Source organism: Setaria viridis, chromosome 1 (genome assembly GCF_005286985.2).
Source record: "Setaria viridis chromosome 1, Setaria_viridis_v4.0, whole genome shotgun sequence".
In the NCBI taxonomy this organism is placed as follows: Eukaryota; Viridiplantae; Streptophyta; class Magnoliopsida; order Poales; family Poaceae; genus Setaria; species Setaria viridis.
The window spans coordinates 9,711,386-9,994,551 of NC_048263.2; the positions used below are offsets into that span (position 1 = coordinate 9,711,386).

General features: G+C 45.3%; 21 protein-coding genes, 1 long non-coding RNA gene, 6 other non-coding genes and 4 pseudogenes across 38 annotated transcripts; 10 read left to right on the plus strand and 22 right to left on the minus strand.

The window, feature by feature from the left end:
* Positions 1-30,932: 30,932 nt before the first annotated feature.
* LOC117833649 (uncharacterized) lies at positions 30,933-32,497 on the minus strand (annotated as a pseudogene).
* Positions 32,498-42,591: 10,094 nt separating this feature from the next.
* Positions 42,592-44,201, minus strand: LOC117853731 (serpin-Z1). Its single transcript, XM_072292429.1, is given in 2 exon segments — positions 42,592-43,323; positions 43,326-44,201. Coding segments are annotated over 2 exon segments (1,077 nt in total). The 5' UTR covers positions 44,113-44,201; the 3' UTR covers positions 42,592-43,033.
* Positions 44,202-44,465: 264 nt separating this feature from the next.
* On the minus strand, positions 44,466-48,311 carry LOC117850118 (sialyltransferase-like protein 4). Its single transcript, XM_034731948.2, has 12 exons — positions 48,104-48,311; positions 47,928-48,001; positions 47,329-47,418; positions 46,969-47,046; positions 46,602-46,702; positions 46,319-46,511; positions 46,151-46,241; positions 46,002-46,066; positions 45,754-45,914; positions 45,589-45,670; positions 45,338-45,447; positions 44,466-45,141 (listed from the first exon to the last, which is right to left on the minus strand). Exons 1-12 carry the CDS (start codon positions 48,210-48,212, stop codon positions 44,946-44,948), a joined length of 1,350 nt encoding a protein of 449 aa, XP_034587839.1. The 5' UTR covers positions 48,213-48,311; the 3' UTR covers positions 44,466-44,945.
* Positions 48,312-49,500: 1,189 nt separating this feature from the next.
* On the minus strand, positions 49,501-53,654 carry LOC117836654 (probable serine/threonine-protein kinase PIX13). Its single transcript, XM_034716126.2, has 6 exons — positions 53,468-53,654; positions 52,599-52,978; positions 51,758-51,893; positions 51,261-51,397; positions 51,059-51,182; positions 49,501-50,255 (listed from the first exon to the last, which is right to left on the minus strand). The coding sequence occupies exons 1-6, from the start codon at positions 53,532-53,534 to the stop codon at positions 49,783-49,785; spliced, it is 1,317 nt and encodes a 438-aa protein (XP_034572017.1). The 5' UTR covers positions 53,535-53,654; the 3' UTR covers positions 49,501-49,782.
* A 6,027-nt stretch (positions 53,655-59,681) lies between these two features.
* LOC117853739 (protein trichome birefringence-like 12) lies at positions 59,682-63,952 on the plus strand. The gene is made up of 5 exons (XM_034736030.2): positions 59,682-59,767; positions 61,146-61,748; positions 62,877-63,017; positions 63,130-63,382; positions 63,494-63,952. The coding sequence occupies exons 1-5, from the start codon at positions 59,682-59,684 to the stop codon at positions 63,779-63,781; spliced, it is 1,371 nt and encodes a 456-aa protein (XP_034591921.1). The 3' UTR covers positions 63,782-63,952.
* Positions 63,953-64,562: 610 nt separating this feature from the next.
* Positions 64,563-68,259, plus strand: LOC117847185 (autophagy protein 5). Of its 2 annotated transcripts, none has more exons than XR_004638577.2 (8): positions 64,563-64,877; positions 65,839-65,963; positions 66,109-66,175; positions 66,789-66,878; positions 66,962-67,049; positions 67,145-67,282; positions 67,493-67,620; positions 67,727-67,867. XR_004638577.2 is itself a non-coding variant. In XM_034728381.2 (8 exons), exons 1-8 carry the CDS (start codon positions 64,743-64,745, stop codon positions 68,041-68,043), a joined length of 1,092 nt encoding a protein of 363 aa, XP_034584272.1. In that variant the 5' UTR covers positions 64,571-64,742; the 3' UTR covers positions 68,044-68,259. The 2 variants fall into 2 exon arrangements, 1 of the variants encoding a protein (XP_034584272.1); XM_034728381.2 differs by having other exon boundaries at positions 64,571-64,877; positions 67,489-67,620; positions 67,727-68,259.
* A 2,112-nt stretch (positions 68,260-70,371) lies between these two features.
* On the plus strand, positions 70,372-78,057 carry LOC117849211 (uncharacterized). 3 transcript variants are annotated; one of them, XM_034730790.2, is made up of 10 exons: positions 70,372-70,598; positions 70,695-70,809; positions 72,189-72,261; positions 73,543-73,638; positions 74,445-74,900; positions 75,028-75,149; positions 75,280-75,370; positions 75,511-75,637; positions 75,722-75,795; positions 77,437-78,057. In XM_034730790.2, exons 5-10 carry the CDS (start codon positions 74,611-74,613, stop codon positions 77,897-77,899), a joined length of 1,167 nt encoding a protein of 388 aa, XP_034586681.1. In that variant the 5' UTR covers positions 70,372-70,598; positions 70,695-70,809; positions 72,189-72,261; positions 73,543-73,638; positions 74,445-74,610; the 3' UTR covers positions 77,900-78,057. The 3 variants fall into 3 exon arrangements, with proteins under 3 accessions (XP_034586681.1, XP_034586675.1, XP_034586684.1); XM_034730784.2 differs by having other exon boundaries at positions 70,372-70,590; XM_034730793.2 differs by lacking the exons at positions 70,372-70,598; positions 70,695-70,809; positions 72,189-72,261 and adding an exon at positions 73,182-73,448.
* A 3,708-nt stretch (positions 78,058-81,765) lies between these two features.
* Positions 81,766-85,839, plus strand: LOC117846521 (UTP--glucose-1-phosphate uridylyltransferase). The gene is made up of 21 exons (XM_034727727.2): positions 81,766-81,923; positions 82,047-82,094; positions 82,217-82,308; positions 82,418-82,508; positions 82,662-82,722; positions 82,826-82,903; positions 82,976-83,026; positions 83,120-83,193; positions 83,298-83,370; positions 83,462-83,519; positions 83,616-83,662; positions 83,744-83,809; positions 83,969-84,001; positions 84,107-84,159; positions 84,235-84,310; positions 84,416-84,472; positions 84,551-84,634; positions 84,714-84,812; positions 84,913-85,017; positions 85,270-85,341; positions 85,628-85,839. Exons 1-21 carry the CDS (start codon positions 81,865-81,867, stop codon positions 85,652-85,654), a joined length of 1,404 nt encoding a protein of 467 aa, XP_034583618.1. The 5' UTR covers positions 81,766-81,864; the 3' UTR covers positions 85,655-85,839.
* LOC117846531 (peptidyl-prolyl cis-trans isomerase FKBP18, chloroplastic) lies at positions 83,042-87,371 on the minus strand. Of its 3 annotated transcripts, none has more exons than XM_034727755.2 (6): positions 87,038-87,371; positions 86,771-86,844; positions 86,603-86,689; positions 86,357-86,506; positions 86,190-86,249; positions 83,042-83,452 (listed from the first exon to the last, which is right to left on the minus strand). In XM_034727755.2, exons 1-6 carry the CDS (start codon positions 87,333-87,335, stop codon positions 83,423-83,425), a joined length of 699 nt encoding a protein of 232 aa, XP_034583646.1. In that variant the 5' UTR covers positions 87,336-87,371; the 3' UTR covers positions 83,042-83,422. The 3 variants fall into 3 exon arrangements, with proteins under 3 accessions (XP_034583646.1, XP_034583630.1, XP_034583638.1); XM_034727739.2 differs by lacking the exon at positions 83,042-83,452 and adding an exon at positions 85,757-86,101 and having other exon boundaries at positions 87,038-87,368; XM_034727747.2 differs by lacking the exon at positions 83,042-83,452 and adding an exon at positions 85,757-86,101 and having other exon boundaries at positions 86,771-86,841; positions 87,038-87,366.
* Positions 87,372-87,658: 287 nt separating this feature from the next.
* On the minus strand, positions 87,659-93,067 carry LOC117846504 (glutamate receptor 3.1). 2 transcript variants are annotated; one of them, XM_034727716.2, is made up of 8 exons: positions 92,904-93,067; positions 92,251-92,468; positions 91,339-91,656; positions 89,884-91,232; positions 89,513-89,790; positions 89,118-89,149; positions 88,622-89,028; positions 87,659-88,347 (listed from the first exon to the last, which is right to left on the minus strand). In XM_034727716.2, the coding sequence occupies exons 3-8, from the start codon at positions 91,601-91,603 to the stop codon at positions 87,874-87,876; spliced, it is 2,805 nt and encodes a 934-aa protein (XP_034583607.1). In that variant the 5' UTR covers positions 91,604-91,656; positions 92,251-92,468; positions 92,904-93,067; the 3' UTR covers positions 87,659-87,873. The 2 variants fall into 2 exon arrangements, with proteins under 2 accessions (XP_034583607.1, XP_034583600.1); XM_034727709.2 differs by lacking the exon at positions 92,251-92,468.
* Positions 93,068-97,384: 4,317 nt separating this feature from the next.
* LOC117838815 (signal peptide peptidase 2) lies at positions 97,385-103,029 on the minus strand. Its single transcript, XM_034718990.2, has 12 exons — positions 102,790-103,029; positions 101,905-102,051; positions 101,661-101,776; positions 101,403-101,554; positions 101,222-101,307; positions 100,654-100,781; positions 100,480-100,530; positions 99,542-99,628; positions 99,375-99,444; positions 98,599-98,735; positions 98,430-98,507; positions 97,385-97,688 (listed from the first exon to the last, which is right to left on the minus strand). The coding sequence occupies exons 2-12, from the start codon at positions 101,942-101,944 to the stop codon at positions 97,596-97,598; spliced, it is 1,038 nt and encodes a 345-aa protein (XP_034574881.1). The 5' UTR covers positions 101,945-102,051; positions 102,790-103,029; the 3' UTR covers positions 97,385-97,595.
* A 719-nt stretch (positions 103,030-103,748) lies between these two features.
* Positions 103,749-107,021, minus strand: LOC117838851 (uncharacterized). The gene is made up of 9 exons (XM_034719035.2): positions 106,778-107,021; positions 106,255-106,281; positions 105,954-106,033; positions 105,670-105,742; positions 105,410-105,467; positions 104,866-104,920; positions 104,621-104,645; positions 104,358-104,449; positions 103,749-104,054 (listed from the first exon to the last, which is right to left on the minus strand). Exons 1-9 carry the CDS (start codon positions 106,898-106,900, stop codon positions 104,024-104,026), a joined length of 564 nt encoding a protein of 187 aa, XP_034574926.1. The 5' UTR covers positions 106,901-107,021; the 3' UTR covers positions 103,749-104,023.
* A 199-nt stretch (positions 107,022-107,220) lies between these two features.
* On the minus strand, positions 107,221-109,180 carry LOC140221589 (protein LPA3-like; annotated as a pseudogene).
* Positions 109,181-109,186: 6 nt separating this feature from the next.
* On the minus strand, positions 109,187-110,944 carry LOC117838824 (uncharacterized; annotated as a pseudogene).
* TRNAA-CGC (transfer RNA alanine (anticodon CGC)) lies at positions 110,506-110,578 on the minus strand. Its single transcript has one exon. It is a non-coding gene; the product is annotated as a tRNA-Ala (tRNA).
* A 3,000-nt stretch (positions 110,945-113,944) lies between the features above and the next one.
* Positions 113,945-114,330, plus strand: LOC117838878 (DNA-directed RNA polymerase II subunit 4). Its single transcript, XM_034719071.2, has one exon. It carries the CDS (start codon positions 113,971-113,973, stop codon positions 114,328-114,330), a length of 360 nt encoding a protein of 119 aa, XP_034574962.2. The 5' UTR covers positions 113,945-113,970.
* A 4,646-nt stretch (positions 114,331-118,976) lies between these two features.
* Positions 118,977-123,456, minus strand: LOC140222287 (uncharacterized). The gene is made up of 2 exons (XM_072292453.1): positions 119,251-123,456; positions 118,977-119,174 (listed from the first exon to the last, which is right to left on the minus strand). Exon 1 carries the CDS (start codon positions 122,298-122,300, stop codon positions 120,966-120,968), a length of 1,335 nt encoding a protein of 444 aa, XP_072148554.1. The 5' UTR covers positions 122,301-123,456; the 3' UTR covers positions 118,977-119,174; positions 119,251-120,965.
* An 8,326-nt stretch (positions 123,457-131,782) lies between these two features.
* Positions 131,783-152,175, minus strand: LOC117838912 (uncharacterized). 4 transcript variants are annotated; one of them, XR_011897688.1, is made up of 5 exons: positions 151,420-152,175; positions 150,400-150,444; positions 149,996-150,264; positions 132,277-145,192; positions 131,783-132,017 (listed from the first exon to the last, which is right to left on the minus strand). It is a non-coding gene; the product is annotated as an uncharacterized lncRNA (long non-coding RNA). The 4 variants fall into 4 exon arrangements; XR_011897687.1 differs by lacking the exon at positions 150,400-150,444; XR_011897686.1 differs by having other exon boundaries at positions 149,996-150,444.
* A 12,619-nt stretch (positions 152,176-164,794) lies between these two features.
* On the plus strand, positions 164,795-167,417 carry LOC140221349 (uncharacterized). The gene is made up of 2 exons (XM_072290874.1): positions 164,795-166,350; positions 166,904-167,417. The coding sequence occupies exons 1-2, from the start codon at positions 165,479-165,481 to the stop codon at positions 166,923-166,925; spliced, it is 894 nt and encodes a 297-aa protein (XP_072146975.1). The 5' UTR covers positions 164,795-165,478; the 3' UTR covers positions 166,926-167,417.
* A 2,321-nt stretch (positions 167,418-169,738) lies between these two features.
* Positions 169,739-213,293, plus strand: LOC117838869 (DNA-directed RNA polymerase II subunit 4). Of its 2 annotated transcripts, none has more exons than XM_072292469.1 (2): positions 169,739-169,816; positions 212,642-213,293. In XM_072292469.1, the coding sequence occupies exons 1-2, from the start codon at positions 169,771-169,773 to the stop codon at positions 213,022-213,024; spliced, it is 429 nt and encodes a 142-aa protein (XP_072148570.1). In that variant the 5' UTR covers positions 169,739-169,770; the 3' UTR covers positions 213,025-213,293. The 2 variants fall into 2 exon arrangements, with proteins under 2 accessions (XP_072148570.1, XP_034574950.1); XM_034719059.2 differs by lacking the exon at positions 169,739-169,816 and adding an exon at positions 212,322-212,481.
* LOC117838885 (DNA-directed RNA polymerase II subunit 4) lies at positions 169,868-170,236 on the plus strand (the record flags this gene model as incomplete). Its single annotated transcript, XM_034719081.2, has 1 exon — positions 169,868-170,236. A coding segment is annotated over one exon (369 nt), but the record flags the coding sequence as incomplete, so codon positions are not given.
* Positions 171,061-178,469, minus strand: LOC117838901 (uncharacterized; annotated as a pseudogene).
* On the minus strand, positions 179,136-180,533 carry LOC117838834 (uncharacterized). Its single transcript, XM_034719011.2, has 2 exons — positions 179,876-180,533; positions 179,136-179,508 (listed from the first exon to the last, which is right to left on the minus strand). Exons 1-2 carry the CDS (start codon positions 180,333-180,335, stop codon positions 179,396-179,398), a joined length of 573 nt encoding a protein of 190 aa, XP_034574902.1. The 5' UTR covers positions 180,336-180,533; the 3' UTR covers positions 179,136-179,395.
* LOC117838798 (uncharacterized) lies at positions 198,706-201,807 on the plus strand. The gene is made up of 10 exons (XM_034718972.2): positions 198,706-199,431; positions 199,518-199,667; positions 199,759-199,983; positions 200,069-200,354; positions 200,422-200,570; positions 200,644-200,832; positions 200,909-201,034; positions 201,106-201,236; positions 201,323-201,398; positions 201,484-201,807. The coding sequence occupies exons 2-7, from the start codon at positions 199,542-199,544 to the stop codon at positions 200,981-200,983; spliced, it is 1,050 nt and encodes a 349-aa protein (XP_034574863.2). The 5' UTR covers positions 198,706-199,431; positions 199,518-199,541; the 3' UTR covers positions 200,984-201,034; positions 201,106-201,236; positions 201,323-201,398; positions 201,484-201,807.
* Positions 213,294-227,065: 13,772 nt separating the features above from the next.
* LOC117841843 (small nucleolar RNA Z199) lies at positions 227,066-227,147 on the minus strand. The gene has a single exon (XR_004637421.1). It is a non-coding gene; the product is annotated as a small nucleolar RNA Z199 (small nucleolar RNA).
* A 209-nt stretch (positions 227,148-227,356) lies between these two features.
* LOC117841840 (small nucleolar RNA Z199) lies at positions 227,357-227,445 on the minus strand. Its single transcript, XR_004637418.1, has one exon. It is a non-coding gene; the product is annotated as a small nucleolar RNA Z199 (small nucleolar RNA).
* A 24,107-nt stretch (positions 227,446-251,552) lies between these two features.
* On the minus strand, positions 251,553-251,634 carry LOC117841844 (small nucleolar RNA Z199). The gene has a single exon (XR_004637422.1). It is a non-coding gene; the product is annotated as a small nucleolar RNA Z199 (small nucleolar RNA).
* Positions 251,635-251,844: 210 nt separating this feature from the next.
* On the minus strand, positions 251,845-251,932 carry LOC117841838 (small nucleolar RNA Z199). The gene has a single exon (XR_004637417.1). It is a non-coding gene; the product is annotated as a small nucleolar RNA Z199 (small nucleolar RNA).
* A 193-nt stretch (positions 251,933-252,125) lies between these two features.
* Positions 252,126-252,217, minus strand: LOC117841754 (small nucleolar RNA R64/Z200 family). The gene has a single exon (XR_004637343.1). It is a non-coding gene; the product is annotated as a small nucleolar RNA R64/Z200 family (small nucleolar RNA).
* A 4,044-nt stretch (positions 252,218-256,261) lies between these two features.
* LOC140221590 (uncharacterized) lies at positions 256,262-258,420 on the plus strand. The gene is made up of 2 exons (XM_072291340.1): positions 256,262-256,919; positions 257,362-258,420. Exons 1-2 carry the CDS (start codon positions 256,708-256,710, stop codon positions 258,329-258,331), a joined length of 1,182 nt encoding a protein of 393 aa, XP_072147441.1. The 5' UTR covers positions 256,262-256,707; the 3' UTR covers positions 258,332-258,420.
* Positions 258,421-263,583: 5,163 nt separating this feature from the next.
* Positions 263,584-264,277, minus strand: LOC140222311 (uncharacterized). Its single transcript, XM_072292476.1, has 2 exons — positions 264,164-264,277; positions 263,584-264,074 (listed from the first exon to the last, which is right to left on the minus strand). The coding sequence occupies exons 1-2, from the start codon at positions 264,218-264,220 to the stop codon at positions 263,916-263,918; spliced, it is 216 nt and encodes a 71-aa protein (XP_072148577.1). The 5' UTR covers positions 264,221-264,277; the 3' UTR covers positions 263,584-263,915.
* A 119-nt stretch (positions 264,278-264,396) lies between these two features.
* Positions 264,397-270,513, minus strand: LOC117841621 (uncharacterized). The gene is made up of 2 exons (XM_072292475.1): positions 265,155-270,513; positions 264,397-265,048 (listed from the first exon to the last, which is right to left on the minus strand). The coding sequence occupies exons 1-2, from the start codon at positions 267,814-267,816 to the stop codon at positions 264,612-264,614; spliced, it is 3,099 nt and encodes a 1,032-aa protein (XP_072148576.1). The 5' UTR covers positions 267,817-270,513; the 3' UTR covers positions 264,397-264,611.
* Between the last annotated feature and the right edge of the window lie 12,653 nt (positions 270,514-283,166).

Here is a 283,166-nt window from a genome sequence, read left to right on the forward strand (position 1 = left end):
CCGGAATTGCTTATATCCCTCATCCTTTACTGAGATCTTACTGATGATCCGTTGTATTTCCTTATCTCTTACTTGTGCTGACCGGATTTGGTCTTCCAAAACTGAGTTAAGGATGATGTGACCAAGGGTTCCCTGAGAAATAATCTCCAAACTGAGTTTTTCCATCTCGTGACACAGAGTCTTGGTGAAGGCTGTTGACAACAAGCAGTTGCAATGGTGTTTGCGACTAAGGGCATCAGCTACCACATTGGCTTTGCCGGGATGATAGTGAACTTCCAAATCATAGTCCTTTATCAACTCCAACCATCTTCTCTGGCGCATGTTGAGGTCGGCTTGAGTGAAGATGTACTTGAGACTCTTGTGGTCGGTGTAGATGTTGCAGTGAGTGCCCATCAGATAGTGTCTCCATATTTTTAAGGCATGTATCACTGCCGCTAGCTCAAGGTCATGGGTTGGGTAGCTCAGCTCATGAGGTCGTAACGCCCGTGAGGCATAGGCAATGACTCGATTGTCTTGCATAAGAACACACCCAAGTCCAGTGCCAGAGGCATCACAGTATACGTCATACGGCCTAGAGGGGTCGGGCTGAGCCAAAACTGGGGCTGTGGTCAGCAAGTGCATCAGGGTCTTGAAGGCTTCTTCACACTTGTTGTCCCACACAAATTTGACCTCTTTCTTCAACAACTCGGTCATCGGCTTAGCTATCTTAGATAAATCCGGTATGAAACGCCGATAGTAGCCGGCCAGTCCAAGGAAACTTCTGATCTGGTGCACTGAGGCAGGAGGCTTCCATTCCATGACTTCCTGCACCTTACTGGGGTCAACGGCGATACCATCCTTGGAGATAGTGTGTCCCAAAACCTTGACACTATTTAACCAGAACTCACACTTGGAGAACTTGGCATAGAGTTGGTGATCTCTTAGCCATCGGAGAACTAAATGAAGATGGTCGGCATGTTCCTCTTCGTTCTTCGAGTACACTAGGATATCATCAATGAACACCACTACAAACTTGTCCAGCTCGGGCATGAATACCGAGTTCATGAGGTACATGAAATAGGCGGGTGCATTGGTGAGTCCAAAGGACATGACTAGTTACTCGTACAGTCCATATCTGGTAGAGAAAGCTGTCTTGGGTATGTCGCAGGGTCGGATCTTGATTTGGTGATAACCAGAACGAAGATCGACCTTGGAGAACACTTTTGCTCCGGCTAACTGATCAAACAAGACATCAATGCGTGGCAGTGGGTACTTGTTCTTGACGGTCACGGCATTGAGGGGTCGGTAATCCACACACATACGTAGACTGCCATCCTTCTTCTTCACAAACAGGGCAGGGCAACCCCAAGATGATGTACTGGGTCGGATGAAGCCTTTTTCCAACAGATCATGCAACTGGGTCTTCAACTCGGCTAACTCAGCGGGTGGCATCCGATAGGGTCTCTTAGATATTGGGGTTGTGCCAGGGATCAACTCTATGGAAAACTTCACTTCTCTATCAGGTGGCATACCCGGCAAGTCTTCCGGAAACACGTCAGGATACTCACAGATAACAGGGAGGCCTTCTAGACGGGCTCCCGATAGGGGGTAGGCACAAGGAAGTGCAGACTCAGGACGGGTCAAGGATATGGTAGAACTGCCATGGAGGGGTGAGCTGAGGTAGAGGGATCGGGCTACTGTATCTAGAACCACATGATGTCGGGCCATCCAATCCATACCAAGGATGACATCTATGCCTTCTAGGTCAAGGATGATAAGGTTTTCCTTGAAGAGGGTGGGGCCTAGCTGGAGGGGTACAAGAGTAACAATCTGATCCGACGTTATCCTTCCTCCAGGAGTGGCGATCACATAAGGTTCCTTAGTGTGACCGACATTCAGCTCACATCTTTCCCTAGCCTTACTCCCGATAAAGCTATGAGAGGCTCCCGAATCAAACAACACAACAACAACTTGATTTAAAACAAGGAAAGTACCCGTCATTACTGGCGCACCTTCGGGGAGCTCGGTCAAGCTGGTGTAGTTGAGTCGGCCTTGTCGGACTTGCACCTTGGGCCTTCTTCCTCTGGCTGCCATAGGGTTCGGACCTTGCTGTTGATTCTTGTTCCTGGGGCAGTCCTTTGCAAAATGCCCTTCGTTGCCGCAGGTAAAACAACGGCTACTAGCTGCCGGGCGGGGTGGCGTTGGTAGGGTCGGCCGGGGCACCTGCGGTTGGAAGCCTGAAAAACGAGGCGCTGTTACTGGTGAGGGTCGGGCGATCCACCTTCCTGACTGCTGGGGTCGGCCAGGGGCTTGTGGAGGAACCATCCGGAACCTTCGAGTCGGCGGACTCGGAAATGCCACAGAGGCTTTCCTCTTCTGGTCGGCCTTGAGAGCTTGCATGCAATCCTCTTGAGAGATGGCCAGATTGACCAACTCATTGTAGGTGTCCACCTTGATGGGGTTCAACCTTTCCCTGAGCTCCAAGCTCAGTCCTCGGCGGAATCTGTCCTGCTTCTTCTCATCTGTATCCGCATGGTAGCCGGCATAGCGGCACAGGTCGTTGAAAGCTTGAGCGTAGTGCAGCACATCTCGGGTTCCTTGGGTAAGGGCCAGAAACTCGTTGAGCTTGCGCTCCAAGAGACCTTCTGGAATGTGATGCGCCTTGAACGCCGTCTTGAACTCATTCCAACTGACCACATGGCCAGCCGGCAGCATGGCATGGTAGTGATCCCACCAAAGCCGTGCGGAGCCACGCAGCTGTTGAGCTGCAAACCGAGCCTTGTTGTTGTCGGGGCATGGGGCGGTGAGAAGCTCAAACTTGGATTCGATCGTACGAACCCAGGCGTCAGCATCGAGCGGTTCTTGTGTCTTTTGGAACAAAGGGGGCTGTGTCCCCAGAAAGTCCTCATACCGAGCGATATGCGGCTGCTGCTGAGCTCTTCCACCATGTGGCTGTTGCTGTTGCCCTTGTACCAGATGCCTTAGCAGCTCATTTTGAGTGCTAGGATTGCCTCCAGTGGCGATGAGGGCGGGGGCGGGGGAAGATCCTGTCGCGGTTCGCTACTGCCGGGCACAGAACCAGACCTGGTGCGATGCGCCATCTGCAAGAGTTAACGCTCCATTAATTTCATAACCTTAGATGTACTCCAACAAATGGATCGCATAATTTAATTTCTCCAGTGCAACTCTTGCCAATGGTGCAACACACGTCCTCATAGGGAAAACACACTTTTCTTATCCTCAGTGTAGATAACATTTATCTTGACCTGGTACTCAACTTCAGGCGAAACATGTCATATACAGACCCCTATGATCCAACTCAAGCCAAGGGGTCGGGCAACGATCCGTACTTAAAAAAAAGGTCGGACGAGGCGGAAACTGCCTCAAGGGTCGGCGCACTCGGTCTCACAAACTGGGGTCAGCCAACTGAACAGGCTCCCAGAACACAGCATATGGTCATGGCGCAACTCCCTTAGCCTAGCATCCACACCGTGCAAGGACTAAGGCCAGACACCAGAATTAACTTTATATACAACGGTGTTCCAATCACAGGGAGTACTCGACTCTAGGCTAACCTATTACAACCTTTCCAAAATTTAGGCTGCCGAGGAGTACAACAAAAGAATGATTCCCTGAGAACCCTCAATCTACCAATGGACACTATGAGTAGGAGAAGGGACGCCATCTTCCTCGATATCCATGCTGGACGCTCCTTCGTCTTCCTCAGGGTCCTCTTGAGCTTCGAGCTGCATGTGGAGGGCATGCATATCATCGAGCTCAGCTTGATGCTCCTCCAAATGGGCATTGGCAACTGCCAACTCCATTTCTATCTCCATCTTCTCCTCCGATAGCTCTATTATGCCGTCCACTAGGTCGGCGACTTCTCCCTCAAGCTCGGAGATCCGGTCTTGCATGTCTGGATCTGGATACCCCGTTGAATAAGCTGGTAGGTTTGGCCTACCATATCTCTCCGTGCCGATTGGAGGTACCCGTGAGCATCCGCTGTTGTCCGGGCGAAGAGGGTCATGGCTCTCCCTTATAGCTCTATCAGCCGGTAAAGAGCTGCCATGCACCTGATATTGGTGGAGATGGTGACCATGGCGCATGTGGTGGCTAGCACCTCAATATTCCCGACGCGGTCGAGCCATGCCGGGTCCAGCCGGTTCCTGACGGGGAAAAGGCCGATCGGGTCGAGCGTGATCTCCAAGGGATGCAGCTGGCAGAACTGGGTGAGAAGCTGGAGGGCGGCAGACTCCCATGTATCCTCAGGAGCAAGGCCATAGGCTATTATGCCGAAAGAGGGCCAGTCGGGCCGCACAGGGGGAGGAGGTACCACCGCCTGCACTTGGCACGTCTGGATACCCTGCTCCAGATATAACCATCCGGTGTACAAGGGTGGGGACTGGTATCCAAACCACTTAAACGTGTCCCACAGAATCGCGGGGAAACCCTTGAAATGCAGACATGTCGACTGGAAAGTACCGTCCGCTCCAAATAGAACATGCCCGGGAATAGCCATCTAGAACCAAGAAACCGAAACCACGTGATATAGACTCCAAGGGTCAGGGGTCGGGCAGAGATGCATTCGGCTTTAACCGACAGCAACGGAAGAACTAGAAATCCTTAGATCCAAAAAGAACTCTTCCGAACAAGGTTGCTGTTGAGAAGGAAACCTTACAGCTTTTTAGTTATGACGCATGCACGGCCTACCTTACACTTAACCAAAAACAACTGCCCGAAACTTTAGGTCTTACGTGGTCAGTGCCGGTGACAAGGCATCAATTACGTCTCTCCCTATAATAACTAGTCGGTTCTAACAACGTCTCCTAAACGAACGCGGTTAGCGTACCTGCAGAAAACACCAACACACGAACCTTTCGTGCCAGCACCCACGAAAGCGTTCCCAAACATTACCGCTCACTATAGGAACGGCACCCATGCGTTTAAGGCTGCATGGACAGCACTCAACCGTGGAAATAGGTTCCCTTTGAATGGAACCATATAACCCTTCGCATACTCGTGATGCGGAATCAGCACACGTATGACAAACGTGGCGAACCAACCGTGCTGATAGGTTCGTTGGAATCGAACCGTACCAACCTTCGTATGGAGTACATACGGAACCTGCGCACGTGTGATAGACGTAGGCGAAAACAACCACGAGGATAGGGTCCTTTGAATAGAACTCCCTATCAACCTTCGCATGCTCGTGATGCGGAACTCGGCACACGTATGATAGACGTGGCGAAGTGCTGGAAGGGTTAGCAAAATAACCAAGTAATTATTAGTCACCTAAAACAACCCCAAAATCCCCTAGGGCCTCTCGCACTAAAGCCATCCTTAACGATCGTACAAGATTTTTCAAAAGTTTCTTGCAACTTTTATCTTTTCAAAGAAGTGTTAGGGCTTGTTGTGTTCTCTGTACTGCTAAACCTGCTCTGGTACCAGCTGTGGTGGATCCACTTCGGATTAGCTTGAATAGACAGGGTTAAGCCGCCTAACATGCGACACCCATGCCTAAGCCAAGTTAACACGAAGTGCCGTCGGATTACATCCGATTAACCACTTGAACAGGATCGAGTTTAGCAAACTCACACGAAAGTGAGTAGTTCCAGAGAATACAACGAGTCCACTGAGTTAAACAATTTAACCCTTTAGTTCGGCCACAAAAACCAACATCAGAGTTTTTACAAGGTTCAAAGGAAAACAACAAAAGGTAAAACCAGTAGCGGAAGCAATCGTCGGGGTCGGACGTCCCTGGTGAGGCCAACCGGGACATCACTGATTCCTCTCCTCGCCGTCCGAGGAAGGATCCCACTCGACCGTCCAGCCCGGCGGAAGCTGGGGCAGCCAAGCGCCAGCAAAAGAGGGGTCGGAAGCAGCAGCTTCACCTGAAAAACAGGAGCCACAACAAGGCTGAGCTACTAAGCTCAACAAGACTTATCCGATAGGAGTAAGCTACTCCACACTTCTAGATATGCAGGGCTTTTTGGCTGAGGGGTTTGTTTGCCAAAAGCACTAAGTAAAACCCTATTTTCAAGTTTTAGCTCCGGTTTTAAGTTCCTTAGCCAGTCTAGGTTTTGCTTCCTATTCTAAGCAATCATAGAACCAAACAAGAGGTATAGATATATCAACAAACATGTCATCATCAGATTCCTCATTTACTCAGGGTGACAAAGCGATCAGGCAATCTCAAACTGTGAGAGGCGGACGAATCGATTCGAGTTCTTTAACCATGCATGGTGAACCTAGCCTCACGACATCCGCGCACCCGGAGGTCGCTTCCTGTGTCGGCCTTCCCCATCAATCCACTAACCCGTGTCGGGCCCATTTCCTTTGGTGTAAGGTTCCACGGACCCGGCCTCTGCCGTCCTGTGACCACGCTTACCACCACGTGCGACAACCAGCAGGGGAACTCCGTTCCAAGAACAATGGGGCGACCGCTCACGTCTAGGTTCAATCCGGTCCTAGGCTTCCTCATCCCATACTAAGTATGAGGCTAGTACTTTCAAACACTTGATCACGAACACCACCACTGTCGGGCCTTAGCAAGTTTTCATAGACAGACGGGGCGACCATCCGTCCACCAAAGAGTTACCAAAACCCTGCCCCGTCCATCGTCCTTATAGTTGTAACAGAAAGGTAGATATCCAACTCCTACAACTCGCGAGTGACAGGGAATCACTCGGCTTTTACCGTCTCCTAGTTAAGCAAGCGGCTACTCGGTCCAACAGCTAGTGCTCAGATCATGGGGATAACTAAGTCATGCATCTAGGGTTTCAAACAACTCCTATACGTAAATGCACAATCATGTTACAGAAGGCATGCGCAAGTCTGGTAAAACACACAGGGTTTTCATGCAACCGGGGCTTGCCTTCGAGCAAAGAGGAAGGGAACTGCTCGACTTCGGGGGCGACTTCGGCTTCAACGGGCAGGAGCTCAGCTACAGCTTCGTCTTCTGGCGCCGGGTGTAGCTCGTAGAAGCCGTCGGCGAGGTGCAGCTCTACACGAATGCAATGCAAAAGTTAGCATATACGGTTATTTCAACAGCAACACTTGCTCGCCTGAGCCCAGAAACTTGCGACAAGGAGCAGGAGGGTAGGTGTTGGAGGTATGCCCTAGAGGCAATCATAGAGATGATGATATTCCATTTGTATCCATGATTTGTATATTGTGTTCATTGAATATCCATTAAAGGATACTTGAATTGATTTGCAATTATGTGAATTGTATGTGAAACTCTTTACTTGTATGGTTATTCTAAAGTTGTCCCTAGTCGGAGTTCATGTGAGGACACACATGAATATTAGACTAGCACATGTATTAGTTGATGACTATGTTTCACAAGTCATGGACATGGAGATGTTGAACTAATAATGTGGACACATGTGGAGACATGTGTTAGGACTGACCCAACACGAGAAGTAGTTCTCTCTTTAAACAACATATACGCTTTGTCCTTAGACCTGAGATTGTCGCATGTATTCTAGATGTGGATCGACCTACTTAGGGGCTATCAAACGCTACGCCGTAACAGGGTAGTTATAAAGGTAGCTTTCGGGTTTGTCAAGAAGCATGCTATGAGACATGGTCAATCAAGAAGGGATTTGCCCCTCTCTGATTGAGAGTGATATCTCTGGGCCCCTCGAGTGATCGGATCCGAAAATGCATGGCCATGCTACGTATGGTTAAGAGTTAACCTACAAAGGGATTCCGAATCACAGGATCGAGAAAGAGCGGTCGGCTTGAAGCTAGACCAAATATCGTGAGGCAAAGGGAATAGCATGTATATTATGTTGTGATGGTTCGTCTGATATGATCTTCGTGTGCGTATAGGAGTTGGCACGTCTTGCTAGAGGCCGCTACCGACTATTGGGCCGAGTAGGAGTACTCGGGCCATGTCTATACGTATCCGAACCCATAGGGTCACACACTTAAGGGGCTGGAAGCCCAATTCGGATCTGATCTGAGTTGGATTAGGTTTAGGAGTACTAATGGGCCTCGGATCCAGAGGCCCGTCAGGAACCCCTATAAATAGAGGGGTGGGGGCGCCCTAGGGTTTACACCTTTTGGCGAAACATACCTGCCGCGCCTCCCACGCCCTCGCCTGTTGCAACTCGCGGATCTAGCAGTCCGGCTTGCGACGCTTCCTCCCTGCACGTGTGGATACCTTGGAGGTGTTGCGCCTGCAGCACTTGGACGAGCCATCGACGAGCCGCCGACGAGCCACGACGAGCCGACGACGAGCCGCGGCACCGGAGGCGATCTTGCTGTGCACGTGGACGAGCTGCTGAGGAGCTGCTGGACGTGATCGACTACGTACGACTACGTTGATCGACTACGTACGACTACGTGATCGTCTTCACTGCACCGACGCATATCTACATCTTCCGCACCAGTAGTGCGTCGAGTGGTAATCCCGTGATCCTTATACGGCAGTTCTTCCTGGTTATACGCGGTAGAAATTTTGATTTGCGCTAGCGTAGCCTACCTCGTATCCCAACAGTGGTATCAGAGCCGTAGCTGCTTAGTTTTGGATTCGGGATGTGTGCATATGGAGATATGCGAGTTCTCTGTTTGATCTATGTCCTGATTTCGTGCCCTTGCTGCAATGGTAGTGTAACGACATACTCCTACCGGTCGGTTTCCGCCATCGGAGTTAAGTGATACACGTAAACCCAGTTGCAGTGAGGGAAGATCAATATGATTGGTCAAATCGAGATCCAGGGTCATACGCCAGGTGCATTAGATGTGCAATAGTAGATAGGATCTACTGCCGGGGTCGGGATTTTGCCGTATGCGTATGCTTCGGTAAATCAGCCGTAACTTTTCGGTACGATCTCGGATTGGGGCGATTTCTATACGAAAATTGATCTACAGAAAAAGTTACACATGAAATTCAACCGCTTCGCCGTTTTCGGCGAAATTAGATTTCCCAAATTCGGCTTGGAAGATGGAGTTTCGGGCCTCCGAAGTTTGGAACGTTAGGACGCCTAACTCTCTTTTGCAGGATGTATGTATCTTGTGATCAGTATGGCCCCTTGTGTATGTGATGCATGTGTGTAACTCATTCGTGACCTGCGTGTCGCGCGTACGGCAACACGGCAGGAGCCATATGTGTTGTCACTTTATTGTATTTAATGGTCTGCGTACCAATCTGTGATGATCCAAGGAACTATGTAATCTTCATTACTAGATTCTTTACTAGCTATTAGGCGTAATAGCATGCTCTAGTTCTTGGAGGACTCATCACCAGGAGGATGGCGCACATGGAACATGGAGATGGAGATCACCATGGTGAACAGGTTCTATGGAGATGGAGATCACCATATGAAAAACGGGCCATACTGTGTCACAACTGTGTGAATGCTATTCTGTTTATGTTTTACTTTCTGCATGCTGTGATGTTAGAAGTAGAACGATCCCTCGCAAAGTTTAAGTTAGTATGCCCTCCCAACTAAAACTTGCACCGTCCCATGTCTTGTACAATTAGTGGTGGGTCTATGAAATTAGGGTGCCACTAGTTTTCCTTGACTAGACGGGTTTGTGTCGGACACTTACACGCATAAGGGTTGGTTAGCTTAACGAGGTCATCTTAACGGTTAAGGACCTTGGGGCATAAAGGTTGGGCGCCGAGACATAGAGATGTCACCCAACAACAGGAGTCATATGTGATATGATTAGCAAAAGTTGCTTACCGATCTACCTCGTTTGCTAGCGATGATGCTAAAGCTCACTAGTAGACTTGTTAGTTGTGGATCCTAAATCACTAAGTTTCAATAGAGGGATATTGATTTTAGTGGGAGTAGATTCTGTTAAAATAGTTTAATGTAATTTGCTCTATCATGGATACGTTTGTCTTAGTGTATTTTGCATTACTTTTGTTGTAGATTAAATGGCACCTAGCAACACCACCACATCGTTTGCTTTGCGTTCGGTCCTTGAGAAGGACAAGTTGAATGGAACAAACTACTCGGATTGGATCCGCAACCTGAGAATTGTTCTCAGGGCTGAGAAAAAGGAAGATGTTCTAGACAACCCACTACCAGAAGAACCTGCTGAGGATGCACCCGCTGCTGCTAAGAATGCTTACAAGAAAGCATGTGATGCTAACCTCGAAGTAAGCTGCCTTATGCTTGCTTGCATGGAACCCGAGCTGCAGATGCAGTTCGAAACAAACCATGAGGCGCACGATATGATCGTGGCGCTTAGAGACATGTTCCAAACACAGGCCAGGACTGAAAGGTTCAATGTGTCTAAGGCCTTTGTTGAGAGCAAGCTAGCAGAAGGCGCAGCAGTAGGACCACACGTAATCAAGATGGTTGGTTACACTCAACGGTTGGAGAAGCTAGGCTTCCCACTGGGCCAAGAGTTGGCCACTGATTTCATTCTTTCGTCTCTTCCGCCTAGCTATGGGAACTTCATCTCGAACTACCATATGCATGGGACGGAGAAGGGTCTGAATGAGCTGTGTGGTATGCTCAAGACAGCAGAGGCTGACATTAAGAAAAGCGCTAGTACCAGCCATGTGATGGCGATACAGAACAAGCCCAGCTTTAAGAAGAAGGGCAATTCTTGGAAGAAGAAGGGCAAGGCTGGAACGTCCAAGCCAAACCCACCGCCGAAGGCTAAAGCTGGACCTGCTCCAGATAAAGAGTGCTTTTACTGTCATGAACTTGGTCACTGGAAGAGAAACTGCAAGCAGTACCTAGCTTCGTTGAAGAACGGCGGAAGTAAGAGTACTTCTACCTCAGGTACGCTTGTTGTTTATGTTATAGACAACATATTTCTCGCTGATACAGTTATTAATTCTTGGGTATTTGATACCGGATCGGTTGCTCATATTTGCAATTCGATGCAAGGAATGATAAGAAGTAGAAGCGTGGAAAGAGGAGAAGTTGATTTCCGCGTGGGCAATAATGCAAGAGTTGCTGCTTTGACCGTCGGGACGATGCAACTCCACCTCCCGTCAGGATTTATTATGGAGTTGAATAATTGTTATTTTGTTCCTAGTTTAAGTCGAAACATTTTGTCTCCTTCATGCTTGATGAAGGATGGTTATTCATTTGCGAGTGAAAACAATGGTTGTGTGATCTCTAAGAATAATATGTTTATGGCTTTTGCACCCATTGTGAATGGATTATTTGTTTTAAATCTTGATGGTTCACCTGTCTGTAATGTAAGTGCTAAAAGGCCTCGGCCTAATGATTTGAGTCCTACCTACTTGTGGCATTGTCGTTTGGGTCATATAAGTGATAAGCGCATGAAGAAGCTCCATTCTGATGGACTTCTAACTTCATTTGATTTTGAATCATACGAGACATGTGAGGCTTGCTTGCTAGGCAAGATGACCAAAACGCCTTTCACAGGATTTCCTGAGAGAGCAGTAGACTTGTTGGAACTCGTACATAGTGATGTATGCGGACCAATGAGCACGACGGCTAGAGGAGGATTCCAATACTTCATAACTTTCACTGATGATTTTAGTAGATATGGCTATGTCTACTTGATGAGGCACAAGTCTGAGACCTTTGAAAAGTTCAAGGAATTTCAGAATGAAGTTGAAAATCAGCGTGGCAAGAAAATTAAGGCCTTACGATCTGATCGTGGAGGCGAGTATTTGAGCCACGAGTTTAGCAATCATCTAAAGAGTTGCGGAATTGTTCCACAACTTACGCCGCCTGGAACACCTCAGAGAAACGGTGTGTCCGAGCGACGTAATCGAACTTTGTTAGACATGGTTCGATCAATGATGAGCCAGTCGGACCTACCGTTGTCATTTTGGGGATACGCTCTAGAAACAGCAGCTTTCACACTTAATAGGGTACCATCTAAATCCGTAGTTAAGACACCATATGAGATGTGGACTGGAAAGGTTCCTAGTTTGTCTTTTCTAAAGATTTGGGGATGTGAAGTGTTTGTCAAGCGACTTCAGTCAGACAAGATCACACCCAAGTCGGATAAGTGCATTTTCGTGGGATATCCAAAGGAAACTTTGGGATATTATTTCTACAACCGATCAGAAGGCAAAGTGTTTGTCGCTCGGAACGGGGTTTTCCTAGAGAAAGAGTTTCTCAAAGGAGAAAAGAGTGGAAAGACAGTGCATCTTGAAGAAGTTCAAGATGAGCCAATCGGGCAAGAATCAATGAGTGATGCTAACGTAGCAGAACAAGTTGAGATACCCATGGCAAGAGAAGCACCGCCACAACCACGAAGGTCGGCAAGGCTCCGCGAAATGCAGGAAATATTATTGTTGGACAATGATGAGCCAGCGACATATGCAGAAGCAATGATGGACCCAGACTCCGAAAAATGGCAGAGTGCCATGCAATCCGAAATAGAGTCCATGGGAGACAATCAAGTTTGGAACTTGGTTGACCCGCCTGATGGTGTTAAAGCCATAGAGTGCAAGTGGATCTATAAGAAGAAAAAGGACATGGATGGAAATGTTCACATCTATAAAGCACGACTTGTCGCAAAAGGTTTTCGACAAGTTCAAGGAGTTGACTACGACGAGACCTTCTCGCCCGTAGTGATGCTTAAGTCCATTCGGATTATTCTAGCTATAGCTGCATATTTCGATTATGAGATATGGCAGATGGATGTCAAGACAGCTTTCCTGAATGGAAACCTAGCTGAGGACGTGTATATGATACAGCCCGAGGGTTTTGTCGATCCGAAAAATGCTGGAAAGGTATGCAAGCTTCAGAGATCCATTTATGGATTGAAGCAAGCATCTAGGAGTTGGAACATTCGTTTTGATGAAGTAGTCAAAGGGTTTGACTTCACCAAGAACGAAGAAGAGTCTTGTGTTTACAAGAAGGTTAGTGGGAGCTCTGTAGTATTTCTAATCTTATATGTGGATGACATATTACTGATTGGAAATAACATTCCTATGCTTGAGTCCGTAAAGACTTCACTGAAAAATAGTTTTTCGATGAAGGACTTAGGGGAAGCGGCATATATTCTGGGTATTAAGATCTATAGAGATAGATCGAGAAGGCTTATAGGTTTAAGCCAAGATACTTACATTGACAAAGTGTTGAAGCGGTTCAGCATGGAAGAGGCAAAGAAAGGGTTCTTGCCTATGTCACATGGCATACATCTCAGCAAGACTCAGTGTCCTTCGACTGCTGATGAGCGGGATCGCATGAGTAGAGTTCCATATGCCTCGGCTATTGGATCTATCATGTATGCAATGATAAGTACTCGCCCAGATGTTTCATATGCGCTAAGTATGACAAGTAGACACCAATCTGATCCAGGTGAGAGTCACTGGACAGCGGTGAAAAACATTCTTAAGTACTTGAGAAGGACTAAAGATATGTTCCTCGTCTATGGAGGTCAGGAGGAGCTCGTTGTAACAGGTTACACCGATGCTAGTTTCCAAACCGACAGAGACGATTCAAAGTCACAATCAGGATTTGTGTTCACGCTAAATGGTGGTGCTGTTAGTTGGAAGAGTTCCAAGCAGGAGACGGTGGCCGATTCTACGACAGAAGCCGAGTACATCGCGGCTTCGGAAGCCGCGAAGGAAGGTGTTTGGATAAGGAATTTCCTCATTGAGCTTGGTGTGTTCCCGAATGCGTCCAGCCCATTGAATCTCTACTGTGATAATAATGGGGCAATTGTGCAAGCAAAGGAGTCAAGGAACCACCAGAAGAACAAACACGTAATGCGGCGATTTCATCTCATTCGAGACTTCGTTAACCGGGGTGAGATCAAGATATGCAAAATACACACGGATCTGAACATTTCTGATCCGTTGACAAAACCACTCCCGCAGGCTAAGCATGATGCGCATGTAAGAGCTATGGGTATTAGGTACCTTCTAGATTGACTCTAGTGCAAGTGGGAGACTGTTGGAGGTATGCCCTAGAGGCAATCATAGAGATGATGATATTCCATTTGTATCCATGATTTGTATATTGTGTTCATTGAATATCCATTAAAGGATACTTGAATTGATTTGCAATTATGTGAATTGTATGTGAAACTCTTTACTTGTATGGTTATTCTAAAGTTGTCCCTAGTCGGAGTTCATGTGAGGACACACATGAATATTAGACTAGCACATGTATTAGTTGATGACTATGTTTCACAAGTCATGGACATGGAGATGTTGAACTAATAATGTGGACACATGTGGAGACATGTGTTAGGACTGACCCAACACGAGAAGTAGTTCTCTCTTTAAACAACATATACGCTTTGTCCTTAGACCTGAGATTGTCGCATGTATTCTAGATGTGGATCGACCTACTTAGGGGCTATCAAACGCTACGCCGTAACAGGGTAGTTATAAAGGTAGCTTTCGGGTTTGTCAAGAAGCATGCTATGAGACATGGTCAATCAAGAAGGGATTTGCCCCTCTCTGATTGAGAGTGATATCTCTGGGCCCCTCGAGTGATCGGATCCGAAAATGCATGGCCATGCTACGTATGGTTAAGAGTTAACCTACAAAGGGATTCCGAATCACAGGATCGAGAAAGAGCGGTCGGCTTGAAGCTAGACCAAATATCGTGAGGCAAAGGGAATAGCATGTATATTATGTTGTGATGGTTCGTCTGATATGATCTTCGTGTGCGTATAGGAGTTGGCACGTCTTGCTAGAGGCCGCTACCGACTATTGGGCCGAGTAGGAGTACTCGGGCCATGTCTATACGTATCCGAACCCATAGGGTCACACACTTAAGGGGCTGGAAGCCCAATTCGGATCTGATCTGAGTTGGATTAGGTTTAGGAGTACTAATGGGCCTCGGATCCAGAGGCCCGTCAGGAACCCCTATAAATAGAGGGGTGGGGGCGCCCTAGGGTTTACACCTTTTGGCGAAACATACCTGCCGCGCCTCCCACGCCCTCGCCTGTTGCAACTCGCGGATCTAGCAGTCCGGCTTGCGACGCTTCCTCCCTGCACGTGTGGATACCTTGGAGGTGTTGCGCCTGCAGCACTTGGACGAGCCATTGACGAGCCGCCGACGAGCCACGACGAGCCGACGACGAGCCGCGGCACCGGAGGCGATCTTGCTGTGCACGTGGACGAGCTGCTGAGGAGCTGCTGGACGTGATCGACTACGTACGACTACGTTGATCGACTACGTACAACTACGTGATCGTCTTCACTGCACCGACGCATATCTACATCTTCCGCACCAGTAGTGCGTCGAGTGGTAATCCCGTGATCCTTATACGGCAGTTCTTCCTGGTTATACGCGGTAGAAATTTTGATTTGCGCTAGCGTAGCCTACCTCGTATCCCAACAGTAGGGAGGTTCAAGAGAGCTGGTGGTGATCAAGAGGCAAGGGTTGGAAAGGAACTTATGACCTGATCCTTGAACTAGAGGATGTGGTATACTCGGGATCCTCAGACGCAAGCGCTGAAGGGTTCCTAAATTTTACACATACACCCTCGGGTTGAAGAAAAGATCACAGTCGGACCCTCGGGCGAGGCGGATAAGGGTTGGCGGAACAGATAGGGTCGGGCGAGACGGAACCGGGGTCGGGCGGATAGGAGGGGTCGGGCGAAGCGGACTGGAGTTGGCAGCTTACCTTCTTCCTAAAAGGAAGGCTTGGGGTCGGGAAGAAGCAGACTTGGGTGGAGGGACTAAAGCTTTGAACAACGGCTAAGACCGGAAACGCTACGGCGGCAGCGGTGCTTCTTGCAGATCACAAGAGAGCTTTTACGCAGCACGGAGGAGCAAGCGGCTGGGTGACTTGGAGAAAACTGAGGGAGAATCTGAGAGCCGAGTGTGGCGGAACCACCTCGGATTAGCTTGATTAACCAGGGTTAAGCCGCCTAACATGCGACACCACTGCCTAAACTGAGTTAATACGAAGTGCCGTCGGATTTCGCCCGATTTAACCACTTAAACACGATCGAGTTCAGCAACCCACACGAAGGTGAGCGGTTACAGAGAATACAACGAGTCCACGGATTTTTGAACAAGTTTTACTCATTTGGTTCCACCATAAAATCCAACATTAGGGTTTTACAAGTTTTCAAGAAACAACAGAGAAAACACTAGCGGAAGACTTCGTCGGGGTCGGACGTCCGGGCGAGGCCAGCCAGAACATCACTGAATCCTCTCCTCGCCGTCCGAGGAGGGGTCCCACTCGACCGTCCAGCCTGGCGGGAGCTGGGGCGGCCAAGCGCCAACAAGGGAGGGGTCGGGAACTGCAACTTCACCTGAAAAACATGAGCCACAACAAGGCTGAGCTACTAAGCTCAACAAGACTTAACCGAGGAGGAGCCAACTACTCTTCCAACTAGACATGCAAGGCTTCTTGGCTGAGGGGTTTGATTTGCCAAAAGCACTAAGTAACCTATTTTCAAGTTTTAGCTTCGGTTCTATATTTACTTACCAGTCTAGGTTGTGCAACCTATTCTAAGCAAACATCGAGCCAAACAGGTGTGTAGGTAAAAACAACAACATTGCCATTATCAGATTCCTCATTTACTCAGGGTGACATAGCGATCAAGAAATCTCAAACTGTGAGAGGCAGACGAATCGATTCGAGTTCTTTAACCATGCATGGTGAACCTAGCCCCACGACATCCGCGCACCCGGAGGTCGCTTCCTGTGTCGGCCTTCCCCATCAATCCCCTAACCCGTGTCGGGCCCATTTCCTTTGGTGCAAGGTTCCACAGACCCGGCCTCTGCCGTTCTGTGACCACGCTTTGCCATCACGTGCGACAACCAGCAGGGGAAACTCCGTTCCAAGAACAATGGGGCGACCGCTCACGTCTAGGTTCAATCAGGTACTAGGTTTCCTCATCCCATACTAAGTATGAGGCTAGTACTTTCAAACACTTGATCACGAACACCACCACTGTCGGGCCTTAGCAAGTTTTCATAGATAGACGGGGCAACCATCCGACCACCAAAGTGTTACCCAACCCTGCCCCGTCCACCGTCCTTATAGTTGTAGCAGATAGTAAACATGCAACTCCTACAACTCGCGAGTGACGGGAGATCACTCGGCTTTTACCGTCTCCTATTTAAGCAATGCAGTTACTCGGTCCAACAGCTAGTGCTCATATCAAGGGTTACTAAGTCATGTATCTAGGGTTTCACACAACTCCTAAACGTAAATGCACAATCATGCTATTCGGAAGGCATGTGCAAGTTTGGCAAAAACACGTAGGATTTTCATGCAACCGGGGCTTGCCTGCAAACAAGGAAGGCTGGAACTGCTCGACTTCAGGGGCGGCTTCGACTTCCGCGGGCAGGATCTCGGCTACAGCTTCTTCTTCGGGCATCGGGTGCAGCTCGTAGAAGCCGTCAGCAAGATGCAGCTCTACACGAATGCAATGCAAGGGTTAGTTTAAACGTTTTGATTTGACAGCAACACTGGCTCTCCTGAGTCCAGAAACTTGCGACAAAGAGCAGGAGGTGGAGGCTGTTTGAGAGAGGTGATGATGATCAACAGGTAAGGGTAGGAAGAGAACTAGTGGTCTGATCCTTGAACTAGAGGATGTGATAACTGGGATCCTCAGTCGTAGGCGCTGAAGGGTTCCCACGTTTTACACATACACCCTCGAGTTAAAGAAAAAGATCACAGCCAAACCCTCGGGCGAGGCGGACAAGGGTCGGCGAACAGACAGGGTCGGACGAGACGGAACTGGGGTCGGGCGGATAGGAGGGGTCGGGCGAGGCGGACTTAGGGTCGGCACTCACCTTCTTCCTGGAAGGAAAGGTTGGGGTCGGGAAGAGGCAGACTTGGGCGCGGAACTAAAGCTTTGAGCAGGGACTAAGACCTGCGATGCTCCGGCGGCGGTGCTTCTTGCGGATCACAAGAGAGCTCTACGCACCACAGGGGAGCAAGCTGCGGGGTGACTTGGAGGAACTGAGAAGGAACTGGGAGAAGAACTTTTCAAGAACTGGGTGGGTGGCGCTAGGAGCTTGAGCAGGGACCTAGAGGAAACTAAGGGTAACAAAGGCGGAGAGAACTCCGGCGACGGGGGCATTCCTTTTATAGCTGCTGGAGCAGAGGAACGGAAACGTCGCGAAGAGAGAGGAGGGGGTGGCGTGAAGGCCGGGGAGAAGCAATGGAGTGCTCTGCCGTGGCGGCGATTGAGCAAACCGGGCGATGCTGCAGAACTCCGGGGGTGACGCCAGCGATCATTGCGCTACTCCGTCAGGGCGGCGTAGGCGCGGGTAGACCGGTGGTTGGGATTTGGCGGAGAGCGGGCGTCGTCGTGCGGGAGAGGTGATAGAAGCGACCGGTTAAACGGCGCTAGGATCGAGGGCGCACAGGTGAGAGAACAAGCGGACGCAGCGCAGGGGAGAGCGCGGAACAACAGATTGTCGGGCGGCTTCTGACAGAGCGGGGAAAAGGAACTGTCGCGGCCGCGGTCGGGGTTGGCGGTGGGGGAATCGTCGTATAGCGACGACCGGGCGGCGCAACTGTTGCTGGAAAGGACGGAAAAGACGGGCGACATCGGTCTCCGGGGCCGGGATCTGGTATCGTGATGATGGGCGCGGGGAACGAGGGTCTGCAGAAAGGGGTGCAGAGGGCTTCCGCTGCCATTGGGGAAAAGGGCGCGGGAACCCACTTGGTCGCTTGCCAGAGACAAAACTGAGCGGTGGCGTCGGAGAAGACGAGCCACGCGGCAGGAAGGCTCTGAGGCGGCCATGCAACTCGAGTGCGGCTGACGCGGGGGATCTGGAAAAAGATCTCACGGGTCCACCGGGGGAAAGATCGGACGGGTGAGGAAGATCAGCAGGATCCGACGGAGGGTTGAACTCGCCAGGGTCGGGAAGGAACGAAGAGATAGGGGTCGGATCTCAGGGGTTGGGACTGGCGGAAGACTGAGCACCTAGGTGCGGTCAACAGAACAACCAACTGAGGTTAAGGGCTGAGATCAAACCTAACCGGGAAAAGTTAGGGGTCGGTTGTTACAGCCTACCCCTCTTAAAAAGAATCTCGTCCCGAGATTCAAGATCAAGGGTGTGTTGTTCTTACCTCCTTGATGGGATAGAAAACCTGGAAAACGCTTGTTCAGATATTCTTCCGTCTCCCATGTTGCGTCATATTCGGTGTGGTTTCTCCAGAGGATCTTGTACATCTTTACCATTTGGCGTCGGGTGTGCCTTTCCTTCTGGTCAAGAACTCGATCTGGGTACTCGGTGTAGGTCAGGTCGGGTTCTACTTGAAGCTGTTCTTGTTCTAGGATCTCTGCTGGAACTCGGACACATTTCTTCAGCTGAGACACATGGAAAACGTCATGTATGGCTGATAGCTGTTCTGGGAGTTGGATCCGGTAAGCAACAGGCCCACATTTCTCCACAATCTCGTAAGGGCCAACATAGCGGGGAGCTAACTTGCCCTTTATTCCAAACCGTTGCACTCCTTTGGTTGGGGAGACTCGAAGGTACACATGATCACCAAGTTTGAACTGCAGGGGTCTCCTCCGCTGGTCAGAGTAACTCTTCTGTCGAGATTGGGCAGCCTTGAGATTAGCTTGAATTACCTTTACTTGCTCTTCGGCTTCTGCCACTAAGTCAGGGCCATACACCTGTCTTTCTCCTGGTTGGGACCAGTTCAAGGGTGTTCGGCATCTTCGGCCGTACAGGGCTTCAAACGGTGCCATCTTCAAACTGGCCTGGTAGCTATTATTGTAGGAGAACTCTGCTAAGGGCAGGCACTTGTCCCAGTTTTTGTCATAGTGAATAACACAGGCTCTTAACATGTCTTCAAGGATCTGGTTGACTCTCTCGGTTTGGCCATCGGTTTGGGGATGATATGTTGAGCTTCGGATGAGCCGGGTGCCCATGGATGTTTGTAATTGCTCCCAAAAACGTGCCACAAACTGAACTCCTCTGTCTAAGACTATAGTCTTGGGGACGCCATGTAGGGAAACGATACGGTCGAGGTACAACTCTGCATATTGCTTGACCGTGTAGGTGGTACGAACAGGAAAGAAATGTGCTGTCTTGGTCAGACGGTCCACTATAACCCAGATAGAATCATACCGTTGAGTTGTAAGGGGTAACCCAACTATGAAGTCCATGCTGATGTCTTCCCATTTCCAAGAGGGAATAGGTAGCGGCTGCAAGGTCCCTGCTACCTTCAAGTGACTAGCCTTGACACGTTGACAAGTGTCGCATTCTGAAACATAACGAGCTATCTCCGGTTTCATCCCACTCCACCAAAAGGTCTGACGGAGATCGTGGTACATCTTGTTACTGCCAGGGTGGATTGAGAACTTGGAAAGATGAGCTTCATCTAGGATCTGCCTCCTCAGCTCAGGGTCGGCGGGCACTACTAGTCGGTTTCCATAGTACACACCTCCCTTTTGGTCCTGCCGGAAAAGTTTATATCCTTCGTCCTTTACCGAGACCTTACTGATGATCCGTTTCACTTCTTCATCCTTAGCTTGTGCTGACCGAATCCGGTCCTCCAAAACTGAGTCAAGGATGATGTGACCAAGGGTTCCATGAGGAACAATCTCCAGACTTAGTTTTCCCATCTCGTGACACAGAGTGTTGGTGAAGGTGGTTGACAACAAGCAATTGCAACGGGGTTTGCGACTGAGGGCATCGGCCACCACATTGGCCTTGCCAGGATGATAGTGCACTTCCAAGTCATAATCCTTTATCAACTCCAGCCATCTTCTCTGACGCATGTTGAGATCGGCTTGCGTGAAGATGTACTTGAGGCTCTTGTGGTCGGTATAGATGTTGCAGTGAGCTCCCATTAAGTAGTGCCTCCATATCTTCAAGGCATGTATCACTGCTGCCAACTCAAGGTCATGGGTCGGGTAGTTCAGCTCATGAGGTCGCAACGCACGTGAGGCATAGGCAATGACTCGGCTGTCTTGCATAAGAACACATCCGAGCCCAGTGCCAGAGGCGTCACAGTATACGTCATACGGCCTAGAGGGGTCGGGTTGGGCCAAAACTGGGGCGGTGGTTAACAAGTGCTTCAGGGTTTTGAAAGCTTCTTCGCACTTGGTGTCCCACACAAACTTGAACTCTTTCTTTAACAACTCGGTCATCGGCTTAGCTATCTTGGAGAAATCCGGTATAAAACACCGATAGTAACCTGCCAGTCCGAGGAAACTCCGGATCTGGTGTACCGAGACAGGAGACTTCCATTTCATGACCTCTTGCACCTTACTGGGATCCACGGCAATACCGTCCTTGGAGATAGTGTGTCCCAAAAACATGACACTATCCAACCAAAACTCACACTTGGAGAACTTTGCATAAAGCTGGTGATCTCTCAGTCGCTGGAGAACTATATGAAGATGGTTGGCATGCTCTTCCTTGTCCTTTGAGTACACTAGGATATCATCAATGAACACCACTACAAACTTGTTCAGCTCAGGCATAAACACCGAGTTCATGAGGTACATGAAGTAAGCGGGTGCATTGGTGAGTCCAAAGGACATGACTAGGTACTCATACAGTCCATATCTGGTAGAGAAAGCTGTCTTGGGTACGTCGCAAGGTCGAATCTTGATTTGGTGATAACCAGAACGAAGATCGATCTTGGAGAACACTTTTGCTCCGGCTAACTGGTCGAACAAGACATCAATGCGGGGCAGTGGGTACTTATTCTTGACTGTTACCGCATTGAGGGATCGGTAATCCACACACATCCGTAAACTGCCGTCTTTCTTCTTCACAAACAGGGTGGGGCAACCCCAAGATGACGTACTGGGTCGAATGAAGCCCTTTTCCAACAGATCATGCAACTGGGTCTTCAACACTGCTAACTCAGCGGGTGGCATCCGATAGGGTCTCTTAGATATCGGGGCTGTGCCAGGAACCAACTCTATAGAAAACTCCACCTCTCTGTCAGGTGGCATGCCTGGCAAGTCTTCTGGAAACACATCTGGATACTCACAGATGACAGGGAGGTCTTCTAAACGGGTTCCCGAGAGAGAAAAGGCACAAGGAGTCAAAGACTCAGGATGGGTCAAGGATAGGGTAGCACTGCCATGAGAGGGCGAGCGGAGGAAAAGAGATCGGGCCGAGGTATCTAAAACAACACGATGTCGGGCCATCCAATCCATGCCAAGGATGACGTCTAGGCCTTCAAGGTCAAGGATGATAAGGTTTTCCTTGAAGAGGGTGGGGCCTAGCTGGAGAGGTACAAGAATAACGACCTGATCCGACGTTATCCTTCCTCCAGGAGTGGCGATCACATAGGGTTCCTTAGTGTGACCCACACTTAGCCCACACCTTTCCCTTGCCTTACTCCCGATAAAGCTATGAGAGGCTCCCGAATCAAACAACACCACAACAGCTTGATTTAAAACAAGAAAAGTACCCGTCATCACTGACGCACCTTCGGGAAGTTCGGTCAAGCTGGTGTAGTTGAGTCGGCCTTGTCGGACTTGCACCTTGGGCCTTCTTCCTCTGGCTGCCATGGGGTTCTGGCCTTGTTGCTGAGTCTTGCTCCTGGGGCAGTCCCTTGCAAAATGTCCCTCATTGCCGCAGGTAAAACATCTGTTACTGGTTGCCGGACGAGGTGGCGTTGGCAAGGTCGGTCGGGGTACTTGCGGTTGGGGACCTGGGAAACTGGGCATTGTTGCCGGCGGGGGTCGGGCGATCCATTTCCCTGACTGTTGGGGTCGGCCAGGGGCTTGTGGAGGGATCATCCGAAACCTTCGGGCTGGCGGGCTCGGAAGAGCCACAGAGGCTTTCCTCTTCTGGTCGGCCTTGAGAGCTTGCATGCAATCCTCCTGGGAGATGGCCAGATTGACCAACTCGTTATAGGTGTCCACCCGGATGGGGTTCAGCCTTTCCCTGAGCTCCAAGCTCAGTCCTCGGCGGAATCAGTCCCGCTTCTTCTCATCGGTGTCCGCGTGATATCCCGCATAACGGCATAGGTCATTGAACGCCTGGGCGTAGTGCAGCACATCCCGAGTTCCCTGGGTGAGGGCCAGAAACTCGTTGAGCTTCCGCTCCAGGAGACCTTCAGGAATGTGATGCGCCTTGAACGCCGTCTTAAACTCGTTCCAACTGACCACGTGGCCAGCAGGTAGCATGGCATGGTAGTGGTCCCACCAAAGCCGTGCGGAACCACGCAGCTGCTGAGCTGCGAACCGCGCCTTGTTGTTGTCAGGGCATGGAGCGGTAAGGAGCTCGAACTTGGATTCGATCGTACGAACCCATGCATCAGCGTCGAGCGGTTCTTGGGTCTTTTGGAACAGCGGGGGCTGCGTCCCCCGAAAGTCCTCATATCTTGCGATATGCTGCTGCGGCTGTGCTCTACCACCATGTGGCTGCTGTTGTCCTTGCACCAGATGCCTGAGCAGCTCGGTTTGAGTTGCTAGGATTGCCTCCAATGGCGATGGTGGCGGGGGCGGGGGAAGATCCTGGCGCTGGTCACTGCCGCTGGGCATAGTTCCAGACCTCGTGCGGTGCGCCATCTGCAAGAGTTAACGCCCCATCAATCTCATAACCTTAGGTGTACTCCAACGAATGGGAACGTATGAATTAAGTCCTTTAATGCGACTCTTGCCAAAGGTGCATCACACGTCCTCATAGAGGAAGCGCATTCCTCCCTTTTTCATCATAGATAGCCCTTACTTGCCCTCGTACTCCACCTTAGGCACTCACACCACATACAGACTCCTAGGGTCTCATCCACTCGAACCAAGGGGTCGGATACGGTCCGTACTCAAAGAGGGTCGGACAAGGCGGTAACTGCCTTAAGGGTCGACGCACTCTAGCTCGCAAACTAGGGTCGGCCAACTGAACAGGCTCCCCAAAAACAACACAGGTTCCGGCACTACTCACTCAACCTTAGCATCCACACCATACGAAAAGGATAAAACTATGCACTGGGTTGACTTTATACACAGCGACGTTTCAACACAGGGAGTACTCAACTCAAGGCTAACCTATTACAACTTTCCAAAACTAGGCTGCCGAGGAGTACAACAAAAGAAAGAAGGTTCCCTGAGAACCCTTAAGCTACCACTGGACACTATGAGTCGGAGAAGGGGCGCCATCTTCTTCTATGTCCATGTTGGACGCTCCCTCGTCTTCCTCAGGGTCCTCCTGAGCTTCAAGCTGCATGTTGAGGGCATGCATATCTTCAAGCTCAGCTTGGTGCTCCTCTAGGTGGGCATTAGCAACGGCCAACTCCATTTCCACCTCCATTTTCTCCTCCGAGAGCTCGATCATGCCGTCCACGAGGTCGGCAACTTCTCCTTCCAGCTCGGAGATCCGGTCTTGCATGTCGTGGATCTGGATTCCACGTTGGATCAGCTGGTAGGTTTGGCCTACCAGGTCTCTTCTAGCTGCCTGGAGGTACCCGTGGGTGTCTGCAGCCGTCCGGGCAAAGAGAGTCATGGCTCTTCCTTGGAGCTCTATCAGCCGGTAGAAGGCAGCCATGCAACGGACGTTGGTGGAGATGGTGATCGTAGCACAGGTAGCGGCCAACACCTCGAGGTTTCCGATGCGGTCCAGCCAGGCCGGGTCCAACCGACTCCTGACGGGAAAAAGACCGATCGGGTCCAGGGTGATCTCCACAGGGTGGAACTGACAGAACTGCGTGAGCAACTGGAGAGCGGCGGATTCCCACGTATCTTCCGGAGAAAGACCGTAGGCTATGATGCCCAGAGAGGGCCAGTCGGGCCGCGAGAAAGGGCGTGGCACCAGTGCTTGCACCTGGCACGTCTGGATGCCCTGCTCCACATACAGCCGCCCCGAATACAGGGGTGGGGACTGATACCCAAACCATCTCAACGTATCCCACAAGATCGCGGGAAACCCCTCGAAATGTAGGCATGTTGATTGGAAGGTACCGTCCGCTCCAAACACCACATGCCCGGGAGCAGCCATCTGGAACCAAGAAAACCGAAGCCACGTGAGATAACTCCGAGGATCAGGGATCGGATAGAGAAGCAGAAGGGCTTAACCGAGAGCAACTAAGAGGAGCTAGAAATCCCTAGATCCAAAAGAACTCTGTCGGACAGGGTTGCTGTTGAGAAGAGAACATTACAGATTTTTGTATGACGCATGCACGGCCTACCGTACTCTTAACCAAAAACAACTGCCCGAACCTTGGGTCTTACGCGGTCAGCGCCGGTGACGAGGCAACAATACGTCTCTCCCTATATTAACTAGTCGGTTCTAGCAACGTCTTAACGAACGCGGTTAGCAACCTGCAGAAAACACACACACGAACCTTTCGTGCCAGCACCCACGAAAGCGCTCCCAAACATTACCGTTCACTATAGGAACGGCACCCATGCGTTTAAGGCTGCATGGACAGCACTCAACCGTGGAAATAGGTTCCTTCCGAATAGAACCACATAACCCTTCGCATACTCGTGATGCGGCATCGGCACACGTATGATAGACGTGGCGAAACAACCGTGCCAATAGGTTCGTTGGAATCGAACCATATCAACCTTCGTATGGATCACATACGGAACCTGCGCACGTATAATAGATGTGGACGAAAACAACCGCGAAGATAGGGTCCCTTGAATGGAACTCCCTATCAACCCTCGCATGCTCGTGATGCGGAACTCGGCACACGTATGACAGACGTGGCGAAGTGCTGGAGGAGTTAGCAACATAACCAGATACTTATTTAGTCACCTAAAACAACCCCAAAATCCCCTAGGGCCTCTCGCACTAAATCATCCTTAACGTTTGTACGAGATTTTCGAAAGGTTCTTGCAACTTTTATATTTTCAAAGAAGTGTTTAGGGCTCATTGGGTTCTCTGATATGCTGAACTCGGCTCTGATACCAGCTGTGGCGGAACCACCTCGGATTAGCTTGATTAAGCAGGGTTAAGCCGCCTAACATGCGACACCACTGCCTAAACCGAGTTAATACGAAGTGCCGTCAAATTTTGCCCGATTTAACCACTTAAATAGGATCGAGTTCAGCAACCCACATGAAGGTGAGCGGTTACAGAGAATACAACGAGTCCACGGATTTTTGAACAAGTTTTACTCATTTGGTTCCACCATAAAATCCAACATTAGGGTTTTACAAGTTTTCAAGAAACAATAGAGAAAACACTAGCGGAAGACTTCGTCGGGGTCGGACGTCCGGGCGAGGCCAGCTAGAACATCACTGAATCCTCTCCTCGCCGTCCGAGGAGGGGTCCCACTCGACCGTCCAGCCTGGCGGGAGCTGGGGCGGCCAAGCGCCAACAAGGGAGGGGTCGGGAACTGCAACTTCACCTGAAAAACAGGAGCCACAACAAGGCTGAGCTACTAAGCTCAACAAGACTTAACCGAGGAGGAGCCAACTACTCTTCCAACTAGACATGCAAGGCTTCTTGGCTGAGGGGTTTGATTTGCCAAAAGCACTAAGTAACCTGTTTTCAAGTTTTAGCTCCGGTTCTATATTTACTTACCAGTCTAGGTTGTGCAACCTATTCTAAGCAAACATCGAGCCAAACAGGTGTGTAGGTAAAAACAACAACATTGCCATTATCAGATTCCTCATTTACTCAGGGTGACATAGCGATCAAGAAATCTCAAACTGTGAGAGGCAGACGAATCGATTCGAGTTCTTTAACCATGCATGGTGAACCTAGCCCCACGACATCCGCGCACCCGGAGGTCGCTTCCTGTGTCGGCCTTCCCCATCAATCCCCTAACCCGTGTCGGGCCCATTTCCTTTGGTGCAAGGTTCCACAGACCCGGCCTCTGCCGTTCTGTGACCACGCTTTGCCACCACGTGCGACAACCAGCAGGAGAAACTCCGTTCCAAGAACAATGGGGCGACCGCTCACGTCTAGGTTCAATCAGGTACTAGGCTTCCTCATCCCATACTAAGTATGAGGCTAGTACTTTCAAACACTTGATCACGAACACCACCACTGTCGGGCCTTAGCAAGTTTTCATAGACAGACGGGGCAACCATCCGACCACCAAAGTGTTACCCAACCCTGCCCCGTCCACCGTCCTTATAGTTGTAGCAGATAGTAAACATGCAACTCCTACAACTCGCGAGTGACGGGAGATCACTCGGCTTTTACCGTCTCCTATTTAAGCAATGCAGTTACTCGGTCCAACAGCTAGTGCTCATATCAAGGGTTACTAAGTCATGTATCTAGGGTTTCACACAACTCCTAAACGTAAATGCACAATCATGCTATTCGGAAGGCATGTGCAAGTTTGGTAAAAACACGTAGGATTTTCATGCAACCGGGGCTTGCCTGCAAACAAGGAAGGCTGGAACTGCTCGACTTCAGGGGCGGCTTCGACTTCCGCGGGTAGGATCTTGGCTACAGCTTCTTCTTCGGGCGTCGGGTGCAGCTCGTAGAAGCCGTCAGCAAGATGCAGCTCTACACGAATGCAATGCAAGGGTTAGTTTAAACGTTTTGATTTGACAGCAACACTGGCTCTCCTGAGTCCGGAAACTTGCGACAAAGAGCAGGAGGTGGAGGCTGTTTGAGAGAGGTGATGATGATCAACAGGTAAGGGTAGGAAGAGAACTAGTGGTCTGATCCTTGAACTAGAGGATGTGATAACTGGGATCCTCAGTCGTAGGCGCTGAAGGGTTCCCACGTTTTACACATACACCCTCGAGTTAAAGAAAAAGATCACAGCCAAACCCTCGGGCGAGGCGGACAAGGGTCGGCGAACAGACAGGGTCGGACGAGACGGAACTGGGGTCGGGCGGATAGGAGGGGTCGGGCGAGGCGGACTTAGGGTCGGCACTCACCTTCTTCCTGGAAGGAAAGGTTGGGGTCGGGAAGAGGCAGACTTGGGCGCGGAACTAAAGCTTTGAGCAGGGACTAAGACCTGCGATGCTCCGGCGGCGGTGCTTCTTGCGGATCACAAGAGAGCTCTACGCAGCACAGGGGAGCAAGCTGCGGGGTGACTTGGAGGAACTGAGAAGGAACTGGGAGAAGAACTTTTCAAGAACTGGGTGGGTGGCGCTAGGAGCTTGAGCAGGGAGCTAGAGGAAACTAAGGGTAACAAAGGCGGAGAGAACTCCGGCGACGGGGGAATTCCTTTTATAGCTGCTGGAGCAGAGGAACGGAAACGTCGCGGAGAGAGAGGAGGGGGTGGCGTGAAGGCCGGGGAGAAGCAATGGAGTGCTCTACCGTGGCGGCGATTGAGCAAACCGGGCGGTGCTGCAGAACTCCGGGGGTGACGCCAGCGATCATTGCGCTACTCCGTCAGGGCGGCGTAGGCGCGGGTAGACCGGTGGTTGGGATTTGGCGGAGAGCAGGCGTCGTCGTGCGGGAGAGGTGATAGAAGCGACCGGTTAAACGGCGCTAGGATCGAGGGCGCACAGGTGAGAGAACAAGCGGACGCGGCGCGGGGGAGAGCGCGGAACAACAGATTGTCGGGCGGCTTCTGACAGAGCGGGGAAAAGGAACTGTCGCGGCTGCGGTCAGGGTTGGCGGTGGGGGAATCGTCGTATAGCGACGACCGGGCGGCGCAACTGTTGCTGGAAAGGACGGAAAAGACGGGCGACATCGGTCTCCGGGGCCGGGATCTGGTATCGTGATGATGGGCGCGGGGAACGAGGGTCTGCAGAAAGGGGTGCAGAGGGCTTCTGCTGCCATTGGGGAAAAGGGCGCGGGAACCCACTTGGTCGCTTGCCAGAGACAAAACTGAGCGGTGGCGTCGGAGAAGACGAGCCACGCGGCAGGAAGGCTCTGAGGCGGCCATGCAACTCGAGTGCGGCTGACGCGGGGGATCTGGAAAAAGATCTCACGGGTCCACCGGGGGAAAGATCGGACGGGTGAGGAAGATCAGCAGGATCCGACGGAGGGCTGAACTCGCCAGGGTCGGGAAGGAACGAAGAGATAGGGGTCGGATCTCAGGGGTCGGGACTGGCGGAAGACTGAGCACTTAGGTGCGGTCAACAGAACAACCGACTGAGGTTAAGGGCTGAGATCAAACCTAACCGGGAAAAGTTAGGGGTCGGTTGTTACACCGAGTTCCCCAAGAACATGGTGTGTGGCGCTAGGAGCTTGAGCAGGGAGCGAGAGAATGGCTGAAGGCAACAATGGCGGAGGGAACTCCAGCGGCTGGTGCATTCCTTTTATAGCTGCTGGAACGGAGGAAGGAAGCGGCGCGGGAGAGAGAGAAGGGGAGCGGCGCGAAGGCCGGGGAGAAGCAATGGAGTGCTCTGCCGGGGCGGCGATTGAGCGAAGAGGGCGGTGGTGCAGGACTCGGGGATGACGCCAGCGGTCATTGGGTTCTGGCGTCAGGGCGGCGCAGGAGCGGGTATGCCGGTGGTTGAGATTTGGCGGAGGCGGGCGTCGCCGTGCGGAAGATTTGATAGAAGCGACTGGTTTAACGGCGCTAGAATCGAGGGCGCACAGGTGAGAAGACAGGCAGCCGCGGGCGCACGGGCGAGCGCGGAGCAACAGATTGTCGGGCGGCTTCTGACAGGGCGGGGAAAGGAGCTTTCGCTGCCGTGGTCGGGGTTGGTGATGGAGGAATCGTCGTGTAGCGGAGACCAGGCGGCGCGACTGTGGTTGAAGTGACGGAAAAGACGGGCGACATCGGGCTCTGGGGCCGGGATCTGGCGGCGTGATGATGGGCGCGGGAGGCGAGGCTCTGCAGAAAGGTTGCAGAGGGGCTTCCGCTGCCATTGGGGAAGGGGGCGCGAGAATCCACTCGGTCGCTAGCCAGAGACAAAACTGAGCGGCGGCGTCGGAGAAAACGAGCCACGCGGCAGGGAGGCTCTGAAGCGGGCATGCAACTCGAGTGCGCCTGTCGTGGAGGATCTGGGGAAAAGATCTCGCGTGTCCACCGGGCGGATAGAACGGACGTTTGAGAAAGATTTAGAAGGATCCGACGGTGGGCTGAGCTTGCCAGGGTCGGGATCCGAGCGAAATGGGGAGGGGTAGGGTCTCCAGGGTCGGAACCGGGCGGAAGGCTGAGCACTCAGGCGCGGTAAAACAAGACAGATGACTATGATCAGGGGCTCCGATTAAGATTAACTCGGAAGATTAGGGGTCGGTCGTCATAGCAGGTTTCATGGACTCCCAGAAAACTAGTCAGGACAAAAGGAAACTACTCTACCGAGTTAGAGTAGGACTCTGTAACGTACTCAACTAGGACTCATACACAATCTGCCCTGTAACCCTGCTCCCCCGACTATATAAGGGCGGGTAGGGACCCCGCCCCCTCCAAAGTTCAACAACAGACACAAGTTCAATACAACCAACACACAGGACGTAGGGTCTTACGCGATCTAGCCCGAACCTGTCTAAATCGTGTTCCTTGCGTCACCATCGACTCTTTTGATTCTCGACGATACCCACCGCACAGAAGACCACATGGAGTACTCCCTAGGCAGGTTGCCGATCTAAGATACCAACACGACCTGCCGAAGTGGTCAATGAGGCACTCGGAGCACTGCTCCCACCAGTGACATTTCCTCCTTTTCCTTGATTCCTTCTCATCTTGACCTGTGTCATTTTCCTTTGCAGGATCTTCCTTGTTAGCCTCCTCCAGATCCTTGGCTCCGGAATGAAGTCTGGGTTCAGTACAGGTACTTTCATCCTTGACTCCTTGCTCTCCATGGCTGGAGAAGACGATTGCACTTGCACCACAAGGTTGCTGGTCTGGTACAGGGATGGCGAACATGGCTGAAGCGTGGAGAGGACGCATAGTGGGATGGTGCAAAAGAAGAGACCATGGATGAGCTACATAATCTAATCAATCACTTTATTGGATCGAAATTACCTTTGCATTTTTCTATCTAGATTTGTGCATTCCATTTCTGATCAATTAAGCAGTTCCCAATTTCAGAAAAACAAACTTATGAAACATTGCCAATTTGGTGCATAACTTCAAGTAGTCGTTGTCAATAAGTATCAGCGCAAAAAGAAAAAGAAGTAGATTATTTCATTTTTCCTACCGAAGGCAATAACCCAGCAGGTCTCAAAATAGTTTATCTTTAATAAAGAACAGCTAAAATAAATCACTAGCACTGTAGTAATCATATACTTCCTTCATACTCACAAAGGAAGTCGTTTTGGACAGCGACACGGTCTCCAAAGTATTACTTTGACTCTTTGTTTTTATAAAAATATTTATCAAAAAGTGATATATGTATATTTTTATGAAAGTATTTTTCAAGACAAATCTATTTATATAGCTTTCACATTTCCAAACTCAACAACTTAAAAGTTATTCGTGATTTATATTCCCAATGTTTGACCCAAGTCTTGTCCAAAATGACTTTCATTGCGAGTACGGAGGTATTTAGTAGTACACTTATAAAACACTTCCAAATTAAAACACCATTTGTTTGTTTTAATGAAGGGAGTAGCTAGCTAGCCAGCCGTACGTTTGTCAGGAGAATTAATTAGTTGAAGCGAGCTGCGATGGACGCAAGGAGTGCGGTGGGGTCCATCTCGTACCCATACAGGCTCCTCCAGGAGTTGCACTCGACGCCGTCGGCCAGCTTGTCGACCGACCCTGTCGCGAGGTTCACCGCGAAGGCGCCGCTGGTGCTGCAGCCTTCCCCGATCGTGAAGAAGAGCGTGCCGCTCTTCTCGCCGAGCCACCGCATCTTGAGCTCGAACTTCGACAACATCGGCACCGTAAGCTGGGTCAGGACGCTGGTTTCGCCCCGCTCCCACTCGGCACCCGCCGCCGCGCTCACGTCCAAGGTCTCGACGCCGAAGCTGAGGAGCTCGCCCCCCATCAAGCCGGCGCTGACGTAGCTCAGCCTCCCGTCCGGCGTCGTGCCGAGCAGCCTCCAGTCCGGTAAAGTGTCCCGTATCGTGTAGGGCACGACATGCACGTCCATGACCGCCGCGGCGGCGCCGCCGTCTAGCCGCACGGCCAGAGCTGCGGCGACCATGATGGGCCAGTACACCACTCCACGGAGCACGACGGCGGGGCCTAGTCGCTGAAGCACGTGGCCGCTAATCTGGGTGCCGGGCTTCCTGAATTCCGGGCCCCAGCCGCCGCCGCCGCCAGCGTCGTCGGAGGTGTAGCACCGAAGAGCCGTGAAGCTGCGGCGGTTGTAGACTAGGACAAGGCTGAAGAAGGACGATCCCTGTTGTGCGTCGTTGTCGAGGTCGTCAGCGGTGAGTACCGCGCACATGTAGTCGTGCCCGGGGAAGTCGTCGCCGGCGAGGGGCGGGACGAGGGCCACGTCCCCCGTCATCGGGTTGCACACGCTGAGGGCGACGCCATCGGCACGGGTCTTCCTCCGGAGCTCAAAGACGACGCGGCCGCCGCGGGACGCCACCGGGCGCGCGTAGTGGAAGAGGCCGCCGCCGTCACCGCCCTCAGGAAGGCCCGGGAACGGCGAGCCTAGGAGGACGGAGGCGGACGGCGTCGGGACGAAGCACGGGTCCGTCTGCGCCTGGGCAGCCAGCTGCCTCCGCCTGGTGCTGCTGAGGTCATGCTGCCCCCCGTGGAAGAAGCCGAGGGCGAGGTGGGGGAGGAACCGATCGGGTGGCGGCAGAGCGCGGAGGATGGCGGCCTCGCGCGCGGCCACGATGCGTCCCCAGCGCCTGCACACGGCGGCGCAGCGGGCGACGTCGCCGGCGTCCGAGAACACCAGAGAAGATTGCGTCGAAGAGCAGGTCGTCGGGCATGGTGGCCAGAGGATCAACGGCGCGCCTGCTGCTGCCTTTTCGGTTTCTTGGTGGGCGGCGACAACGGGACAGCCACCCTTTCGTGCTGTGCGGCGGCGCGGCGGCGCGGCGCGGTGGAGCCATCGATGGATCGGATCTCCCGGCGCCCCCGGATCGAGGTATACGAAGCTAGGAAAAAGGAACAGATGCAATGCACGAAAGGTGGGCGGCATCGCGAGTTTATAGGCCAGCATACGCGGTTGGTGCGTTCCGATCGGATTTGGACACCGTCTCGAAATCGGTCGAAAAAGAAACTTTCCATCTTCTTCTTCTATCTATACAGTATCTACCTACATCTACATCTATCCATACACTATAAAGAATATTCTGTTGTTAGAGTTATCATATCACTTCGATCTCTGAAAAAGTGAGTGGGCAGTTAACTAGGCCTTTTTTAGTTCCCAATTTGGAAGTGGCAAAATTGGCATTTTACCATAAATGCGCAACTGTAGCGTTTCGTTTGTATTTGTGAATTATTGTCCAAATATTGACTAATTAGGCTCAAAAGATTCGTCTCGTAAAGTACAACAAAACTGTGCAATTAGTTTTTGATTTCGTCTAAATTTAGTACTCCATGCATGTACCGCAAGTTTGATGTGATGGGGAATCTTCTTTTTGCATAGTGTCAAAGTTGGGAGTTTGGATGTAACTAAACATGGCCCTGGTTTCTATCATTTCCCATGTATATCATGCATGCGTCGTCGTCAGCAGGACACTGTTTTCGGCTTCAGAACAGCAATTCTGATCCTATAAGGGAAAATAACCAATTTTTTTTTACCAGTGAATGAAAGTGCAATTCTCCACAAGTGAGAGTTTCAGACTGAATCCACAACGAAGATCGCCGCGGTGTCAGACGGACCGACGACGACACAGCTGGCCCGGACCTGAATGGGAAGCTTCGTTCGGCGGTGCAGCAATGACGTCTCGTCAGATAGATATATGTACGTGCCATGTATGTATACGATACGGTATTACCCTAGCCTGTCATAAGCATCGAATGTAAACCACCTGATGGGCCTGACGAAATGCCAGCCGCTAAACTGGAAGTGAATCATTTTTGCAATACTTCTGTACCTATTTTTGTGAATTTGATCTTTGGACAGTTCACTCGGTACACTGTATAGTACACTGTCCAATTGTCCAAAGTAGTGTTCAGCTTCATAAAAATATCCTTTTTTATGACAATCCGAATGGGACTGCACATTTATGCAAATAAATAAATTTATAAGTTAAAATATAAATTGAGAAATTTTAGAGTGCTTGATAAAAATAAGAGCCGTTCATAAGAGAAACATTTTACTTTATATTTAACTAATTTATTAAATAAATATTATTGGTTAGCAATATGGCGACGTGGAAATCAACAACCTGGAGCTGACCCAGCGATGAGCTGCAAAGACATCCCAATGCAACGCAAGAGCAGGCGCATGAACTTATACATGGGAGACGTGAATGAACATGCATGCACGCATTGTGTTATCATCATCATCATCATCATCATGTCCCCGTGTAAACATGCAGCTCGGCTCAGTTCGGCCTGGCTCGTTAGGCTAACGAGCCGGCTTGGCTCAGCTCGTAAACAAAACGAGCAAAAAGGCCGGCTCAGCTCGACTTGTTAGCAACTCGAGCCAGCTTGTTAGGCTCGCGAGCAAGATGTAAATTTAATATTACCATCTCAGTATATATAAAAAATAAAAAAATAGTAATTATAAAATCATAAACTTCAAAATCCACCATGCATGGCTTGTGTCGGCTCCCTATATTAGGACTTTAGCCTTCTAGCTCGTTTGGCTCATGAGCAGCTCGTTAACTAAACGAGCAAAATTAGCCGCTCGGCTCATTAAAAAATTCACCGAGCCGAGCCACCGACAACTCGAGCCAACTCGCGAGTTCTTGGCTTGGCATCCAGCCCTACCCGTGTACGTCCATGAAGGCCCAAGCAACTGTTAGCTGGCTTCTTTTTTACTTCTCTTCAATACTTTCACCTTTGAGAATATATGATCAACTCATATGGTCATATATATTCATATATGATTGTGTTGTTGTAAAAGTTAAAACATGAACAAATAATATTATCAAGCACTTTTACAAGAAATTTCACCACTCTTCTCATGAAGAGGTGGTACAGATAATTAGTGTGGATTGTTAAAAGTGTGCATTTTAATAGTGACGTAGATGCTTTTGATTTGGCAATGTTAAAGCTCGGAGTGTGTTACGTAGATGCTTTTACGTGGTCAAACTTGTCTTTGCACCAGCACTATGGAATATTATTGTTGCAATGTTGCTACCAAAATTCATATTTTCCCGTGGCTGGTGTCCCATGCATATATAATAGGATTATATGACAATCTGGCTAAAGGAGGCATAATAAAGCCCTTAGATTGCTATTTTACTTAGAGCACACATATTTGTTCTTTGAGTGTGTAGTTGCTAAGCACATTTAGTCGTATGCTTCTCGTTTTACTGGTGGTCACGAAGAAGCTCAAGATTGACAACCTGAACACCTGAAGAGGTCTTGTCACTAATAAGCAAACGTTCGACTCCTAGAGGGATACCATTGGGGGCACATGCCCCACCTTAGATGCTCCTGCATTATTTTTTGGGTTGAATGCACCTCCCTATGAAGTCACGTGCATTTTCAGATAGTGTATTCGGAATTTCTGGTGGTATTTCGCTCCCAAATTTGTATAGGGCCTGTACCTACAAATTAATTAAGAAAAACTACTGCATCGTAGACAGCTATAAATGATGTAGATACAGAGAAACCAGATGTCGTGCATACCCTTTCTAAATCAGTGTACGGAACTTTGCCTGTCAGCATCTCCAAGACCATGCAACCCAGACTCCATATATTCGCTGGAAGGCCATATTGCTTTGCCTTAACAACCTGGTGCAATTAGGATGTTACCAAAATATTTGGTTGAGGCTTAACATACACATCATTTTCAGTTACAAACTTATGGCTAGTACTAGTTTGATTTCTTAAAGACTGATTGATAAATTAAAAAGCTGTTGATACCAACACAATCGTAATACAAAATATGATTAAAAATTCTAATCCTTTTGGAAAATAAATAGCTAAGCATAACATTATTGTTTTTACTTTAATAATAAGAACAATAGCACCACAACACAAACAACAAAATCTAACCTCCGGGACCATCCAATACACAGTTCTCTGGGCAGATATTTGTCTGACTCAAACTTGACACCTTCAAAGTTAAGATTAGAAAGGGTTAGCATAACGCGAGGGCAATATAAATTTTCACTGGAGTGGTGCCATTTATAGAAAAAGATTGATACCTCCTTTGCAACTCCAAAGTCAGCTAACTTGACGGTGTCATTTGTATCAACCAGTATGTTGGCACATTTTATAGCTCCGGTGCATATTTTTTTTTGTGCATAACATTTATCCCTACAGCTTACTAACCATATATACAATAGCATGTTATATTCTTACTATTAAAAGTAAAAAGATATAATGTTATGCTTAGTTAAGGGTGGACCTACCTTAAAGCAGCGAGGGCCAATGCCCCTCCCCCTCCTACTGCGCAGCTGCAGTTCTTAATTTTTTCACCATGTATATATGCTTGCCTACTTTTTATAGTCACGAATAGAATGCCCTCACTCACAATGGATCCGCCCTTATACTTAGTTGTTTATTTTCCAAAAGGATTACATATTTTAAAGAAACAACAACAGCTGAACATCGGAACAAGACGAAGTGTGCCCTACCAGAGCCTCTAGGCTACAGCCGAGCGAACCGGAGCAGCCTGCAGGTAGCGAGCGAGCCGAGCGCGTTGGTCATTTACGGCCTCATATCCGTGATCAGCAGCAGGATTAGTGTGCGTTTCTAATTCCTCTTCCCTGCTGCATTAACTGGTAGCAACTCTGCTGCTGGATTTTGTCAAAACAAAAAATAGAACACCGCTGCTGTATTTCCTATTAAACAAACATGCATGTCTATTGTGATGTCTTATCGTGTTTGCGTTAGAATTACAAGGTTACGAGAATATGCTGTTGTATTATTTACGTCTATATGCAAGTGCACGATTTTTTCCCCAACGGAATATGAACAATTTTGTATATACCTGCATGCAAGTGCACAATCAGTTACGAAAATATTTTTAAACATGAACTAAGGTACGCAAATAGATTGAGCCAGTTGGAGATTAGGAGAAAAAATTACCACAAAATATTTACTAGAATTGGAATGACTCGATATGATAATTTGAAGGTACCACAATTTTGCATTATGAAATTCCAAGGAACCAGGTACTATAATCGATGAGTTTACCACAGTCAGGCGGGGGAGTTACCACAATGGATTAGTTACCAAAATGATGAGATCAATTTACCAGTTACCGGGCTATTGTATTTGATCCCTTCACCGACTACAAGTACTCGCCCAAGTGCTCGGAGGCTGCATATACCGTACCCATTGGATGAAAGTTTTCTTTTTCTGAAGACTAAGATAAGTCGAAGCGAAATTACAAGTTTGACCCTCAACCTGATTCTTCGATTCAACCTAAGGCTCGGGGGCTTACTCCATATAAAAAAGTTTCAAGACAAAGACTACTCGAAGCAAACATCGGGAACTGCTAAGAGTACCTTCCAGTCACGCAACAGTTCCGGTACTCGAAGATTGGCCGCATCGAGCAGTACTCGAGGAGCATCAGGAGGAACTCGGGCAACATCTTCAAGTACTCGGAACTGTTCCACTCGACTACAAAGTACTCGGGGGCTTGTTGACTAGGCACCCCCAGGCCCACCAGAAGACTTGTACGGATCCACTCAAGGGAACGTACCCGAAATCTAGTCGGGCATGGAGACTACTCTGCAAGGCGCGTAGGTTTCATGGACTCCCAGAAGACTAGTCAGGACAAAAGGAAACTACTCTATCGAGTTAGAGTAGGACTCTGTAACGTACTCAACTCGGACTCATACACAATCCACCCTGTAACCCTGCTCCCCCGACTATATAAGGGCGGGTAGGGACCCCCCCTCCAAAGTACAACAACAGACACAAGTTCAATACAACCAACACACATGACGTAGGGTCTTACGCTGTCTAAATCATGTTCCTTGCGTCACCATCGACTCTTTTGATTCTTGACGATACCCACCGCACAAAAGACCACATGGGGTACTCCCTAGGCAGGTTGCCGATCTAAAATACCAACACGACCTGCAGGTGTAATGGCCGAAGTGGTCAATGAGGCACTCGGAGCACTGCTCCCACCAGTGACATTTCCTCCTTTTCCTTGATTCCTTCTCATCTTGACCTGTGTCATTTTCCTTTGCAGGATCTTCCTTGTTAGCCTCCTCCAGATCCTTGGCTCCGGAATGAAGTCTGGGTTCCGTACAGGTACTTTCATCCTTGACTCCTTGCTCTCCATGGCTGGAGAAGACGATTGCACTTGCACCACAAGGTTGCTGGTCTGGTACAGGGATGGCGAACATGGCTGAAGCGTGGAGAGGACGCATAGTGGGATGGTGCAAAAGAAGAGACCATGGATGAGCTACATAATCTAATCAATCACTTTATTGGATCGAAATTACCTTTGCTAAGAGTACCTTCCAGTCACGCAACAGTTCGGTACTCGAAGATTGGCCGCATCGAGCAGTACTCGAGGAGCATCAGGAGGAACTCGGGCAACATCTTCAAGTACTCAGAACTGTTCCACTCGACTACAAAGTACTCGGGGGCTTGTTGGCTAGGCACCCTCGGGCCCACCAAAAGACTTGTATGGATCCACTCAAGGGAACGTACCCGAAACCTAGTCGGGCATGAAGACTACTCTGCAGGGCGCGTAGGTGTGGCGGATCCACTTCGAATTAGCTTGATTAGACAGGGTTAAGCCGCCTAACATGCGACACCCCTGCCTGCCTTATGAAATTCCAAGGAACCAGGTACTATAATCAATGAGTTTACCACAGTCAGGCGGGGGAGTTACCACAATGGATTAGTTACCAAAATGATGAGATCAATTTACCAGTTACTGGGCTATTGTATTTGTATATTCAATATAATAGTGAATTCGTACAATCTGACATTTGATCTATATGCTATTCAAAATTTAGATTTCTGACAAAATACGACAATGCCTTCAGTTCTCTGTACATACTTTATACAATGAATTACCATAATGGCAAAAAAAGAGTAGGCCATAGCACAAATTGAGTTTTAACATGTCACCTATATTGAGCTGTACACAGAACAAGCTGCATTAGTCCGTCAAAAACAAACAAATCAATTGTACAAGAAGACAGGAACCCTCACTACACACCCTACAAATCAAGCTGCATTTTCACAGGTAAGCCAATGATGCTCTTAATTAATGAGGATGTGGGAATCATAGCGCCATATCCTAGGCAGTTTCCTTGCTGTAACACTGAGAGAAACACTCCTGCCTAGGCAGTTCACACTCGTGTCATGCCAGTGGAAATCGCTTCCCTGTAGCGACTAGCGACTTAAAAATCGACCTTGTCTGCAACAAATTAGGGAGATTGGTGGTCAATCCAACACCGAGATGACCATGACAGACATCTGCAGAGATTATGGGAACAAGTAGGACTGACCCAAAGTGAGACTGATAAAATATTAGTTTTATCTACTGAACACAGAGATCAGAGTGTACTAGCAGACTAGTAGTAGAAGAAAAATAGCTTGCCGGCTCCAAAAAAAGCCAGGTCATGTAAGCAGTAAATCAGACTTCACAACTGTACCCTATATTATGATATATGTGTGTCTGAATTACTATATGATGACTAAGGATAAAATATACTAAGGAATAAGTCTGCAAATAGATGTTGTTAGATTATGGTAAAATATGATCACATAATTACCATACTAATCTGCAAAATGAATTGGGGAGAACGATTGTCCATTAAGCAGCAAAGCAGGAATCTGACGTGCACCATCTTTTTTTGCTTGGATCCACTAATTATGATCGGAGCTGCGGCTACTTGTGACCCATCACGCACATCTGCAGATGCCATATAGAAAAGACAATGACTGGAACGATGGTAAGGGAAAAAAATCAATCAATCAGCAACTTATCAGATGGATTCCGAACTTTGCCCGTTAGGAACTCGTATGCAGCGCACAGGATGGGCGACCGAATGAAGAAACGGAATCCGGTGAAGCGACCAAAGCGTCTTGGTCGGCGGGTTGCTAGCGTACACATTGGCGAGCAGGAGGTCTTATTGATGTGGAAGCAATGCCTCTTGTGCGCAGACCTGGTCGGGGGCTCTTCACGGATTGCCGCTGGGGTCTGACGCCATCGGCCGCCGGCCGCTCCACCGCTCCTACCGACGGGAGCCGCCGCCGCACATGATGCCATACCGGGGTCGGAGAGAAGATTTCTGCGGGCTGGTCGGCTGGGTAATTAACGGACGCAGCAAATTTGGGGATGACTGCTCATTGGCTGGCTCAATGCAAGAGCAGCTCGTAGGAATTGGAGCTGAGTCGAGCCTCGCGTGTGGATTGGAGCCGGGCAGGAGAGTGTGCGAGCCAAGCGTGCCCAAGGGAAATGGTTGCAATGTGGAACGGTGATAAAGAAATAGTTATATATATAGGGTGAGGTTAAAATGTAAAATAGTTATATATATATAGGGTGAGGTTAAAATGTACCTGGGTGCATTCTCTGTTCAGAATGCATAGACTTGCAACTGAAAGACTAGACAATTACAATTTGACCGAACTGATTGCAACTAAACTGAACTGGTTGCAACTCGAACCAAACCAGTTGCAACTCGGTTCGAACCGATTACAACTGGACGCGTACCAGTTGCAATTCGGATCGAATAGTTGCAACAACGACACTAAACCAATTGCAACCAAAGGGTGGGTGCATTATGTATACAAAATTCACCCATGCGCATTATAGCAAAACATTATATATATAAAGTGCCGTTGTTTCTTCCGATCGTCGTGATTGTTTTGCAAAAAGATTCCTCACTTTTTCGTAATTAACCCGCGGTGAATAAATACATTGGAGTGTTTTTCCTTGATGCATCAGTCAATTTTGTTGGCCATTCAGAACGTGCCACGTAGCAGTGTTATGGGGGTCTAGGAAATGGTTGACGCTGATAGCAAAATCAGCTGGATAATTGATGTGCGGTCTAGAAGAAAAAATTTGACTGAAAAAAATAAGCTGCAACAATCGAAAAAGTCCAAGACAACGGCTGGTACAAGCCACGTAGCAATTGCCGTTATGCGTACCGCAAAAGCAAAACCCGCTAGGCACAGCAACTTGCAAGGAAAATGAAAAAAGAAAACCAAACAACAAAAACAACATATTCAATTTGCTAATTTGACTTATAGAGTCAAGCTACGTAGTATTTGCAGTTAACAAAAATTGAGTAAACAAACAAAATGAACAGTCAATATATTAATCAAGACCACTAGAAAATTTTAGAGGAAAACTAGAATAGTATCAATCAAAAAACAAAGACAACAATATGGAAAGAAAAGGAACACACCCCTTCGGTTTTGATGGTCTTCCCACTGCATTCCATAAACATGCAATTAAATATAAATAAAATTCGCACACAAAATTAAATAGCAAAACAAAAATAATTAAACATACATCGGACTTACATAACCTTACGAATTCTTCCACTAATTTACACAGTACACCCTGCGAACAAAAATAATAATAATCTATCTGTCGAGGAAGCACGGGTGTTACAATGAGATTTTACACGCTGGCGAGCCACCCCCAGTGAACAATAATACTGCAAGAGAGGAGAGATCAGAAAAGGGAAAAACGACACAGGAAAATACACACATGCCGGTCCAAATGGCAGCGCACAAATCAATAACAAATACAATAATATTTGAACTTCATAAATTCATCTAAAAAATTAGGTGCGCATACTTCTTTTATCGGATCCAGATCAAACTATGAAATTGAATAACCACTGTTTAGTATCCAATTCATCCTCTATGCGCGAATGGGCCATATCTGTTAATTTTCTGGAAATTTCGACGTAGGAAAAAAAAAAGAACTAAACAGGCATGGGCCGCTTGTTCTCGGTCAGGTAGAGAGCCCAGGAGCGGAAGGTTCCGGCAGGTCAGCAGGACTAGCGGGCCAGCTATCGTGCTGGGCCAGTGAGGCAAGCGGCTGCCGTGCACACATGCAACGTGCACACGCAATAATTCAGTTGGGCCAGGCCCATGCGGGTGGCTCACAAGTCACAGGCCTGGTTCCGTATCAGCGGCACACGCACGCGGCTCTAAGGCTAGCTGCCCACCAGCAAAATTAGCAAGCCAGACTACTTTGATGCATTGGTTAAGCAACTCGTGGGCTCCATCAAGTCCAAATGAACTCACATGCTTATCAATCAAGAATAAAAAAAACCAGTCGCATAATTCGTGTCTTTATATCCGTATATGACATCATCCATACGCTGATACGTATCTTCACGTATGTTAGATGGGAGCCAAACAAATATAACATGCAAAATAAAGTCGGTATCTATTCGTTTTAGAAACAAAATTAGAAAATAATATAATTAATTCATGGAGCCAGAAAAATAATATCGTAAACCATTGAAAGAATTTTCCACACGATAAAAAGGATATGAATTAGTGTTTTTCTAAATACCACTTGAAATTGATTTAGGGTTTGAGAATTTGAGCAAGAGCTCAGATTTGGAATTCTGATATGTAGACAAAGATATGGAGGATAAAATAATAATTGGGTATTTGAAATCCAAATTGTATATGAATAATAGGGCTAAAGTCCATGTATTTGCTAATTTTAGGATTTTATAGGCTAAGAGCGAAGGAATGATTTGCACTACTATTTTGATTAATATTATTATTTCTCAAAATTTTCTGCTTATAATTTAGTGCCGTTTTGGAAATAAGTGATGTGGGACCTAGATCAAGATATAATGCGAGTTTGGTACATATTTATTGGGTTAGGGTGTGTAATGAATTCCGTTGCAACGCACGGGCAAAATTGCTAGTATATATATATAACGGTGGAAGGGTTTTGTCTGAAATCGATAGCTAGGGCACAACCAATCCAATAATGCTAGCTGCCCTTCGTACATATGCATACTGTACGTTTCCAATCCATTTCTTCAGATATTGGAGGGAAGCAATATGCGAACGATGCCAACGCCAGGATCACAGACTCAGTCCGCGTGCAGAGTCTCTCCCAATGCACGTGGCGTCGTCGTGCCTGCGTCTGCGTGTCCGTGGAGGTGGGGGCCTCGGTCGTCCATCGCCGTCGCTTGGTCCCTCCCCACACTCTCCGTCGCCTCTTCTACCTGCATCGGTGATCGGAGCTCAAGTCTGCGGCCAAGCCTCTGCCTCTGCCCGTCGCCAATGGGTTGCATCCCTCGATCATTTGTGCTCCATCTCGCTGCAACTAGTTGTCAGCGTGTAATCGATCCAATTTCAAGTCAAGTTCTGTTCACGCGTTCTTTGAGCCGGCCGGGGTGGACGCTCCTGTTCCACACCACATTCCGGAACGCCTACTACGGCTGCAGTAACGATACTGAACTCGCGGTGCCCGCGGCGGCGACGGTCCCGCTCTCGTCGACCTTGACGACGCACTGGTGGACCACCGACGACACGGCCACCGCCGCCGGCGGCGAGCTCAGCATCCCCGAGAAGGAGTCGCCGGAGCGACGGAACGGCAGGTCCAGCCCCAGGCTGCGCAGCACCGGCGACGCATCCACCGTCAGCGACGCCTCGAACTTGGGGATCCTGGGCTCCCCCACCGCGACGGGCTGCTCCGGCACCACCGTCCTGTTCAGGAACGCGCCCGCACTAGTGTCGGCAGCCCGTCGCGGTCGTCGGGGAGGTAGATGTACATCGCGAACTCCGGCTCGCCGCCGTTGCCACCGCCGCCACAGTAGGGCATGCGCAGGACCTTGAAGCCGGGGTGGACGCCGACCTGCATGAACTGCCCGAAGCTCCCCCTCATGAACGGCACGCGAACGGCGAGCTCCGGCGAGGCGCCGACGTAGAACGGGCCCTCCTCGGTGCAGTCCGGGTGGAAGGACGTGAGCCAGTAGCCATGGAAGTAGACGGAGTTGCCGAGGACGAGCGCCGTCGAAGCGTCGAACTCCCGCTCCCCGACTATGTCCTGGACGAGGCCGCGGGTGTTGCGCTCGAACCACCCGTTAATCTCCGCCGCCGCCTCCCTGGGATTGTCCATGAAGCTCACCGACCGCGCCTCGGCCCTGTAGACGGCGGCGGCTGTGTCGGCGAAGGCGGGGCTGAGGCGCAGCGAGGCGTCGGCCCAGACGGCCGTGTCGCGGCGGACCTCGGCCTCCCGGCCGTCGCCGCCGCCATTGCGGCCGGAGAGGACGGCGGACGCGAGCGCGGCGTGCGCCTCTGCACCAGCGGGCCCGAGGAAGGCGTTGATCTGGTCGCGCGTGGCGCCCGAGGCGCCGGCGGCGAGGAGGGAGAGCAGCGCGTGGAAGGAGATCGGCGAGAAGGCGAGGTTGGCGTTGGGCGTTCCCTTGTCGAGGCTTCCGAGGTGGCTGAGGAGGAGCAGGCAGAGCGCCACCTGGTCCCTCACGGCGTCGACGATGGCCTGGCCCGCCATTGGCTCGGCTTTGATCTGCCGGGACTCGGAGGGGAAAGGAGATGAGTGGGAGTGGGAGAGTAGCAGAGGATTAGGATTTTTGGGTGGGTTAAATACTAAAACTACCCCCTAACTTATGAATCCTTAATTCATATAAGTAAATGATTTTATTTTCTAAAAAAAATAAGTAAATGATTTTCGTTAACACTTGTCACAACTTGGCATGTGTTATAATCTAGTAACTAGAAAGGTCGGCATCATGCAGGAGACTTGTTATTCCAAGTTACAACCCATCAAATGCCATTGTTACTTGTTAGCATCGGTTTCAGAATGAAGAACAGGAGAGGTGAAGATGATCCTGCAATCCGCAGTCATGTGACAATCAGAAACACTTGTTCAATATAAATCTATCCCCACAAGTACATTCCGAAAATGTTATGGAGGAATTGACACGAGACAACTCGCAGGGTCCATCGGAGGAACAATGGCTCGATTAACAGTTCATTACAAACTCCAGGCATGACACATTTCCTCTAGCTACAGTGGTGACAAGCTCAGGATATCAACGTAAAGCAGCTCTTATGATCTGTTCATTCCGCTACAGATACAAACATGACCTGAAAACGTTTAACACCAAAACTGTTGCAAACCATGCTCATTACTGCCATACACCGAAACTGCATCTCTCATCTATCCGCTCCGAAATTCCTTCAAAACTGTCCCACCACGACAACTGACACCAAATAGCTCGTGACACCAACAGAATTGTCTCATCTTGCTGCTTAATGGTGCCGTGACTTCTGATGTGCTTTTCCACATCTTCTACATCTAATGGACTCTGAACCACCGCGGTCCTATCTATCGTTAATCATGCAGAGGTACCCGCCCCCATCACGGCGCTCCAAGGGATACCTGGTGACACCTTTCATGTACTCTAGGTGCTTCACGGCAGCATCTCGTAGACCAGATCTGTTTGGTGCCTTTCCTTTCTCGCGCTTCTTTATCATGGTGCAAGTCCCCAGAGGGCCATCCCTTCCAGCCCCAGGTCTCCTGCAGCAAAGAACAATGGATAACTTCCAATTTATACAAGGTACCATCACAAATACAGCATCGACATTCAAGCATATAAAAAAAAGTGTCTAAAAAAGGTTGAAAAATAACCCCAATAACCCAAGTAAAATTCTGGTTGATAATTCTTATGGACCAAAGAAAGCAGCTTGCTAAAGAAAGTAATTGCAAAACTTGCCTCAACAATTTCTCAGAGGCAACTCTAGCAGCTTCAATGATATCCTTGGTAGGCAGCCACTTCACTGCCCTGCCAGGATCACCTCGCATTGGTGAGTGGATTTTTATCAGCTGCACACAAATTTTTTTACATCAATAAGTCATGTCATCATGAGTAACAAACAAAAAGAAGAACATATCTGCTAACATGCCATGGCTTAAAACAGTTGTTGTTAGCTAGTGTTAGGGGCTTAGGGCAAGAAGGAAACTCACACCAAGACATTCCATCATTTGATAATATGCTCTACCATGAAGTGGCGTATGACCCTTTCTGGCCTCTGAAAAGTATCTTGTCCTGAAAGAAAATAACGTCAACTGTAAGAAAAATTCCAGGTCAACATTATTTACAGCCATTATGTAAGATCAACAGTCACCAACCATTCCTTGTAGCCTGGGTCTACTGTGAAGCCATACATGTCAACACTGTCACAGATGGAGAGAGCAAATTCAAGAGCTTTAACCCCAGTTCCTTTAGCAGACGAACCAAATGATGATGATGTGCCTAGCATGAGGTATACTGGATTGGTTATTGGAAGTTCCTACATAACAAGAGTTCCAGCAGCCAGGTAAGAAAACATAGAACATGTACCAATGTGACCTAGTTTCTAAAACGACATGGAAATTACCCGAATCATTTGGTTCATGATATCATGAATTGTCGTCTTAACGATCAATACCTCCTTTTTTGTTTCTGCAACCATAAAAGTAATATGCATGTTCACCTTGATATCTCACTGCATTGATAGGGGTTTAAAAAGATCGATGGTAGACTTACCATCTAACTCAACAACTTTGTCCAGTGCCTTTGCAGATCCTCTGTTCAGAAGGCGAAATGTACTCTTTGTACCAACATATTCAGTGTAATTCTATAAAATGGACAGGAGTTGTAGAATATCCAAATGCAGGGGTGAAACTGACCATCTAACACATCATCTTAACAAACCTGGATGGGCGCACCATTTTCTCTGAAGATGACATCATAAGAATCAATTTCATCCCCAAATTTAGTTTTAAGAAGATCACCAGAGTTCCCAACAACAGCACATCTACCAAATTGGCGAGGCACATATGGTGATGTCTCAGGTAGAACTAGCAAGAGCTTCTCCATGCAAAGGGTTCTGTTCTGGCACTTATTCCTGCAAACTCAGAGCAAATATGCTTAGTACTCTATTGGAGTTAACCACACTTAAGTCTAGATGAAATGGCAAAGATTTGTATCTACCCACAGATGGATTCCTTTGTTGATCCTGCGCCATGCATACTCCTCCCAGCCATTTGGCAAAGCATCAATATACTCCTTTGTGAGTACTGTTGTACTGTTTCGAACCTAGAGGTAAAAAGCAATTGAGTGACCATATCAATAGCTGACCGTGCAACTGTGAAAAACTTTAGACCAACATTGCAGTATAGTTTATGTTACAGTGTTTATGAATGCTGGTGGGGCAGTCGAGAGTGATGAGCCTACTACAAGTTGGTGGACATTGCTAAAGTGGTCTTGTGCTCACATATGACTTTTTCAAACAGTAACATATGATGATGTGATTCATTGAGCTCGTTAAACTACATGGACTTATCAACAGAAAGCATGTTCACCTGCTCCCATGAGGCCACAGCTTCGCACAGATTGAACTCAAATGACAAACCTTCAACCTCTCCAGTACTCGGATCCATCTGCAAAAAAAAAAAAAAAAAAAAAAAAAAAAAAAAAAAAAAAAAAAATCATTCCATAAGAGGTATGAAAATGAGCATAAATATCAGACAAGAAAGCTTGGTCACGAAAGGTGGCCAACAGAGTACTATATTTGCTAGTTGAACATGCAGTAGAGTTTCAAAAGCATAGGATGCTAGGTAAGTGCACAAACAAATGCATTATTTAAGCTGTTCCTTGAAGCTGAAATGGGGAAGGTCTGCATCAGGTAAAAACTTTGCCTGACACAACAAGCAGGCACTTACCCACTTGGAAACTGTGTCGCTTGGGTATTGTATCACAACTCGACAGTAGTCCTTCCCACTCACCGCTTTCAGTCCTAGCCCATTTGCATCCTGCAGTTTTTTTTAAACAATTAAGGTTTATCTGAACGAAGACAGTAAAGTAGATCCTCAAGCTGCGAACAATAGAGATCAAAGCAACAATTGCCACTAAAATACAAACATGGATAACCCCAGAACATTTGTATTCAGCGCGATACACAAAAGATTGAACCTCAGAACAACTGACATAAGAATTGAAGAAGGCAACACTCAGGTATGCAATAGATGGACCCAATATAAATATGGATAATTCCCCAGACATTTGTATTCATCCCAAGACAAAAGCTTCACTCTCATTTAAGCTATCTCGTACACTAAACAGTGAGCATCAGCAGAATTGTCCCACTGGAATCAAGAATTTCTGAGGCAATTACCCTGCCAATCTACAACAGTTCGAAATTTTAAGAAGCTAGTGACCCCAGAGGTCGCAATGCGGCATCAAACGGGCAGAATTACGAGGCAATCGAACCATAATCAAGATGAGAGAAATCAACAGACGAGACAGATGGGCGAGACCGTACCACGCACTTGCTGAAGTGGCCCTGCAGCGCGGCGAGCGCCGCCAAGTCCGCCTCCGAGAGCCGAGCGCTTCCATCTGCACGCACGCACCCATCCCGTGTCAGGATCTCCCACACCACACGCAACCGAAACACGAAAAAGGGAGGGAGAGCTCGTGGGGAGCGGTGGGCGGCATTACATGAGGAGAGGCCGGAGAGGTAGATTAGGATGGCGGTCACCCCGAAGAAGATGGCCGCGGCGAGCGCGAGAGGGAGTACCCGCATGGCCGGCGCAACCCTAGGTGCCATGCTCTTGTGCCTCGCCGTCGCCGGAGAGGAGAAGGGCGCGCCTCGCTCTGCTAATTCCAAGGAGTGGGAGGGGGCACGTGCATAACTGCATGTTAGGAAGCCACTAGCCCACTACGCCAGTGAAGTTAAAGACCCTGGGCCTCTTCTGCCTCAAGTGGGCTATAAACAATAGGCCCATCGAAGAATAGAGCCACAAACCAGCCCAATAGTTATGAAACACGGCATTTTCATGGGCTTCCAGTGGATCAGTATCCTACTACCTGTGATATTTTTTTCTTGCACAAATTACCGAGAAATTTCTGCAAGATTCATGTGAATCTCTTATGTTGGAAACGGGCTTTAGGTCAGGCTTGGTTGGAAAAGAGGATGTTCACCGGATTTTGACGGTAAACAATTTACTTCCTGCAGGAGTCTGAGAAAAACGATTTCATTCCGTGTCTGACACGGGAGCTTGGAATTTACCAGCGTTGCAATCGACCCATGCTCCTCTCCTTGTCCTTGTTTGAGTGAGCGTGCACGCAGTGTTACAGCGAGGTAAAAAGCGAAGGCCTTGTTTAGTTGGGGAATTTGGGAGGTGCCAAATTACTGTTACAGCACTGTAGCACACTGTAGCGTTTCGTTTGTATTTGTGAATTATTGTCCAAATATTGACTAATTAGGTTCAAAAGATTCGTCTCGCAAAGTACAACAAAACTGTGCAATTAGTTTTTAATTTCATCTACATTTAGTACTCCATGCATGTACCGCAAGTTTGATGTGATGGGGAATCTTCTTTTTGCATAGTGTCAAAGTTGGGAGTTGGGAGTAACTAAACATGGCCGAAGTCTTTGCCGCGCGTCATGGGCTCATGGCTGCATTCCGGATGGCGTTGGTTGGTTGGCAGGTCGGAGACAGGAGGCGAGGACTATGGGTTGGACCTTTGCTTTGACGTCAAAATGGGCGGCCAGCTGGCCAGGAAGAGTTCAGACAACCTGCCTGTCTGCACCAGCCTAGCATTACTTGGTCAATACGTGCACAGATTCCCCAGGATTTGGTGTGTTGACATTTCCAATGTCTTATTTATTCCATCCTTTTCTTTTCATTTCGTTTTCTTTCAGAACACGCAGAGACCCACGCGTCATTGAATTTCAGCAGATAAGAGACTGAAATGTATTTCATTTTAGATTCTCCTGTATTCTTAAACCGAAAGCATAGGTATGCAAATGCATGTATCTGGAACTCAGCAGAGCAGACCAATCAATGTGCACTCATGAGCGAATGATCCAGCTGAAAGGCCAGCAACAATCAATGGACACTAGGCAAAATCTATCCTTTTCTTCCAAGACATTTTCAAGAATCATTATTTCCTTCTATTCCTACTGGTTACAACTTACATTTTCCTCTTTTTCTTGCTAATTTTACACCTCATCACGATTGGACAAGAACCACTCTCGTGGTAGCACCAACAATGATCACAACAACATCAGCAGTAGGCATCACACAATCAGGCAAAAATATTTACGCCATGTACAGGAAGAATCGTCATCGGCTCATCGCCTCCTCCGCCGCCGGCCGGGGGAGGATACCGGGATCACCGCGCCTTGGAGGCGTGGCCGTTGGCGGCCCTGGACCCTCCTCTGCCGCGCGGCTCGCCGCCGGCGCGTGGCGACGACCGCTGGTGCGCGGCGGCGCTGCGGCCGTGGTGGCGATCCCGCGACGAGCCGCTGCCGCCTCCCCGGGCCTCCCGGGCCCGGCTCTTCATCGACTCGATCTGCTCCAGCGTCTCCACCACCTCCTTCATCGACGGTCGGCTCCGGGGCTCGCCGGCGAGGCAGTTGAGCGTCAGCTGCGCCGCCTGGAAGGCCTGCTTGGAGTTGTACTGGCCCTCGAACCGGGGGTCCATCAGCCGGGCCAGCCTCCGCCGGTCGGCCAGGTACGGCTTGGCCCAGTCGGCAAGGCTCAGCTGCCCGTTTGGACGGTTGGGATCCAGCGCCCGCTGCCCGGACAGCATCTCCAGCATCACCACTCCGAAGCCGTACACATCACTCTTCACATACAAATGGCCTGCGCGCATGGATTACAGAATGTACAAAGTCAGCACAATCATAAATGGCGAAGTAGTCGCAACTTTTTGTAGATTCTACATTGTTCAGATGGGAAGAAACACTAGCTGTAAGCATAGCGGCGATGAATGCATGGGAAACCGATTTCACATTATTGTCATGTTTTTTTTTCATTTTTGGAAAGTGAAAGCGAAGGAATGGTCATGCGTGATTCTTATGACATATTATCCACTTCGGGGCAGCAAGTGCTGATCATAGATATTATTCCAAGACAATGAAGGCCCACAGTCACAAGCATGCTATCCTGGACCAGCTAGTGCTCCACTACTCTAGGAATTCAGTGACAGGAAATTGCTTCCCTTCTAGTTAGGAAACATCAGTTTTCGCAATCGACTTGGCACTTCTGGATTCATGCTCCAAAATTTGCATTTTCTAGCATCCAATATTCTAAATTTATGAGCAAGAAAAATATATAAAGTTAATGCGCACCAAAAACGTGAATGAGAATGACCTGGAGATCGACTAAGAAAGGTCTGAAGACCCAAATTGACATCAGCCATGACCCTATTTTAAGTAAATCAAATTTGAAAAGGTTTGCAGGCTGAAATTGCCATGGTATTCAGGTCTGGAGGCTGAAAATGCCGTGATATTTATTGTGGGAGACAACCAAACCTATTCTAAGCATATTTCCATTTCAATGTGTACATTGACTAGCATATGGACCCTTGACAGTTCATTGCAGGGAAGCAGCATCAGATAATAAATATCAGCTGGTGGGAAGCATGATCGCATGAGGACACATACCAGTAGCTACATACTCTGGAGCTGCATAACCATATGTTCCCATCACCCTGGTTGTGATGTGTGAGTTGCTTCCGGTTGGTCCCAGCTTAGCAAGGCCGAAGTCAGAGAGCTTTGCATTATAATTCTGCCGAAGAACACTGTCAGTGTTTGACTTCATAAAGAACTAAGATATCACAGGTACATTGCATAGCATTGAACTTACTGCATCTAAAAGGATGTTGGAAGCTTTGAAGTCACGGTAAATAACTTGCTTTTCTGATGCATGCAGGAATGCAAGTCCTCGAGCTGCACCAATGGCTATCTTCAACCTCAGTTCCCATGACAGCGGGGCACATCCTCCTAAAACGAAAATGCATCCGTCAGTATTTTTCAGTCAAGCAGTTGCCTCCAGAAATTCTAGTATTATGCATTTATATAGTTTTAGAATTCGCCCATTAGAAAGTTATGCCATCCGTCAGTATTTTTCAGTCAAGTAGTTGCCTCCAGAAATTCTAGTATTATGCATTTATATAGTTTTAGAATTCGCCCATTAGAAAGTTATGCCACCAAATGTACCCTACACACCTACTACGAAACAACTGCATAGACTAAAAATTGTAGAGTGATGATTACTTAAAACTTGATCAGTAGATTATGTAAGAAACTTAATAATCTAGGATATTTCTAGGTTAATAAAAATGATCGGCAGTAAGAACTCACTCCTGAATAGATGGTTTTCCAAACTCCCTTTAGCCATAAATTCATACACGAGAAGAAGTTCCTTGTCTTCAAAGCAGTAGCCCAAGAGCTTGACAAGATTCGGATGCGAGAGCCTTCCTAGAAAATTTATCTCTGACTGCAGGTAGACATTAAGAAACGCTCATTAGATATGCCAGCTAACATTTGGCAACGCGTAGACATATGTTAGACTAAAATAATATAATTGAGCGAGTCAATTGCAGTCACAATTTGCAAGGATAAGTGGCACATTGCTGAAACCATGTCTTTTTTTCTCAAAATGCCAAAGCTCACCAAACAAAAAACAACTGCATTGTGATAAACATGTGGCTAGTTGTATTATTCTAATCAGCATTCAGCAGCTGAACAGTCTAGTACCACAGCACTTCCAACAATATGTTTCTGGTCAGCATTGGACCATCAGCAATACCAAGGTAACGCAGCCCGGTTAAACAATTATCCATCACACATGTATAAAACTGACAGCCAGGTCATCTGAATTTAAACGAAGGATAAAGAACCACAGGCATGCAATGACCAGGAGAATCTTCAAAATCGTTGTGCTTCTTTTAAGCTCTGTCCATTAGTGCTGTATCAACAGAAATTGAACTGCATGATTCCTTAAACAAGACAATTTTAAGCTCATATGAATTCTTCTGCTTGTGCTGGTACCAAGTGCCATCATCAAGAGCAAACAAAACTAAGTCAAACCCCAGCCAGATTGTCATGATGCCTATACAAATGCTCATCAACTTGGCATCCTTTACTCCAGATTGTTATTTAACAAAAGGAAGAACGAAACAAAGGAGGCTCTAAATTTTACCTGCCATTCCTCATACCCCTGCATGCTCTCCGAGTTGAGCTTCTTGACGGCAACAACCATGCCGGTGCCGTTCTTGGTCGGGGCCATCGTCTTCTCATCCACCCAGCCTTTGTACACTCTCCCAAATCCCCCTTCACCGAGGACGCTGTCCGGCCTGAAGTTCTTGGTGGCCGCCTTGAGCTCCATGAATGTGAAGGTGCGGAGGTTGGGCGCCTCCAGGATCTGGCCGTCGAGGTACTTGCCCCCCTCGTCGAAGCCGCTGCCGGTGCTGCGGCTGCCGGCGGACGCCATGAAGCTGCTGCCCACGGAGGAGAGCTTCCCCGTGGTGCTTTGGCTGGTGGTTATGCTGCCGCTTGTCTTGGAGGAGGTCATCGTTGTCCCTGTTGCACGAGTAGGCACCAAATTCATAAACCATAAGTGAGATTACGGAAGAAATTCTTGGAGGAAATTGGCAATTCGTCAGTATAAAGTTGGCCTTCTCCCACCCTTTCAGAAGGGAGAGAATAAAAACTGCGAATTTCTGATAAACAAAAGTGAAGAGGAAGAATTGAGCTTGGAGAAGTATGGTTTGATCACAAATCCCGTCTCCGGTCGTTACTGCCATAAGAAAGGAACGAGAAATCTTAAACTAGCAAGAAGAATCTACTGAATTTTTGTCACCACCCTCTGCTAAGCAAAACCTGTATCTTCAGTTAGGGGAACTGCAGGCTGAAACTTCTAAAAGCTATTTGAGCAGAAGCCATGAACTTTGTTTCGCCCAGGATAGGTCCAAGACTCAGGAGGATGCAAGAATTGAAACGCTCACATGAAAAAAAAAATACAGGAGAACGAAGAAGAAAAAACGGGTTCTTGAGACAGGCCCTCCTCACCTGGGCTAGATGGCCTGAAATCCTCGGCCACATCAGCCTTCCCGGAGCCACCGCAGATGTTCCCCATCTCGGGTCCTCCCTCTCAGAGCTCGATCTCTCTGAGTTCTCTTTCTCTACAGGGGAGGGAAGGGGAAGGAAGAGGACGGAGGAGGAAGAAGCGTAGCAGGGGGGGGGATGGCGAAGTCAAGGAGGGGGATATAAGTATGCGAGACGACTGACTGACGAAAGCGAGTGCAGACCGAGAGCTCGGCCGGCAAGGCGAAGTCTCCGCCCCGTTTCACTTGTGTGCATGTGGCCCCTGGACCGGAGCCCGGTGAAAAACGCTCTCTCTCTACTTTACCTTTCCTTCAGACTGCAAATTCTTCGTGAACTTTCCATGGATTCGTCATTCGTTGAAATCTTCATACATGTAAGAGCAAACCTTAAACCATCCCTGACAAGAGGTGCGTGCTGAGTGCTAACATATTCCGAGGGCTCATTTGGCGTGGCTGTAGGATTATTCTGGTGGAGTAGTTTTTTTAACTCCAGATTATCTAGGTAGAAAAACGTTTAGCAAAATAGCTTCTTCGAAAAATTGAAAACGAACAAAATGGGTAAAATGTCTATAATGATTTTTCTTTTTTTCTCTTTTCTTCTTTTTTTTTTCCATCTTTCCTTCCCCTTCTCTCTTTCTTATCCAGTTTCCTCCCGAGACACCGCCACCCGTTGCCCCTACCTCACATGCTCCCTCGCACCAATGGTGCCCTCCAGCCGGCAGCGGCGCCCTATGAGCCCACCTCGTTCCCCGGGTCACCGACACCCTCCAGCCTCTCCTCTCCTCCGTTCCGATGACGCCCTGTGGCGCCTCCTCCTCCCCCGCGTTGGCGACGCGCGCGACAACGCTCTCTGACCTTGCCTTGTCCCCCACACCGTCGGCGCCCTCCGGGTTTCAGTTTGCCTGCTCCTCCGTGCCGCCAGCGTCCTTCGACCCCACCATGGGGGGCAAACCGGGGACTTTAACCCCGTAGATGAGATGGAGCCGCGGGGAGGTTTTTTTAGCTTGGTCTCCATCGATTCGCTCCAGAGAGCGAGAAATGTCGCGGAGCTATTTTGCTCACGCCCCTTTGGCAGGGTTTCGCCGGAAGCCGGTTGAGAAGCTCTACCAAAGGGGGCTGATTTGGCTACCATAACAGCATTTTTCTTTTTGGACGAGATATATTGAACCACGTAACAATAGCAAATCAACTTGTTTGTTGTCTAAAAAAACTTGTGTGTTCAGTAGAGAAGCACTTTCCGATATCGAAATCGGTACTATGACATACGCATTCAAAATTCATGGAAAAGTTTACAGGAAGAGATAATTCAGCATGCATATGGTATGACACAACTCACAAGCTACAAAAGAAAGGGAAAATGTCCCAATAATTCGATCCAACTAAATATTTCGCCGATGAAAATTGAAAAGCAATACCAAGTGTTTGTGTTTGCAAACAATAATTGATGAATAGTTTTTCTTAACAAAAACACACAAAATGTTTAGTGACTAGGGATTTGTTGGGATGTGGCTAGACTGGGTCCAACAGGGGCCAGCCAATGGTTTGTTTGACCAGTCACGCTAACCGTTTACTACCGAAAAATAGCAAATAGTTTTTAAAAAAAATGGTAGTACCTTCCCCCATTTTCTAAAGGCAGAAACAGACTAGAGGGCTCTGAGTCATGAGATCTTCAGAGGTTGACAATAGTGGCACGTACAGGTGCTGGACTGTGTCAAACAAATCAATCTCGTTTTGTTGATTTCTCCCAATCATCAGATTGGAACATTATGCACATTTTCATTGGTTCCTGAGTATAGACAAATCTAAATCCATGCTTACTTCATGAACCCAAACACCATATCACCTCTTATTCTTTCAGATGTGTTCGCACACATTCTACAAAAGGATGTGTGTAGTTTATACTCGCTTGTGCTTACAGCATTTGACCAAATCTTGCAGCATCTTCCGTCTCCTCAGGCTGAGGAAACTGCTGGGAGTAAACTGAAATAAAATTCCCTAAAGAATTGACATATATTCAACAGCAAGGTATGCCGGGAAAACTTGCTAAAACTGTTCCGTCATCATTTTTAGTAATGAGTTAGGTTATCCTCATAGGAATTGTCATCTGACAAGTTGGGTGCAAGACAAAACACAAAGCAGCCAAGCGATCACAAGACCATGATGCAAGCAAGCATCGCTTCATCAGCTGCCTCAGACTGGCAGGTTAAGTCAGATATGTGACCTGAAATAACCATGGTAAATTAGTTATCATTATCAGGTCCATTTGAATTCCATGCTTTGGCAGCTCATTGTATAACGCTCTCTGAAACGCAAAGTAGCAGTCGTGGAACCGTTCTTCGATGACGACTGAACAAATTGACAGACAGCAAAGGAAAATTTAGTAAAAACACTTTTCTTTTTCATCTTACTACCAATCGATCGGTTAATCCAAACTTGTCCATTTCACCACCAGTTATTTATACAATGGCCTACAGAAAGAACGTCAAGAGGATTTTACAGCTAGTGATGCAAGCACTGAACTGCATCTGTAACTCTCCAACTGTTGGGAGTAGTAGTGCTAAGTCCATCATCTGCAACTCACAGTTGACATTTTGTCTTGACAACTGCATTATTTCTCTTTAGGTTACATCCATCATCTACAAAAAGACAAGTTACAATTAGCATAGTGCTTCCTGTACTGATCCATGATCGGTACTAGGAAATAAAGGAAGATTATATAAGTGGCGAGCTGTGACTGCCTAACAACATGAAGTCTGCAGAAAACGCATGCTAGATATCGATGGTTGACTTGACAAAACCAGGTGAGACAAGGAGATGCCAGGATATGATTGGCCCAATTAGACGCCACTAGTAGTAAGTCTTTAAAAAAATAACACAACTAGTGGCATATCTGCTGATGCTGATGCATTACAATTTACAAAACCCAGAGGAAAATGCTAGCTTTCCCCCCTTTTTCTCTTTTTGAACAGAAGAAGCACTTTTGCAACCTAAAAAAATATACCTTAAAAAAAGCACTTTGCGATTATAAAGGGTCGCGAAATAGATGATGACTACAACCAATTACAAGACCGGCGTAGTCGCTTTCTTCGTATCTTCTCATCATCTTCACATGGTAATATTAATTAGGTCTCATGTACAATACATGCATGGTACGTAGTTTGTTATTTTGAAAGTCCATTTCCCCTTATTGACTTATTCTAAAAGCAGAAAGACAAGGGAATAGACTACAGTGCAATCAGTCCTGAGATTTTCGGAGGTTGACAGTAGTCTACGCAGACGTGCTAGACCGTGTCAAATAAACCAACTGTTTGTTGATTTCTCTCAAGTATCAAATTGGAATGATGTATTTGCATTGGCTTTAATATACGTATAGACAAATCTAAAACCATGCTTAATTACTTCATGAACCCAATGTCTTTACTTTCATGTGTTCATACGTCCTAGAAAAAGGACATCTGACTTGACTTTGCAGCATCTTCCATCTAAGATTGAGACAAATATTGGACTAAATTTAAATGGAATGCTTCTGAGTTGAAGTCGGTCAATTCAAGACCAAGTAGCATCACCGTGTTAGTAAATGGAAATCCTGTCGTCCACTCATGTGTTCTCATCTAAACAGGTTGAGTACGTACGGGACAAACCACAAGCAGCCAAGCGATCACAAGGGACAAGACCATGATACAAGAAAACAGTGTTTTCCTTTGCTCAGGCTATCAGGCATGATGATTAAAGTCAGACATGCGGCTTGAAATCACGGTAAAGACAATTATCCTTCGTTTTTATCAGCTTTGTTTGGTGTAAACTGTACAGGCTGACATCTCATAGACTCATATATCCTAGCGTTTTCTGAAACACAGGAAAATAGCAGCCGCAGAACCATTCTTCGATGACGGCTGAACAAATTTGCACACAGCAAAGAAAAATTCAGGAAAAGGATTCTTTTTTTTCTTTATTAGCTGACTGGTTAATCCAAACTTGTCCATTTGCTCATCATCTATTTTTATGGACACCACTATGAACTGGGAATAATAGTGTGCTACCTTCATCACCAAAATCTCACAGCTGACATTTTGTCGATCTTGACAATTACACTATTATTAGGTTATACTAATCATCAAAAATATACTACATGTATAGCAAAAAGACAAACCTAAAAGTTACAATTAGCATATAGTGCTTGGCATACTGATCCGTGATCAGGAGGAATCTAATGAAGATTATGTAAGTGGGAAAATGTGACTGCCTAACAGCATGTTGTTTGAAGTCTGCAGAAAAAAACGCATGCCCATAGGGAAGTAGGCATCGATATGATGGTTGGGTTGACTTGACAAAACCAGGCGAGAGGGAAAGAGAGAAGAGCATGTCAAGCTATTGGCCCAAACGCCACCACTACTACGTCTGCTGACCGTGCATTACACTACCCGGCCGGAGGAAAATGCCAACTTTTCCCTTTTTTTCACTTTTGTTCTTTTTGAAGAGAAGCACTACTTGCACTTTGCGAGATTATAGTGGGCTTGAAGAGATTTGAGACTATGACTGCAACCAACTACAAGATTGTTGGTAAGGTAGGTTAGTTAGGCTACATGTACTATGCATATGTGCTGATGAACAGTATATATACAAAGCTAGCTAGCTTTGGAGGGAGAGAGCAAAAGAAAAATCTTGGGGAAAAAGAAGACGACCGACCAGACTTTCATGAACACCATGTAGCTAGTCACAAGAAGTTGCTGCGAAATTTGATTTGAAAGCTGGGAACGGATGGGGAATACAAATACTCCCAAAGTGTTAACTAGCGCTGTCAGTTAGGCATATGCAGCAAGCTGATTACGCGGCTACCTGACAACCTGAAGGAAGGATGCAGGAAGAGAACAATTAAGCAGTAACTTTCAGAGTTTTATAAATAAAAAAAAGCAGTAACTTTCAGAGAGCATCAACTAATTAATTCAACCGGGAAACTATAATAATTAAGTAAAGCTAGGAAGAATAGGATGGAGAGCGACATATGCCAACCAACCAACCATCTCCAGAACGATTAAGCTAGCTGAACCAATCAACGACACGCTGCATATGCTAACACGCCGCTACTCCCTCCATTCCAAATTATAAGGTTGGAGAGTGAAATCATTTTATGTTTGACCAAAATTATAGAGATGATCACAAAAATTTATGTCACCGAATAGATATACTATGAAAATATATTTAATGAAGAAACTGATGGTACTTATGTGGTCTCATGAATGTTAGTACGTTAGGGTATAAATTTGGTCAAACTTGAGATGATTTAACTTTCCAAAAAAGTTGGAATGACTTGTAATTTGGAAACGGAGGAAAACTGAATCAAATCCGAGTGAAGTGATTGAATTCTGTTTTTGAATTTGTTTAGTCTATGTTCATTATTGTTAAATCAGTGTTTGGTTTTGTTTTGGCTTGGTTTGCAGATAGATACACCGGCAACGTTGCCTTCATCCAGCTAGCCATTGACGATCAGCCAGCCACTCACCTACACTGCGCTAGCGGCTTTGACTTGACTCAACGCCGCAATTAATCTAAGGCATTGCCTGCCGTTGACTGAACTCGTACTAATCCAAGGCTCTTGCAAGGTCCTTCCATTCCATGCATGGACTACACGTACTGAAATTGAATGCAACGCGGTTGCATATAGCAAATGGCTTGACACGCAATTAACTAATTAGCCTTATAATTGTTACACGAGAAAGAAAAAACACTCGTTTTTGGACCAAAAAATTCAAGCATGCACACACCCGTACGCACCAAATGGACGGATTCAAAGTTGGGGAGACAATAGGCACGAGCGACCTTTTGGAGACAGACTCGTTCGTCCAAGTTCATCATAGTCACAGCTAACGTCATCATGCATCACCAATCCATAGCCCACTAGGCCCAGATTCTGCAGCCCACAAGGTCATGCGGTTCCGTCCTATTTTCCTTTTAATTTTCTTGTGTCGGTTCCGCACCTCGTCGCACGGACTCGAATCCGACTCCGGGTCGGTGTGGGCTTCGGCTGGTTAGGCCTGGCCCATTTCGATCTCGTCTAGGCCGTGACCAAAGCCGCCGCCGCCGATAGCCGCCCGCCCGCAGCTATTCCTCGTGTACAGCTGATAGCTCCGTCTGTTTCGATCGAGCTCAAGGTCAGTCTTCGGTTCGTTCGATCGCGGTTGATGGAGCTGCGCGCCGACCGTGAGCTTGAGGCCAGCGCGTCTGACGGGGCTGACGATCTGAACAAGACCACTGCCCAGCCTGCCGGGTTGGAGGAGGAAGTGGAAGTCACAGACGACGACGAGTAGTAGTACTACTAGGGCAGGTCTTCAAGTGTCTGCACATTGCAATAGTCATCCTTGTGTTACCATTTAGTATCTTATTTGCTAAGAATCACTGGGTTACAATTGATACTCACTGGAACAGCATAGTCTCAGTAGAGATTTCCAGTCTTGCACATCTCACCGGAATCAGTACCTTTTGCCATAGCCAGTTCTGCTTGTGCACACTGCTGTCCAATTGTAATATATTGGAATATGTAATTCTCCGTTCGTGCTAATCGATTTGGCCTTACCTTGTACTAAGCCGTTAAGTGATTTGATGTTTTCCTGACCCATTTAGTATGTAATAACCCCCTCTAACATGTATGTGCTCAGGAGGGTGAGTTAGCAAACATATTTTAAGTTTTTTTTTATTTCTTTGAGTGCTCCCTCCATCCTGAATAATTTCTTTGAATATACTATAAGTCGATCTACCTGATGAATTTGGATGTCATAATGAACAAACTGAACCTTTTATTGTCTGACAGACCATCAAAATATAAGTGTCGGAGTACTGCATATTTTGCTGAAAATTTTTTTAAGGTCATCAGCGATTATCACTTATCAGTTCTGCAATGGGCTGCTCCGTGGATCACCAATTAATAGCCCCGGCAGCCCACAAGGTTATGTGGCCCAGCAGCGGCCTTGATCCTCCTCCCCTGTCACCTCCTCAGGCGACCTCGAACGATTCAGCTCACTCACGTTGCTGAATGCCTGAATCCCCGGAACCGGGTTCGTCTTCTGTCTCCTTTTCGATTTCGTTGCATACTCTGTTTTTTTTACATTCTCCCTCCCTATGACCTGATGTCCCACCTGCTAACTTCAGTAAATATCGAAAAGGCCCGGGGAACGTTACGTGATGCATAAATCACTGCATGGCGCGCGCCTGTAAGACTTTAATCCCAGTTGATTTTACCGACTAGGAGTAAAGGGTACGTCCCGCGCTTGGCGTAGCAGACCCTTCAGTCTCAGGATAGCTTTACTCCTGATTGAAGCACCCGGGACTAAAGACCTCCTTTTTGGCGGTGTTTGGTTCCCTTTGCTTATTTTTAGCACGTGAATAGATTCGTCTCGTCGTTTAGCCTCCACTTATGTAATGGGTTTTGTAAATAATCTACGTTTAATACTCCTAATTAGTATCTAAACATTCGATGTGACGGGTGCTAAAAATAAGCAAATGTAATCAAACAGGACCTTTGTCTCAATTGATTTATCCCGGATGGATTTTTGGGAGATATGCACCCTACCAATTGAGACTAAATACGAGTTCTAGTGTACTTCTCATTATATTCCTATATTCTCAATTTCCTTTATATCATATTGTAGCATTGACGACAAGAAGAACATGAGGAGGAAGAGGGCGGCGGCGGTGTCCCTTTCCGCTGCGTCGTCGCCGGAGGCGAGCGCAATGCGGCGCCTCCGCTTCTGCCTCCCTTTTCTCCTCCTCCTCGTGACCGTCACCATTCGCGCCCTCCTCTCCCGGTTCGCGCGGCGCGTGTCCCCGCCTGAGCCGCTCCCCTGCGGCGCCGCGCCCACCGACGCCACCGCCGGCCGCTGGGTGCCCACCCCGCACCCAGTGCCGCCGCCGCTCTACGCCGCGTCCTGCCCATTCCACCGCAACTCCTACAACTGCCTCCGCAACGGCCGCCCGCCGCTTGCGGCGCTCTCCTGGGCGCCCACGCGCTGCGGCGGTGCCGTCGTCCCGAGGATCGACGCCGCGGGCTTCCTCGCCGCAGCCAGGGGACGCCGGGTCGGGCTCGTGGGGGACTCGCTGTCCGAGAACCTCGCCGTCGCGCTGCTCTGCGCGCTCCGCTCCGCCGACCCCAGCGCACGCAGGTGGAAGCGGCGTGGCGCGTGGCGCGGCGGTTACTTCCCAAGGGAGGACGTCACCGTCGCGTTCCACCGCGCCGTCTTACTCGCCAAATACACGTGCGTGAGTGCTCTCTGTCTCTGGTCCTCTGCTGCTCGATACTGTTGCTTTCAGAGCATAGTATGTTCATGAATACTTGCATTGCACTGTTATCGTTGCAGATCAAGAATTTAAAATATCTACATTGCAGCAATAGTTGTATTTATATGCATTGATCGGTAGTGATATTTGAGGGATGAAACTGTTTTTTTGGAGCAAACAGAGCTTGCTTGGCTTGTCAATGAACTGAAGAGTTCTGACAATTGCAAGACTGCAATGTAGTGCTGTCACATGTGGGCGCAATGCTCAGAGTTGGGATATTCTGAACAAGAATCTGGATCAGTTGCAAGAGGGTGTTTGGATCCTTAGCTAAAGTTTAGTCTATGTCACATCGAATCTTCGGAGGCTAATTAGGAGGACTAAACATGAGTTAATTATAAAACTAATTACATAGATGGAGGCTAATTCGCGAGACGAATCTATTAAGCCTAATTAATTCATGATTAGCACATGTTTACTGTAGCATCATATTGTCAAATCATGGACTAATTAGGCTTAATAGATTCGGCTCACAAATTAGCCTCCATCTGTGCAATTGGTTTTGTAATTAGTCTATATTTAATACTCCTAATTAGTATCTAAGCATTCGATGTGATAGGGACTAAACTTTAGTCCTGGAAATCAAACGGGGCCAAAAGCCGGGAAGATCTTTTCTTGGTTTTAGGATATTTTGCGTATGGGACTGAATTCCCAGCAAAATATTGTTCTGTGCTGCATGGTTGGTTTCCGCAGAGATGTCAGCAGTATCCTTTTGCTGCTTGCTGAACTGTGAATAGTTGCACTGTTGCTTTCCTGTTCGTTCTACATCGCGATGTATGGAAATCGAGTTGTTTGAGTGCACTTGTGTAAAGAAGATACCTTTGTCAATTGCATGCTTGGATGACTAAATCAGGATTAGACATACTGCATACAAGGAGGCAGGGATATCAGTTATCTTCAAGATAAAAGTTCATATTTGCTAAATCTGTGGCACTCGGACATTTTTATTGCTCGCGCCTGTGTTTATTTTAGAAGAGCAGCATTGTACTTTTGTATATGATAAACTCATGAAGCTCACTCACATGGTGATGATAACTAATGATACAAAGGTGGCAGCCTGTGGAGAGTCCGGAAGAAGTTGAGAAGGATGGAAGAAAAGGAATTTACAGAGTGGATGTTGACATTCCGGCTGATGAGTGGATAAATGTCACCAAGTTCTACGACGTGCTAATTGTCAACACCGGACACTGGTGAGTTTATCGCTCCCAAAACTTGAAGCTTTTTCCTTTTGTGTACTGGTAATAAAGTGAACATTAGTCGCATTCAGCGTAATTCTTGGAACATTTCTCTGATCCATATCAGGTGGGGCACATACAAGTTCCCGAAAGAGACGCCCCTCCTCTTCTACAGAGGAGGAGAGCCGATCGAGCCTCCCCTCAGCATACATGACGGGATGAAAGTAGTGATCAAGAGCATGGCCTCCTACATCGACAGGGAGATGCCAAGTAGCAGGACGCTGAAGCTGTGGCGGTCGCAGTCGCCCAGGCACTTCGACGGAGGCGAGTGGGATCACAACGGGAGCTGCGTGACCGGCAGGCTCCTCGAGGAAGACGAGGTAGCAGTACCATCCATTCTGAATCTCAATTCGGAGTATTTGCATTTGAAGATTCAGAAGAATTTCGCGTGCTGATTGATTTCATTCGAAATTGTTGGCGCGCGCGTGCAGCTGGAGTCTTGGTTCGATCCCCGGCACGGTGGAGTGAACAAGGACGCGAGGACGGTGAACATGGCGATCCAGGAAGCCCTAGCGGGATCGGAGTTCCGGCTGGTGAACCTGACGTTCATGAGCGAGTTCAGAGCTGATGGCCATCCGGCGACGTGGCTGGGGAAGAAGGACGCCGTGGCCGTGTACGGGCAGGACTGCATGCACTGGTGCGTGCCCGGCGTGCCGGACACCTGGGTCGACATCTTGGCCGCACAGATCCTGCATTTTTTCAAGCATGGCAAAGGCTGAATTGCCAGATTTTGTAGATAGATGGATGGAACTTTGAGGGTATTTGGTTCCCTTTGCTTATTTTTAATACGTGTTACATCGAATATTTATATTCTAATTAGGAGTATTAAACATAGATTATTTACAAAACTCATTACATAAGTGGAGGCTAAACGGCGATATAAATCTATTTAGACTAATTACTAACACATTATCAAATCATGGACTAATTAGTCTTAATAGATTCGTCTCGCCGTTTATCCTCCACTTATGTAATGGGTTTTGTAAATAGTCTACATTTAATACTCCTAATTAGTGTCTAAATATTTGATGTGACGAGTGATAAAAATAAGCAAATGTAACCAAACGAGCTATCTGTTTCGCCTAGCGTAGTACATAGGTGATGACTGTGATCACACAAGCCATCGCGTAGAGAATCGAAAGAGATTGGGTTTGGGGAGAGAGAAGGAAAGAAGAAAATATTTTAAACTCGGCATTGCACAAAACAACACCGAATTTGAAACTGAAACTATTCATGTCAATGAGATAAATTCTCGTTTTAAATATCTCTCTCTTTTTCCAAGGAAAAAAACTGTCGCTCAACTGTTCACCGTTGATTTTCTCTTCCTCGCAAAAAAAAATAATTGTTGATTTTCTCCATAGACAGACAGAAACCTTGCACAGGGAGATATGAAACGCGAGGAATTTGAATGAATTTCATGAGAAACAGAGATTCGATTTTAGCGTGGTGGCGTGTTCGTCTCCGGAAAAGGACTCGTCGGTCGGCCCCTACCGAACCCAACCCAACTCCAACTCGACCGACCCTGTGCTCGTGCTCGTGGCTTGCTTCCTCTTCTCCGCCGCCATCTCCCTCCCTTCCCCTCTCGCGTGCGCTACGCGACGCCGGCGAAGCGAAGCGGATTGGTCCAGCGAGCCCTGGGGACAGGCCCCGCGCCACGAGATCTGCCCGCCGGCGGCGGCAATGGCCGCCGCGCACGAGGAGGCCGCGGCGTGGTCGGAGGAGGCGGCGCGGCGGGTCTGGGGCGGCGCCGTGCCACTCCAGGTCCACCTCCACGACGCCGACGTCACCGCGCTCCCCCCGCCGCCACCCTTCCTGGTATACCCCCCCCCCCCCCCCCCCCCCCCCCTCCCTCTCTCTCCGCTCTCTCTTCAAAAGTTATCCGCTGCTGCTGCTGCTTTCTAGTCGCTTCGGCCTCCGCTCGTTACTAACAACTCCATCCCAACTGGCGCCGCCGTCCAAATTGCGGCGGCTTGTGTCGAGTAATTGTTGTCTGTACCACGCGATTCTCGAATTGCTTGGCGTGGTTGTGAAGATCAGAACTGCTGAATTTCTAGGGCAGTACAGTACCGCTGTACCAGTGAAGGGTGGTAATTGTCAGATTAGAATTCAGAAGATGCTGTTTTAGGATTTGCCAATGTTTTGACGCTTGTACAAGATTCGGATGAAGTTTAGGCCTGGTAATAAAATCTTCACCTTCTCACCCACAACTGCAAGAATGCAAGCCAAACAAAACCTCAAATCAGGCTTTACTTTGTAGGGTATGTCTACGGTAGTATGCTTAGTTTAATGTCACTGGATCATCATGGCTCGTGAGTCAAACTAATTCCATTTGTCTAAGGAGTTAAAAGTTCAGTGCTACAACTCTGCAAATTTTTATGCAGTGGCCTGTGATAAGTCTGGCATACAGGCTGTTCATTGCTGTTACAATACAAGAGAATTCCTTGTGTCTGCCTTTAAAATCTATTACATCTTGGTTTCCAGTCTGATAATCAAGCATGGGTGCTACTTCTTTGTTTGTTTTGTTGGTGTCTTATGTGCAAAACAACAGTCATTTCATGATGATCATCATTTACCCCTTCCTACCATAAAATGCAACAAAATGCCTACCATAAAATGCAGCAAAATGCAACCTACTATTTACCTTTTTGTTTCTGTTGAAAGGTTCATCTTTCCCTTTATGCGAGTGTTCCTCATGTTAACAAGTGCACAGAGTTTTGGCACACCTTTCTAGTGCTTCCTTACCTTATCAGTTTCATTTATGGATTGTCTTGAGCAGACTTTGGGGCCAAGAATTGGGTATTTGCCCCTCTTGATACCTGTTATAAAGGCTCATTTCAGCAACGCTCTCCCACCTGGTGTTGACACTGTTTGGTTTGAATATAAAGGGCTGCCATTAAAATGGTAACATATGCTACCTTCTCTATATGTTTGTGTTAGTAATTTGCCTGTAAGATAAATAATGAAAGTTGAAAGCACATGCTATTGTTCAACACTCCTCAAATTGCTAACTGCCTTTCCTGATCTTTTTCTTTTTTGGCACTCTTAGGTATGTACCAATTGGAGTTCTTTTCGACCTTCTATGTGCAGATCCAGAAAGGCCATGGAATCTAATAGTAAGGCTGGATTTTTCACTTTTACTTTTCTCGACGATTTTGATATTACTTACCTGAATGTTTGTGATATGTTTTTTCCCTGTGATTTATGGTTTTGTTAAATGCAATGGTGGATCTTATAAACCATTTAGATTGTGTTTTATATTCTTGTTAGCTTAAATTATTACCATGCATTTTATACCAACTCGACGCCTTTTGAAGTTTTATCTGTTTTGTCTTAGTTTTGGACCATATTCTCAGAGCTCAGCTTTGCCAACTAGATCAATATGAAATAATGAAAACTTTCTTTACTGCAAGTCTGCAACACTTTGCATAGCGTGCTATATAGCAGTCGTACAGGCATCAATGTTTCAAAGGGTGCTCATTGCTCACTTAGTATACTGTAGACTAGGTAAAAAGAGCAGCATTGGGTGTTTGTGAAACTTTATGTTAACTGGGGTAGTATGGCCAAAAAACTAATTCAGGCTTAAGAATTTTTTTATATATGTCACAGTTTTCAGTTGGTGTCTGAAGTCATGAAAAATCTTTTGCATTAGTCTGCTGTTTGGGCTCCTGTGTGGCCTTTCCTCTTGTTCAGTTCTTTTGTCCGCTAAACTTATGTATCATAATGTAGGTTCATTTTAGGGGATATCCCTCAGAAATTTTGTCACCATGCGAGGGTGAAGATAGTGTGAAGTGGAGCTACATGAATTCTCTGAAAGAGGTTTGTTTTGAGAACCAAAATTATCATCACTTTCTTCCCACCTCAAAGCAATCTATTGTAATTCTTTCTCTTTTCTTTTGCAGGCCACCTTCATCATTACTGGGAACAGTAAGAGTGTGATGAATATGTCCCAGGCTGATCAAGTTGCTCTGTGGCAATCTGTAACGAAAGGTACTCTCCGGAAACAACATTTCAGTCTGCCTGGTCAAATGCTCAGAATACTTTCAGCGCCACATTTTCACCACTTTTGTGTTATTTGTTATTAGGTAACTTAGATGGGTATAAGAATATCTCCACCAGGCTTAAGCTTGGACCATTTGAGGAGGATGGCTTAGTACAAACAGCCTCTACAGAGCGTCAACAAAGTTCTGATGAGCCAGAATCTCCTGGACCTGGCAGACCATGTATGCTCTTTTGCTCTGGACTTTCTACTGTAATTCGTGGTTGAAAATTCTAAATTCTCATGGTGACCAGGAATTGATATGATAATCCATGCTTATGAAATTTTCATTGCTATAACTTAAATTCCAAGTCACATAGCAATTAACTGATGCCATGCTAAGATATACCCATATACCCTGGTTGTTCTGATTAATTAATCTATGGTTAGGCAGGGTCCCTGTTCGATTCTATGTGCGTGGTGTTCAAGAAGACCTTGAGGATATAGAAGATGCAATGCCTGTTAGTGACTGGGAAAGTGTGTCCTACATAAATCGACCATTTGAGATTCGGAAGGTCGAAGGTATGTAGCACCACAGTGAACATGCATGCTACATTCCACAATGTTCTATTTTACAGCCATAGTAGTTGTTTTCCTTAACATGTAGTTCTTCCACTGTATGGCACAGGCAGAAGCTACATTACCCTGGGGCATGCATTACAAACATTGCTTCCTGAGTTCTTCAGCTCAGACCCCCAAAATGCAGAGGAACTGGGCTCAGCTGGTGGTGGTTCAGATACCACAAACTCTTCAAGAAGTTCTCAGGAGGCAGAACCAGCTTCCGCAAGTCTGCGAGAGGCGACCAAGCAAGCTAAAGTGAAGCTAGTAAGGGTACAGGGCATCGAACTGGACATGGACATCCCGTTCCTTTGGGTCGCCAACAACTTGAAGAACCCTGAATACTACCTCCATATCTGTGTATACGTCAGTACCAGAAAACAATAGCTCAAAAGGAGTAGATGATAAATGTTAGATACGGCACGTAGGATTGCGTTCACGACATCGTTGGCTTTGTTCTTTGGTTAGGCGTTAGACACTGTTATTCTTTGTACAGATGCTGAAATGGTAACCTCTTTGGTGTTGATGCGCGATGATGTAAGGATGGAAATTGGATGTGGATGATGATGAACGTTAACAAACCTGCCCGGAGCAGTTTTTCTCTCTTTTTTGTGCTTGTGAATTTTCTAGAGAAATATGCAGTGCATTAAAAAATCACTTTCAGGACTTTGCCTTCTCATAATTGCATGGGCAAGCTGAACTTGAGTAACATTTATCCGTGATCATCAGCTGATGCCCTCCAGCTTTAATTGTGTTGATCGCTGGTGTCAGCGCCACCGTTCCCATCCCTACTGGCTGCTGGCCTGGCCTCAAGTTTCCTCATCTTGGTCTTGGCATTCAATTCAGACAAACCTTCCAGGAGCAGAATTTTTTGTGTGTGAAATTGTTACCAGGAACAATAAAAAGAAACTAAATGGGTCACGACGTCTTCATGCTGTTTGGAAGGAACAAGATTCACCTCGACAGACGCAGAATTAATCGCGACCCCAAATCAAGGAAAACACCAGAGCTCCTGAATGTGCATAGGTAATCAAATGCAGCAATGGCTGGTGTGTATATAGTGAGAAAACATGCATAGCGATTGCGTCAGTTTGGTCTTTGGCGAGAAGCTATACACTAGTGTCATATAAAAAACACAGGTGGCAACTCATATAGAAACCATGAAGCAAGCATTACCTTTAACATAAGTTAATCGATCACACACTGAATACATAGATAGCATTGGATGAAGCACCAGACATCATGGTCCAACGATCTATGCGAACAAGTAGTGGCGAAAGTCTTGCCATGTGCCCAAGTCTCTCTCTCTCACACACACACACAATACATAGTGGCTAAAACGTTTTGCCATATCATAATTAAATAGACATGAATGATGTAGAACTTGGGTAACATTTAGTTTTCAGCTGATGATGCGCATTATATTAGGCAGCAGCATGCTCCTGCTTCTTCTGTTGACGCAAGCGGTCACCTCTTCCTCCAGTTTGTTCAGCTTGGCTTCAATACCAGAAGAGGTCTTGATAAGCCAAGCAACGATGCAGAGACTATACACTCTGGTCACCTTTTTCCGGAAGGTTTAGTGCCCAGAACCTGCACACAAGAATACTTGCACTCACCTTTCCAACTGTCCCCTCAAGATTTTAGTCAGGAAGAACATGGGTTGTGTCCTTCCAGTTGCACTCCCATCAGAAAACATGCGGCGGTAACCTTGAATTTTGCAGACAAATAATTAGGGGATTTGCTGAGTAATTAGGGCACCACCACCAACGACGGCGGCAGCGCTGGAGTCCCGTCTTACACATGATAAACACACAAAAAAAAAAGCCACCGGCGACGTCTACTTCACCGACTCTAGCACCACCTACGCGCGCGCGCAACACGCAGATCATGATCCACCGCGACACGACGGGGCGGGCTGCTCAGGTACGACGCGCGGGCCAAGCGCGTCGCCGTGCTCAAGGCCGGCCTGCCGTACCCAACGGCGTCACGCTGAGCGCCGACCGGACGCACGTCGTGGTGGCGCACACGGGGCCGTGCCAGGCGTTTAGCTACTGGCCGGATCAGAGGGGGCCAAGGCTGGCCGCTACGAGCTCCTCGCCGACCTGCCGGGCTACGCGGACAACGTCAGGCGAGACACCAAAGGAGGCTACTGGTTCGCGCTCAACAGGGAGAAGATCAACGCGACGGCTCCGGAGCACCTCGTCGGCGTCCGGGTCAACAGGCAACAGCAAGGGCGCGGAGCAAGAGGTGATGACGGCGCCCAAGGGCGTCACGCTTAGCGACATCGCAGAGAAGGATGGCAAGTTATGGCTGGGATCAGTGGAACTCGACCATGTCGGCCTAGTTAATTTTAAATAATTAGTTCTTTATAGGTTAAGGTTAGATAATTATTACTCCCTCCGTTTCCAAATTATAAGTTATTCCAAGAGTCAAACCATTTTATATTTTACCAAAACTATAGAGAGGATCATAAAGGTCTATGGCACAAAATAGATACATACTATGAAAATATATTTAAGAAGAAACTAAGGGCCTGTTTGTTTCATTGGAATTGGCTGGAATTGGAATTAATTTCCAAAGTCATCTTGTTTGGCTGCTCCCGGAATTGGAAAGAGGGATTCCTCATGAATCCAATCTATCTACCGCACATTCCGGACCCTAAAAAGAGGAAATCGTTTCCTCGGTCCCGACCGGACTCTTTCCCCCCGCGCGCGCCGCCCCGACTCCTTCCTCCACTTCTCCGCGTGCGCCGCCGCCCACTTCCTCCGCCGCCCCCTCCTCCACTTCTCCGCCGCCCCCTCCTCCACTTCCTCCGCCGGCCCCCTCCTCCGCTGCCCCCTCCTCCGTCGACCCCCTCCAGAGCCGGCACAGAGTGCGCCGCCCGTGCCGGTCCTCCGCGCGAGCAGCTTCTCGCCGGCGACCACACGCCACGCGGTGAGCCGGTGCTCCTTCCCCCTCTCCCTCCCTCTCTTCCTCGTCGACATACACAGCAATTTCTCTCCTAACCCTAACCCTTGACTCGATTTGTTCTTTTTTAGAGGCTGTAGACAGATCTGAGGGAAGGGAAGCATAGGGACGGGAGGAGGAGGAGCTCGGCAGCTATCCATTTTACTCACTGGAAGATCGACGTGCACCACCAATACTCCTGCCTTGGTGAGTCCTGCAGATCTAAGTTTTAAGCTTGCTAGTTTTAAGCATGAACTGCTAATTAGTTGTCTATCAAAAGTTTTAAGCTTGCTAGTTTCTACTTTCAGTAGAATGGAGATATGTACTAGATTTGTGTAAACCATAGCTCTGTACATGTGTTTCTACTGTTTTATAATTCCTGTTTTGATGATAACAAGTCTCATTCAGCATGGTGATTTATGTTCACTAATGTATGTGCTGCAGTAGATCTGTATAACCATGCTTTCTGGGCTTCTGGCAGAATTAGTGCAAAAGAGGCCATCACAGTAGTATAATTAGTCAAGCTTTTTCTTAGAGCATGCAGGAAGGTCTTCCTATTATTAATTAACTCAAACTTTTAGATAATATAAACAAGTTTGGATGAGAAATGCAAAATTATCAATTTTATAATTTGAAAATTGTCACCACTCATCTGCTTCATCTCCTATTTCCATATTAGTAAATAAAATACTAATGTGGTCAGCTTACTATGGTCAGATCTTTTGCTGCTGCTTGTTTGCTTGACAGTGATGTAATGTATGGTTTTTAGGCTCAGAGATAGGTTCTCAAATGTTTAGCATAGCGGCATCTGGCCTAAGAGTTGCTAGTAGTTTGTGCCTTACTGATGATTCTTGGTTGTTATGTTCCTACTCTATTTTGGCATACTAATGTGGTAACAGGAGGTTATTGAAATGGACTAATGAAGAAAATCACTGATCCAGAACCTGTGACAGATCTAAAGAACTAAATTAAAAGAACTCTGTTTTGCTATGTGGCAATGTATTATTGTAAGCTGATGAGTGGAAGAACTCTTACTTTGTTTCTGGTCAAATAAAGTAAGTTATATCTGTGAGCAAAAAAAGACTAACTGGACTAATATTAAGTAGAGGAATTCCTGCAATTTACTAAAATGGTTAGAATTTAAAAACTGATGTGGTTGCATATATTGTCTTAAATTTTTGTGCCATTGAGTATTGATGGGTGTATATAATTCAAGTAATGACTGTCTGATGTTGCTGCGTCTATATGACTAGCCTCTTCTCATTTTTCTTTTCAAATGCAATTGGTTCCTATCTAACGCTTGATGCTAAATCTTCATGGTTGCTGACTGGATGAACGTGGTCTTAAGAGATGTCAGCAAGGGTTCATGCATATGCATAGCTTCTAATGCTCCTTTTTTTTGCCCGTTCCATGAACCAATGTTTGCCTTGGATAAAAAATAACTGTTTTATCACCATTTACATGTGCCTGTTAATATTGGATGTGCTGTTTGCCTTGGATGTGCTGTTTGCCTAGGTTCAATTATTCATTTAATGTTACTTAAGGCCAATTATTTCACTGTCTCAGATTCTTTTCTCTTTTGTTAGCTATTGGTTAAGGCGTTGCTGGGCGGCTTCAAGAAGGGTGCAAGGAACTGATATGCTGAGGCACTGATACATTGTAAGTTCAAAGATTAGCGAGTGGATTTAAACGATGCTGCATAGTGCATACACTATACACTGTTATGCTTTCATTGAACTTGGATAGTTGTAATAGAACATGGAGGGTGGGATGAGTAGTACTAGTATACATGAGCTGCATATGCAGAATTTTGAGTGCCAGCAACAGTCCAATGTATTTTCAACATTTGCAATTGATCCTCTTGTACAATTGCACCAGCTCCTTGCTCCATCGATGCCGTGCCTCTTCTCTTCACCTCAAATGTACTGGTTGTGCTTCATGTGCCAACTGTTTGCCCTTTTAAATTTGCCAACATGGTGATATGCTTTGTAATCAGGCAGTGACAAGCTGATGACATTGAATAAAAACTATTTTGTACACCTGGTGCCTATCCCCAATGTTTTGTAGGAATATATGCCATTTTAGTGCAAACCTGGAGCATCTCCTAGAGTGAAATTAGGTTAGGCATTGGGGCGCTCCAGAGTTCAGACTATTTGCCAGTATTATTTTTGTTAACTGATTAAACTGTAACACATGAAGTTACTAATTATCCAAAATGTTAACTGATTATTTGCCTGTATCATTTTTACTGACTATTTTCTAGCAGATAGTTAGCCTTTATTGCGTTCAGTGAATAATTAGATGTACGATCAATGTAGCCTGTATGTTAGCATAGAGAATCTTACAGTAGGTAGCATATTCTGTTATTCCCATGATTTCCTGGAGACCTGGACTGTTTGACACTTAGACCGCATAGCTTGACCCATATAAATTTTATTACTAGATAAAGCACTTGCCTCTTGCTGGACCCCCATTACTTTGGTGTTGCTCTGGTTATTGGCAAGGCTAGCAGCAGCCATGAGCTGTCTTGAATCATGCATATTCTGAAACTTCGCAATAGTTTTAGAATAACTATTCAGGCTCTCTGCATATGAACACAGAAAATATTAGAACTGCAGTACAGGTAAATGGGGGGACTAGGAAGTGACGGTAAGCAGTTATTACTAGATAAAACTGAAGACACTGTTAGGTAAAATGTGCACGATCATCGTACCTTTCGGACCAAGATTGTTCTTGTGGCTGAACTCAATCAAGTCCTTCATGTGATTCACCACCTCCGATATCTGAACAATCTTGTATTTACCGTGCCAAAAGAGCACTACAGAAATGGATGTCAAGTACTGAAGGTGAAATAGGCTCACTAACATGTTACAGATGGTTTGTGTGGGAGTAGTTCACCAATGCTTGATGATTGATCCACTTCCCCATTTCTTGTTTCAGATAAATGGCTATCATCAGCTTGAATATCAGAGTGTTCCTGAGGCTGTTTACTCTTATCTGAACTTTCCTTTGCAGCGTCACCAGATCCTGACCCAGGTATCACCCTATGTATACTTTGCAGGTTCAATTATTCATTTAATGTTACTTAAGGACATTTTGATAGTGTAGTCTGGTACATTTTGATTCTGCAATATATAACTGGACAGAAACAAGCATGGATAGTGCATTCTGTTTTTTGGACCTGTTGAGTGCATTCTGTTTTTTGGACCTTGAACCTTGTTGAGTGCATTGATTTGCACAAGTAGCCAAGTAGAGAACATTGACTGCTGACCTCTCTAGAAAAAAAATATATGTTAACTGAGAATCTGAAATCCTTGTTTTTTAACACAAGAAGTTACTGATTATCCAAAATAGTGTAGCATTTTGATGATAAATTAAAATATTCCTTTTTGCATATGTGCTTTAGATGCCTGACAACAACATAGACTTGGTTAATACAAGCATGGAGCAAATGAGAGAGATGAGTAGGAAAAAGAGAAAAAGGGTGGCTGCTTTATTTGTTTCTGCTGTCATGAGCATGATTGTGCACTGGTATCAGCGTAAGAGACCTAGACATATTGTTGATCCGAATGAAGTGGCTGAGAGAGATGTAGCTACACGCAAACAAATGCTAAGAAATCTGTACCAAGGATCAAATGTCTATTGCTATGATAGTTTGCGCCTAACTAAGAGATTGTATGGGTTTGAGAGTTCCTTCTTTTCTGAAGAAGGAAAAAACTTTTACGTATCCCTCGTGTCAGCACCATAGGATTCCAGGGGCGGACCCAGTACAGGCCCAGTGGCGACACGAACCGCCACTTAAAGTCTAAATTTTCAGTAGAATCTGACCCATTTTCTTGTAGCTCCGAAGGCCCATTACTTAGCAGGGCGCCACTCATGTTTTGGGCTGGGTCTGCGGGCACGACCGGCTAGGGTTTTGTTTGCAAACCCCAATCCGATCCCCACCACCACGCAGCCGCAGCCGCCGCCGCCGGCGAGGGGCGACCGCGGGGCGCGGTTGCCGAAGTGATGGCGAACCGCACGGACCCCCTCGCGAAGAGCATCCACGGGACGAACCCGCAGAACCTGGTGGAGAAGATTGTGCGCTCCAAGATCTACCAGAGCACCTACTGGAAGGAGCAGTGCTTCGGCCTCACCGCCGAGACGTTGGTCGACAAGGCTATGGAGCTCGACCACACCGGCGGGACCTACGGCGGCAACCGCAAGCCCACCCCGTTCCTCTGCCTCGCGCTCAAGATGCTGCAGATCCAGCCCGACAAGGACATCGTCGTCGAGTTCATCAAGAACGAGGATTACAAGTACGCCTTTCTTTCTGTCTGCCGATTTCTAATTGGTTCCATTCTTTTCCTGCCCCCCCCCCCCTCAACGGCTTGGCAGTTCCTTTCTGTCAAATTGACACGGCATTGATGTTGCTTTTCTCGGTAGGTATGTTCGCGTTCTGGGGGCCTTCTACCTGCGCCTCACCGGCACCGTTGCTGATGTCTACCAGTATCTGGAGCCACTCTACAACGACTACCGCAAGCTCAGGCATAAGCTCAGCGATGGACGTATGCACCTGCTTTTCCCCAATTTAAATTCCTCAAAACTCATTTGTTTTTGCACTGGTAACTGTAATTAAACTTGGGGTGAATATTTGGGCTTGCATTTATTTACAAAGGTATTCATTTTTCATTTCAGAGTTTGCACTTACCCATGTTGATGAGTTCATCGATGAGTTGCTGACCAAGGACTACTCCTGTGATACAGCCCTCCCCCGTATTCAGAAAAGGTTTGTTTTAGTCCAAATGTTCAGTGAGCCTCTGAGGTGCTCTAAAAATCGTTTTCTGCTTGCTCATATCTTCAAAAAAAAAAAAATCTCTAGCGTTCAGTTTCATCTCATGAGTGGACTTTTGTGGATTGTTTGATCAGATGGGTTCTTGAAGCGTCTGGAACTCTAGAACCAAGAAGAAGTGCACTTGAGGATGATTTTGAGGAAGAAGAGGAAGACAAGGAGGAACAACCTATGGAAATTGACCAGCCTAATGGCCATGAGAAGGTTGACACACTTTTCAATTCAATCTGCAGTGACTCTACCAAATTTTAACTTGGTATGCTGAATTCATTTTTATCATCTTTTCAGGATAATCATCGTGGAAGAAGCCCTGCAAGGGACCGGGACCGGGACCGGGACCGGAAACACGAAAGGCATCACAGGTATGCTGCTCTCTATGAACTGCACTCATATTTTGGTTTGTTATTGAATTATTCTGACTGTTTCTTGGCCTGCTAATTAGTGTCTAGTATCAATATTGCTTGTGTGAAAATAATGTATCAGAGTAAAAAAGATGAGTTCACTAAACTCAAGCTGTTAGCACTCTTTTGATTGTGTGATGTGATCTCTTAAATTTCAAGCCAACAACGTTGTAAAATGCCTTTTGACTGGTTAATGAACCTGAAGTCCATTCCTTTTTACTAATCATGAGAGCCATTCTGCTTAAGTCATACTTTTTGGTCACGTGTCTAGTGAGCGCATGCATGTTTTGTCTTTGTTATTGATAGCTCCAAAATAAAATACCATGCCTTACTGTCATTATAGAACATACAGCAGTTTTGTTTTGCAGAACTCTGTTCTTACTGATATCCTGTTGGCATTCAGTGTATATTATCTGTGTTCTGGCTAACTGCAGAGTAAAAACTCATTAAATTTTGTCCTAACGCCTATACGGCAGATAGCGTTGAATATGATGTCTTGGACCAGCTTAATAAAATAATGTTCTAAGTTCTGACGATTGATAAAAATATCATTTTTTTTAATTTCTAGTCTAGATGCCTTTGATTTTTATTCTTGATACCATATACTGGAAGCTGTTGCTGTATCATTGCAGTTTTCATATCAGTGTTACTGCCATGGCATGTTAATATCAAGAGCCATTGGTAGGTAAACTGCTTCCTAGAGTGAAAATTGTGGCTCTGCCAGGTTTCTCTGCACTGATAGTGTGCAGTGAGAAGTATGATGGGCCAAACAGATAGAAAGTCATAAATAGCTTGGAATTTAACATCTTCATATCATTTCACTTGTTTTAGTTTACATTGAAGTCCGTAGCATAATTTTCTTTTCTTTTGTTTCTGCATATTTTCTGGCTGCTTTGGCTGACACATTTCAGGTTTTCACAATAACTTGCTTGCTTTCATGAAAGTTTAATGTGTAACATATGTTTGGTTTCTGTGAACTACTTAAATACTTCTGTTTTCTTTATTAGAAGTGTATAGGTTCTGATGTACTTGTCATATGTTGATCAGCCAAATGATCATTATATCAAATCTTGTTTGCTTTCAGTAAACCAAGGGTGTAACTGGGATAAAAGAAATGTTAATGATTTTGTATTAGCATTTTGCAAACACTGTTTCTGGTATTGTAACGTAAAAATTGTAACTTAAAAGTTTGGGGAAGGCTGGATTTTTTATCAAGTAAATTTTTTTACTAAAAACAGACCTATTCAGTCCAAAGTATTTCATCAGGTGTGGATAAGTAATGGATAGAAGAACAAAAGGTTGTTGAAACTGAAATGTGATATTAAATTGGAACACTGTGGCCAGTATGGTACTGTGTCTTGCTAATGAGTAATACAGTATGATACTTGTTCCATTTGATTGCCATGCAAGTCAATTTGGTTATTTTTACTGTACCTCCATAGGTGTATCATGATGACTACTCATCTCTTTTTGGCCATGGGGATTTGTCTTTAGTAAAACATTTGACTTGAGAATTTTGCTCCCTTGTGATTGCAGTGACTTGATGTTTGTTGATTTAACCGCCTTTAGGTAATAACTGCTGCACTTCTATCTCTGCTACAGGGACCGAGATCATGATAGAGATCGGGATTACGATAGGGACTATGGGAGAGGACGGGACAGAGACCGAGATAGAGATCGTGAAAGGGACAGAAACAGGGATAGGGATCGCGACCGTCACCGTCTGCGAGACGATGACTACAGCCGAGACAGGGACCGAGACCGTGAGAGGGATGGTAGGGAAAGGGAACGCCGGGACAGAGACCGTGGCAGGCACAGGAGCCGCTCAAGGAGCAGGGATCGGCGAGACAGAGACCGTGAAGATGGAGAGTACCGCAGGAGGCGTGATCGTGGCAGTGTGAGTCCTCGAGGACGTGGTGAGGATGGCGCCACAAGGGAGGAACCGAAGAGGAAGAAGGAAAAGAAAGAGAAGAAGGGAGAACGAAATGCTCCGGATCCAAATGATCCTGAGATCATAGAAATGAACAAGCTCCGGGCCTCACTAGGGTTGAAACCGCTGAAGTAGATTTCTTGCTGTAGTGTATTAATACGAAGCTTGTCAGCTGTGATAGTTTGAACTGGAAATGCTGAGCTGTGGATATGCATCCAACATTTTTTTCTGGCTTCCTCAGCTTCGTGTAGTTACCTATTAATTTTAATGTAACGATATCATTTGATTGTTTAGTTGTCCATTGCGATGCATGTTTCGATTGTGACTGCTTAAGCATGAAGGAAAGCAGCAACCGTGCACGTTATGCTGCGCTAGTCTGCTGAACATTATTCTCATACCGTGCATATTAATGTAATCCTTAAGTAAATAACCGTGCGCATTAATGGAACCCTTCCTTAGGTTCGTTACATGTAAAGTAGGGTTTCTCTGGAGCAAACATAAGACTTGTTTTATCAACAATATTTCTCTGCTTATCTCATCTTTCAACCACTATAGATAGAGGACCCCAACTCAATCAGCACTAATGGCATAAGGCTGTCCCAACTACCAAGCGAAGCTTCTGCATTGTCTCAAAGCAACTGCTGGGGTATACAGGGTTGTAAATCTCCAAATACTTGCACTCACCTTTCCAACTGTCCCCTGAAGATTTTAGTCAGGAAGAACATGGGTTCGTGGCCTCCCACCTGTGTCCTTCCAGTTGCACTCCCATCAGAAAACATGCGGCGGTAACCCTGAATTTTTTTTCGTGAATACGTAGGAGAGCTGCGTATCTTTGTATTAAGAAGAAAAAAGTTTTGTACATCGCGGACCTATCCGGTGCACGCACACGGGTTTAGGGATGTTTTAGCTTACATTACACCACCGCAACGACAACACAAATGGCACAGAAAGGCCGAAATCAGAAATGCTGATCTAAAACACCTGATGGTATCGGCCAGCCTATGATAGACAAATAATTAGGGGATTTGCTGATTAATTAGGGCACCACCACCACCGACGGCGGCAGCGCTGGAGTCCCGTCTTACACATGATAAACACACAAAAAAGGCCACCGGCGACGTCTACTTCACCGACTCCAGCACCACCTACGCGCGCGCGCAACACGCAGATCATGATCCACCGCGGCACGACGGGGCGGGCTGCTCAGGTACGACGCGCGGGCCAAGCGCGTCGCCGTGCTCAAGGCCGGCCTGCCGTACCCCAACGGCGTCGCGCTGAGCGCCGACCGGACGCATGTCGTGGTGGCGCACACGGGGCCGTGCCAGGCGTTTAGCTACTGGCCGGATCAGAGGGGGCCAAGGCTGGCCGCTACGAGCTCCTTGCCGACCTGCCGGGCTACGCGGACAACGTCAGGCGAGACACCAAAGGAGGCTACTGGTTCGCGCTCAACAGGGAGAAGATCAACGCGACGGCTCCGGAGCACCTCGTCGGCGTCCGGGTCAACAGGCAACAGCAAGGGCGCGGAGCAAGAGGTGATGACGGCGCCCAAGGGCGTCACGCTTAGCGACATCGCAGAGAAGGATGGCAAGTTATGGCTGGGATCAGTGGAACTCGACCATGTCGGCCTAGTTAATTTTAAATAATTAGTTCTTTATAGGTTAAGGTTAGATAATTATTACTCCCTCCATTTCCAAATTATAAGTTATTCCAAGAGTCAAACCATTTTATGTTTGACCAAAACTATAGAGAGGATCATAAAGGTCTATGGCACAAAATAGATACATACTATGAAAATATATTTAAGAAGAAACTAATGATATTTATTTGGTATCATCATTGTGTAAATTTAGTCAAACTTGAAATGCTTTGACTCTCCAAGAAAATTGAAATGACTTATAATTTGGAACAGAGAGTAGTGGTTAAGAACTAATGCTATATGCATTAGGCAAGGTTTGCTTTGGTTTTACAGAATTTTAGTTGCGATTTTTGGGTCAGTCGAATGCAGCTATAGCTTGTCTTATTTTGTCATCCATATTTAAATTGGATTTTTTCATAGGAGTTGTAGGTATCTTTTGGTTGCGTATTGACTTTCTTCTAGCGAATTACTTCCGAACGTCAAGGTATATATACGTGCTACGCAAAGAAGTCACTAAGATTAATTACGGAGATTGTATGGGCTTGAGAGTTCCTTCTTTTCTGAAGAAGGAAAAAACTTTTACGTATCCCTCGTGTCAGGACCATAGGATTCCAGGGGCGGACCCAGTACAGGCCCAGTGGCGACACGAACCGCCACTTAAAGTCTAAATTTTCAGTAGAATCTGACCCATTTTCTTGTAGCTCCGAAGGCCCATTACTTAGCAGGGCGCCACTCATGTTTTGGGCTGGGTCTGCCCCTGCAGGACTCTAAACCGAACAAGAATTTTTATCTCGCCTCCACAGAGCTTCTCCCTAGCTAATGACCAATACTCCCTCCGATCTTATTTAGATGTCGGATTCTCCTTTGGTACACACCAAGGTGATGGTACTTTTGGGCGCGCTTGGCAGTTTTGCCGAGCACTATGTTGCCTCGCACAGCAAGGAGAGAGTTTATAATTGATGTTTGGTTCTTCAGCAAGAATGTACGGGGCTTGTGTAGGCAAGATTTTCGTTGCCACCGTGAGAGTCTCGTGGGCTAGCAAGCTCCTCATGGCTTGCGCCAATACAACAAAGCAAGGGTAGGCTTGGTGTTTGGGAAACACCTCCTAAAGTTTAGAACATGTCACATCGGATGTTTGGATACTAATTAGAAGTATTAAATATAGTTTAATTACAAAACTAATTGCATAGATGGAGTCTAATTTGCGAGACGAATCTATTAAGTCTAATTAGTCCATGATTTGACAATGTGGTGCTACAGTAACCAGTTGCTAATGATGGATTAATTAGGCTTAATAGATTTGTCTCGCGAATTAGTATAGGGGTTCTGCAGTTAGTTTTATAATTAGCTCATGTTTAGTCCTCCTAATTAGCGTCTGAACATCCGATGTGACACTCCTAAAGTTTAGTAACTTGTATCCAAACACCCCATTAACTTGCTTGGGGAACCAAGCAGCCCTTTCTCTCCCATGAGTTACGGTGCGTTTGACAGAGCTTTCAGAGCTGATTCTAGCAGGAGCTCTGTTAAACAGTTTTTCAGAGAGAAGTGATTATCTGCTAATTCTGTGGAGTGATTTTCTAAAATGAACTAAGAGGTTGGAAGCTGAAAAAAGTAGTTTCTCCTGATTCTATGAGGTGATTCTCCATCCTGATTTTAAGAGTTTATGCTAGAGAATCAAAGAGAATCACTTTCAGTCACTTCTCTTAAAGAATCTGCTCCCATAAAAAATCAACATTATGCTAGTGCTTGGACACTTGCAGTAGCTAGCACCCCTTGCATGGCACCCCTTGCATGGCTGCATGCAGACTAAAGTCTAGCGAGTAGTACTACTCCACCGTGCATGCGAGCACAAATGCGACATCCTTTTCTGACGATTTGCAAAAATGAGGCACGACATATAAATAAAACTGGAGGAAGTATGCAATAAACCTTGATCTGGGCAACTGCTGCTGCACCAAAAAGAAAAAAAAAACAACTGCAGCTCCAACAAAGTGTCGGCACTTGCACTTTGGAACATATGGAAAACATAACTAAACCACATGTGTTCTGAATCTGATGATTCTCATGGTCGCCTATCACATGTCAAGATGATTGATGAACACTTGCCATCTCTCCGGATCCAATCCTGATCGGTGATTAAACTAGTACAAAAATAACTAAACAAATATAAAAATTCCAGCTCACTATTTTTTCTTTAGAAAATAAAAAAGGCATTTAGAAAACAAAAGTTGAATTAATATTAATGAAAGGAGATAAATAAAGAGAAAAAATTGTGCTTCCTCCGCGGGTGACGGCCGGCGCAGCGACGGGTCTCCTGTCTTGCATGCAGCGTTAACGCCGCGACGCCCCCCTTTTTGGTTGGTTCGTCGTCCCACCATCGCTCTGCCTATAATAATCGACACCATCCTCTCTCTTTTCCCAGATCCATTTCTCGGAGTACGCACCCATCCACACGCATCTTGCAATGGCGGACGAGAAGCTTGCCAAGCTGCGGGAAGCCGTCGCCGGCCTCGGTCAGATCAGGTGATAGTACCTCCCGTCGCGCTTTCACTTTCAGCAGATCACTCATGACTGATGTCTGATGAGATCTTGATCTTTTCTTCCCTGCCATTGCTGCATCTTCCTAATGTGTTCTTTGGTCTGCAGCGAGAATGAGAAGTCCGGCTTCCTCAGCCTCGTCGCCCGCTACCTTAGGTAAGTAGTAACATAGTAACACTATCCATCGGCCCATCGTCATGATCTAGAAAAATGTCGAATCGTTTCGGCATCGTTCTGACCGCGTCTGCGTTTGATCGTGCCGGCAAACTAAATTAAAGCGGCGATGAGGAGCTCATCGAGTGGGCCAAGATCCACACGCCCACCGACGAGGTGGTGGTGCCGTACGACGCCCTGGAGTCCCCACCTGAAGGTGCCGACTGCATCAGACAGCTCGAATCCTTACAACTATTCTTCAGCGTAATCCTGAACCTGATTCTTGGAAATGTGAATACCTGACTGATTTGTTTGAGTAAATGCAGACATCGAGGCCACCAAGAAGCTGCTTGACAAGCTCGCCGTGCTGAAGCTCAACGGCGGCCTGGGAACGACCATGGGATGCACAGGGCCCAAGTAAGTTGCATGGCGGATGTATCAATTCATTTCAGGAAAGCATTTTTCTTTCTCTGAATTGCTGATTGGAGCAGTAGCATCTTAACATGTCTGATTCAGCAGCATTCTTTTATGAAGCTGTCTGTAACATGTTGTCTGAAATTAACATTGCAGGTCGGTTATCGAAGTGCGCAACGGATTTACTTTCCTCGACCTGATTGTTATCCAGATCGAGGTGGGTTACAAAATCATGATCTATGCAGCGTCCCGTCAAACTTCACCACCTGATCTTGTATCTTTCGCATGGCGACACTCAATGATGTCATTTCTTTTTTCAGTCACTCAACAAGAAGTACGGCAGCAATGTGCCACTGCTTCTGATGAACTCCTTCAACACCCATGAAGACACCTTGAAGGTAAGTTCTCTTCACAAGTTATATCCTCTTCATATTCAATATCAAAAGCTAACAGGTATGCTTGTCCTACAGATTGTTGAGAAATACGCAAATTCGAGCATTGAGATCCACACATTCAACCAGGTACGCCAGGCAAAATTTTGTTGGTGTTGGATAATTGTAGTGTTACTCCAAAAATATACTAAGCTGACTATAATACAATTTTTATCATTACAGAGCCAGTACCCTCGTGTGGTAGCTGACGAGTTCTTGCCATGGCCTTCCAAGGGCAAGACCGATAAGGATGGCTGGTAAGCCATTGCCATATATAGTTCAATCAGGACATTCATGACATGGCCCATGAACACAAGTACCAATATTGAACACCTTTGCATTATAATAATAAAAAATTCAGGTACCCTCCTGGACATGGTGATATCTTCCCATCACTGATGAACAGTGGAAAGCTCGATTTACTACTCTCACAGGTCTGCATCAATCTGGAGTGTGTCCTTAGCTCCCATTGTTCATCCATACCTTTCATGTGTTAACATTCCTTCTTTTTGGACCCTGTTGCAGGGAAAAGAGTATGTGTTCATTGCAAACTCGGATAACTTGGGTGCTATTGTTGACATGAGTATCCTTATGTAAATTAGCATCATTATATTAACTTTACAAGTTTTCTGGTTAATAAAGAGCATGCTACTTTGCAATGTACTTAACTGGTGAATAGAGATACTGAACCATTTGATCCACAAGCAGAATGAATATTGTATGGAGGTATGTAATTTCCTGATATCTGATGAAGCAGATTGATTACTTAAAGTTGGCTGGTAAAGAAGTTCTACAACCTCTTTTCAGGTCACCCCGAAAACTTTGGCTGATGTAAAAGGTGGCACACTGATCTCATACGAAGGAAGGGTTCAGGTAAACTTGTCTTGTGCTAGCAGAGTACCAGATCAAGAATTTCGTCCTCATATGATGTTCTAGATTGCAAATACTCTGTGCATAAATAGATGTTCTCAGACTTAACGCATTTTTTTTTCTGGATTTTCATCGGTGTCATAGTTTTCTTTCTGTTTGCAGCTTCTGGAGATTGCACAAGTTCCTGATGCACATGTAAGTCAGAAGATAGCATAGCACATTCGAAATAATTAAGTACAGCAACAATCAAGTAATTGTGGAGCTTTTTCTGACATTGCTTCCAAAAACTTCTGAACATAGGTGAATGAGTTCAAATCAATTGAGAAATTCAAGATATTCAACACGAATAATCTGTAAGATCGTAGTTTTAATTTTATTTTTTGAAAGAAAATTACAAGATTTTCTGATACTATTGCTGGTTTTGGCAGATGGGTGAACTTGAAGGCTATCAAACGCCTTGTTGAAGCTGATGCACTCAAAATGGAGATCATCCCGAATCCTAAGGTAAAAATCCATGCTACCAGGGTTACTTCATGAACTTTATAACCAGTGTCCGATATGATTTGTGAAGAATATAAATATGATTACAATGGACAAATGTAATTTCAGGAAGTTGAAGGCGTGAAAGTTCTTCAGCTGGAAACAGCAGCTGGTGCAGCAATCAGGGTACTACCAAAATACTATATATGCATCGCCACATTTATCTTACAACTAAAGATAATAAACAATATTTTGTTGGACCAGTTCTTTGACCATGCAATCGGTATCAATGTTCCAAGGTCCCGGTTCCTACCGGTCAAGGCAACATCAGATTTGCAGCTAGTGCAGGTTTGTAAATATGCTGAATAAAAGTACGCAGATAATGCTCTTCCTCACAATCTAACTGAAAAGATTTTTTGCCTTCTAGTCTGATCTATACACCTTGGTTGATGGCTTCGTCACACGCAATTCAGTGAGAACAAATCCATCAAATCCCTCAATTGAGTTGGGTCCTGAGTTCAAGAAGGTCAAGCTCTAGCATTAATTCCTCATAGAAATAAATTCTAACATTAAGTTGTAAGGTCCAAATGCAGATAAGATGGTTTTCTTTCTTCACATAATGACAGGTTGGGAGTTTCCTTAGTCGCTTCAAGTCAATCCCTAGCATTGTTGAGCTTGACAGCTTAAAGGTTTCTGGTGATGTTTGGTTTGGTTTTGGCATCGTGCTGAAGGTACATCTTCCTAATAAGTTGTGGATCATCTTCCTTCATTCGCACAAATGGCATGTATTTATTCGAAGACTATATTTATCATGCTACATTTTATAATTGGTGGACAAACTTTATGTGGACAATTTGCAGAACCCCTTTCCTTTTTTTTGAAAAGCACCCCTTCGCATGTTGTTGCTATGACCTTTTTTGTGAAGATGCATACCTTACAGTGCTAAAGCCTTGGGAGTAATGACACTTCTCTGTAATTTTTAGGGGCAAGTGACCATTACAGCAAAACCTGGTGTCAAGCTAGAAATCCCAGATGGAACGGTGATTGAGAACAAGGTATATTTTCTCAAGAGGCACACTCTTGTTGATGTCTCACGAATTTTGCAGTTTTAAAGAAAACAGATACCTTAGTTTTTCTCTGCTTAATGTTTATCAGCATTTATATTACCTTGTCACATGCTTATGCTAGTTAGAATTCATAGATGATATTTTAGCATTTCACTTCTGAAAAGAAAGGAAGTAACAAAAAACTTGAAATGACAGGTTGTCATATCTCGATGAAAATCAAGCTGATAGCGCAATTGATGTTTTTAACAGCATGGTATTTATTCTTTTATTTTAGGATATCAATGGCCCTGATGACCTTTAAATGAGCAACCGTTGAACAAGCTGCATTCACCAAGTGGCAGATCGTTGTTCACTGTTTTCCTGTAGATCTGAAGAGGCTCCATGACACTGTGGAGAATATTCATTGCCCAATTTTGCTTCAATATAATCATTAAACAATCACATGTATTTTACATACTTTTTGAGAGAAATATTTTACATACTTTAGTTCTGATTCTTGTCCTTTTTTTTGTGGGCTGGTACAAAAGATCTTATCCCAGCAACTACCATCTCAGCATGAATCTAATCATAGCATTTCTTATCAACATGGACTTGAAATGTCAGTAAATTATTTAATCCATTCCTCTGAAATTCGGCACTGTCCATAAGTACATTAATTTTCCCCATCAATTGCAAACAAAAACAGTCATTTTTCTGCAGGAGTGATCACTTCCAATAGCTCTATATCCAGTTCAAAAGGAGAATCAGGCTGTACCAAAGCATGGAATCAAACAATTCTACTTCAGTGCATGAATGAGCTAATCAAGTTAGGAATTTGATAAACTAAAAAAAATTACCGGTATCTCACTCATCCCCCTTTTCCCGTATCCGAGCTCCGGAGGGACAATTACTCTCCTCTGCATGACCAATAGCATATAGGATAACAGAGATAGGGTCAGTAAGATAGTTGAGGTGAAAGACTGAATTCTTTGCCTTCACTTGTGCTAGTTGTCCTTGTGCATACCTTTCCCCCTACTTTCATCCCTTCAGTTATCGTGTACATGGCGGCTGGAGGCTTTGGTGCTGCTTGCGCTGAATATAGCCCATTGGCATTGTCTGTGAAGTCCCGCTTTCGTTCTTTCCCAGGCGGTGACCCAACAATGAACTCATAAGGCTACTAGAAGAAGACACACAAACATCTTAATTCTAATTGCCCTAGAGCAGGAGTACCCTTGATAGCACACAGATCAGGAGCAGTTTGCCACATCACCTGCGCGATACTTCTGTTCCCTGCTAGAAGCTTGGACTCGCGGCTTGACACTGCGGTGATACCACGGTATATGCAGTCGAAATGAACCTTCAGAGTTCAGAGTTTCAGTTAAGAAGGATGTGGCTGCAGGTGCTTAGAACAGCAGAAGTGGAAGGTTAAAGGTTTTACCTGCACGGCTGAACCTTTCTCAGCAGTTGGACCCTTCCCTTCAATAAGATCGTAGTACTTGAGTCCATCAGCTGCTACCAAAAGCTACCAGATCAAATTGCTTGGAGAGCACAAAATGGGGTTCAATTAGGCAATTGTTAGCAAGCTTCAGCATTCAGCAAGGCTGTAGCTTTGCAAACATGTGCAGCACAGATAGGGATGCAAGCGGCGCAGGCTTCATAGATGCAGAAACAGAAACTAAACCAACAGCGCAAGGAAGCGACTTACGTGCAGTGAGATAATCCTCCGGCGGCACTACAATGCGTCCCCTCCTCGCGGCGAGCGAAGGCGGCGGCGGCGAGACGGCGGTCAAGAAACCGGCGGAGAGGAGCTGCACGGCTGCCCGCCGCCGGGAGACGGCGCTGGGGAGGCAAGTCTCCCTCGAAGGATGGGAAGTAGCAGACGAGGGGAGCCGGAGGCGGTGGAAGGTTCTAGAAGGCAGGGCAGAGGCAGCCATGGCGGAGTGATTGGAGGGGCCGAAATGGCGCGCGCACAACTGCCACGTCATCATCACCATCATATCCATAAGCAGGCAGCTCCTGGTGGTCGGATGGGGTATCAGGAATATCCCATTCCCCACTTGTTTATTTATTTTGAAACCAACGTTTCCCATCATTTATAGTAGTTTCCTTTTCTTATTCCATTATTTTTAAACTTTCATTTCTTCATTTTCCATGTCCTACTATTATATAGCTTGAAAATTTCAGTGTCCAATTCTTAGTGAAAACTTCAGCATTTGCAATCTATTCTGATTTGAAGCATAAGCAAAGACTCTGCTTGCCAAATCAATTCAAGGGCAGCCAGAAGATACATTACAAAGCAAGATAAGAGAAATACGAAAGAACAAAATGAAAAAGAAATATATTCCATTCATAATACCATTCACAAGGGTTGCCTCTGTACAATTTTGCAGTTGCCAAACTCAGACGATTTGCTATTGCTAGGGTGCTAAAAACCGACCAATACAATTCGCTACCGCAGCCTTTGGCTCTAATTTCGTATATAAGAACCGTGTAAATTGGCCCAAAGATGATGTATCTCAGGTCCAAACGTATGCACAGGCACTAGCTCTCTATATGAACGACACCTCCATTTCTGATTGGCCTCACCGGCCTTTCTATGTCAACATTACTGGTAGGCGTTGTTGGCATTGAACTTCCTGAGAGACACAAGGATCGCTTTTGCTTTGGTGGCTCCCTGTCATCGACAAATGAGAAGAATCTTTTGAGGCTGCGCTTCGATTTCGATGACCCTCCCTCTGCAGAGATAGATTCCGGCGGTTCATGTCTCAGATACCGGCGTAGCATGATGCCGAAGTAAATGAGCAGTGCGAGGACACATGCTGCACCACAAATGAGGAATAGGCCCATGAAACTCTCAAGGCGGAGCTGGTTTGAGTCCACAAACTCGGTGTTGTCAGCTGAGCAATCGCTTGTCCTGAGCCACTTGTCGTGGATCCGCTGCAGTTCCCCGTTCTCCGACAGTGTTAGGATTGCGGTGGACAGGTCTACTTGCAGAGGGGAATCCCTTGGAAATGCCTGAAAGAGTGAGGCTTTAAGATGCTATGCTTGAATGAATGAAACAAAGTGATCTACACTTTAGATATTAGACTTCTGCTGCAAACAAGTGCAAGAAAGGCTCCATAATCTTAGTGTGTGGGGGCTAACAGCTGTGTGAACAGTAGATGGAACTCTTGTAGTTAATACTGTAAGGTTATTGTAGATAATCTTGTAAGGAATTATCAAATTTATTTCTCTTTATATTCCTAGAATAGAATATGTTTCAAGTGAACATAAAGTTCAATGTACTTACAAAGCCCCATCCTCTACTGGTGAAATCTGAGCCAGCTACAGCAATCTTGCAGTAAGTTGACAAAAACAGCTCAACATAGGGGCGCTCATCAACAATGGCCATAACACCTCCTCTCTTAGGGCCTTGCTTGAGGTTTTCAGCATATTCATCAGGAGAACCTAGAGCTTTTAGCCTTGACCGTGAGATGTTGAGTTCCTTGACCATGTATTCTTCTGCAAAAGAACCAACTTGGAAACCAATAGGATAATCACTATTTTTCAGGTCATCAAGTCCTCTTATAGAAGTATCAAGTTGTTGCACAGTTAGGATGGAAGTAAGACTTGCAGTATAGCTGGATTGAATGATCAAAACAACAAATAGCCATATGATCAAAACACCACGTCCTAAGGTGCTCATAGTGTTTTCTCCTGGTAAAAGAATTAAAGATGGAGGTGACACATAAGAACAGAAGGTCGGTTGCACTGAAAGATAGAACAGGAAAGGCTAGTTTACTCACTATGTGCGAAAAATAGAGTTGAAAAGCTGAACCTGCAGAGAATAAAACAGATCATAAGCACTCATTTCATAGGAAAGAATGAAGCCATCAAAAAGCATTTAGCAATACGTGTCAAGTACTTTGACAGACAAAACTAACAAATAGAGGATAATACATCATAATATCACGTGAAAATAGATTATGCAAATGCAGACATCTTTTCTTGTCAATTGCAGGATTTAAGTTCCTTTTTAATTGCTAGATATTCCATTTGAACAACTCGTCAATGTTGAAAACACAATAAAAAGGCTGCTATAATGTGTACTATGTTGCACAGGAATGTTGGAAAACTTAACCTTTGTAAGTGAAATGAACAGATGTACGCAAGTGAAAAAGGGTGCAATTCAGCTCCTTACCAAACAATAGTTATTAGTTGTTGTCGTGGTGAGCCACGGAATTCATCATTGATTCGATGCTCAAGAACCCAAATAACCACACCCACAACAAGAAAAGACAACCCTGTAACACACCACATCCCCAATGTAAATGGCTGCAAGAAAGCCCAGGAATTTGTTATATGCTTTTTGACCGGAGCCAAGATAACTAGGCCTGACTCAATAAAGGGCTGAGTGAAATCAAGGGTTTGAGTTCTGCTCATTGTAATTGCAATGTCCCCTATTGCTGCATCAAACTCCTGCAGGATAAGGTAACTCTGCTCATTCATTATCACGTGAAGAAATGTGCAGGAGGAAAAACCACGACAAAAAAATTGCTTGTCCATACTTACATTGTCCACAACCTTCTGTATAAGTTGATTATAATGAGGATTTTCATTACCACTGCCAAAAGGTTCAAACCTGTATGTAACTGGATAAGGAAGTAAAGACAATGCTTGAGTAAAGACATCGATGCAATAGCCCGTCATTTTCCCAGTAGCGTTATCTAGGGTGACAAATGCTTTGAAGCTATGTCTGTTGGGGACGCCGATTATCAACTCCTTGGCATTAGAAGGAAAGACCCAACCTCGAGGTTTGTGCGCAGTCTCCCCAGGCCAAATTACATCATAGAGATGTTGATTGGCAAGAGAAGTATTAGGAGGCTTCGAATATAGGTCTTCTGGAAGGACGGTCGATAGCAATCTTGTATAATTTGACCAAAAACCAATGGTACGCACGCCATTTCCAATTATGCTTATGATGTCATAGGCAGGATGAATGAGTTCCCCCTGAGCATTAAATTGCACTTGACCAGACGCCCCAGTGAAGTTCACCTGTCTAATCTTACCCAGTAATCTTTTTCCCATGTCAAAAACACTCATGGCTTCAAGGTGAAGACTTCCCCCAGTTTCATCATGCAACCTTGAGTCATTTGTAAAGGAAATCCTTCCACCATCATCAAAGAAGGCATCCAAGGCCCGAGCTACTGCCCACACACTATCATAAACATAAAAACCATAAGCACTTAGGCGAAGATTACTGTGGTTGTATTTCTTGCTTAAGCTCCTCCACTTGGACATCAAATTACTCTTCATCTTTGACTCAGGGATGTGTGGACGTACAGTCAAAACACCTTGCATGGCATTTATAGTTTCAGCAGGGACTGATGAATTAGCATCAAGATAAGAAGAAAGCCAATCAGTTGCAATCCATACATAGCCATTGCCCATCATGTTTAGTCCATTTGCAAGTGATAGAAGTTTGAGACCGGGATCCGCACCAGTATGGAGGATAATAACACGAGACTCCATATTACTAACGGTAACCAACAAATGTAGAAGCTCACTTCTCCTAGCATTGGAGGGAAACCCAACCTTGTAGGAAATTTTGCAGCGCCTAGCAGTAAGTTCATCATCCAAAGCAGCAATGCCATTTCGACCATAATCATCATCAATGTATATGGCAGTAACTATCTTCCATTGGTAGTAATCAACAACTGCCGCCACAGCTGCCATTTCGTAGAGATCACTGGGCATAGTCCGTACAAAGAATGGGAACTGGATTGATGATAGAGTTGCATCAGATGCAAAGGACATCAAAGGGACTTGGAGTTCATTTGCGACATACGAAATGATATGAGCAATAGTAGAGCATTGTGGCCCAATGATTGCAATAACATCAGTCTCCATGAACTGCAAAGCTGAAAAAGGGAATACTGTATCATATCCATGAACATAAGTCTAGAATAGAAGCACGCACAATTAAACAGTGCAAAACAAATGGTAGTGGTATTAAAGATGTTCTACCTTCAACCATGCCAAGGAAACCATCATCGCAATTCGTATCCCTCATGTCAACCCGTAACATTGTTCCATTTAGAACTGTCGGATCAGAGTTGATATCCTCCAAGGCCGCACGGATGGCAACCGCTGAAACACCTCCAGTGGTGGAGTTAAACCGAAGAATAGAACCGATACTCACAACTGAAGGCCTTGCAGCTAAGCTATTGTGGATCCCATTAGGGAAGAGGAACAGGGAGAGAAGCAACAACATGAGAAACACTATCTTCATTTTGGCTCAAATTGTTCAAAGGTTGCTATCAATGAGTTTGAAAAGTGGGAATCCTGTCAAGAAAAGAAAATACAGAGACACTGTTATTAGGATGGACATATAGAAATGTGCAAAAGAATCAACATATTGATATTATAAATCAAGAGAAAAAAATCTACGAAAGGAGATCAACAAATGTAGACATGACGGAATCAAATATAGGAATTTATAACAATATGAACAGATAGATTGTAGAATCCAAAGAAAAGCAACTTAGACAGAACAAATAGTGATTATTATTTTGATATCAATAAAAGCTTCCCTTATCGAAAAAAATACTCCCTAAATATATCATGAATGACATATACTCATTTTGGTATAGAACAAAATGTTTTGGGAGGCCGCAATTCATGATATATATTTATACTATTTCTAGGAAGAAGAGAAACATTCAACTAAAAAAAGCTTAAAGTGGGCCTTAGACTCTTCCGGCAAGAATCATCCGGAGCCAACTTTGCTCATATGGCCCTATCCCATAAACCAGATGCGTTTGTGGTCCATTAGTTAATAGTGATAGATAAACGTGTGGCTACCTCACTCACTCCATCTGCTGCAATTTGCACACCCTTTTGCTACGAATGAAAAGAACAAAAGCTGGATGTTCATACCTTGGTACTGTGCAAGGCATAAGAACCAACCAATCAAGATGTCCCTTCTATTCCTTGTGTCGAACAAGCAGACAACAAGAAACAAACACACATCCCACACTAGAAATTTTTTGTCCAAGTCAAAGTGTCAAACAATCAATTTCGGTATTGCTAGGCACGCTTGCCACGAGGTACATTCCATACTAGTATGTTCCAACACAAACTGTCGAGGGTGCTTCCTGCAAAAGTGCAGCAAAGCCTCAATTATCAAGCAACCGAACGAACTAGACACGAGCATCTTCGGACGGCCACTCATGCGATTTGTGCGTGCTTATCAAGTGATGACCAACAGGATGAACCTAAGTGAAGCCTTGTAACGAACTCCTTGCTCCAGCTCCCATCAAACCACAGAAAAAAAGGCCAGGTGCTAATGCTGCCAGGAGTTACTAGTATTGCTGAGGGAGCAACAAAGATCAACAGAGGAACTGCAGGAAAGTAGCCAAAGGACACAACTTTGCTCCGAATCACCTCTGAGAACCCGAGAAATGAGCGGAAATGGCAGCCATTGGTGGTTGGGGACATGGGGATTTGCTCGGCTCCAGCCTCGAGGAATGAAATGTTGAAGAGGATGACGCGGAAACAGCACGAGGAGGTGGAATTGCAAGGGCACTTACGGGTTGGCTGCGGTGCTCCCCCGGAAGAAGAAATCTTGGTCGTCGTCTCCGCGTCGGGACCCTGCTCTGCTTGACTTCTCGTCTCCTCCTCAGGACCCCAGGACCGGGCGGCGCTGGCCTTCCCTGGAGCTCATTTTCTCGGGGTCATTTATTTTGGAGCCTGGCTGTTTATAGGAAGGAGAGGGGGACAGGGGAGGGAGAGGGAGATGGAGATGGAGATTGGGAGATGGCAGGTGGGCCCCACGGGAGCAAATGACCCCCTGTGTGCAGCTGTAGGTGAAACCAGGGGTGGACACGGCGTGCCACGTCATCCGTGAGCCCGTAATGATTGCAATGTGGGCCATCTGTTGAGCTGTCACTGGCATAGTTAACTACTTAACCAAGGGTTTACTTTGCATCCATTATCGGATTAGGTGTGGTTTGACTTGTAGGAGTAGTACCTTTACCGGAGGTTATTGACTTGGATCTACTACTATGTTTTCAGATGATATGCCAATTAAGTAAATCATTTATAAGTATAGTAGCATGGTATTGCTATAAGGTTTGATATAATATTTGGGAAGAAAATGAGTGATATAGCATGCTAGCCTTTGGTCATGTTTGCTGTTTGGGTCAGTTAGAGATTATAATCCAAACAAGTCCACATTTTACAATCTAGCTTTTATAATCTCACAAACTACATGCTCTCAACTGCTAGCAGCTTCTGCACTGGGGATTTAAAAAGCTCCAGTTGATTCAAACGAACTAGATTTTGATTCAGCCTTTACAATTTTGCAATCTACAAGCATATGCTTCTATAATTTCCCGACTAACTCAAACTGTCCCTTGCTAGCTGATTCAAATAGAACCTTTTACTAAACCATGCCCAGCCCATCTTGCTAAACTTACATAAAAGTGTGTTTTTCCTGCTTGCAAAGAGATACTTGGACATGTTGGTCGTTGGAGCGTTCCAATCCATTGTAGGCTACTCCATCCGTCCCAAATTACTATTCATTTTGACTTTTCTAGATTAATATGCACCTAGATACATAGTAAAAATGATGTATCTAGAAAAATCAAAACGAATACTAATCCACTAATTTAGGATGTATGGATTACCGATTATAGTTGGCACATTTTGCATTGTTCATGCGATTATCCTGATACACAGAGAAATATCTCTCCGTCCCATTTGATGTTTCCTTTACCCATCTATTATTCATGTAACTGTTGAGCTGTCTCGCAGTACAAGAATTTCATATCAAATTAACCAGATAAGCACATGTTTTGCCCTTTACCAAGGGGTTAAGGAGGAAAAGATGGACAAGGTTCACGATCACATCGTTTGTGAATTCCACGTCGTGCCGTGCGCCTAGCTGACCATGGCCGGCCGTGCGTGCACGTGTCACATCCCCAGTGGTGGATGGCGATGGTGTGCTCTGTTGCATCTTCACATGGTGTGCCATGCAGGACAGGCCATAGTCCTATGATAAACCCCTGCTGGTAGCCTACGAGAAAATAAACGGTGCCCGGTTGCTCCTTGTCCGTGCAACCTCGACGAGCCTTGGAGTGTGTGAATGGGCAAAGAAAGGAATAGAGATATTTTCTTTCTCTATTTTTCTTTTATTCTTCGGTCATGTCAAGATGGTAAGGTATATTCTCCTGAGTCCTGACGCCGTGATCACTGCTCTGCTCACAATAACATACTTAGTACTACAGACTAATAAGACATCAATGGGCATCGTAGGTGTGGATAATCAGCAGGCATTAACAGGCTCATTCTTGCCGTATTTGAATTGATAGTCAAGAGAATCGAACATGTACTTAGGGTGTTTGATGTTAGGTGCTAAATTTTAGCAGTATCACATTGGATGTTCGGATGCTAATTAGAAGAATTAAATATGAGCTAATTATAAAACTAATTGCAGAACCCCTGGGTTAATTCGCGAGACGAATCTATTAAGTCTAATTAATCCATCATTAGCAAATGGTTACTATAGCACCACATTGTCAAATCATGAACTGATTAGGTTTAATAGATTCGTCTCGCGAATTAGATTTCATCTGTACAATTAGTTTTATAATTAATCTATATTTAATACTCTTAATGAATATCAAACATCCGATGTGACAGAACACTCTCTAAATGTGATCTCTGTCTGAGGGACAGTATGCAGGCAAAGGGGGTGACACCTGACAAAGACAAATGCTAGGAGGTGATGAAGGTGACAGCTTGTGGGGCCAGCAGCTTTCCTTGGAGCTATCATCATTTTCGTTACTTGCACAAGCTATTAAGATCCATTATGATGATTCGTTGGTGTGTTCGTAGGGATGAGTACGCGTGTGTATATTTGAGCGTTTGCATCTGTACTGTACAATTTGGAAAAAAAAATCATGCAAGACACCCATTTGATTAGCCAGTAATTAACTTTTTACTGCGTATATATAACCTGTGGATATCGAGGAGTACGAAAAGGACAGGTGCCAAATTCCGTAGATATTAAAGTGCACGTAGGTTGACAACGATTCGCAAGAAACCAACAACTACGTAGAGCGAATATAACGTGCAGTGTAACACGAGACCAAAAGCTAGGCTCACAAACATCACTATCACTCGATCAAGTCCACCTCAAGAATGTACGCTTGTCGTCTCTCTCGTGATTATCAACCAATAGCAATTTTTTTTAGTTTTTACTAGTTTGTAGCGTACGGCACACGCACAATATGTTGCTACAGCTTACTAGTTACTGCAGCTTGTTGCTAGCATTTTTGGATCAGCGAGTAGGGGGCAGGCAGCGATAACAGAGTAATTGTCTTGCTTCACCTTATTGGAACCGCTCATCGATCTTGCGTTACTTGAGAAGGAAAAAAACCCATTATATTCCATTATTCTGCAAGGCATTACATGAGGAATAAAGGGCACTGAAGAAACTCCCTAGCGATCTTTGAGCTGTCCAAATCAGAGAATATGTCTTTTTTTTTTTTGCTTTCGGAACAGGAAAAGACCCAAATACGCCGTACGCTGACATGCCACATGCATGCGAGTAGCATCAGATGCTGCTGCCTGCTGAAAGTTCTGTGTGGCTTTACAAGCAACTAGCCAACATGTGAAGACTTTCTTTTTTAATCTTTGAATATAATGTGAAGCTTATACTACGTTTGGCATCTCGATCACAAGCCTGTAAACCAAAATCAAATGGAAACGCAGATAGAGCTGGCTCAGGTCATACCAGCAGCCGAAAGTCGTTTCATTCCGGTCGTGCACCGGCTGACTTTGGAGTGTGAAGAGAGAAGAAAGAAATGGGAGAAAACAAAAGGAAATCAAAGCGTGACAGACGGCAGAATATGAATATTCTTCGTAGCCGTGCCCGTGATCGTGCAACGCACCAGATGTCGCACAAATCAAAGTGACGCCTAGTTGGGAAGAAACATCTTGAAAACTGGTTATAATAATGCAGAATGGATTCGTGAAACGAATAAACCATCCCATATCAACCATCACTAAACACATCATGGTCTTCAAAACCAGTCCATAGTGACTAAAATATTCCAATTCAGCTATCTGAACCATTATGAAGGGTGGTCCATATAGTAGTCTACAGTAAAAGGTATCATAAGTTTATGATCTGCTCATAAGAGATAAAATACAAATTATCTCTCTCATTCCACCCACTTTTCTCTCTATCTCTCTCCTTCCTCTCCTCTCTCCCTTCATGTCCTATCACTTTACATACCATCGTGAAGTTTGCAATAATCATAGATTCTGTTCGCTTCAGCTTATCAGCCGGCTTATCAACCACCGAACAGTGTTTTTCTCTCCCAACAAATCAGCCATTTCAACTTTTCAGCTGACTTATAAGTCCAACCGAACGGACCCATAGTGTACGCCACTATAAACTACTTCCAAATACATTGAAGTTACCCTCAGAAAGAAAGTAGCCGAAAATATGAGCACTTAGTATGAGCCCTTGGGTCTTCGACACAAGCCCCGGCGGGGAATCCTAACTAATGATGTCGAAATCTGTGATTGTTCATTGATCCTTTTTTTTTTTTTTGGGGGGGGGGGGGGGTGTAAGCACCCGGTGGCCGGTGCAGTGCCTCGGAAATGCAAACACCACGCAAGGCATAAGGCCGCAGCTTTTTTTTGGGCCGTGACTACGAACCGGATTCCACTTTGTGCCGTTCCTTTCTTGCACATCCGCCATACTCATACTGTAGCATGTAAAGGATTCCTCCTCTCCACCTTTAAATCATCATCAAAGTAAAGTAAACAAGAAAGGCAAAGTCTGGTAAATTTTGACTCAATTTGGAACAAGGAATGAAGTCCTCGTCAACATCTCTCGAGTCCTTTCATCGTGGAGGCCAGCGAAATCTTTCTGGGTGGTTGGATAGACAGTAGGGAACCCAACGAGATACCATGGAATGCGATGGCCAAATCAGAATTCTGGTGAATCCTTAAACCAAGAGATGGATGTCAGTAAGGAAAACAGTAGGTCAGGACATCGCGCAAGTCACATAATCTTTTCCCTCATCTTCAACTCTCCGAACCAAATAATCCGCAAGGTAAAAAACAGTTGTATCATGTGAACCATTTCTAAGTTCTTAAGTGAGACAGTATCAGAGGTCGCCAAGTCCATTTAGCTGCCGACCACCTTACACGAAAACTTGTGCCTTGCTTTTTCTCCTCATCATGAACTAAATCTAGCTAGAGCGCTAGTCCACCTTTTTGTTCTCTTCGGATTTATCATCTTGCTCTTCTTCACCGGCTTCCTCCGCTTCAGCTTTTGACTCGTCAAACTCCAGTAGCTGCATGTGCAAAATACATATATAGTCAGTCAATCTTGCCAAGACCTCTTTTTTACTTACCTACTTTCGGGAAACAAAAGGGATAAAACTTGCACAGCCACAACAAAAAATAAATGAGATGACAACGAGATGAACGAAATGACAGGATGGAACTACAGAACACATCAACACTACAGAGCCCATTAATCATCACAAAGCGAAATACCAACTCAGCCCAAGGACAACTTTTCCTGCATGACTCAGCTGAAGATCTATTACATAAGTAAGAAAAGGCTAGAGGCACAGTTAATACTACTGATAGTACAGAAACCCGAACATACAAATGGAAGGGCCCCATTAGGTGACTGACTCGGTTAATCACAATTCAAAGTGATGAAGAAATCTGATTGAAAACAATTGTTATTTATTCTTTAAAGAACACTAGCGTACCCCCAAAATATTGGATAATTAAACTACAGTAACTGTAGCATGAAATGAACTTCTGCCATAAGATCCTTCTCTTGCAATCCCTGCGCTAGTTTTCTAAGGCGTGGCATTGTTTTGTAGTAACAGTTAAGAGGCAAGCATCAAAACATAAAACCTCATGAACAGAACTGGGCCCATGAAAACGAACAGTTTTACTCAGTGTGCAACAATGGTATCTTTTATGCTACTTAAAAGTTCAAAGCAAAGGACGAGGTAGAAGAGGCCACAGGAAACAATTTTTTGGATGGTAGCTGCATTAAGTATTCAGAATCTGACCTGTTTTACTTCTCCATTCCACAAACAGTGAACAGCAACGAAACCAATCACACCAGGAACAATGTATAGTAGAGCAGGCTGCATATGCCCAAAAAATGACCCATATCAATATTTCAGAGATGATAGAAATAAGGGACAAAAAGGCAGTAAACCTGAGTAATGAACTCACCTGTGCAGCTTGAAACCAGTTCATTACAATGATGGTCACTGTCAAACCCAGAGTGTATCCCAAAAATGCGCTGTTGAAGTAACGGTTCTTGATACCTCTTGAGACATCAAAACGCAAGGCAAGTGCAACAAATATGCCTGGAACCAAAAGTACAAATCCATATTACATGCTGAATGACATAGAAACTGCCTGATAAAATCACAGTTTTTCTATGCAGCTGATATCAGCTGAATAAAATCACAGTTGAATATATACAGTGTTGTCCTCTAGGGGTAAAAATGGATATGGTAATAACTCAAGAGAGGGCATGCAACCAGATATCTTTAAAAAAATGTGAGCATGGACCTAGACATATGGCCCAACTAAAACAGCAATATCTGAGCACGATCCCATTCCAGTTGGACCAATTCTAGTTGCAGCACTGATTCTCAGCCAAGTACTAAAAGAATATGTAAATAGCAAAACTAACCAATAACTATACCATAAATCTAGAATTATTATACTTATTACTTCTCTCCAATACATCCCCATAGATCAAGGAAAAAAAAGCTCCATTGATGCAACAAATTTGTAAATTGTCCTTAGATATGCTAACAAAGTCCCAGTATACACATAGCAGCTTGCTGCAGATAATCATGTAGAATGAAGTTGGCACTCATACTGTGGCTGCTGGCTGATATATTACCATTCAATCAGGAAAACTGGAAAAGAATCAATTCACTGCAAACATAAGCAGAATGCAAAATAGCACAAAGAAAGAATTTTTTACTACTGACCAGGTATCACAATGTCACCAAGGCCAAGCATAGAGAATGGCCGTGCAGCATGTGCAGTTGGAAACAGAAGCTGTGGAAAACAAAGCAGAGCCAGATTAGTTAATGATGAAATGGAACCAACCAACAACGGTATTAACAAAGACAGCTCACTAACAATGAGCACTGACCTTTATCGGAGCATCAAAAGATTTAGCCACACTGACCATAACTGGAGTGAAGAACACCCAGAAAATATCATACACAAAAAGTCCAGCCTGAAAATGAATTCACATATGAATGTCAAGAAATGAATAGAAAATGAGACAGTGGCACTATGTTGAAACAAATGGCAGAAATCAATTCAACGAGAACTGATGAAATTGCTGTAGCTATTATTTTCAGAAACAGTGCAGTAAAAAATGCAAGGGCTTGATTACTTCAGAACTATTATAAACCAGTATAAGGTTCCATATTTTAATATTCATGAAACAATGTGATCATAAATCAAAGCTTGCTAATATTACGAGAAAACTATTTTTTTTCATAATTCAAGAGGTATGACAGAGTGCATACTAAAAAGTCAAAGCATAAAAGTTAACTCGCCAATATGTTGCCACAGCTAGGACAGATATAGCAGTAAAAAGTCATTTTGGTCAAAGAGGAGAGGCGAGGCGGGAGAACACTAAAAGTATGGTCTGAAACCTGACTCTATGATACACTAGTAAAGATTAGAAAATATATCGAACATGTTAAGAGGATAGGGACACAATTATGACCACAAATATTTTTGACCGAAATTATGACCGCAGTTAGAAACAGTACAAATTTAAATCCATATACAGCACAGCAAGCAGTACTTTCAGTTTCTATAGTGCATAACAGATAGATCCTTTGGTACACCAAAAACAAACCCCAAGTTACATTAGGCCCAGATGATTCAGATTTATTACTCATATATAACACACTTCAGTTGTGAAAAAAAAAACATGATAGTGCAGAGATGATAAAATAAGAACATGTTTATAACTGCAATGATGAGGATGTGTTCTTAGAAGTTATACCAGAAAATAGAAATATCAAATATGTGTGCTCAAAACAATGCAAAAAATCGGTGAAAAAAACTTACCAACAGAATGGCCCCAGTTTTAAATGATCCCAAGGATAACATCTCGATCCCCTACAAAATTGAAGTGTTAAGACTCTGGTGAAGTAAAACTGGTGATGACAACAATCAAATTCAGGAAGGTTTTACCCCATAATCTTTAGTAATGCATATTAATGTTAAATCATAGAAACAAACCTGAATACAGAAAGCGATTCCCAGAACATTATTTGCTAGCCAATGCTTCTTAGACGCATACCACATGCAAAAGAAAAATCCCGGGACTGAAGCAACAATCTGTGACTTCGTGAACTCCACCGAGAGTGCTGAAATAAGCAATTCATGGACTTAAACCATCTTCAAGAATAAAGATTGTAAAGGGAGGCAACTGGCACATGATACATCTATTTCACAAAGAAAAATGAAGCTTCTATATCCATATGAAATGCTGTCAACAAGAATATATGTCCATGTCAGTAATTTTTTCTAATTACACAGAAAAATGGCCATATCTGCATGGAGCAACATCATTTTGTTTGTGGGTTGAAAACATCAATTGTGAAAAGTTCAAAATCGTTCAGGCCACACAATAAGTTTGTGTATCGACTCTCAGCCACCACATTTTTTTTATTTCAATTACAGCAGTATTGAAGATACAATCAAATAGCACAACAGGATATCTTTAAAAACATAGATGCAGTAACATCTCAAGATCTGCACAACTGGACCAACAAGAATGAGCATCAAAGAGAGTTCAGGATCATACAGTGGATAAGTGGAGCCTGCCAAACAATGAGATTATCATTCCATTCTTTTGGAAGAAAACGCTTTATAGAAGGAAGCAATGTTGCTCTGCATGACAACGGAACGAATGCATTCATTAGCTCATAAGTACAGTACTAAGTGTACACGTCTGCAAAAGATATTCCAAGAAAATTTGGACTTACGAAAGAGCAACAATGCCAAGAATGAAGAAGTAAGCAGTGAGCACAGCATTGACCAAGTCTTTTGAAAGAAACTTGAATAGAAGGAACAATGACAAAAGCATAGCACTTCCCACTAAGGGGAAACGCATAGCATGCTCCTTGGACATTGTCTCCTGCATAATAAAAAAATGCACAAAAAATCAATTAGTCTCATGATTTTCATGTCAAGGCAATACCCAGAAGATACATATACTTAGCAAAGAAAAACATATTTCTTACAGTGGGTGGAGTTGGCTTGACAGAACGGTAACAACCGACATAGACAGTAAGACATGCTGTCAATATCACATTCACATTTGGGTTTACATTAACCACAAGTGGCGCCAAACTCAAAGCTGCATATATTGTTAAAAAAAGAGGATGCAGAGGTCAGCAAGTTTTCATTTTTATCAAAAGAAAAGGAAGAAGGTATCAAGGTAAAGATTGCAAAGGCAGCGATGACTGAATTGAACAAGAAACGCACCAGCAAGAGCCAAATTGGCAGCTCGCTCATGCGTCTTCATTGCTAGGGGGCAATCAGGGAGGCTAGCAAGGTGCCCTTCGTTGGAATATCAAAGTGACCCTGCTAAGCTGATGATGATGATGGCACAGGTGCTTCACAATCTTATCCCTGGAGACATACAAATGAGGGCTCAGCAAAGCAAGACTTTACTTTTATGGTCTGAAGCAGCTAAAGTTCAAGTTTTTTATCGAATAATAAATAGTTAGGTTAACAGTGTAGGAAACATCTAACGATGGAACAGACGTAATTTTTATTTATTTCCTCCTTACAGTCCATGATACAAAAGCTCAGCAGTACTGTAAGGTCAAAGAATGATTCAGGTATTCACACCTAAGTCCCCAAGTAAAAGCATGCACGGATACAATAGCAATTCTGATATTTATCATCTCACAACTGAATTTTCCACATAATTAACAGAAGAATCAATTTGTCCTAAAAACCAGCATAATAACAGAAGCAATTCCCATAAGATCTGGTCCGCAAAACCCAGGGGCACACTTAAGCAGGACATGATGGTTTTTTTAATACGAATTACACCCTCACCATAGTTACCAAGTCTTATGGGGTCAACTGAGATTTTTCAGACATCAGGGGTCAACTGAGATCGATCTTACGCGCTGAACAAGAGCCTAATCGAACCGGACCAACGGGTGCACGGGTTAGATGCACGGGTTCGATTAACCGGGCACCAACGCGGCAAACGAATCCGCGACAAACTGAGCCGCGAGAAAACGAAGATTTGGGAATTGACACCCGCAATCGCAGCAGAGAAATGAAAGATCCCGCCGGACGAAACGAGTTCCTAGTACGACGGAGCACCCCCCACGGGGAATATGGTTTACTCACCGAGGAAGGAGGAAATCAGTCAGTCAGTCCGGCCGGATCTCGCGTCCTCGACCCCGAGCCCCAGCCGAAGGGTTTTGAGGGGGGCGACGACGGTGGGACTGGGGCAGGCGGAAGGACGTCCGGCCCGCGGGTCGTCGCGTCCCGTCGCCGGCGGTGAGGCCGGCTGTGCGGGATGGGAGGAGCGTAGAATTTGGGGACGGGAAGGATGGAGGAAATTGTGGGGGAATTAATAGGGAAGGAGGGGACAGGGAGGAGGAAGAAGAAGAAGAGCGGAGACAAAGGGGATTTTTTTTACAGCGAAACGGTTTATAGTAAGACGCCGTTATTACTCCAATGACAGCGTGGGCCCGCAGTAACATTCAACTTGGGGGGCTCCTTCGGTTGACCAGCAGGGACCCACACACCAGAATCCTTCGAATCCCATGCATAACGACTGACGAGTATTTGTGAACAAGTATAAAATGATTAAAATTGACAACTTTATTAGAAGATAAAAAAGATACCTTCGGGTGTATTGGAAATAAGATACTGACTTACTGAGATCTTCTGGTGTATTGGAAATAAGAGATTGCAATCTTCTAATGCATTGAAAAGGATATTTGTTTTGAGTAGACGTTGCCAGCCATACCATCAAACGTGCTTGCTTGGTTCACAATGTGCGATTTTTATTTCGTACTGCAACGATTTGTTTTTGGTTTATCATAGCAACAACTCTGACGAGCCACGAATTCTTACTTATCATGTCAACCCCCAACTGTCCGATTAGAGCTATGTGTCTGGCAAATTGCGTCTTCTATGCAAAATGCATATGATCTTGGGAGATGAGATCTCATTGGCACACTAATCTTGGGATGCATTGCCCTCGTGAAAACCGCACTCAACATGGCGTAGCACTGGACAATTCAGAGCACTGCTCGCACTCGATAAAGCACTCAGATTTCAGATAGCCTTAAGACAGGTTAGTTGGAACTGGCTGTTTTTAAGTGTGCTTCAGCATACAAAATTTGCTGTTCAGTTGTTCTCTATGGAGCAGTCTAAACTTTAGACCAAGAAGGCAAGAACATCATATGGAACGAATTACAAGTCCCATTTTTCAGTACAAGAATGCGAGAGCAACACAGAAAATCAGATATGGCAGCTTCATGTATGACTAAATTGGTGTCAGGAACCACTTGAGCTTGTCCTTAGACATTTCCCAGCCTGCCATATGTTTTGCTTCACTGGGCGCAGTGTGTTATAGTTCATCATCGATCTGGATGGTAGCACTGGAAGATAAGGAAACGGAAGAAGACATATTTTAGAGCAATCAGATAGTAGAAAAATGTACATTGTGTGAACGTACAAACATGCATGCATCCTTATTTCACAAGCATGCTAAAGAATCTTACAGCTGACATGGCCTTGTCACATAATGTTCTTTAGAAATTTGGTTGAAACAAAAAGATCTTATTTTACAAACACTAAATGCCTTACCTTGCTGTAATTCTTTATGTAGGCACCAAAAGCCATCACAGAAAACATTTCCTGACTATCTATGCTTGATAATTGATACGACAGATATGACATACCTTGTGGACCGACAGTGTTTGCTAATATCTTCACAAAGGGCCTTGCTCACACTTTCCGATTCTGAGGAGCTTGTTTTTATCCACTCAGAGAGCTGCAAATGAACCAGAAAAAGAATAAGAATCATAAGGCCTTGTTTTGCCAATTTTTTTAAGAAACATACAATTCAAAAACAAAACACAACTACCAATCAAGCTAATAATAAGATATTTGCTAAAACCAAACTGTGGTAGAACGGTATGAATGGCATCCAAGATAAGCCTACCTCATCCTCTGTTTCCTCAAGTAACCTGCAAAAAGTGAAGCTGGTCAGTTCATTCTCTCAATAATCAGCTGCAGAGAGAGTATATCTTTTCTTTACACAACAAATATATGTGTGCTCTAAAGAAAATCATGTATTCAGTACAGTCCACATTCTTCCAGACTTCATAGGAAAGAAAATACTGAAATTGCCTATATGTGCTGCTTATTACAATGAAGTTCATCAAAATTAGTGGAAACATAACATACCTTCCACAGAAGGTGGACAGATTTTTGGAATGTGCTCGTGCTGCTGCCTTCTTTTCTACAAAAAGAACAGTAAAATAATCAATATAATTTTACACATTTGAAACAATTCTAATTCTAATACATGTATAAATGTTTTTATTGTAATGAATCAACATAAATCCAAAGGTACGACTTGTTGTTTGCTTGTCATTCAGCATTAAGATTTACCACCAGATGATCCAAGTTCATTTCCTGTACTGGATTGATTGCTAAGATCATTTTTGCCTTTTTGGTAATATCCTCCAAGTTTATTTTGACATCACTGAAGCTGAGTTGCTTGTGATAAGTCTAATGGTGAGTACATTCAGCAATGAGCAGAAACACAGTACTAAACCTAGTGCTTGCAACCTTTTTTGGGGTGATGCATGCAAGAAAAAAACTAAGCAGGCAGAAGGCACTAATACAGTGCAAGAAACCATGGATTGGAATTGCACTTTGAGCTCCCAGTATGGATGTAGTAACAAGTCTCAGAAGATTTAACAGCCACAGAGTTGACAAAGATTACCAGTTTGAAAGCTGTTCCAATCTGTTACTTTCACCCATCCTTTTCCACCTGATTCCAACTGTTTAAAAAAAAAGGAGTTACGTTGGTGGCTAAATGCTTGCGAACATCCTGATGCTGAATGAAAAAATCAATACTAAAGTATACTGATAATCCACTCTACATTTATAGCATCTTTATGACATATCCAGAAAAGGGAAGCAGCATCGATAAGATGGCATTCAGTACAAATAATAAAACAGCAATAGATCTTTGTGTTGTACCTTCTGCAAGGTATAATCTTGCATCTTATCGCACAGGTCATCCAGAAGTTCTACAACCCGAAGCTCACTGACTCTGCACATGTGTATACAGAATCAACTACATAGCATGACAAAAGTAGGCAGTGCAATACATCCATAACTTGTTATGTGAAACCAAAGATGCCCATCAAGATCAAATACGCTCCATGTGGAGTGTTCAATCAGGGATTATTCCCCTCAACATATATTTCCAATAAGCATCTTTTTCATCATCGTCAATGTGTGTTATTATGATGGTTGTGTACCTGTAGTCAATGACCTTCCCTTCCCTCTGACCTTTAGAATTCAAGCGGTTGCGCAAGTCCAAGTGATTTCTTGGTTTCTCCTGCATTAGAGATTTCAGTAAAAAAATAATTGATCAAATTGTGCCATAACCGAGAAACTAATATGATATATGCAATGGAACGTTTGTTCTATCAATTGTAAAAGATAACTTCATTTGAGAAAGATAAAGCTTTTGTATTACACAGACAACTGAAATCAGCATCGTGAACAATGGTCAGAATTACTTAAGGCAAATGCATGAAAGATTATTGATTTACTTACACTCGAAATTCCAATCTCTAGCTCCGCCTGGAAAGAAGATCAATAGATCCATCAGATAATATACAGTGTGCATTGCAAATTGCTGAATATGAAGTTCATTTGCTGATGGTAAAGAGGAACAAGGGAGCAGTACATGCCCCTAGAACTCAAACTCAATCTTTCAAACAACTGACTACACTTACTACACATGATAGTTCTCCAAACACATAAGCACGCCAAAATGATGATTTTCCTACCTCAGTGCTGAAATTTCCCCGTTAATACAGTTATTAGTCTAATTTCAAGTTATCAACAAAGTAGTGCTAGTCAGGGCCCCATATTAGTCCAAACTCGGGCTCTACCAGCGTCAAAATTCTACAGAGAACGCTAAAAGATCCAGGTCATGGTCTATCCTGCACTATAGCTTCACAAGAAGCGGGAAAGGTCGAAGCCAATTTCTTCCCCTCGCTGGTGTAAAATGGTTTCAGTCACACTAAGCAGGATTGCTCCAAGAATGAACAAGAGAAGAGAAAAGGGAACTTACAGCAACGGCCTTGCAGGCGGCGCACTTGTCCCCGATGGCGGATGCGGAGGAGGCGGCCGCCGCGAAGATGGCGGCGAGGAGTATGAGGGCGACGGATCTGTGGATTGCAGCTCTCGGCTCCATCTCCCGCGATCTGGTGCAGCCTGCAGCGTCGTCTCCCTCCCGAATTCCAGTCTCCGCTTCCGCGTGATGGTCTTTTTGCAGATGTGACCCCCGAGATCTTGAGCATGTTTAAATACGTCCGTACTCTTTCAGTTGTCGGAAGCTTCTGGAATTCTATGCGGACCAGCTTTATTACTACTCCACTCAGTTCTTCCTTCTTCGTGTCTTTCACGCAAGAGAAGAGAAGTGACCAAGAACAATTTCGAAAGAAAAAGAGTTGACCAAGCGCAAAATACATGAATGTCTTGTTGCAAGCAGATGTTCTACTGTAGAAATATACATGGCACCCAAAACACGAGTCACGAGATTTTAAATCAAGTTTGGAGTTCCCTGCATTTTTGCAGTTGATCCTTCAGGTTTTACATAGCCAAAACTCAACCACCATAAAGTCACAAAAAAGGTAAAAACAAATCCATAACTCGCATGCCGGTACACGTAGTTGCAGCACAGGCAATGCCACACTGTACATGCCTTGTTTCTGTAATTTCGTTTACACCAAGTCATGAACTCGTTTGGTATTTCCATTTGTTGTTGATCAGATCAACATCCAGCCAGCAGGTGCAGCAACTCAAGTTCGCCATGCGGCCGACTCTCCTGATCAACGTTCTCTTCCCACCATGTAGCATTCTGCATCATGGAAACTCTAGTAAAACTGATGCTCTGAAGAAATGAAGTTATGCAAGATGACACTTTGAATTTCAAAGTTTGAAATTGCAATGGAGCGTATTCGTCCTATCAACTATTGGCTGGGATGAGATCTGAACCTTGTATCCTCTTCTGAGAAATTCAAGTGAGCTTCCTTCTTCTTGTAAACCGATAACTCTCAACAGTTCTTCTTTGGCCTAAAGACAAGATGTTGAATGGCAGACCCAACAAGCTCAAACGAAGTTAGTATTTTTTTTTCTTACTTTTTTCAAACACACACGAGAGCAGGAAAACATAAACTAAATTTATTCAAGTAACTTATGGTCTGACCTGTCCTAAAGTGAACCGAGCTGCACTCTCTGCAACACATGCATAAGAACCATCAGCCTGCTTCAGCATAACCTGCCAAGTGCCTGAACAAACAGAAACTTAGTAGGTCAGTAGCTGATGATGCATTTATTCAGTTCGGTCTTCTATCGCAAACCCAGCACGGCAGGTCTATGTTTCAAACCATAAATTTTTCAAGTGAAGAAATCTAAATAAGCCAAAATGTTCTCCAAGATTACCTGGGTATTGGCGGAATACAGCGCCACTGTAATTCACTATGTATGGAGCAACTGCAATTGTCTACACGGTAAAGAAGGGAAACTAGTCACAGATGGTACAGGATGCCAGAAACACAAAGGACATCGCTAGGAGCCGAGGTGGATAGAAGTAAAACAAATTAATACCTTGGAGTAGTCACGCTGCCTGATATAAAATACTGGGGTGAACTGAGAAAGAAACCGGTAATGTGAATCTTTTGGGGGGAATCCCAGAAGCCCCAAGTCAGATCTGGAGGATGAATTACATAAGCCACTGCCTCATAGTGCACTCAAAAGTTTTAGAATGGAATATATGACACATACCACAAAGTATCTAATTCAAGATTAAATAGAAGGGCGGGAACAGATGTGGCGAACTTCTCCTGAAATTAGCAAAAGCACAAAGAAGGAATCAACCGTATGTGATAACACATAAATGCACATTGCCAAGGAAAGAAGCATCGTATCCTAGACATACCACATACTTCTCTATAGAAGCAAGGTCACGTGTGCTGCTATTGATGAATATATATAATGATGGTGGTTCATCAGATTTCCATCGATTTGTATCCACACCAGAGAACTAGTTATGACTAACTTATTAGGGGATGTTTATATGAGAATTATGATAGGGTCCAAACTGACTGATGGTTCTTCTATGATGGAAATTGAACTTATGCTCTGATGATAGCATCATAATGAATGTCAATAATCTGCCTATGCTAGATTCATATGCATAAAGCTGATGCACACATTCACTAATCACTAATCAGTAATCCTTTTATTTTCTTTTTTGAGGCTGTGATAATTCATTAACATGAAAAGGCTTGCCATTAAAAATAAACATTTTAGCATGTATGCTGCTCCTCTGTACAAGAAGGCTACCATGCCGCAGAGTGGTATGAACTCTTTGACATAATAAAATGAGCCACAATTTCATGTTAGACTTGAGGTCGCATAGTTATTGCTTTCAAAATGTATTTGGATCAAGATAATTTACCTTCGTTGTCATCTGAAAAGTCAAAATCCAGTGTATTTCTTATTGATTTGAAGAAGCAGGGTCGGTGGGCACATCATCCAGGGAACTGACAGTTACACCCTCAATCTAAAGAAAGTGGAAACAGAAAGCAGAGCATTTAAATGACATGCTACTATAAGCAAGCTCCTACCAAAGTTTCAGTAAAGCACAAACAGAAAAACTGTTTTTTTCCACCCTCTAATAAAGATATTGTTCGATGACGCATTGTTTACCGTGTCTATAGCTGTCTTGAACAACTGTGAGGCCCTGCGCTTTTCAGGTTGATCAGGAAACACCTGAAATCAACTAGAAGAGAGTGAATAAGCATGGCTTTGCACATCTGATGTGTATCTGCATCAGGAATGGCGTATGAAGCTTGAACTTACTATACAGGACCTGGTCCCCTTGAGCTCTTTAAGCTTCCTTGCAACAACAAGAGCAAGCTGGATGTTAGCATCAATGAACTCATCTGAGCCTCAGGAGTACAGAAAATTCAGTATTGTTGACATGAATCTCTAATTCGATATAATCAATCATTGTGCCTCAGGAGTAAGAAAATTCAAGAATCCAGAAAATTCATAGTGCGGGAACAATTGGTGTCAAAACTAGTAAGAAGAGACGATGCAGGATGACCACAGTGTGATGAGTAGGTGTAATAACCTTGTAAGAAGAGATGCTGCTTTGCAGAGGCCTTGACATCGTCTCAATTCAGAAGCAGGGACACCCACGAACAAGGCGTGAAACAACAAGGAAATGAGCGGTAAGCAGAGAATGCAGGCGATGGGGACAGAGACGGAGCAAAGCGAAGAGCGCGCACGCGCGGGGTGAGCTTACGGGAACTCGATCTCGAGGCGGGTCTTGCCGTCGTCGATGGCGCAGGCGAGAGCGCGCGGCGTCGGAGACGAGCACGTCGTAGGAGCGCGGTTTGTACACGGAAACCCCGGCCCTGAGCGCCTCCACGTCCCCGGTGCCGGTCCCCGTCCCCACCTCCGCGCGCGGCGAGACGGCGAGGCGGCGGGGCCGGAGCCGCCGCGAGGAGGACGAGGAGGAGGCGGTTGGCCGGCAGGCGAGGCGGAGAGGGAGAGGAGGCGGCGGAGGGCGCGCGCGGCAGGCGGAAATGGCGGGCGCAGAGAGAGAGAGAGCCGTGGGTGCCGGGGCGGCCATGGCCGTGCGGCGAGGGAGGAGTGGAGGAGAGCAGACGACGAGTGACGACACAGCCGCTGGCGCGAGACTCCGACTAGGCCAATCGAGTCCTGCTGTCCCTGGCAGGTGGGACCGAAGCCACTGGAAATGAAGCCAAAAACGGAAGCCCGAAATAATGGAGGTGCGGGGAATCGAACCCCGTGCCTCTCGCATGCGAAGCGAGCGCTCTACCATATGAGCTACACCCCCGGCTGCTGTTCCCCTCGGGAAGTGAGCTTAATTATACTCTGATAACCTCAAATCACCGCAAAAAAGCAAGGACAAATTTGCCTTGGCCGGCCGGCGGCGAGCGAGTCTCAGGACGGTCATGGTGACCCTTCGGCGCTACGGTAGCTAGCCAGTCAGGGTTGCTGAGGACTTGACCGCTGGTGCAGGGGCGGCAAGGCTTGCTGGGTTTTGCAAAGCGAGGAGGGGAGTGAACCAAAAGGCATGCCTAACCAGCAGCCAATCCAACACAAGTTCGAAACCATAGACATTCAACCTGCAATGACTGCTCGAACATAGACCATAAACTACCACATGCATCATTGCTACTACCAATTAGGGGATTCATTCAGAGGGTTCTGACTTTACATGTAGTCATCAAACAAAAGAGTATCCAATCTTGCTCGTCTGCCTGCATTAAAACAATCATTAGAAACATATATTCAGTTATATACACACCACTTTTCAATTCAGTGTTGAATACACGATAATAATGAAGCAAAACTTAAGCCATGATACTCAATGAAAACAACCAAAGCTAACTTTCCAGTTTCATGCGAGCTTTACAAATAGCAGCAGTTGGCCAGCAGCAGCTACAGCCGTTGCAGCCAACCTGTAGACTAATTTCTATCAGCTCGCTTAGTTATTGAAGTATAAGTGAATTGCCTACTCTTCCTATCAACTTAAGCTTTTGGGTTGAACTGTTTGATGCATGCAACTCAATATGTTATCAGAGCTAGAGATCTCGAGTTCGAATATTGGCGGGCACGATTAAATAAAATAATTGCAGCTCACTCCAATTTCCGCGTATGCAGCCGGAGATCTGCACGTGAGGGGGAGTGTTGGAGTATAAGTGAATTGCCCACCTCTTCCTATCAGTTTAAACTTTTGGGTTGAATTGGTTGGTACATGTACCTAGCGAACGTGTATTCTTGCCTTTCCTTGTGTCTCACAAGCCGCTGGTAAGGTGCAGAAGGAGACCGGCCCTGTAGTGATGGCATCTGGGGCGGCTGCCCCGGGCCCCCAATATGCCAAAGGTCCCTGACCAGTATGGCAGTATGCATCAACAGATCAAGTCAAACGCAAACTCGTGTACCAGAAAGCCCAAGGACTTGCTAGGCAGCTACATATCAAGTCCAACTGCATATATGTGCTAATGTGAAACAAACAAACAACACCAGCCCATCGTTAAGCAAGCAAAAAGCCAAAAAACAACCCTGGTGTAGTTTGGTGCTTCCGAGGGTACGTGTTGTTCTGTAGGTGTGCACTAGTTTTCAGCAACTTACATGTTTTGTTAATTTCAGTTCTACTGTTCTTAAGGGTAACAAGTTTCTGTAATGAAGTAATGAATCGAAATCATCTTTGCAACTGATATGTAAATAATATGATTCTTATATCTAATTGGGGCCTCCGATTCTCATTTTGCCACCCCCCTCCTCAAAACTCAGGGCTGGTCCTGGCTGCAGCCGCAGCCTAAACAGCCGCAATAATCAGAAGCCACAAGCAGCGTCGCCAGATCTTTACTGATTGAAACCTGGTCGCAGCAGCGATTAGTCGTTGAGCCACACTAACAAAAAAAATATTCACTGTCTGAATGAAAATGGACGGTAAAACACCAACCTCCTCAGTCACAATTGTAAAAAAATCTATTGTTCTAGACTCTTCACCTATGGTCTGTACGGCAAGTGGCACAACACTGCTACTGCCTACTACCTGCCAAGGGAGGAGGCCTCGTCAAAGGACAATGCACAGACAGGGGAAAACTAGGGAGAAAGTTAATGCTCACTGGTCACTCTATTTATATGGAAAATGCACAAATATGCAATATTCTTTCTCTCCGTTTTAATTCTATTTGGATACTTTAAACAATTTCAGAATTTGGCAAACTTGTACGAAAGATAGATCAAGGGTAATAGTTGGGTTCAGCTCAAAACCATGAGGCAAATTTGAATGAAAATTCTCTAAATTGGGCAACTTTTATGCTTTGTATGACTTTTTATGGATTCAATTTGACTCCTAAAAATGTGAGGAAATTTCAGCAATCTTCATTGCATTGGATCTGTTACTTTGCCAAATTATCAATGCGTCATGTTCTGTATCAAATTTCAGTCTCAAATTGAAATACAAATTCCGATAAAAAAATAATTGCTTGCGTTAATTGTTTGGGATGCTTTTCCTTCTAAACAAACAATATACTGAACAATTAGCACGAAGGTCATTGCACTAACACGCATCCATTTACACCATCAGATCAGTTTGATAAAAACAGCGACTGAATAGGTGAATCATCAACACTAACTCAAAAAAAACCACCAACAAAAAAATATCACCGAGCTTATTTAATTGTCTAATACTACTTGCACCCACCAGCACCATAGATAGGAACGATAGGAATGACAATCATCCCCAACTGACAAGATGGTAAGTAAAGGAAAGGAGGTTTCTCTCTCACATCTTATATTCAGCCTAGCATATTTCCACACATCAAATCTTGAAACAGCAGTAAGAAATCAGTTTGGAATCTATTTGCATGCTAAAAAATCTTAGACTTTTTCAATATATCAACGCTCTCCAATCTGATTCTATATATATTTAATATTGCGTATATAATCCTTTATACCCAACAACTCACATCTAGATATAGGGCTATTTAGCGCGACAACGCCGAGCATGATTCTAGTCTCCAACTGAAAGGGGAGGTGCGGATTGGGGTGGGAGGAGGACCTACCAGCGGAGTAGTGGAGAGCGAACGAAATCTCATAAGGCGAGTGGCGGCAGCGGCGTCGAAGTGGAGCGCGGAGAGGGTCATGGCTAGGGTTTGGGCGAGTGAGAGTGGCGACCGGCGAGGCAGCGAGTGACAGAGTGAGCGGGGAGTGGGAGGAGGATGGTAGAGCATCATTGATCCCGACACGCGTCAACCAACCACGTACGCCCAGAACCCGAGGCCCAGTCGAAGTGCCACGCGGAAAAAAGAATCGAGGCCCATCTCATTCTGGATTGAGCCCAAACCATGTTTTATATGGGTCTCACCGTCCTTGCCGAGCCAGCCCACTGCATAGCCTGCCGCCGCCGCCATCACCAACCTCTCGCTCGTCTTGACCCCTCTCCTTCCCTTCCGTCGTCGAGTCCAACTCCAGCGCATTCGTTTTGATTGGAAGCGGCAAGATGTCCGGTGAGGAGGAGGAGAACGCTGCCGAGCTCAAGATCAGCGAAGGTTCACTCTCCTTTACCTCTCCCATTCTCCTCCCCCTTTTTCCCTCCCAAGCGCGAAATTCTGGGCGGCTAGGGTTTCGTCCCCCTCTCTCTCTCATCGCCATCGCGATTTGAAACTGAGCTGTTGCCATGTCGGCGCAGAGTTCCTGAAGGCCAAGTGCCTGATGAACTGTGAGGTGGCGATCATCCTGGAGCACAAGTACGAGCAGATCCAGCAGCACGCGTCAGAGTCGGACCCGTCGTCGCAGGTGTCCCAGGTGTTCGAGAAGTCGCTGCAGTACGTGAAGAACTTCAGCCGCTACAAGAACCCCGACGCCGTGCGCCAGGTCCGCGAGACGCTCAGCCGCTACGGCCTCGCCGAGTTCGAGCTCTGCACGCTCGGCAACCTCTGCCCGGACACCAGCGGCGAGGCCACCGCGCTCGTACCATCCCTCAAGTCCGGGGGGAGGTTTGTCGGCGACGCCGGCAACGAGAAGATTGAGAAGATGCTCAACGACCTCTCCCTCATCAAGAAGTTCGAGTAGGAGTGCCATGGGCGTGCCTTATTCAGTTCTTCAGTTTCCCTAGCTGTGTGTGTGACCTGTGAGACTTTTCTTAGCAGCTGACAATGTAGTAGAATTCCTACTGATCATCAATGTTACAGTCAGTCAACTTGATCTGCCTCGATCCTATATTCTTGATGTATCGTTATCCAAGTTAAGAGTCCATATGCTATACCCTTTGTTTGTAATTATGCACGAAAAGCCAGAATTGAGCTGAAAAGTAATCCTTTAGTTATGGATGCTTCCTAAAGGTTTGGTTTCCACTTTCCAGTTCTCTGGACTTCTCATCCGTAGAGTGCTACCTCAGTGTTAAATGTTGGTAACTTGGTAGGAACATGAAGCATGCAACAGCTTCAATCCTCTCCAGCAAAGCCTTGGAGTTGGAATCCAAACTGAGCCTCATTCTGAACCACATCCGTGATGCTTACAGTAACTACACAGCACAGAATGCAAGAAGCTCATATCTTACATGCAGTCCCTGGCTGTGAGACTTTTATCAAGAGAGACTTCCCAGGTGAAGATGTACTAGAGTTTCTACTGTTCATCTGCTTTCGCATTATCTTGATCTGTTCTGACAAGAATCCTGATCATGATCTATTAAGAGAACCTTGTTCGTTTCATATGTATATGAATATGATTGCATTTTGTTCATAATTCTGCACAAAAAGACCTCCATTCAGTTAATTGAATTGAAGAGCAAGCCTCTGATGAATGCTCTCAGGTAAAGAGAACAACTTTGGTTCTCTGTTCTCATGTTCTGTGATGCAACCTGAACATACCATACATATGAACATGAATAGAACATCCTGCAATTCAAGCAGGCAAACTGAGCCTGATTCTGAACTTCACGTCACAATGATTTTGAGACATCTGTAACACTACAGTAACTGCACAACGCAAACACCAAGAGGCACACATCTTATATATATAGTTACTAGTGATTCATTCTCCTTCTGTCACATATCTACTGAATCAATCCAAATGGACAATTCTACAAGACATTTGATATTCATTTCACTAGTAGACAGTAACAGGTGACAATGCCTCATGGCCAGGAGATGCTGGGGGGAGAAGAAGCGCTAGCTTGCTTCCTATGAGCACCAGTTCCAGCAGCCAAATGAAGGCGGCACCCGGCCGGTTCTCGTGATGTGTTCTGCCTGCTCAGCTGTCCTTGCTGCCGCGTGGTTCCTTTTCAGCTCCGCTGCAGCACACTTCTCATCTGCATTGTGCCTTGCTGATGCAAGCTGGGTCATCAGCTTGTCTTGAGCATGGGCACGCATCCTCTCCACTTCAACCTTCAAGAACACAAAACCGTTAGTGCTTTGTTGATATGTACAATGGAACATCCACATAATCGGTGTTAAGAAAATCTGAATTTGCAATTGGTTTTATATGTTCTGAACCTGAACATCTCGGGCATATGGTGCAAGAGAATAGGGGCAACAGAATAACAAACTAGAATAAGCTAGTGAATCTGCCATACTATATCTGAATGAGACAAAATATTCTTAACTTGCTATGTTGCATCCGAAAGGCTTTGTTTTGTTGATATGTCGTATCCAAGATTAAATGGAAGGACAAATAAGCTAATACCAAGTGTTATGCTGATGCAAGAGAAAAATCGTGCCCTGGTTCAGATAGGCTGATGCAAGATTAAAGGACAAATATGCTAAGTATGATGCTGATGCAAGAGAAAAATCGCTGCCCTGGTTCTAAGTGTTGTTTTGGGCTAATTTTTTCTATAATTATGGTGTTATTACTTGGAACATTCTAGAAGATTGTGAAGACTCAAGAGACTAACTTTGCCATATATAAGGATAAGATAATGACAAGGTAAGAAGATTCTAGAAAATTGGAGAGAATGCATGAGTCATAATTGTCATGCTTCATGGTGAAGTGTAGAATACTTTAGAACTAGATATTTTAGCATGGTAGAAATATAAGAAACTAGATAAGAATAAGGAGGGTTCTAGAGTTAGGATATTTTGTATTGAAGAGTGTAGAAATTGCCACATGGTAACACCACAATGATCATGAGCACCTATAAATAGAGGTGCTCCCCTCCCTCCTAGCTAATTTCTCAACAGTGAGCGAGACCAATTATTAGCATATACATGCAGAATGTAGTATAATTAATAAAGATCAGACAGTCAGCTGAGAGACATGACCTACCAAAAGCCTTTAGGCTTATGACTATATTTGCATTAAAAGACTAAAGTCTAGCACCAACTCAACCAAATAAGAGAGTTAATCGGTGGGCTAAACTTTAGTTAAACTCCAAAAACCGTAAAGGCATCAGCTAGGATAAACTTTAGTTAAACCAACAAAGATGTAAAAGTATTATTTAGGATAAAAGGATTCTGACTTGTCACACTAACAGCTTGGAGAGCAGCAAGTTGAGGACCTGTGACATGATGCTGAGTCTGGGAGTTGTATGGGACCTCATAATCCGAGCCTAAATTGAAATTATAGATCTCACTAAGAATGTCACTTTCTTGAACCCCAACTCTCTAATCATTGCCAAAACTAGCAACAACTGCAGCACAGATGGCATGATACTCTGAATCAGCAATTTTGGATGAAGAGAAATCATGCAACTCCTTGAATAAGTGAGGGTAAGAGACCGTAGGAATAAGAGCAAATGTATTGGAAAAATTGCACGGTCCTCAAACCTATTCCTCATCAACCAGAGCAGATGATCCATATCTGCTAGTAGCCAAAGCCTCCCATGAACATTAAACAATTTCAATATCAAATCCGTCGCTGCCTTGTAATTAAGTCGTAGACGAGCATTAATTGCTGCATCATCCAAATCTTGCCTTGTGAGAATATGGACGCGTCAAAGCTTTACCTTCCCTGAGGGATACACGTGAACTTTGCCTTCAGTGAGAAGATCAACACAACCTCCTTACAGCTCAATCTTTCTCAAAGTCTTGATCGAAGATCTTGAAACCTTCTTAGTGATCTCAGAAGCAAGATAATAAGATTTGTAACTATGCTCACCAGGAAGAGTTGGTATACCATCTGTTGTTGAATTAAAATTCAATTCTAAGACCCTCTTATTATTCCTTCTGAAATGATCCCAAGTGACTCCCCCGTCAGCAAAAACAACACGAGTGTTTTCTCGAGAGAAATACTCAAAATTTCTCAGCGTACGGCGTAATAAAGTACGGGTGTACCAATATACTATAGTATACAAATAAATAAATAAATCACACAGAAACACAATAAAATGGAAAAACTTGCTTTCTTTATTCATTTCTCAAGAAACTTGCAAGTCTCCTCTCTTTTTACATATATTTCTGCATAGCGCCTCAAGGTACAGACGACTGCATAGTTTGTAAATCCTAGAGCCTCGCAAGAACTCTAGTTAATTACATCCGTAGGTTTGAACTTGCGGAATACCTCCGATTATGCTGCGTCAAACGGTCGCCGTCATCGAGCGTTTTATCCTGTACTCCATAGATGAATGCCGCATTAAAGAAACAACGAAAAGAAACGAAGCCGAGCGACTTAATGCTATATTTCATCACGCCTCGTGTTCAACAAAGGTCCCGAGGTGAATGTGTTCGGCCTCGACGGTCACGAACGGATTTTGTCCTGCCTCATCGGTCGGCACATAATAGAAATTTCCGACCTCGTCGGTCACGGAAAGCTAGTGATAATAAATTAATAGATCTGAGAACTTTTAACTGAACACAACCGTCACAGAACATAACATTACATCTGTACACTTTATTTCCTTTCTCCTTTCTTTATTGATCTGCAAGGACGATGCACTGGTAGAAAACTGAGCATTAGTCCCGGTTGGTAAGGGTCATATCTCTCGGATATCCATCCGGGATAAACCAACCGGGACAAAAGGGGGGGGGGGTCTTTAGTCCCGGGTATTTTAACCGGGAGTAAAGGACCCCCTTTAGTCCCGGTTGGTGTCACCAACCGGGACTAAAGGGCCTGCCACGCCAGGCGCGGGACAGGCCCTTTAGTCCCGGTTGGTGACACCAACCGGGACTAAAGGGTACCCCTTTAGTCCCGGTTGGATTTTCCAACCGGGACTAAAGGGGTCCCCTTTAGTCCCGGTTGGATTTCCCAACCGGGACTAAAGGGGTCCCCTTTAGTCCCGGTTGGATTTCCCAACCGGGACTAAAGGGGTCCCCTTTAGTCCCGGCTCAATTCCAACCGGGACTAAATTGCGCTTGCATGGCACTGGTGACGTCTGAATTTTTCATGCATGCATCACGTATACGTATAGTAGTACCGCGGCCCTTTTAATTTGTTAACCTTGTAGTTGAGATTTTTTTAGAATGAATTAAATCAACTAGTATTTAAACGAATGGGATTTGTAATTATACAACTACTATATATATACACAATCCTTATACACAATTCATATACACAATTCAACTAGCTTAATTAGTACAAATCGATCATATATACAAATAAATCAAAGTATCTTCCTACGATCTTCCGCCCGTCGTGGTGTTGCTGAGAGGAGTGTCTAATTGTCGTCCATCGTAATAAAATTCTCCTCTTGGATTTACCACCTCGTCCATTATGAATCCAATGAGACCTTCACATATTGCCGCTACTCTTTCTTCCTTCAAGAGTCCTTGTTGAATATTTAACATCTATAATTTGAAAATTTGTGAATGTTACATGAACAAATACATATAAGGAGCTAGAAAATAATTAACTAGTAATATATTTATTTTACGTACTTTTAAGTTGTGCGGCGTCATATTCGGTCCCTTGGGTCCCAAAAAACCGTGCATGTGCTCACAGATGTAGTAGCCACATAGGTTATTCCCGGGTTCCTGTCTTAAGCACTTCAGTGCGGAAAAAAAATAAGTTATGAAATATTCGTGTTATACAATGTAATAAATGTGCAGACTTCATACGTACCGGGAAGTCTGTGTTCCATGTAAGATCTTCTTTGAATGGACCTTTGTGTGTCCTTATGAATTGTTTCCATACGCTGCGGATTAGAATAATGAATGACATAGTGTAACAGGGATAAAATTTAGGAAATAAATTTTTGCATAGAGATAAAGGTCCAGAATTATTACAAGCCCAGCATGTCTTGCAATTCTTGGTAGTCCACCGGATCTTTCCGTAACGAATCAAAGACAGTGACGTGGCTTCTTTCAGGCTCAATTATAATAAGGATCCAGTGGAAGCTGCGTGCGTAAAATGTTCATGCATATTAGAGCTAACTAACATGTAGAGATAAGGAAAAAGACATCGAAAGTAGACGGTATACACACACTTACTTGAAGTTGTATGGAAGTAGTATGAAATCCTTGAATGTTTGTTTGTGTAGGAAATTGTATATTTCGGCAAAGGTTTTTTCCGGCGCTAATTGTATCTGTCGTTGGTTAACTACAGATGGATCCATGAAGCCTAGATGTAGGTACGCCTCTCGGCGGCATGTCTGAATTAGCATCCTACATGAAATGGAAGATGAAGTTAGTACGGTGACGCACGCCAAAATTTACATGTAGAGATAATAAACGGACACTTACAGAATCCAAGCGCTGATCAGAGAGACGTCCAGGGCATCATGATGGTACACTTCGTATATATCCTCGAAGTTTAGCCACAGCACTTTCTCCCCTTCACCGTGAAAATCTATCGGTTTTACCTTCATGCCGATCATCTCCCTCGATTTGGCGGATGCCGTCATGTACCATTGATGGAATTCGTACATCTTTGTTGACAGCTTCCGTACCATTGCCGGCTTCACTAGAGGCTTGCCTAGCTGATAAGGCCATCTCGGCTCAGGGGGCGGTGCAGTTGGCGTCTCGACTTGCCCTATGCATTCATCAAGTCCCAGACCTGTTTCTTCCATGAACTTCAATATATTTGCTTGTTGATCCAAGGGCATTGCTTTTACCCGTTGAGCATCTTTCTTTGACAAATGGCTGAGGTCGGGGACTGAACTGCTGGAGGATGATTTTCCTTTTCTTTTATCCTTTTCATCAGCCTTTACTAGAGCCCGTTCATAGTTTGTCAAGAGTGGTATCCTTTTCTTGGCTCCTTCCTCCATCCTGATAAAGAAGTTTAAATCCCGCCGACTTACTGGCGGTGGCTCCATCTCCCTTGCCTTTTTTAATTCGGCTTGTTTCTTGAACCACTCACTGGCCTCTCGTTGGATTTCTGCCCACTGTTCCGCATGAGACATTGCCTCAAAGCGTTCCTTGCGAGCCACTTCAGGGTCGACCTTTGTTTTCTTCTTTCGAGGCTGTCTTTGCTTGGGAGGCGGTGCTCGTGACTTCTTGAGTGGTGCTGCAGGTTCCTTCGAGGGGGCCGCTCTTGGTGCCGGCGACGGTGATCGGGGAGGGGTGTTGTTATTGTCGTCGTCGCTCCCAGCACCAGGATGTGGTGGAGATGGAGACCTTGATATAGATGGAAGCGACGGTCCTGGAGCAGGAGATGCCGGTCTCGAGGTATGAGGAGAAGGTCGCTGCTCGGGATCTACGGGGAGCGGTCTTGAGGTCTGAGGAGATGGCTCCGTGCGGGAAATAATGATGTAGCGTTTCTTCCATAGAATGATCCCATGAAGCGCATCTGCCAATGTCTTTTCCCCGTCGCCTCCCGGGAAGTCGAGCTCTAGACCTTCATACTGGGCATCTACTATTTGCTCGACGCAGACGCTGGCGTAGCCTGTTGGAATGTCCATGCCATGACTGCTCTGCCCTGCCAGCGTTGGTAACGCACTCCCGTACGCTACCTGTACATATAGCAGAAGTAAACAAGTTGAACTCCGATCTCGAGGCCTGGATCAATTGACAAGATTGCATAAATATTATGTATAAGTATACCTTAATAGTGAGGTTGCCGACCGGTGCATGCAGCTCACATGAGGTCCGTTGCGTGATGGCATCCACGGGGAACCGTTGCTCCTCCACGGGTAACCTGGGCGTCTGCGCATCGGGGACCCCTGTAGAAGCACAACTGCTCCCGAGGCGTTGAGAAGGGCTGGCGGTGTGAGGATTCGGCAGTGCTCCAGATTGCGCCAACTCCGCAACTGCGTCGGCCACCCGCCGATTGATTTCATCCATCATTCGTTGTTCTAGCATCTGCCGCCAGCTCTCCTCCATCTGTTCCTTTCTTCGCTTCCGGCTTCTGTAAGAGGCGCTGTCGCCTCGGAAAGCGAACTTCCACGGAACCACCCCGAAGCCCCGGCAACGTCCTGGGTGCTCTGGATTACCGAGGGCCAATGTGAGCTCATCATTTTCTCGGTCCACCCTCAACCTCCCAGCCTTGGAATCTTCAATGTTCTTCATGAGATGTTCGGCCTTCTCACGTATTCTGTCATTGAAAATCAGCGTCCCATCCTCTTGGCTTAGGGAGCCTCCATGAGCGTAGTACCAGTTCTTTGATCGTTCGGGCCATTCAATAGTTGCAGGTATGATTCCCCGTTCGATCAGATCTTGTTCCATCTTTCTCCACTTGGGAATTGCTGAGCCATACCCACCTCGCCCCAAATGATGGTGGTAGCCCTTCTGACTAGCATTTGCAACGTTGGTCGTGATCTTTTTCACACCTTCTTCACTCCTCTTGTATTCAACAAATGCATCCCAGTGGTCCCTCAACTTGGGCCACGCATTGAAGTCTGGAGTTTTGCCCTTCTTGATGTAGTGGGTGTCCAGCATCTTCTTGAATGTCTGGAATTGAGTAGCCATCTTCTTAAGTGTCCAGGCTTTGACATCCTTCTCGCTATAATCTTCGGGGAATGTGAAATGCCTCTTCACGTCTTCCCACAGCATATTCTTTTCTGTCTCTGGAAGGGCGTACGGATTATCGCTTCTGCCCTTCCATTCTCTGATGCTGATAGGCACGTTGTCCCGGACGATTGCCCCGATTTGACTAACATACTTCTTTGCGACTTTCTCGGGAGCAACCGGCCTGCCCTCATCTGTAACTTCGGTGATGACAAGCCTCCCTTCCATCACCTTTGTACGACCTCGGGTCTTCTGCCCTTGTGTCGATCCGGAGGGCTAACAGTTTAAGATTCGTTAATTAGTACGTACTAGTAGCGGTGGCGTGAAACAATACAAGAATGGTTGTATATACCTCGCCGGAACCTTCCGCCACGGCAAGTTGTTGCTGCGGCTGTTGCTCTTCATTCACATCGGCAGACATGTTGAGGAACATGTCCGCCTGGGTGCCCTCTTCATCCGTGTATGATAGTGGAACGTTGTCGCCACTACCATCACCAGCGATTATCTGCTCCATGATATACCTTGCGGTCTCATCGTCTGCCATTTCAACTATTGCTGCAAACATACATCGAATCATACATGACAGTCATACAAATCGTCTTAATACAAATTTGTATATAATCACAGTTCGGAATCATACATGTATATAAAGAAATCATTACATAACATGAATCGTACAAAGTCCGGAATCTTTATACAAATTTCTATGAATTTATACAAATTTCTATGAATTTATACAAATTTCTATGAATTTCTATGAATTTCTATGAATTTCTATGAATTTATACAAATTTCTATGAATTTCTATGAATTTATACAAATTTCTATGAATTTCTATGAATTTCTATGAATTTCTATGAATTTCTACGAATTTCTATGAATCTCTACGAATTTCTACGAATTTCTACGAATTTTGACGAATTTCTACGAATTTCTACGACGGCGATAAGGGCGGCGAAGGCGGGACGGCGGCGGTCAGGGCGGCGGAGGCGGTTCACCGGAACCACGGGCGGTGCCTAAGCTACTACGTTGTGATGGGCGGCAGGACGGCGGCGATCACGACGGCTACAAGGCGACTCTCACGGTAGCTACTCGGCGGGACGGCGGCCATCACGACGGCGGGGTAGCTACTCGGCGGGACGGCGGCGATCACGACGGCGGGGTAGCTACTCGGCGGGACGGCGGCGATCACGACGGCGGGACGGTAGTTAACAACCTAACAACAAATCTAAAAATCTAACTTAACAAACTAACTAGAAATCTAAAAATCTAACTTAACAAAATTAGAAATCTAAAAATCTAACTTAACAAAATTACAATTCCATTAAAAATTAAAAATTAAAAGAAAACCGCCAGCTCTCCCGGCGCACCGGCCGGCGCGGCAGACCTCTCGCGCGCGGGGCGGCGGCCGGGGCGGCGGGACGGCGGCGGCCGGGGCGGCCTGACGGCGGCGGCCGGGGCGGCGTGACGGCGGGACGGCGGCGGCCGGGCGGCGTGCGGGCCGGACAGCGGCGGCCGGGGCGGCGACGAGGACGAAGATCGACGACGACGGCGGGACGACGGCGGCCGAGGCGACGACGACGACGGCGGCCGGCGAGGGGCGACGAGCGGCGACGAGGATGGAGCCGGCGACGAGGGGCGATGCAGCCGGCGAGGGAGGCGGACGGGCGGCGACGGGCGGAGGAGAGGGAGGCGGACGGGCGGCGACGGGCGGAGAGGGAGGCGGACGGGCGGCGACGGGCGAGGGAGGCGGACGGGCGACGACGACGGCGCAATGTGGGACGACGACGGCGGCGGCCGGCGAGGGAGGCGGACGGGCGGCGACGGGCGGAGAGCGCGGGACTTGCGAAAATTTCGCTAAGTGTGGAACTGGCGGGGGGTAGAAGGGAGTACAATGCTTTTAACCCCCCCCCTTTTATCCCGGTTCGTAACGGCACCCGGGACAAAAGGGCCTTTTGTCCCGGGTCCCGTTACGAACCGGGATAAAAGGCCCCCCCTTTTATCCCGGTTGGTAACGGCACCCGGGATAAAAGGGTGCGCTCCCAGCCCCACCTGGCGGGGGCACCCTTTTATCTCGGGTCCCGTTACCAACCGGGACAAAAGGCCCCCCCTTTTATCCCGGTTGGTAACGGGACCCGGGACAAAAGGGTGCCCCCGCCAGGTGGGGCTGGGAGCGCACCCTTTTATCCCGGGTGCCGTTACCAACCGGGATAAAAGGGGGGGGGGCCTTTTATCCCGGTTGCAAATGGCAACCGGGATAAAAGGGTACGTTCGGGCGGGAGACGAAACGTACCCTTTTATCCCGGTTGCCGTTTGCAACCGGGATAAAAGGGGGGCCTTTTGTCCCGGTTGCTGTTAGCACCCGGGACAAAAGGTCTTTTTTCCTATTTTCCTTCTCCCGCCTGTTTTTTGGAAATGGATTTTATTTAACCTTTTCACTGCATTCCAGGATTAAAAACAAAACCTTCTCAGATTTTGTACATGCAAAAATATATTTAAGTAACGAGTAAATTGACAATAAGTATGAAGTAATCATTATTTCTATACCAACTCATGTAGCCTGTAAAATATTTATTTTACTGCATTGCTGTGATCAATAAATTATTCAATTAAATTATTTGAATGCGCAGAAAAATCCATGTTAGTATGTGGTTAACAATGTTCATGTATATCTAAAAAATCTTCACCTAACAAATTTAATAACACATGAAATCATACATAGGGTAAATTACAAATTGTATCAATTAATACACAAAGGTCATGCACATTTAACGCATTACAATACAACGTTGTAAAATTTCTTCTTCACGAAAGTTCCTTGATCATGATCGCGGCGTAAGTACGGAGCCTCTTCTTTGGACAGCAGGATGCTTGGATCAACTTCAACGTCGAATGGAGGCATGCCATCAAACTGATCATAATCATCTGATTGGTCTGTTTTATCCTCGACTCCCACGATTTTTCTTTTACCTGGAAGAACTATGTGGCACTTTGGCTCCCATGTCTCTTCTGGATTCCTCTTGGGTTTGCTGCACATGTCCTTCACATAGAACACCTGATGCACATCATTGGCAAGTACGAATGGGTCATCACTGTATCCAGTCTTGCTCAGATCTACTATTGTCATTCCGTACTGATCTTTGGTGACGGCAGTTAGCTTCACCCAATTGCAAAGAAATAGAGGGATGCACAACGGTCCGTATTCGAGTTCCCATATCTCCTGTATGAAACCATAATACGACTCCTTGCTATTATTTCTGTCCATGGCATCTATGCGGACACCACTATTCTGGTTCGTGCTTTTCTGGTCCTGGGCTCTCGTGTAAAATGTGTAACCATTTATCTCATAGCCTTGGAATTTGACGATTGTGGTAGCAGGTCCCCTGGCTAACCAGGCAAGCTGTGGGTGAATCTCAGAGTTACCCATAAGTTGTTGGCGCAACCAGGAGGGAAAAGTTTCCATGTGATGACGGGTAAGCCAAGCATCGGATTTGGTCGGGTTTTTCGAAGCTACCATCTGCCTGTGCTGCTCGATATACGGAGACACAAAGGATGACTGTTGTAGAACAGTGTAGTGTGCCTTGTCGAACAAATTAGTATCATTGCTCAAACTTGATTTCCTTCCAAGGGTGCCCATTCCTCGGAGCCTCCCCTCGTGGCGTGAAGTTGGAACCCCAATCGAGTCGATTGAATCAATAAAATCAACACAAAACTCGATCACCTCCTCTGTTCCATATCCCCTGGCGATGCTTCCTTCTGGACGAGCACGATTACGAACATAGTTTTTTAGGACTGCCATGAACCTCTCGAAAGGCCACATATTGTGCAGGTATACAGGTCCGAGAATACCAATCTCTTTTACTAGGTGAACCAGTAAGTGCGTCATAATATTGAAGAAGGATGGTGGAAATAACAACTCAAAACTGACAAGACATTGCACCACATCGTTCTGTAGCTTTGATAGCTTGGATGGATCGATTGCCTTCTGCGAAATTGCATTGAGAAACGCGCATAGCTTTACGAGCGGCAACCGGACATTTTCTGGTAGAACACCCCTCAGTGCAACCGGAAGCAACTGGGTCATCAACATGTGGCAGTCATGAGCTTTGAGATTTGTAAACTTCTTTTGTTTCATATTTATTATTCCCTTTATATTCGAGGAGTACCCAGACGGGACCTTCATACTATTCAAGCATTCAAACATGCTATCCTTCTCCTCCTTGCTGAGAGTGTAACTGGCAGGACGTAAGTAGTGCTGTCCATTATCTCTCTTTTCCGGATGTAGGTCATCTCGTTGCCCCATGGCTTTCAGGTCCTGTCGTGCTTCCAATGTATCTTTTGAGGTTCCATAAACACCCATGAAGCCTAGCACGTTCACGCAAAGATTCTTCGTCAGGTGCATCACATCTATTGCGTTGCGAACCTCTAGGATTTCCCAATAAGGTAGCTCCCAAAATATTGACTTTTTCTTCCACATGGGTGCATGTCCGTTATCATCGTTCGGAACAGGTTGGCTACCAAGTCCCTTTCCAAAGACTACATGTACATCCTTCATCATCTCGAACACACGCTTTCCATTACGGTGTGCAGGTTTTTTACGATGGTCTGGCGTCCCTTTGAAATGCATCCCGCTCTTTCTCAGCTGGTGGTGAGCCGGGAGAAATCGACGATGACCCATATAGACGACCTTCTTACAGTGCTTCAAGTACATGCTATCTGTGTCATCTAAACAGTGGGTGCATGCCCGATATCCCTTATTTGTCTGTCCTGAAAGGTTACTCAATGCAGGCCAATCGTTGATGGTTACGAACAACAGTGCTCGTAGATTAAAGATCTCTTGTCTATCCTCATCCCACACACGTACACCTTCTTCCTTCCAGAGCTGTAAAAGGTCATCAACCAACGGCCTTAGGTACACGTCAATGTCGTTGCCGGGTTGTTTTGGGCCTTGGATAAGCGCCGGCATCATAATGAACTTCCGCTTCATGCACAGCCAAGGAGGAAGGTTGAATATACAAAGGGTCACAGGCCAAGTACTATGACCACTACTCAACTCACCGAATGGATTGAATCCATCAGTGCTTAAACCAAACCTTATGTTCCTTGCTTCACTTTCAAAGTCTGGGAATGTTCTATCAATTGATCTCCACTGTGCCCCATCTGCGGGGTGTCTCAGCATCTCATCTTCCTTACGGTCTTCTTTGTGCCATCGCATCAACTTAGCATTCGCCTTGTTCCTGAACAAGCGCTTTAAGCGTGGTATTATAGGGAAATACCACATTACCTTCGCGGGAACTCTCTTCTTGGGAGACTGCCCCTCGACATCACCAGGATCATCTCGTCTGATCTTATACCGCAGGGCTTCGCAGACGGGACAAGCATCCAATTCCTCGTATTCATCACCACGATAGAGGATACAGTCATTAGGGCATGCGTGTATCTTCTGAACATCCAATCCGAGAGGGCAAATAATCTGTTTAGCTTCATATGTTGTGGACGGTAATTCATTATTCTCGGGGAGAATCTTCTTGACAATTCTCAACATCCCCTGAAATGCCTTATCGGACACACCATTTTTTGCCTTCCATTGCACAAATTCTAGTGTTGTACCTAGTTTTTTATGGCCCTGCTGGCAACCTGGGTACAACAATTTTTGGTGATCATCTATCATGCGCTGCAACTTTGCTGCTTCCTTCTCAGTTTCGCAATCTCTGTATGCATCTCGTATCACCTAACCAAGGTCATCAGTAGGGTCATTTTCTGCAAACTCATCTTCATCAGCCTCGCCCATTGTAGTACCTGCAAAAGCTTGGCCTGCAACCCAGTCCGGAATGGTGTCATCTTCCTCCTCCTCCTCGCCATCTTCCATTACAACCCCTAGTTCACCGTGCTTGGTCCAAACCAAATAGTTAGGCATGAAACCGTATTTAAACAAGTGGCTGTGAATAGTCCCCCAGGAATCCTTTGAATACTCCTTCCTGTTATTGCATTGGAAGCATGGACAACATACGAACCCATTCTCTGGCTTGTTCGCTTTTGCCACTTCGAGAAAATAATGCAAGCCATCAATAAACACCTTGCTCCGCCTGTCTGCATTATACATCCAATGCCGGTCCATCTGCATCGTATTACGCACGAAAATGGATTACACTTGACAATGGATTACGCGTGAAAATGAAGGTTCCGCTGACCCAACCTCATCCTTAGGTTTATTTGTGCCGCCTGAAACGGTAGTACTAAGTGGACGTGAAACACCCGTGATCATCTCGCGAGGATGTCATCAACTGGGCGGCACCGCACTTCGTCATTAAAGAGGTTAGATGCTACGGAAAAGGGGACACGGTCACGATGTCCGTATCCACTCTTTCTCGTAGAATAGAACCTCCTTCTTGACATACGTTGCTGCTCGGCGGAGAACATCCTCGGCGAGATGAACACGGTATGCAAGTTCAACAAGTAGCAGAAGTCATCTATGTACAAAAATTCTTTCCTTACCACTACAGAAGTTGTTGAACTTGAAGACCGTGTTCATTTCGCGAGGATGTTCTCAGCTGGGCGGCACCGCACTTCGTCATGAAAGAGGTTAGATGCTACGGAAAAGGGGACACGGTCACGATGTCCGTATCCACTCTTTCTCGTAGAATCGAACCTCCTTCTTGACATACGTTGCTACTTGGCGGAGAACATCTTATCAGAAATGAACACGGTATGCAAAGTTCAACAAGTATATGGATTTAAAAAACCATATTAAATTTGATAAGATAAACCATCTAGACAAGGTAGCATTATTTTTAAACCACTGAAATAATGCATACTATATATGACACATCAATCTCCCTCACATTCTAGCTCAAAATACCTCTCCATTTTTCTACTTCATCATCACATTGTAGCAAATAATCTTTCCATCTCCAAAGCATAAATCAAAACATAACACGAGGATGAAGTAGCAAACCTTCGCAACACTTGTGTTGGCTGAGTCAAATTCCCACGAAAATGAGGGGAAAAACTTCGGGCAGCATCTCCCTTGCTTTGGCACCACCGGAGGGTAGGTGAAGCTCAGCTCTCTATCAATGTGCTGGACTGGCTCGGGCTGGAGGAAGAAGAAAGTCTCTGTCTCGGGATATAGTGGGGATGAGTTTTTATCCCGGTTAAAAACTCCAACCGAGATAAAAGGAAACACCTTTTGTCCCGGTTGGAAAGTTAGTCCCGGTTGGAGGATCCAACCGGGATAAAAGGGACACCCTTTTATCCCGGTTGGAGGCACCAACCGGGACTAACCCTTTTATCCCGGTTGGTGCCTCCAACCGGGATAAAAGGGTTCATCTTTTATCCCGGTTGGAGCCTCCAACCGGGATAAAAGGGTGCCGCCACCGACGCCCCCCCGCTAGCCGTTGCAACCGGGACTAAAGGGGGGCCTTTAGTCCCGGTTGCAATTACCAACCGGGACTAATGCTCCCCTCCAAATTCCCGCACCCCGGCGCACCCCCTTTTGTCCCGGGCCACTTTTAAACCGGGATAAAAGGGGGTGGATCGAAAGTCAGTTCTCTACTAGTGATGGTTGATTTTATTATCCGTGTGAAGCCCCCTGTACCTGCAAAGTGTGTGGCACTGCCATCTTAATGGCGTGCTAATCTGTTGATCTATTTCTTTTATGTAAACACTGCCGTAGAGAGATGTGATCTCTCGATCCTTCATACACCTACAAAATAAGAAGCATGTCCGTGCTGCCTTGGAACGGCCTTCTCTTGACACCTGCAAAGTGTGTATGAGTGCCATTGGCACTTCTATTTTTCCTATCATCAATAAGCCTGTACGGCACATGAGCCTCCTAGCATTTCTTTCACCAGAAGCCAACATGCATCAAGCGGTCACGGCCCTACCATCGTAGGCATATCCCTGCAACAGAAGAACAAAACTAACAGACTCCCTAGGCCATGCTGATTACTTACGATCAGGCAATGCCATAGGCATAGTGGAGAAGCGTTGATGAGGACGAAGCCGGCGGTGGCGAGGTCGATCTGCAGGCGAAGGTGATTTTGGTGGATGAAGAAAGATGTGTGATTTTGTGCTGGTGGATGGCGATGTGTGCGCGCGTCCTGGTGGATGGCGATGTGTATGCGCCTGCTCCTCATTTCACGTGCAGCACCCAAGACAATATATAGAGGGAGGATAGGTCAAGTGACACCCCTGGCGTCTGGGAGTTGAGTGCCGCCGCTGTTCAGTTCAGCGTGGCCCGAGATAAAAGCAAGCTGTTGATTCTCTGGCGCTGCATGCAAGCTCTCATTTAAAATTCCAACACTAGTGACGATGCAAAGCGCTGCATGCAACGCTAGTGGCCCGAGATAAAAGCTAGTAATTGATTGTTGCTGCATGCGAGCTCCACTAGCAGCCTGCAAAAACGCTGCAAGCTCCCGTTTAAAACTCCAACGCTAGTGACCATGCATGCAATCTGAACGTGACCGTACTCCAGCCTGAAGGTTTTCAAATCATTAACGCTTCGGCGGGTAGTCAACTAGTCATATACGTATACGTACAGTCGTTAGCATACATGTGTCACACATTAAAAGAAGTTCCTTGGCGGTTTGGACTGGGCCTTAGAACGTGAATCACCTGCATTAGAATATTTCAAGGGTCTTTGTATATGTGTATATACATGCAGCTAGCTTGCACCCAAGTGTTTGCACATACGTATACTTCCTTAATATACTTAGGCAAATAAGCTTAAGTGTTAATTCTAAATATTTTAAAGACACATAATGGTAATCTAAATTACCATATTTATCACATGAATTGAATCGTATTATTTGACATGACAAATTATAGTCAAACAATTGCAAAAACATTTGCAAAGTCGATCTACTAATAAAACGTAGCTAAGCCTGGATATCTAAACTTCCATGTCCTACGCATCTACAATATCATTATAACCCTACAGATAGCCATGCTCATTGGGTTGTAACCCAAGCTGTAACCTCACCAACCTATTCTTAAAAGAAAACAAATATAACACACTCCAGTTCAAACCTCGATCACCAAACACCATACCACCCCCAAACTAATTATAAACATGAGCTAATTATAAAACTAATTACACATATGGAGGCTAATTCGTGAGATGAATCTATTAAGCCTAATTAATCCATCATTAGCACATATTTACTGTAGCATCACATTATCAGATCATGGACTAAGGCCCTGTTTGAAGAGGGGGTGCTAAACCCTACTTTTTAGCACCTTTTAGCACTTGGGCTCCCAAACAAGGATGCTAAAAGGAGTGCTAAAGTTTAGCACCCCATTTTCTTTAGCACACCCAAGGGGTGCTAAAAGGTGCTAATGGGTGCTAAAAGTGATCCTAAGCCCATTTTTTCCCCTGCTGCCCCCCTCTCTCCTCTCCACTTTTCCCCAAGCCAATCATAAATGAGGGCAATGTAGTCATTTCTCACCCAATGTGCTAAACTTTAGCACTGTATCCAAACAACCCTAAGTGCTAAACTTTAGCACTTCATTTGAGGGTGCTAAAGTTTAGCACTGTGCTAAAGTTTAGTATTGTGTATCCAAACGGGGCCTAATTAGGCTTAATAGATTTGTCTCGTAAATTAACCTCCATATGTGCAATTGGTTTTGTAATTAGTCTATGTTTAATACTCCTAATTAGTATCTAAACATTCGATGTGACAGTATTTAAAGAACCAAAATGGAGGTGCATCTGAAAGCAAGTTGGCATCTTAGGACAACTGTCCTTTTTTTTGGTCAGTGCATTCTAATCTGCACTCGAGCTACCTATCAATCTCACATTGAATTGCGGCGCACAAGAGTACAAGAGAAACAACCAAAAGGCGTTGGCAATTTAGCATGGACCCAACCAACAAATTTTGTTTGCTTCACTCTTCCTTTGCTTCGATCTGTAACTCCATTATCAGCCAGCAAGAGGCAGCATTTGTCCTACACAAAAAGAATTCACAGATCAACATATGCCATAGAAAACAAATGGACCAAAATCACAGCAGACACTAGCAACAGAATAGAAGGGAGAGGTTATCTAGGAACATTCAGAACAAGTCATCAAGCATCAGTAGATTCGGATCATATCGTATCCGGTGAAGATGAGTCTAAAGATCAATCACATCAATCTCAAACTGTGTGAGCATAGCTGGATTCTGACTAGTCAAATACATAGCTTTGAGAGCAGCTTTCTGAGTACCTGTGACACGACGCTGATTCTGCGAGTTGCGTGGGGCCTCATAATCCGAGCCTCCATTGAAATTATAAGTCTCACAAAGAAGATCGTTTTCTTGAACCCCAACTCTCCAATCATTGCCAAGACCAGCAACAAGAGCAATAAAGATGGCCTCATACTCTGAATGATCAATTTTGAATTTCAATAAATCATACAACTCCTTAAATAGCTGAGGGTAAGAGATCATTAAAATCAGGCCAGGATGTATTGGGAAAATTTCCCGGTCCTCAAAGTGATTATTCATCAGCCAGAGAAGGAGATTAATATAAGATGGTAGACAAAGCCACCCATTGACCATAAACAATTTCCAAATCAAGTCTGCTGTTGCCCTGGTAATTAAGTCGTAGATGAGCTTTAATAGCTGCATCATCCAGATTTTGCCTTGTTAGAATCCGTACGTGCCTCAGGTTTACCTTCCCTCTGGAATACACGTGAACGTTGTCTTCAGTAAGAACATCAATACAACCTCCTTCCTACTCAACCTTCCTCAACTTCTTGATCAAAGATCTTGAAGCCTTCTTACTGATCTCAGGAGCACGATAATACGATTCATGACTATTCTCACCAAGAAGAGAACGTATACCACCGGCAGTTGTTAACTTAAAATTCACTTTCAAGACCATCTTATTATTCCTTCTGAATTGATCCCAGGTGACTCCACTGTCAGCAAAAATAACACGATTTCCATTGGAAGAGTACCCTTTGCAGAGAAATCGTGCTTCTTCTTATTCCAAGTACCATAACCAGCTGCTATGGCTTCCATCCGATGTGGCAACCGATTTCTCAGGAACCTCAGAAGTTTGTGACCATCAATCACATCAATCTTAAACTGTGTAAGCATAGCTGGATTCTGACTAGTCAAACACACAGCTTTGAGAGCAGCTTTTTGAGGACCTGTGACACGACGCTGATTCTGGGTGTTGCGTTGGACCTCATAATCTGAGCCTCCATTAAAATTATAAGTCTGACAAAGAAGGTCATATTCTTGAACCTCCACTCTGCAATCATTGCCAAGACCAGCAAGAAGAGCAACAAAGAAGGCCTGGTACTCTGAATGATCAATCTTGGTTTCCAAGAAATCATGCGACTCCTTGAATATGTGAGGGTAAGAGATCATTGGAATAAGGCCAGCATATACTGGAAAAAATTTTAGGTCCTCAAAGTAATTATTCATTAGCCAGAGAAGGTGATTAATATCTGATGGTAGACAAAGTCACCCACTGACCGTAAACAATTTCCAAATCAAGTCCGCTGCTGCCCTGGTAATTGAGTTGTAGACGAGGATTAATAGCTGCATCATCCAGATGTTGCCTTGTTAGAATCCGTACGTGCCTCAGGTTTACCTTCGCTGAGGGATACACACGAACGTTGCCTTCCGTAAGAACAACAACACAACCTCCTTCCAACTCAACCTTCCTTAACTTATTGATCAAAGATCTTGAAGCCTTCTTACTGATATCAGAAGCAAGCTAATACGATTGATGACTATTCTCACCAGGAAGAGAAGGAATACCACCGGCAGTTGTTGACTTAAAATTCACATTCAAGACCATCTTATTATTCCTTCTAAAAGGATCCCAGGTGACTCCACTATCAGCAAAAATAACATGATTCCCATTGGGTGAGTACCCACTAGAGAGAAATCGTGCTTCTTCTTATTCCAAGTACCATAACCAGCTGCTATGGCTTCCATGCGATGTGCCAGCCGATTCCTTAGTAACCTTAGAAGTTTGTGACCATCAATCACATCAATCTCAATCTTTCTGAGCATAGCTGGGTTGACTAGTCAAACACACAACTTTAAGAGCAGCTTTGTGAGGACCATTGCAATAAGACCAGCATGTATTGGAAAAATTTTCAGGTCCTCAAATTGATTATTTATCAGCTAGATAAGGTGATTAATATCTAATGGTAGACAAAGTCACCCACAGACCATAAAAAATTTGCAAATCAAGTACGCTGCTGCCCTGGTAATTGAGTCGTAGACGGACCTTAACAGCTGCATCATCCAGATCTTGCCTTGTTAGAATCCGTACGTGCCTCAGGTTTACCTTCCCTGAGGGATACACGCAAACGTTGCCTTCATTAAGAACCTCAACACAACCTGCTTCCAACTCAGCATTCCTTAACTTCTTGATCAAAGATCTTGAAGCCTTCTTCCTGATCTTAGAAGCACGATAATACGATTGATGATTATTCTCAACAGGAAGAGAAGGTATACCACCGGCAGTTGATGACTTTAAACTCACTTTCGATTCCCATTGGGTGAGTACCCACTCGAGAGAAATCGTGCTTCGTTTTATTCCAAGTACCATAACCAGCTGCTATGGCTTCCATGCGATGTGCCAGCTGATTCCTCAGGAACCTGAGAAGTTTGTGACCATCAATCACATCAATCTCAAACTTTGTGAGCACAGCTGGATTCTGACTAGTCAAACACACAGCTTTGCGGGACGCTTTCCGAGGACCATTGCAATAAGATCAGCATGTATTAGGAAAATTTTCAGATCCTCAAAGTGATTATTCATCAGCTAGAGAAGATAATTAATATCTGATGGTAGACAAAGTCACCCACAGACCATAAACAATTTCTAAATCAAGTCCGCTGCTGCCCTGATAATTGTGCCGTAGACGGACCTTAACAGCTGCATCATCCAGATCTTGCCTTGCTAGAATCCGTACGTGCCTCAGGTTTACCTTCCTTGAGGGATACACGCGAACGTTGCCTTCAGTAAGAACATCAACACAACCTCCTTCCAATTCAGCCTTTTTTAACTTCTTGATCAAAGATATTGAAGCCTTCTTACTAATCTCAGGAGCACGATAATACGATTGATGACTATTCTCACCAGGAAGAGAAGATATATCACCGGCAGTTGATGACTTTAAACTCACTTTCAATACCATCTTATTGTTCCTTCTGAATTGATCCCAGGTGACTCAACTTTTAGTAGAAACAACACGATTCTCATTGGGTGAGTACCCACTAGAGAGGAATCGTGCTTCTTCTTATTCCAAGTACCATAACCAGCTGCTATGGCTTCCATGCGATGTGCCAGCCGATTCCTCAGGAACGTGAGAAGTTTGTGACCATCAATCACATCAATTTCAAACTTTGTGAGCACAGTTGGATTCTGACTCGTCAAACACACAGCTTTGAGGGAAATTTTCCGAGGACCATTGCAATAAGATCAGCATGTATTGGGAAAATTTTCAGATCCTCAAAGTGATTATTCATCAGCTAGAGAAGATAGTTAATATCTGATGGTAGACAAAGTCACCCACAGACCATAAACAATTTCCAAATCAAGTCCGCTGCTGCCCTGATAATTGTGCCGTAGACGTACCTTAACAGCTGCATCATCCAGATCCTGCCTTGCTAGAATCCGTACGTGCCTCAGGTTTTTACCTTCCCTGAGGGATACACGCGAACGTTGCCTTCAGTAAGAACATCAAAACAACCTTCTTCCAACTCAGCCTTTCTTAACTTCTTGATCAAAGATCTTGAAACCTTCTTACTGATCTCAGGAGCATGATAATACGATTGATGACTATTCTCACCAGGAAGAGAAGGTATACCACCGGCAGTTGATGACTTTAAACTCACTTTTAATACCACCTTATTGTTCCTTCTGAATTGATCCCAGGTGACTCCACCTTTAGCAGAAACAACACGATTCCCATTGGGTGAGTACCCACTAGAGAGGAATCCTGCTTCTTATTATTCCAAGTACCATAACCAGCTCCTATGGCTTCCATGCGATCTGCCAGCCGATTCCTCAGGAACCTCAGAAGTTTGTAACCATCAATCACATCAATCTCAAACTTTGTGAGCATAGTTGGATTCTGACTCGTCAAACACACAACTTTCAGGGAAACTTTCCGAGGACCATTGCACTAAGATCAACATGTATTGGAAAAATTTTTAGGTCCTCAAAGTGATTATTCATCAGCAGCAGAAGATAATTAATATCTGATGGTAGACAAAGTCACCCACAGACCATAAACAATTTCCAAATCAAGTCCGTTGCTGCCCTGCTAATTGTGCCGTAGACGGACCTTAACAGCTGCATCTTCTAGATCCTGCCTTGCTAGAATCCGTACGTGCCTCAGGTTTACCTTCCCTGAGGGATACACGCGAACGTTGCCATCAGTAAGAACATCAACGCAACCTCCTTCCAACTCAGCCTTTCGTAACTTCTTGATCAAAGTTCTTGAAGCCTTCTTACTGATCTCAGGAGCACGATAATACGATTGATGACTATTCTCACCAGTAAGAGAAAGTATACCACCGGCAGTTACTGACTTTAAACTGAATTTAAATACCATCTTATTGTTCCTTCTGAATTGATCCCAGATTACTCCACTTTTAGCAGAAACAACACGATTCCCATTGGGTGGGTACCCACTCGAAAGAAATCAAGCTTGTTCTTATTCCATGTACCATAACAAGCTGCTATGGCTTCCATGCGATGTGCCAGCCGATTCCTGACGAACCTCAGAAGTTTAGGACCATCAATCACATCAATCTCAAACTTTGTGAGCATAGCTACATTCTGACTAGTCGAACATGCAGCTATGAGAGCAGCTTTCTGAGGACCATTGCAATAAAATCAGCATGTATTGGGAAAATTTTCAGGTACTCAAAGTGATTATTCATCAGCTAGAGAAGGTGATTAATATCTGATGGTAGGCAAAGTCATCCACTGACCATAAACAATTCAAAAATCAAGTCCGCTGCTGCCCTGGTAATTGTGTCCTAGACGGACCTTAACAGCTGCATCATCCAGATCCTGCCTTGCTAGAATCCGTACGTGCATCTGGTTTACCTTCCCTGAGGGATACACGCGAACGTTGCCTTCAGTAAGAACATCAACACAACCTCCTTCCAACTCAGCCTTTCTTAACTTCTTGACCAAATATCTTGAAGCCTTCTTACTGATCTCAGGAGCACGATAATACGATTGATAACTATTCTCACCAGGAAGAGAAGGTATTCCACCGGTAGTTGCTGACTTTAAACTCACTTTCAATACAATCTTATTGTTCCTTCTGAATTGATCCTAGGTGACTCCACTTTCAGCAGAAACAACACGATTCCCATTGAGTCAGTACCCACTAGAGAGGAATCGTGCTTCTTATCCCAAATACCATAACCAGCTGCTACGGCTTTCATGCGATGTGCCAGCCGATTCCTCACGAACCTCAAAAGTTTGTGACCATCAATCACATCAATCTTAAACTTTGTGAGCACAGCTGGATTCTGACTCGTCAAACACAAAGCTTTGAGGGAAGCTTTCCGAGGACCATTGCAATAAGATCAGCATGTATTGGGAAAATTTTCAGGTCCTCAAAGTGATTAATTATCAGCTACAGAAGGTGATTAATATCTGATGGTAGACAAAGTCACCCACAGAACATAAACAATTTCCAAATCAAGTCCGTTGCTGCCCTGATAATTGTGCCGTAGACGGACCTTAATAGCTGCATCATCCAGATCCTGCCTTCCTAGAATTCGTACGAGCCTCTGGTTTACCTTCCCTGAGGGATAGACGCGAACGTTGCCTTCAGTAAGAACATCAACACAACCTCCTTCCAACTTAGCCTTTTTTAACTTCTTGATCAAAGATATTGAAGCCTTCTTACTGATCTCAGGAGCACGATAATACGATTGATGACTATTCTCATCAAGAAGAGCAGGTATACCACCGGTAGTTGATGACTTTAAACTAACTTTCAATACCATCTTATTGTTCCTTCTGAATTGATCCAGGTGACTCCACTTTCAGCAGAACCAACACGATTCCCATTTGGTGAGTACCCACTAGAGAACAATCGTGTTTCTTCTTATCCCAAGTACCATAACCAGCTGCTATGGCTTCCATGCGATGTGCTAGCCGAATCCTCACGAACCTCAGAAGTTTAGGACCATCAATAACATCAATCTCAAACTTTGTGAGCATAGCCAGATTCTGACTAGTCGAATACGCAGGTTTGGGAGTAGCTTGCTTAGGACTATTGCGATAAGACCATAATGTATTGGGAAATTTTTAGATCCTCAAAGTGATTATTAATCAGCTAGAGAAGGTGATTAATATCTGATGGTAGACAAAGTCACACACTCACCATAAACAATTTTCCAAATCTAGTCCGCTGCTGCCCTGATAATTGTGCCGTAGACGGACCTTAACAGCTGCAATATCCAAATCCTGCTTTGCTAGAATCCGTACGTGCCTCAGGTTTACCTTCCCTGAGGGATACACGCGAACAATGCCTTTAGTAAAAACATCAACACAACCTCCTTCCAACTCATCCTTTCTTAACTTCTGGATCAAAGATATTGAAGCCTTCTTACTGATATCAGGAGCACGATAATACGATTGATGAATATTCTCACCAGAAAGAGAAGGTATACCACCTGCAGTTGATGACTTTAAACTCATTTTCAATACCATCTTATTGTTCCTTCTGAATTGATCCCAGGTGACTCCACTTTTAGTAGAAACAACACGATTTCCATTGGGTGAGTACCCACTAGAGAGGAATCGTGCTTCTTCTTATTCCAAGTACCATAACCAGCTGCTATGGCTTCCATGCGATGTGCCAGCCGATTCCTCAGGAACCTGAGAAGTTTGTGACCATTAATCACATCAATCTCAAACTTTGTGAGCACAGCTGGATTCTGACTCGTCAAACACACAGCTTTGATGGAAGCTTTCCGAGGACCATTGCAATAAGATCAGCATGTATTGGGAAAATTTTCAGGTCCTCAAAGTGATTATTCATCAGCTAGAGAAGATAATTAATATCTGATGGTAGACAAAGTCACCCACAGACCATAAACAATTTCCAAATCAAGTCCGCTGCTGCCCTGATAATTGTGCCGTAGACGGACCTTAACAGCTACATCATCCAGATCCTGCCTTGCAAGAATCCGTACGTGCCTCACGTTTACTTTCCCTGAGGGATACACGCGAACGTTGCCTTCAGTAAGAACATCAACACAACCTCCTTCCAACTCAGCCTTTCTTAACTTCTTGATCAAATATCTTGAAGCCTTCTTACTGATATCAGGAGCACGATAATACGATTGATGACTATTCTCACCAGGAAGAGAAAGTATACCACCGGCAGTTACTGACTTTAAATTGAATTTAAATACCATCTTATTGTTCCTTCTGAATTGATCCCAGATTACTCCACTTTTAGCAGAATTCTGACTTTGTGAGCATAGCTAAATTCTGACTAGTCGAACATGCAGCTATGAGAGCAGCTTTTTGAGGACCATTGTAATAAGACCAGCATGTATTGGGAAAATTTTCAAATCCCCAAAGTGATTATTCATTGCGTATGACGCGCATGTTCTTGATCCAGCACCTAATGGGGATCGTGTATTATTTGCTGATTATCGTGGAATCACTTGGGATTAGTTTAGATACAGCCAGCAATTGGCCTTTGATATTGATCATAATACATTGTCAGGAGGTATGCCAACTCTTCCTAGTGAGCAGGGCAGAGATCCTTTTTATTTAGCTGCTGAGATAACTAAGAAGGCAAGTAGATCGTTAATCATGCTTTTAAGGAAGATTGAACTAGAAGGCAATTGTATTGAACTTATTGATCATACCAAAGTTCGTGTCTATGAGAACGGATAGGTAAGGCTGTCACGCGTCCGTATTCTAACAAATCAAGATTTAAGTGATGCAGAAATTGAGAATCATCTAAGGCTTAATTATAGGGCAGCGGCGGATATGATTTTTATGTTGTTTGATGTCAATGGCAATAGGCAGTATTGGCTACCACCAGATATGGATCACCTACTTGGATTGATGTGGAATAATTTTGGAGATCGAAAATTTTTTGCCATACATGCTGCTCTTGTACCCATTGTTTTGTATCCCCACTTGTTTAAGGAACTGCACAATTTCATTTCAGATAAGATTAGGGATTTGGAATACCATTACACCTGTGTTGCACTAGTTGCTAATATTCCTGATTGGAGGCGTGAAGTTCATAATAATGACCTCTTTTGTGAAACATATTTTTTTAAGAAAATGTTTGGATTTTGTTGTTCCATACAACTACCCAAATCAACTTCATATCAGATGTGATCAACTTTCAGCAGAAACAACACGGTTCCCATTGGGTGAGTACCCACTCGAAAGAAATCGTGCTTTTTCTTATTCCATTTACCATAACCATCTTCTATGGTTTCCACACAATGTGCCAGCCGATTTCTCAAGAACCTCAGAAGTTTGTGACCATCAATCACATAAATTTCAAACTTTGTGAGCATAGTTAGATTCTGACTAGTCGAACATGCAGCTTTGAGAGCAGTTTTCTGAGGACCATTGCAGTAAAACCAGCATGTATTGGGAAAATTTTCAGATCCTTAAAGTGATTATTCATCAGCTAGAGAAGGTGATTAATATCTGATGGTAGGCAAAGTCGTCCACCGACCATAAACAATTCCGAAATCAAGTCCGCTTCTGACCTGGTAATTGAATCGTACACGAACCTTAATAGCTGCATCATTCAGATCCTGCCTTGCTAGAATCCGTACGTGGCTCTGGTTTACCTTCTCTCAGGGATACACGCGAACGTTGCCTTCAGTAAGAACATCAACACAACCTCCTTCCAACTCAACCATTCTTAACTTCTTTATCAAAGATCTTGAAGCCTTGTTCCTGATCTCAAAAGCACGATAATACGATTGATGACTATTCTCACCATGAAGAGAAGGTATACCACCGGCAGTTTTTGACTTAAAATTCACATTCAAGACCATCTTATTGTTCCTTCTGAAATGATCCCAGGTGACTCCACTTTCAGCAGAAACAACACGATTCTTATTGGGTGATTACCCACTAGAGAGGAATCGTGCTTTTTCTTATCCCAAGTACCATAACCTGCTGCTGTGGCTTCCATACGATGTGCCAGCCGATTCCTCACGAACCGCAGAAGTTTGGGACCATCAATCACATCAATCTCAAAAATTGTGAGCATAGCTAGATTCTGACTAGTCGAACACGCAGATTTGAGAAAAGGTTTCTGAGGACCATTGCAATAAGATCAGAATGTACTGGAAAATTTATGGGTCCTCAAACTGATTATTCATCAGCTAGAGAAGGTGATTAATATATGATGGTAGAAAAAGTCACCCACTCACCATAAACAATTTCCAAATGAAGTTCGCAGCTGCCCTGATAATTGAGTCGTACACGGACTTTAATAGCTGCATCATCCAGATCTTGCCTTGCTAGAATCCTTACGTGCCTCAGTTTTACCTTCCCTGAGAGATACACGCGAACGTTGCATTTAGAAAGAAAATCAACACAACCTCCTTCCAACTCAGCCTTTCTTAACTTCTTGATCAAAGATCTTGAAGTATTCTTCCTTATCTCAGAAGCACGATAATACGATTGATGACTATTATCACCATGAAGAGAAGGTATTCCACCGGCAGTTGCTGACTTTAAACTCACTTTCAATACCATCTTATTGTTCTTTCTGAAATGATACTAGGTGACTCCACTTTCAGCAGAAACAACACGATTCCTATTGGGGATCGTGTATTATTTGCTGATTATCGTGGAATCACTTGGGATTAGTTTAGATACAGCCAGCAATTGGCATTTGATATTGATCATAATACATTGTCAGGAGGTATGCCAACTCTTCCTGGTGAGCGGGGCAGAGATCCTTTTTATCTAGCTGCTGAGATAACTAAGAAGGCAAGTAGATCGTTAATCATGCTTTTAAGGAAGATTGAACTAGAAGGCAATTGTATTGAACTTCTTGATCATACCAAAGTCCGTGTCTATGAGAACGGATAGATAAGGCTGTCACGCGCCCGTATTCTGACAAATCAAAATTTAAGTGATGCAGAAATTGAGAATCATCTAAGGCTTAATTATAGGGCAGCAGGGGATATGATTTTTATGTTGTTTGATGTCAATGGCAATGGGCAGTATTGGCTACCACCAGATATGCATCACCTACTTGGATTGATGTGGAATAATTTTAGGGATCGAGGAATTTTTGCCATACATGCTGCTCTTGTACACATAATTTTGTATCCCCACTTGTTTAAGTAACTGCATGATTTCATTTCAGCTAAGATTAGAGATTCGGAATACCATGACATCTGTGTTGCACTAGGTGCTAATGCTCCTGATTGGAAACGTGAAGTTCATAATAATAACCTCCTTTGTGAAACATATTTTTTTAGACAAGATTTGGATTATGTTGTTCCATACAACTACCCAAATCAACTTCATATCAGACGTGATCAACTAGCTGCTCTTCAGGAAGTTAGTTTGATAAATCAGAATGCATTGAGGCTAACACAGCGTGAGATTGATATTATTAATGGCCATAAGCTTTTGAAGTTCATGAGAAATCGGTTGGCTCACCGTATGGAAGCTATACAAGCTGGCTATACGACTTGGAATCAGCAGTTTCAGTATAATTTCTCAGCTATCAGTAGTGAGACGGTAACTAGAGTGAATTTTCTCTAGCTCTGGCTCAAATTCAGATTAATCTTTATGATATGGGACATGATTTGGAGTGATTTGGGTTGGATAACTTGTTTGGGTGAATTGGATAACTTGTTCTAAATGTCCTCTCAGGTAACTTGTGATTATGAGCTGTGTAATTTCTATGTTGTGTATGCTGTGTGTGATCTATACTCTTTTTTGTAGGACAGAGATGGCGAAGGACTGGAGTTAGCAAGGTGGAGTAGCTTGCTAGCTTTTTATCCTTCTACGAGACACTCTATTTAACCCCCTGTGGGACTATGTAACCCGTAATTGGTAGTAGTATAGGGTGAGACTATGTAACCGTAGTAGTATGGTTTTAAACTTCTGTTGGATTGGCTCGCTAACTTTTGGACTTTTTTGTGTGATGACAGCACTCTCTGAATGGACCCCCTAATTGGTAGTAGTAGGGATGCTACTGGTAGTTTTAATTGCTGTGTTTATGTTTAAATTTCTATGTGTTTATGTTGTTTGATGTCAATAGCAATAGGCAGTATTGGCTACCACCAGATATGGATCACCTACTTGGATTGATGTGAAATAATTTTGGGATCGGGGAATTTATGCCATACGTGCTGCTCTTATACCCACGGTTTTGTATCCCCACTTGTTTAAGGAACTGCACAATTTCATTTCAGATAAGATTAGGAATTCGGAATACCATTATATCTGTGTTGCACTAGTTGCTAATGCTCCTGATTGGAGGCGTGAAGTTCATAATAATGACCTCCTTTGTGAAACATATTTTTTTAGATAAAGTTTGGATTATGTTGTTCCATACAACTACCCAAATCAACTTCATATCAAATGTGATCAACTTTCAGCAGAAACAACACGGTTCCCATTGGGTGAGTACCCACTCGAAAGAAATCGTGTTTTTTCTTATTCCATTTACCATAACCAGCTTCTATGGCTTCCATGCGATGTGCCAGCCGATTCCTCAGAAACCTTAGAAGTTTGTATCAATCACATCAATCTCCAACTTTGTGAGCATATCTAAATTCTGACTAGTCGAACATGCAGCTTTGAGAGCAGCTTTCTGAGAACCATTGCAATAAGACCAGCATGTATTGGGAAAATTTTCAGATCCTCAGAGTGATTATTCATCAGCTAGAGAAGATTAATATCTGATGGTAGACAAAGTCACCCGCTGACCATAAACAATTCCGAAATCAAGTCCGCTGCTGCCCTGGTAATTGTGTCCTAGACGGACCTTAACAGCTGTATCATCCAGATCCTGCCTTGCTAGAATCCGTACGTGCATCTGGTTTACGTTCCCTGAGGGATACACGCGAATGTTGCCTTCAGTAAGAACATCAACACAACCTCCTTCCAACTCAGCCTTTCTTAACATCTTGATCAAAGATCTTGAAGCTTTGTTCCTGATCTCAGAAGCACGATAATACGGTTCAAGACTATTCTCACCATGAAGAAAAGGTATACCACCAGTAGTTGCTGACTTTAAACTCATTTTCAATACCATCTTATTGTTTCTTCTGAAATGATCCCACGTGACTCCACTTTCAGCAGAAACAACACGATTCTCATAGGATGAGTATCCACCAGAGAGGAATCATGCTTCTTTTTATTCCAAGTACCATAACCAACTGCTATGGCTTCCATGCGATCTGCCAGCCGGTTCCTCAAGAAACTCAGAAGTTTGTAACCATCAATCTCAAACTTCGTGAGCATAGCTAGATGTTGACTAGTCGAACACGCAACTTCGAGAGCAGCTTTTCTTAGGACCATTGCAATAAGATCAGAATATATCGGAAAAATTTTTAGGTCTGAGATTGTGACGTGTGTGAGGTCCTTCTAGTTATCTCATATATTTAGCTGGAGTGATTGTGACACGTGTGAGGTTTCCCTAGTTATCCCATATATTCAGCTTGAGCTTCAAAGGATGAATTTACTCAGTAAACTCGATCTTAATCCCCTTTTCAACGGATCTACTTAGTGAATTCAATTCTCAAAGTTGTGTGAAATCTCATAATCCAAACCTTTATTTAAATCCTCAACTTCTTGATCAAAAATATTAACCTTTCTTCCAACTCAATCTTTTTTTCAAGATCTAGAATCTTTCTTCCAACTCAATCTTTTCTTCAAGTTATTGATCAAAGATATTAAAGCCTTCTTACTGATCTCAAAAGCAAGATTGATGATTATTCTCACCAGAAAGAGAAGGTAAAACACCAGCAGTTGTTGACTTTAAATTGACTTTCAAAATCATCTTAATGATCCTTATGAATTGATCATAGATAACTCCACTCTCAGCAAAAATAACACGATTACCATAGGTGATGGATCCGGAACATATTCATCCTACACAAGGTATGACTTAGCTGTAAAAAAATAAAAATCAGATTAAATTGTTTGTCATATAATTGACGAAAATGGTAAATCTCTACTTCTAAAGAAAAGTAAAATAGAGACTTATTTTTCGTGGTTCTCCCTCTGCTCCGCTCCGTCACTCTCTCTCGGATGTATCTCTTTCCGTCCGATCCCGCGACTATCCTCCAAGCCATCCCTCCGCCTCCTCCCCTTGCACGACCTGCGAAAGTCGTCCCTCCGCTCGCTCGCCCTGCGCCGTCCCTCCACATCCTATCCACGCGCACCCTGCAAAAGCCGTCACTCCGCCTCCTCTCGCTCGCCCTGCGCCGCCGCCCGCCCTCCTCACCTCGCGCACCCGATAATGCCACCACCGCTTGCCCTTGTCCTCGCTCTCCTCCGCCGAGGACTCCATTTGCGCCACCGTTGTGCGCTGCCCCGCCAGATCCACGGCGGAGGAGCCAAGGGACCCCATCTGCACCGCCTCCGGGCACCGCCCAACCGACACGCTATTCCTCTTTCGTTGCCACCACACCTAGTCTGCCATGACTCTTCCGTTTGCCACCACGTCCGTTCGCTACCACGCTGGTAGACGTCGACCTTTGGGCACTGCTATGCCGGTCGCACCGCCACCAAGCTCACCGCTACGGTATTGTCGAGCCTACCGAAAAAACTAACCTCTTTCGCCTATTTGCACATCCCCAATAGTTAGATCCGTTTTTGGTAGTTGTTGAATGCATAGAGGATAGTATTAGTGAATTTGGTTGTGAGATTATGAACGGCGGCCTAGATTTGGCATCTTTATTTGGTGATTAGCAAATTTGCTCGTGTCATTAATCTCCTACTCCTCTTTGAGGTGGTCTTTATCTCACTACGAAAATGGCTAATTGATTGATCAGATTAGACATGTCCACTAAAATAGCATCATTCCTATTTAAATTTTCAAATATCTAGATGTAGTATTTCCTTTGTGTCACTGAATGCTGCTTTTCACTTGAGGGATTTTATCAATCTGGCGCGTTTGTGAATAGGAGGTTCCTGCATGTTTGTATTGCAGCATGTTTGTGTTTGTATTATCAGTGTCCATAGGGCTGAGGCATTTAATTTATCATATCAATTAAGCTTCAAATGACCCAAACTAATTACTGTAACTGCTGATTACAATGTGAAAATGCAATACGACTACATTTGTTGTTATGATTTTTTTAATACTCTTTGTAGACTATACATGACTTTTGGTTCCATAATTCTCATGTTCCCCTAACTCCACATGCAGTTTTAATTATCTCCAATTTTACAGTCCGTAGATATGGTTGTTATCTTTTTTAATGTGTTTTCGATGGACTTAATACATATGGAGAAATCACAATACTAGGTCTTATTTTGCATTAGTCTACAACCTAACAGCGCTAGCTCGGCTGCCGTGCACCTAAAGGCGCCATCGGTAGGACAGGCAGCCAAGAATATTACTTCATTTGCCCTGGTACGCACGCATCTAAGCATATGATCCAAATCTGTGTGCACCGCTAATGTCCTCCCCATCCTGCAGCCAGATCTATACCTGAGCATGTACGTCACTTAGCTTGCAGTTATAGATTTTCAGAAATGTGGTTCTTACCTATACTTAAGATAGAAGGAACTGCTTACTACTTTTGGATTGGTACAGTCAAACTTCAACCAATGTATGCGCTGCTCAATTATAGCTATGTATTAAACATATCTGGAGAAAATTTATTGAAATTATCAGTCACGACCACCAATGTCTTTTGCTGCTTAATCTTGCTTGACATAAAGAAAGAATATAAAGGATTAGTGTTTTGATTTGTTCTGTTCTTGCTTGACATAAAGAAAGAATATAAAGGATTAGTGTTTTGATTTGTTCTGTTTTGCCTAATCAAGGATGCCATGTAGGAGCTGAATTGTTCTTCCATATATTTTCAAATTCTTGCTACAATTTCAGTGTATGTCACATGATGGGTTATTTCAATTATGTCTAATAATGGTGCAGCACACGTGACCTCATTTCATACTCTGCTCTAATTTAGACTAATCGTGTGTTCATTTTGTGATGTTCACCTAACGGTATCAATGCTTTGTACAGCACTAATACTACCAATCAACGGAATGCAGGTAATATCAATTCCCTCATTCACCGCATCAAGCTCAGCTGCTGGTGCGTACTAATTCTTTTTCAGAAGGGCTTGCTCTTCTAAAAAAGTATCTCCAACTCCCGTGTGGGAAAATATGAAAGGAAGGATTGCTCATCTGGATTAACTTCCTGTCTTTTGCTTTTTGATTAATATGAGCTTTGCAAATTCAGTTTTGAACAAGAAACTACTTTGAAGCAACAGCATTGGAGGAGCTGTACGCACGTGCTCCTGAAGAATAGGCCAAGGAGCTTATCGCCCAACTAGCAGATTTCCAGGAGGTACGCCCAGCCTCAAATATTTCTCATACACTTTTTTACAAGTATAATGGACACTATTTGACACTTGAATCCCAACTCCCATCTATTGATGGCAGTTTCGATAGTTTGCTGGCAATATAGTTTGCTGACAAGATTTTTTTATGGCAGTTTCAATAGTTTGCTGGCAAGACTTTTCTTTCAGAACTTCAGCTTCAGGCCATTGGAAATGTTAGATTCCAAAAGGACGTGAGGTTGCTTGATTTCTCATAGTTTGGCAGGCCTCAAATGCACACAATTTAGCAATTAAAGTGTTGATCGTTGTTGTTCCATTCCATGTTTACAGGATTTTTTCCTGATATGCCACTGAAATTCTGAACTGGTTTCCATTACGTGTCTTATCCAAAGCGTTTAGATGAAGCTCTAAATTTAGTAGGCACTCAAACTGATTAGTTGTTCTGTAGAGCACTGAACTGTGCATAACTCACTTTTAAGTCCTTATCTGTTCACAAAAGTAGCTGACTGTCTAATTCATTTTTGGTGAGTGCAGAACAAGATGCACTCCAAATTATACCAAGAGCAGCTCTCTATCTTGATAACCATGTAGATATCTTCGAATTTTGTCTGAATTTTGTCAGGATCATTGCCCACATCCAGCCTGAATTTAGTTTGATACCAGTGTGCATTAATTGATAAAGTGATCTACACTAATAGTCTGCAAATAGAATTTTATTACATGTAGTTCTTGCAGCTGGGTCTAGGAAGGTACAAATTTGGCAGGCAGAACAATCAGCTTATGCTATGTGGGCGTCTGATTTAACTAATGGCTGGCGCCCCTATCATTTTATTAGTATCAAAATTATTCCTAAAACTATGAGGATAATTAATTATGGTGGTGAATGTAGATTTTCTCAATGTTATTTCTTCTACTATGTCCTCCCTTTAGCTGACCCTTAGACTAGGACTATTCAGAAGTTAAATGGAAGTTCATGCTCCTAAATTTCTAACATTCCTTTCTTGGGCGCACCATTGGATTTGATACTTTGCTGGACCAGGATGGAGGGTGAGCTGCTAGAGCGAGATGGAGGAGCAACAGCTAAGGCAACAGTTAGTGGTAAAGAATTTATTGTATGGTATGATGCTGGATGCATTGATAATTCAGTGTCTTCAATTTAGTGATTTAGATGCAGGGAAGATTGCTAGGAGATGGGCTGGCGTGGGGATACAGCTGTTGTACATAGAGGTTCTGTAGGGCTTAGGCACGATTGACTCAGTTTCTAATTTCAATGTCCAAGGTAATTCTGTTGTGCATAGAAGTTCTGTAGGACTAACTGATTGACTCAGTGTAATAAAAAATGCCCATTGTAATCTATGCAACAAGATCTGAAAATAGGTGGATTGAACGATGATTGATGTTTGGAGTTCATGTTAGCCTACATGTGCATAGAACAGTAATTTGGTTCACTCGCCAAACCTACCTGTTCACCCTGCAGCACTAGAACATCAACCTTTTCATTAGTAAGCTGTGCAAAATTTTCTTACACTTGCATAACTTTAGGGAGTTTATTGAATCAATAGTCAAAAAAAAAATTCTATGCACTAATTTGGCTTTCTCAGTTCTAACTGATTTTGTGCCCTTATTTGGCTTCTCAGTTCTCACTGATTAGTGATTAGTTGTAGGAACACTAATTTTGTCATGGTGTTTGATTTAGACCCTTTCCTATTTACAAAGTGTGGCATTGTAGCTCCATCCCTCTTCTTAATTACTTTAAAACTAGCAAGCTTCTGGATTCGACCTTGTAAGCTCCAATGCTCCAGTTATGCTTCTCTGAAAAAACGGACAGAATGCAGCAAAACCATTGGGACCCTTGGCTGTATTATTCCAATTCATTAATTGTTTCTATATGCAGGTAGGGCGGGCACATCTATAAGCGAGAATCTTAATTGATTTTCCTTTGTAATGCATAGATCAAAGCAAGAAAGCAGGAGGATAACTCTGCAACAATTTCCCCCTTTGATTTCAAATAAACTCTGAATTGATACCTCATGTTCTTCGCTAAACTCTGAAATGTTTCATGCTCTCATAGTTTTATCGATGAAAAAGTAAAGTCATTGCGCTTTGTTACAGATCCATGTAGCTGATGAGTTTTACCATTTTTAGACCTTGGTTATGAAATTTTTATTTTCAGACCATGAGTGCACTCATGCCTGATAGCCATGATATGAGTAGCTATTACAGCCTCATATTAGGGTCAGCTCCCTACAATTTATTTTCATTCCTAACAATTCCAAGTGCATATTTATATAGTATAATAATGCAAGTGCTTCAGTATGTAATTTCAATTCCAAATACATGTTTATGAATAATTTCAGCTTATTTCCTCCTCATCTGTCTACCAGGTTTTGGTGGTACCTTTAAAAAGAGAACATGCATATAGCAGGCGGTGGTGGCAGGAGCAGGCGAGCGGCTGATCGATGGAGAACCAGGAGAGCCTCCACCGCAATTACTGGACACCATGGAGCGGCATCGCAGTTTCAAAAGCATATTTTCAAACAGCCTCTATAATTGATTAGTCCGCTCGATCCGTTGCCTGCCAGTCTGCCTTAGGTCTCTTTGATCCAACTGATAATGATCACCATAACACTGGTATGAGTGCAGGTGTTGTGCGTGTGCAGGAAAATCTGGAAGAAAACCCAGTACAAAATTAAGACAACGATGTCTTAGACAATGCTGATATATGCTGATATCAAGATTTTGATTCTGATCTAAAATATTTTTGTTATGTTCTTCCTAATTCTTGCCAGAAGTTTACTTACTTTTTGTACTTTTTTACTTTTTGTCTGCGCACAAACATGTTTCATCTGCGCACAAAGCGAAAGGAAATCAGAAACATTCCTCTCGATTTTATCTTAGCCCCATCACAGGCAAAAATATAAAAAATTTGATGGGCCTTGGAGACCATGCATGGTATATCTAGCTTTGTTTAAATATTTTTTAATATTCATGCTTATTTTCACACTATTACCATATATTGCAATATAAATATTTTGTAGCCCGTGGCAACGCACGGGCACGATCCTAGTTAACAAAAACAATAAAAAATAAGCAATATATAAAGCTATATCCTAATTAATTGAATGCAAGGATTTAAAAACAGACAACAAATGTAATCGGCAAAGACAACGGATTAACAGAACAAGCAAAGAAATGACAAGCAATACATAAACCTCTCAAAACACACTCAGCATAAAATTTTTGGACAAATGTAAGCAGGAAGAAGGCACACAAGAAATTACTACCTGGTCCAGGAGGTACTTGAGCCATGGGGCAAGCTTTGAAGGTGAGTGCACGACGCAAAGCAAAAACATTTGCAAAGTCATACTAAAGCTACTGATAAAACGAAACTGAGCCTAGATGACTAAACTTCCATGTCCTAACACACATCATTCAGACTGGGGACACAAATTTTCAATGATACATCTCTACAATAGCATTATAACCCTACAGATCCGAACAAAAACAACAAACCAAAGTGTCTTGGCAGCAAACCGGATCTGGCAGATCCGAACAAAAACAACCAAACCTAAGTGTCTTGGCAGCAAACCGGATCTGGCAGAGAACCTAATAAAAAGATTCAAATCTAACCATCATAAAACTACATATCGAACAAAAACAATCAAACCCAACAATCATACGCTGATCTCTTGGCTCAAATATAACCATCACAAAACTACAGATCGAAAAAAAAAAACAATCAAACCCTGATCCCTTGACCACAGCACATACAGATCTATCATCGGATCGAACAGAAGAGGAGTGGTGACAGAAACTCATACCACAGGAGCAGCCGACGGAGATCTCGGTGATGTCGTACGGGCCTCCGGCTTGCGGTGCACAGCAACAACGTCGGCCGCCAACTCGCGGTGCACAGCAACAACGTCGGTGCAGTCGTACCCGGCGGCTCCCGATGCGCCGCGTGGGTCATCGCCGCGGGAATAATCAAACTTGGGCTCGGTACAAGGGGGAGCACTCTAAGAGAGGATGAGGAAGGGTTATTCTCATCGGCTCTGAAGATGAAGAAGTTGTGAACTAAAGCTTCAGAAGGCCTTGTGGTGGCGACGCCGAGCAGGGCAAGATGGCGGTGGGTCACCAGCATGATTAAGGGATGCGCCTCGTGGGGACCCGGAAAGCCCGGTAGCTGCGCGTAGAGGCGGGAGATGCGCGGGGGCTCAGCGAGGGAGAAGGCGATGCGGAAGTCGGCATCCCAGGAGGTGGTGCCGGACGCCCTGATGGGCACCTCGGTGTCGTTGGGGAACAACTCATCGTCGTCCCTGCGGAGGAGGTAGGGCTCCACCTTACAAATCCCCCGGCCGGCAAGGAGAGGGGGAGGCGGAGGCGGAGGCGGCGAGAGGTGTGCGGGAGTGGCTGAGCGGCGGCTTCCGGATTCCTCCAGATCCAGAGACCAAAGAGGATTTAGGGTTACGAATTGGTGGGGGTGTTCCGGTGATACGAGGCTTCCTCCTATGTATCTATCGATGCGTGGCCAGGCAATCCGTAATTAACGCGCCCGCGCCTCAGAAACCGGTCATGACCGTTCGCATGCCAGGCTGCGTGTAATTAACGCGACTGCGCCTCAGAGACACCGGTCCGAAGTAATAAATAAAAGATCTCTTTTTTATTATAATAAATACTGATGCATTCAAGAGATGAGAGGCCTGCTCAAGAGCTCCCGTCAAACAATGGCGCAACTATGTTATAGAAAAAAAAATTGGCAACTACGAGGCCATCCCTTGGCCGGAGTGTTTGATCTTCAGTCCCGACTAAAATTCATGTCATAACGAATATTTGAAAGCTAATTAGAACTAAATATGAGCGAATTATAAAACTAATTACACAAATAAAAGCTAATTCACAAGATGAATATATTAAGCCTAATTAATCCATCATTAGCATATATTTATTGTAGCATCACATTGTCAAATCATGTACTAATTAAACTTAATAGATTCGTCTTGCAAATTAGTCTCCATCTATATAATTAGTTTTATAATTAGTTTATATTTAATACTTCTAATTAGTATCTAAACGTTCGATGTGATAGGAATTTTTAGGAGAAATTAAAAAACACTCCCCAGACAATGTCAGTCTCGGTACCCACCGCAAGACATATACATAACAAGACGCTGGTTTTTAAGCAACGGGTACCCACCGAAAGCAACGGACTCTTTGCGTCCGATCGCCGGCCCAACATGGGAGGCACGAGCCACGCTCCGCCTCGCCTGAACTCATGCCCCGGGGTCGGGCGCCCCCGACCTCCGAAAGAACGAGCTCCGCCTCACCCGACCACGGGCCTGGGGTCGGGAGCGTCCGACCCCCCGCCACAGGCCTCCGCCTCGCCCGACTCAGGCGTAAGGGGTCGGGCTGCCTCGGGCTCTCCAGACTAGAATCCGCCTCGGGCGTAGATCCCGTGGGCCCCCTATCGATCTCGCCATAAATGCGCCGCAGAGCTGTCAGGGAGAGGGATATCCGCGCCCCCACACGACCCGCCGCAAGTACCCATGCGTGGCCGTACAGTACTTGCTACAGTAGCTGCAACCCCCTCCGATTGGCCACAGGGCACTCATGACCTGCACCGCCCAGAGTAGGAGGAAGCCTCGCCCGCTCTCGTGCCCCGCGCGCCCGACGGCAAAGATGAGATGTCCGCTCTCCGCGGGCCGTTAGCAAGATGGCAAGATTCGCCGCTTCCCCCCAACGGACAGGGAGGTCACGACGAAACGCCATCATCCCACCCGACGGCTACAGTCGCCGAGGAAGCCATCGACAGGACGCAACGGCGGCCAACCTCTTCCGACAAACGCGTCAGTGGAAGCCGAAGGCCGGCGGGGACACCGGCGGCCTGGGAACTTGCTTCCCCCTTCGTGTTGTATTTTTTTACCTAGCCATGTTTATCTCTTTACCGCTCCCCACACTCGGTCTCGCCTGTAATCCCGGTGGCCTCCTTACGCTATAAAAGGAGAATCGGGGGCCGGAGACAGGGGGGGACAGATAACTCAAAGGACCCCAACGCTTCCTAGCGAAGTGAACACACTCACACCCACTTAGAGCCTCAGTGCACACCCAAGAGACCTGGAATCAGCTCCCTCCCTCGCACTCCTGTAACCCCTACTACAGAACCCCGCGTGGGCAACACGAGCAGCTCCTGATACTGGACGTAGGGCGTTCCTTTGCCCGAACCAGTCTAAACCCCGTGTCTCCCACGCCACCATCCGAAGCCTTACGCGCATAAAAGAAATTTACTAGTCTAAGCCTTGATCCGCTAATTTTGACAACGACAACATGGATCATGATGATGATAAAGATTTGGTTTGATTTCTCCTGCTTATTTTTAGCACCCGTCACATCGAATGTTTAGATACTAATTAGGAGTATTAAACGTAGACTATTTACAAAACCCATTACATAAGTGGAGGGTAAACGGCGAGACAAATCTATTAAGCCTAATTAGTTCATGATTTGACAATGTGTTGCTACAGTAAACATTTGCTAATGATGGATTAATTAGGCTTAGTAGATTCGTCTCGCCATTTAGCCTCTACTTATGTAATAGGTTTTGTAAATAGTCTACGTTTAAGGGCCAGTTTGGCAGGGCTCCGGCTCCGGCTCCGTGCGCTTACCGAAGCACGGAGGAGCCGGAGCCGCACCAAACGGCATTGACCGCGAAGCCATTTTTTGGCACATTTGGGAGGAGCCGGAGCCGTTTTAGGCCTGCATGGAGGAGCCCAAAAAAGTGGCTCCGCGGCTCCGGCTCCGGCTCCGCACGAGGAGCCCCTCGCGAGGAGCCCTGCCAAAGGAGCCCTAATACTCCTAATTAGTACTTAAATATTCGATGTGACATGTGTTAAAAATAAGTAAGGAACCAAACATCCCCCGAGGCAAGGCGGGCGTGCGGGCAGGCGGGACCAAGATTTTTTGGAGCATTTACCCGGTGACCGTGAGGTGGACCGAGCTGGGGGTTTGCCCGCGAGAATGCCATCTTCCGCTTCCGCCCAACAGAGGATAACAAGAGAATCCGATAGTAATAACAAGTGTTTTCGTTTTGCCACCAACCGCTAGCATCGTTTTTTTTCCCGTAAAAGTTGATTATCTCTTTTGTCGCAAAAAAATATGTCGTCGTCGTCCTTCCATCCCCAAGAGTTAAATATGATTTTTGAAGCGGATTCTCTTGTTAGTTCTTAAATATGGTTTTGAAGAGTTAAAAAATATGGTTTTAAATATGGTTTTGAAGCTGATTAGTTCTTAAAAAAACTTAATCAACAAGAATTGTATGTTTCTAGTTATAGTAAAGATGTACATGTCACGAGTGTTTTTTTAATAAAGACTAGATGTATGCCGCTTCGAGAATCGAATTTTTTTCCAACATAATAAAAGGAGCATGAAAAACATTATTTTGCGATCACAAGAAACTAAATCTATCTGATTTTAGTAACATGTTTTGTTCATCCATATTGGCATACATAAGCATAAGTTTACCTACAACGCCGTCAAAGCAATCATATAAGCAATATAAAAAAACACAATTATAAAGTAATAACCCAAGCACACCTTATATATAAATTGTTGACTTTGTAACCAAAGAGATGTTGGCAAAAGTACTGAAACTAATCACAGAACCAAATGTTAATTTTAATAACTTGGGCTCATCTATCAGCTTGGACTTTGCTTGTACATAAACTTTTGTGGCCATTGCATTGATCGAACCATCAAGATTTGCAAGATATAAGTTACTATTTGTGAAGCAAAATTCTTTTCTACGGGAGATTGGGTCTGACCTATGTCTCAAGCTTTATTAAGCCATAAGAAAATCAATTTACATCATCATGCCACGCTCCCAAAAATGTTGACCTTTCACCCCACTGGCAAATACTGACAATCTATATGATTACAGAGTTGTCCCTGCGACACTCTTCCATGTAATCTCGCCATCGCCGACACCCACAAACCCTCAGGCGTGACAGCATAAAGACTAGGGGTTGTCTGGGAGAAGGGGCTAAACTTTAGTCCTATCACATCGGATGTTCGGATACTAATTAGGAGGACTAAACATAAGCTAATTACAAAACTATTGCAGAACCCCTAGGTTAAATCGCGAGATGAATCTATTAAGCCTAATTAACACCACAATGTCAAATCATGGACTAATTAGGCTTAATAAATTTGTCTCGCGATTTAGCCTAGGGTTGTGTAATTAGTTTTGTAATTAGTCTAGATTTAATACTCCTAATTAGTGTCCAAATTTAGCCCCCTCCTCCCAAACACCCCCGTAGCAACATACCTATGTGCAATTGGCGGTGACTGTCCATGCATGGCAAAAACAGCATTTGCAGACATCTCTGAAAATTAAAAGCGCCTTCTTCTCCTCGTAGTAACCGCTACCTCTGCTCTCCATTGCACTCACCATGGACTTCTCGCAGAACTCCATCACAAGAACTGCCTCCTCTGTGCGCCCCATATCAAAAACATCATGTGCAACAAGTGTGACCACGTTAGGATGCCCTTTGAGGAGCTTCGTAACATGAATATCCTTCATGACAAGATCAAGCGATTCCTAATCATTGCAAATAATGTGCATCAGCTGCTTGCGAGCATTTGCTGTAGAAAACTACATCACTTATAACTTGACTAGACAAGATCTTTTGCATCTAAAAACATGAACACACAACACCGTTCGACGATCCGGCCATCTTAGTTGATGCAGGGCTGGTGAAGGAGATGTAGTCGTAGTCCATAGATGATCTCGTCTTCCCTCCGATCTCCACCTCGTCTGTCCGGGGAGGGTGAGGGTGTACTGGCGGCGGCCTTCACGGGACTCCAGTGCCGCCAGGGATCGGGTGGCGTTTTGGGGGCGTGCGTGGGTTTGAGCGCGTTGGCATCATCCAAACCGAGCCGGCGCCCCCTTTTTATTGTGGCGCTGGGTAACCTGGGGCCACAACCAAACGTGGGTCGCGTCTCCGATCAAAGCGCGATGGTGGGCTCGGGGAGATCGAGTCCGACTCATTTTCTTTCTTTCTCGTTTCTCTTTCTCCCTACCTTTTGACTACCCAAAATTTCCAACATTTGCTTCTGCCAACTGCGCAGACCATGCCCTTCTGCATGGTGCGGATGCAGAAGAAGCAGGCGCAGCCCCAACCCTACCCCGTGCTGCTAGAGATCATGGAGCACGATGGGTGGAAGCTTGTCGTCGAGGATGTGATTGGACACCCTGATTAATCTACATGTTGGGGTTGCTGAAGATCGCCCTGATCAAACTGTTGTTGCAATGCAAAGGATCACTTTGGACGGTATTCTGATGGTAGCCGTGCGCAGGGGTCTCATGCCGAATCGGTAGAGCAGGCGACATCTGCTGCCTAGTGCCTAGAGTGCTTGTTCGAGATCCAGTTTATTTTTTCTGAAAGATGGAGGATGAAGTTTTTTATATAAAGGAATTAAAATGCCAACCTCCACACTGACCAACGAGTGTATATAGCCTCCATTACAGACTAAAAGTGGTACTTAGACTACAAAACACCATATAAAAAGGTTTCAACATGAACGCTATGAAAGAAAGCTAAGCTTCAATGCTGAACTTCCAACTAAACTCGCTGAAGAGCTCCATAACGATAGTCTCCAATTTCCTACATCTCTTCTTCAAAATGTCTCTACATCTCTTCTTCAAAATATCTCTCTCTTCCTCTATAAATAACAGTGACCAACTTCGGATCCAATAAGTCCCCTGAAAATAACCTGCATGAAAGAATTAAGTAGTAGTTCTATTGAAAACCATATCATTTCTACTCAACCAAATAGCTCAATATAGAGCCACTGCACCTACTAAATTTGGGATTCTAAGCTAAGAAGAAAAACCTTTTGAGCCAAGAGCCAAACATATTAGATACATTTGAAGTTGGTTGAATATTACAAGTAATGCATATGGTATTACAAATAAACATAGCCATATGGCAATCAAAAAACAAGTGATGTCTACTTTCATTTGCATTGACAAACAGCAATTAACTAGGACTACCTTGCCAAGTCTCTTGGCCAAATTATTTTTAGTGAGAATCACACCTTTTTTCAATACCAACGGAAAATTTTAATGATACTTTGCATCATCAATTTTGGATTCCAAGAAATCATGCAACTCCTTGAATATGTGAGGATAAGAAATCATAGGAATAAGGACCAGTATGTATTGGAAAAATTTCCCAGTACTCAAAGTGATTAATTCATCATATGGTAGACAAAGCCTTGCACGAACCATAAACAATTTCCAAATCAAATCCGTTGTTGTCTGGTAATTGAGTCGGAGACAAGTCTTAATAACATCCAAATCTTGCCTTAATAACATCAATTAAAATAACATTTGAGTTAACTTATATTTGGTACATTAATTTACATACCAATTGGAAAAATAAAATCGCCATGCTCTTAGTTTGAATAGAACGTAGTCCACTTTTCTTTCCAACTTACAAGAGTTTTATTACACCTGAATCATCTCCACTTTCCAATGTATCTTCGATTCCACTGTGCTAGTTTGGTCCTTCCAAATGGGAAAATGAATAGTTCTCTTTTGCATACAGAGTGAATATAGCATGTAAATGACAGATGTATTTGAGCACTTGCATTACCTCTCTCATATCAGATTTTGGCACACCATGCCTAGTGTTCTGAATTCTGATGTATAGCAACGGGTTTCTGATCTTCTGAACATTGTGAGATTCTACATACGGCTGTACTCTCCCTCACAATTGCAAAACACTTGTCCAGCTCTCCACATTCAGACTGAATCCTCGCAACTGAACATCTGAAAGTACTCGGATCAGTGTTGCAACCAACAGGTGTTCTTTTGACAGGGAAGGTTCCCTTCTTGGTTATGGTTAGCTTTGTTCCTAAGCACGATGATGACGTCCATACCAATTTTGAGACATCTGGAATGTTGTTCTCAAGTACCAACGATATTCTTTTGTGATCCCAGTGATATCAAAGTGTAGTCAAATATTTGTGTTGCTCCACGAGCTGAAATTGGCTTGAATCTGGCATAGTTTTGTGGTATTTCTCCATGTCTATATAGAAGTAAAAATAAATGCTTCTTCACGTGACAGCTATCCCTTTTGATTTATATGGAAAATAGAAACAAATGCTTCCAGGTGCCCATGAATTTGATCCGACCCGCATTGTTTTGCACAAGTTATCCCTTTTGATCATCCCGTGGCTCCACTGCAGGAGGCAGAGGAGGAGAGAAGGATGGATGAGAGTGGCGGATGCTGCTCTATACTGCATGCTCATCATGGTGTCAGAGGAGAGGAGCATCACTGCATCAGGTGTCAGAGGAGAGGAGCATCAGGTGTCAGAGGAGAGGAGCATCACTGCCGCCGGCCATGGCAGGTTTGTCAGTACCACGCAAGTTCTGATGTATCACATACACAGCAGGTTATTGGTTTTCTGGTTAGTGGAATTCTTTGCCCGCTGCCTCAAAATCGGTACATTGTACTAGTTGATATTATTTCTTGCACATGTCAAGCTATCCTGAAGCTGGCATAATTGTGCAGCTCTCCACTTTCAGAATGGATCCAAAGCTGAACATCTGGAATGATTCGGATAAGAGTGTTGCATTTGCAACCAACAACTGTCATGTCCGTACAATATATTTATGGGTTCAGATACTCAACCAACCATTGTGCTTCTGTGCATTTCCAACAAAATGCATGCTTCTGAAAATGTGTCCAACCATATATCGTTGCTCAAGCTTTGCCTGGATTGGCAGTTAGAATCTCTTTCATAGGGAAGGTTTCCTGCTTGGTTATGAATAGCTTCGTGTCCCTAAAACCAAGCATGATGATGTTGCTCATACAAACTTTGGGACATCTGGCGTGTCCATACAGATATTTCTTTTGCTCCAAAAGCTGAAATTACCTAGCATACTTGTGCAGTACACCTCCATGCCTCTGTAAAACAGAAAGGAGAGATTCTTCATCTTGCAGTGCACATAGCATTTCTCTGTCAGACTGCATATCAGTTTCCTCTCTGTCAGATTGTATATCAATCTCCGAAAAGCTTCTGCCAGAATGTATCAGAACAAAGATTCCAAGCCTTTGCTCCGGTGGTACATATAAAAGGGCAGCATCATCTGAATGCCACCACACAAAGTAAGCAGTCAGTAAACAGAAGAAACCTCAAGTCTCAGCTTCTGAAGAAACGATCACCGGTAAACATATCACTACTTCAAGTCTTCAACTTTCCCTGCATTTGCTTTCATCTGCACTCTTTTCTGTAACACATCTATATATGCTGTTCCAAAATGAATGATCCTCTTGAACATTTGATGGCTCTACTGCAGAGAGGAGAGGAGGATGAAGGTAGGAGAGTTGCACTGCGAACTGGAACTCGTACAAGAGCAAGCACACTTGACAAGTGGTGGTTCGTGAGTTGCCAGTGAATAGTGAGGTCGGTCTCATCCCAGACAGAGTTTCACTGCAGTGCAATGAATTGACTGTTTACAGTTATCGGCGACAATAATACAAGTAGATCATGCTACATTTCTCACCCAGTCTGGTGCAAACACTGGGCAACTTATTATGGCATACATATATTCTTTACAATTCTCTTTCTGTCTAATTTACGCTGAATGCATGTGTCGTCGACATATTAAAGGACGTAATAATCAGGGGGAGGCACGATTTGAGGTAAGGGAAGCAATGAACAAAGCAAAGTAGAACTCATAACCATGTGATTATAAATTACCTGCGGCGGTGGCAATTTGGACAACGGCAGCGGCGTGGCTGCGGCGACGTCGCGCAACGTCTCAACTCTCATATCCGGTCTCCCAGTAGCCCGTCCGGAAGTACCACCGTCGAGTGGCCGCGGTGTCCGACGAACTGGCAAAGGAGAAGATCGAAAGACCGAAGATGAATAGTCGAATGGACAGAGTCACAACGCTTGATGCTTCTTATTCCAAACAATAACGAAGGGAGAAGGTGAGCTGTAGATAGGCTTAAATGGGTTCCTTCTTATTAGGCCTCTAAAACAATTAATGTTTGGAATGAATGGGAGGAGTTGAGGATCTGAACAGCTAATACGTACATGTATATTTATATCAGAATACAGAGGATCAGTAGCGCGTGAGGGGTGCCAGGCCCCTCCCCCCTCCCTCCGCCGCTGGTAATAATATTTTGACTGAATGATCAAAATTACTGAGCCTCCGGATACTAGCATTGCGCATCGATTTTCCGTGCCTCTCTTCTTGCTGGACTGGCCTGGTCAAGCCCAACAGGCCGAGGCCCAAGCGTAGCCCAACATCACCTCCCACCAGTGTTCTCTCGCTGACTAGTGGGACCTCCCTCTGCTCCGCCTTCTTCTTCTTCGTGCTCTTCCCCTCCCGCGGCCGGTCCGCCGGTGGATGCGCTGCTCCTCCACCCCGCTTCCTCTTTCGGTGGCGGAGTTGACTCAAGATATTAGCCGGGGCAGAACTCATCTTGACCTTGCTAGCATAGATGCCAACCGCTGCCGCTCCACGACGTCGTTGTCTTTGCTGCCTAGGAGGGGGTTGGCCGGTGGCCGGCGATAGCCGGATCCCCTGGAGCACCAGAGGTGGTGGTCGGCGGCTGTTGCATCGAGCAAAGGATTGGACGGTGAGCAGCAGACAGAACACCTCAAGTTGCAGTTTCTCAAGAAACAAATCCTTGGTGAGCATCTCGTTTCTGCAACTGTCCAGATTCTGCGCAATCAAGAGCGTGGATGCTGCGGTCGGTGGCAGCGAGTGCTCCAAGATCTGCCTCGCCACCATGCCGCAGTCGGTCGTTTCGTGTTCGTAGGTCCAGGCGTCCAGCGACATTGTGCTGAGTTTTCATTCCCTCACAAATTGTTTTTCATGTGTCATGGCCAACTGTGATGCTGGTGTAGCTGCAGCATGTGCTCATGACTGCACAAACAGCAGGAGCCGTTGCAAAAACAAACGCAGTTGAGATGTGATGAATAATGATGCCTCGTGTATAAGACTGGTAACGGCCTTGTATACCCAAGGGCCGCACGGGCCTCCGAACTCATGGGCTGTGATTTACGGATTCTACATAGGCTCGTGTAGTGAAGGGCCGAATCAAATCGGACTCCTTGTTAAAAGGACTAGATTGTAGCTGTGGCTCGAGCTCAACGTGTGGATCGTGGCCCGCGGATCAGATAAGGGCCTTTATGTTATCAGGTCCGCGGAAAACAGCGAGGGGCCGGCGGCGGCGTTGTATACCAGGCTTATACGCGAGATGGTAGCAGCGGCGGCGGCGGCGTTGCGGGGTGGCCTGCGACTCCAAGATCCGGCGGCGGCGAGGGGCTGGCGGCAGCGCTGCGAGGGGCCGGCGCGGCGCTCATCTCCAAGATCCGGTGAGGGGGGCCTGCGCGGCGCCTCGGCCGCGCCGGTCCCGCGCCGCCTCCGCGCGCGCCTCGGCCGGTACGAACTGTCCATACTCGTCGTTTCTTGTTCTTTTCTCTCTCCCTTTTTACCGTTCAGAATGTGCTGCTATTGTGCTGCTATGCACTTCCTAACAGAACAGAACTTTCAGGCTAACACGCAGTTCTGAATTGGACCCCTATCATTCATTTTTGCTGGTTCCTGATAACTGCACGATAATGACCGACGAAATATGTGTTGTGCTAGACTGAATCAACACCAAATCAACCATGTACAGCCGTGTGGTATATGCTCGTTACTGAATTTGCTTTTGTGGTGTTTCATTCTGCACAGGCACACAGCTTACATGCTTTAGTCGTAGGCTCATAGCCACTTGGCCAAATTCCGGTGATATATATTCAGTAGTTCTAATTTTTTATGTAATAATTGTGATTCCTTTTGTCCTGATGATGCAGGATGACGATCACCGGTGGTAGTTCCTGGACGGCGGCGACGACAAAACAAGCGGTAGCCTGCCTTCAGGGTTACGCAACAATGGAGACGCACGCTATTCTCTGGTTGAAAAGAAAGGAAACAAATAGCACTTTGGTTTCCGGTCGAAGAGAACGTCACCCTCCGATGTCTATATTAGATACCTGATTTCGGACAACATATTATGGAAACATTGGGGGGGGGGGGGGGGGGGGGGCGCTTCCGGGATTGGAAACGTTTTCAATTATCTAGGATCTTTGTACTATATTTATAGTAAAATGCTCGTGCGTTGCTGCGGTAAAAGGTTAATTGTGTTTTTTAAATTAATGATATTCTTTATTTTCATCACTAAATTTTTATTCCACTTTGATGTCTACATATTTAATAGAAAATCAAAAAAATTTGACTTAATATTCCCTCAACTCAAATATCCATTAAATTAAAACATTTTTCTATTCAAGTAAGAGACCACTGACAGGTAGAGATGTGCTTTAAAATGGAGAAAAATGAAAAATAATAAAGAGTGAAGTCGGCTGAGACAAGCCTGATTTTGAGCCGTCTAACTCCTTCGGCCCATAACAGTGCACAACTTTTAGCTATTGGATGGAATTGACGGCTGAGATGATCCGCTCATCTCTACTTAATATTAAAGCGAGTAACATCTGCCAAATTTTTTCGTCTGTCTACAGTAAACCGAAAGAAAATCGTAGAAAACCAACATAAAGGAGTGAAAACCGGACAAAAACCATCTCACATGAATCGGAGAAAAAAACATTTTTTCAATGTTCATTTTTGGTTAGCAGTATACCTCCCATCAGAGGCTTCTAGAAGGATCTCCGAGATGAGATCTTCAACGATGCGTGACCTAACTAATTGATGGCTCGCAGAGCTTGCAATTTGCAAGGTAGCTAGCCATTGGCCGAAATCCCATCGACGAAATTACTAATTTACCTTTTTTTTTACCCCTACAAGTACATCCGCAATGCTGATTCCACGCGTGCCCGTAAGCTCGCTTGCGGCAGGTCGATGTCCACCGCCCCTCCTCAACAGACAAGCACATGGTGAAGCCTGCACACCTTATCACTTTCGTAGAGTGCATCACCTCCTCTCTTCTCTCTTCCAATCCAAATCGCTCCTCTCCATGCTCAACCTCCTCGCCCTTATGTGGATTCAACGAGCCGGCCGCGGCGAGCTCCTGTCCCTGTTGAGCAGCGGTGCGCCCCTCCGGGGCGAGCTCAACCCTGGCCGGGAGCGGTGGCGTGCGGCCCCCCAAGGCGAGCTCACCCGCCTAGAGCGGCGGCCCGCAGCCTCCCGAGCGAGCGTGAGCCCCGGCGATGAGCTTCGCCACCTGGAGTGCCGGTCCAAGAAGGCGAGCTCCGCGGATGAGGCGGCTCGGGCACGGCCGGGCCCGAGGCGGTTGGCCGCAAAGCTGCGTGCGGGGGAAGAAATGAACACGGAGATGGAAAGGGAGCCATGCCGCGAACGGAATTAAATAGAGTGAAATAGAGACCCACTTGTCAATGACAAAAATCACAACAAAATAATGATTGGACCCATCTGTCAATGAGATTAGGTTGGACCAAACCAAAAGGTAGGTAGAAGTGTTCCTCATATAGAATAATATAAATAATATATAATATAATAATAATATATAATATAAAAATAAATATAATATATAGATATAGATAGATTATCAGTTTTCCCATCTCAAAGCTCAATGGCCCAAACTGCATACAGCCTTGTATACAAACAAGTAGCCCATCATCAGTGGCAGTGGGTCAACAATTTCGGCCGCGAGGAAACGAATTAGGCCTGGAGCAGGCCGTGGGCTGACCCATTCGATTTCTTTCAATAGGTCGGTAACCGACCAATAGATACGTAGGAAGAAGCCTCGTACCACCGGAACACCCCCAACAATTCGCCGCTCCCGCACACCGCCTCCACCTCCCCCTCTCCTTGCCGGCCGCGGGTCTCCAGCATCTTCGTTGGTAAGGCACCTCATCAGTCATCACTGTTAGCTTCGAACCGGCGTTCCTGATGCTCGGCAAGCTCGCGATGGCAATCGCTGGAACACAGAAACACTAAAACTCAAGAACACTTGGAACTCGGAGGTTTTTGGTGCTGCGTAACGAACTGCAGCATTTTCTATGTATTTTCTTTTTATTCTGTGAATACAAAGAATAGGTCCACGCAGTGGCCAGCCATGCACCATGCAGCGAGCACGTCCATCCCCGTGCCCACGATGCCGCTGAATCACCGGTGATCCTAGGGTCGTGCGCGAGCTATTCTCGCCACCCCTTCCTACGCGCACGGTAGCCACAGGTTGGTGCTCGTGCGTATGCAATGCAGAAACAGAACACATGCAAAGCTAACTAACTGACCGACTCGTGCGCTAGGATTACTAACAATCACCTTACACATCCCCCGAGGTTGGATTTCCCCTGGCCCTTCTAATTTAATTTCCCGGTCTGCTGCTGTCTCAAGGTCGCCATGTCCGCCGCCGCCGCCGGGGGGTTCCCCAAATGGGTGCTTCTGGAGCCCTACGTCTTCCGTAGGGACGACGATGAGTCCTTCCCCGACGACACCGAGGCGCCCATCAGGGCGTCCGGAACCACCTCCTGGGGCGCCGACTTCCGCATCGCCTTCTCCCTCGAGGAGCCCCCGCGCATCTCCCGCCTCTACGCGCAGCTGCCGGGCTTTCCGGGTCCCCACGAGGCGCAGCCCTTATTCATGCTGGCGACCCACCGCCATCTTGCCCTGCTTGTCGTCACCACCAGCATCACCATGACCACCACCACCACCATCACCCCGAGACCTTCTAAAGCTTTAGTCAGAACTTCTTCATCTTCAGAGCCAACGAGAACAACCCTTCCTCATCCTCTCTTAGAGTGCTCCCCCCTTATACCGAGCCCAAGTTTGATCATTCCCGCGGCGATCACCGCCTACGTCGTCGACCTTCCAATGCTACTCCTACTCCCCGCCTGCTGGATATGAAATCCTTGGGCCTATGGTGCGGAGACAAAGAGGAGTTCGTGGTGGCACAGATACCCACCATTGACCGCAGCCGCACTGAGGCCTTCGCTGACATCTGCTTGCTGCGCTCCTCCTTCACTGACGATCAGCTTGGAGGCAAATGGGACTCCATGCGTGTGCCAATCCTGTCCACTCACAACCCCTCTGTTCATGATCTCTTGAAAGTCTCCCGCTCGCAGACCACCGCCGTCATCCCCTTCCAACGATGGCTGTGCTGGATCTATAGCCGAGGCATACTCTTCTGCGACGTGTCCAATAAAGTGCCCGCCCCTACCGCCTCCTTCCTCTGGTTCCCTGTGGACAAGTCCCCTCTTACCAGAACCCGCAAAACCACATACGACATCGGTGGCGTGTCCGTCGTCGACCACGGCCGTTTGCTCAAGTTCGTCGATGTCGCCCGCCATGATGGCCTTGCCTATGGAGCGCTCGAACCCGGCACTGGCTTCACCATCACCTGCCACACCCTCGTGTTAGGCGGCAGCATGGCGTGGAAAGAGGACTACACTGTCACCTCAGATGACCTCCCTGACCGCTACCAACGCGGCATCCCCATGCACCCTCAAGTCGACATTGACAGGCCACATGTAGTGCACTTCCTTTTCATTGAGTTTGGAAAAGCCTACGAGAAGATGTCGGTGCTCTCTATAGACATGAGCACTAAGACCGTGGAGTCATTTTATCTGTATATGGATGGGAATGAGATCCTTCACGACTACAGTGGGTGCCTTCAACCCGACGACGACATTGACTTCATCAGCTCAACGTCCTCGTATCCCACTCCCTTGCCCTTCCGCCCTTGTGAGTTCCCCAGGTTCTGCTATTTATCAAGGTATGTAATATTGCTGCTGCCCTTTTATAAATAACTCAATAGATTTTGATTCTGCCGGTTCCATATTTGAATATTGCTGCTGCCCTTTTATAAATAACTCAATAGAGATTTTGATTCTGCCGGTTCCATATTTGAATATTGCTGCATAAATTATGCAAGTTTGTTGTCCATGGCTTCAATCTTGCATTTTTGGCATTTCATATGTTGTAGTGTAGCCTCTTTCTCCAACCTGCAGAATACTAGCGAAGCCTGCAGCCTACTAAACATTTGAGCCTTGAAGCTTATGATTGGAACATAAGAGCTGCCTGCCAATATATGCCTTCATTTATATGCTGTTGGAAATTACTAGCAGTTGGAACTCAAGTATACTACCATTTAACCTTCAATGTTGTCTGTTTTTTTTTGCAATTCTTTCCTAAGTAAACAACTTACTTCACGAAGCGCCGCCTTTGCATTGCTAAGCCTTCTCTTGGTCGCAGTACAGAAGCAAGTTTAATTTGAACATCATCCATCTAGTTCATTTTTAATTCGTCACAGTATTTATTTATTGCAGGAAGAGGAAGGATATGGAATGAGTCACGTCTGCCAATACTTCATCCTACTTGTCGTGCTTTCTTCTAAATGGTCAAAACTGAAGAAAGGCTTCTGTCCTGCGCCCGTCAACAAAACTGAAGGAGCTATTTCATGTTAAGTTGTGGCCCAGGAAGCATCTATCTTATGGTCTTTACTTTCATGATGTATGAATGGATAAGTTAGTTGTATCAAGTTTATTGTGTGTTCTGTAGGTTCGTCAAAAAAGAAGTTCGTCGTGTGTCCTGCTGTTTTAAGTACAATCTTTAATTTGTGTCATTGTGTGGATGTGCCACTTGGTTCTTGAACTTGCATGTGTTGTACCAAGTCTGTATGTGAAGTTTAATCTCTAAGTTTGCTTGTGTTTAATTTACCACGCACGAACACCAGAGAAATTAAACGGCAATACTGGAAATCAAGGGCATGTTTCAATGTTGGCCCCAAGTGGCCAAGGCAAAGCATGGGCCGAGGCCAAAATTTGGCAGCTGATTTGGCTGCCCCCATTTGGCCAGTCTTCGCGCAAAAATAAACTACAGAAGTCCGGTCAAGCCAAATCGGCACCATCATGCAAACATTGCTGATACCCACGGCCAATGGCCAAATTTTGGCCGGGCCACTTGGGTTGGCATCCAAACATGCTCCAAATAATGCACATCCATGAAGGCCACTTGACTAGCAATCAGAGGATAAACAATAGACTATAACCTTTTGCTGCTGGACAAAAACTAATATTTCATAACAGGAATTTAGGAATATCAATATTGGCACTGCTCTACATCAAATTAGGCAGCATATAACACATAATAATCTGTAACTGTTTACAACACAATAAGAAGGTGAGGGTGGAAAATTGACATTTAATTTACGATTGGGGGGTAAAAGGAGAAAGATATATCTTCTTCACCATGCTCTGGTTGGTGTAGCTACATTCAAGGAGTTCATATCTAAGAAAAATCAGTTGTACCCATAGCAAAGTAGAAAAGGATGAGTCTGCCAACAGATATTTTTGCCTGTACCCAGGACAAAAAAAAAAAGGAACCATGCACAACCAGGAGAAACGAAGAGAAAAGATTGGCTTGCAAACTCACCAGGTAAGTAAACCAGGTACTTGTGTAAGCGAACAACACACCGCAAATATCTTCTGATCGAAAAGCTGCAATTAACCAAAGCAATCAACCAAAAAGTTATATTAGTATTTATGTCATGACAGTAAAGCAAAAAGGATAGGAGAATACTTTGCAGTATTAAACTACAACACCAAGATATTTAAGAAAGTAGGCTGGTGGTAATATATAACTGATTCACGATGAGTCATTCGAGCTCACTTAGACTTATCAGCAGCAACAAGACCACCAAATCTTTAACGGCGCAAGAAACACAAAGCAAAGACGTGATTCCCTCTCGTCGAGCGAAGCCTCCAGAATGAAGAAAACATAGATATTCTGAAATTAGCAGTGTTCTGAATCCCGGGTCCATACAAAATTACAAAAGAGCATAATCATTTCGTTTTCAGTAAACAATGGAAACAATGGAACAGTACGATCATTATTTTGACCCTTTGCAAAAGATCAGGCTGCCTGTTCATTTGAACCAAGATCATTCTACATTTAATTTTCTTTTGTGCATAGGGGAGTCATGAATCTATATATATGTAGGTGAAAAGAAAATAGGATTTAGAATATAATCAGTTTTGAACGTGAACCTGCAGAAGCTATCGACTGAAGATTGAAGCTTCGAATAAAAATCATCTAATTAGTGCCCTCGAATCATAGCCCTGAAGATTGAAGCTTCATATAAAAAAACATCCCATTAGTGCCTTGGTTTGGATTTCAGCTTGACTGCACCATTAATTCGGAATAAACAATATTACCACAGCTAGATGACCTTGATACGCCTTTCTTCTTCATCTTCTTTCTCTATTTTACTTCCTAAACAGTGTTGGTTTGACCTTCGCAGTGCCGTCTACTTGTCCACCCTTTCACCAATGTCATCCTCTCCACCTCGCTGCACTCTTCTTCTACCTGACATTGCCTGCCTCTAAATCTACACTGACGTATCTCAGCAGCCATTTCTTCTTTTCACCTGGACCTGGGCACCTGGCACTGCAACAGCTCAGGTTGCCAATAATAGGATTCCAATCGAAGTGGTCTGTACAGGTTAGAGGGTATGGGAGGTTTGGACTTAAATAGAATCGGATGACCAAACCTAATTGGATGGCAAAAGCAGGTGTATGTGCACCTTGTGTTGGAGATGAATGAACAGAGAGGAACAACAAGAACTCACAGTACATAGCGACCATCAAGGTAGCATGTCGTGAAGCTGAAAGCCGGAACGGGTACTCGCGCTGTCGCCCAGTCTGCAAGCCGGACCTCGACGGGCATCACTTCTCTAGGCCGCTGGAGGCGTAGGGCATGGCGAGAGGAGCAAGCTCTGCATTTCAACAGCAGGACGTAATAATATTTTGACTGAATGATCATCTGCCATTTATCAGAATTACTGAGCCTCCGGATACTAGCTAGCATAGATGCCAACCGCTGCTGCTCCACGACGTCGTTGTCTTTGCTGCCTAGGAGGGGGTTGGCCGGTGGCCGGCGATAGCCGGATCCCCTAGAGCATCAGAGGTGGTGGTCGGCGGCTGTTGCATCGAGCAAAGGATTGGACGGTGAGTGCTCCGGAGTCTGGCGTCAAGCAGACATGTGGGCCTTCGACTAATTGGACCTAATGCCAAACATAACAGCTCGAGTACTCACAGGCCCAATTGGCCCATAAAGCCACCTACTCCTATTCTCCTTTCTTCTTCCTTGCCTCAATGCCAACTCCGGCGCGTTCGTTTCGATTGGAAGCGGCAAGATGTCCGGCGAGGAGGAGAACGCTGCCGAGCTCAAGATCGGCGAAGGTTCGCTCTCCTTTACCTCTCCCATTCTCCTCCCCCGTTTTCCCTCCCCAAATTCTGGGCGGCGAGGAGGAGGTGGCGATCATCCTGGAGCACAAGTACGAGCAGATCCAGCAGCACGTGTCGGAGTCGGACCCGTCGTCGCAGGTGTCCCAGGTGTTCGAGAAGTCACTGCAGTACGTGAAGCGCTTCAGCCGCTACAAGAACCCCGATGCCGTGCGCCAGGTCTGCAAGACGCTCAGGCGCTACGGCCTCGCCGAGTTCGAGCTCTGCACGCTCGGCAACCTCTGCCAGGACACCAGAGGCGAGACCACCGCGCTCGTACCATCCCTCAAGTCCGGGGGGAGGTTCGTCGGCAAAGCTGGCAATGAGAAGATAGAGAAGATGCTCACCGACCTCTCCCTCATCAAGAAGTTCGAGTAGAGAGTGCCATGGGCGTGCCTTATTCAGTTCTTCAGTTTCCCTAGCTGTGTGTGTGACCTGTGAGACTTTTCTTAGCAGGTGACAATGTAGTAGAATTCCTACTGATCATCAATGTTACAGTTAGTCAACTTGATCTGCCTCGATCCTATATTCTTGATGTATCGTTATCCAAGTTAAAAGTCCATATGCTATACTCTTTGTTTGAAATTCTGCACGAAAAGCCAGAATTGAGCTGAAAAGTAATCCTTTGGTTATGGATGCTTCCTAAAGGTTTGGTTTCCACTTTCCAGTTCTCTGGACTTCTCATCTAGTAGAATGCTACCTCCAGTGTTAAATGTTGGTAACTTGGTAGGAACATGAAGCATGCAACAGCTTCAATCCTCTCCAGCAAGCCTTAGAGTTGGAATCCAAACTGATCCTTATTCTGAACCACATCCGTGATGCTTACAGTAACTACACAACACAGAATGCAAGAAGCTCATATCTTACATGCAGTCCCTGGTGACTGTGAGACTTTTATCAAGAGAGACTTCCCAGGTGAAGATGTACTAGAGTTTCTATTGTTCATCTGCTTTCGCATTATCTTGATCTATTCTGACAAGAGTCCCGATCATGATCTGTTAAGAGAACCTTGTTCGTTTCATATGTATATGAATATGATTGCATTTTGTTCATAATTCTGCACAAAAAGACCTCCATTCAGTTAATTGAATTGAAGAGCAAGCCTTTGACGAATGCTCTCAGGTAAAGAGAGCAGCTTTGGTTCTCTGTTCTCATGTTCTGTGATGCAATCTATATTACTGAACATACCATACATATGAACATGAATAGAACACCCTGCAATTCAAGCAGGCAAACTGAGCCTGATTCTGAACTTCACGTCACAATGATTTCGAGACATCTGTAACACTACAGTAACTACACAGCGCAGACACCAAGAGGCACACATCTTATATATATAGTTACAAGTGATTCATTCTCCTTCTGTCACATATCTACTGAATCAATCCAAATGGACGATTCTATAAGACATTTGATATTCATTTCACTAGTAGACAGTAACAGGTGACAATGCCTCATGGCCAGGAGATGCTGGGGGAGAAGAAGCGCTAGCTTGCTTCCTACGAGCACCAGTTCCAGCAGCCAAATGAAGGCGGTACCCGACCGGTTCTCCTGATGTGTTATGCCTACTCCGCTGTCCTTGCTGCCGCGCGGTTCCTTTTCAGCTCCGCTGCAGCACGCTTCTCATCTGCATTGTGCCTTGCTGATGCAAGCTGGGTCATCAGCTTGTCTTTAGCACGGGCACGCATCCTCTCCACTTCAACCTTCAGGAACACAAAACCATTAGTGCTTTGTTGATATGTACAATGGAACATCCACATAATCGGTGTTAAGAAAATCTGAATTTGCAATTGGTTTTATATGTTCTGAACCTGAACTTCTCGGGCATATGGTGCAAGAGAATAGGGGCAGCAGAATAACAAACTAGAATAAGCTAGTGAACTTGCCATACTATATCTAAATGAGACAAAATATTCTTAACTTGCTATGTTGCATCCGAAAGGCTTTGTTTTGTTGATATGTCGTATTCAAGATTAAATGGAATTATGGAAGGACAAATAAGCTAATACCAAGTGTTATGCTGATGCAAGAGAAAAATCGTGCCCTGTTCAGATAGGCTGATGCAAGATTAAAGGACAATGGTTCTAAGTGTTGTTTTGGGCTAATTTTTTTTTCCTGTAATTATGGTGTTATTACTTATTTTGTCTTAGGATCTTTATATTCTAATTGTCAGTGGCAGTGGCAGTGACCAGACGATCGAATAATTTCATCCTCAGCAAATTGAAGGAAAGCCCTAAAGGGCAATGATACGCATTGAATTAAGATAAATAATAGCTGGAGGAGGTGGTAAGCTGCAAAGTTAGAGCTGTTGCATTTTAACACCATTCCTGCCCATGCATGTCATTACCATTTTCATTAATTAGATAGATGCGTTGTGTTTGTGGGTAACCGTTAACTCAAATGAAACTAACTAACTGCAGACCGACTACTCTAGCTACTTTCATTGGTCCATGGCAAAAAGAATAAACTACTACTATTGTAATGAACAATTACATACCGATCCTACACATTCCATCTTGTTTATTGGCTAGGAATGGAAACAATTACATACCTCCTTTTGGTGTCCTGGCCACTAACGTCACGATGTCGCTGGGGCGGCACAGGGTACGGGTTGGGAGCTCGTAGCTGTTGTAGAGTCAGACACAAATAAATATATGATCCAACAAGTCTTTTGCTGCATGCAGCTAGTTCAATGCAGTGCGTGCAGGGGGTGAGTGTTGAAATATGCAATGCGTATTTGGAATATTCTAGAAGATTGTGGAGATCTCAAGAGACTAACTTTGCCATATATAAGGATAAGATCATGGCAAGGTAAGAAGGTTCTAGAAAATTGGAAAGAATACATGAGCCATAATTGTCATGCTTCATGGTGAAGTGTAGAATACTCAAACTAGATATTTTAGTATGGTAGAAATATAAGAAACTAGATAAGGATGAGGAGGGTTCTAGAGTTAGGATATTTTGTATTCAAGAGTGTGAAAATTGCCACATGGCAACATCACAATGATCATGAACACTTATAAATAGAGGTGCTCCCCTCCCTCCTAACCGATTTTTCAACAGTGAGCGAGGCCAATTATTAGCATATACATGCATAATGTAGTATAATTAATAAAGACTAGATAGTCAGCTGAGAGACACGACTTACCGAAAGCCTTTGGGCTTATGACTATATTTGCATTAAAAGGCTAAAGTTTAGCACCAACTCAACCAAACAAGAGAGTTAATCGGTGGGTTAAACTTTAGTAAAACTTGAAAAATTGTAAAAGCATAAGCTAGGATAAACTTTAGTTAAGCTAAAAAAGATGTAAAAGTATTATTTAGGATAAAAGGATTCTGACTTGTCAAACTAATAGCTTGGAGAGCAGCAAGTTGAGGACCTGTGACATGATGCTGATTCTGGGTTGTATGGGACCTCATAATCCAAGCCTATATTGAAATTATAGGTCTAAGTAAGAAGGTCACTTTCTTGAACCCCAACTCTCCAATCATTACCAAAACTAGCAACAACTGCATCACAGATGGTATGATACTTTGAATCAGCAATCTTGGATGAAGAGAAATCATGCAACTCCTTGAATAAGTGAGGGTAAGAGACCATAGGAATAAGAAGCAGATGTATTGAAAAAATTGCACAGTCCTCAAACCTATTACTCATCAACCAGAGCAGATGATCCATATCTGCTCAAACCTATTACTCATCAACCAGAGCAGATGATCCATATCTGCTGGTAGCCAAAGCCTCCCACAAACATTAAACAATTTCAAAATCAAATCCGCTACTGCCTTGTAATTAAGTCGTAGACGAGCATTAATTGATGCATCATCCAAATCTTGCCTTGTGAGAATATGGATGCATCTCAGCTTTACCTTCCCTGAGGGATACACGCGAGAAGATCAACACAACCTCCTTCCAGCTCAATCTTTCTCAAAGTCTTGATCGAAGATCTTGAAACCTTCTTACTGATTTCAGAATCAAGATAATAAGATTTGTAACTATGCTCACCAGGAAGAGTTGGTATACCATCTGTGCAATTGGTTTTGTAATTAGTCTATGTTTAATACTCCTATTAGTATCTAAACATTCAATGTGACAGTATTTAAAGAACCAAAATGGAGGTGCATCTGAAAGCAAGTTGACATCTTAGGACAATTGTTCTTTTTTTTTTGTCAATTCATTCTGGTCTGCACTCGAGCTACCTATCGATCTCACATTGAATTGCGGCACACAAGAGTACAAGAGAAACAACCAAAAGACGTTGGTAAGCCAACAAGAGGTAGCATGTGTCCTACACAAAAAGAATTCACAGATCAGCATATGCTATAGAAAACAAATGGACCAAAATCACAGCAGGCACTAGCAACAAAATAGAGGGGAGAGGTTACCTAGGAACATTAAGAGTAAGTCATCAAGCATCAGTTGATTCAGATCATATCCCATCCGGTGAAGATGAATCTGAAGATCAATCACATCAACCTCAAACTGCGTGAGCATAGCTGGATTCTGACTAGTCAAACACACAACTTTGAGAGCAGCTTTCTGAGTACATGTGACATGACGCTGATTCTGGGAGTTGCGTGGGACCTCATAATCCGAGCCTCCATTGAAATTATAAGTCTCACAAAGAAGGTCATTTTCTTAAACCCCAACTCTCTAATCATTGCCAAGACCAGCAACAAGAGCAACAAAGATGGCCTGATACTCTGAATGATCAATCTTGGATTCCAAGAAACTATGCAACTCCTTGAATATGTGAGAATAAGAGATCATTATAATAAGACCAACATGTATTGGGAAAATTTTCCGGTCCTCAAAGTGATTATTCATCAGCCAGAGAAGGAGATCAATGTCTGATGGTAGACAAAGCCACCCACTGACCATAAACAATTTCCAAATTAAATCCGATGTTGCCCTGGTAATTAAGATAAATAATAGCTGGAGGAGGTGGTAAGCTGCAAAGTTCTCTACAATGATATTCAAACTCCCCTGTGATTAATATTTTTGTTAAGCTTTGCTACTCAACAGCTGAACAACTTCCCATGCAGGGATTATCTAATATACGCATCGTTCTGCCAAGCTGTGGTAAGAAGAATAAAATAAGGATTCTAAATATTACAAAGGAGAGGAAAACACATCTCAACTAAAAGAGGCAAACTGGGCAGGGATCCATGGCCATGGTGACTTTGAATGAAAGGAAATAAGATGCTTACTTCAATTTTTCTCATTTCAGCTTCAATTTTGGCCTTTTGATGATCCTCCCATGCTTGGATCTTGATCTCTTCTCGTTTGAACCTTGAAAGCAGAAGGCACAGCATATAATTAAGTCACCAACCAACCAGAGAATTTAAAAATGTAGATGTAAGACACTTAGATATAAGCACCTGGCCAAGTATTTGGCCTTTTCCGCTTCCTCCCAAGCAGCTGCACGCCTGCACGGACTTCAGTTATGTTCTGTGTTGATTGGTCCATGGGCACTGTTTTCAGTGCAAGGGATGCATCCTTTTCCTCTTCCTTCTTGCTTGCCCATACTGCAATATTTGTCTTACCAAGCTGTGTGCCAAGAAGCATTATCTCCTTCCTAGTTTTTGTTTGCAGATCCTGTTCACTTAATTCGGCATTGCTACATTCTCCATGGCTGCTAACAGCTCCAACTGCATTGGGACCTAACGTCCTTCGTGGAGTTGTTGGCCGAGAACAATTTGGACTTGTTGCTCTCACTGGTGTTCCTGTCCGGGATGGTTCTTGGCTTGCAATAGGAGTCATTTCAGTGCCCATATCCCTCATTGATACTGACCTAACTGTTGATGGAGGAGGTATGCATGTTGTTGCGCTTTGAAGTGGGGTGGATGAATCATTACGATCAAAAGTAACTGCACCCATTCAAAAAAAATCAACTATAAGGAATTTGAATAATCTTCGGTTGCATTTGCACCTTAATTACAACATGAGAAGTGGGGAGACTAGCATTTTTTCAATGAAAATACGTGTCACAACATGTTCTAGCGTTTTTGAGGTTTGGTTAATTAGCTCTGAATATTCTTCACTCTTATCATGGTGGCGGGCGACACAAGTGTTGGAGCTGCCTACCTTCCGAGTGCAACTTGGACTCTGAATGCCGATGATGCCGTCCCAACCTTGCCTTCCACTTCTGCTATCCGGCAGAAAGGCCTCCTCGATCTTCCGGCCAATATGGCAAGCATGAGTCACGCTACACTGAGCATCTTTGCACTATACCACTGCATGTTTATAAAACGAAAGATGGCACTTCCTTGTCCTCTTGGACGAGAGGTCGCTGCTAAACCATACTGACTCCGCAACTAAATGCGGATATCTTTTTTTTTTCTAGAATACGCAGGAGAGCTGCGTATCTTTGTATTAAGAAGATAAGAAAATTTTCTTACAACGCGGATCTACCAGGCGCACGTACACGGCTAGGATACGGTGTTACATGATGGAAGCTGAAACAAGCAAAAGCACACAACTCAAAGGAAACAAAACAGCCAAGATGCAGGTTCAAACTGTCGGCCAGCTGAAAGCAGCAACTTGCTTTGCGCCAGCCGCGCTCCAGAGGTTAGCCTCGTCAATGATATCAGCAACCAGTTGGATGGGCGTTTTTAGTGCTGCTCTTTGGAAGATCCGATCGTTGCGCTGCTTCCAAATCCTCCAGGACACTAGCATGAAGATTGAGTCCATTCCTTTTCTCTTGTCATCGCTGATCCTCTCCCTTTTTTCCAGCCACCAATCTGACAAGGATTTGTTTGGCGACGGCGGAGTGTTCTGAATGTTCAAAGACAGACTGAGAATGTGCCATACTTGCTGCGTGAAGCTACATCTCGCGAGCAGAACCAGGCATGTATATATGCAGTGTTCTGATAATCACGTGTGTCGCTTTCGACTTGACCCTTTACCAGAGCCATTAATTCTCGAGCTGAATGATAAAAAGCCGGGCAAAACCAGGCATGTATATGTGCAGTGCAAGGTTCCAAATCACTGGTATTTCTTTCTGAAGAAAATGCCAATGCTATTAATTTGGGGAAAAAAGTTTTGGTGACAGAGATGATTGAGATGAAATTAGCCATGTAAATTGAGGAAGAACGTAGCGTTGACGCTCGTTATTGACACCTATTTGAATAGTGTTTTCATGCATATTCTTGTACTGACCCGCCACTTGGCACCTGAAATAACCCCATATTCGTATGGGTTGTGTTTTGGACTATATTGCAAAATCACAGAAAATATGACATAAATGAAGGGTTTTTCTACAAGTTGAATTTGAACCTAGACTTTGAACAACACGAGAAGTCTACACGGGAAAGACAAGGATTAGCGGAGACCAAAAGAGGGTAGGCTGATCGGCCCAGGACACATAGGCCGATCAGTCTGGACCGATTCACTGTCCAAATGTATCCACATTCGATGAACCATCATTCAGATGACTTAGAGGCGAAGTATGTAGTGATTTGGCAAGTCAGTCTCGTGGTCAAGCTAAGGGAAACTCAAGGCTGGAAGGTCATAAGGCCCGTAGAAGCAGCAGAACTTGCACAAGGCATCTCCCTCGTCCGGACTCCGATTGGGACAAATTTAATGTCTAAATTGCATAGCTCAAAAAGATCTACAACTTTCATATACAAAGTTTTGGCATCTGAGGCCGGGAAGGAGGCGATATCGCCTAGGCTGATCGGCCCAACGGGCCCAAGCCGATTGCCCTAGCCCGTTTCTAGTCCCGATCGATGTGCCCTTGTTGATGGCTGTTAGCATGCCAAGTTGTGAACCGCAAGCGCACGGATCAGTTGTAATTCTCCCCCTCAGAGTACTCCCCCATGGTTTATCAATTCATGGAATTTAAAGTACAAGATCTATTTTAACTAGCATTGTTAGTATGGACTTTGTATTGATGAGTGATTCAGATCTAATCTACTAAACATGTACATACAGATATCATATAGAGTAGAGATAACTAATCTAGAGTAACCTAGACTATGCATATGTTGTAATTCCGAGCATATGTTGTATTTTCTGCAGCAATTGTAGTCTTTAAATAAGGCTCCACTTCTGGATAGGGATCAGGTGGAGCCCAATTTACAGCTTTCTGCCACCCAATTTCCCTCTTCTCTTGGCTTGGATCAATCCTCTTAGTATCTATCTCCTCCGTGGCCTCCAACACAACCTTTGTTGCTGGTAGCCTCCCAATGCCAGAGCTAGGTTTCTCCATCTTCCAGGGTACTGCCCCACCAGCAGCCCTGCTAGGACGGTTTGTTGTCGGGCTGGCAATCCATTTCTGCACATCGTCCCACTTTGATGGAGCAGGCTTTGAGAAGGGAGGAACAACTGATGCTGCCGCTGACCGAGCGGACGTCCCTCGTTCCTTGTGGAATTCAAAGTTAGAAGCCACACTCTGAGTCACACGAATCCTCGTCGGGCACCCTGACCCTGAAGCCATGGAGTGGGTATCTCGCGACCGGTGCCCACCCCCTGTCTCAAGCGAGGTTGAAGATTCTGAGATGGTGCTCACCACATCTACATCTCAAAGCCCAATGGTCCAAACTGCATACAGTCTCGTATACAAACAAGTAGCCCATCATCATCAGCAGCGGCAGCGTCATGCGACATATTGTGTATGGGTCAATAATTTGGACCGTGAGGAAACGAATTAGGCTTGAAGCAGAGGCAAAAAATGTGCCAATAAAAGTAGTGACTTTTTTTTAGTTAGAAAAATCCATTTTTACTAACTATAACGAAAAAAGTAGTTAACTACTGCTTAACAACTTATATACATATAAAAAAATATCCTAATATCTTTTTCCTTCCTTGAATCTTTTAGTTTTAGTCATTTCATGAAAAATTTTATACTATAAATTTCTTCTTATCCATAATGGATTTACCTGGACCAATACATGAGATTCTTGTGCTATTTGGGGGATTTATTCTTCTACTAGGGGGTCTTGGAGTAAGTAATTATTACTTACCAACCCAATTTATTCAGCCTTTTCGCTGGGATTAGTTCTTGTTTGTATATCCTTATTCTATTTTTTATTGAATTCCTACTTTGTAGCTGTCGCACAACTTCTTATTTATGTGAGAGCCATAAATGTCTTGCTCGAAATCATAAACTTTGATCTTATGATATTGTATTAGTGGATGACACTGCATTTCAAGAGTTTAGAGTTTAGGTATATATATGGCATCCGATGCATTTCAAGAGTTTAGGTATATATATGGCATCCGAAGCCAAGTTTAATGAGTAAAATATGCATTTTGAGAGTATAGGGACTTAAGTGACACCCGAGCCCAAGTTTAGGGAGCTAGATATGCATTTTTTGAGAGTACGGGGGTCTAAGTGATACAACCGAACAAGTTGAATGACCAGCCATGCATTTTACTCTAAAGATATTGTTCCATGAGGCATCATTTACCGTGTCAATAGCTGTTCCGAAGAGCTGGAACGCCCTGCGCTTTTCAGGTTGATCAGGAAACACCTGAAATCGACTAGAAGAGAGCAAACGAGCATGGTTTTGCACTTCTAGAGCGTATCTGCATCAGTGATGGCGTATGAAGCTTGAACTTACTATACAGGACCTAGTCCTCTTGAGCTCTTTAAGCTTCCTTGCAACAACAGGAGCAAGCTGGATGTTGGCATCGATGAACTCATCTGAGGATCCCTACAGAAGTAAGCAGGATGATCAGAAACAGTAGTAGGCCAAGTACCATACATATGTAATACAGTAATAGCAGAAATCGACCTGGTCTTTTCTGGAAAAAAAGAAGTGACAAAGGCTAGCAAAAAATCAGTATTGTTGATAAAAAATAAACTCTCCCAAATCAGAAATGCATACTTCAACATTGTAGTATACAGATTACAGAGGTATCATTCCCTGCATCAATCGTATGCATCTCTAATTCGATATAATCAATCATCGTACGTCAGAAGTACAAAGTTCATAGTGTGGCAACAATTGGTGCCAAAACTAGTAAGAAGAGATGACGCAGAATGAGCATATTGTGATGAGTAGGTGTACCTTGTAAGAAGAGATGCTGCTTGGCAGAGGCCTTGACATCGTCAAAATTCAGAAGCAGAGCCACCCACGAACAAGGCGTGAACCAGCAAGGAAACGAGCGATGATGAGAAGATAATGCGGGCACGGGGACAGCGACGCAGCAAAACGAAGAGCGGCGAGCTGGGAACTCGATCTCGAGGCGGGTCTTGCCGTCGTCGATGGCGCAGGCGAGGGAGCGCGCGGCGTCGGAGACGAGCACGTCGTAGGAGCGCGGCTTGTACACGGACACCCCGGCCCTGAGCGCCTCCACGTCCCCCATGCCGGTCCCCGTCCCCGCCTCAGCGCGTGGGGAGACGGCCAGGCGGCGGGGCCGGAGCCGCGAGGAGGTGGCCGGCAGTCGGGGCGGAGAGGGAAAGGAGAAGGGCACGCGCGGCAGGCGGAAGTGCCGGGCGCAGAGAGCCGTGGGCGCCGGGGCGGCCATGGCTGTGCGATCCAGCAGCGTCGAGGAGGAAGATAGCAGACGACAACACAGCCACACGCTGGCGCGAGGCCAATCGAAGCTACTGTCTTCGGCAGGTGGGGCCGAGTCATTGCAAATGAAGCAAAAGTCTCGTGCCTCCCGAGTGCGAAGAGAGCATGAGCTACACCCCCACTTCTGTCCTCGACTCAATGCATTCGCGGCAAGCCGGCGAGACGATTGGATTCCTTTTGCATCGATGCTTGCGCCAATAGAAACAAGCACTTTCTTACAACGTAGTACAAACATCAGGATTTTCTTAACCAGCATCGTCAAGCCCACGTCAGTGGGTGTCACCTCCTCTGCAAGCAGCACAAAGTAAAGTAAAGCAATGTAAGTAGGCGTCACCTCCTCTGCACGCAACACAAAGTAAAGTAAAGCAATGTAAACAAATACATTAGAGTATGCATAACAAAATTGACTGTTTCACCTGCTACCTGCCACCTATGCACTAACCACATCACACCACCAATCGTAAGGGTGCCCCGGATGATGCTCCCCACCACAATCCCAGCCAACATCCCACCAGACATCTAGCAGGCCGCTGCGTCTCGAGCGGCGGAGGGCTAGGCGGTGGCGGCTGGCGGGGCGGAGGAGTTGGGGATGATGGCGGTGGAAGGGGAGGAGGGGTATCAGCCGGTGGTTGCAACTGCCTCCTTGCGGCTCCCGCACGTGCCGTAAAGCATCCACACCGAGTCGTTGCTGAGGTTGGCTTCGGCGAAGGCGCTGTACTCGCCGACGTTGTAGAGACAGCCGCGGTCTGGGTTGTCTACAGTGTCCAGCAACGCCAAGCAGCAGCCTGGAGGAGGAACGATTGTCAAGAATGTACACTGCTCCGCCACCCTCGCCGCAAGAGTAGAGCTGTTGCATTTTGGCGCTATTCCTACCCATGCATGTCATTACCATTTTCATTAATTAGATAGATGCGTTGTATTTGTGGGTAATAGTTAACTCAAATGAAACCAACTAAATGTAGACCCACTACTCTAGCTACTTTCATTGGTCCATGGCAAAAAGAATAAACTACTACTATTGTAATGAACAATTACATACCGATCCTACACATTCCATCTTGTTTATTGGCCAGGAATGGAAACAATTGCATACCTCTTTTTGGTGTCCTGGCCACTAACGCCACGATGTCGCTGGGCCGGCACGGGGTACGGTTTGGGAGCTCGTAGCTGCTGCAGAGTCGGACACAAATAAATATATGATCCAACAAGTCTTTTGTTGTATGCAGCTAGTTCAATGCAATGCGTGCAGGGGTGAGTGTTGAAATATGCAATGCATACTTGGAATATTCTAGAAGATTGTGGAGATCTCAAGAAACTAACTTTGCCATATATAAGGATAAGATCATGGTAAGATAAGAACGTTCTAGAAAATTGGAGAGAATGCATGAGCCATAATTGTCATGCTTCATGGTGAAGTGTAGAATGCTCTAGAACAAGATAGTTTAGCATGGTAGAAATATAACAAACTAGATAAGGATGAGGAGGGTTCTAGAGTTAGGATATTTTGTATTGAAGAGTGTAAAAATTGCCACATGGCAACATCACAATGATCATGAGCACCTATAAATAGAGGTGCTCCCCTTCCTCCTAGCCGATTTCTCAACAGTGAGCGATGCCAATTATTAGCATATACATGCAGAACGTAGTATAATTAATAAAGACCAGATAGTTAGCTGAGAGAGACGACCTACCAAAAGCCTTTGGCTTATGACTATATTTGCATTAAAAGGCTAAAGTTTAGCACCAACTCAACCAAACAAGAGAGTTAATCGGTAGGCTAAACTTTAGTTAAACTCAAAAATTGTAAAAGTATCAGCTAGGATAAACTTTAGTTAAGCCAAAAAAGATGTAAAAGTATTATTTAGGATAAACTTTAGTCAAATACATATTTGGTCAGATATATGCATCATTTTGACAAGATGTGGTAAGAGGAATAAAATAAGGATAGACATTCCAATGGAAGTTCGAAACCATAGACATTCCAACAGAGACCATAAGCATAGCAGTTCTAACTACCACTTGCATCACTACTACTACCAATTAGGGGGTCCATTCCTACATAAACATAGCAACTCAAACTACCACCTGCATCACTACTACTACCAATTAGGGGGGTCCAGTCATAGGGTTCTGACTTTACATGTAGTCTCACACCAAAGAGTACGACTTTACATGTAGTCTCACACCAAATAGTATCCAGTAGAATGCCAAAAAGCTAGCGAGGCACTCTACCACTTAAGTCTTGCTAACTGCACTCCTCAGCCACCATCTCTGTCCTACAAAAACAAAGAGTGCAGATCAATACACAGCATAGGAATTGGACAGCTCATAATCATAGCAGAGGTTACCTAGGAGAACATTCAGAACAAGTCATCCAACATCTTCGGATCATATCCCATCTGGTAAAGATTAATCTGAATTTCCGCTACAACTCGAGGAAACTTCACTCTAGTGACGATCTCAGTACTGATGGCAGAGAAATCGTACATCATCTGATTCCAAGTACCATAAATAGCTGCTATGGCTTCCATACGATGTGCCAACCGATTCCTCAGGAAATTCAGAAGTTTGTGACCATTGATCACATCAATCTCAAACTGTGTGAGCATAAAAGAATTCTGATTTGTCAAACTAACAGCTTGGAGAGCAGCAAGTTGAGGACCTGTGACATGATGCTGATTCTGGGAGTTGTACCGGACCTCATAATTCAAGCCTAAATTGAAATTATAGGTCTCAGTAAGAAAAGGTCACTTTCTTGAACCCCAACTCTCCAATCATTGCCAAAACTAGCAACAACTGCAGCACAGATGGCATGATACTCTGAATCAACAATCTTGGATGAAGAGAAATCATGCAACTCCTTGAATAAGTAAGGGTAAGAGACCATAGGAATAAGAGCAGATGTATTGGAAAAATTGCACGGTCCTCCAACCTATTCCTCATCAACCAGAGCAGATGATCCATATCTGTTGGTAGCCAAAGCCTCCCACGAACATTAAACAATTTTAAAATCAAATTCGCTACTGCCTTGTAATTAAGTCGTAGACGGGCATTAATTGCTGCATCATCCAAATCTTGCCTTGTGAGAATATGGACGCGTCTCAGCTTTACCTTCCCTGAGGGATACACACGAACTTTGCCTTCAGTGAGAAGATCAACACAACCTCCTTCCAGCTCAATCTTTCTCAAAGTCTTGATCAAAAATCTTGAAAACCTTCTTAGTGATCTCAGAAGCAAGATAATAAGATCTGTAACTATGCTCACTAGGTAGAGTTGGTATACCATCTGTTGTTGAATTAAAATTCACTTCCGAGACCATCTTATTGTTCCTTTTGAAATGATCCCAAGTGACTCTCCTGTGAGCAAAAACAGCACGGGTCCCATTGGGTGATGGATCTAGAATATACTCGTCATACACAAGGTATGACTTTGTTGTAAAAAAAATAAAAACCAGATTAAATTGATTGTTATATAATTGACAAAGATGGTAAATTAACAAAAACAATAGAAAAAATAAGGAATATATAAAACTATATCCTAATTAATTGAATGAAAAAATAAGAAGGCACACAAGAAATTACTACCTGGTCCAGGAGGTACTTGAGCCATGGGGCAAGCTTTGAAGGTGAGTCCACGAAACACTGCAAAAATATTTGCAAAGTCAATCTACTGATAAAACAAAACGTAGCTGAACCTAGATATCTAAACTTCCTTGTCCTAACACATCTACAATAGCATTATAACCCTAAAGGTAGCCATGCTCATTGGGTTGTAACCCAAGCTGTAACCTCACCAACCCATTCATAAAGAAAACAAATATAACACCCTCCAGTTCAAACCTCGATCACCAAACACCATACCACCCCTAAACTAATTATAAATATGAGCTAATTATAAAACTAATTACACAGATGGAGGCAAATTCGCGAGATGAATCTATTAAGCCTAATTAATCCATCATTAGCACATGTTTACTGTAGCATCACATTATCAAATCATGAACTAATTAGGCTTAATAGATTCGTCTCGCAAATTAGTCTCCATCTGTGTAATTGATTTTATAATTAGTCTATGTTTAATACTCCTAATTAGTATCTAAACATTCGATGTGACAGTATTTAAAGAACCAAAATGGAGGTGCATCTGAAAGCAAGCTGGCATCTTAGGACAACTATCCTTTTTTTTGTCAGTGCATTCTGATCTGCACTCGACCTACCTATCGATCTCACATTGAATTGCGGCGCACAAGACTACGAGAGAAACAACCAAAAGGCGTTGGCAATTTGGCATGGACCCAACCAACAAATTTTGTTTGCTTCACTCTTCCTTTGCTTCGATCCCTCTAAAATTTCGTGAAATCTTTGCAATTTGGCAATGGACCCAACCAACAATCCGCATCGAGCTACTTATCGATCTCACAAGACTAACAAGAGATCAATCATGAAGCCGCAAGTAGATGCAATTTTGCCTTGGGGCCATGTCATCAGTTGCACTAATCAAGCATTCAAACACCAATTTAGCCCGCACAAAATGTCCCCAAACTCATCATGCCAGCCATGTAAGCCTTCAGCTTGTCGTGTACTCCCTCCGTTGTTCCAAATCGTATGTGCATAGTAGTGTATGTCTAGGGACGGATCCAACAGTGAGGCGGACGGCAGTGGCGGAGGTAGGAATAAGACCTAGGGGGCTCTCCTTTCTTCCTTCTTGCTTCATCCCCTCCTTCTCTTCTTCTTCCTCCTCAAATTTGTAGGAGGGGCTCGAGCCCCCCTCCTCCCACCCCCACCGCTGGGGGTGGGGCTCAAGCTCTCCTACCGCCGCTCGGACAATGGAGCCTCCCTCGAGCCCCTTCATGATTTTTAGGAAGAATGAAGAAGAAGAGAAGGGGGGAAGGGAAAGGAAGAAGAGGGAGCTCCTCCTAAGCTCAGGAGCTGCATCCACCATTGTGTATATCTAGATGCATAATAATATCTATAAACCTACAAAGACCTATAATTTGGAATCGGAGGGAATATATTTTAAACACGACGAAAAAGATGATGAGATTGAGGCCCTGTTTGGTTCTTTAGTCCACGGACTAAAGTGGGACTAAGATAGTCCGTGTCACATCGAATCTTTGGAGGCTAATTAGGAGGACTAAATATGAGTTAATTATAAAACTAATTAGGCTAAACTGCGAGATCAATCTATTAAGGCTAATTAATCCATCATTATCAAATGGTTACTGTAGCAGCACATTGTCAAATCATGGACTAATTAAGCTTAATGGATTCGTCTCACCATTTAGCCTCCATCTATGCAATAGGTTTTTTAAATAATCTATATTTAATACTCCTAATTAGTATCTAAACATTCGATGTGATAGGTACTAAAGTTTAGTCCGGGGAACCAAACGGGGCCTAAGGTGTTTGGTTCAAGTGATTAAAAGTGACTAAAGTCCATAAATACTGTGAGAAAATGACTATGCTGCCCTTCCCAGTTGCAATAAATGAGGGTGGGAGAGAGAGAGGGAGCAATAAATGAGGGACAGTAGGAGTCCAGAGAGGATTTTAGTCACTTTTAAGAGGGGGTGGAGGGACTAGAGGATTTGGAGCCTCGTAAAAGTTGTAGTCAAATTTAGTCAAGGTGTTTAGCTCTTCAATCTTTTTAGTCACCTTTTTAGTCACTAAAATTTTAGGGGGTGGCGACGAACAACCACTGGATCCAATAAATTTGGCAGTGTGTCGGTGAAAATAGAACCTTTTCAGCTGCACTGCATTGTTGGCGGCCAGAAATGGCCCAGGTGGCCTTTCGATCGGAACCCGCAGCGAATGGGTGATGCACAAGTGGAGGCTGTGATCTCTGACTTTTCAGTGTCTCTGGATATTTTCGGTCACTGCTTCACCGATAGCACACTTCTTTTCAAGTTGTTCTTTAACGTCTCAGATCAGTGAGAACTGTGTGCCAGGCATGTTTTTTTAGGACAGAAAGCAAACAAGCCATCTCTGCATGACTGCATTCTTTGGGGCATTTGCAAGAATCCGCTCGAATGAAAGTTATGACAGTATTTCTTGCTTTTTTTAGAGCTCTTTTACTGTGGACAATACTACCGGTTGGTAGTATAGAGTATAAGTCCTTTTTTAGTATGGATAAAATTGTAATTAGCGTGGTATATATTATTCGGAGTATATTTGTTCCGCCGGTCATTTTCCCGCACGCCAGTCCCCCGCGATCCATTCTTCACGCGCCGCCGGCCTCCCGTCGCCCGGACGCCCCTCCGCCCCCGCCCGCACGCCACGCCGCCGGTTTCCCGTCGCGGGGGCACCGTTCCGCCACCGCCTGCACGCCGCCCCGACCCCGGCCGCACGCCGCGCCGTCTCCCGTCGCGGGCACCGCCGGCACGCCGCGCCGCCTTCTCCCATCGCGGGCACCGCCGGCACGCCGCCCCGACCCCCCCGACCCTGCCCGCACGCCGCGCCGCCGTCTCCCGTCGCGGTCACTGCCGGCACGCCGCGCCGCCGTCTCCCGACCACGCCCAGACGCCGTGCCGCCACCTCCCGCACGTCGCCCCGTCCGTCGCGCCGTCACCGCTCGGCCACCGCCACCGCCGCCTCGCCAGCACCGCCCCACACGCCGCCAGTCCCCCACGTCCCACATATCCAGTAACAATTCCAGGAGGTATTCATTTATGCAACTATGAAATTCTTTGTTATTTTTATTTACGAATAAGTGTGAAATATCATATTAATTGTTCCCTTAATAGGAATTTACAAGTTTCAGCTATTTCCTAGCCTACTGTAGAAAACTGAGTTTCATTGAACTTGTACTTATTTAAGCGAGAGAAATAGCAACAAAGCTTTAACTTACATAAAACCTAGCACTGCAAACTTTTATTAGAAGAGATTAGAGAGCTGTAGCAAATGGAACCACTACTGGACTAAAGCTACCAGTCCCAATGAGGTTATCAGATGAAAAACCATTAGTTGCATGGGCCAATTCAGCATAAGATTCCCTCATGTGTTGTTCATCAATGACTGAGCTCTGTTGGTTTGCTTTTATTTTTTTATTCTCTCTGTATAATGAAGACAGTGCAAATTCTAAAATGCAACAAAAACACAACCACTGCATATGGCAACTATTATGGCAAGTTTTTGCAATGGCTTATTCCTTGAGTGGTTAGAGCAGGGTGGCAATTTCAGTTGAGGGTTACCACCACAAAGTCCATCATTTCCAGCATTGGTTAGGTCAGAGGGTGTATTGCTTAGCTAATTGCTGCTGATTATTTTAATATTAACCTGCAGTTGCAGATGTGGTAAGCTTTGTTAGTTAGGTTGGGATGAAGGACTTCAGTTCCGTCCTATGTTGATACGAAGGTATTATTTGAAATGGTTGAAATACCTGTAATTTTTTTTGTTGCAGGTTACCGTAATGGAGGCAGAAGGGTACGTTAGCCTGGAGGTAACTAAAGAATATAAGTGTATTGTAGATCAGACTTTTATGAGGGAGGAAGATTTCTATGAGTTTTACAATGATTATGCATACCATAAAGGGTTCAGTATCAGAAAGGGCAGAGTTAGGTACAAGACAGGCACCAAAGAGGTGATATGGAGAAGACTCATGTGCTCCTGTGAAGGATATAGATCTGTTAAGTACTTTGAAAGGATGGATCAAAAAAGACAGCCGCGTGCCCTCACCCGTTGTGGATGCACTGCTAGGCTTGATGTGGAGTGGAGTGAAATTATTGGCACCTGGTATGTGAAGGACTTTGTGGATGTCCATACACATGCCCTTGCAAAACCAGAGCATGTTTTTGTTTTGCGGTCTCATCGAGGGCTTAATGATCCTCAGAAAGCGGAGGCAGTAGAACTGGGACTAGGTGGGCTGCGTCCATTTCAGATCATGGACGTAATGGAGGCCAGCCACGGTGGTCCATGGGAGACTGGATTTCTTTCGTAGGACTTGTACAATTTCTTTTCAAGGTACAAGAAGGGAAAGGTTGAAGGAAGCGATGTAGAATTTGTGTTGAATCATATGCGTCAGATGCAAGAGAAAGATCCGGAGTTCTTTTTCACATTTAGTGTGGATGCACAAGGCAGGTTGAAGAACCTATTTTGATCGGATGCACAGTCGCAGATAGACTATGGTGTTTTTGGAGACGTCGTTGTATTCGACAGCACTTACCGAGTGAACCGGTACAATCTTCCGTTTGTCCCTTTTATAGGAGTTAACCATCATCGAAGCACAGTTGTCTTTGGCTGCGGTATTTTATCGGATGAAACTATCTTGTCATATGTGTGGCTCCTTGAGGCTTTACTGGAGGCAATGCACCAGAAGCATCCAAAATCCTTAATTACTGATGGGGACGCAGCGATGATGAGAGCTATTGAGATTGTCATGCCTGATGCAGATCACAGATTGTGCAGTTGGCACATAGAGCAGAACATGCTGAAACGGTTCCGTGGTTCGAAGCTCAAGGATTTCAGGAAGTTCATATACCATGCAATGGAGGAGGGTGAATTTGATAGGCTTTGGAGAGAGTTTAGAGGTACCCATAATATCAAAGAAGATAACCTATGGGTAAATAGGATGTACGAACTTAGAAGGAAGTGGGCTGCCACGTTCACAAGAGGGAGACATTTCTTGGGCATGCAAAGCAATCAGAGGAGCGAGAGTCTGAACTCAAGGCTTCACAACCATTTAGACCGAAAGATGTCCTTGGTTGATTTAATGGAGCATTACGAGTTTTGCCTATCACACATTCGTCGGAATGAGATTGAGCTTGATGCGAGGGCTCTATGCTCTATCCCATTCACTAAGATTTCTGCTGATGTTCTTGAGAAAAGTGCTGCGCAGATCTTCACACCAACTATATTCCAGAAAGTGAGCTTCCAGATAAAAAAATCAAGTAATTGGTCGGTGACAGAGGTGACATTGCAGAATGGGTGTTTGAGGTATGAGGTTTCATTGCAAGGCAACAACAAGCGTTCATTTCACGTGACTTGTACCTTTGGTCATCGTTGGTTGATGCTAGATGCCATTGCCGGAAGCTGGAGCGGGAAGGAATTCCATGTGCTCATACTTTCTGTGTCATGAAGTATTCTCGTATAGAGAGCATCCCTCCTTGTTGTGTTTACGTGAGGTGGACTATGAATGCGAAGAGTGCTTTCCCAACGGAGATGCGTACCAATACGCATGTTTGGACTGAACAAATGGATCGTTACCATTCCCTTCGCTCAAAGGGCAATCGTGCTTTATTCAAAGTTTCTAGGAGCCAAGATGAGACGGATAGGGTAATGAAGTTACTTGATGATATTTTGAAAGAAGACACGCAGGAGCAAGGGATGGAAGAGGAAACAACATTTGGGCCATTGCCGGCTCATTTCTCAGCAGCCAACCAGCCTGGTGGCACCAAAGTACTTGATCCGGTGAAGATTGTTTCGAAAGGTGCTCCGCGATCCAACAAGAGGTGGAAGGCAAGCCATGAATTCTGGGGAACTTTTGGTCTATAGCATAGAACTGCAAGGTCTCCTTGAGCATTTTATTTATGGAAACTCTTGTATCCACAGAGAACTCGAGATCTTGATACAGTTGGATTGCTCGATCAGTTACCAGCATTACAGCAGCTTCTTTTTCGATTACTTGGTTGCCAGGTAATTAATCATTGTTATCCTCTGTAGAAATACACCAGTTTCTGTGTTCCAGAGTTGCCATTGACATTTAAAAGGTGCCTTGCTGACTTTTTCGTTTATTTTATTTTTATCCATAAGGGTCATCATCTTATAACATCATAACAAACAGCCACCTGCATCGTTCCTGGGAGCTATGGAGGAGTATGTGAGCAATGCCCCCCTTGCTTCAACAGTTCAGAGAAATCAGGTTTGCAACTACTAAAAGCTTGTACTATTTGTTTCAGTTTCCTGGGATCTTAGTTTTCTGTTACTATGTATAAGCAAGATGTTTCTGGCTACTCTATTGAAGTCACTTGAAGGCAGATTTTGATGGTGTATTTATGTCCATTTCTTTGTTTTTTAGGCTGAAGAACCATCAATGCCACCGCCTCCAGCTCCAGAACCTGAACCTGAGCCAGTTAAAGAAGAACCATCAGGATGCTGTTGGACGTTGCTCCGTGGATGTTGCCGCTCCGTGGACTCCTTTGAGGTCATCCGGTGTTCCATCAGAAAGGGACATGCCTTCATATTTGTTCAGGAGCTGCGGACCTAATTCTCCTGAAAGTATATCTGCTAGTGAGATTTCAGATTCTAGTTATGTCAGAGAAGTTGATAAGGAGGGAAGGCATAGTTTCCAGCAATATGAAGACTGCCTATCGGAGAACTTGGAATCCCGGTGTGATAGCTTTGGGAGGGAAAATTACATACATGATAATGGACAAACTTCCCCAGATCTTCTGTCCATGCACTCTCCTATCTCTAGAAGATTACAGCGTGCACAAAGCGTGGAGTCTTTTTTAGACAGGTAAACCTGAAAACAAAGATTTCCTGCTATTGTGAAGTGCAATTTGGCATTAATCATGTCTGGTAGGAATTATGTGAAATTAAATCTGCTCTTTCTCTGAAACTGTTACTGATTATGGTAGAATACATATTGTTGTGAACGGTGACACGTCTTGTATGACAGTTCAGTCAAAGTTGCTGGGTTACCATGCTCTTCCTGTGCCACCTCGTGGTGGTGAACTTGTATTCCGCCCCCTTGAACATCTCCAACCTGTGAAATACTCCCGGGCAGGATTATCCTTGTTGGGTTTTGAGGAGACAATTTTAGACAATGGTTTGACTTTGGCAGAAACAAATAAGGTAGATGCTTTGCCTATCGCAACTGTATTCTGTAGTATTGTTCCCCTACTTCCCTAATCATGAAATTTGATTGTAGGTCAATGCATGTTTGGCGGCTGCAGAAGAAGCTCTTGCATTATCGATATGGACTACAGCTACACTTTGTCGTGCTCTATCTCTGGAAAGTGTATGTTATATTACTACCAGTTTTTCAGTTAATGGTAACATTATGGAAGGCTTTAATACTATTATTATGGTAAAACAAATACTCCCTCTGTCCTGAACTATAAAGCATTCTTGCTATGTACCTAGACGAGTACTTGCAGATACATAGCCAGAATGGACAGAGGGAGTATTACGCTACGAAGACTAAAATAAATCCTGTAAAAGGGTTCACAAGATTATCTTAGTCGAGACCTTTTCTCAAGATTATCTTAGTCGAGACCTTTTGCTGTGTAAAATGTAGGTAATTACCACTGCGCTGAATATAGGTCCCATCTTTGCACTTCTGCTTGTTTGATCAATTACTACCCCATTTTAAGACCACCCATCTCGTCTTTTGATTACCGAGTCCAATGGTGCCTCTCAGGAGTTTTATTTTACTGAAAACTAATGCATGTGCTCATATTTGCTTTTCAGGAGGGTCAAAGTGACTACGCCGAATTCGTAGCCATGATGCAAGGCAACAAAGTTGGACTTGGGTGGCAACCAATGTAAACCACTTTGAATGTAACCTTGAGAGATGCACCTCAAGTACACTGATGCATACGTGATGTACAGATTTTGTTCTCTTTTGTTATTCATCATTTCTCCACATTCGGTTTGTTATCTGTTTCGTTCTGTTACAAGTTCTGTTATGTGGTATGAAGATGACAATACTCAAATGGATTTTCATCTTGGTTTATTCGTGGGATTCTTGCTAGGCCTTTGGATAATATTTTGTGGCCTTTTGTTCAAGAAGACTTGGAGATATGCCTATTTCAGCCAACTAGAGCCATTATAAAATTATTAGAGGTGAAGTTATAATTTAGAGATTATAATATGTGGGCAAATGGTTTTACATTTTGTGATCTTTCGTTTGTCCCTTCTGCGCGCCCAAGATGATGTGCACTAGCAGTCAGTGATGGTAACTAAATATTAGGTGAAGCGATATCAATGTCAGCATCAGTGTCATCTGAGCAGCAGCAGCCAGTTGTGGACGATGAGAGAGCTGATTCGGAGCTCGTGGCTAGCTGTTCTTGCTTGGTGCACACGTCCAAAGTTGGGGAGAAACTTGGCAGTTTGTTGCCCCGAAGCTTGGGCACATGTGCGGCTTGTGTTTTTGTCTTGCTCTTGGCTCTTGCCAATTGCCATGCTGGTTGCTTGCATCGCAGGTTGCAGCAGTTCTCGATCCTTGATGAATTCTTCTTCGTCGGCTTGTTCCTCAACAGGAACAGCAGCAGCAGCGCGACAGGAAGAGAAAGACCGAAGGAAAAAAAAAACGCATGTGTTTCTCCTGTGGCCTGTGCAAATGCCACTCCGGCAGAGTCGGAGACGAACGGGTGGTCAAACTGCTGCTAGAACCCCCATCATATCACCGATCATATCATCTTGTGCTCAAATTCTTCAGGCCAGGCAGATCCACTACCAGGAGAAAGATCCCCGCAGCAGCTGAAACCCCATCATGTTCGTCGACATCGATCACATCATCTTGGCCGATCTGATCAGTTTCGCGCTACAGGACACACACGAGATCAAATTCAGGTCGTCCACAACCATGTTAAAGTACTTTCTCAAGGTATAAAATTATGCCGTCCCAGAAATTCAGAACCGGCAGTCAATCTGACAATACACCTTAACAGATATAGAATTCAATTTGAAAACTAACTCTATCCATCATCTCCAAAGACATAATTGACACGTAAAGATAACAAATTCAAATTAGTAGGAGATATCCGAATAACCACACAGGACAAATTCCTATATAAATAAATACCCCCCATCTATCTCCATCTCCATCACGCCTCCACCTCCATCTCCTCACGCCTCCATCTCCATCTCCTGACGCCTCCATCTCCTGACGCCTCCATCTCAACATGGAGCAGAACCATACACCTGACGCACAACACAAGGAGCATGCCCCACCTGCGCGACTTGATCCAATTACACCTGCGCCATCCTATCCAGTAAGTTCAATCTTGCCTGCAACTACAGTTTATGATCAGTTTATCAATACAACATGACATGGAAAAAATTATATTTGTCCTAATTTTTTAATCAGATCCATTCATCCCAGGGAAACAATGAGGTACAGACCATCTATAATGGTAACTTGGAGGATAACACTGATTACGAATCAGATTATGAAGACCCTATCGTTACCTTTATTGAGGACCCATTCACCTATCCACCCAAGATTGGAAGGAAGCCAGTAAAATTTTTTTCTGCTCTTTTTGTTGCCATCATCATATTTTAAACCGTTATGATTTAATTAATCACAATTTTTAGGTGTCAAAGGCCTATGGTGACATAATGGCCAAATTACACGCCATGGATACCCGGGAATACAGGGACTACAACTACCTAAAAACTGCACAGGATTCAATCTGTCAGCAAGTGAAAGAAATTACTAGCGCCTTTCACACAATTCAACGTTCACTGATTGACATTAAGTGCTACAACCAGGTAGGTTCTGATGAATTTTGAATCCTAAATGTGAGTTTGACTTGCCTACTCACAACCTTCTAGCCTGAAGAGCAGATCAACGAATTAGGATTGACACAACAGAATGTACCACAAGGGCGACTGATTTCAAGCACAGCCGGGGAGGCACCTAGGCCAATTGATGAAAAAGTAAGTAAGTTCTATGAGCATGATACTAAACCAGGTCCCTATGATAGCACAAAAAGGAGGCGAGGCGAGTGGGATAAACCTGATGTAAAGAAAGGTAATATGAAGTGTTTCCAATCTATAAAGTATGACATTAATTTATATCGGTAGCTGATACTATGTGATGATGTGATTGCAGAGTTCAGCTGTTTCATGGATGAATTTCTTCAAGTTATGAATATGAACAGAGGCAATGATGATGATATCATTATCAAAATAAAGGGTATTGTATTAACAAGAAAGGAGATTCACACTTTGACTATAAAGTATGACTACGACTCTTTCAACAAATGTTTAGATGACAAGGTCTGTCCTTAAACATTGTTCTTACTGTCCTGATCAATTAATGGTTCTGATGCTTCTGTATTATATTGCTCTATGTCAGTTGGCACCTCCAGCTGCAATAAAATAACGATGCATCAAAACTGTAATTAGTAATTAGATAGGCAAGCTCATACAGATAATTATTGTATCATGCAGATAGTAGATGCACGCATACATGACATGCGGGGGAAGATCCCGGACGACAAACGGATGTTCACCAATGTTTACCTGGAGACCACGCACATGCCTGCAAGGTTCCAGTACACACAGAGACATGAGGCTGAGATATGTGAAGAAGAAACAATGCACAGGCGCGCAGTTGCATTTAAATACGTCAGTCATGAAATGGTACGACATAGTTACTTAACTGCTAGTCAATACTATCATGCGTTCACTACTGACTACAACATTTGTAGGTATTTCTCCCAATGCGTGTGCAGACACACTGGTTCTTGGTGGTAGTGAACGCTTATTTGCGAACTGTACAAGTATTGAACTCAGACAAACAATTCGTTGGAAAAATAGTGCAACAAGTCAGGAATATGGTGAGGTTTAAGTATGCTCTGTACTGTTCCATTTTGATTGCACATTCTGAAATAACACATTATATGAAATAGGTTGAAGGCTTGCACTGTTATTTGGAGATAATTCAAAACGACGAGAAGGAGGACTACCATCGGTGGAAGGATTTTAATGTCAAGACCTGGGACATCGACATGCTGGGTGGATTACCGCAACAGAAGGACAGGACATCATCCGGCCTATTCATGCTAAAGTACATGGAGCACTAGAATGGTTATAGACTACAAAAAGGCTTCACACAGAACCTTATTGATGAGTTCAGATCTAAGCTTGCAGCTATACTGGTGAACTCGGTCTTCAATGAGGAGCAGACTATGAAGGGATCCCCTGAGATCTAGTTCGACTCTTACAATTTAAAAAGTTATCTTCAGTTTTAGTTCCTACAATTTAAGTGTACTGCTCATTTTTTTGATGAAACAAGCGTACTGCTCGTTAGCGCAAACAAGTCTGCAAACAAAGAATTCATGAAACACACATTAAGCATCCTGACCTTGTCCCTAGGGTTGGGGGGACGTGCAGGAGGGTCACAAAACACACAGATTTAGCAATGCGGCGGGGGCGGGGAGGGGAGGGGTGCGTACTTGGCCTTGCCCGTGGAGTCCTGGACGCTGGCGCGGAGCCGCCTGAGGTCGTCTGCCTGGTCGGCGCCGGAGGCAGAGGTACTGCTGCTGCTTGGGGTCGGGTTCCCAGGCGAGCGAGTCGAGGGAGACCGACGCGAGCCCTTCCCTGGCGTGCGCGGGTGCGGTGCGAGGGGGCGAGGGGGCGGTGTAGGGGCCGGCGCGCTGCGGGGCGACGGGGCGGCGCGCTGCGGGGCGACGGGGGCGGCGCGCTGCGGTGCGCGGGTGCGGTGCGAGGGGGCGAGGGGGCGGTGGAGGGGCCGGCGTGATGCGGTGCGAGGGGGCCGGCGTGATGCGGGGCGACGGGGACGGCGCGGTGCAAGCGCCGACGGGGGCGGCGCGATGCGGGGTGAGGGCGGAATGAGTCGGGCGGAAGGGATCTAGGGTTCGTAGAGGCATTAGGTGCTGTTGGGCCGGGCCGTTTCTCAAATTCGGCCTAGGGCGAAATTCACTAACAACTATATTATTGCATATAACACCATCTATAATATAAAAAGGAAAATAGTTTGTGACAATTTAAGTTTCATATTTCAAGAATAATGATATACTTTGTTTCAATTTTAAACTTACATGAAAACTTTATTGATGACCTTATAGTTTGTGTCATAATTTAAAAAACAATAATATAGTTTCATAATCCATGTAGTTTGTGTCATTATGTTTGTGTTCGATGAAGGCGCTTGCTTTGTGACTTGTGGTCTTCAAGAGTACATGTATGGCCATGTAGGGGAACATGGTACATAGACAATTGCATGGCAAGTCAAATGGGCTAACAAGAGGCTACTGATCTAATCTCACTTTTGGTGGTGGTATTGCGTACTACCTACAATGCCATGTAGAGGAATATGGGACATAGGCAAATGAATAATAGGCCAAAGGTGCCAAACAGTTATGACTGACATAGTGACCTGTTAAGTACCTCTCGGGATCAAATGTGGTACATGACACCTTGGAAAACCTATATAGAAACTTAAGCTCATAATTTTTAAATTACATTAATTTACAAAAAATGATAACATTCAAAAAAATTTCTAATGATTTTTTGTATACAAAATTATTGAGTGTTTATATACTAAAGTAACGATAAATATTGCAAAATAAAAAAAGTTAAAAAAAATGGCGACTTGAAAAAATTCGTCAAGGAGATCGAACCCATGCACTTTTAAGCCAAAACCCACTGCCTAATCCACTAGAATACTAGAGTACATTAATTACATGTGCATTAATATATTTATTTGTACCCTTCGCCGACTGGTTCACGCTATATTTATTTGTACGAAAGGGCCTGGCCTCCATCCGTTGAAAGCTCATCCACCGGCTGGTTCACGCTAATTACACGCTATATTTAAATTACGAAAGGGCCTGGCCTTCATCCGTTGATAGCTCACAATGTAAACTAATTAATGATAAGATACGGGCCGATCAGCGAGGATATCACGTGAGGATATTTAAACTAAGTCTTCACGTGAGGATATCACATCACCTAATTTAAACTAACTCTTCATGACGTGACATAATATAAACAATCTTGGTTCCCATGAACTCACACGGGCAACAATCTTGGTTCACACGGACTCACACAGACAACAATCTTGGTTCACACGGACATCTCTAACCTTCTCTACCTAGTCAATCTTGCAGCAGCCAGGAAGAGTAGAAGGCAGCTGCAGCGGCAGCAAGGCAGCAGGCAGCTGCAGTTTACTATCTTCCTTCACATCAGACAACTCAGCCACCATGGATGTGGACGGAGCTACTTCTTCGGTGCCACCCATCAATCCAGACACACAAGAGCAGGACCATACACCACCTGCGCAAGAGAAGGAGCATGCACCACCTGCGCTAATTGTTCCCGTAACATCTCTCCCATTCAATCCCGTAAGTTCAATCTCATCTGCAACGATAAAGTTTATGATTAGTTTTATCAATACGACATGACATGTAAAAAAACTGAACAGGACCAGATTCGTTCAACCAATTTTGAGCCACCAAGGCAGATCAAGAAGCAACCAAGCTCTACAAGCCGTGTAAGTCTTCTTGCCTGCTATGAAAAACAACTTAGAAGAAGGAACTAGTGCTACGCGAGGGTAATGATTAAACAAGAGCAAAGAGATCATACATGTAGGTGCATAGTGACATTCTGATTGCACAAAAAGTTGGCACAGAGACATATTATTCATGCAAAAATGATAATATTCACATAATTGCAGCTTTATTCACATATATGTATAGACATACTGTGTGTGTTCTTCAGCGGAGGGTGCCATACTTTTCTTCTTTTAGCAAAGATAATCATATACTGCTGATCACTGTCGTCGGCGCAAAGATAATCGAACCAGTTATCTTGCCCCAACTTTTCTTCTTTTAGCATGGCGGTAGGTGGCTGGGTGGAATCGATAACTTCCCAGACCTTTAAATAAATTTCGAGTAGTGAGGACCAAAATTAATCTGATGTATGATCCAATTACCAAACACATGATGAAGTAGGTAGTGCATTCAACAGAAAACACAAACCTGTATTAGGCCATGCTCGTTTGAAGTAGCTCGGCCACGTTTGAAGGTGCCTTCCTTATTACCGGGTTTAATGCTTTTCTCTTGCTCCTGAGATTACTGAACACATTAGCCTGATGCATGCACAAGCACGCGTGTATATAAGCAGGTCAAGATGGGAACACAGTAAGTTGTACATGAGTCAGTTGTGTCGGTGTTATGTACTGTTACCTGCGTCTCGTAGTTCCAAATGGAAATGATCTCTCCGTGACTGATCAAAATCCTGTTTTAAGTGGGGAAAAACAAATTGCATGGATCACACAAGTGCCTGCAGTTAAATATGCCTACCTCATTTTTGGCACTTTGACCTAAAACACACTGTTAGATTTAGATTGTACCATGTATGTGCTGTGTTTATTGCGTAAATGGGCCATGTACAGCAGGCCCAGGCCGGTCCATCTCTATGCGTCGGTCCATCTCTAGGCAGTAGACATTAGAACAAAAAACCTCCTATACTTTCTTTTTCCAATACATTTGTTGAGCCAATTAATCAGATTGAGGAAAACAGGGGAGTTATTATAAGCTAAGTGGGGGAAATCAGAATATAATTTTAAAGGAGTATGTTACCCGGCAGTGATGATCAAAACCATCTACACATTAATATTAAATCAACACCTACAAAGGAAATAGCAGACTATTAATACGTTTATTGAAAAAAAAAAGATCTACACCAATTACAAGAAACATACCTGACCTTCACATAAGCTACAGAAAAACATCCCTAATTATTATTTTCCTTCAGGGTACATGTAAATGCTCGCAGAAATTACTAGTAGAGATTATAAGCGTGTTGAACCAAGAACAAAAGGATGCTGTTGAGAAAGTAGGATTTGGTTCTTTACTTAAGCTTAAGGACATAGATATTCGACGCGAGCTATGCAAGGAGATTGCGGACAGTTTCGACTTAGACAAAGAAGAATTCAACATTCAAGAAAACAAGGTGAAAATATCCATCAAAGATGTTGATCATATACTAGGCCTTCCATCCCAAGGCGATGAAATAAAGGAGCCTCCAAAGAAACATGTACCTGGTCTGTTTGACAAGTACACATGGAATGATTCTACTAAAATTCATTCATCGGAGTTGAGGGAATATTTAAGCAAGAACAAAACCTATGGTGATGACTTTATTCGCATATTTGTGCTGTACACCATTGGTTTCTACTTGTGCCCAACACTACAGCCATACGTCAAATCAGATTATCTTGGGCTCGTTGAAGAAATTGATAATATCAAGAACCTGAACTGGAGCAGCCTGGTTCTTAATTTCTTGATCAGAAGCATACGGGAATACAGGGAGGTAAAGGCAGCTAATCTTAAAGGAAATCTAGTTCTTTTGCAGGTATGTACATTGCATATATTGAACAAAGCTTCATGACACTATGTTTATATTCACAGCAAAAACAACTATAATTTTTTTAACTACAGGTCTGGTACTGGGAGAAGGTGTCTATGTCTCATATTTACCCTAGTTTAGAACAGCCTGGAGGGGACAAACCACTTATGCAATATTGGGACGAAAAGAGAGCCAAAGAACGATGCAAACTAGCACGCAACCATCATTTTGGGGAAGGGAAGGTAAAAATATATCAGAGATCAGTAACCATCTCATTACTTTTTAGAAACCCCAGCAGCTACTAACAAAATCCTTCTTTCTATTCTATGTCAGATTGTCCATGACATTACAAGACATAAACATAACAACTCATGCTCAATCCCTCAATGCCACACAACATCAGAACAACCGGACAAGGGACAAGCTGATAGCAATCACAAAATTATGCAGGAACTTCAAGAGTTCATTACCAATCAGTACAGGTTACTATCAAATCAAATTGATGACAGGTTCAATGCACTTAACAAGCGGTTCGATAATATAATACAAGAACAACGGGTAAGTCTGTTACCATATTATTTGGCATACCTTCATTTAGTTCCGAGCTCAACTACCATAATTTGCAGCCGTTGCTAACTTGCAGGAATCAAGGGCAGTGGTACAACATACAAATGTCATGCTTGAGGCGACAGACACACATATAGGCAAGCCTGAAATCAACATAAAGGAGGATAAGGCACAACCAAAGCAAAAAACTACAGCAAGGAATCCATCGAATCGTCAAAAAAAACCCATCCAACAAACAAACATCCAGTATGAGTACAATATTGGCACAAAACGTCATCGACCCAACAAGAACAAGGAAAAGGAAGAGATCCCAGATGTTGCGATGCCTGATGAACCACTATCAACTGATAGCACGTCAAATGGTACTACTCCGTCCGAATTTCTTTACCAATACATAGAAGATATTATTCATCTAACTATTATGCGCAGAGTATTTGATCAATGCAGATGAGTTGTCCACTGTCCAGTACATCAATTCAACATCACAGGATAAAGTTTTGGTTGATATTGGTTTTTACACAGCAACAAAGAAGGATCTAGAGTGCCTTCTCAACAGTGAAATGTTCCTGAACGATTCGGTTAGTATATCTCTACATAAAAATGTTCCTATTTCAACAATACAATCTAAAGAAGTTTAACTTGCAAGTGAAGGTTATGAATGCTTACATCCGAATACTAAAAGCACAACCTAGTATCAACGAAAGGGAAGATGGATATGCCTATCTAGAGACAACTTACAATGCCAACATGATATGTGGGGATACCATCGCTTCATTGCGAAATAAAGAAGAAGGCAACTTCCGTTTATATCGGACATTAACTTATCTCAACAATGACATGGTACAGCTTGCATCCTGTTACATCTATAAATAGTTGATTTGGCGCAGGCAAACATCTAATGAAATAAGTTTTTTAGGTCTTCTTTCCAATCAACATTAAAGATTGTCATTGGTATTTGGTGGTCATCAATGGTCGTAAGGGTGTCGTTTAGGTACTTGACTCCAAGGGGACTGCCACTCGCCGGCCACAACTACATCAACTGGTGATACACTAATAATAAGGTACCGACTTATACATGATTACCTCAACCACTGATGCTTCTATTGAACTCAGTTGCAAGGGTTGCAAAACCGTATGACACGTCTTGAAGACCTGCAATTGATCAAAGAACATAGGTGGAAGGACACCCAAGTCAAACAATGGCCAGTCATTGAATGCATCAAAAAGACAATCCAGACTGACAAGTACAAGCACATCAACACCTGTCAATATACTCGGGTTCCCATAATTACTACTTCCTAACTTGTGTAAATACCAAATAAACTCGCAGTGCATCGTGTGGACTATTCACGGTTAAATTCATGGAGCTTTGGACCGGAAACAAATTATCTTCCTTATTCACACAGGTAAGTTGAACAACACAAATTCTGCAACCCAATCTATGCCCATCTTACATTAAAGCTAACAGGCATTTGTATTTGTTATGTGCAGAAGGATATGACTAATTTCAGGCTCAAGCTAGCTGTCACATTGGTTAACTATGCGTGGAACAAAGTGAAGGGAAGTCCAGGATACAAAGCTACCGATGCTGAGGAGACATACACGATGGAAGACAATGAAAAATAGATCACATTCCATTTTTTCCGTGATTTAGTAGCATAATTTTTAATATATTGCTAGATCCTTTATTGACTTAGTGTTGGATACTGCCAATGTTCATAGTTCATGCCTAATGACTCATAAGTTGTTATACAGTGAGGACATTACAGAAGAGGCAATGGAGGCCACATAAAAGAAAGTGCAAAGATATCATTACGGCAACTTGTAAAAAAAAATTCCATCTAGTATACATTACAGAAGAGGCTATGGTGTATTTTTTAATAAAAATTATGGTATGAATAAATTGCAGTTGCTAATCTTTAGAATGATGAAGCTACTTAAGCACTACCAACAAATTGAATTTCGACATGGCATATTTCACAAGGTTTAAAGTATCACAGTTCAGTTTGATCCCTCAATTCGATCAAAAGTCAATACAAGGCAGCCTGCCAAACTGATAAACAAAGCACAATGCCAATCCAGTTTATAAAGGAAATAAGTCTGCCATGCCTCAAAACTGAAACTCGAGCTTCAATTGAGAAGAAACATACCAAAAATCAGCCCAATGTGTAGCTCCCCAGTGGATCAGAAAAACCACAAAAGCACCTGCACACCAAAAGGTGCTTGATTATGATTCAGTAAAGGGAGTGTACATTTGCTGATGAGTTTTTTGAGAAATTATTAGAGGACAGAAAGGAGGCTTACGCATGGAGCAGCAACGAGTGTTGGGGCAACCTGCCGGCAAAGTGGCTCATGAAGCCTGAGGCTCATGAAGCCGCCCGCCGCGTAGTCGCCGCCGCCCGCCTCGTAGTCGCCGCCGCCCACCTCGAAGTCGCCGGCGGCCGCCGCGTAGTCGCCGCCGACCGTTGCAGTCGCCGCCGCTTAGTCGCCGCCGCCGCCCCATTTCAACCCTAGGTACCGTGGAGCAGCAGCGCGGCGTGCATCTCCTGAACCGCGGAGTCGCCGCCGCCCGGCGCGGAGTCGCCGCCCCCCCCCTCCCGCCGCGGGGGAGTCGGCGCGGCCGCCCGGCGCGGGGGAGTCGGCGCGGCTGCCCGGCGCGGGGGAGTCGGCGCCGCCGCCCCGCTCCTCAACCCTAGATGAGCCTGCGACCGGCGACCGATTGGAAATGAAGAGGCCAAGACGCAACCTATGCCTAATTGGAAATGAGGATGAATAAAAATAAATAAGATTAAAATTAATAAAGATTTCATTTCATCTATTACATCATTGCCATTTTACATCTTTCCAAAAATACCCTTATACTACCTATACAACTCATGCATACTACATATACTGCAGCTTAAGGTTTTAGTAGTATACAATTAATCTCAACCGTTGGATCCTTACATACGAGTCCTTTTCGAACAGTAGTATAGGGTAGTATTGTCCACCGTAAAGGAGCTCTTTTTTTAATGGCAAGTCTGCAATAACAATATGGAATGGAAGACCAACATATAAAACAACTGTTAGCCATTTTCCTAATTTCTTCATGGAACCAGGTGTAACTTGTCGGTTGGAGGCGCCAATCCTAAGTTTTTTCGAACAAAATTTGTAGAGTATATACATGAGGTGGTTCCAATGTTCCATTGCTATACGATTAAACTTGATTCGCACGCTTAACTACTAGCCTACGTCTACTACTCCCTCCATCCATTTATTGGCGTCATTTTACTCTCTTGCGCGATGACCAAGGGACGGTTGAAGCAGGACCGATTATCATTTAATCGCTGTTGGTAGACAACTCGATATTAGTCCCGGTTGGTAGGGTGCAAATCTTCCGAAAATCCATCCAGGATAAACCAATCGAGACAAGGGGGGTCTTTTATCCCGGGTTACTCAACCGGGACCAAAGACCCCCTTTTATCTCGGTTGGTATTTATCCCGGTTGGTAATACCAACCGAGATAAAACGGGTCACCACGCCAGGCGCTCGAAATATACGCGTGCGCGCTGCGTGGGATTCGAACCCACGACCTCCAGCCTCGCGCGTAGCTTCCTTGCCATCCCACCTATACAACACATTTGACTATATAGGGGATGCAATCCTTTTGTATTAACTCGTGGGGACCCTTTTATCCTAGTTGGAAACACCAACCGGGATAAAAGACCCCCTTTTATCCCGGTTGGTATTACAAACCGGGATAAAAGGGTTCGAGGGATTTACTCCTCTTTCAGCTACCCCGTTGGTCCAACTGGGATAAAAGACCCCCTTTTATCTCGGTTGGTATTACAAACCGGGATAAAAGGGTTCAAGGGATTTACTCCTCTTTCAGCTACCCTGTTCGGGACCCTTTTATCCCGGTTTGAAACACCAACCGGGATAAAAGACCGGGATAAAAGGCCCTCGACCCTTTTATCTCGGTTGGTGTTACCCTTTTATCCCAGTTGGTATTTCAAACTGGGATAAAAGGCCTCTCAGGGTCTTTTTTTCCACTAGCCTTTGCAACCGGGATAAAAGGTCCCGGTTGGTGAGCCCCCCGCCAGTGACCGAGCTTTAGTCCCGGTTGGTGAACCTTTTGTCCCGCGTCAACTTTAAACCGTGATAAAATGGGGCGCATGGAAAGTGAGTTCTCTACTAGTGCGTTTTGTACTAAATGCACCGTGGGCTGTTGGGTTTCCAAGTAATCTCTCCGCTAACACCGCTCAAAATGGCATTATTGCGCGTCCGCGGCCAGCACGCACGCTTGCCATCCGCGGCCCTTCCGTTTTCCATTTTGCCGCGTGAAAATTGCCGAGATCATCTCCTTATTTGCCGCTGTCATCCTTGAAGTCAGCTTCACTGGGGTATACACGGCGTGAGGTTCCGTAGACTTCAGTGATGTCCATCTGGGAGTCCGACACCTCAGTCTCACCTGCAAAAGTATCCATCACAAACTGCACCTCGCATGTTGGCCATGGGGTCTTCATCTTTGTTGGTAGAATTTGGTGCCCAGTTGACACCACGCACGTAATGGATCTCATCGTTGTCGTCTTGGCGTTCCATCGCATGCAGGCATGCAGCAGTGTGGCGGTGTGGAGCCACTCGGCGTTGCGGCAACGTGGATCGACTCAGCGGCGCGGAGGCGTGGTGTGCTGGACACTTTCACGAAGGCTAATGGGAGGGAATGGAGGCGTTATTTGAAGCAATGGGAGGACGGCGCCGCATCAATTGCCACATTTTGTATGAGGAGCCGCGAGCGCCTAGGGACGAGGTTCGTAGCTTAAACGACGCCGACTCTTGGAAAACTTTTTTTTTGCTCAGATGACTCCGATAAATGGACCGAGGGAGTATTTCCTAATATCAGAGTTGTTACCCGAATGTGAAATAATTGTGCAATTAAACTTCATCCAAATCCACATAAAAATTACAAACTTACCATAAATTGACCTTGGTTCTTATGTGGAAGAGGTTTGCGGCAAGGGACCCCTATCCCCTTATCTCTTTCTGTTGGTCGCCGATGTCCTCCAGAAAATGGCCAAGCAAGATCCTAGGATCCCACACTCGGCTGCCCCAGGCCAATCATGCCCCGTTTTGCAGTATGCAAATGACATGCTCATCCTTCTCAGGGCGGACGTGGCTAGGCTGTCGGCGCTGAAGGAAGTGCTCGACGTATTCTCTCTAGCTACCGAGCTGCACATCAATTATCACAAAAGCACCATGGTGCCAATGGGTGTGCCGGCTGCGATCAGCACTGCTCGCCCAGTTGAGTTTAGCCTCTTCTCGTTTTTGTTTACCTGCAGAGTCCTTGGTGGAAGGAATATATGATCTGAGAAAAATGAAGCGATTTGTGCTAAATTGACATGCCAGTTTACTAGTCCTTGATACTTGCACATGTGTTCTTTATATGTTGAAGTGCATGGTATTTGTTCTTTATGTGCGTGAGAAAAAAATTGAGTATATTGTGTAACATAGGAGTTGCATGGTGTGAATCATTTTAGCCGTCTTCTCATTTTGAGTATGTTGGTGCTGGTCGAGAAGGATTAAGCTTATATGTAATAGCACGTGCCTGATATCCCTGAGGATCATGGAGTAATATTATGCTACTTTGGATAATATCTTGATAATATATGCATACAGCTGCTCTGTTTCCCGCCGTTGCTATGTTCTCTGTCCAGCAAATAGCTCCAGCAGCGCCTGCCCAAATAGCTCCAGCAAATAGCACCAGCAGGAGCAAATTACTCTGCGAGCAATTTCCAAATAGCACAGGGGCTTTCTTCCCCGGCAGGATTCACATGTACTAGGAAATTCCCCACGGACCTTTCTTCCCTGGGGTTAATTTATTCCTGCTGCCAAACTAGCCCTTATAGTCGTCTGTCTCTCCAAAGTCCAAAGAAGTTGCTAAATTAGGCCTTGATTCGAGTGGTGCTACGTCTTCATGCTCAAGGGTAAAGCTCAACAAAAGGAAGCATCTTTTTTTTTTCTAAACAAAACTGCATATATCAGTGCATCTTTTGTTGTTACTGGATGGCCTGGATCAGTGCATGATATGAGAGTGTTCAGTGATGCACTTAAGAAAATATGGTGACAAGTTTCCACATTCTCCTACAGGTATAATAATTTATCTTCGTTTGTACAAATATGTTGTCTATTTCAGTTACCTAACAAGTTTATATTTATTTGTAGGCAAGTTTTACCTTGTTGACTCGGGGTATCCTAACCATCCCGGTTACCTAGCACCGTACAAGGGTACGAAATATCATCTATCGGAGTTTTGTAATGGCCCAATGCCGAAAGGTATGGAAGCAACATTTAATTACGCACATTCGTCCCTTACAAATGTGATAGACAGGTCCTTTGGAATATAATGATGAAGTGGAGAATATTGTTGGGTATACCTAGTTTCCAAATGCACAAACAAAGCAAAATTATTGTAGCGTGCATGATAATTCACAACTTCATTAGAGAGAACGGTATTGCCGATAGGGAATTTGATTTGTGCGATCAAGATGAAAATTTTACTCCAATAGATCAGCCATCAAATTCTGAACAACATGAGACGGAGACACAAGAAAGGGATGAAGACAATAATATAAATGCATTCCGAGATGAACTAGCTCGTGCCATGTACAACAGATCTTAGCTAGTGATTTGAGTGTTGTAAGAATAATGTACTTTTTCTTTAATTTCGTGGTTAATGGACATGGTAATAAACGATGGATATTTTGCATCAATTATGGATATTTTAACCGGAGAGAAAAAGAGAGGAAGGGAGCTCCTGCATGCAAAGAACGGGCCAGGGGGCTCGTGCATGCGACTGCATGCATGCATGCGCAACAAGCGAAAGGGGCAAGGGGGCAAGCAAACCAGCGAGCATGCACGGGAGAGGGGCAGCGCGCGGAAACTGAGGGAGGGGCAGCAGGGTAAAAGGAACAATTTTCACATCAAAGTGTTAAACTTTAACTCCTCACCTAAACATCGTGCTTGCTAAAATTTATCCCATTTGTTTGAAGGAGCCCGTTCCTCCCAAACAAGACTTAACTCTGTGGGCAATTTTCAAATAACACAGGGGGTTTCTTCCCCAGCTAGCAAATTCCCCAATGGGATTCACATCTAGGAAATTCCCTACCGGACTTTCTTCCGTGGGGTTAATTTATTCCTGCTGCCAAACTAGCCCTTGTAGTCGTCTGTCTCTCCAAAGTCCAAAGAAGTTGCTAAATTAGGCCTTGATTCGAGTGGTGCTACGCCAAGGGCAAAGCTCAACCAAAAGGAAGCATCCTTTTTTGTAAACAAAACTGTATATATCATGTTGTGCTATGAATCTTACAAATCCTAGATTCGACACTTCTCGTTGTTTAACCGCGATTAACTTTGAGTGTGTTTTGACTTGGCTGAACCATGCATGCATGCATCTGGATTATTACTGCTCCTGTTTACACAAGCATTTCAGTTCATCAGCTGATGACTCGCTGCAAAAATGGTGCAGGGCCTGCTGCAGTACTTCCGGCTGCTGGAGGACTGCCTGGACCTCATCCGCGACCGCGAGTCCCGGGGCAACTTCACCTACGCCGCCGTCCTCCGCACCCGCGTCGACGGCTTCTGGTCCGCGCCGCTCCACCTCGACGACCTCCTCCACGCCGCCAACACCACCGCAAACGACGACGCCTACTACGCCGTCCCGAAGGGCTCCCGCTTCGGCAGCCTCAACGACCGCCTGGGCTTCGGCGGCCGGCGCGCCACGGAGGCCGCGCTCTCCCGACTCTCCATGCTCCCTCGCCTCGCCGCCGCGGGGTACCACGGCCTCAACTCCGAGGCCGCGTTCCGCACGCAGCTCGATGTGGCCGGCGTCGTGGGCCGCGAGCGCCGCCTCCCGTTCTGCGTCCTCAGCGACCGCGTCTACACATTCCCGCCCGTGGCGGGGTACTGCGTCCCCGTGGCGTCGCTGGCGAGCTAGCCCCGGCCCGCTCAGCGGTGCCAAGTGCCGGTCGTGCCGCGGCGCGGAGCGTCGACGCGCTGGAGACTGGGTGGAGCTGGATCGAGCACCGGAACGGGACGGCCGTGGAGCTCTGTGACACGTCCGGGCCATGGATAATATTAACATATCATGCTTGTTTGCAGGAAATTCAAGGGTGGATGGTTAGTGTTGGTCTTGGTCGGCACCTAATCAGGCATCATATCGGTCTTTGGTGTACGTTGGCTGTTGCCCCATCACACCAACATCGATCTCATCTCGATCGATCTGACATGCGTCCCCATCTTGCTTCCTTTCTGCTCAGTTTACGCCTCCTCGATCGATCGATCCTATTTTGTCCAAAGCATGGTTTGGGTACTTGGTAGTGAGCAGCGCACATTAGGAGCATTTGGGTTTCTTGGAAGCTACGGCGCATGGTGGCACACCAACAGAACAAAAACCATTCTTCGATCAGCGTTCTAGGTTGGACTGACTTGGGGATGGTGGATCGATCTCAGGCAACAAGGACAATTGAGGGAGCTGGCCACTCAGTGGCCATGGCTGCTCATTTGCCAGCAGCCCAACCGAAACGAGTACTAAGCGGCTGCGTGAAGCAACCCCACTTCTTCCCTCGCGGTCCTTCAGTTGCATGACATTTCGTCTCCATCCAGGTCATGTTACCTGTCCTTCCGGTGACATGACATTGTGTGCGCCCCGAACAATGATCTGGATCCTCAGCTCGACGAGGGGCCCGGCCGGCAGGACGATGGTGCACGGCGGGCGTGTTCCGGCTCAATGCCGTCGCCACAGCACGGTTCAATTGGACGCCGGCGCCGGCGCCGGCGCCGACCGCGCAGCTCGTGCTCCGTCGCGCCGCTAGCTCGCGCATATGGACGGGTTCAGTAAATGACCGTGGCTATCAGCAGGGTACCAGCGCCTCGGCTCACAAGCCACGAGTAAACGAATTCGGCGCATTCGATTTCTTTCGATAGGTCGGTAACCGACCGATAGATACATAGGAGGAAGCCGCCGCTTCGCCGCTCCTGCACACCTGACCTCTCGCCGCCTCCGCCGCCGCCTCTCCTTGCCGGTCGTGGGTCTCCAGCGTAAAGTAGGATGAAGTAGGATGAAGTCAAGTATACTACCATTTAACCTTCAATGTTGTCTGTTTTTTTTGCAATTCTTTCCTAAGTAAACAACTTACTTCGGCTGTGCATTGCTAATCCTTCCCTTGGTCGCAGTACAGAAGCAAGTTTAATTTGAACATCTTCCATCTAGTTCATTTTTATTTATTTATTTATTGCAGGAAGAGGAAGGATATGGAATAATGAGTCACGGCTGCCAATAGTACTTCATCCTACTTGTCGTGCTTTCTTCTAAATGGTCAAAACTGAAGAAAGGCTTCTGTCCTGATCTCTCGTCAACAAAACTGAAGGAGCTATTTTGTGTTGTGGCCTAGGAAGCATCTATATATCTTATGGTCTTTACTTTCATGCTCTATGAACGGATAAGTTAGTTGTATCAAGTCTATCGTGTGCTCTGTATGGTCGTCAAAAACAAGTTCGTCGTGTGTCCTGCTGTTTTAAGTACAATCTTTAAGTTTGCTTGTGTTTAATTTACCACGCACGAATACCAGAGACTGCTTTGTGATCGTTCCTGGATGGATCGTCTTGTACCCTCTACTATATGCCGCTGCTGTTGCATCATGCATTGCAACAAGAATTGCTGTTGTTGCTGGCTCGAAGCTACTCCAAGTCTTGGGGTTGATCTGTAATAGAAATGGATAGGGAATTGGTGAAAACATATTTAGATAAGCACCAGTCAGCACACACAATACAAGTAAAAACTCGGAAAGGTACAAAAATTAGTGAAAGTGGCTAAATGTCATAGTTACTGACTTAGGTGCAATTACAAACACATGTCATAGTTACTGACTACTTAGGTAGGATTCTCAATGCATATGCTCTGTAAATAATTACATATCATTACTCACCTAAGGATTACTGTTGAGTAAACCTATCACAGAGCTGCTTATTGTAAAATGCTAAAGCACTAGGAATTCTGCTTCTGACCAAATCAGGGATGATTCACTATTTCTAAATGGAAGTCAGATACTTAAAAAAAAACTTTTGCCTGCAGTAATACTAACATCGTATGAACAGGGTACTCATCCATAAGATGAAGTTTGACAGACTAGGATTATAACATAAAGGTTACTAAAACTGACACGTGCATAATTACTAACACCAATACTGGAAATCAAGGGCATGTTTCAATGTTGGCCCCAATTGGCCAAGGCAAAGCATGGGCAATTTGGCAGCTGATTTGGCTGCCCCCATTTGGCCAGTCTTCGCGGCAAAAATAAATTGCAGAAGTCCGGTCAAGCCAAATCGGCACCATCATGCAAACATTGCTGATACCCACGGCCAATGGCCAAATTTTGGCCAGGCCACTTGGGTTGGCATCCAAACATGCTCCAAATAATGCACAACCATGAAGGCCACTTGACTAGCAATCAGAGGATAAACAATAGACTATAACCTTTTGCTGCTGGACAAAAACTAATATTTCATAACAGGAATTTAGGAATATCAATATTGGCACTGCTCTGCATCAAATTAGGCAGCATATAACACATAATAATCTGTAACTGTTTAGAACACAATAAGAAGGCGAGGGTGAAAAATTGACATTTAATTTACGATTGGGGGGGGGGGGGGGTAAAGGAGAAAGATATATCTACTTCACCATGCTCTGGTTGGTGTAGCTACATTCAAGGAATTCATATCTAAGAAAAATCAGTTGTACCCACAGCAAAGTAGAAAAGGACGAGTCTACCGACAGATATTTTTGCCTGTACCCAGGACAAAAAAAAAAGATCAGGCATACACAGATCTTCGAACTACTGTCTACAGTTTTTTAATACTATGAAGAACTACTCTGGAAGCTCTACCCAAAAGAAGATGTGTGCAATAAGCATTTACTTACCAACATTCTCGCAGTCTTAAAATCATATATCATGGGATGTGAGTCACATGTTGAACCTTCCAAAACCAGTGAAATGAGTATACTTATTTTAAGTACCTGTCAGTTAGTACCAGTACCATGATGACCCCTTTCATTCGCACTGCATCATTCATTGGATACTTATTTTAATATAGAGCCAATTATTTTGATGAAGATGGAAAAAAAGATCCAAAAGCCTAAAGCATCAATAAAACAGCGGCTGAGGTGGGCACCTATATTTCAGGGAACAATATTTGCAGAGCTACGGGGAGAACCACGACAATACTAATTTAAATGGTGTTTCTTTGCAGTGTCCTTTTCTGAGATCCAACATAAGCATGCTAAGTGAGTTTTGTTCTGAGATGGACACTGAATAAACTACATATGTGGAACAGGTGGTACCTTGATGCTATGAAACCCTGGTAACTTTCGAAATTAGCTTGTGATGGCGAGCTGCTTCATGAAAATCTTTACACAGGAAAAAGAAACAATGTGAAAGGAATTCTCAATCTGAATTAGCCATAGCTGGTGTCGATTTGTTCGGCGCGCGCCACACCCTTGGATATTTCAGCGGTGACAATGGTGCAAATCACTGGATTTTGGCAAGGGGAAGAGCAAGCATCCTTTCACCACCAGAGACTTCAGTGTTAAAAATTCATCATCATAGGCAGTACAGTTGGTGTCTAGTTCTAGAAGAAATTAGAGACTGCATTTCACCACTTGTTTCTGCTAAGCATGCTAAATTTAAACAAAATCAAAATGCATCAAACCTGATATGCATGTCTCTCAAAGGTTGAAGCTTGGAATAAAAATCATCCGATTAGTGCCCTCGAATCATAGCCCTGAAGATTGAGGCTTCGTATAAAAAGCATCCCATTAGTGCCTTGGTCTGGATTTCAGCTTGGCTGCACTGTTAATTCAGAATAAACAATATTACCGCAGCTAGATGACCTTGATAGGCCTTTCTTCTTCATCTTCTTTCTCCATTTTACTTCCTAAACAGTGTTGGCTTGACCTAATTGGATGGAAAAAGCCGGTGCATGTATGTGCACGTTGTGTTGTTGGAGATGAATGAACAGGGAGGAACAACAAGAACTCACAGTACATGCCGACCATCAAGGTAGCAGCATGTCGTGAAGCTGAAAGCCGGAACGGGTGGGTACTCGCGCCGCCGTCCAGTCTGCAAGCCGGACCTTGACGGGCATCACTGCAAGCCGGAGGCCGGTGGCCGGCGATAGCCGGATCCCCTAGAGCACCAGAGGTGGTGGTCGGCGGCGAGCAAAGGGATTGGACGCGGTGAGTGGTCCGGAGTCTGGCGGCGTCAAGCAGACATGTGGGCCTTCGACTAATTGGACCTAATGCCAAACATAACAGCTCACAGGCCCAATTGGCGCAACAGGCCCACCTACTCCTTTCTTCTTCCTTGCCTCAACGCCGCCAACTCCGGCGTACTCGTTTCGACGGCAAGATGCCCGGCGAGGAGGAGGAGAACGCCGCCGAGCTCAAGATCGGCGAAGGTTCGCTCTCCTTCTCATATCTCTCTCTCTCAAGCTTTCCCCCCTTGCTTATGCCTCCCGAAACACCCAATCCCGGGCGGCTAGGGTTTCGTCAGGTAAAGCTTATCGCCGCCGCGATGCGGAACTGACTGACCCCTTTGCCATGATTGCGGCGGCGCAGAGTTCCTGAAGGCCAAGTGCCTGATGAACTGCGAGGTGGCGATCATCCTGGAGCACAAGTACGAGCAGATCCAGCAGCACGCGTCGGAGTCGGACCCGTCGTCGCAGGTGTCGCAGGTGTTCGAGAAGTCGCTGCAGTACGTGAAGCGCTTCAGCCGCTACAAGAACCCCGACGCCGTGCGCCAGGTCCGCGAGACGCTCAGCCGCTACGGCCTCGCCGAGTTCGAGCTCTGCACGCTCGGCAACCTCTGCCCGGACACCAGCGGCGAGGCCACCGCGCTCGTACCATCCCTCAAGTCCGGGGGGAGGTTCGTCGGTGACGCCGGCAACGAGAAGATTGAGAAGATGCTCAACGACCTCTCCCTCATCAAGAAGTTCGAGTAGAGAGTGCCATGGGCGTGCCTTGTTCAGTTCTTCAGTTTCCCTAGCTGTGTGAGACTTCTCTTATCAGGCAACGATGGTAGTAGGATTTCCTACCGATCATCAATGTTACAGTCAACTTCATCTGCCACGATCCTGAATTCCTGATGTATGCTTATCCAAGTTAAGAGCCCAATTGATCTTTGTTTGTAATTCTGCATGAAAAGCCTGAAATTGAGCTGATGAGTATTCCTTTGATGATGGATGCTTGGCTCGGTTTCCAGTTCTTTGGACTTGTCATCCAGTAGCAGTGCAGTGTTATTAAATGTTGGTAACTTGGTATAAACATGAAGCTCAGCGGCAATCCACTCCAAGCAAAGCCTTGGAGGATTCTTGATATAACTATCTCACTTTTAGTTGGAAATCCAAGCTGAGCCTGATTTCTGAACCACATCCGTGGTGCTTACCACAGCCCAGAATGCAAGAACCTCACATCTTATTATATGCAGTCCCTGGCTATGAGACTTAGAGGCTTTCGAGGTGCAGATAGCTTTTCACATTATCTTGATCTGTTCTGGCAAGAGCCCTGATCATGGTATATTAAGGGAACTCTGTTATTTTCATATGTTTATGAATATAATTGTATTTTGTTCATAATTCTGTCCAAAAAGGCCTCCATTCAGGTAATTGAACTGAAGAGCAAGCCTCTGAAGAATGCCCCCAGGTAAAGAGAACAGTTGGTTTTCTGTTCCGTGATGCAACCTATATTACGGAATATACCATGCATGTGAATATGAATAGAACATCCTGCAATTCAAGCAGGCAAACTGAGCCTGATTCTGAACTTCACTTCACAATGATTTCAAGACATCTGTGACACTACAGTAACTGCACAGCAGAGACACCAAGAGGCACACATCTTCCCTCACATCTCCTTCCTCACAGCCCTCTTTGCCAACAAACCCAACTCGTTTATAGATCTGTCAGGGGGAGGGGGCGTCGTGTCCAGTACCGCCGGCGAGGCTTCGATGGCCGGCCTTTTCGAAGGAGAAGAGGATGGCTGTTCCGGCAGGCCATCCGGCCGGTCTCTTCGAAGGAGAAGAGGATGGCTGTCCTGGCCTTCTTGAAGTAGAAGAGGACGAGATGTCGAAGGAGAAGAGTATGAGTAGCATCTCCAACTTCTTCAAGGACAACAGATCTGCGTAATTTCTTTGTCTTCCATCTCGATCAAAAAATACTTTCGTTGATTCTGTCTTTCGTTGATTCTGCTTCAGGCGAATTGTACGCTTGGCTTCCGTGCGACTCATTCCGCACCTGCCTCGGTTTATCCGCAGACGGGACGCCTATCCGCAGATGGGCCGCCTGCCTATCCGCAGACGGGCTGCCTGCGCAGGCCGCGCCTGCCTGTGGTTTCTCATGTGCCGAAGGAGCCCACGTTGCTCATGACTAAGGCTCGCGTCGTCCTCGCTGCTCCTGCTCCGTTGGTTCGAGTAAGTGTGCCCGTCCCATATAAAAGCTCTTGACTGTTAGTACCGAAAACCCTAACTCCTACTGTTTACTTCCTTCTAGCCGCCGCATCTGAAAACCGGAGTAGAGACGCCGTCCGAGTGCCGAGGAGCCCGAGGAGCCCGGGAATTGGTGCTGGGTGGGCGGAGTAGAGGTGAAGTGTCGCCACCGTTCGAGCTGCCGCCGGATCTGTGAGTTTTATGTCTCCAGCCTCATAGATAGGTGCTGGTGGGTGCTTGTAGGTTAGAGCGTCCGGATATGTAGGTTTCCTGTGAGTAAGAATCTTCTCCAGCCTCATAGATGGGTGCTGGTGGGTGCTGGTAGGTTAGAGCATCTTAGTCAATACGCAATAACTGTTAGCTAACAGTTTGTATACCTGTAAGTGTGAAACCCTAACTCCTACTGTTTATTTCCTTCCAGCTGCCGCCTCGTGAAAACCTAGGCGGAGTAGAGGTGAAGTGCCACCAACGTCTAAGCAGCCGCTGCGGTCGGTGCCATTTGTCTCATGGCTCAATTACCATTGGAACCTGGTTTGTCTTTTTTCTGTTTAGATTAGTCAATTATATAGCAACCAATTTAATCTAGTTTTTATTTTTTTTCAGCTAAGCCATACATTGCGTATGATGAGCATGTTCTTGATCCAGCACCTAACGGGGATCGTGTATTATTTGCTGATTATGGTGGAATCACTTGGGATCATTTCAGATACAGCCAGCAATTGGCCTTTGATATTGATCATAATACATTGTCAGGAGGTATGCCAACTCTTCCTGGAGAGCGGGGCAGAGATCCTTTTTATCTAGCTGCTGAGATAACTCAGAAGGCAAGTAGATCTTTAATCATGCTTTTAAGGAAGATTGAACTAGAAGGTAATTGTGTTGAACTTCTTGATCATACCAAAGTCCGTGTCTATGAGAACGGATAGGTAAGGCTGTCACGCGCCTGTTTTCTGACAAATCAAGATTTAAGTGATGCAGAAATTGAGAATCATCTAAGGCTTAATTATAGGGCAGCAGTGGATATGATTTTTATGTTGTTTGATGTCAATGGCAATGGGCAGTATTGGCTACCACCAGATATGGATCACCTACTTGGATTGATGTGGAATAATTTTGGGGATCGGGGAATTTATGCCATACATGCTGCTCTTGTACCTATGGTTTTGTATCCCCACTTGTTTAAGGAACTGCACGATTTCATTTCAGCTAAGATTAGGGATTCGGAATACCATGACATCTGTGTTGCACTAGTTGCTAATGCTCCTGATTGAAGATGTGAAGTTCATAATAATGACCTCCTTTGTGAAATATATTTTTTTAGACAAGGTTTGAATTATGTTGTTCCATACAACTACCCAAATCAACTTCATATCAGACGTGATCAACTAGCTGCTCTTCAGGAAGTTAGTTTGATAAATTAGAATGCATCGAGGCTAACACAGCGTGAGATTGATATTATTAATGGCCATAAGCTTTTGAAGTTCATGAGAAATCGGTTGGCTCACTGTATGGAAGCTATACAAGCCGGCTATACGACTTGGAATCAGCAGTTTCAGTATGATTTCTCAGCTATCAGTAGTGAGACGGTAACTAGAGTGAAATTTCCTCTAGTTCTGGCTCAAATTCAGATTAATCTTCATCATATAGGGCATGATTTGGAGGGACTTGGGTTGGATAACTTGTTTGGGAGAACTGGATAACTTGTTCTAAATGTCCTCTCAGGTAACTTGTGATTATGAGCTATGCAATTTCTATGTTGTGTATGCTGTGTGCTAGTGCGGAGGACTGGAGTTAGCAAGGTGGAGTGGCTTGTTAGCTTTTTGGCCTTCTACGAGACACTCTATTTAACCCCCTGTGGGACTATGTAACCCGTAATTGGTAGTAGTCTTTTTTATTATAGCCACTTTTTTCAATGCAAATATAGTCATAAGCACAAAAGCTTTTGGTATGTCATATCTCTCGGCTGAATGTTTGGTCTTTATTAATTATACTACTTTCTGCATGTATATGCTAATAATTAGCCTTGCTCACTATTGAGAAGAGGGAGGGGAGCACCTCTATTTATAGGCGCTCATGATCATTGTAGTGTTGCCATGTGGCAACTTCCACTCTCTTCAATACAAAATATCCTAACTCTAGAACCCTCATCATCCTTATCTAGTTTCTAATATTTCTACCATGCTAAAATATCTAGTTCTAGAGTATTCTACACTTCACCATGAAGCATGACAATTATGGCTCATGCATTCTCTCTAATTTTCTAGAACCTTCCTACCTTGCCACGATCTTATCCATATACATGGTAAAGTTAGTCTCTTTGGATCTTCACAATCTTCTAGAATGTTGTAAGTATGCATTGCATATTTCAACACTCACCCCATACACGCACTGTATTAAACTAGTTGCATGCAGCAAAAGACTTGTTGGATCATATATTTATTTCGTGTTTGACTCTGTAGCAGCTACGAGCTCCCAACCCGCACCCCGTGCCATTCCAGCGACATTGTGGCGTTAGTGGCCAGGACACCCAAAAAAGGTATGCAACTATTTTCATTCCTAGCCAATAAATAAGATGAAGTGTGTAGGATCGGTATACAATTGTTCATTCCAGTAGTAGTAGTTTATTCTTTTTGTCATGGATCAATGAAAGTAGCTAGAGTAGTCAGTCAATAAATAGGGTGGGAAAATAAATATTCCTGGTGGATGGCATAACCAACCGCCAGCACAAAATTTCTCTGCGCTAGCGCGTGGTTATGCCAACCGCCAGCATGGAATTTCATTGTGCTGGCGCGTGGTTATGCCACCCGACAGCACAAAGACCCACCGTGCTGGCGGGTGGTTATATCACCCGCCAGCACAGAGAGCCATTGTGCAGGCAAGACCTCTTTGCTGGCGGGCAAGCACCTGCCAGCATATACCGCTATTTTTTCTGGTTCAAAGTTCCTGGCGGGTGTGCCGCCCGCTAGCACAGTGACCATTTACCCGCTAGTACAAATGTTTTCTGGAGTAGTGGTTACTGCATCAACTTGTTGATATATGGACGAGATAACACTCTATGACAGGTCAGCACCTTTTCCAGTGTCAATGGAACCAAAGTATGGTGGAGGCTTGTTGTTATCAGTGGTGGCCGTGGCGCACGTGGTGGTGACTGTGGAAGTTAGTTATCATGTGAAGCTACGATTTGAGATTAGTAGAGGCAAGGAAGAAGCTGGGTGTGGGGTTAGTAGGCATGCCAGGCCATCGTGATGGGCAGGATGTTCAAGGTAGCTGCGAAGGTATCAGCCTTGTACGTGCTGTATCTGATAACGCTGCGATCCACGTACCTCGCCGGTTTCAAGAGCAACTTCAGAGAAGGTATCTGATTTCATGTTGATCCTTGCAAGTTTGGATATAGGAAATCTCATGTTTGTTAGCTAATTAGCTTGGAGTGGCTACTCTTCTTGGGAGTAACTTGTTTATCTCAATTCAGGGACCGAGGCTATTGCCCCCAAGAAGAGTGCTGCTGCTGCTGCCAACTAAGTCATGATCGATATCCCCATTGAAGAACCTTGGAAGCAACGAGTTGAGAACTTTTGGTTGAATTGTACTATCTCATCTCTATCTAGCCACAATACTGTGAAAGCACTAGTTTGCCTGTACTTTAAAATTAAAGTCAGATGAAGAACATCTGAATTCGCTGCTCCTTAGTTTGATGTCATTTTGGTGATCTGTGCATGCGTTTCTGAGCAATTTTAGGCATAAAAAATTCTTTTTGGTGAGCTATGACCCCCACGCCACGTGTGACATTGACAAGAAGGTCCGTTACATGGGCCGGCCAACCTGAGCCTCACAAGGAAATTAGGCATTATTGTTGGGTGGGTTCGTCCGTTGGTATAGAAGCCCAATGGCCCAAACTGCATGCATATGGCCTCGTCGCATACAAGTGCACCCTAAATCAGCATTGGTCCCTGGAATCTGGAAGCCGCCGGATCGCCGCCGCCTCCGCTCCCGCACGCCTCCGCCTCTTCTCTCCTTGCCGGCCGCCGCCTCCTTCTTCGTCGGTAAGGCACCTCATCACCTTACAGAGATCATCCCCCGATTTGTTCACCTCCGCCGACTTCCCCAACTGGGTGATGCTGGAGCCCTTCGTGTTCCGCAGGGACGACGACAAGTCTTTCCCGAACGAGAGCAAGGCGCCCGTCAGGGCGTCCGGCACCACCTCCTGGCAAGCCCAGTTCCGTTTCGCCTTCGACCTCGCGGAGCCCCCGCGCATCTCCCAGGCTTTCCGGGTCCCAGGAAAGGGAGGCCCTTAGCCATGGTGTTGACGCACCGCCATCTTGCCCTGTTTAGCGTCGATACGTGTTGACGAGAACCTATTCATCTACAGCGCCAAGTCTTCCTCGCTCGAAAGGCTCCCCTGTTGTACCGAGGATTTGGAACTTGTCCTCCACGATGGCAGCCCATCTCGTCGCCCTCGTGAATCGGGGTCGCGCCTGCAGTTTGTCAGTTCCATGGGCCTCTTGTGCCAAGGCGAGGAAGAAGAAGAGTTCGCGGTGGCGGAGCTGAAGCTCTACCCGGACAGACGCAAGCGTAAGATCTTCGCCGACATCTTCCTATTCTTGAAGTCAGCCGGCAAATGGAGCTCTTCGCGTGTACCCATCCTCCACAGCGGCAATCCTGATGATTTGTGGCATCTCTACATCTGGCAGGCCCACAGGGTCATCCCTGTGGACCGCTGGCTATGCTGGATTGACTGTATGCAAGCATCCTCTTCTACGATGTGTTTGCGGCGGCACCGGCTACTATCTCCTTATTCCGCTTCTCCGTGCACAAGTTCCCTGCTACTCATCCCAATCGTGGCAGCTGGTTTCACTGTGGTGTGTCTGCCTTTGATGCTGCCGGTACGCTCAAGTTCGTTGATGTCACCCGCGATGATGGCATTACTGGCTACAAGGCACTCAAGCCCGGTGCTGGCTTCACCATGACCTGCCACACCCTTCTCCTCCCATCGTCTCTAAGCAGTAGCAGCATGGTGTGGAACAAGGACTGGACAGTCACCTCTGATGAGCTCTGGAGTACTGATGATTGCCTCCCGCGCCAGGTTCCCATGTTCCCCCAAGTGAACATCGACAGGCCACATCTAGTGCATTTGCTTATCAGCGACTTCACATACGTGATGAGGAAGATGTGGGTGGTCACCATTGACATGAACACCAGGACCGTCGAGTCATTTTATCAGTATCTCAATGGTCAGGAGGACATTGGAACTGAGCAGGAGTTCTTGACCGACCAAAAGTCCGTGTGTCCCAGTTCCTTCCTCCCCAGTGAGTTCTCCAAGTACCTTTCCTCAAGGTAATACTAATTGCTAGCTGCTGGCATTTATCTATCTTTCACCTAGCTGCTCATTAGTAGGTTTTTGCTGGTTAATTGCATGTTTAATTTGTCCCTTGCATTGCATATATGCAAGTTGTTCACCACATATTAATCAATCGTTAGCATTTCACTTCAATCTTTAATCAAGTGTTTGTTTTTGGCAATTCTTTCCTAAGTAAATATATATAGCACAACTAATAATTTGGGACGCAATGGCAGTATTTTCCTCTAGTATATGTTGTCTTAACTTAATTGTGACTATACTGTGCATGCATCATTACAAATCATTGTCACAAAACATAAATCATGTGACGGTTTGGACCAAGTACATAATAAATGAGAGTGATCACAATGTACATTGGTAATTTTGTACAATCATAATGTACGCTTGTGGCCATGCAAGGTCAAATTCCAAACAAACTGCCAAACACACAGAGAAAAAACTACATTAGTGTGTTATCAATGTATTACTACTAGCCTGCATGTTTTCAGAAGAACAAACCAACCACAAGATCACATTTTGAATTAATCTCAAGTCATCATTCATCATCTGTCAAGTTCTCCAAAAGCGCCAAATTCTGCATTTTGAGGATCCTCATGTTGAGCTCAACTTGGCGATTGATTGCTGTATGCCTGTGTCATGATTATCATGGAAGCCATCAACGGGAGCTAATGAATTACAAATGAATTTCCACTATATCTTCAAGGGCTGAGATGTGCTTTTGGGCTGTGTCAAGCACAATTATGTTGCTTATGGGCTAAAAATAAGCAGCTCCATGAGCAACACAATATTTGCTTATGCATAAGCAACTCAAACCAAACACCCCCTTATTTTTAGCCCATAAGCAAGTTGCTTATTGGAGCTAAAAGACACTCTTTACCCCCTGCTCTCATTAAATGAGGAGTGAGAAATGAGATAGCATATATAATTATTAGGGGCAAACATGTTAAAATCAACCTCATTCAATGCATAAGCAACTCAAACCAAACACCTTTGCTTATGTAACTTATTTGAAATAAACAACTACAAATAAGCAACTTATTTACTTATGCATAAGCAATGTAAACCAAACAGGCCCTGATTTGATTTTTATTATATGTAGGGTCTACCTTTGCATAAAGTTTTATACGTGGGAGCTTCCTTGTGATGTGTCTGGCCTTGCACCTTGCTAATAAAACAAAAGGCTGTCCTTATAAAATAATTCACGGTGTGGGACATGATACATTTATAGCGAGGGCAGCTCTATTGCGGGGTTTTTGATGGTGCGAAGAGGAGAGAGAAGGAGATAGCACCATGGGTAAACACTCGAGCAAAATTTGCACGAGGTGCTAATCAAATATGAGTATATGCCACTGTTTAAGGAGAGAAGAAAGAATCTTCACATTAACTAATTATCAATGTGTCCGTAGGATCCACTTTGAACAACAAAATAGTGGTAAATGCTAGAGCATTTTTTTGATAGGGTAGATCGAGGACGCCACGACCCACACACACCACATGCACACACGTGTGCGCGTCCTCACACACACACCCACACCAGGGAGGGATTGGGAGGCTGAACGCGCACGCGCCTGCCTGTACCTAGCCTGGAACCCATCCCGGTGGGACACGCGAGCGTTGATCCTAGAGGTCGAAGTCGCGCCTGGCTGCTCGCGCATACGGCGAGCGGACCAACCGAGCTACGTTTGGTCCTCACTAGAGCAGTTTTTTGTAAGATTTTTTTTATAAATTTGCAGAAATAAATACCCGTGAAAAAAAATTAGCAGATCTAGAGATATACATTCGAATGAAATGACTGTAGCCATTTCAGAGGACGGTAGCGGATGTACTCTTGGGTTGGCTTAGAAAGTGGAGGATCAACCCACGTCGCATAGCGGCAGTTTTCTTCATCGAGATAAGATTGAAAATGATGTTAGTTGTGGCACGAAAAAAGTCTAGAAAAAAGTAACAAAGTAATAACTTGACTCACCAAGCCATACGGGCATCGAAAGAAACGTCGTCTACCGTCACCATAGCCATCAAACAACTGCACCATGCAAGCCACATCATGGCGACACATTGGCCACGCATCATGGCAGTCATCATAAAGCCTAAGGGAGTTTGGAGGGATGTAGTTAGCCCTATCATGCAGAGGGAAGTCATCAAGGGGTTCCTCATACTCCGTTGGGCTAAAAGAACTAAGCCAAGTGATGGTGGAAATAAGAGCATCACCTCCTCTTCCCCTCCTCCCACGATCTCTCTCTTGCGGATGTTATTGTTCTTCCTTGTACTCAGTTTTGTGGAAGGATATGGGACAGGGGAACCTACCGCCCAACCAAACAGCGGCCGTCGTTAGATCGGGTCTAGATCTGCTAATTTTTTATACGGGTATTTATTTCTGCAAATTCATAAAAGGAAAAAAAGAAAAAAATAAAAAAAATCATTTTGGAGCTCCATGGGCCGTTACATGGGCTGGCCCTCCTCCTCCCATCGTCTCTAAGCAGTAGCAGCATGGTGTGGAACAAGGACTGGACAGTCACCTCTGATGAGCTCTGGAGTAATGATAATTGCCTCCCGCGCCAGGTTCCCATGTTCCCCCAAGATAACATCGACAGGCCACATCTAGTGCATTTCCTTATCAGCGACTTCACATACGTGATGAGGAAGATGTGGGTGGTCACCATTGACATGAACACCAGGACCGTCGAGTCATTTTATCAGTATCTCAATGGTCAGGAGGACATTGGAACTGAGCAGGATCAGTTCTTGACCGACCAAAAGTCCGTGTGTCCCAGTTCCTTCCTCCCCAGTGAGTTCTCCAAGTACCTTTCCTCAAGGTAATACTCATTGCTAGCTGCTGGCATTTATCTATCTTTCACCTAGCTGCTTATTAGTAGGTTTTTGCTGGTTAATTGCATGTTTAATTTGTCCCTTGCATTGCATAAATGCAAGTTGTTCACCACATATTAATCAATCGTTAGCATTTCACTTCAATCTTTAATCAAGTGTTTGTTTTTGGCAATTCTTTCCTAAGTAAATATATATAGCACAACTACTTTACCAAGCACCTTCATTTGCATGCTAGCTTTCTCTTGCTAACAGAATCAATGCAAGTTTGATTTGAACATCATCCATCTAGATTGCTTTTTCACAGTATTTATGTATTTCATTGCAGGACGGTGGAATGAGTCGCATCAATATATTTGGTTCCACAAGATAGTAAGGCTTCTGTTGTGTTTGTCAACATGTTGAAGGATGAACGGATAAGTTATATCAATAAGTTTGTGGAAGTGTGTTCCGTAGGTTCGTCAAAGATGTTGGTGTGTCGAGCTTAAAGTACAATCTTTAAATTGTGTAATTGTGTGGATGTGTCACGTGGTACTTGAACCTGTGTGTGTTATGCCAAGTTTGCATGTGAAAGTTAAGCTCTACTGCTCCCTCCGTCCCAAATTATTAGTCGTTTTAGCTTTTTCTAGATTCATAGATTTTGCTATGCACCTAGATATATATTATGTCTAGATACATGTTAAAAGGTATGAACCTAGAAAAACCAAAGTGACTAATAATTTGGGACAGAGTGAGTAGTATGTTACCCGTGCTAACTCAATGGCAGTATTTTCCTCTAGTATATGTTGTCTTAACTTAATGTGACTATATTGGATACCCGAGCTATCCAATGTGCAGCTGAACCAGGGAGTCGAGGATAGAGTATCGTGGAGATGGGATGCATATGGAGTCTACTCCGCTCGATCAGCCTATCGTGCCTTCTTCTTTGGGGCAACGAAGTTCGCTGCAGCTAACCTGATATGGAAATCATGGGCACCTTTGAAGCTGAAATTGTTCATCTGGCTAGCAATTAAGGAGCGCTTGTGGACGGCAGACAGAAGGCACTTGCAAGGAAACACTAACTATATTGCACTTTTTGCGACCAGGAGTTAGAAACAGCAGCGCATTTGCATATCACCTGTCCGTTTGCAAACGAGGTTTGGCACATTGTTTTGTCTGAACTGCACATACAGAACATTGCCGTGCTACCTGAAACTTCTTTAACGGAATGCTGACTGCGCAAACGGCAAGGCACGAGTAGATCATTGAGAAAAGGGATGGACTCTATGTTCATGTTGATCTCCTGGATGATTTGGAGACATCGGAACGACAGGGTCTTTGATAGAGCTCCCAACAAAACTCCTTTGCAACTAAGTGATCCAGGACGAAGAAGGAGCCAAACATTTAGCGTTGTTCCAATGGCCGCGGCAGCAGCAGGACTCTGCAAGGGTAGCCTATTGGGTTGGTTTGTAGCCCCTGTGTACAACGGAAGCTTATGTTGTCTTGTAATCTAAAACTAGCTACCTAAAAAAATCGTGTGCGTGAGCCGGTAGACCCATGTTGTAAAATTATTTTATCTCTTCTTAATACGAAGGTACGCATGCGTATTCTCGAAAAAAAAGAGCAGTTACAACGTGACGAACTGAATTTCTACTTCCTCAAGCTGGCAAAAATCTGGCTAAACTTTACCAAATAAATTCTTTTTCCTCCACTCAAGCTGACAAAAATCTGGCTAAACTTTACCGAAGCAGTGTATTCCAAACTGTTTGCCCACCTTTCAATGTTGGAGTACAAGTGATTGCCCACATTTTACTACTAGCTTAAGATTTTGGGTTGAACATGTTTGTGCATGCAACTCAATATGGTATCAGGCCCAGAGGTCTCGGGTTCGAATCCTAGCGGGCGTGCTTAAATAAAATAATTGCAGCCCACTCACATATGTTGCTTAACGGAGCCTTGCGTGTGAGGGTGTGAGTTGGAGCATAAGTGAATTGCCCACTTTTCCTCATCACCTTTTGGGTTGAACTGGGTGGTGCATGCAAATCAATACAAATGAGAAGCACCCAGCCATATGTAACACCAATGGTGTTTACAGCAGGTCAAGCTCCACTTAAGAAACTAATGAGGAGAAATATAAAGAAAAAAAGGAAAAAAGACATGAAGACTTCGTCAAACAAGGTCAAATAGGAGACTTGACCAAGTCAACCATGCTGAATTCAGGTCAAAAAGTGATTTTGGATCAAAGTGACAATTTACAGTGGATCAAGTTCAAATCCAGTTTGAAATTTCAAATCTGAACTCAAGGTGCGAAAGTTGCCAATATGACCAAGTACCTATGTTTGGATCCAGATTTGAAAAGATTTCATATGGAAACTTGGGAGAATGTTCTTGTGAAAGTTGGAGTGAAATGTTTGTTGAGAATTTTATGTTAGTTTTTGTTCACAGAAAATGATGTTGAAACATTTTAAATGGAGCTCAAAATTTGAACTCAGTGTTGTTTTGGACCTAGGCAGATTGGCATTGGGAGTCCTGAAACTGAAAGTGAGATATTGAGTTCATGGCCGGCATTTCAGAGACTTGTATCATGTAGATCGTTGGTCCAGCTGGAACTTTGTTTAAGGGTTCTTGTCAAGCTCATGTTTGAAATTGAACAAGAATCATTTGAGAAGGGGCGGCATTTTTGTACACTTTGGAGTAGCAGTCGATGGCAGCAACAGCAGCACACCAACATCACAGCGCCGCCGCCACCACTCAAGCCGCCGCGGTGAATATCATCATGCCGCCACGCGCCACCAAGAGAAGAAGCCACGAGCAAGCAGGTAGGCAGGAGCTAGCCATGGAGATAACGGTGAAGGATTCAAATATTCACAGCGCCCGGCGTCGTCGTCATCCTTTCTTCTTGCTCCCGCCCAGTTCGCCACCACACCTCGTCGCCGTCGCCGTCACCGTCGAGCCTCTGCCGGTCGATTCCTCCCGCACACCGTGACGTAATAACCTCATGAGCAGCACCAACAGCCTCTCGTCCGACGTCATCGACCCAAGCGTCGCCGCTGACCCTCCCCTATTCCAACAGCCGCCATCGACACCCCCACGGTGAGACCCCCCTTCCCGGCCCTCTCCGCTCAAGGTAGCTGCAGGGGTGATTTCACCGGAGCTCATGGAAGCTCGTGCGCGCTCCCGTTGGAGGAGAGCCTGGCTAGGGTGGCCGGAACGCCCAACCCTAGCCAGTGCGCGCCGCGGCCATGGCCGCCGGTGGGGCGGACTCGCTTGAGCTTTGCTCCGGGGATGTGAGCAGGGGCAGGAGATGATCGAGGTCGCGTAGACGCTCTAGTTCCGGTCCTTGTCCAGGGTTTGGCCGCCGTTTCGACCGGAGCCTCCGCGCCACCATCGCACCGCCGCCGCGGCTGCAGGACCTCCCACCTCCACCTAGTCTAACGGAGGCTATCGCTAGCATGCTTGGATCGCTAGCTGAAAGCGTGCGGTGTCCTTTATAAGCACGCGTTACAACTGGTGTTAACAACCAAACACCGTAAACAAAATTTAATACGATATCCGACGTAACCAAACAAAAACTGGTAACAACGCAGAGACAAATCATTTGGCGATAGTGGTGGCGCTTGGATTCGATCGGATTACCACCAGTTCATCTGCAAAAATCTGGCTGAATTATATATACTAAAGCTCCTTGCAAATGACAGGCGGCTAGCCATCGATAGACAGAACGCAAAAGAGCTTTCATAGTAAATTGCTCAGAAAACCATTCGCTGCTACTAAATACAGAACAACGAATTCTGATGTTCGTCTGACTTTAATTTAAAAGTACGGCAAACCAGTGCTTTCATAGTATTACAGAGTTCAGGCAGAGTACAATTCAACCAAAAAAAGTTCCCAACTTCTAGCTTCCGAGGTTATCAATTTGTAGCAGCGGCGGCACTATTCTTGGGGCTAGCCTCGGTCCATGGATTGAAGTAAACAAGTTATCAATTTGTAGCCACAATCCGATCTTCACCAAAGAAAAATGATATTTTCCATGCCCAAAGTTGCTCTTGAATCGGTGAGGAAGGTGTCGCAGGTACCTCATCCTTCCTGTTCCAATGGTCTTGCGCCTGATGGCCTTCACACTCCAGTTATCTGAATTGATGCAACCACCATGTTAACATCCAGGATTGGAGACATGATAACCAAACTATATAGGAAGTGCAATCAGACAGCTTAATCCAACAACCAAGTAAACAAATAGCAAGGTTAGCTTTAATGCTTGACAACTGGATTGCAAACCTAAACCAATTAGATGAACACTTGAAGGAAAAACATGTAAAGGCAAATGTTACAACAGAAACAGATATTAGTTTTTTTTCCCAGAAGATAGATTGCAAATAGAATACAAAACAAAATGCTGAGGTATCATCAGAGACTTAAATACTTGGGAATCATTAAAGAATTTTAACTTCATCATATTGTTGCAGTTTAATTTCAAAGAAGTAAAGCAAAACAGATACAGTTGCAGCACAATGAGGGCCAAATACTAAATGCTGAAAAAAATTCAAATAGAGTAACAGTGACACAATCAGAATAAAGTAGTATGGTGCTGCGCAGGGCATGAAATATATTCTCATTGCATGGCACCTCTGAAGTCTGGAAGTCGCAAGGGAAAAAATTGACAAAAACAAACTTCCAAAAATAACAAAAGAGGGATCATCAAGAGACTTAAATACTTAAGAATCATAGGAGTATTATTACTCCCATCATATTGTTGCAGTTTTGTTACTCATCACTTGACCCCCGACAGTGGAAGCAGGCCAAAAAGGTATTTAAACGGATTGCAAACTCATGTAACATATACAAATTAAGCAGACCTATACGACTCATGTACTAATTGCAGGGAACATTTCCAAAAGAGTTAGATTGAGGAAGTAGCCAGAAACATTTGGGTTGAAATTATGAAACCAGTGAATAATCACTGTAAAGTAGCACACCGCTGCTCAGAACATGAAATATCTTCTCATCAATGCAATTGACATGCGATTACATTTTCATGATTCATCATAGCGATTTGACCGGTAGGAAAAACAAAATCAAGGAGCAGATAGATACACAAAAGTAAATACAGTGAGGTATCTAACTGAGAGCAACGTCCAAACAAGGCACAAAAAGAATACACTTTTCGCAGACTGGGATCATTTTGAAACAACACATCGTTGTCGGTCACGGATAATCAGAAACACGGACCAATGGTTTTCTTCATCCTTTCCCGCAATGAACAAATTCATCATATATGCTAAACAGAAAGCACATAACCAGGCAGGAAATCCAGTAACGGACATGCATATAACCACGCATCCCTAATAAGAAGCAAAAACTAATAGCAGGCCATCAAACTTTCAGTTCATAGAAACATCCTCCACGCTCCACATGACACGGTAAGTAGGTCATCTAACAAGATGTGTTGACGTCTACCACAGCAATCCGCAAGCTAATGTAACACGGAACAGCATATACAATTAGGGCATGTCAACGCAACTTGAACGGAGAACACCAAACCCATACAGATCTAGCGAGCCAACAAGTTCAGTTCAGAGGAATTTCAACAGGACATCCTAATTTTACATGCTTAATTTTCAACCAGGGGCTGGAAGTGATGAACCTTTCGTAAAACTAAAGAACATGTTCCTCTTGCTGATGCACCAGCAGCTGCTCCTCTTATTGATACACCAGCAGAAACTGTGACTCTGCCTTCCAAACCTGAGAAACTGAAGCACCAGCCAAGGTACATCCAAAAGACCACTTAGTTTAATTACAGAACTCATCCGACGAAATGTCACTTTGTCTTCCCAATTTGTAAAACTGATTTTGCAAATGGGATAGAATGACAAGGAAACCGACTTGAACAACCCTCTCCATACCCTTTGTATTGAACCCTTTGCCAGTTATGTTGGCACTGTGATTAAGCCACCATAAAAGCCTGTCCAAGCGATGCGCACTGGTATTCCTCAGGAACTCCAAAAATTGGAAAGCTACATACATTCTCAGCTGCACATCTGAAAGTTGTTTCTGATTCTTCACAGGTTCCAACCCCAAGTATTTTAGAGCCATTTTCTCTGCATTATTCAAACACATTTGATTGGGATTGGGCAATGGAGGCCGGTAGCTATTCTTGAAGTGAAGCACTTCATCAAGTATCACATTATCCTGTACCATGAACTGCCAGTATATACTAGTTTTTTCAACCCCCTTGCCATCCACAAATTTCACATCCTTTACATATTCATCCATTGATTGTAACAACTATCTTAACTGATCTTTCTCCAGCCCATGCCGAGCAATAAATTTTTTTTGAAATTCGTAAATTAAACGTACATTTGCTTATAGAACCCGCCATAAGCCACTTCATTGAGCAGGGAAGTGTGAACGTGCCACATCTCGCGAAACTCATCATTGCGAATCAGCGCTAATAGATGACTAATGCTCGCAGGAGGCCTCCTAGCATACACCACATCAGAAATAATATCATGGGCAACAATGGAATTCTTTCTAGTGGCCTGAGCAGACTCTTCAGAGATAAGGTTCCTCAGAACCTGGACGTCCTTGTACATTGCATCACCAAAATCTGTAACAACTATGTTCTTCTCATCAAAATCAGAATAACACTGACCCTTCTTCCAATTCTCCCACAAGGGCTTTAGAATGGATCGCACAATTCTTTTGCTTGCATCTGTAGCGATATCATGGATTTCCATTTGAGACAACTCTCCTGGTAGCAAACTGAATGTTTGGTCTTTATTAATTATACTACTTTCTGCATGTATATGTTAATAATTGGCCTCGCTCACTGTTGAGAAGAGGGAAGGTCCTTTTACTTGCTTCACTACTTGTTTCAAACACAGCAACTTCATCCTAGCATAAGGTCCTCACGAACATAATAATATTCAATTATTGTTGAGTTATTTATGTGGTGTAGTCTTTTTATTATAGCCACTTTTTTCAATGCAAATATAGTCATAAGCACAAAAGCTTTTGGTATGTCATATCTCTTGGCTGAATGTTTGGTCTTTATTAATTATACTACTTTCTGCATGTATATGCTAATAATTGGCCTCGCTCACTGTTGAGAAGAGGGAGGGGATCACCTCTATTTATAGGCGCTCATGATCATTGTAGTGTTGCCATGTGGCAACTTCCACACTCTTCAATACAAAATATCCTAACTCTAGAACCCTCATCATCCTTATCTAGTTTCTAATATTTCTACCATGCTAAAATATCTGGTTCTAGAGTATTCTACACTTCACCATGAAACATGACAATTATGGCTCATGCATTCTCTCTAATTTTCTAGAACCTTCTTACATTGCCACGATCTTATCCATATACATGGTAAAGTTAGTCTCTTTAGATCTCCACAATCTTTTAGAATGTTGTAAGTATGCATTGCATATTTCAACACTCACCCCATACACGCACTGTATTAAACTAGTTGCATGCAGCAAAAGACTTATTGGATCATATATTTATTTCGTGTTTGACTCTGCAGCAGCTACGAGCTCCCAACCCGCACCCCGTGCCATTCTAGCGACATTGTGGCGTTAGTGGCCAGGACACCCAAAAAAGGTATGCAATTATTTTCATTCCTACCCAATAAATAAGATGAAGTGTGTAGGATCGGTATACAATTGTTCATTCCAGTAGTAGTAGTTTATTCTTTTTGTCATGGATCAATGAAAGTAGCTAGAGTAGCCAGTCAATAAATAGGGTGGGAAAATAAATATTCCTGGTGGATGGCATAACCAACCGCCAGCACAAAATTTCTCTGCGCTAGCGCGTGGTTATGCCAACCGCCAGCATGGAATTTCATTGTGCTGGCGTGTGGTTATGCCACCCGACAGCACAAAGACCCACCGTGCTGGCGGGTGGTTATATCACCCGCCAGCACAGAGAGCCACTGTGCAGGCAAGACCTCTGTGCTGGCGGGCAAGCACCAGCCAGCATATACCGCCATTTTTTCTGGTTCAAAGTTCCTGGCGGGTGTGCCGCCCGCTAGCACAGTGACTATTTACCCGCTAGTACAAATGTTTTCTGGAGTAGTGGTTACTGCATCAACTTGTTGATATATGGACGAGATAACACTCTATGACAGGTCAGCACCTTTTCCAGTGCCAATGGAACCGAAGTATGGTGGAGGCTTGTTGTTATCAGTGGTGGCCGTGGCGCACGTGGTGGTGACTGTGGAAGTTGGTTATCATGTGAAGCTACGATTTGAGATTAGTAGAGGCAAGGAAGAAGCTAGGTGTGGGGTTAGTAGGCATGCCAGGCCATCGTGATGGGCGGAATGTTCAAGGTAGCTACGAAGGTATCAGCCTTGTACGTGCTGTATTTGATACCGCTGCGATCCACGTGCCTCGCTGGTTTCAAGAGCAACTTCAGAGAAGGTACCTGATTTCATGTTGATCCTTGCAAGTTTGGATATAGGAAATCTCATGTTTGTTAGCTAATTAGCATGGAGTGGCTACTCTTCTTGGGAGTAACTTGTTTATCTCAATTCAGGGACCGAGGCTACTGCCCCCAAGAAGAGTGCTGCTGCTGCTGCCAACTAAGTCATGATCGATGTCCCCATTGAAGAACCTCGGAAGCAACGAGTTGAGAACTTTTGGTTGAATTGTACTATCTCATCTCTATCTAGCCACAATACTGTGAAAGCACTAGTTTGCCTGTACTTTAAAATTAAAGTCAGATGAAGAACACCTGAATTCGCTGCTCCTTAGTTTGATGTCGTTTTGGTGATCTGTGCATGCGTTTCTGAGCAATTTTAGGCATAAAAAAATTTCTTTTTGGTAAGCTATGACCCCCACGCCACGCGTGACATTGACAAAAGGAAGGTCCGTTACATGGGCCGGCCAACCTGAGCCTCACAAGGAAATTAGGCGTTATTGTTGGGTGGGTTCGTTCGTTGGTATAGAAGCCCAGTGGCCCAAACTGCATGCATATGGCCTCGTCGTATACAAGTGCACCCTAAATCAGCATTGGTCCCTGGAATCTGGAAGCCGCCGGATCGCCGCCGCCTCCGCTCCCGCATGCCTCCGCCTCTTCTCTCCTTGCCGGCCGCCGCCTCCTTCTTCATCGGTAAGGCACCTCATCACCTTACAGGGATCATCTCCCGAATTGTTCACCTCCGCTGGTTTCCCCAACTGGGTGATGCTGGAGCCCTTCGTGTTCCGTAGGGACGACGACAAGTCTTTCCCGGACGAGAGCAAGGCGCCCGTCAGGGCGTCCGGCACCACCTCCTGGAAAGCCCAGTTCCATTTCGCCTTCGATCTCACGGAGCCCCCGCGCATCTCCCGCCTCTACGCGCAGCTGCCGGGCTTCCCGGGTCCCAGCAAGGAGAGGCCCTTAGCCATGGCGGTGACGCACCGCCATCTCGCCCTGTTTCGCGTCGGTACCATGAGTCCATGGCAGCTTCAGAACCTATTCATCTACAGCGCCAAGTCTTCCTCGCTCGAAAGGCTCCCGTGTTGTATCGAGGATTTGGAACTTGTCCTCCAGGATGGCAGCCCATCTCGTCACCCTCGTGAATCGGGGTCGCGCCTGCAGTGCACCAGTTCCATGGGCCTTTGTGCCATGGCGAGGAAGAAGAAGAGTTCGCGGTGGCAGAGCTGAAGCTCTACCCGGACAGACACTCTTTACCCCCTGTTCTCATTAAATGAGGAGTGAGAAATGAGATAGCATGTAATTATTAGGGGCAAACATGTCAAAATCAACCTCATTCAATGCATAAGCAACTCAAACCAAACACCTTTGCTTATGTAACTTATTTGAAATAAACAACTACAAATAAGCAACTTATTTACTTATGCATAAGAAATGTAAACCAAACAGGCCCTGATTGGATTTTTATTATATGTAGGGTCTACCTTTGCATAAAGTTTTATACGTGGGAGCTTCCTTGTGATGTGTCTGGCCTTGCACCTTGCTAATAAAACAAAAGGCTGTCCTTATAAAATAATTCACGGTGTGGGACATGATACATTTATAGCGAGGGCAGCTCTATTGCGGGGTTTTTGATGGTGCGAAGAGGAGAGAGAAGGAGATAGCACCACGGGTAAACACTCGAGCAAAATTTGCACGAGGTGCTAATCAAATATGAGTATATGCCACTGTTTAAGGAGAGAAGAAAGAATCTTCACATTAACTAATTATCAATGTGTCCGTAGGATCCACTTTGAACAGCAAAATAGTGGTAAATGCTAGAGCATTTTTTTTGATAGGGTAGATCGAGGACGCCACGACCCACACACACCACATGCACACACGTGTGCGCGTCCTCACACACACACCCACACCAGGGAGGGATTGGGAGGCTGAACGCGCACGCGCCTGCCTGTACCTAGCCTGGAACCCATCCCGGTGGGACACGCGAGCGTTGATCCTAGAGGTCGAAGTCGCGCCTAGCTGCTCGCGCATACGGCGAGCGGACCAACCGAGCTACGTTTGGTCCTCACTAGAGCAGTTTTTTGTAAGATTTTTTTATAAATTTGCAGAAATAAATACCCGTGAAAAAAATTAGCAGATCTAGAGATATACATTCGAATGAAATGACTGTAGCCATTTCAGAGGACGGTAGCGGATGTACTCTTGGGTTGGCTTAGAAAGTGGAGGATCAACCCACGTCGCATAGCGGCAGTTTCCTTCATCGAGATAAGACTGAAAATGATGTTAGTTGTGGCACGAAAAAAGTCTAGAAAAAAGTAACAAAGTAATAACTTGACTCACCAAGCCATACAGGCATCGAAAGAAACGTCGTCTACCGTCACCGTAGCCATCAAACAACTGCACCATGCAAGCCACATCATAGCCACACATTGGCCATGCATCATGGCAGTCATCATAAAGCCTAAGGGAGTTTGGAGGGATGTAGTTAGCCCTATCATGCAGAGGGAAGTCATCAAAGGGTTGCTCATACTCCGTTGGGCTAAAAGAACTAAGCCAAGTGATGGTGGAAATAAGAGCATCACCTCCTCTTCCCCTCCTCCCACGATCTCTCTCTTGCGGATGTTATTGTTCTTCCTTGTACTCAGTTTTGTGGAAGGATATGGGACAGGGGAACCTACCGCCCAACCAAACGGCGGCCGTCGTTAGATCGGGTCTAGATCTACTAATTTTTTATACGGGTATTTATTTCTGCAAATTCATAAAAGGAGAAAAATAAAAAAATAAAAAAATCTTTTTGGAGCTCCATGGGCCAGCCTACCTGAGCCTCACAAGGAAATTAGACATTATTGTTGGGTGTGTTTGTCCGTTGGTAAGGCACACATCTCGTATAGAAGCCCAGTGGCCCAAACTGCACATGGCCTCGTTGTATCCAAGTGCACCCACCTACCAATTTCGCAATTCGTAACCCTAAATCAGCTTGCTTTGGTCCCTGAATCTGGAAGCCACCGGATCGCCACCGCCTCTGCTCCCGCACGCCTCTGGCCGCCTCCTTCTTCGTCGGTAAGGCACCTCATCACCTTACAAATCCCCCGATTTGTCTTCACAGAGATTCCCCTTGGCCCTCCAAATCTCTGTTTCAAGCTAGGTCGCCATGTCCACCGCCGCCATCTTCCCCAACTGGGTGATGCTGGAGCCCATCGTGCTCCGCAGGGACGACGGCAGCTCTTTCCCGGACGAGAGCGAGGCGCCCGTCAGGGCGTTCGGCACCACTTCCTAGGGCGCACAGTTCTGTTTCGCCTTCGACCTCGTGGAGCCCCTGCGTAGCTGCCGGGCTTTCTGGGTCCCAGGAAAGGGAGGCCCTTAGCCATGGTGTTGACGCACCGCCATCTCACCCTATTTAGCGTCGGTACCATGAGTCCATATCTGTGTCAGAACTTATTCATCTACAGCGCCAAGTCTTCCTCGCTCGAAAGGCTCCCCTATTGTACCGAGGATTTGGAACTTGTCCTCCACGATGGCAGCCCATCTCGTCACCCTCGTGAATCGGGGTCGCGCCTGCAGTGCGTCAATTCCATGGGCCTCTTGTGCCAAGGCGAGGAAGAAGAAGAGTTCGGGGTGGCGGAGCTGAAGCTCTACCCGGACAAATGCAAGCGTAAGATCTTCGCCGACATCTTCCTGTTCTTGAAGTCGACCGGCAAATGGAGCTCTTTGCGTGTACCCATCCTCCACAGCGACAATCCCGATGATGTCTGGCATCTCTACATCTGGCAGACCCACAGGGTCATCCCTGTGGACCACTGGTTGTGCTGGATTGAGTGTATGCAAGGCATCCTCTTCTACGATGTGTTTGCGGCAGCGCCGGCTACTATCTCCTTATTCCGCTTCTCCGTGCACAAGTTCCCTGCTACTCATCCCAATCGTGGCAGCTGGTTTCACCGTGGTGTGTCTGCCTTTGATGCTGCCGGTACGCTCAAGTTTGTCGATGTCACCCGTGATGATGGCATTACTGGCTACAAGGCACTCAAGCCCGGTGCTGCCTTCACCATGACCTGCCACAGCCTCCTCCTTCCATCGTCTCTAAGCAGTAGCAGCATGGTGTGGAACAAGGACTGGACAGTCCCTGTTGAAATAATGGGCCTAGCCCATAGTAATTTCAGAATTTCAAATAAATCTCAAAGGTCCATGTGGGCAAGAGGTGGAGTGGTGCAAGTCTTTAGTCCCACATTGCTAGTGGAGGGGAAGGATGACCAACTTAAATATGGAAGTTGCCTCCACTCCTCCAAGCTATGTGTGTGGGGAGAGAAGCAGAGCACCACACGCGCGCACTCGCTCGCCATGCCACGCCTCACCTCGTCTCACCGGGCCGGGCCAGGCCGGGCGGTGCGGGGCGGGGCGAAGCGTGTGGGCGCGCGGCAGCTGCGTGAATGGTCCGCCAAAATCCAGCCCCTCGCCTTGCGGGGGTGCGGCCTCCTTTTACCGTTTTATTTTTTGGTTACTTGGTCTTTAAGTCAGCGAGATATATGGAATCCTATCCGGTTTAGATCACGATCGCGACGTGAGAATCGTGGGCTCTCCTATATATGCAACCTACCGGCCTCTACCAAAAACAGATCTATTCGAGCTAGGGTTTTTGCCTCCTCTCGCTGCTGCACCGCCACCGTAGTCTACTCCATCCCGATTGTCGGCGTGCACCGGCGATTGAGAGATCAAGTCTCCAGAACCGTCGTCTTCAGCGATCCTGCACCGAGAGAGGGCGAATAAGGTTTTTGGGAAGCGCTCTGCGCGACTGCTCAATCGCTTCCTCCGCTTCATCAAGTTTTTCGTCGACTCCTTCACCACGGCTCGTCTACCTCTTCGTCACTCGCTGTCACGAACAACGTCAGGCTGCTGATCGCCGTCGCCTGCTGTACCCGGTAGTCGTCCAGGAGCCGGTCTTCATCAAGAAAGAAACGTAAGGTCTCTTATCTCAAATTATGTCTTCCATACTAGCTATTATGATCTGTTGCAGTCTGATAGCACTGGATAGTATGGTAGAATGTGTGATTCTATTTGTAATGATAGACTTGTCTAGATCTTGCGTAGACATGTCTAGTTTAATCTGCTATTTGTTCATCGTATTTATGATTTATTTCTGGATTAAATTAAAACTAAAAGTGCTTATATATCCAACAATCCAAAAACCTTATTGTAGGCACTTTAGTTTTATGGCTGGATTTCTTGATGCACTGAGGCCAGCAGCGTTTGCTGGCGTGCACTTCAAGAGGTGGCAGGTAAAAGCCACGTTGTGGCTTACTGCCATGAAGGTGTTCTGGGTGTCCAATGGCAAGCTGAAAGGGGTTCTCTCTCCTAAAAAAGAGAAAGAATATTCGGAAGCCAACACAATCTTCTTGGGCGCTGTGATTGGTGCACTTGCAGAACATCTGCAGGATGTGTACTTCATCACACGGTCGCAAAGGAGTTGTGGGACGATCTGACTGCCAACTACGGTGGCCCAGATATGGGCACTGAACTGTACATCATTGAGCAGTATCATGACTACAAGATGGTTGACGAAAAATCTGTAGTCGCTCAGGCTCATGAATTACAGTGCATGGTGAAGAAACTCGATCTGCTAAAGATTGTCATGTCTGACAAGTTTGTGGCTGGGGGCATTATTGCCAAGTTACCTCCATCCTGGAGGGATTTCGCCACTTCTCTCAAACACAAGAGGACAAAAATTTCTGTTTCAGACTTGATTGTGTCTCTTGATGTTGAGGAGAAAGCTCGGGCTAAAGATGGACGATCTAAAGCTGTTGAGGGTCAGACTAGTGCCAATATGGTGCACCAATCACATCACAATGGCAATGGTGGCAAGGGCAAGGGCAAGAACAATAAGCCTAAGCAGTCCACTACCTTCAAGAAGAAGAAGAACAAGGAGAACGAGGGATGCTTCATGTGCGGTTCTACTGACCATTGGGCAAAGAAGTGCCCAAACCACAAAGGAAGAAAACCTCCACAGCAGAAGTCTGTGAGCATGGTGACCAGCACTGGAGACGGAAATAGTGGGTATATTAATTTACCTTCTGTTTTTTCAATGTTTCAGTCTACTAATACTTGGTGGCTTGATACTGGTGCTAATGTTCATGTGTGTGCTGATGCCTCCTTGTTCTCATCTTACCAGGTCGCTCGGGATTCCTCCATCCTAATGGGGAATGGGTCACATGCTTCTATTCATGGTGTTGGTACGGTAGTCTGAAGTTTACTTCGCGAAAGATCATGCAACTGAAGAACGTGCAACATGTCCCTTCTATCAGGAAGAATCTAGTTAGTGGCTCCCTTTTGTGTAGGGATGGTTTTAAGGTAGTGCTTGAGTCTAATAAAATTGTCATATCTAAGAGTGGACAATTTATTAGTAAAGGCTATGAGTGCGGAGGCTTGTTCCGCTTTTCCCTTTCAGATTATTGCAATAAGTTTGTGAACTATATTTGTGATGGTATTAATGAGAGTGATGCTAGTATTTGGCATTCATGTTTATGTCATCTGAATTTTGGTTCTATGTCTCAACTTTCCAGCCCGTGTTTAATTCCGAATTTTTCCATTGTTAAAGGTTCTAAGTGTCATAGTTGTGTGCAATCTAAGCAACCTCGAAAACCTCACAAGGTAGCTGAGGAGAGACACTTGGCACCACTTGGACTAATTCATTCTGATATATGCGAGATGAATGGTGTGTTGACCAAAGGTGGAAAAAGATATTTCATGACTTTGATAGATGATGCGTCTAGATATTGCTATGTATATTTATTGAAAACGAAAGATGAGGCTCTTAACTACTTCAAAATCTATAAGACTGAAGTTGAGAATCAACTTGAGAAAAAGATCAAGAGAATTAGGTCTGATCATGGTGGCGAGTATTTCTCTAACGATTTCGACTTTTTCTATGAAGAACATGGTATTATACATGAGAGGACGCCTCCCTATTCGCCCCAATCAAACGGGGTTGCCGAAAGAAAGAATCGCACTTTGACTGACTTGGTGAACGCCATGTTAGACACCAGTGGATTATCTAAGGCATGGTGGGGGGAGACTGTATTGACTTCATGTCATGTCCTGAATAAAGTACCCATGAAGAATAAGGAGAAAACTCTCTATGAAGAATGGATTGGAAGAAAACCATCACTTTCATACTTACGCACTTGGGGTTGCTTGGCAAAAGTTAGTGTGCCAATCAACAAGAAACGTAAGTTGGGACCTAAAACTGTGGATTGTGTCTTTTTGGGATATGCTCATCATAGCATAGCCTATAGATTTTTAGTGGTTAAATCAAAGGTGCCTGATGTTCATGTTAATACCTTGATGGAGTCTCGTGATGTTACTTTCTTTGAGAATATATTTCCTATGAAACAATTGCATAGTATGTCTAGACTATCTTCTGATATGATTGCTGAGACAACTCCTGAACCTATTGTGCTTCCTGATCATGCTGAACAAACACTTGAGCCAGTTCATGAGGAGGTTAATAGTGAAGCTCCTAAGAGGAGCGAGAGACAAAGAACTGCAAAGTCCTTTGGTGATGATTTCACTGTCTATCTCGTAGACGATACTCCTAAGACTATTTCAGAGGCATTTGAACCTCCAGATGCAGATGATTGGAAAGAAGCTATCCATAGTGAGATGGACTTTATTCTTGCTAATGGAACTTGGGAGCTTGTTGATCGACCGTATGGTTGTAAACCTGTGGGTTGCAAGTGGGTGTTCAAAAAGAAGCTTAGGCCTGATGGTACTATTGATAAGTACAAGGATCGACTTGTGGCTAAGGGTTATACCTAGAAAGAAGGCGAAGATTTCTTCGACACTTATTCACCTGTTGCGAGATTGACCAGTATTCGAGTATTACTTTCCCTTGCTGCCTCACATGGTCTTCTCGTCCATCAGATGGATGTTAAGACAGCTTTCCTTAATGGAAAGTTGGATGAGGAAATTTATATGAATCAGCCTGATGGGTTTGTAATAAAGGGTCAAGAGAACAAGGTGTGTAAATTGCGAAATCTTTGTATGGTCTGAAACAAGCACCTAAGCAGTGGCATGAGAAATTTGATACTACGCTCATATCAGCAGGCTTTTCTATCAATGAGTCTGATAGATGTGTGTACTACCGCCATGGTGGGGGTGAGGGAGTTATATTGTGCTTGTATGTCGATGACATACTGATCTTTGGTACAAATCTTGACGTGATTAAAGAGGTCAAGTCATTTCTGTACCAAAATTTCGACATGAAAGATCTGGGAGAGGCTGATGTAATTCTAAATATCAAGTTGATCAAAGGAGAGAATGGGTTACTCTCACGCAATCTCATTATGTGGAAAAGGTCTTGAGCCGGTTTGGCTTCAAGGACAGTAAGTCTTCTCCCACACCTTATGATCCGAGCTTGATACTTCGGAAAAACAAGAGAATTGGTAGAGACCAATTAAGATACTCTCAGATTATTGGATCACTTATGTATTTAGCCAGGGCTACTAGGCCTGACATCTCATATGCTGTTTGCAAACTGAGCCGGTTTACCTCTAATCCGGGAGATGATCATTGGCGTGCGCTTGAGCGAGTCATGCGCTATTTAGTTGGTTCTATGGATTACGGAATTCACTACTCCGGGTATCCTGCGGTACTGGAAGGCTATAGTGATTCAAATTGGATATTTGATGCTGATGAACTGTATGCCACAAGTGGATACGTCTTCACTCTTGGTGGTGGTGCTATTTCATGGAGGTCATCCAAACAGACTATCTTAACGAGGTCTACCATGGAAGCAGAACTTGCAGCATTAGATACAGCCACAGTTGAGGCTGATTGGCTACGTGAACTCTTGATGGACTTGCCTATTGTCAAGAAACCTATGCCGACAATACTTATGAATTGTGACAATCAAACGGTGATAGTCAAAGTGAACAATTCTAAGGACAATATGAAGTTATCAAGACACGTTAAGAGACGTCTGAAATCTGTCAGGAAAATGAGAAACTCCGGAATAATATCAGTGGATTACATCTCAACTGATAAGAACTTGGCAGATCAGTTCACTAAGGGGCTGTCACGTAATGTGATAGACAGTGCATCAAAGGAGATGGGTATGAGACCCATATGAGCTACACCATGGTGGTAACCCAACCTATGTGATCGGAGATCCCATGAAATAGGATCTGGGAAGAACAAGCCATTGGATAGCATGAGAGTATCCTACTAACCCACTCGAGAAATGATGCAACACTCTCAAACCACTACATGGCAGGCTAGCTACTGCCTTAATATATTTTGTTGGCTTTAATTAGCAAAGATGTTGCCCTGCAGAACATCTTGGAAAAATATACCTATATGAGCCCGACTGTTGTAAGGTTGCACTTTGTGAGACTTGGGTGATCTCTATTAAGCTCATGAAGAGACCAGGGGGTACGACCTATATGCCCCACCCGCGGGGTAGGCTACAGGCAGCCAGGTACTAGTACCGACTTTGAGTGAAACTTATCCGCACAAAACTTGCAATTCAAGGCTTAGTCCATTGTTCAAGTTGTGGATGAATGTAGCTTGAAGCTCTAGGCGAGAGTTCCAACATAACAGTCCTCGCTGAAACACTAGTATATAAACAGCAGTGAGAAACAGGCAAAATCTCTAATGGACATTTGAGATCTGGTGGGGGATTGTTGAAATAATGGGCCTAGCCCATAATAATTTCAGAATTTCAAATAAATCTCAAAGGCCCATGTGGGCAAGAGGTGGAGTGGTGCAAGTCTTTAGTCCCACATTGCTAGTGGAGGGGAGGCTGACCAACTTAAATATGGAAGTTGTCTCCACTCCTCCAAGCTATGTGTGTGGGGAGAGAAGGAGAGCTCCACACACGCGCGCTCGCTTGCCACGCCGGGCCGGGTAGAGCGGGGCGAAGGGCGCGGGCGCGCGGCACCTGCGTGAATGGTCCGCCGAAATCCAGCCCCTCGCCTTGCGGGGGCGCAACCTCCTTTTGCCGTTTTATTTTTTGGTTACTTGGTCTTTAAGTCAGCGAGATATATGGAATTCTATCCGGTTTAGATCACGATCATGACGTGAGAATCGTGGGCTCTCCTATATATGCGACCTACCGGCCTCTACCAAAAACATATCTATTCGAGCTAGGGTTTTTGCCTCCTCTCGCTGCTGCACCGCCACCGTAGTCTACTCCATCCCGATTGTCGGCGTGCACCGGCGATTGAGAGAGCAGGTCTCCGGAACCGTCGTCTTCAACGATCCTGCACCGAGAGAGGGCGAATAAGGTTTTTGGGAAGTGCTCTGCGCGACTGCTCATCGCTTCCTCCGCTTCATCAAGTTCTTCGTCGACTCCTTCACCACGGCTCGTCTACCTCTTTGTCACTCGGGCGTCTCTCGCCGTCGCGAACAATATCAGGCTGCTCATCGTCGTCGCCTGCTGTACCCGGTAGTCGTCTAGGAGCCGATCTTCATCAAGAAAGAAACGTACGATCTCTTATCTCAATTTATGTCTTCCATACTAGCTATTATGATCTGTTGCAGTCTGATAGCACTGGATAGTATGGTAGAATGTGTGATTCTATTTGCAATGATAGACTTGTCTAGATCTTGCGTAGACATGTCTCGTTTAATCTGCTATCTGTTCATCGTATTCATGATTTATATCTGGATTAAATTAAAACTAAAAGTGCTTATAGATCCAACAGTCACCTCTGATGAGCTCTGGAGTACTGATGATTGCCTCCCGCGCAAGGTTCCCATGTTCCCCCAAGTGAACATCGACAAGCCACATCTACGCGCAGCTGCCGGGCTTCCCGGGTCCCAGCAAGGAGAGGCCCTTAGCCATGGCGGTGACGCACCGCCATCTCGCCCTATTTTGCGTGGGTACCATGAGTCCATGGCGGCTTCAGAACCTATTCATCTACAGCGCCAAGTCTTCCTCGCTCGAAAGGCTCCCCTGTTGTACCGAGGATTTGGAACTTGTCCTCCACGATGGCAGCCCATCTCGTCGCCCTCGTGAATCGGGGTCGCGCCTGCAGTGCGTCAGTTCCATCGGCCTCTTGTGCCAAGGTGAGGAAGAAGAAGAGTTCACGGTGGCGGAGCTGAAGCTCTACCCGGACAGACGCAAGCGTAAGATCTTCGCCGACATCTTCCTGTTCTTGAAGTCAGCCGGCAAATGGAGCTCTTCGCATGTACCCATCCTCCACAGCGGCAATCCCGATGATGTCTGGCATCTCTACATCTGGCAGACCCACAGGGTCATCCCTGTCGACCACTGGCTGTGCTGGATTGACTGTATGCAAGGCATCCTCTTCTACGATGTGTTTGCGGTGGCACCGGCTACTATCTCCTTATTCCGCTTCTCCGTGCACAAGTTCCCTGCTACTCATCCCAATCGTGGCAGCTGGTTTCACCGTGGTGTGTCTGCCTTTGATGCCGCCGGTACGCTCAAGTTCGTCGATGTCACCCGCGATGATGGCATTACTGGCTACAAGGCACTCAAGCCCGGTGCTGGCTTCACCATGACCTGCCACACCCTCCTCCTCCCATCGTCTCTAAGCAGTAGCAGCATGGTGTGGAACAAGGACTGGACAGTCACCTCTGATGAGCTCTGGAGTACTGATGATTGCCTCCCGCGCCAGGTTCCCATGTTCCCCCAAGTGAACATCGACAGGCCACATCTAGCGCATTTGCTTATCAGCGACTTCACATACGTGATGAGGAAGATGTGGGTGGTCACCATTGACATGAACACCAGGACCGTCGAGTCATTTTATCAGTATCTCAATGGTCAGGAGGACATTGGAACTGAGCAGGAGTTCTTGACCGACCAAAAGTCCGTGTGTCCCAGTTCCTTCCTCCCCAGTGAGTTCTCCAAGTACCTTTCCTCAAGGTAATACTAATTGCTAGCTGCTGGCATTTATCTATCTTTCACCTAGCTGCTCATTAGTAGGTTTTTGCTGGTTAATTGCATGTTTAATTTGTCCCTTGCATTGCATATATGCAAGTTGTTCACCACATATTAATCAATCGTTAGCATTTCACTTCAATCTTTAATCAAGTGTTTGTTTTTGGCAATTCTTTCCTAAGTAAATATATATAGCACAACTAATAATTTGGGACGCAATGGCAGTATTTTCCTCTAGTATTTGTTGTCTTAACTTAATTGTGACTATACTGTGCATGCATCATTACAAATCATTGTCACAAAACATAAATCATGTGACGGTTTGGACCAAGTACATAATAAATGAGAGTGATCACAATGTACATTGGTAATTTTGTACAATCATAATGTACGCTTGTGGCCATGCAAGGTCAAATTCCAAACAAACTGCCAAACACACAGAGAAAAAACTACATTAGTGTGTTATCAATGTATTACTACTAGCCTGCATGTTTTCAGAAGAACAAACAAACCACAAGATCACATTTTGAATTAATCTCAAGTCATCATTCATCATCTGTCAAGTTCTCCAAAAGCGCCAAATTCTGCATTTTGAGGATCCTCATGTTGAGCTCAACTTGGCGACTGATTGCTGTATGCCTGTGTCATGATTATCATGGAAGCCATCAACGGGAGCTACTAAATTACAAATGAATTATGTATGTCTGTTAGTTCACTTAAGGCCCAAAATAACAGCCGGAGAAAATGTTTCCTTACAAATCGATTCAGAAGCACTGGATTGCATGCATATTCGCCGTTGTGGGCTCCTAGCTAGCTGTTCTCGTACTCTTTGGCGAGCTACAAGCCTACAAGATGAGAATGACTGTATGGATGAGAACGAAGAGGTAAGAGATATGGATACAGGTCTGTGTAAATAAAAAGCCTCGACATGCTAAATAGGGATAAACGAAGTTAAACCAAAGAACCCCTCAGCAGCAGCCAGCAGCTTAAAAAAATGATAACTAATCTATTATTATGACCTAAAATGCTTTTATTACTAGCATGCTTTTTAAAGTATTGCGATTGGAATTCCTGCATTGCAAACATCTTTTTCCATCCATTCATGTGTTTTTTCCATCCTTTGTTTCGCTATTACACACTCATCACATTCATACGGTTTTTTCCTATTCCTCTTGTTTTATATTCCTTCGTTCCAAATAGACCCTAAACACTGAAGACATTACGAACCTGGGAGCATTATGAACTCTGAATAAGTTACAGAGGGATTTACACAATACGGAATTTCTGAATGCCTGCACTGAAACGAAACAAAATGGAAATGTTCCTCAAATGACAGTTCCATGAAGTAGCTAGGAAACTCTAAGGGTCCATTTGGCTGAGAGAATCGTTCCAGATTCTTGCTAGAATTTGTCTGTTGCTTGCCAAACGGTCACCATAGCTATAGTTGGCTAAATGGGCCGGGCTAAACGGGCAGCATGAGGGCCGGCCTGTTTTGGCCTGACGCCAGCACGGCCTGGCCCGCTGTTACACGGGCCTGTGCCGGCACGGCCCGACACAGCAAGCCGAACCTAGGCCTCAGCTGCGGCACGTCGGGCGGCCCATGGCACGGCCCGTGCAACGGGCGGCACGGCCACGGCCCGGTTTCCCTGGTATAAGCCCTCCCTCCTAGCCCCCTCCCGCGCATCCGCATCGGCAACCCTAATCCCTAATCCCCTCCCCCTCCCTCTCCTCCAGTCCACCGCAATCCCACTCGGCCGCTCAGCCTCGCGCGTGTCTGCCTCCCTCTCACCCTAAGCACCGGTCACCGTCACAGCGGCACCGCCCCCGTCATCGGCTCCCCACCCCCACCTCCTGCCCTCCGCCTGTCCGCCTTCGGCCCTCCGCCTATCCGCCTCCTTCCCCTTCTCGATCTAGATCTCACCGGTCCGCCTCTGCCTCTTGCCTTGATGCCTCCTTCCCCTCCTTGATCTCGGCATGCTTGGGTGCTTCGGCAACGCAGGTACTTTCTTCTTCTTCCCCTTCTCACATCTTGACCTAATCCCCTCCCGCATCTTGTCTTCTAGGTCATTGGCTGAGCACAATGCCATCGTGCTCACATGGGTGTGGCGCGCACCGTTGAGGAGCCTGAGCCGCCAAGGCATCAAGGAGGCGAGGAGGAGGGAGGTCATTAGAGTCTCGGAGATGGAGACTGATACACCGACCTCTGATACACCTTGGTCGTTAGAAGAGGATGTCCTCCAGGTTGGCTTGGCTGGTGGCAGTGCTGCAGATGCTATCGACCTTGATGGTGCCGGCCCTGCCGGCGCGCCCGAGGAGTCGGTGCCGCCAATGAGCTTTGACGCGAAGAGGGTCAAGAACTCCATATCTAAGGTGTTGAACGACTTTGAGGAGCTCATCAACACGAGGAACAGCAAGAAGGTCAAGTATGGCGCTAGGTGCCTTCATTGCAGTCATGAGTACTCTGGCAAATCTTCTAGTTGTACTGGCCATTTGTGCCAGCACATTCTTGCTTGTAGGAAGAGAAAAGAAAATGATCGCATGGCTCAAACTGTGCTAAAGTTCAATCCTGATGGTTCTATCCATTATTGAGAGTACTCTGATGCTGTTGCTCGTAGTCAACTTTGCCGCTTGATAGCTAGGGAGGATATGCCTTTAGGGTTTGGAGAGTCTAATACCTTTTAAGAGTACATAAACTGTACTCATAACAATAGATTTTCTAAATCCTCTAGGCAAACCACCACCAGAGTAACAATAGATTTTCTAAATCCTCTAGGCAAACCACCACCAGAGATATGGTAAAACACTTCACTGAACGTCGTGGTAAGCTTAAGGAAATGTTAGTTGTATCTTTTTCATCTGTTGCTCTTACTTCTGATATATGGTCTGGAAATTCTAAGGAGGATTATCTTAGTATGGTTGCTCACTTTGTTAATGCTGACTGGGAATTAGAAAAAAGATTGCTAGGTCTGAGACTCATTGATGAGTCACTTCTGGTTCTTCTTCTGTTTATTCTCCTTCTCAATTGGGAAGGAGGACAAGTATTGGTGCACTATTTGTAAGTACTACATCTCTTTCAGAACTGTCATCATATCTAGATAGTGACTACGTCACCCAATACGATGAAGACTTCAACATTCTCAATTGGTGGCACGAGCATAAGCAAACTTATCCCATTCTTTCTATACTTGCTAAAGATGTGCTAACAGTACCTGCTTCCACAATATCATCATAATCCACTTTTAGTCTTGCTGGCAGGATGCTTGAGGAGCGGCGACGGTGGCTGACATCTGACATGGTGGAGGTGCTGTCTTGCTTGAAGGACTGGGAGTGGGCTGATGCTCAATTGCAGCACAACGTCGAGAAGGAGACCAAAGATCTGTATCTGGCTTTCGAGAACATGTTCCTTGATGATGATGATGCTGATTCATGATGGAGTGATGCCTTGATGGACATGTGTCTTTTCTATTCTACTTAGTATCGCACTATTTGTGTAATGAACATTTGGACATTAAGAACTCTCTAGAGCTAGGTTGTACTCTTTTTTCCTTTCTAGGTTTTTTCTCACGAGGTGTGAGTTTTACCTAGAAAGGTTTTTAATAAGGCAGCCACATCAAACGGCTCAAATAAAATTTGATTTGATCATCTCTATATCTCTTTGAGTATCAGTTATGATTCTGATAATATGTATGTATATGTTATATGCTGTGCATTCCCTATCCGTTGGATGGTTTTTATTTGGCGGGCCGATTGGCGGCCCGACCTGACTGGCTATGTATAACCACAGCCGGCAATTCTAGATAGAAACGTTTCTAGCTATTCTAATTTTTTGTACTAGAGAATAGAATCACCTCCAAGCCAGTTTCAGGTGATTCTGTTTCTTTCTTTCCTGTCTCCCCTCTAGTATGTGATAAGTACACTTCGTCTTTTTCAAGTGCAATAATTTAAAATGGATCGCATGTGAAATGTTCTTCACCCACAAAAAAATTCGTGAAGCCTATCTATTTCTATATTTTTTAAAAAAGAAAAATAATTTATCTTTATGTCTATTTTAGAAACCGAATCAGCTAGGTAGCCAAACAATTTTAGGTCGCAAAACAATTTCAGGAAAGTAATTCTATTTCAACAAAGAAACGTTTCTACAGAGAATCTGAATCTGAAGTGTTTCTTAGAGAATCTGGATCCCTACCAAACCAAACCTAGGATAAGTTATAAAGCTAGCATAACACATGGACCATATAAAAGGACCACAAAACAGGAGCCCAGATTCCAAGAACAATTACATCATATAATCTAAATGTCTCTTATTTGTTGGAAGGGCAATTTTTTTAAAAACACTATGATTTCCAAATCCACTTAAAAGAACTTGGTACTTCAGAACGATCGGTTAGAATCTTATAAGCGTTGGACAATGAGAAAACAGCATTACCCTAAACTTTCAGTCTCAAAACTAAATTCAATTTTTAAGAACTGTTCCATTTACAAATTTTTGCAATACCAGTTAGGTTCCTACTTCCCTTACGTAGTTACTCCTGTATTACTGTCTGTATCTCCAACAAATTCAATTCCCAGGTAGGCCGGATTGATGTAGTTTACAGAGATGCTTTCAGGGAACTAGTAGTGCAGATTACTGCACCATACCAAGCAAGAGCATGCTAATTCGAAACCAAAACCGAAACCAAGCAAAACAGCTCACATTGCTAGTTTCTTCCACGATAGACATTTTCTTGTGATACATCTAGGAAGGAACAAGGTCCTCAAGTGGATAGTTCCACTATCCGCTTGTGGTTTGATGAAACATCAGACAATATCTTTATCAATGAAATAGGCACAATCTCATACCCGTGCGTTCAAAACGAAAAGAAAAGAAACATCAGACAATAGTTCGAAAATCAAAGAAAGAAAGAAAGAGAAAAAAAATCGCCAGGATCTTGTTTTGCCGTTCTGAATTTGTGGTCGCCGCTCCCATGCGATGCGTAGCGTTGGTGGATGGATCCATCAGTGGCCGCCGCCCACGGCGTCCTTGACCGCGGCCGCCGCGCCCTGGGCCATCTGCGCCACCTGATCAGCAGCCTGCGCTCCCACACGGATGGGAGGATTAGAGGATTATTCATCGGAAATCACCCGGCGAGGAGGAATTCATCCGTACTACCTGCTGGACGGTGTCGGCGGCGCGGTGCTGCTGCTGCTGCGCGCTGTCGGCCGCAGCTCCGGTGGCGTCGGCCGCGGCGCCGCCGGCGGCGTCCTTGACGGACTGCGCCGCGCTCTCCGCCTGGCACTGCACACACACACATGGATCATTCATGGATGAATTCCAGGGCACGCCATGCCATGCGAGCAAAGCGATTCGTCAGCACTAGCTCACCTCGCCCTCGGCGGCGTGCGCCTTGCCGGCCTGGATGGATTGCTCAACGTTCGACATCGCCGATGATGGTTTCTTCTTGAAGCTGTCAAAATTACTTGAAGTTGCCAGGCGCTTGAGCCGTGGTTTATATAGAGCCTTGTAGGAGCTGCAAGTCTTGACAAGTGTCAGGTTAATTTTTAGCCATTTGCTAATTACCGCAAGCCAAATTTAGAGCCTCCACAAATATCGTATTCATGATTTATTTCTAGATTAAATCAAAACTAAAAGTGCTTATATATCCAACAGTCACCTCTGATGAGCTCTGGAGTACTGATGATTGCCTCCCGTGCCACGTTCCCATGTTCCCCCAAGTGAACATCAACAGGCCACATCTAGTGCATTTTCTTATCAGCGACTTCACATATGTGATGAGGAAGATGTGGGTGGTCACCATTGACATGAACACCAGGACCGTCGAGTCATTTTATCAGTATCTCAATGGTCAGGAGGACATTGGAACTGAGCAGGATCAGTTCTTGACCGACCAAAAGTCCGTGTGTCCCAGTTCCTTCCTCCCCAGTGAGTTCTCCAAGTACCTTTCCTCAAGGTAATACTCATTGCTAGCTGCTGGCATTTATCTATCTTTCACCTAGCTGCTTATTAGCAGGTTTTTGCTGGTTAATTGCATGTTTAATTTGTCCCTTGCATTGCATAAATGCAAGTTGTTCACCACATATTAATCAATCGTTAGCATTTCACTTCAATCTTTAATCAAGTGTTTGTTTTTGGCAATTCTTTCCTAAGTAAATATATATAGCACAACTACTTTACCAAGCACCTTCATTTGCATGCTAGCTTTCTCTTGCTAACAGAATCAATGCAAGTTTGATTTGAACATCATCCATCTAGATTGCTTTTTCACAGTATTTATGTATTTCATTGCAGGACGGTGGAATGAGTCGCATCAATATATTTGGTTCCACAAGATAGTAAGGCTTCTGTTGTGTTTGTCAACATGTTGAAGGATGAACGGATAAGTTATATCAATAAGTTTGTGGAAGTGTGTTCCGTAGGTTCGTCAAAGATGTTGGTGTGTCGAGCTTAAAGTACAATCTTTAAATTGTGTAATTGTGTGGATGTGTCACGTGGTACTTGAACCTGTGTGTGTTATGCCAAGTTTGCATGTGAAAGTTAAGCTCTACTGCTCCCTCCGTCCCAAATTATTAGTCGTTTTAGCTTTTTCTAGATTCATAGATTTTGCTATGCACCTAGATATATATTATGTCTAGATACATGTTAAAAGGTATGAGCCTAGAAAAACCAAAGTGACTAATAATCTGGGACAGAGTGAGTAGTATGTTACCCGTGCTAACTCAATGGCAGTATTTTCCTCTAGTATATGTTGTCTTAACTTAATTGTGACTATATTGGATACCCGAGCTATCCAATGTGCAGCTGAACCAGAGAGTCGAGGATAGAGTATCGTGGAGATGGGATGCATATGGAGTCTACTCCGCTCGATCAGCCTATCGTGCCTTCTTCTTTGGGGCAACGAAGTTCGCTGCAGCTAACCTGATATGGAAATCATGGGCACCTTTGAAGCTGAAATTCTTCATCTGGCTGACAATTAAGGAGCGCTTGTGGACGGCGGACAGAAGGCACCTGCATGCCTTGCAAGGAAACGCTAATTATATTGCACTTTTTGCGACCAGGAGTTAGAAACAGCAGCGCATTTGCATATCACCTGTCCGTTTGCAAACGAGGTTTGGCACATTGTTTTGTCTGAACTGCACATACAGAACGTTGCCGTGCTATCTGAAACTTCTTTAACGGAATGCTGGCTGCGCAAACGGCGAGCCACGAGTAGATCATTGAGAAAAGGGATGGCCTCTATGTTCATGTTGATCTCCTGGACGATTTGGAGACATCGGAACGACAGGGTCTTTGATAGAGCTCCCAACAAAACTCCTTTGCAACTAAGTGATCCAGGACGAAGAAGGAGCCAAACATTTAGCGCTGTTCCAATGGCCGCGCCAGCAGCAGGACTCTGCAAGGGTAGCCTAGTGGGTTGGTTTGTAGCCCCTGTGTACACGGAAGCTTATGATGTCTTGTAGTCTAAAACTAGCTACCTAACAAAATCGTGTGCGTGAGCCGGTAGACCCGTGTTGTAAAATTATTTTATCTCTTCTTAATACGAAGGTACGCATGCGTATTCTCAAAAAAAAGAGCAGTTACAACGTGACGAACTGAATTTCTACTTCCTCACTCAAGCTGGTAAAAATCTGGCTAAACTTTACCAAATGAATTTCTTTTTCCTCCACTCAAACTGACAAAAATCTGGCTAAACTTTACCAAAGCAGTGTATTCCAAACTGTTTGCCCACCTTTCAATGTTGGAGTACAAGTGATTGCCCGCATTTTACTACTAGCTTAAGATTTTGGGTTGAACTGGTTTGTGCATTCAACTCAATATGGTATCAGGCCTAGAGGTCTCGGGTTCGAATCCTAGCGGGCGCACTTAAATAAAATAATTGCAGCCCACTCACATATGTTGCTTAAGAGAGCCTGCGCGTGAGGGTGTGTGTTGGAGCATAAGTGAATTGCTCACTTTTCCTCATCACCTTTTGGGTTGAACTGGGTGGTGCATGCAAATCAATACAAATGAGAAGCGCCCAGCCATATGTAACACCAATGGATCAAGTTCAAATCCAGTTTGAAATTTCAAATCTGAACTCAAGGTGCGAAAGTTGCCAAATATGACCAAGTACCTATGTTTGGATCCAGATTTGAAAAGATTTCATATGGAAACTTGGGAGAATGTTCTTGTGAAAGTTGGAGTGAAAAATGATATTTTCCATGCCCAAAGTTGCTCTTGAAATGGCAAGGCAGGTGTTGCAGGTACTTCATCCTTCCTGTTCCAATGGTCTTGCGCCTGATGGCCTTCACACTCCAGTTATCTGAATTGATGCAACCACCATGTTAACATCCAGGATTGGAGACATGATAACCAAACTATATAGGAAGTGCAATCAGACAGCTTAATCCAACAACCAAGTAAACAAATAGCAAGGTTAGCTTTAATGCTTGACAACTGGATTGCAAACCTAAACCAATTAGATGAACACTTGAAGGAAAAAACATGTAAAGGCAAAAGTTACAACAGAAACAGATATTAGTTTTTTTTCCCAGAAGATAGATTGCAAATAGAATACAAAACAAAATGCTGAGGTATCATCAGAGACTTAAATACTTGGGAATCATTAAAGAATTTTAACTTCATCATATTGTTGCAGTTTAATTTCAAAGAAATAAAGCAAAACAGATACAGTTGCAGCACAATGAGGGCCAAATACTAAATGCTGAAAAAAATTCAAATAGAGTAACAGTGACACAATCAGAATAAAGTAGTATGGTGCTGCGCAGGGCATGAAATATATTCTCATTGCATGGCACCTCTGAAGTCTGGAAGTCACAAGGGAAAAAATTGACCAAAAACAAACTTCCAAAAATAATAAAAGAGGGATCATCAGAGACTTAAATACTTAAGAATCATAGGAGTATTATTACTCCCATCATATTGTTGCAGTTATGTTACTCATCACTTGACCCCCGACAGTGGAAGCAGGCCAAAAAGGTATTTAAACGGATTGCAAACTCATGTAACATATACAAATTAAGCAGACCTATACGACTCATGTACTAATTGCAGGGAACATTTCCAAAAGAGTTAGATTGAGGAAGTAGCCAGAAACATTTGGGTTGAAATTATGAAACCAGTGAATAATCACTGTAAAGTAGCACACCGCTGCTCAGAACATGAAATATCTTCTCATCAATGCAATTGCATCTCTGAAGTCTGACATGCGATTACATTTTCATGATTCATCATAGCGATTTGACTGGTAGGAAAAACAAAATCAAGGAGCAGACAGATACACAAAAGTAAATACAGTGAGGTATCTAACTGAGAGCAACGTCCAAACAAGGCACAAAAAGAATACACTTTTCGCAGACTGGGATCATTTTGAAACAACACATCGTTGTCGGTCACGGATAATCAGAAACACGGACCAATGGTTTTCTTCATCCTTTCCCGCAACGAACAAATTCATCATATACGCTAAACAGAAAGCACATAACCAGGCAGGAAATCTAGTAACGGACATGCATATAACCACGCATCCCTAATAAGAAGCAAAAACTAACAGCAGGCCATCAAACTTTCAGTTCATAGAAACATCCTCCACGCTCCACATGACACGGTAAGTAGGTCATCTAACAAGATGTGTTGACGTCTACCATAGCAATCCGCAAGCTAATGTAACACGGAACAACATATACAATTAGGGCATGTCAACGCAACTTGAACAGAGAACACCAAACCCATACAGATCTAGCAAGCCAACAAGTTCAGTTCAGAGGAATTTCAATAGGACATCCTAATTTTACATGCTTAATTTTCAACCAGGGGCTGGAAGTGATGAACCTTTCGTAAAAATAAAGAACATGTTCCTCTTGCTGATGCACCAGCAGTTGCTCCTCTTATTGATACACCAGCAGAAACTGTGACTCTACCTTCCAAACCTAAGAAACTGAAGCACCAGCCAAGGTACATCCAAAAGACCACTCAGTTTAATTAAAGAACTCATCCGACGAAATGTCACTTTTAAGGAAGATTGAACTAGAAGGCAATTGTGTTGAACTTCTTGATCATACCAAAGTCCGTGTCTATGAGAACGGATAGGTAAGGCTGTCACGCACCCGTATTCTGACAAATCAAGATTTAGGTGATGCAGAAATTGAGAATCATCTAAGGCTTAATTATAGGGCAGCGGTGGATATGATTTTTATGTTGTTTGATGTCAATGGCAATGGGCAGTATTGGCTACCACCATATATGGATCACCTACTTGGATTGATGTGGAATAATTTTGGGGATCGGGGAATTTATGCCATACATGCTGCTCTTGTACCCATGGTTTTGTATCCCCACTTGTTTAAGGAATTGCACGATTTCATTTCAGCTAAGATTAGGGATTCGAAATACCACGACATCTGTGTTGCACTAGTTGCTAATGCTCCTGATTGGAGACGTGAAGTTCATAATAATGACCTCCTTTGTGAAACATATTTTTTTAGACAAGGTTTGGATTATGTTGTTCCATACAACTACCCAAATCAATTTCATATCAGACGTGATCAACTAGCTACTCTTTAGGAAGTTAGTTTGATAAATCAGAATGCATCGAGGCTAACACAGCGTGAGATTGATATTATTAATGGCCATAAGCTTTTGAAGTTCATGAGAAATCGGTTGGCTCACCGTATGGAAGCTATACAAGCCGGCTATACGACTTGGAATCAGCAGTTTCAGTATGATTTCTCAGCTATCAATAGTGAGATGGTAACTAGAGTTATATTTCCTCTAGTTCTGGCTCAAATTCAGATTAATCTTCATCATATGAGGCATGATTTGGAGGGACTTGGGTTGGATAACTTGTTTAAGAGAACTAGATAACTTGTTCTAAATGTCCTCTCAGGTAACTTGTGATTATGAGCTGTGTAATTTCTATGTTGTGTATGTTGTGTGCTAGTGCTGATTTGTACTCTTTTTTGTAGGACAGAGATGGCAGAGGACTGGAGTTAGCAAGGTGGAGTGGCTTGCTAGCTTTTTGGCCTTCTACGAGACACTCTATTTAACCCCCTGTGGGACTATGTAACTCGTAATTGGTAGTAGTGTGGGTGAGACTATGTAACCGTAGTAGTATGGTTTCAAACTTCTGTTGGATTGGCTCGCTAGTTTTTGGACTCTTTTGTGTGATGACAGCACTCTCTGAATGGACCCCCTAATTGGTAGTAGTAGGGATGCTGGTGGTAGTTTTAATTGTTGTGTTTATGTTTAAACTTCTATGTGTTTATGTTTAACTGCTATGTGTTTATGTTTAATTGCTATGTCAATGGTTTCGAACTTTTGTATGTTCTTAAATAGCTTATATGAAGTGCATTTGGTGTCAGATCGCTTTGAGTGCTGGTTATTTAATTGTTGACGTGTTGGGAGCTCTGGACACATTTCCTTACTAAAGGAAGGAATAGGATTTTGCCCTAAAAAGGTGGATTAAACGTGAATGGTTTATTCAAAATCTACAGCACTGTAAAATTCTGACAGCAACACATCATTTTCATGATTTTGTTTGCCTTTGCGTAGTGTGGTGTAGTCTTTTTTATTATAGCCACTTTTTTCAATGCAAATATAGTCATAAGCACAAAAGCTTTTGGTATGTCATATCTCTCGGCTAAATGTTTGGTCTTTATTAATTATACTACTTTCTGCATGTACATGCTAATAATTGGCCTCGCTCACTGTTGAGAAGAGGGACGGGAGCACCTCTATTTATAGGCGCTCATGATCATTGTAGTGTTGCCATGTGGCAACTTCCACACTCTTCAATACAAAATATCCTAACTCTACAATCTCATCAACTTTATCTAGTTTCTAATATTTCTACCATGCTAAAATATCTAGTTCTAGAGTTTTCTACACTTCACCATGAAGCATGATAATTATGGCTCATGCATTCTCTCTAATTTTCTAGAACTTTCTTACCTTGCCACGATCTTATCCATATACATGGTAAAGTTAGTCTCTTTAGATCTCCACAATCTTCTAGAATGTTGTAAGTATGCATTGCATATTTCAACACTCACCCCATACACGCACTGTATTAAACTAGTTGCATGCAGCAAAAGACTTGTTGGATCATATATTTATTTCGTGTTTGATTCTGCAGCAGCTACGAGCTCCCAACCCGCACCCCGTGCCAGTCCAGCGACATTGTGGCGTTAGTGGCCAGGACACCCAAAAAAGATATGCAATTGTTTTCATTCCTAGCCAATAAATAAGATGAAGTGTGTAGGATCGGTATACAATTGTTCATTCCAGTAGTAGTAGTTTATTCTTTTTGTCATGGATCAATGAAAGTAGCTAGAGTAGTCAGTCAATAAATAGGGTGGGAAAATAAATATTCCTGGTGGATGGCATAACCAACCACCAGCACAAAATTTCTCTACGCTAGCGGGTGGTTATGCCAACCGCCAGCATGGAATTTCATTGTGCTGGCGCGTGGTTATGCCACCCGACAGCACAAAGACCCACCGTGCTGGCGGGTGGTTATATCACCCGCCAGCATAGAGAGCCATTGTGCAGGCAGCACCTCTGTGCTAGCGTGCAAGCACCTGCCAGCATATACCGCCATTTTTTCTGGTTCAAAGTTGCTGGCGGGTGTGCCGCCTGCTAGCACAGTGACCATTTACCCGCTAGTACAAATGTTTTCTGGAGTAGTGGTTACTGCATCAACTTGTTGATATATGGACGAGATAACACTCTATGACAGGTCAGCACCTTTTCCAGTGCCAATGGAACCGAAGTATGGTGGAGGCTTGTTGTTATCAGTGGTGGCCGTGGCGCACGTGGTGGTGACTGTGGAAGTTGGTTATCATGTGAAGCTACAATTTGAGATTAGTAGAGGCAAGGAAGAAGCTGGGTGTGGGGTTAGTAGGCATGCCAGGCCATCGTGATGGGCAGAATGTTCAAGGTAGCTGCGAAGGTATCAGCCTTGTACGTGCTGTATCTGATACCGCTGCGATCCACGTGCCTCGCCGGTTTCAAGAGCAACTTCAGAGAAGGTACCTAATTTCATGTTGATCCTTGCAAGTTTGGATATAGGAAATCTCATGTTTGTTAGCTAATTAGCATGGAGTGGCTACTCTTCTTGGGAGTAACTTGTTTATCTCAATTCAGAGACCGAGGCTACTGCCCCCAAGAAGAGTGCTGCTGCTGCTGCCAACTAAGTCATGATTGATGTCCCCATTGAAGAACCTCGGAAGCAACGAGTTGAGAACTTTTGGTTGAATTGTACTATCTCATCTCTATCTAGCCACAATACTGTGAAAGCACCGGTTTGCCTGTACTTTAAAATTAAAGTCAGATGAAGAATATCTGAATTCGCTGCTCCTTAGTTTGATGTCGTTTTGGTGATCTGTGCATGCGTTTCTGAGCAATTTTAGGCATAAAAAAATTCTTTTTAGTAAGCTATGACCCCCACGCCACGCGTGACATTGACAAAAGGAAGGTCCGTTACATGGGCCGGTCAACCTGAGCCTCACAAGTAAATTAGGCATTATTGTTAGGTGGGTTCGTTCGTTGGTATAGAAGCCCAGTGGCCCAACTGCATGCATATGGCCTCGTCGTATACAAGTGCACCCTAAATCAACTTTGGTCCCTGGAATCTGGAAGACGCTGGATCGCCGCTGCCTCCAATCCCGCACGCCTCCACCTCTTCTCTCCTTGCCGGCCGCCGCCTCCTTCTTCGTCGGTAAGGCACCTCATGACCTTACAGAGATCATCCTCCGATTTGTTCACCTCCGCCGGCTTCCCCAACTGGGTGATGCTGGAGCCCTTCGTGTTCCGCAGGGACGACAACAAGTCTTTCCCGGACGAGAGCAAGGCGCCCGTCAGGGCGTCCGGCACCACCTCCTCGAAAGCCCAGTTCCATTTCGCCTTCGACCTCACGGAGCCGATCTTCATCAAGAAAGAAACGTACGATCTCTTATCTCAATTTATGTCTTCCATACTAGCTATTATGATCTGTTGCAGTCTGATAGCACTGGATAGTATGGTAGAATGTGTGATTCTATTTGCAATGATAGACTTGTCTAGATCTTGCGTAGACATGTCTCGTTTAATCTGCTATCTGTTCATCGTATTCATGATTTATATCTGGATTAAATTAAAACTAAAAGTGCTTATAGATCCAACAGTCACCTCTGATGAGCTCTGGAGTACTGATGATTGCCTCCCGCGCAAGGTTCCCATGTTCCCCCAAGTGAACATCGACAAGCCACATCTACGCGCAGCTGCCGGGCTTCCCGGGTCCCAGCAAGGAGAGGCCCTTAGCCATGGCGGTGACGCACCGCCATCTCGCCCTATTTTGCGTGGGTACCATGAGTCCATGGCGGCTTCAGAACCTATTCATCTACAGCGCCAAGTCTTCCTCGCTCGAAAGGCTCCCCTGTTGTACCGAGGATTTGGAACTTGTCCTCCACGATGGCAGCCCATCTCGTCGCCCTCGTGAATCGGGGTCGCGCCTGCAGTGCGTCAGTTCCATCGGCCTCTTGTGCCAAGGTGAGGAAGAAGAAGAGTTCACGGTGGCGGAGCTGAAGCTCTACCCGGACAGACGCAAGCGTAAGATCTTCGCCGACATCTTCCTGTTCTTGAAGTCAGCCGGCAAATGGAGCTCTTCGCATGTACCCATCCTCCACAGCGGCAATCCCGATGATGTCTGGCATCTCTACATCTGGCAGACCCACAGGGTCATCCCTGTCGACCACTGGCTGTGCTGGATTGACTGTATGCAAGGCATCCTCTTCTACGATGTGTTTGCGGTGGCACCGGCTACTATCTCCTTATTCCGCTTCTCCGTGCACAAGTTCCCTGCTACTCATCCCAATCGTGGCAGCTGGTTTCACCGTGGTGTGTCTGCCTTTGATGCCGCCGGTACGCTCAAGTTCGTCGATGTCACCCGCGATGATGGCATTACTGGCTACAAGGCACTCAAGCCCGGTGCTGGCTTCACCATGACCTGCCACACCCTCCTCCTCCCATCGTCTCTAAGCAGTAGCAGCATGGTGTGGAACAAGGACTGGACAGTCACCTCTGATGAGCTCTGGAGTACTGATGATTGCCTCCCGCGCCAGGTTCCCATGTTCCCCCAAGTGAACATCGACAGGCCACATCTAGCGCATTTGCTTATCAGCGACTTCACATACGTGATGAGGAAGATGTGGGTGGTCACCATTGACATGAACACCAGGACCGTCGAGTCATTTTATCAGTATCTCAATGGTCAGGAGGACATTGGAACTGAGCAGGAGTTCTTGACCGACCAAAAGTCCGTGTGTCCCAGTTCCTTCCTCCCCAGTGAGTTCTCCAAGTACCTTTCCTCAAGGTAATACTAATTGCTAGCTGCTGGCATTTATCTATCTTTCACCTAGCTGCTCATTAGTAGGTTTTTGCTGGTTAATTGCATGTTTAATTTGTCCCTTGCATTGCATATATGCAAGTTGTTCACCACATATTAATCAATCGTTAGCATTTCACTTCAATCTTTAATCAAGTGTTTGTTTTTGGCAATTCTTTCCTAAGTAAATATATATAGCACAACTAATAATTTGGGACGCAATGGCAGTATTTTCCTCTAGTATTTGTTGTCTTAACTTAATTGTGACTATACTGTGCATGCATCATTACAAATCATTGTCACAAAACATAAATCATGTGACGGTTTGGACCAAGTACATAATAAATGAGAGTGATCACAATGTACATTGGTAATTTTGTACAATCATAATGTACGCTTGTGGCCATGCAAGGTCAAATTCCAAACAAACTGCCAAACACACAGAGAAAAAACTACATTAGTGTGTTATCAATGTATTACTACTAGCCTGCATGTTTTCAGAAGAACAAACAAACCACAAGATCACATTTTGAATTAATCTCAAGTCATCATTCATCATCTGTCAAGTTCTCCAAAAGCGCCAAATTCTGCATTTTGAGGATCCTCATGTTGAGCTCAACTTGGCGACTGATTGCTGTATGCCTGTGTCATGATTATCATGGAAGCCATCAACGGGAGCTACTAAATTACAAATGAATTATGTATGTCTGTTAGTTCACTTAAGGCCCAAAATAACAGCCGGAGAAAATGTTTCCTTACAAATCGATTCAGAAGCACTGGATTGCATGCATATTCGCCGTTGTGGGCTCCTAGCTAGCTGTTCTCGTACTCTTTGGCGAGCTACAAGCCTACAAGATGAGAATGACTGTATGGATGAGAACGAAGAGGTAAGAGATATGGATACAGGTCTGTGTAAATAAAAAGCCTCGACATGCTAAATAGGGATAAACGAAGTTAAACCAAAGAACCCCTCAGCAGCAGCCAGCAGCTTAAAAAAATGATAACTAATCTATTATTATGACCTAAAATGCTTTTATTACTAGCATGCTTTTTAAAGTATTGCGATTGGAATTCCTGCATTGCAAACATCTTTTTCCATCCATTCATGTGTTTTTTCCATCCTTTGTTTCGCTATTACACACTCATCACATTCATACGGTTTTTTCCTATTCCTCTTGTTTTATATTCCTTCGTTCCAAATAGACCCTAAACACTGAAGACATTACGAACCTGGGAGCATTATGAACTCTGAATAAGTTACAGAGGGATTTACACAATACGGAATTTCTGAATGCCTGCACTGAAACAAAACAAAATGGAAATGTTCCTCAAATGATAGTTCCATGAAGTAGGAAACTCTAAGGGTCCATTTGGCTGAGAGAATCGTTCCAGATTCTTGCTAGAATTTGTCTGTTGCTTGCCAAACGGTCACCATAGCTATAGTTGGCTAAATGGGCCGGGCTAAACGGGCGGCATGAGGGCCGGCCTGTTTTGGCCTGACGCCAGCACGGCCTGGCCCGCTGTTACACGGGCCCGTGCCGGCACGGCCTGACACAGCAAGCCGGACCTAGGCCTCAGCTGCGGCACGTCGGGCGGCCCATGGCACGGCCCGTGCAACGGGCGGCACGGCCACGGCCCGGTTTCCCTGGTATAAGCACCCCACTCCCAGCCCCCGCCCCCGCATCCGCATCGGCAACCCTAATCCCTAATCCCCTCCCCCTCCCTCTCCTCCAGTCCGCCGCAATCCCACTCGGCCGCTCAGCCTCGCGCGTGTCTGCCTCCCTCTCACCCTAAGCACCGGTCACCGTCACAGCGGCACCACCCCCGTCATCGGCTCCCCACCCCCACCTCCTGCCCTCCGCCTGTCCGCCTTCGGCCCTCCGCCTATCCGCCTCCTTCCCCTTCTCGATCTAGATCTCACCGGTCCGCCTCTGCCTCTTGCCTCGATGCCTCCTTCCCCTCCTCGATCTAGATCTCGGCGTGCTCGGGTGCTTCGGCAGCGCAGGTACTTTCTTCTTCTTCCCCTTCTCACATCTTGACCTAATCCCCTCCACATCTTGTCTTCTAGGTCATTGGCTGAGCACGATGCCATCGTGCTCGCATGGGTGTGGCGCGCGCTGTTGAGGAGCCTGAGCCGCCGAGGCATCGAGGAGGCGAGGAGGAGGGAGGTCATTAGAGTCTCGGAGATGGAGACTGATACACCGACCTCTGATACACCTTGGTCGTCAGAAGAGGATGTCCTCCAGGTTGGCTTGGCTGGTGGCAGTGCTGCAGCTGCTATCAACCTTGATGGTGCCGGCCCTGCCGACGCGCCCGAGGAGTCGGTGCTGCCAGTGAGCTTTGACGCGAAGAGGGTCAAGAACTCCACATCTAAGGTGTGGAACAACTTTGAGGAGCTCTTCATCACGAGGAACGGCAAGAAGGTCAAGTATGGCGCTAGGTGCCTTCATTGCAGTCATGAGTACTCTGGCAAATCTTCTAGTGGTACTGGCCATTTGTGCCGGCACATTCTTGCTTGTAGGAAGAGAAAAGAAAATGATCGCATGGCTCAAACTGTGCTAAAGTTCAATCCTGATGGTTCTATCCATTATTGGGAGTACTCTGATGCTGTTGCTCGTAGTCAACTTTGCCGCTTGATAGCTAGGGAGGATATGCCTTTAGGGTTTGGAGAGTCTAATACCTTTTAAGAGTACATAAACTGTACTCATAACAATAGATTTTCTAAATCCTCTAGGCAAACCACCACCAGAGTAACAATAGATTTTCTAAATCCTCTAGGCAAACCACCACCAGAGATATGGTAAAACACTTCACTGAACGTCGTGGTAAGCTTAAGGAAATGTTAGTTGTATATTTTTCATCTGTTGCTCTTACTTCTGATATATGGTCTGGAAATTCTAAGGAGGATTATCTTAGTATGGTTGCTCACTTTGTTAATGCTGACTGGGAATTAGAAAAAAGATTGCTAGGTCTGAGACTCATTGATGAGTCACTTCTGGTTCTTCTTCTGTTTATTCTCCTTCTCAATTGGGAAGGAGGACAAGTATTGGTGCACTATTTGTAGGTACTACATCTCTTTCAGAACTGTCATCATATCTAGATAGTGACTACGTCACCCAATACGATGAAGACTTCAACATTCTCAATTGGTGGCACGAGCATAAGCAAACTTATCCCATTCTTTCTATACTTGCTAAAGATGTGCTAACAGTACATGCTTCCACAATATCATCATAATCCACTTTTAGTCTTGCTGGCAGGATGCTTGAGGAGCGGCGACGGTGGCTGACATCTGACATGGTGGAGGTGCTGTCTTGCTTGAAGGACTGGGAGCTGGTTGATGCTCAATTGCAGCACAACATCGAGAAGGAGACCAAAGATCTGGATCTGGCTTTTGAGAACATGTTCCTTGATGATGATGATGCTGATTCATGATGGAGTGATGCCGTGATGGACATGTGTCTTTTCTATTCTACTTAGTATCGCACTATTTGTGTAATGAACATTTGGACATTAAGAACTCTCTAGAGCTAGGTTGTACTCTTTTTTCCTTTCTAGGTTTTTTCTCACGAGGTGTGAGTTTTACCTAGAAAGGTTTTTAATAAGGCAGCCACATCAAACGGCTCAAATAAAATTTGATTTGATCATCTCTATATCTCTATGAGTATCAGTTATGATTTTGATAATATGTATGTATATGTTATATGCTGTGCATTCCCTATCTGTTGGATGGTTTTTATTTGGCGGGCCGATGGGCGGCCCGACCTGACTGGCTATGTATAACCAATGCCGGCAATTCTAGATAGAAACGTTTCTAGCTATTCTAATTTTTTGTACTAGAGAATAGAATCACCTCCAAGCCAGTTTCAGGTGATTCTGTTTCTTTCTTTCCTCTCTCCCCTCTAGTATGTGATAAGTCCACTTCATCTTTTTCAAGTGCAATAATTTAAAATGGATCGCATGTGAAATGTTCTTCACCCACAAAAAAATTCGTGAAGCCTATCTATTTCTATATTTTTTAAAAAAGAAAAATAATTTATCTTTATGTCTATTTTAGAAATCGAATCAGCTAGGTAGCCAAACAATTTTAGGTAGCCAAACAATTTCAGGAAAGTAATTCTATTTCAATAAAGAAACGTTAATCTGAATCTGAAATGTTTCTTAGAGAATCTGGATCCCTACCAAACAAAACCTAGGATAAGTTATAAAGCTAGCACAACACATGGGACCATATAAAAGGACCACAAAACAGGAGCCCAGATTCCAAGAACAATTACATCATATAATCTAAATGTCTCTTATTTGTTGGAAGGGCAATTTTTTTAAAAAAAAACTTTTGAAGGGCAATAACATCTGAACTCTGGCCAATCCATGTTTTTTGTCGCTTGTGCTCAGTCTGTCCCTCGTCAGCAGCCAGAAAAAAAAATAACTTTTATGTTTGAGGTGACACTAAGATTTCCAAATCCACTTAAAAGAACCTGGTACTTCAGAACGATCGGTTAGAATCTTATAAGCGTTGGACAATGAGAAAACAGCATTACCCTAAACTTTCAGTCTCAAAACTAAATTCAATTTTTAAGAACCGTTCCATTTACAAATTTTTGCAATACCAGTTAGGTTCCTACTTCCCTTACGTAGTTACTCCTATATTACTGTCTGTATCTCCAACAAATTCAATTCCCAGGTAGGCTTGATTGATGTAGTTTACAGAGATGCTTCCAGGGAACTACTAAGATTACTGCACCATACCAAGCAAGAGCATGCTAAGGGGACGTTTGGATCTTTAGTCCAGACTAAAATTTATGTCACCTCGAATATTCGGAGGTTAATTAGAAGGACTAAACATGAGCTGATTATAAAACTAATTATACATATGGAGGCTAATTCACAAGACGAATCTATTAAGCCTAATTAATCCATCATTAGCACATGTTTACTGTAGCATCACATTGTCAAATCACGGACTAATTAGACTTAATAGATTCATCTCGCAAATTAGTCTCCATCTGTGCAATTAGTTTTGTAATTAATCTATGTTTAATACTCCTAATTAGTATCTAAATATTCGATGTGACAGAAATTTTAGGAGTGACTAAAGTAACAAACACCCCCTAATTCGAAACCAAAACTGAAACCAAGCAAAACAGGTCACATTGCTAGTTTCTTCCACAATAGATATTTTCTTGTGATACATCTAGGAAGGAACAAGGTCCTCAAGTGGATAGTTCCAACATCCGCTTGTGGTTTGACGAAACATCAGATAATATCTTTATCAATGAAATAGGCACAATCTCATACCCATTCGTTCAAAACGAAAAGAAAAGAAACATCAGACAATAGTTCGAAAATCAAAGAAAGAAAGAAAGAGAAAACAAATCGCCAGGATCTTGTTTTGCCGTTCTGAATTTGCGGTCGCCGTTCCCATGCGATGCGTAGCGTTGGTGGATGGATCCATCAGTGGCCGCCGCCCACGGCGTCCTTGACCGCGGCCGCCGCGCCCTGGGCCATCTGCGCCACCTGATCAGCAGCCTGCGCTCCCACAGGGATGGGAGGATTAGAGGATTATTCATCGGAAATCACCCGGCGAGGAGGAATTCATCCGTACATACCTGCTGGACGGTGTCGGCGGCGCGGTGCTGCTGCTGCTGCGCGCTGTCGGCCGCAGCTCCGGTGGCGTCGGCCGCGGCGCCGCCGGCGGCGTCCTTGACGGACTGCGCCGCGTGCTCCGCCTGGCACTGCACACACACACACATGGATCATTCATGGATGAATTCCAGGGCACGCCATGCCATGCGAGCAAAGCGATTCGTCAGCACTAGCTCACCTCGCCCTCGGCGGCGTGCGCCTTGCCGGCCTGGATGGATTGCTCAACGTTCGACATCGCCGATGATGGTTTCTTCTTGAAGCTGTCAAAATTACTTGAAGTTGCCAGGCGCTTGAGCCGTGGTTTATATAGAGTCTTGTAGGAGCTGCAAGTCTTGACAAGTGTCAGGTTAATTTTTAGCCATTTGCTAATTACCGCAAGCCAAATTTAGAGCCTCCACAAATAGCCCGGTCTGGAGAGACAAGTGATTTGATTCTGTTTTTATTTCTTTATACTTTGAATAAAAATAACCGAGCTTATTACATTAATAATCTACATGATCTACGGCTGGCTAGTTAATCTTCACAGCAAATTTTGTGGTTGCAGGCTCAAAACCCTGCATCTTTCAAAATCTAGGTACAAGAACAAATTATCATTAACAGGCACTGAGACTGAAAGAAAACAAAATCTATGCGTAGTCTGAGTCCGGCGTGGTGCTGAACACCGGCTTGTCCTTGTCCACCACCACGGCGGCGGGGACGGCGGCGCCAGCGTCCTTGCCGGCGCCGCTGCTCCCGCTCTTTCGGCGCGGCTTGGCCTCGCCGATCATGGTGATGACGTCGCGCATGGAGGGCCGGTCCCGCGGCGCCCTGGCGGTGCAGAGCACGGCGATGCGGAGCACGAGCAGCATCTCCTCCCGGACGTGCGCGCACCGGCCGCCGACGTTCGCATCGAGGTGCTCCTCCACCGTGTTGCTCCGGATCTTCTCCCTCACCCACCCCACGATGTCCTGCCCCTCGCCGAACTCCGCCTCCACCGCCCGCCGCCCCGTGATCAGCTCCATCAGTACCACCCCGTAGCTGTAGATGTCGCTCTTCTGATCCACCTTCAGCGTGTACCCGTACTCTGCACATTGATTCAAATTGAATCGATCAACTTCTGAATTCAACGCATCAAGGATTCGAGATCGAACTCTGAATCCAGCTTTGGCGATTGCAATGGTTATTGGTACCTGGCGCGATGTAGCCGTAGGATCCGGCGACGACGGAGACGGACTCGTTGGTGCGGGCGAGGGCGCGGGCGAGGCCGAAGTCGGCGATGCGGGCCTCCATGTTGGCGTCGAGGAGGATGTTGTTGGACTTGATGTCGCGGTGGATCACCGGCGGGTGGCAGTCGTGGTGGAGGTAGGCGAGCCCCTGCGCCACGCCGGCGGCGACGTCGTACCGCGACACCCAGTCCGCCAGCGCCCGCTTCTCCGGCGGGCCGTGCAGCGCCTCCCACAGGCTGCCGTTGGGCATGAACTCGTACAGCATCATCGCGTCGCTGTCGTTGTGGAGGTAACCCAGCAGCCGCACGATGTTCCGGTGCCGGAGCCGACCGAGGAGCCCCACCTCCTTCAGCACGTCGGCGGTCAGCTCGTTCCCCGCCGCGGCGTCGCCGTCTATCGCCGCCGGCCGCCAGAGCTTCTTCACGGCGATCACGGTGCGCGCGCGCGGGAGCTCGGCCTTGTACACCACCCCGGTGGCGCCCATGCCCACCACGTTGGCTTCCTTGACGCACGCCAGCACGTCGGCGCTCGTGAACCCGAGCCGCTGGAACGCCGTCAGCCGCCACGGCCACGCCCCGGACTCCGCGCCGAGGCTCTCGTCGTCGCCGCAGCACCCGCCGCCGCCCATGTACCACCGCCGGTACGCGTAGCGCCCGCCGAGCGCCGCCGCGAACACCGCCACGACGGCGAGCATCCCGGCCAGCCAGCCCACCGCGATGCGCTTCAGGCGCGCGCTGCCGTGGGGGCGCGCCGCCGCCAGGCCCATGTCGCGGCTCCCGGAGCACGGCGGGAGCACGCCGCCGCACAGCCCGGCGTTCCCGGCCAGCTCGTCCGGGTTGATCGATCGCAGGACGCCGTTCCCCGGCACGGGACCTGTTAAATTGTTGTACGCGAGGTTGAGCGTCTCCAGCGCCGGTGAGCTCCCGAAGTTCTCCGGGATGCCGCCGGTCAGGGAGTTGCTCGACAGATCGAGGATGGCCATCGCGGGCATCTTGGCGAGCGCCTTCGGTATCTCGCCGGTGAGCCGGTTGTGCCTGAGGTTGAGCTTGACCAGCCTCTGGCACGACGCCAGGCTGGACGGTATCGTGCCAGCAAGCCGGTTGTTGGACAGGTCCAGCGCGGCCAGTGCGGGGCAGTCCTGGAACTGGTCGGGGAGCTCGCCGGAGATGATGTTGTCCGACGCCAGGAAGCTCTGCAAGGTCGGGATCGTGAAGAGGCTCGACGGCAGCGAGTACTGGAGGTGGTTGTGAGAAACGTCGATGAACGACAGCGACGTCGACAGCGCGAGGTCGCCGGGGAGCTCCCCGGACAGGTCGTTGCCGGCGAGCTCGAGCCGCTGAAGCGACGGCAGCTTGCCGAACCCGATCGGGATCGTGCCGGTCAGCCGGTTGCTCTGCATGCGCACGCGGACGAGAGACGCGCACGACGCGAGCCCCGCCGGGATCCCGCCGGTGAAGCCGTTGTTGAACATGATCAGCTTGGCGAGCGACTTGCCGTCGCAGATCCCAGCCGGCACTGGCCCGGAGAAGGAGTTCGACGACACGTCCACCCACTGCAACGGCGAGCTCTTGCCGAGCGACGCCGGTAGCTGCCCCGTCAAGGAGTTGTTCCACAGCTCGAACACCTCGAGGCTCGGCATGTCGCCGATGGCCGCCGGCACGGTGCCGTCGAGGTGGTTGCACATGAGGTTGAGCAGCCGGAGGTGGCTCAGCTGCGAGACCTCGTCGGGGATCGGGCCGGTGAGCAGGTTGTCGGACAGGTCGAGGAAGACGAGCGTCGAGATGTTGCCGAGCTCCGGCGGTATCTTGCCTTCGAGGTTGTTCTTGTACAGGTAGAGCGAGGTGAGCGCCGGGAGCCTGCCGAGCGCCGCCGGGATGGGCCCGTCGAGGCTGCCGACGGCGAGATCGAGGTACTGGAGGCTGGCAAGGTTGCCGAGCTCCGGCGGAATGCCTCCCTCGAGCGCATTGTACCCGATGATGAGGCTCTCGAGCGACTCGAGCTCGCCGAGCTCCGGCGGGATCTTGCCGGTGATGTTGTTGCCGGAGAGGCCCAGGAACTTGAGCTTGATCAGGCTCCGGTACGCCGCCGGGATGTCGCCGCCGAAAAAGCTGCCCCGCAGGTCGATGGTCTCGAGGGAGGTGGCATTGGCGAGGTCCGCAGGGAGGGCGCCGACGAAGTTGTTGCCGGAGGCGTTGACGATGGCGAGGTCGGCGCAGGAGCTGAGGCCGGCCGGGAACGCGCCATCGAAGGAGTTCTGGCTCACGTCGAACACCTGGAGCTTGGACAGCGCGGCGAACGACTTGGGCAGTGCGACGGCGAACGCGTTGGAGGAGAGGTTGAGGACGGTGAGCGACGGCAGCCGGAGCACGTCATCGGTGACCTTGCCGCTCAGGTTCTTCCCTGAGAGGTTGAGGCGATCGACGAGGCCGGCGGCGTTGCAGCCGACGGCGGTCCAGCTGCAGTGCGACGAGCCCTTCCAGTCGGCGAGCGCGCCCAGCGAGTCAACGAAGCCCGCCTTGAGCGCGAGCAGCGCCGCCCGTTCGTCGCCGGCGGCGGCGCCAACGCCGGTGGCCAAGATCAAAGACAGTGTCACTGCTAGGACCAGCACTGGCGCTCTTGCTTCCATTAGAATGTTCTAGTACTTTCCTGGAAGCGCTTTTGGTAGCTGATGAAATCAGCTGCTTCTTCTAGCACCTATTCTGGCTCTGCTGCTTCTAGTGCTGCGCCATGTCAGAGACACTGTCTGGCTTGCCTAGCTAAGTTCACTGACACCGCATCTGCAGGAACAGCAGGGGCTGCAGCTAGCTAGAAGGTGAAGGTAGCAGAAAAGGCTTTATATCATTCTCACCGGGAGATTGGTTAAAGCATGTAATAATCTAATGAATCTTCTTGGCATTTCTTAACATGCCACCATATTGTTTGTTTAGTGCCTGGACACCTCACCAAGTGAACGAATGTGAGCTGGGAGACGGAGGTGGGAGAGGATGAAACATGAGAACATGGAACATGGAGGGAATGCGTTTTAAAGTCATGGCTTTTCCAACCTGCTTTTGGGCAATTGTGGCATTGTTTAGTCTTTTACTTTGTGCCTGCCCCCATCAGATCAGAGTAGATTAATAGCATGTTTAATTTACATTCCCTGTCATTGCAGACAGTAGATTAGCTGCTCTAGCTTTCAGGGTCTGATTACTAGTAGTACTAATAATCAGAGACCGACCTGCTGTAAACACTGGGTATTCGTACGGCCTATTCTTTGGAAGGTTCTGCTTATGAAGCTCTGAAGCAGATCTACTCTTGCATTTTGTGTAGATGAAGGCCTAACATTACAGCTGATCCTGATGTAAGAGTACACAGAGAAGCTAGTAGGACAAGAACAGGGACTGTAATTTTGAGAAAAAGAAGCAGTGCTAGTACTATGACATTTACCAGTCAGAGGGACAGGAGGCTTCCATTGCAGAATAGAGTTAACCCAAAGGGAGATAAGAGGGTATGTTCTTGGTGTTGTCCTGATGCAAGCACCCTGGCTAAGATCTGGGCACATGTCCTGCACAAGAATTAAAGAAAGTTTACCAGGCGTGAAGGATATGTACCGTGGTGCATGTGTTAAGGCTGCCCAAGTTGACCTTGTTAAAATAAAGTTTATGCTAATCATTCCTGTGACAGTGAGCAGTAGCAGCTGCTGTTACTGCTGTTTTCTGACAAGAGAGGATTGTTGGTACATTGCTTGGCACATGTCCCCAGCAGAATGTCACCACAACTGCATCATATGGAAGGCAACATAGGTACTAGCAGAGTAATTAAATTAAATGGGTTAATTAGAAAGCAGAGTTGACACATTCATCTGGGCTGCTAAAGCAGGCAGAGAAAGAATCACACGTGATTAGTAAAATTGTCCGCAAGGCTGCCATTTGCACCTCTTCGTATCGTATCTGATCAAGTCATTACAACAGTGGCATGATTATTGCAAAGAAGCATTAGAACATAGAATAGACAGTGAAAATTTAAATTGTTCCAAATAAGAAAAGAAAGAACTGGCATCACAAGAATCGAACTACAGAACCTTCCTTCTGCCACCCGAGTAATCGATTAAGTGTGATTAATTGATCGTAACGAATAAGAACTAGTGAAAAGAGGTCTGGTGGTTCATATATTGAGCAAGGCAAAAGTGCAAACGAATACTTTGCACATGAACAGAAAAACACCACAACAAAGTAATTGCTATCTACTCCATCCGTTCCAAATTACTATTCGTTTTGACTTCTCTAGATATATAACAAAAGTTGTATACTTAGAAAAGCTAAAACAAATAGTAATTTGAGACGGAGGGAGAATCAAGTATCAAGCTGATTTCACGGGTACTTGTTCCAACAAGTGGGACTAGCTTAGGGATAGTATCAACCAGCTATCCACTAGTTTTCTCTACTGTAAAGTCTAGTATAGGACATAAGCCCTAGCCTGCACTCTGCAAAATCTGTCAAACTTTTGCTTTCAGAGCCATGTCTATAGCCGTATAGGCCTTAGAATGCCAACTCTATGAGAATACTGAAATATTTGTTATATATGTTATCAGCAGTTTGAAGTTCATAAACATGTATGTAAATGTAAAAAAAAATTGTAGAAACTGGTGCAGCTCTTCAGTAACTAGCAACTTAAAATTGTGCCAATCAGCCACTATTGGTGATTGAAGCGAAGAACATAGAAAAGGTTAGACAAATAGGAAGCAAAAGGATGGTTGATTGCCGGCAAATGGGAAAAAGGAAGAAGAGCAATCAAGAACACGATGCTGTACTGGTTCTTGTTTAATTGGATTATTCCGGAGTTTGAATGTCTTGCATAATAAAGAAACCACAGAAAGAAAGAAAGAAACAAAGAGAAAACAAGATAAGGTAGCCGTAACCTTCTAAATCTTCTGCAAATTATACATTCATACCTTAATGCTTCATTGTGTAATGTCGAATTCCTAACAGTAAATCTGATTTTTGCACCGTGGAGGAATGCCGACAAGCTCTCCGTTGGACATTATTGTTTACAAGACACTGAAGGTATCTGAACTTGTGTTTCTACTCCACTTTGGTGTATGTGGCACAAATCATCAGAATGCCAATACCCAAGCAATGTGCCACAGCACACCAAAACGGCTAGAAACACATGCATCTTGATCAAAACGGCTACATTAGTAGGAAAGCCTACCTAGGGAGTAGGAAACGAAAACCAAGCCAATTTATAGGGCCTAATGCATGCATGCCCTAATCCAAGGTGTTTGATTTTGAGCAACTTTGCATGATGTGCAGCCAGCTAGCAGAGGTGCAGGCTAATTAACGTACTCGAGATGGGGATGATCAAGGTCATGCAATGGCGTGTGGTGGTATTTAAGCAACTGTTGGCACCAACCAAACTTAATCATGCAGACATGAGTTTGGTGTTGAGAGGAAGAAAAAAAAGATCCCCAAAGTTGGCTATGCTAGCCTGTGATGCCATTCTCTCATCATTTTGCACCGACTTGTTGAGGAATAATGATTTCAGGTAATAAGTTTCATGCATGTTTAGACTATGGTATACCGAGTTTTGCCATGTCGTCTGTACTAATGTAACTTAATTAATTACTGCACATAGCAAGCACTCTGATATAGTTTTCACATAAGCAATCGAGACTTGAGTCTTAACCCTGTGCTACCGGATAAATTGCATGTTTGTTAACCGACAGGAGGGCAATAAACAAACAGTGTCTCAACAGACATGAAGGACATGTCACTGTCTTTAGCGCAACTCGAGTAGTTTTCCACAGCACAAAGCTACCATCCATGACCCCTGTCCTGTCATCTCTAGATTAAAAAGTCAAAACCCAAAGATAATTTAAACCAGAGGAAATTAAATCCCTGAACTTTTCATTCCCTGCTGGGTTTCTACCTCATCCTCTTTGGCAATTATTCTCTCACCAATCATTCAAAAGCAGTATCAAATTAATGAAGGACAGACCGAACAGGGTAGGCGGCCCTAATGTAACCGTTAATTAATAAAAAAAAGCTCTCCCTTGTGAATTATGGATGATTAGTTGGGCTGCATGTTGCCATTGGGAGATCGCCTAGTGAGAATTTTGCCACCCTCTTGCGTTGGCATGGGAATCTTCGCATGTTATGTACGTTTGTTGCTGCTTCATGCAGCGGAAGGGTTAGTTTGGGTGGAACATGTAACATCTCATCTTTGGTGTCTGTCAGCTTTATTCGTTTGGTTCAGGTTCCCTTGTTTACACCAAAGTTGAAATTTGGGTACATGATCATGAATTAAGCAAAAAGAATTGCTTCAGTATAGCATTATTAAGCTAACATTAATTGTATATCATACAGTTTTCAGTATTGCATTGTGCAGACCAAAATGGGGAAAACATATAATGGATTTCAGCTGTTGAGAACAGTGAGCACTACTCATTGGTATTATTTAAACAAAAGAGATGTCCCCAAGTAAACTGTATTGATAATTACTCCCCAAATTAATGAAACTTGGCTGATTTTGTATGGCAATGGAAAAGTACAGATTTATTTCAGTAGAACGAATTTAATTTACATGTGAAATAATCAAGGAGCTCTAGCAAAAGCAGAAGCAATATCTGGGAATCATTTAACATGGAGAAGTTGGTAATCATGGAGAGAAACATGCAGATTAATCATGGAGAATAATATTCGGTTGGCTCAACAGCCTCACCACCCTAGCTTAGCTACTACTCGTACTTGGCTAGGTAAGCCACATGCGCACATGTGGCCCATCCATGGATACACAGGCAACCATCGATAAACTGAGAGGCTGGCCATGTGAAACCCTCTTGCTAAGCAGCTTCCAAAGTACACACCTTTCACTAGTGATTATGTATTTTTTTCTAACACAGGAATTCATCCTGTAACTGCCTCACATGCATGCCACCCACTTCCATGTGGGGCCAACTGGGCTGGGCCCCTGCTTGCATTGTCAGTGAGTTAGGATTACTGTATGTATCCAATCCAAGAATGGCGATATAACACCATTATCAAGCATGAACCTGGGTGGTTAGTTAACATGCATGGCCGGGCTGATGGATCCAGCTCAAGGATTAATCATGCAAAATATATTCCATTCCCCGGCGGCTCATCCATCTTCCCTCTTCCTCGCCCGGCCGTGGATCTAAAATTACAATAAAATCCTATCAACTTTTCTCTTGTGCATGATTTTCTAGCGAAGCTTGTGACGCGTTTGGTGAGAGGGCAGCAAGCATGCATGTGGCTGACATTTTTCCATCCATGAACCGATCGGGCGCGGCCGGTGTAGCTTTTGGGAGTTGGGATCGAGTTGGAACCCAATGCAAATTGATCCATGGATGGATGGATCAATCATTCGTCGGCGGCAGGTGGCGGCAACACATGCAATGCAAGAATCCATGTATTGCAGAAACGCAATTCAAGACATGCCATGACGGCGAAACAAAACCTGTCATATTCGATCGAGCAAGTGTGCATGTACTGCTCCCTCCGTCGTACATACATCTATAGACCTCCCTCCATCGTACATATATCTATAGGCCCATCAGAAGATATACTGCTCCCTCTGTCGTACATATATCTATAGACCCACCAGAAAGTTTGGACAGTTCTAAATATAGGACTGGATACTGAGATGCATCTAATATGGAAACCATGGCGCAGGGCAGCGTAGTCTACATGGAAAAACAGGAACTAGTCGAGGATTAGAAAAGTACTCGTTGTAATAAAAATAGAACTCCTCTAGCTGTATCCGACTAGTATTCTTGTAACCTACCGACATGTAACCCTACCACCGGCAATATAAGATGAGGCAGGGACCCCCTCCAAGGCAATTCAATCCAACCAACACACAGAACGTAGGGTATTACGCTATTCGGCGGTCCGAACCCATCTAAATCGTGTGTCTGCGTTTACCTTCGAGTTTCTAATCTCGATGAGCCCCACGAACCAAAACACTACCTCAAACACCTCCCTCAGTAGGTTGCAAGGTCTAAACACTCAGGTAGGGGATCTCGCCGAGAATCCACTAGCGAACTCAATGGCACAAGTCATTATCAAGACAATCATCGCGTTTGAAGCAAGCATGACGTTCGTCTTCGGCTCCTAAGTTTGCATCGCAGACAGTTCTGGAAATTTCCACCGCCACATTGTGCCGGCCCTGGAGAAACAGCAGCAAGCCATGAAGCTCTAGCACCAAGCTTTGGAGGATCTCGTCGAGAATTTCGGCAAATTTTCAATTTCTGACCTAGTCAGAGGCTGGGGGAACAAGTCTGAGTACACCTCGACTTCTTCCACCAGACGGATTGACTTACACGAGCTAGCACATAAGCCATCGTGCGAATTGGATTACCACCAGAGTCGATTCCCGTTCTCCGCAACGCGACCACTGTTTATCACACGGTCCTGTCCAGATCACAATCCAATATGGATGCGATCGAGGACCTCGACTACTACTCGGATACGGACGAGGAGACTCCTTTATTAGGTCCACAACAGGGTCTGGTAATCACATCAACTCTCCAAGGCAGATTTGTCTACTGACCCAACATGAAGCCACCTGCTTTCACCAAAAACGACGATTCGCGCCTCGTCGCCTACCTCGACACCCTCCCGTACCAGGAGAGAACTCCTCTGTTGCCCATCTACGAGGAAGGAGACACCACATAGGTCATCACCTCAAGCTCGGGAAGCTATTTCCCAGAACAAGAACTCTTCGCTCTCATTACTGGACAAGAAGAGCAGAGAAGTACAAAGCAACATCTTCCTGCAAAGAAACACAAGTTAGCAAACCCAACAACTTCAAAATAAGTACTTGAGGGCTACAGCCACAAGTATTTACAGGCTTTGGCGAGTTGGCGACGCTGAATTCCCGCATAATAGTGGGGATCTCGCCCACGTTCCTGAACATTCGCTTGAGCCTCGCCATGACTTCGTCCGTGCTAATTTCATCAGAAGAGAATCTGGATGGATCATCAAGCCATGTTGTTGGCGCTAGAAATCGGTCAACCGAATCCCAGCGTCCGACACACGACCCGGGAGAACCTGCTTAGCTCCTGTTCGGGTGATTGCCCTGGTGCGGTTCGCGCGGCGTGCCAGCCAATCTGACCTGTTGATTGGCAAGGAAGAATACGTGTCAGGTCCAGAAATCACGATCGGCTAAGTTTCCGATCTCAAGAGAGCTTATCAGCGAATCGGCCGATTTGCCGTAATAGAGAAATCGGCTATAAAGCAGCCGATCACTGTAGCCTTGTAGACAGAAAACTACTAGAGTAATCGACACAACGCTATGATAACAACACTAGGAACAGATCCAATCGGCAATAGATGAATTTAAATAGCAGAACGTGAAAGAAGCCGAAACTACCGATTCCTAGCTGGATAACTGGTGATAAAACTAGAAAGACAGGTAAAACCTATGATTCTAGCAAATATCGATAACTAGTGAATAAATCTAAACGAAACAACAGCGATACGCCCGAAGTTAAAGCTTAGATATTACTCGATAAGAGGAACTTACAGAATCGGCCGGAGATCAAACTGATGCAGCCCTGCCAACCCGCACGAACTCGTGAAAAAGAGGAAAGTATTGGCGAAGTCGCCTGCTTGAAAGTAAGTACGAGGAAAAAGTAGTTTGTTGTATTGATTGGTTGATGATTACAGATTTACAAAGGTAGCTATTTATAGCCCCGTACAGATGACTTCTTAACCGACTAGAACTCTATCCCTAATTCAAACAGAAAACGAATATTTACAAGCACAATTCGTGCTAGGTTGGTTACTCTACGCTTCATGGGCTGATTTCCACCTCATCCTTTTATTCCTTTCCAAGCCCATACAGGCCCAATTAACCCATCCTCTTAATCGGCCGATTCCTTATCGGCAAAAGGCAACCGATTGGGACTCCGGCACGTTCGACCCGAAGCGAGACAGAGTTCACCGGCCGATCTCGCACTGTAGCACCATTCGACCGATTCCCAACTGTGCTTCTTCGATTCCCTCTCTTCTTGGCGCCGATTTTACTAGTGACGAAATCTGGCGTCAACACATGCCCCCCAGTTTCGGAGTAAAACATAGTCTTTTACTTCGAAATTCTTTATAACCTCCCCTCCGAAACGGCCGCAATGAAAATATCCTTCCGTTTCGCGGTCTTCCAGCTGATGATTGCAATCTTTTCGAAACGGGCGCCCATGACAACCACTACTCCCGAAAAACTCGAAACGCCGGCGCGGTGAAAATTCCGTTTTTACCCTCCTTCAGGCATCCTTTAAATAGCGCTTCACCCCGCACTTCATCTTCAAGCTCACGTCTCTTTTTCCCAGCGCGCGCGCCCTCTTCTTTCTTCAGCATCTTTCCCTTGTCGCCGAAGCCTTCTAGCGCCATCCTCCTGTTACTTTTCCCCTTCTCTTCCAATGGCGGCTCCTTCCGGCAGCTCTCCAACGCGTGACGTTCCAGAAGTAGCGCCTCCAGCGGTAGTGGCGACGGCCGTTGCTCCATCCACAGAAGAAGGAGCTTCATCGGAGATCCCAATGGCGATCCCCATCGCAGCCTCATCGTCCGCATCTGCACCGGCGACCACGCTGATTACTCAGAACTTCATCCTAGAGGTAAATACCGAATCCTTCTTCTATCGGCAATGCATTTACTTTAGATCTGTTTCTTACTTTTTTACACTCCCCTTTCCTTTTTTAGGCAGTTAGGCATCGCATTACCATCCATCTTACGGGAAATCCCGGCCTTGTTTGTCTCGGACCTATGGGGAACCCAGATCCAATAGAGCTTATCAATTTGGAAACCCACAGGATACCCTTCAAACTGTCCGACATGGACTTAGATCAATGGTTGGGTACTTTTAGGTCCTGGTCGAATGAAACCCCAGGTTGGAGGGAGTGGTACCAACGGGTAGCCACGTCGAAGAGCGTCTCATGGGAGGAGCTCAAAATCGGCCAGTGCATCAACCTGTCCTTGTCCCAGATGGAGAAAAATGAGCCGTTGGTAATAGCGGCTTCTTATTTTTGGTCTGATGCACTTAATGCCTTCTTATTTGGGCACGGACCTATGACCCCAACACTGGCCGATGTGGTCCTGTTGACCAGCCTTGACATTTCTTCCCCGGACACACCTTTCCACCTTTTAGCCACAACGTCACATCGGCTGGACACAAGGGGAATCGGCGGGTGGAAGGGATTCATCAGAAGCAATAAAAGAACCGGGTCTGTTGAAAATAGGGAGCATACGGCCTTCTTAATGATGTGGTTAGAAAAACACTTCTTTTGTGGAAGAGCCGCCGGTCCATCAACCAACACTCAGGCATTAGCAGAAGCACTGTCCAGAGGAAACCGTGTCCCCCTTGGGAAACACTTGCTAGGGGCGGCGTACCACATGCTTCACCAAATCGGCATCAGATTATCCAAAGGAGAGCCGATCGGAAACCCAGGCGGGCCCTGGTGGTTCATCAACCTATGGCTGAACCTTTACATGAGTGAGATCACGCAGCATAGGGTGGACCGTATGATGTTCCCCAACATTGAATCGGCAGAGGATCCTACCGAACGTCGCCGATGCATGTCTTTCGGTGAAGCGGCATCAGCCTTTCCAGGTTGCACATATTCCGCCACGAAGGTAGCCGAGTACTTCCGATGCTTCTATAATGGCTTTAATGAAGATGCAACCATTTGGTTTCCTTATCAGCGGGATGACCCGGTCTTTGAACTCCCAACCTGCTTTGATTCAACCTCTGGCCGTTTTGACGAAGAGCTCAACGAAGAGTTAATCAAGCCAGGGATCTTGCCAGCCAACTTCTTTCCGGGGAAAGATGCCCCCACGTATGAGTTCTAAAACCCTTCTGTTGCAGCACGTCAATTCGGCATGGGCCAGCTGCCGATTCAAGTGTATTTTGCTGGCCGAATCAAGTTTAGAGATGAGCTCACATCCGGTCTGGATTACAGTCGGTTACGAGACCGGATTCCGGATTCCAGTACCATTGACCTGAACAACTGGATAGTAGCTCCCTTTGCTGTCCAGCCGTTCAAACTCTGGTGGACCGATTGGAAGCAATTTCTCTTCTGCAATTCGGCATCGGCATACTGCAACCTCCTGGATCCAGCCAACATCGACCCGAATGCTGAGGTACTCTCCTTAGCCGATTTTTATTCCTCTTAACGTGACTGAGCACTAATGATTTTACTATTTCTTCAGGACGAGAATCGTACTCCTCCAACACACAGCCAGAGTGGTCGGATAATAGAGCATCATCATCCATACACCACTTATCCTCTCATCGGCTATGATGCTCCGTCCGTAGACGTGATTGCTGGCCGATCGAAACAAGTTCAGAAAAGGATCACCAAGAAGACCAGTCGCCGAGTCCGAGCTCGTATAGACTCGGCGGATCCTCCTATGCTCGTATCGGCAGAGACTCCGGCCGCACCACCCTCTCAGGCCATCCAAGATGCCGATACCCAAGCCGTCGCACAAGCTGGGGCAGCCGCCGCGTCATTGTTATTGGAGGCCATCCAGGTAAACCCAAGCTTCATTTCTCCCGATTGTTGTTCTGATATTAACCCTTCTTATCTTAGACTGTTCAGAGTATTCCCATGGACATACAACAATCGGCAGCAGCCCAATCGGCCATCGATGCGCCCCCACTTCCGTCTGTTGAGGTATAGCACTATTTCGCCGATTTTCCCTGATATTTGCATAATATACTTATTTAATTCTTTGACACAGGTCATCGGCACACCAAGCGCTCCTCAACTACCGGTCTTTTCTCAGGGAGCTGGTCCAAGCACCGCACCGATCATTGTGAAATCTTCCTCTTCTGACGAACCAATGGCGCAAGCCCCTGAGCAAGGCGTGATAGCTTCCCAAATGCAACATGAAGAGATTCGTTTCAAAGTGGTAAATTATATTCCGGCTTTACTCAGCCGATTTGCTTTTACTCCCAGCCGACTCATTTTTCCTTTTTATTATCTTCAGGAACAAGACACCCCCGACAACAGTCTCTTCTCTTTTGCGGTTGCCCTCTCCAACGATGAAGAAGTCGCTTCCTGCCAAGTCGCCTTGAGCTCTATTCCTGACGACGTCCGAGCCAAACTTGCTAGTATCCGATCCCTCCTTCAAGGGGACATCGGCCGATTAGTAGAAGATGCTTCACCGATTCGGCAGCTCTTCGGCGACGTCAGCGGACGAGTACCAGAAGAGGCGGATGAAGCCTTGGCGCCGACGGCATTCATCGAGTCTATGAGGATCCCGGTCTTTAGAGCCCTTCTTCATATGGCCGATCACACCAAGCTGGCCAAGACTCGTGAAGAGGAGGACGCGTTCAAGCGTCAAGCTCAAGAGGCGCACCGGCGTATCCATTTTCTGGAGGACTCCCGCCCGGGGATCATCGGTGAGATAGACCGCCTCAAACGTCGAAGGGCGGAGCTTGCCAAGGAGATGGAGCAAGTGACCAAGGCAATCAGTGCCGAAGAGAAAAGGCTCCAAGAACTCCCTTCTGTCATTGCCGATTTGACACGGGAGAGGCAGCGCTTTGCCCACGAGGCCCTAAAACTCCACCGCAGTGCATCGGAAGTCCCCGGATCGGCGGATGAAGACCAACGGGTTTTGGACTCTGCCGATCAGATCCGGCGTCGGGCAATCGCGGCTATCGATACCCTTCTGGGTAATCTGTAAAACACAGACTATTTTGTATGAACAATTACTATCTGCTTTGACCGTTTTTCGCGACGCCCTTTCTATTTATTGCCTTTCTTATTTCCGATGGGTCGTATCCTTACCAAATTTCCACGCCTCTTTTTCTTATAAGTACCAGCCTAGGCACTCCCTTCCGAACGTACCAGTTTGGCTTTCGGTTTTTATTTCCTTACTCCTCTCGTCGGCGCGGCTTTCCGTCATGTCCTCGTCGGCTTCCTCCTCCTCTGTCAACCAGGTGAAACTTTGGCCTCGACTCCCCCTTCTCCTTTTAGATCTTAGGAAGAGGATGCCCTTTTTTAACCTTTCTTTGTTTCAGCCCCAACGTCTTAGCCCTGAGCTCATACGCGCCATTGAGCTCATGCACTCTGAGGACCCATTGTCGTCAGAGGATATGGAGCTGATCAGGGCTCATCGTGATGAACTTCGAGACCACGTCACCGCGGAGGCTCGTGTGGTCCTGGAGTTTGTGGAGAGTAATGGTGGCCGGCGCTCTCCAACCGACAGGAGCCATCCGCTTCCTCCGCGAGTCGTCCTTGAAGACGCGGCGGCGGGAACTTCGCGCCCGCCCATGGATCGGAGCCATTCTCTCCCTCGTCAAGTTGAAGCGGAGGCTTCAATGAAAGAAATAGAAGAAGCATACCTCCGCATCATGAACGAGTTGGATCGGACTGGGAAGGCGCACAAGAAGAAGAACAATTAGTTATTTGTATTTTTTGTTCTAAGGGTGACTCGTGTTTTGTCGGCCGTGTAACCCATCGCCCGTACCGAATGAATACATCGGCCGATTTGGACGACTATGTATTTGAACCGTTTTGTGTCGGCTATGTGTGATTGTATTACAGTTAATCCCTTATGCTCCGACCCATATACTGGGGTAGTATCTTTTTAAATACCTTCCGTTCAAAGCTCTAGTAAATTCTTCTCCCTCTATTGTTTCCAAGATGTAAGCATTCCCTGGAGCACATCTGCCGATTCTATACGGCCCTTCCCATGTAGGGGACCATTTTCCGAATTTAGGATCTTTCGACCCAATCGGCAATACTAACTTCCATACTAAGTCCCCAGGGGAGAATTGTTTGACTTTGACCTTCTTATCGTACCACCTGGCTACTTTCTTTTTGTTTTCTTCAATGCTTATCAGAGCTCTCAATCGTTGGCTAGCCAAATCATCAAGTTCCCTTTTCATAAGTGACGAGTAGTCCTCGGCCGTTAACTGGTCCTGGAGCGAAATGCGCCTCGATCCCACCCTTGATTCCCATGGTAACACTGCATCGTGACCGTACACCAACTGATAGGGAGATAACTTGGTAGCCCCATGACAAGCCATCCTGTACGCCCATAAGGCTTCAGTCAAACATAGATGCCACTTCTTTGGCTGTTCTTCGATTTTCCTTTTGATTAACTTGATTATCCCTTTGTTGGAGGATTCGGCCTGACCATTGGCTTGGGCGTAATACGGAGAAGAATTCAACAATTTGATCCCCATATTTGTCGTAAATTCCTCGAATTCCCCCGATGTGAACATTGTTCCTTGATCGGTCGTTATAGTCTGAGGAATGCCGAATCGGTAGACGATGTGATCCCTTACGAAGTCGGCCATGATAGCCGATGTCACGGCTCTTAACGGAATTGCCTCTACCCATTTGGTAAAGTAATCAGTAGCCACCAGAATAAATTTGTGCCCTTTGCTTGATGGTGGGTAAATTTGGCCGATAAGGTCTATTCCCCATCCCCTGAACGGCCATGGCTTAATGATAGGATTCATGGCCGATGCGGGTGCACGTTGGACATTTCCAAACTTTTGACAATCCTGACAACCCTTATAATATTTGAAACAGTCTTCGTGGATCGTTGGCCAGTAGTACCCATTATTCCTGATCATCCATTTCATCTTATGGGCCGATTGGTGTGCTCCACATACCCCTTCATGGATTTCTCCCATTAGAGTCTTGGCCTCCTCTATCCCAAGGCATTTGAGAAGAACTCCGTCGACCGTTCGGTAGAACAGGTCGTCTTCGAGCAGTACGTATTTAGTAGCATGAAAACGTACTCGTCGTTCCACCTTTTTAGACGGATCCTTCAGGTAGTCGGCAATTTCTTTACGCCAGTCATCGGTCGTGAGTTCTAGAGCCATAGCGCCTAGAATTGGCCGATATCCAGATGCGTGCTGGGCGAGTTTGTTGGCATCTTCGTTGCGGTCCCTTGGGATGTGCTCGATTACTGCCGATCTGAATTCTTTTAAGAGCTGTAAGCAATCTTCGTAATAAATTCTTAATACGTCGTCTTTGCATTCGGACCTTCCGGTCAGTTGATCCACAATAAGCATGGAGTCTCCGAAGATTTCAACAGAATCGGCCTTGACTTCCCTTAATAGTTGTAGGCCCTTTAATACAGCTCGGTACTCCGCTTGATTGTTAGTAGCGGCGGTTTCTATCGGCAGAGAAAAATCATAGCTTGCCCCCCGAGGCGATATGAGAACGATGCCGATTCCTGATCCGACCCCACATGATGACCCATCGAAATATAATGTCCAAGGTGCCGGCTCTATGAGGGCAATCTCCGGTCCGCAGTGCTGGGCGACGAAATCGGCCATGACCTGACCTTTGACGGCTTTTGCCGATTCATACCGCAGGTCAAACTCTGACAAAGCTAAGATCCATTTGCCGATTCGGCCTTTCAAGATCGGCAGTGATAGCATGTATTTTACTACGTTGTCTTTGGATACGACCACGCATTCTGCTGATAGTAGGTAGTGCCTGAGTTTAGTGCATGAGAAGTAAAGACATAGGCACAACCGCTCCACTGGAGGATATCTTGTTTCAGCGTCCAGAAGTCTTCTACTGACATAATAAATTACCCGTTCCTTGCCTTCGAACTCCTAGACCAAAGCCGACCCAATAGCTTTTTCATCGGCTGATAAGTATAATTTGAACGGCTTACCAGTCTGAGGAGGAACCAATACTGGTGGTGAGACCAAGTATTGCTTGATATCTTCCAACGCCTTGCGCTGCTCCTCCCCCCATATGAATTCCTGGTCAGGCTTTAGCTTCAACAGTGGCGTGAACGCTTGAATCCGTCCAGATAGATTAGATATGAATCTTCTGATGAAATTCACCTTGCCGATTAAAGACTGCAATTCGGTTTTGTTCTGTGGGGCCACGACTTTGTTGATGGCCGCTATGGTCTTCCGATTGATTTCAATCCCTCGTTCGTGCACCATGAATCCTAAGAACTGTCCGGCGGATATGCCGAAAGCACATTTATTGGGGTTCATCTTGAGCCCATGTTTCTTGGTGCACTCTAGCACTCTTCGCAAATCGGACAGATGTTCTTCATGTCCTTTGGACTTGACTACGACATCATCGATGTAGATCTCTACCAGAATGCCAATGAGTTTGTGAAATATGTAATTCATGGCTCTCTGATATGTAGCGCCAGCGTTCTTCAAGCCAAAAGTCATCACCACCCACTCGAACAAGCCAAGGTGGCCTGGGCATCTGAAGGCCGTTTTGGGTATGTCCTCTTCGGCCATAAGTATTTGATTGTATCCAGCGTTCCCGTCCATGAAGCTAATAATTTTGTGCCCCGCGGCAGCGTCGATCAGTACATCGGCCGTCGGCATGGGGTAACCATCCATCGGTGTGGCCTGATTAAGATTCCTGAAATCAACGCAAACGCGTAGCTTTCCATTCTTCTTGTACACTGGTACAATGTTGGAGATCCACTCGGCATAACGGCATTGCTGAATAAATTTTGCTTCGATTAGCCGAGTTATTTCAGCTTTTATGTCTGGCAGAATCTTAGGATTGCAGCGCCGTGCGAGCTGTTGGTACGGCCGATACCCTGGTTTTATGGGTAGCCGATGTTCAACAATAGATCGGTCCAAACCGAGCATCTCGTGATACTCCCAAGCAAAACAATCCTTAAATTCCTTTAACAAATTTGTCAATTTACACTTGATTTCTGGGTCTAAATTTGCACTAATATAAGTCGGTCTTGGTTTGGTACCATCGCCTAAGTCTATCATCTCTAATGAATCGGCCGACGTGAACCCGTGCCCTAGCTTCCCATCTTCTCGGGCGAACTGATCCATCTACTCTGAGTCTTCGGAGCCGACTGCTCGGATCGGCTGTAGGCCAAAATCGGTGACCTTCAGGAAATCGGTCTCCCATACTCTGCCGGATATGCACCTGACGGTTTCGCAGCTCCACTGCTGCGTGTCGGCTGCCGCGATGCTGTACGCAGAATCGGCGTTGACCACCTCGATGTTATC

Excerpts from the sequence above, each read along its gene's own strand:
- LOC140221590 (XM_072291340.1), top strand. The coding sequence starts at position 256,708 with ATGACCTTACAGAGATCATCCTCCGATTTGTTCACCTCCGCCGGCTTC. Across the intron at positions 256,920-257,361 it reads ATCTTCATCAAGAAAGAAAC|CGCCAAGTCTTCCTCGCTCG; the intron begins GTACGATCTCTT and ends ATTCATCTACAG.
- LOC117838798 (XM_034718972.2), top strand. The coding sequence starts at position 199,542 with ATGTCTCATATTTACCCTAGTTTAGAACAGCCTGGAGGGGACAAACCA. Across the intron at positions 199,668-199,758 it reads ATCATTTTGGGGAAGGGAAG|ATTGTCCATGACATTACAAG; the intron begins GTAAAAATATAT and ends ATTCTATGTCAG. Across the intron at positions 200,833-200,908 it reads CTTATCTCAACAATGACATG|GTCTTCTTTCCAATCAACAT; the intron begins GTACAGCTTGCA and ends TAAGTTTTTTAG.
- LOC117838815 (XM_034718990.2), bottom strand. The coding sequence starts at position 101,944 with ATGAAGACGCATGAGCGAGCTGCCAATTTGGCTCTTGCTG. Across the intron at positions 101,777-101,904 it reads TGCCAATTTGGCTCTTGCTG|CTTTGAGTTTGGCGCCACTT; the intron begins GTGCGTTTCTTG and ends CAATATATGCAG. Across the intron at positions 99,629-100,479 it reads AAACTGGGGCCATTCTGTTG|GCTGGACTTTTTGTGTATGA; the intron begins GTAAGTTTTTTT and ends ATTCATTTTCAG.
- LOC117846531 (XM_034727739.2), bottom strand. The coding sequence starts at position 87,335 with ATGGATATGATGGTGATGATGACGTGGCAGTTGTGCGCGCGCCATTTC. Across the intron at positions 86,845-87,037 it reads GGAGGATTATCTCACTGCAC|CAGCTGATGGACTCAAGTAC; the intron begins GTAAGTCGCTTC and ends AGCTTTTGGTAG. Across the intron at positions 86,507-86,602 it reads GGAACAGAAGTATCGCGCAG|CCTTATGAGTTCATTGTTGG; the intron begins GTGATGTGGCAA and ends TTCTTCTAGTAG.
- LOC117841621 (XM_072292475.1), bottom strand. The coding sequence starts at position 267,816 with ATGGAAGCAAGAGCGCCAGTGCTGGTCCTAGCAGTGACACTGTCTTTG. Across the intron at positions 265,049-265,154 it reads CTACGGCTACATCGCGCCAG|AGTACGGGTACACGCTGAAG; the intron begins GTACCAATAACC and ends ATCAATGTGCAG.
- LOC117838869 (XM_034719059.2), top strand. The coding sequence starts at position 212,433 with ATGCCCGGCGAGGAGGAGGAGAACGCCGCCGAGCTCAAGATCGGCGAA. Across the intron at positions 212,482-212,641 it reads CGAGCTCAAGATCGGCGAAG|AGTTCCTGAAGGCCAAGTGC; the intron begins GTTCGCTCTCCT and ends GCGGCGGCGCAG.
- LOC117850118 (XM_034731948.2), bottom strand. The coding sequence starts at position 48,212 with ATGGCACCTAGGGTTGCGCCGGCCATGCGGGTACTCCCTCTCGCGCTC. Across the intron at positions 47,419-47,927 it reads GCCACTTCAGCAAGTGCGTG|GATGCAAATGGGCTAGGACT; the intron begins GTACGGTCTCGC and ends AAAAAACTGCAG. Across the intron at positions 46,512-46,601 it reads ATCAACAAAGGAATCCATCT|GAATAAGTGCCAGAACAGAA; the intron begins GTGGGTAGATAC and ends CTGAGTTTGCAG.
- LOC117838851 (XM_034719035.2), bottom strand. The coding sequence starts at position 106,900 with ATGGAGCCGAGAGCTGCAATCCACAGATCCGTCGCCCTCATACTCCTC. Across the intron at positions 106,282-106,777 it reads CCGCCTGCAAGGCCGTTGCT|GCGGAGCTAGAGATTGGAAT; the intron begins GTAAGTTCCCTT and ends TCTTCTTTCCAG. Across the intron at positions 106,034-106,254 it reads TAGAGATTGGAATTTCGAGT|GAGAAACCAAGAAATCACTT; the intron begins GTAAGTAAATCA and ends TCTCTAATGCAG.
- LOC117838878 (XM_034719071.2), top strand. The coding sequence starts at position 113,971 with ATGAACTGTGAGGTGGCGATCATCCTGGAGCACAAGTACGAGCAGATC.
- LOC117838834 (XM_034719011.2), bottom strand. The coding sequence starts at position 180,335 with ATGGCCGCCCCGGCGCCCACGGCTCTCTGCGCCCGGCACTTCCGCCTG. Across the intron at positions 179,509-179,875 it reads GCAGCATCTCTTCTTACAAG|ATGAGTTCATCGATGCCAAC; the intron begins GTACACCTACTC and ends AGGGATCCTCAG.
- LOC140222311 (XM_072292476.1), bottom strand. The coding sequence starts at position 264,220 with ATGTCGAACGTTGAGCAATCCATCCAGGCCGGCAAGGCGCACGCCGCC. Across the intron at positions 264,075-264,163 it reads CGCACGCCGCCGAGGGCGAG|TGCCAGGCGGAGCACGCGGC; the intron begins GTGAGCTAGTGC and ends GTGTGTGTGCAG.
- LOC117853739 (XM_034736030.2), top strand. The coding sequence starts at position 59,682 with ATGGAGCTGCGCGCCGACCGTGAGCTTGAGGCCAGCGCGTCTGACGGG. Across the intron at positions 61,749-62,876 it reads GTCTTACTCGCCAAATACAC|GTGGCAGCCTGTGGAGAGTC; the intron begins GTGCGTGAGTGC and ends AATGATACAAAG. Across the intron at positions 63,018-63,129 it reads ATTGTCAACACCGGACACTG|GTGGGGCACATACAAGTTCC; the intron begins GTGAGTTTATCG and ends GATCCATATCAG.
- LOC117847185 (XM_034728381.2), top strand. The coding sequence starts at position 64,743 with ATGGCCGCCGCGCACGAGGAGGCCGCGGCGTGGTCGGAGGAGGCGGCG. Across the intron at positions 67,050-67,144 it reads GTGGCAATCTGTAACGAAAG|GTAACTTAGATGGGTATAAG; the intron begins GTACTCTCCGGA and ends ATTTGTTATTAG. Across the intron at positions 67,283-67,488 it reads TCCTGGACCTGGCAGACCAT|GCAGGGTCCCTGTTCGATTC; the intron begins GTATGCTCTTTT and ends ATCTATGGTTAG.
- LOC140222287 (XM_072292453.1), bottom strand. The coding sequence starts at position 122,300 with ATGGAAGGGAGGCTTGTCATCACCGAAGTTACAGATGAGGGCAGGCCG.
- LOC117846521 (XM_034727727.2), top strand. The coding sequence starts at position 81,865 with ATGGCGGACGAGAAGCTTGCCAAGCTGCGGGAAGCCGTCGCCGGCCTC. Across the intron at positions 84,473-84,550 it reads CAGCTGGTGCAGCAATCAGG|TTCTTTGACCATGCAATCGG; the intron begins GTACTACCAAAA and ends TTGTTGGACCAG. Across the intron at positions 84,813-84,912 it reads TGGGTCCTGAGTTCAAGAAG|GTTGGGAGTTTCCTTAGTCG; the intron begins GTCAAGCTCTAG and ends ACATAATGACAG.
- LOC140221349 (XM_072290874.1), top strand. The coding sequence starts at position 165,479 with ATGAAATCCTTGGGCCTATGGTGCGGAGACAAAGAGGAGTTCGTGGTG. Across the intron at positions 166,351-166,903 it reads AGGTTCTGCTATTTATCAAG|GAAGAGGAAGGATATGGAAT; the intron begins GTATGTAATATT and ends TATTTATTGCAG.
- LOC117849211 (XM_034730790.2), top strand. The coding sequence starts at position 74,611 with ATGGCGAACCGCACGGACCCCCTCGCGAAGAGCATCCACGGGACGAAC. Across the intron at positions 74,901-75,027 it reads ATCAAGAACGAGGATTACAA|GTATGTTCGCGTTCTGGGGG; the intron begins GTACGCCTTTCT and ends TTTTCTCGGTAG. Across the intron at positions 75,150-75,279 it reads GCATAAGCTCAGCGATGGAC|AGTTTGCACTTACCCATGTT; the intron begins GTATGCACCTGC and ends TTTTCATTTCAG.
- LOC117836654 (XM_034716126.2), bottom strand. The coding sequence starts at position 53,534 with ATGGGGAACATCTGCGGTGGCTCCGGGAAGGCTGATGTGGCCGAGGAT. Across the intron at positions 52,979-53,467 it reads TTTCAGGCCATCTAGCCCAG|GGACAACGATGACCTCCTCC; the intron begins GTGAGGAGGGCC and ends CTCGTGCAACAG. Across the intron at positions 51,183-51,260 it reads CCAACATCCTTTTAGATGCA|AATTATAATGCAAAGCTCTC; the intron begins GTAAGTTCAATG and ends GTTCTTCGGCAG.
- LOC117846504 (XM_034727709.2), bottom strand. The coding sequence starts at position 91,603 with ATGAAGATAGTGTTTCTCATGTTGTTGCTTCTCTCCCTGTTCCTCTTC. Across the intron at positions 89,791-89,883 it reads TACAGAAGGTTGTGGACAAT|GAGTTTGATGCAGCAATAGG; the intron begins GTAAGTATGGAC and ends CTTATCCTGCAG. Across the intron at positions 88,348-88,621 it reads CCAGTAGAGGATGGGGCTTT|GCATTTCCAAGGGATTCCCC; the intron begins GTAAGTACATTG and ends TCACTCTTTCAG.